Below are 288,358 nucleotides of genomic sequence, written 5' to 3'. Positions count from 1 at the left end.
CAAAGGACTGGATGGGTTTATTTCACATTTTGTGGGTCAGTAGACTCTCACGTTACCCAAATATATGTTCAAAAACACTATACAAGTTTTCATAATATGTCCCCTTTAACAGATGTTGAAAATGTGAGAGACCCCACACATGATGACAAAGAATGACAGATTCAACCATTTTGTTCTATAATGTGTGGATAGCAACAATATGACCAAAACAGTACACCACACACTAACAGTTTCTTCCGCTAACAACTTGAGTCATGACTATCAAAACTAGAAATAGAGTATAATGTTTTGTAGTCAAACACAACATGTTACTGCTCGAGCTGAAGATGAGTGAAAATGTTTTTGCTGCGTTGTTGTGTTTCCTTCAGTCAGCTCGATTTCCACTCTTCCACCTTTTTTTCACTGACAATCCACAGAGCAAGTGTTCGGCAGACCCTCGTTTTCCCCAACATGACAGGAGATCGGATCTTAAGTCATATTTCAGATTTGAAATAGATGCATCCACTGACGTTCTCCCAAGCAGATCAGATCACTCTTAACACACCTCACATAGAAGGAACATCTGGCACGATTATCTTTGGAAGCATCAATGTATCCAGCTTATGAGATCAGTGACTTATCACCTGCTGATTCTGACTTAATACGGCTTTAAATCATAGAAAACTATGATAGGATGGATGACGTTAGCTCTCATCTTGCAGCAGTCTCATGGGTATGAATATGATTTGATGTTTAGTTAGTGTATTGTTCGTAGACATTCAGTTAAATCTGGTCATGATCAGCAGTAAGAAGTCGTTCTTTTCCCACAAGGTCGGCGGTTTCATGAATATGTTTTAAAGCTAGCTGTTGTTAGGACATTAAATCAGTTACAGCTAACAATAGAAATGATAATAATAGCAGATGCAGTGGTATCTTACATAGTATTGAGTCCTTTCTGCGTACAGTATGCATTGATGTGACAGTGTTCGTGCAGTCCGTCAGAGTTGCAGGGTGTGGCTGTTCTGTCACAGTAATCTCCAGAGTATCCGTCCTTACAGGATCCTGTCCGACACGCTCCACCACCACCTGGACGGTTATCACATACACCGTGGACGCAGTGGCAATCTGAAGACACAGACACACAGTCAGGTATCATTTTCTCAGTCAAAATACAATCAGACAGATCTGTACTTTGTCACGTCTTCACACAACAGACTAATGCTTGAAAACTGATAAACAAGTAGTATATTCAACGTTAAAGATGCAGCGAGCAAAAAGGCACACTTTAAAGGTCCCATATTATGATTTTTCTGGTTTTATATGCCCTTTAGTGTGTTTTCCAAGTGTCCTGTGTATAGGCACATCTATGTGCAAAAATTCAAAGTCCTCCTACGTCCTCCTGTTAGCTGTAGCATTAGCCGCATGTAACGCTCGGTTCTAGCCCCCCTCGATAAAAATTTGTCAGTGCGGCGTCATTGTCAGTGTGAGATCACTGATCTAAGTCCATTGGCTCGTTATGGCAAACCCTGCAGCTCATGTTGAAATTTCCGAGACGCGTGCTGAGCAACTGACCAATAACGACAGAGCGGATCGGCAGACCAATCAGAGCAGACTTGACCCACGTGGGGTCTAACAGTGTGGGCTCAACAGAGTGAAGCTGACGGACTCAGAGCGGAGAGGGAGCAAGGAGGAGCAGTACATGAAAACAGACACTTTTTTCAAACTTTAGCTGTTGTGAACGTACAAAAGTAGGTACATAGATTAAATATACGAACCCCAAAAAGGGCATAATATGGGCTCTTTAAACTATACAATGGTATTATTTTCCTGTTATACTTCATACAATTGGACTGAGGGATGATGATTATTATTAACTCTCATTAACATGTCCTACCTGATTCATATCCAAATGCAGGTCCCACATTTATTTGAGATTCAGAATTTGGGATTATGAGTGAATAAGAGAGTTATTTAATATATAGTGTTAATCTTGTGTGGATGTGTGACATGCAGCTGAAGCTTAAAACAGGTATAAAGTTGCTCTCCTAGTGTGAAGAAGGAGGAGCCGGTACCTTCGTCACACTTGTCTCCATACTTTGCCGGATCTGAGCAGATGTGACAGGCGATACCCTCAAAGCCTGGCTGACAGCTGCATGAGCCGTTACCTTGGATACCGTCAAAGCACTGCACGTTGTAAAAAAAAACTGAAGTAATCAAATAAATAAAAACACATAGGTTAAATAAAAAGATGCTGCAGTGACAAAGTTGTTTGTGGCTCACCTTTCCTTTGTCATAGCAGGGATGCTGGAATCCTCCGATACAGGGTTTACAGTCTGGACCGTAGAAACCTTTACAGCACTCTGCCACCTGATATAAACATCAGCTCAGTGTCAGTGAGGTTATTCCCTAAGTCCTAACCTCAGTAATCAGTGTTAGGAGTTTCTTTTCTTTTACTTTAATTCTTTTCATTACACGTTAAAAAAAGGGACAGGTTGATAATTTATGAAGATGTCAAAGTGTCAGGTATATATGTTTCAATTTTCAGTTAAAAGAGAATAAAAAAATGTTGATGAATAAAGCTTAAATTAAATCTCCAGACACAGTGCTCACTGGTCAAGTGCTCACCTGTTTGGTGGCATTGCAGTATTTGGCGCAGCCTTTACTGAGTGTCTGCCGGAAAGGAGCCACCAAGTATTCACAGCCAACCTGGTGGCTGTCCTGGAGACACAAACACACAACATTTGTCGGCTTACTTTTCTATTTTTTGTACTTTATAATATTATAATAATGATAATAATAGTAAAATGTACCATTTCAGTGCTGCCATCTGGACACTCAGTCTCAAAGAGGTAACTGCAGTGAACACACAGACCCTGAAAACACACAGATTACCAATACTGCCTTTACTGTCAGCGTTATGGTTGGTTTTCAGTTTGTATGTGCTGTTTGTTCTGCAAGTGTGAAGAGTGAAACTTTCATGAATATGTTGTTGTTGTTGGTTAAAATCGAATGTCCATGATGACTGACGCTCTCACTGCTACTGCACTTGGAGGAAGTAACTAATTAATAAGACCCAAACCTCGTCCGATAGATAATTATTACAGTCAGGGCTGTCAAACTAGTACATTTTTTTTATCACTTATTGATCAATATAAATCGGTAATTGCTCAATTTCAAGAGTTAATCGCATGTTTCAAATTCCATTATTTTATATTTAACAATATAAATTGTTGGGCTTTTATTTTGAAATTTTGTACTGTCTTAAGCTGAGAGTACTTTACTTTCTATTTGAATTCAACCCTGCTATTATTTTGAAATAAAGTAAGGACCTTCAGCTGGATCGAAGGTAACAACATTAACTTAACCACAGAAACAGGAAGTGGTTACTGATCCCAAACTGACGTCAAACAGCTCAAAGGAACAGTAACAAAGGTCAATGTGTGATGTCATGAGGTGGATATTACTTTGGACTCGTCAGCTGAGCTGTCTGAGAGTTTGTTAAAGTGAAATGAGACATTCAAAGATGCAGCAGTGTCCTTCTTTTACACCACCGAGACTACAGGGAGACACTGAGGACGACTATCTACGGTGAGTCTAAAGGGACAAAATAGCCTAGACCTTAATTAATCCCAATTAACTAGTTGAAGCTGACAGCGCTCATTACATAATTTAAGGGGAATGAGGTAAATGTCTGCAACTACACACTCAACTCTTCTATGAATGTAAGACAAACTACACAACTTGCCCTTTAAAGCTTCCTCATTGTGTTCAGTTGCTGAGCAAGAAACATGCATGAATTTTTCTGTTCTAGGAAATTTAGTTTCATCAGTAAAGTTTAGTCAAACACAAACCGATCTCCATAGAGTGTGTTCGACAACTTGAGGAGAAATGTCCTCATTTACAATCATACCGCAACTTTTTAACCAATGTTACAACTTGTTTGTATTGTTGTTTTTTTTTGGGACATTTTCACCTTCTTTTTAGGACATACAGGGAGAGAAGAGATTAGACAGAAGAGGAAGTTTGTCTATTTAGAGTTTGGTTTGACATTCTGCCTCTCCCTGCTCACCACGGTGATCTTCTTCTCAGTGACATCACAGCGATGAGGCAGGATAGGAAGGATGGAGGGCGGATACAGAAGGCCGTCAATCATGTGGATGATTCCATTGGAGGCTACAATGTTGGTGCTTTTCAAAAGGATACCCTTCTCCCCCAACAGGATCTTCCCCTGGAGAGAGAAGAGGGAGGCACTCAGTGGTCTTGTGAAGCAGCTTATTTTATGGGAATGCTGTAAAGAACCAATCAGAAACACTTACATCATCAGACACAGTGATGCTGAGAATCTGATTGGCCATCGTCTGAATCTGAGGGAGAGCAGCCAACTCGTCGACTGACAGCTACACACATAAAAAAAAAAAGAAAAAAAAAGATAACTTCAATGTTTAAGTTCAAATTTGATTCTGGTGTAATAAAAACTGACAAATGAATATCACAACAATAAGACCTCTAAGCTCAATGCAGGTAAAAGTAGCCTGTTAGAGTGAGATATTCTTCAGTGAGCCAAAGTTTTGATAAGATAGGAAGGTCCTTTTTTATTTCACCTTCTTTACAAACGGAACACAAAAATGAAAAGGAAAGAAGTAGCAGAGGAGGACAGGTAGAAGGATGATTTAATGGAGGTAGTGTGGAGTTCAGGTGTCTTACCACAGCCTGGGTGAAAACATGGTGTCTAAGAAGTTCCTGAAGTTTATGTTTGGCCTTGAAAAAGAAAAACATGATTAGAAGAAACATATCCCACAAAGCATAATGTTAAAGGAGCAGTATGTATGCCTAGTGTTTAAAATGGGTACTGCAGTCGATGCTCACACAGGTTACCATGTGGTGAACACTGAAGCTTCAGTGTTTAGCCAGCTCTGCATCGGTCTGTAAACCTTTCTGCGTTCTAACCTCTCTCCATTTTTCAAAATCATCTCCAATATTGATCCTAGTTTGAGCACGTTTCTGTTCGTGGAGCTTATTAGAAACATGCAGAGGCTTTTTAAGGTCGGGTACAATCACTTCTATCTGAACCAGTTCTCCATCGCTGCAACACCTGTTGGTTTGACCTGATAACTGCTCTCATATCTAGCAAACCGAGGGGCGTCCAAAATGGCCGTGTGGAGGTGCCTTAAAACCGCCTACCTTCTCTGGTCCAAACAAATCCAGAGCATTCAGGACCAGAATCTAAAGTTAGGAGGAGGACATACTGGCTGCTGCAGAGAAGCCAGCACTTCAACATAGCATGTTTCTTGAAGGGACAGTGTGGTGCTTTTTTATTTCCCGCTCCACTTGATTTATTGATAAAAAAGAAAGCCATCAGCTTACAAATCCTACACTGTCACCTGAATGTTATCCGCACCAATCACAAATAGCCAAAATACATATAACCACAGAAGCACTGATTACACTTACGTCGTGCAGCATGTACAAGATGCTGCCGTCTCGGGCTCTATCCACCGCCTGATTAGTGGGGATAAACACAGTCAGGGGTCCTGGACCCCGCAGTGGAGGAGGAGACCCACAGTTCTGCAAAACAAACAAACACATCTAAGGGTTTAGCATGGATACTTATTTAGAACTGGTTTGGCCTCGTCTCCCTTTAGTTGCTTTTGCTATGACTGATTGACTCTTCAAAAACTGGATAAATAAAAGAGACCTGCTGTTTATAGTTAAGGTTACTAAACACTGATTGGATGACCCCTGTTCAGGAGAGGGGCTAAGTGTCTGTCTTGGTTTGACTAATTGTCTTTGGGTGTGGGTATACAAAGAAACATATCTATGGGGTGTCATATGAAATAACAACATACTCACATCAACAAGGGACAGGAAGCGGTTGTATTTTTCATCCTTGGTTAGAATCTCTCCGATCGTCTTGTCAGAAAACTGGACACAAGAAGAGGTCGATCAAATGACTGAAATTCTCTGTCCTTGATGGTAAAATCAGCTGAGGTAAGTATTTAGAGTTAGAACACTCTGTTTTTCAAAACAAAAGTCTAACAAGACATGAAGAGCATTTCAGAGACACATTTTTGTTGTTTTTGTATTTTGAAAGAGTTTTCTGTGTTTTTCTTGAGTGACCCGTTAACTCACCCGTTCATCACGAGAGGGCCTTTCAGGACTGTTAGTGATTGGTCGGTCGATGATGTGGATAATCCCGTTGGCTGCTGGCAGGTCTTCCTGGATGATGGTGTACAGTTTGCTGGGCTCTTCCATCAGGATGAACTTCTACAGTAAACAGAGAGATGTTCTGACATTAAAGAATAATTCAACCACAATTAACCATCTTCAACTTTCACTCAGGCGCAAAAATCAGCCTGAGATCTGACATTTATGGTATCAGATAAGATATCAACTGATATGAAAATTTTTATTGTCATAACAGTTTCCTTCATTGACTGAATTAACACACACAAGAAACTAGGCGGTGTGGGTTAAATGGCTGCAACACACACCCAGTATAATAAACAGGAAATATGCTCTGACAAAGCTCCACCCCCTCTCTGACTCAATGCAGATAAACAGGAAAGACATTCTTCCTCGTTCATCGGAGTAGGCATCCTGTGAGAATAGAACAGAAACGCTGACGACAAAACAACCAAAACCGCCAAAACATCATCCACTGAGAGGAGAGAGCTGCAGGAGGGAACACTGGATTTACTGGCATACCGAACACTCGTACTTCAACCTGCTGCAGATCGCACAAAACTAACTGAAGGAGCGACACCTGAAAGTGAAAGTAACTTTGACAGAACTTTCTAGTCTGACTGACTTTCTTGTCTGCTTGCTGTGTTTCTTTTTTTTCTTTTAAATCTTCACTCGGACACAAAATGGCATCGAGATCAGTGGACGATTACTCCTGTCCAGTCTGCCATGAGATCTTCAGTGATCCTGTTGTTTTGTCATGCAGCCACAGCTTCTGTAAGGACTGTCTGCAGAGATGGTGGGGGATGAAAGGATCACGTGAGTGTCCGTGCTGTAAGATTAGATCCTCTAAGAGTGACCCGCCTCGGAACTTGGTGTTGAAGAACCTGTGTGAGGCCCTCTTAGCACAGCAAGCGCCAGCAGAGTCTGAGGCCCTCTGCAGTCTGCATTCAGAGAAACTCAAGCTCTTCTGTCTGGACCATCAGCAGCCAGTTTGTGTCGTCTGTCGTGATTCCAAGATGCACAACAGCCACAAATTCAGACCAATTGATGAAGCTGCGGCAGATCAAAAAGAGGCGCTCCAAAAAGTCCTGAAGCCTTTACAGGAGAGACTGGAGATCTTTAAAGAAGCTAAAGGTAACTGTAATCAAACAGCAGATCATATTAAGGTCCAGACACAAAATACTGAGAAGCGGATTAAAGAGCAGTTTAAGAAGCTTCACGACTTTTTACGAAAGGAAGAGGAGGTGAGGATCTCTGCTCTGAGGGAGGAAGAGAAACAGAAGAGTCAGAAGATGAAGGAGAAGATCGAGGCTCTGAACAGAGAGATAGCAGCTCTTTCAAACACAATCAGAACCACAGAGGACGAGCTGAGAGCTGATGACATCTCATTCCTGAAGAACTACAAGGCTGCACTGAAAAGAATCCAACAGCGCCCCCTGCTGGATGACCCAGAGCTGGTCTCAGGAGCTCTGCTAGACGAGGTCAAACATCTGGGCAACCTGACCTTCAACATCTGGAACAAGATGAAGGAGATCATCACATACACTCCTGTGATTCTGGATCCAAACACTGCCGACCATGAACTCGTCCTGTCTGAAGATCTGACCAGCGTGAGACATGGAGGGCGGGGACAGCTTCCAAAGAACCTTGAAAGGACCAAGTTCTCCTGCTCCGTCCTGGGCTCTGAAGGCTTTAACTCAGGGACTCACTGCTGGGAGGTGGCGGTTGGAGCCAACAGGGACTGGGAACTGGGAGTTTTGGGAGAGCACCCCCAGAAGAGCGGACGCCTTCTGTCTGTATTGTGGAGAATCATGTTCTCAGACGGTAAATACACAGCATTCTCCACGGTGGGTTCAGAGAAAGATCTGCCAGTGGAGAAGCAGCTTCAGAAGATCAGAGTTCATCTGGACTTTGATGAGGGCAAACTGGAGTTCTCCGATGTTGATACTGACACACTTATACACACCTTCACACACACCTTCACATACACCCTGTTCCCGTACATTTACACTGAAAATCAGGTTCCGCTGATGATTTTTCCAGTCAAGTTATCCGTGAAGGTGGGAAATTTAAAGGGAAAAATATGAAAACCAGAGAAAATTGGTAAACAGTCTTTAAACAGATTTTTTGCTTGCTATATTAATTGCTCGGCTGAATATAGGGCTGTTTAATAAAATGTTAGATTTAAAGTATTATTCCATAAATATGTTGGAGTATTCTGATTCTATTTTTACAGTTTGTTGTGTGTGGTGGTTCCTCAAGTCACATAAACTACTGATCCATAAAAAATTAGAGGGTGATAGGTTATATTGGAAAGGTTGTTAAAGGCTTTTACTGTTCCACGCTGTTTATATATTATAGATGTTGAATGAAAGGATAGTGAGCTACTGCAGCACAAATCTCTACTGGATATCTGTGCCAAAAAGAACAATAATGGAGTCTTTTTTTTGCAGTTCAGCTGAGTTAGAATGATTTTTGTTGTTATATATGTGTTTAGTTATCATGGCATTTGTGGTTCCTTATGTGGGAGCGTAACATTTACAAAACAATGTGGTGAACAGGGTTTGTGATTTTTATTTTAACATGATTGTGACTCTGGGGAGATAAACTGTGAGATTTCATAGCTGTGGACACATTTTCTTCAAGAAGTCTTGAAGAAATAACTGATGTAATACTTTGATTAAATGGACCTGTGAATGTTTAATGATGATCTATTTTTATTGTATAGTTTGTATAGTGCTTTCTAGTAGTTGTGGTGATTGTGTTGATGGGGAGGGGTGATGTTTTAGGGATGCAGAGTTATTTTATTTTTTTACTTAGAACTCTCTGAATGAAGAAATCTATTTTTAAGCAGAAAGACAGATTAAAATGCTGCAAGATGTTGCTGAAATATCAATAAAATAGAAAGAGGTTCATTTGAGAGAGCAGGCAGAAGGGTGGTGTTGGCTTAAAAAATTAGATTAGGAGTATAAATGAACAAAACTAATTCATTTTTGTAGCAGAAATATAATTTTGTTGTGTTTTTTTCTTTTTTGCTTGTACTTCTCTGGTTGTGGTACCAATAAAAAGTAGGTTAAAGGATCGTTTGTCTTGTCTTTGGCTTTTATCCTTGTACTTATCTTCAAGGTTCAAGACAGTTTGCTGATGGTAAAGTCCTCATGAGGTGAAAATATTCAGACTCACAGCTGGCACTGCCTCACTATTTTTTTACGTCATTACTGAGATTAGAAGGAAAACGCCCAAGAACAATTATCTTCAATTCATTTGTAGTTTGATTTTAACCCCCGAGTAATCCCCCAGTAATGACTGCAAACCTGTGACGGTCTAAGAGTGACACGCCCCTGCTGCACACAAGATGTTGATTTATCAGAGATATTTATGGTCTTGAATCATTCTCGATCCCTAAATGTCTTGGTCTGGTCTCGGGCATGTCTTGGTCTCGGTTAGTGTGGTCATGACTAAAACACTACTTTTGACATCATCACCTACTTTGAATTGTTGTTAACAGAGATATTGAGTGTTGAGTAAGAAGAGGAAGTATAACCTTGTTGCCTTTGCTCCTGAACCTGGCTCCTCCATACAAGTTGAAGTCTCGTCCCTCCAGATCCTTGTAGAGGTGCTGACCCAGGATCAGGTGGTTTTTACACATCTGCTCCTCGTTAACACCCTGCAACAAGAACGTTGTGTACATTCATATTCTAGATAAGTAGTGGTTATTTTCTTTATAATAGATGTTGGAAATAAGGAATCAAAAGTGACAGTCAGCCCTGAGTTATCGCTCTGAGAGTTGAACTTTGTCTTCTCATTTCTGATATCTGGATATAAAAGCCAAAACAGGGAAATGACAGAAATCTGAAAACTATGACTGAAAGGAATCAATCAAAGGAAAATAAATCAGATTGTGTTTCAGAGTTGTGTAAGCACGGCACTGCGGGAGCTCCACATACACACATAATCAAACATGGACGTGCACACAACACTGCGCTCTCCGCTGGCTCAGCTGATCCCGTCTCGCCTCTGTTACTACCTCTGAAGCCGGTACAGGGGAGGCTCACTTCATCCCCACATTACGCCTCTGTGACACTCAGATTAAACATGGTGAAACATCAAGACTTGAAATAAGGCTATTGTGGGCGTATTTTTTTACGCTCTGGGCGATGATAATGCAAGAAAATGGACACTGCAAAAAATAGCATTAGTGGACACGGGTCCCGTTTTAATTCCGCATTTTGAGTTTTGCCTTATACCCATAAAAGTCACACATCTCCTTTGTCAGTGGTTACCTCTGATGGCATGGTGGGTATTTCCGTGTTTGTGTGCATGCCCAGAGGCCTCGCACTCTGGTTTGTTCTAGCTTGCACTGACCATCTGTCACTAAGTGTTTCTGTTTTCAGGTCGAGCAGAGCGTGTGGTTGTGTGATTTAAAAGGTAGAAACAGAGGAGTGCACTGCATGTTATCGTCCTGAGATCTTTTCTTTATCTACTGCTGCTGTTTCATTGTGTGTGATGATCCGAGAGCTGCAGAATGTCAGTTATTTTTAAAGGAAAGCAGCTGAGGTGAGGAATCAGAGGTGAAATGCAGCTGGATGTCCAAAGAGTTGAGAAAGAGCGGCTTGATGGACAGACATTGTTTGGAAATGACACCTAAAACAGTAAGACCGGCCGTACTCTCGAGCTCTACCACCCGACGTCCTCATTCATGCACTGCTTGCACCTCCACCTCAGCGGCAAGGAAGTGTGGACAACAGGAACGCGAGGAATACAAAGGAGAAATCCTTCCTGCATATTATCCCATCTCCCCCTAACCCATTGCTCTTAACAATGAGTAAGGTCTTTTGCAAGCTCTTTTGTAAAGCGACTCGAGGTAACATTTGTTATGAATTGGCGTTTCACAAATAATGATTGATTGAGATGCGGCAGAGCAACTTCAGCAAAATAGTTGAGGTTTTGTGACTCATACCTGGGGCCACACTATGCTCTCAAAGGGAGCAACGGATGAAGTTAAAGAGAAAATCTATATCTTCCTTTTTGAAAATCCAGATTTTCCATGAATAGCATTTATTGATAAAATTGATTTCACAGAGCTTCACAAAGCTCTACATGCTGGAATCAGACCTTAAATATTACACTATGTAGAAACCTGAAACGATGTTAAACAGTTTAAAACAGGTTCACACACCGGATCAGTTTGGGACACGTTTTCTTTCTGCTCTGAAATAGTTCACCCATTCACTAAAATACTGATTTATCAAAGTTAACACGTGTCTTATTAGTCTTAAATAAAATGATATCTGGGAGTGTTACTGATGAGATCATTAAATCAAACTACAGCTACATGACAGGTGACTTACAGTGAGAGGTGCTCTCAGTAAAGGGATGAAAGCTGTGAAGGGTCCGGTATGACTCATCAGCCGTAAACAGCCTTTCTCTGAAACAAACAGACAAACGGACATGGACACAACAAAGGTCAGCGCACAGATCAAACACACAAAAACAACAAAAAGTAGTAAAGACTAAAACATGGCCAAATGTGCTCTTGTGAATAGAACTCAGAAAGAAAAAGTGAATTTCGAAAGTCTGAAAAGTTTAATTGAATATAATGTTACATTGAATAATGTATTTCAAGCAAGTGATTCGTACCTCTGAAGAATAACGCAGGTTAGTGACGAAAAATTTATTGAATGTGTTTTTTTGTTTTTTTTTACCAAACAAGGCAACAGCTCCGGTCAGATTTCCCGTCTGGCTTCCTCTCCTATCCAACTCTATCAGCCGCTCTATAAGGTTACCATAGCAACGCTGACCATCACCAATCTGACCTGCATCACACACACACCTGAAAGAGGAGGTAAATAACGACACCATAAAACACAACACTGACAAATACAAATAATGAGTTCAAAATAAATGGGAAAGCGCTTTTTTTACCGCAGGTCACACCTACACATTCACACACAGATGGTAGAGGCTGCTGTGTAAAGTTTCCATCAGTAGTAACTAGTCCCATTCATACACATTCACGTTTGGGACAATGAAGCAGCGAGAGCAATTTGGGGTTAAGTGTCTTGCCCAAAGACACATCGGACATGTGGCTGCATGAGCTACGGGATCCAGTTAAGAGACAAGTCGGTCTAGTTCTAGTTAATGAGAGCAAATTTAAAAAAGAAAAAAGACGTGTTGGTGTTTTCGAGCATGCACAAACTCTTACGAGGTGAGCTGCATGTGTTACCTAATAGGGCACATTTTTCACCCTGATTTCATCCAAGCCTGTCTAGTTAAAGGTCCACATGAAGTTGGGAGGAGTTCATTTGTTAATGCAACAGAAATATTCAGGAAATTTTCAGCTTGAGCAAGCGGGTGGGATAATAAGATTTAATATCACACAACCGTTGGGTTCAGGTATGACATTCATGCACGTAATGAAGCTGATCTCCTCCTGTTCCCTTCCACTCATTTGCTCATAGTGTGAAAACATCCAATAACATGTAGCATAAGAAGAGACAGCTGGGTCACCTGGGTTGTCCATCCAGTCCAGTTTCACAGATAGCTGAGAGGTCACAGGTGTGTTCTAAGCAAGCAGAGACCAGCTGACAACCAAACTCAGCACTGCCACCTATTGGGGACATGCCAGACATGCACTCGCAGCTGGACTGTCAGACAGACAGACAGACAGACAGACAGACAGACAGAGAGAGGATTAAGACAGGTACAGGGTCTAGCTGATTATTGCAGTCTTGTTATGCACCTGGTTCTTGGCCTAGTTCTGGTGGTGTTCTAACCTTGTTTGGTCCTTTGAAGACACATATGGTGGAGTTGATGGGACATCCTCCATTGTTTTCAGAACAGGGGTTTTTTGGTACGCAGATCTTTCCGTCTCCCTGGTAGTCAGGCTTACAGGCACAGCTGACTTTCGAACCCTGTGCAGAGCACTGGGCATTGACGTCACAGTCCTTCGCTGCGCAAACAGCTGAGCAGGAAAATAAAGAACTCACTCAGTCTAGATAAGACCCATCAATTTGTTTATTCTAAAACTCAACACAAACACAATCTGGGTTTAAGGAAGAGACACAAGACTAGGTCAAGGTCAACTTCTGACTTCTTATCTAATCTTATTCTTTGTCCAAGATCTAATTCTGTATCTAAACAGCAATAAGAAGCCTTTTTTTATGTTCCACTTGGAGGGGGGCTAAGACCAGGTTCAAGCCTAGTTCCAGTTCCATAGAGCCAAGGAAGGGAAACCTTGTCCTAGTTATGGTTCTGGTCATTGTGTCGATTCTAAAAGTAGATCTTATTTACATCCAGAAATAAGTAGTGTGAACAACACATGTTTCAGGACCCTGTTTATAGGCTTCTGTCAACATTGACATGAACATCTTAAGATTCACTAACATCCATCTGAGACTGTACACTTCATTTAAAAAACTTCTCCAGTCCAGAGCAATTTAACTACTGCAGACGAAGAGACTCTGACAAGAATATATCAAACCTTAAATGGATGTGAACCGTTTGTAAGTTTAAGTAAATTCGGGAAAACACGTCAATTTTATCCTGGAGGTGGCTTCAGAGGAAAGGTCATATTGCTATATACACCGTAAAGAGTTCATCCAGTGTACAAAAGCCTGTTCAGGATCTTTTAGACAGCTAATTTCAGCTTTATTCTGTCCGACTTGTCCTCATCACACTAAAAAATCAATGTCAGCCTTATATCTGCTTAGAGCCAATTGCTAATATTAGCAAGAGGACACAAATCAGAGAGATGAACCAGAAGCCCTGAATTAAAACAACTTAAGAGTTACATTTTGATATTAAATAAAAAAGAAAAATCGAAGGAGACCATCTGTCTTTGTGTTTACTTATGCATTTTCCCTGTGGCGACCTTCTGTGTCCGGGCAAACATTCACAGACGGCGTCCTCTCCCTCTCCTTTACAGTACGAGAAGGGGCTGCAGCTACTGCACCTGTTACTCACTGCCAACAACAAGCAGAAAACAGCAGCTCACAGTGATACAACTTACACATCATACATACAAACAGTGAAAACAATACAAGCAAAGCATCACCTGTTTGTTTGTTTTTGGCACCTATATAACAAAAACGCAGCAGGGTCAAAAATAACAATAGTTTTCTGGTAGGCCGTCTGACTAAATTGTTTCTAGTTTTTATCACTTTTCACTTTCTTTCCTCGCTCAATCGGGCCAGTTTTACAGTTTTACTTATCTAAACATTAACTGGAGGAATGCTTATTAGTCGTTCTCTGCATTTTTCAAAATATACTTTTATCTAGCCGTTTACATGAAAGTAGAATCAAAACAGGACACTTTAAAATCAGTAAGATATGAGAAAAAGATAGTGCTCTTCTAGGTTAAGATACAGATAAAACATTTCTCATAATGATGTCAGTCAAACCACATGTTACTCAATATTTCTAAAAGGATGTCTAATCTTTTCATGACTACCTACTACTTTCAGCATATTATGTTTTTCTTGAAAGGTGAGTAATATTCTTAGGGGGAAAGAAATTAAATTATGTTTTTTTCGTTTCAATAAATTGCCTGATGTAGCCGAACGTACTTTCAATTAAATGAAAATCCAGTGATTCATGACCTTACCAACGTCACAGCGCTTCCCAGTGTACGGTGGTTGACACAAACACTGTCCATCACCATCTGGACCTTTATTACACACTCCATGCACACAGTCACACTCTGTAGAGACAAACATGGAGGGCCTTTAAACAACTGATGGACGATCCAGCGTCTGTTAAACTCACAGCGGTTCTTACAATATTAAGTTATTTTGGAATTTGGCCATTTTTGATTCAGATCACAGACTACATAAAAAGATGGACGACAATACAGCACACCTAAAGTCAAGCCTAAGACACGTGGCGCTTCCCCTTTACACTGGCTTCAGTAACAACTTTAGCTTTAATAAGTTAATTGATGCTATAAAAGAGGCATAACGCTATAATGCTTTAAAAAGAGGCATAACGCCATGATTGACAGCTCTGTAGATAAATGCAGCTCTTGCAGTGTTAATCTGTACAGCAGAGAGCAACTAGAGGAAACACAACAAACATGAGCAAAACAGTCATTGTACTTCCTATAAATGTGTCTCCTTTCAATCAACAAAAAATTCTGTTCTGTGGACTGTATCCGACCCGAGCAGTTTTTAAGCATTATTAGTGAGTTAAATGCTTGCTTTGGTTAGCAGGAGGGGACCTTCACACACTGGCTTCACCAGTAGTTCTCTACTGGGCATACCATTACTCCAATAAGTCAGCTATTGAAGGGGGGTATTTTGGCTTCACTTTTGTATAACAGAAAGAAGTGGATACATCTTCAATCTTTATATACTGTCAATGATTAAGACTCCTACACGGGAGCATATTTAAACCAGGGTCTTGAGGAAGTAAGGAGCCTACCTTTATCACAGTTTTCTCCAAAAGCATTTGAATTCATGCACTCCTGACAGGCAAAACCTGCGAAGCCATCCTAAAGATAGAAGTAAAGTAACAGTTACAACATGCAAACAAAGACTTCCAAAAGTCCTGTCAGACATGCAGGCTGACACTGAGAGGCTCCTATAAATGCATAAAAAATATTGATCTCTGAATTTGTTTGCAAACATGAGGGATAGTGTGCTCAGACAGGCCAGTCAGATACGTACATCACAGACGCAGGTCCCGTTGCCAAGGTCTGGACCCAGACAGGTTCCATGAAAGTTGCAGGTCTTCCCTGACCAGCTGGGACAGGCTACAAACACACAGAAAAACAGACAAAGAGGTGAAGAGCTGAGTGCATATTGCTACTGTTTAGGGTGACAGTGCCATATCAGCTAGCTTGCAGGTTGAAGTGTCAAGGTCGTCATTTGTGTTATTGATCAGTTAGAGGCAGAGGCCAGATGTAAGAGTGAGAAGGAGAATACAAGAAAAGGCTGCAGATAGATTGAGGAATTGTTTAGTCACGACTGATAAGAACACATTCAAAGATTTATCCAAGACGCATTTATATACTAACCAAAATCAAGGTCAGGTCAGACACGTGCCTAACTATACAAAACCCCTTGGTTCATAAAATCTAAATAGAATACAAATAGAAAAAATACCCCGTACAGTGTGTGCCCATGACGACAATAACTAAGAAGACGTTTTTTGTACCAGGCTGTAAACATGTTAATTTCTGCAGTAAAAACTGGAATTTTTGAATGGGGTTGTGTACGTGATTTCCGGTGCTCTTGGAGTCAGCCTCAAGCGGACACTCGAAGAGCTGCAGGATTTTGCTCTTCCGCATTGGCTTCATTTTCAACACCGGTGGTTGCCGCTTGGTAAGCCCACATCTAATCTCTGGCACAGAGACGTTACTAGCTTGAGATATATATATATATATATATATATATATATATATATATATATATATTGTTGCTGTAAGATGCCACTCACTACCGATACTGAGTAAATAATTTGAATCAAAAATGTAAAAGACAAAACAGTTCAATGTAGCTTAATCAAAGCTGTACACGGTCTTAACAGTTTGTCAACACCAAATGGAAAGCATTTATTAATTTGGTTTTAATACTTATTATTTTTGTAAAAGAGAACTGAATGTTAGATGTTAGCATGCTAGAGGACGTTAAAACAAGCTAGTAATGTCCCAAACCGATTGATAAAAAGCTAGCTATCTACTAGTAGGTAGATTTTTATCACTTAGTTCTTGTCCTAAACGGAAATGTGACAACATACAGGGGAAAATAAATCGACTCAGAGTCCCAGAAAGACAATTAAATCAAACTTTCAGTTGAAATCATGACTTTTTTCACTACCTTTGACAGTTAAACGGATAGTTTAGGTTGTTACATGATTGGTTGAGGAATGACACTAAATTAAACAACTAATCAGAGCTGCAGAAAAACAGAATAATCCCGCCACTAAGTTTCAGTGCAGCAAATAACAGCAATTTTTATTTTGTAATTAATCTCTTAACTATGTTTCTTTTGGTCAGATTAATCCCACAGTTTCTAATTTCTTACCATCATGCCAACACTTTTATCCTTCTTATCGTGGTCTTCAAATGTCTGAAGACCAAGTATATTCAGTTTTACAAAAACAATGATAGGAAGTCAATACCTACATGATTTATTAATCTATCAATTAGGCTATCAAAAGATTTAAAACAAAATAAAATCAGCAGTCGTTTATTATAAATACTATGAAGCACTGCAGTAAAACTTGGGGCCATCTTTCCCTTGGAGTTCCCTTACAAGTTTGTGCTTGTCTCTAAACATGTTATCCATTTAAACTTTTTTAAAATGTTTTTTCTGCTTTATATTTTCTTAGCATATCCTAAAAAATATACAAAAACATCACCTGAACACAAGGATAAACGATTTTATAATTCAATATCTACATTTTATTGTGTGTAACAACTGGACTCAGCTTTTAAAAATATATATATTTAAGAGAGGATGTTTGTGAAAATCCAGGAAAAACATCCATTTTCACAGCAGGTTATAAAACTCTGGGCTAGAATCATAAAACTGAAATGTTTGTCACCCCATCGGTGATCAACAGACTAAAAACAGAATTACACCATCATAGAACTCTGTAAACCTTTTTTTATGACCAGCCTATTTTATGTTTTGATGGATACATTCAGGAGGAGATGAGATAATAATCAGTGATGGTCCTGAGTTGGAATCAAAGAACACATTTGGTCGTTCACAGCCTCAACATGAAAGCAATCTCAGTATCTGTGTGTATGTGTGTGTGTGTGTGTGTGTGTGTGTGTGTGTGTGTGTGTGTGTGTGTGTGTGTGTGTGTGTGTGTGTGTGTGTGTGTGTGTGTCTTACGTAGACACAGTGGTCCCCAGTGATTTTGACAACACATTGGTTGCATGAAAGTCTTGGCACATTGACGTGAACATCCATCCAGCTCCATGTCCCTGCCGCCAATCTGTACCACATAACTGTAACAAACAACAAACATGAGGTGAGAAAAAAAAACTGCTTCATTCATCAGACAACACAAATTCACCCACAAACCTTCTGTTAATACATTTATGACACAATCATGATGGTTTTTGTGTGGGTGTCAGTATTGTGATGAACGTGGTTCCTATACCTGCAGTTAGTGGTGCTCATACTGCTGAAGCCTTGCGGGCAGCTGCTGGTGGTGACGGCGGCACAGGAGGTGCATGAGGTGTAGACATCTATCCTCACTGGGATATCACAGCGACCAGCAGGAGCAGTCAGACGGACCTGAGGAGATGTGTGACTGTATGGTTAATAAATCAATAAGTTATCTCAACATTTCTCTGATAGTTAAAGTTCCAGTTCCTTTATAACCACTAAAAAACTTTAGGCAGGTTTCCCCTGAAATCTTGGGGAGAGGGGACGGGGAAATGGACGATGTAACTACAGAGTCTGACGCTATGATGACAGTTTTTGCCTCTATGCCGTTCAGGATATTTACTGTATCAGTAAAAAATTGGAGAAGAACATACTGGCAAAGAGAGAATCAGTTTCACTCTGATCTTTGTGATCTGTGGTTTAATTATGAGTCGACTGGTGTTATGTCAACACGGCTGAACACCAGCTGAATCACAGCTCTCACTTCTGATTAAATTTGACAGTAAGTTTAAAAAAAATTTTTTTTTTAAAGATTTATTTTGGGCTTTTCGTGCCTTTAATACAGAGAGAGGACAGTGGATAGAGTTGGAAACCAGGGAGAGAGAGCGGGGAATGACATGTGGAAAGGGGCCACGGGTGGAAGCGAACCCGGGCCTACCACTCGAGACGAGAGTCTCAACACATGCGCGCCCCAATTTGACAGTAAGTTTTGAAACTTAAAAACATCTGAATAAAAGGGGAAGACATCTCTTTTGAGGAATGAGGAAATCCGTCATTCATCTCTTTTATAGTAAAATGCAAAAGAATGGACAGACAATGCAGGTTAAACACGGCCCAAGCATAATGACAGAAAAAAGCTCTTTTACAACGCAGGTCACACCTACACATTCACACATTGATATCAGAGGCTGCTATGTAAAGTGACCATCAGAAATAACTAATCCCATTCTGATGAAGCAGCAGGAGCAACTTGGGGTTAAGTGTGTTGCCCAAGGACACATCGGACATGTGGCTGCAGGAGCTGGGGATCAAACCCCCAACTCTCATCTTAGGAGACGACCGACTCTACCAACTGAGCCTCAGCCACACGTGGAGAATCTATCCCAACTGGGGTGCAGATGGCCTAGCGGTTAGGTTGTGCCCCATGTACGGAGGTTATAGGCCAGGATGAGGACTAAAAAGGCGTCACTGAGCATTCAGCTGCTTTATAAGCTCTGACTTTACAGTATCAACATGATACTCTGCATTTTATTGAACTTACTATTGAAATCCCTCTTAGTCATGTGATGCTTTAATGATGTATTTAAAAGAAATTATGATTTTGTTATTACGTGCTGTCCTGTATATGGTTTTGATGTCTTTTGCCTTATGTTGTGTTTATTCTCTCGGGGAGAGGCAAATTCCCCTTTAGGGTCAATAAAGATTTCATTCATTCATTCATTCATAGTCCACAAAGCGAGCGACCCTGGTTAAAGTCTGACCTGTGGCTCCTTTTTCCCCGCATGTCATTCCCCACTCTCTCTCTCTCTCCCTCTCTCACACAGATTTCCTACTCTATCACTGTCCAATCAACTAAAGATGAAGCCCAAACATTTGAAAACAAAAACTATATTATGAATTTATTGAGTAAATCTGACTCTGCAATGATTGTATTTAATTATTTGTGTAGGTATTGATGATTTGATCTGACCTGTGAAACAAAAAGTAAACGACGAGTTTGCCATCTGATTCTGGAACTTATGTAGGTATAAAGTGAACCACAATTTTAATTCATTGTCACAGCTGTTCCACAAGTCAAACCTTGTTTCTGATACGCCTCTCTGCTTTATGTGTGTCCTCGTCTTTGTAACGCTGTCACCAACAGTTAAGATATTCAACTCTGAATCTCCTTCAGCAGTACTTCTGTCACTGTTGTTGTTGTTTTGCTAATTTGTTAGAGAAATGAGCATGTCAACAGGCTGACTAGAAACAAGGTATATACCACCTGTATAACATAAAAACAATAGCTTGTAGCTTGATCCAGAGATAGCTGGACTGGTTGAAGATCTGTAAGACGTTTCTAACAGGTGGAAATGTCTAGCTCCGTCCTAGATCTTCAACCAGTCCAGCTGCCTTTGGATCCCCCCCCCACAGTACAGTAGGTACACCACTGTGTACTAGTTTGCTATTGCTAATGTTTTTGGTTAAATCCATTAAAGTCAGTTAAGATCAGCATTTCTCAGCCACTGCAGATTTAATTTTTACTGTTGTTTTATTCATCTGCACCTTGTGAGTCCCCTAAATGTTCTGTAAGACTAAACCTGACCTTTACGATACCACTGAGTTGTACTAAAAACAGCAATTCAAGTAGACTTTCACTTGTTGCAAAAAGCTTTGACTGTCTGTGCCAACATTATCCAAATATTTCCATTTATAAAGGACCAAAGGCCACAATTTCAGCACCCTCCAGCTAAACTATTTAATTTAATTTAATTTCAAACCTTTATTTTATTCTCGAAAAGACACTGAGGTTTCTCTCATTTCCAATGCCGTAGAGATTACAAGCACAGTAAAACAAGCAAAAACACATCAAACGCTTGGAATCTGTGACAAAAACCACTGAGATAATTTAAAACAGTTACAATTTGAAACAAAGTTGTTCGAAATCAAATTCCTAAACTCTGGAAGAGAGGGAAGAACACCGATCCTTAGAGTTTGCTGGAGGGCGTTCCATGAATTTGGGGAATCAAAAGAAAATGCAGATTTACGAAGTTCAGTAAAAGCTTTTAGAACGAGCCAATAAGAAGAACGGGTCATGTAGGCACCCGTATTCCACTCCAACAGGTCTGTGATGTAAGGTGGAACTTTTCCAATAAGAGCCTTAAAGATATATAAATACCAATGTCTGTTGCGCCTCTCTTCAAGAGAAAGCCATAAAGCTGAGGATGAAAAACAAAGAGTGTCCTGACAGAGAGTAAAGTTTGAGGTGTGTTACCTGTTCTGTCAGTGATGTTTGCAGGCAGAGCAGCAGCAGGAGCAGCAGCATGGCTGTCACATCCAGGAGGGGGGGGGGAATAAATCCACCAACCCAGAGCTATCCTCAGTTAGTAGAAGAAAACGTAGATGATGAAAGAAAGGATTGTTGGATCTTCGCATCAGCTGTCTAGCTTTCTAACATCCAGATACAACTTTAAAAAAAAAAAAAAAAAAAAACCTGCTCTTTAAAAACAGGAAAAACACCCAGATCACAACATCCTCTGTGCAGGAAAGACAAAACCATTAAAGAACAATAGATATGTTATCCAGCGATAATACTTAAATAAAAAACTGAAAGCAACTCGTTGTCAAGAGAAACAAAAAACCTGGAAACTAAAATGTACTTCAGTTAAAAAAAGTAAAGAGTGGATTCCAGCAGAGTTTGGTATCAGCAGCACTATTTTTTACTCATTTTCAGCATTAGGGCAGAAATCCCTCTAACATAGGTGCTAAAAAAACAGATTAACGCTAACAAATTAACTCTAAGATCAGTGTCCCGCGAGGCACAGAGCAGCCAGAGAGGCTGGAGCAACTACAGGCGTCACGTCTTTTCCTCTCTAATCTAGGAAGAGAGTAAAAAAACAGAAATGGGCACAGTAAGAACCTCCCATCAGAGGTCACCTCCTCCTGCAGCTACCCTGGTATAGTAACAGAAGCAGTACTAGTGGCACAACAAAAGTGCAAGGTGTAACAGAAACGTTTTCTTAAGTTGGATGGACTCAGGATGTCTGTGGGTTTATCAACTTTAAGGGCAGAGGGCACTGCTTCTACATTTCTCCTCTGTAAGGTCACTGCGGAGGACACTGTCATGTTTTAACCACGGTAGAGGGAACTGGACCCTGTGATATGTCTGACGGCACTTGCACAGAATTTGCTTCAAGCAGGGGAATAGCAAACATTCATGAGATAATTAATAACAACGAAAGAATTTCACGCACTCCAATTTCTCAGACCTCTTATCAATTGTGTGCCCTTTTCATGTGAAATAGTTTAACTCCCCCAGAATTTAGAGCTTCTCACAACTTACGGAAATATGTGAACTGTGACAAAGTGTTTGATTTTAAACAGCAACAAGGCAAAAAAGGTTGGAAACTCGGGCTCAGACTACATGTGCACGGCTGTTTTTATACTAAGATCCAAATTGAATGCTTATTTAAAGCCTGACATGTATGTTTTCTTAACTGAGCAATATTACTCAAGAGGGAGTGATGAACAACAACTCCCCCTGTGATTATCTTCGGCCTGAGTGTTGATATCCAGAACAACATCTCCACCTCGAATGTAATATTGCTTTTCATACAAAAGTTATACATGCAGAAAAAAGCAGAAAATAGCAGAAAATTATAATGTTCCTTTGCATAAAGACGTGTCCAATCTGTGTCAGTCAGCGACTTCCTTTCTATTTATTTTTTATTTTTTTTAACGGGTCTTAAAAGACGCAGTTGGTTTGTAAAAACTAACAGAGCATCAGAGGCGCTGCTTGTCAACAGGCAAGGCAGACAACTGCTTGGGGCCCCAGACCAATAGGGGGGCCCCTGAGGGCTGGCAAATCTTCAACCAAAGCTGCGGCCCAAAATGTGCAATGACAGTAGGACAACTCCCTCAGGGGGCCCCCCATCTGACAGCACTCACTCCCTTTGCCCTGCTAAGAGTTGCATGAATTATTCCTGAGAAAAACAAAGATTGTCAATGAAAGTCAACAAAGAAAATGGAGAGGAATGAGCCGGAGGAGAGAAATAAGAAACAGGAACAGGAGTAAATTTTACAGATCAACTTGTTTTATCAATTTTACGATTGGGACCGGCGCACATTTTGCACCTCAGTACTTTTACCCATGTTCAGTGCATTTGCACTTTGTATGTTTTATGTATTGTCTGTGTTGTATGAAGTGACTCTCCCTGCAACCAAATTTACCTAAGGGTACAAATAAAATAACCTGAACCTGAACCTGTAAGCGTCAGGACACTTGCAGACAAAATGGTGATGAACGCTGGTTGGAGGGCCCCAACAGACTCTAGAATCGCCGCTGGATGCAATAATCAGCCAGAAGGATATTAGTATTTGTCATGCATACAAGGATAATAACCAGGTTTCTCTGTGTGCATGTAAACACACTCAATGTGTTTTTTTTACATTGATTTCTTCATGTTCGGTACTGTCACTTTAAATAACCCAAGTTTAACAAATTGAAACTGTAGTAAAAACTACAACATAAATAAAATGCTACATATGTGAGCTATGAAGTATTAATTTGTGCATGTTTCTTTATAAGTTAGCCTACGTGTTGTGACTTCTTCTAACATAGCTCGGCATTTATTATAAACCTGGATTCAGGTTGGGACTGCTAGAGCACAGCATGTCCTATTTTTTACTACATTTCACTCTTTCTGTTTATCTTTTGTCATTTTCCTCCACCTCCGAGGTCTTCCTACTCATCAGGGTTTCTAAGGACAGGAGATATCTGTGAATTTCCTCTGAGATTTTTTTTGTCAAAGAGCTGTTGTTTCTCTTCGTAGGGATAGTTTGGGGGTCGAGAGCTGTTGCTTGTTTGAACCCTTTCAGACAGTAGCGGTGATATCACATATTGATAAGCAGAGAAAAGTCTTCAGCAGGATATGTTATTATATCCAGGCTTCTAACTCTGAGGTGTTTTTGAGAGAAAAAAGAGAGAGAGAGAGAGAGAGAGAGAGCGATATTGTGAAAAGTCGCTCTTTTCCTGTCAGGAAGTTTGGGACGGATTTCCCCTCCTGGTCGTCCCAGTTGGCCCTGGGTGATTTGGACGGATTTCCTGGTCAGCTGGCAAAACTCCTCGTCGGCTTCTCAAAACTAAAAAGGAAAAAAATGTGAAAACTGCACTTTCTTTCCTGTTTTAATATATTTTGACTTGATGAACAAGTGACAGGCACATCGAGGTAAAGCTGACCAAGGAAAGACGGGTCAAATGTTAAACTGTCAAAAGACAGAACAATAGCAGGAAGCAGGGCGACAACAGACCGCTGCAGGACTCTGGGGGTTTACTGCCTTGCTCACAGGCTCTTCAGCTGTCACAGTTTGGAGGCCTCGCAGCATTACTTTCCATTATCTTCTGGTAAACTTTTGCATCAACATAATCATTCAACAGGGCATCTCAAGCATTTGAAGCATATTCAATTTTGTCCTGATAATGTGGAAGTTAGAAAAGTTGAGAGATCAACAAAGCAAGATGACAGAGCCTGTAACAATTAAATGAAAACCCATCCAATAGTTGTTAAGACATTTCAATAAGAATCAAATGTTTTTGATTGTTTTTAGGATTAATCTTAAAGTCTGGAGATCATGTATATTTATCTAAACTCCTTAAATGTGCTCACACATCTTTGACACCTTGAGAGTGTCCTTTTTAAAAAGAGACATAACATAGTGGGAGGTCACCCTGATAGCCATTATCTGTAAACGATGCACAACACATATACAAACATACAGGCACTTGCTGAGCTGTTTAAAAAGTTGAAGAAAAACATGAATCAAGGGGTGAAGAGAGAGAGAGGGGGATGGGGGGGGGGGGTGGAGGGGCCTGTGCCAGAGGTCGAGGTTGTCTCTGTGCCCGTGTCCTGGTGACCGTCTCAACCCCAACAAATCCCTCCAATCAGCACTCTGAGCCGGAAAACAGCAGAACAGACGAGGAAAGCCATGAACGATAAGAGGAAGCGAGAAAGGATTTACTATCAGTGTCACATCCCTCTGGTGTTCCCTTTTGTCTTTGTGTCCCAAATGTTTATCAAAGCAGACTTTCAATGGATACTCAGAATATCCAGAACATTGAAACTAAGTCACCAATATCACCAACGGAGCTGCATAAGAAACAACCTTTTATCAAGCTTTCTGTGGAAGGCATTCAGTCACTTCATGTGATGGTTTCCGGAATATATTATTTCTGTATGATGTACAGCTACAGATACTATTGTTCAGTTAGAAACAGGTTACAGGGGCGCCGGTGGGCTAGTGGTGAATGTGCACACCCCATGTACAGAGGCTGTAGTCCAGGTTCAAATCCGACCTGTGGCTCCTTTCCTGCATGTCATTCCCCACTCTCTCTCTCTCTAACCCCCAATTTCCACATACTCTGTACTAATGTTACGACCCAGACAGGAACGTTAAACGGGTCTTACGGGGCAGTGCGCGGGTGGATATTGGGGGTTACTCTATCCACTGTACTATCTCTTAAATAAAGGCATAAAAAGCCCCAAAGATTAACCTTAAAAAAGGTTTAAATGTATAACTAGTTAGCCTTTTCCTATAAAAGTAAAGTTTATGACATTTTCTTATTAACTGGATTTCTAGTGATAAATCGATTGGTTTCTCATTGTTGGAGCCATTTTTGGTGTTTTGGTTATTGGGCTGACCACTGGCTGGCGCTGTAAACCCAGGAAGGGAAACTTTATTTAAATGACGCTGATTAGCAGCAGGTGTTGCGCACAAGGAAGGTCAATGGCTAATAGAAGTTCTGACCTTTTAGCTAACCAAATAGTAGACTGCGGAACATGATTGTTGGCTAATCTGAACCTAACGCTGGACTCAAACCCAACTGGTTTTACTGCTGAACTGAGCAAGTCGATAATCTGGTGTCACTATTGAAGCTGAACTTTACTGTGAACTTACCCAAACAAATGTTTTTGCTAGTCAAAAACTTTTGATGACATAAAAATTGTGTCCTATACGGATGAATTTTTAAGATTTCTTTTTTGCCTTTATTGGAGAGACAGGACAGTGGATAGAGTCAGAGATCAGAGAGAAATAGAGGGGGGAACGGCATGCGGGGAAGAAGCCACAGGTCGGGTTCCAGCCCGGCCGCCCACTTTGTGGACTACTGCCTCCTGCTCTCAAACCGGCACCCAGCCTATGGATGAATTTTGAACAGAATGTATAAAAGTAGTTGCAGAATTGCCACCAACATTTAGGACAACAACAACCCATTAGCTTCATAGGACTTAAATAACTGTAACTTCCTTAAGTGTCCCAGGCTGAAAATTAACCTTGACAAATGCATCGTCATATCATGTTGGCACGGTCAATATCACGTTGTTCCAAACAGGAATCCTGTTCGCTTCCTATCTCTCTGTGTGATGAAGAATCAGACAGCTGAATCAGTTTTTTATTGCAGTGTTTGCTTAATATAAAAAGCAGAGCCTGGGACTGCAGTTGTTTCCTGTTGGTCAGTTGACCTGTTGGATCCCAGAGAAAGACACTCAGTTTTCCAAGTTACGCTGATCAGACACTTTCTTGTACAGTATCTTGGCTCTCAGTCGGTCAAAGAGTCCCTAAAAAGGAAATGAGCATGAATTTCATGATGAGCTCCTCCAGCAGACAGGAAATAGAGGAAGTTAAATGAGTTGAAAGGTGGCAGTGCATTTCATGATGCAGAAGCGCCAAGTCATCACAAACCTCACTGAGCAGGCTAAGCGTGAACTGCTGACGGGCATTTGAAATCTTTCCCTTTTATGTTTGTTTAATCATTCCTGGAAAACAAACGGTTCTCGACCTGACCTCGGACAAACGCTTAGAAAAAGTGCAATCCCACATAACAGCCCTCGTAAAAACTCTGAAAATGTGTTAATCATTTTGATGTTTCAGATTTTTTACTTCCATTGTCACCTTCATTTTTCAGACATTCCCAACTAGAACATCCACTGAACAAATCATTGCACAGAGCCTTTAAAAAAAAAAATAAAAAAATAAAAATAAAAAAAAGGATTTTGAAATTACTAAGAAAGTAGCTGCTAACGAACATTGAACGCTATTTTCAGAAAATAATCAAAACATCTTAACATTTAATGCAAAACATTATTTTTATTTTTCAAATATTTATTTTTGGGCTTTTTGTGCCTTTAATTTTCCCTTCATGACATCACAAAGGGCAGTGGCCCCTCCCCCAGGTGGGTGACACTCCCATTAAACCTTTACCTATCTGAAGAAAATACAGATTTCTAGACCTGATACTCAAGAGCACGTTTTGAAGGTCTCAGTCTCAGAATGGAAAGCATAATTACTCGGTCTTGTCTCGGTCTCAGACTGGGCGGACTCCAGATTTTAAATCAAGACCTCCACTGATAAACTATTTTCCCACGTCATCACTGTGATAAGAAGGAAAATGCTTCTTTCTTTTTTTTTTTTTTTTTTTACATGTGTTTTTGGTCTTTTTGTGCATTTATTGTAGAGATAGGACAGTGGAAAGAGTCAGAAATCATGGAGAGAGAGAGAGTTGGGAATGACATTTGGGAAAGGAGCCAGGTCGGAGTCTAGCCTTGGCCGCCCACTTGGAGGACCACAGCCTCCATACATGGGGCACGCGCACTAACCACTGCGCCACCAGCGCCCCAGAAACACTTCTTTGTAAAAGAACATACGTCAATTTATTTGTAGATACATTTATCCCGCTGGTTAATGCCGCAACCTTCACAATGTTAAGTCTAAGTGAGTGACACACCGGCTGTACACAAGATGATGATGATGATTTTTTTTAGAGATATTTATGGTCTTGGTCTTGTCTCAGTCTTGATTCGTCCTCGATCCCTAAATGTCTCTGTCTTGGAGCACCCTGGTCTCGGGTATATCTTGGTCCCGGTCATTGTAGTCTTGACTTCTGCACAACTGATCCTAGATGTTAAAGAGGAGTGTTTACCACAGCTTCTTATTAATCTCTTTCACAGAAACATGAAGTAGGTATTCAGTGGTAAAACTGTTTTTCTGTTTGATTTGCTGCATCAGCTGGAAACCTGTGGTTTCTTTACCAAAGGAATAAACGGCTGTCGCTTACAGGAAACATTGCAAAATGCAGATCTTTCATTTTTCACTTTAATTAAGTGGCATTCCCCTTTAACAAGACAAAAACATGTAATGTAAACAACACTGGTGAAGAGTGGGAGGGGCCAACATTAGCTGGGCTCCCATTTGTCGATATTATTGTACAAAAAAAAAAAAACACATCATAAAATAAAATAAACACAAAGAAAATATAAAAAATAATACTCAATGATAATACTAAATGTGACATTTGAGAGTTCATGTTGGGAGTATGAACAGGATCTTCATGTTTAGTACAAAGTCTGCGTCATGATACAAAACATCGGTCCCAAAGCAACAACTTATATTAATATCATATTTATAATAATATACAGTTTAATAACACTGCGTCATCCGCTACGATGTGCAAGGAATAAAATGTTGAGAGAGCAGATTGTGCCGAGCAGCAGCTTTTATGTGTGTGTGTGTGTGTGTGTGTGTGTGCGTGTGTGCTATTTAAAACTACAATCCAACATTTAGGATCATCCTCTTGTCACCTCCCTTTCGAAGTCAGACTGCACAAAAAAATGTAAAAAATATTTTTAAAAAGTGATTTTTGGTTTTAAGAGCAACTTTACATAAATAGCAACATGAAAATCAAACAGCTTTGGAGTTAATGAAATGGGATTTTTTTTTTTTTTTTTTTTTTTTTTTTTAAATCTTTCTTTCTGAAGCTACGCTAGCAGTTTCCCCTGACTTGACGTCTTTGTGCTAAGCTAGGCTCACACGACCTCTCTTTGCACTGGACAAACAGAGATGAGAATTTGATTCAAATCTGATTTTGGAGAGGAAAGAGGACAAGAGGATTCACCAGAAATGAAAACTGTTCCATTAAGGTTAACATTGATTAAAATCTAATAGAACTCCTGTGGACTGTCTGCAGCGCCCCCTGCTGTGCAACACAAGTCTGTCTGTCTGTCTGTCACCAAATGATAAGTAAATCTTCTTTGTGGAGATACTCGTGGTTTTTCTAGAAACTTAGGCTCCATGTGAGGCCACAGGCTCCTCTCTCGGTCTGTAATGTCCTTTGAGTCCTTCTCACTCAGTTTTTTTCTCTGAAGCTGACGCCAAACTGTGTGTACCAAGTGCTAAATCCCTTCATCTTTCCAAGAGTTAAGACTAAAGGCCACAGTATGCTTCAAACCAAGTGCTTCTTGGGTCGTCTGACAGCACTTGAAACAACCTCCATCCACATCGACCAAAAGCAGAGCAGAAGGGCCAGTCACTTCTCTTCACTCCTTACTCTCAGAAGAGATGTTTAGACGCCATTTTTTCCTTCCTATAATGCCTAAAATGTAATATTTAGAGATACTGATGACAACCCAATATTACATGTAAGAAATACTAAAAGACTTTGATTGTTTTAACCTCTAATTCTAAACAGGAGTGTTGAAACTGACACCTTGCATATTGACATATACCGGTAGATCTTTTACATATTGTTGATTGGTGTCAGATCTCTCAGTTTGGGCGACATCAGAGCCAATTCTGATGCTCCTTCCTTCACTGCCTCCACTGTTGTTGGAGAAAGAGAGAGAAGGCGGTGGGTTGAGGCCTGGAGCTTGCTGTGACGGGTTTTTGACTGCACTTTGAGTTACAAACATACACAACGATAAAGAAAAAGAAACGGCGCATGTAGTTGGATAGCATCTACCAGATCCTCCATAGGTTACTCTGCAGCTGAGGATCCAATTTAAATAAAGATGCCAAGCAGACACTTCATGAATAAAATCCGAGGCCATAGGAGTGAAGTGCATCGTTGCTTGACTTTTGAACATAACGAGATGTTGAAATAAAACCACACCTCTTCTTCATAATGTGCGAAACATCAAAGTCAGGGGATTAAATCAAGTAGTGTGTCAAGTAAACAGGATTTAACTTCTATCTTAAGCTCTCTCTTTTTTTAAACACCACTTTCTACATCTTAATGCCTACAAGGAGAAACTGAAAGTTTGCTCCGTTATCCCCATAACGATGATTCATCACATCTTCTCCTCGCTGTGACTTTTAGTGCTTTGCCCTGGGCTGTGTTTGAAGCATATTGAGGCCTTTAAAGCGCTTAATCAAGACCTGAATTTGTGTAATTCCCTCTCACACGCTGACTCCACCCTCCAGCTCCTGATGACCAACGAGATGCTGAACAGTCACCCGTCTGTCCACGCGGCCGATCACCCGGTGAGCTCAACAGGAAGCTCCCTACTGCACAGCGCCTCCCACTGGCGAGCGAGGAGTGAGATCAGCCTCTCTCTGCTGTCAGCTCCCGGGACAAACACGCACCACTGGACCTCGCCCTCTGCGCCCCCGCTGGCTCCTCCCCCTCTGGGTGAGGCCTCCTCCCCTCCAGCTGTGAAGTGGTCCATGGTGAGGTGGCAGAGCAGGTCAGGGCCCGGCAGGTCATCGAACACCAGAGTCAGAGCCTGAGGGTAGGTCTGGTACCCGAGCAGGACCCGGTCCAAGTCCCTGATCCTCCGAGCTTCACGCAGCTGGTACCGCTCCCTGTGAGAGGACGTGAGGAGGAAGGTGATGATGAGGATGGCTACTACCATTCAGTCAATGCGATGCACATCACAAAAAAAAAAAACAGAAAAGCTCCCCTGAAGTCGGAATTCCAACTCGGGACACTTTGAGCAACTTCAGTAGTCCGAGTTAAAATCCAACACGGCTGCTACATGCACCAACAGCAACGTTTAAGCTTTACAGGATTGTGTTTATTAGCAACTATGTCCTCTTACTTTGTGTGTAATGAAATCAATCACACTGAAAGTAACCTGCAAGTTCTATCTGTGAATATGTTGTCATGTTATGTCACAAACTATCACACAGTGCGTTACTATGGCCAGGTATAAGCTAACAACACAAAAGGTTCTCCTGGAGCTCGTCTGACTCGTCTGAACTTCGCAACTGGAACGCGGTTAACTTGGGTGTGACGTCATTCCCAGCTCCGACATCCGAGTTCGGAGGTAAAATAAACGCACCCTCATTTCACTCATCACACCGAGTCAATTTATGCCCCGCCCACGGCGCTATCCGATTGGCTGGACGTGACATGAGAAAAGGCAAACCAACACTGAAGCTTGGGGACAGAGCAGTCCGGAGCAGTAGGAGAGTCTATGGATGAGCATTTTAACAAAGTCTTGTGTTGGAGTTTGTAAGACTCCAAAAATTGGAACGTTGACAGAAATATTTTCATTTTTACTGTAAAAGCATATCGGTTCCAATTATCGGTTATCGTTCATCATCAACAACTTATCATCAGTATCGACCCCACCTAAGCATCATAATCTAATAAAACTATGAAACACTTTGAGACTATTGACAGAAATGTACACACTGTCCAGAGCATGTTATGTTTTAAATGTCAGGTCATCTGCGGCTGTATTCAAAGAAAGTCACTTAAAAGATTTAGACTTCCTTTAAAATAACGCTCTGCCTTGATCAAAACGTGTCCTCTTGAGTTCCTAGTGAGTCACTGATAAAGTGACAAAAGCTCAGTATACTTGATCTCTTACTACTCCTCTCCTAGCAATGACTGAGTCAAAGTTCAGCCTCTCCATTATAAAGCTTCAATGAACACTGATTTAACTTGTTTATTTCCCTTTGACTGAACTGTCTACACATCACACTGTCAGTTGTGTCTCCTCTTCTTCCTCTTTTTTTCTCAGCAGACGAGCACAAACAAGTCTTTTTTTATGTGTTACTAAAATTACACTCTGATGCTATCAGGGGAGAGGGCACATTTCTCAGATTTTTTTGTTTTTGTTGTTGAACCCTAATCAGCCCAGCATCCTGACCCCTGGAGGCCATCACTGTTAGTAATTCTTCCTGGATAAAGGGAGGAACATGTTTTTAAAAAGCTTTGCTACAGAGGGTCGGGTTCTTCCTGTGAGGTCACCTGGAGGGCGGTTCTTTGGCAAAGTCGGGCAGAGGATAGCTGACGTAGTCCTCGTCCAATAGAAAGACGTCGGTGCTGGTCAGGATCAGAGTCCTGGGCTGGAGGACCGGAGATGGAGGGGAGTGACCTGACTGAGTGGAGCCTTGACTGGGCAGACTGCTAGGGACCTGCACCTGAAGGAAAGGAATAAATTACAATTATTATTTTTAAAAGTTGAGAGTTATAAGTCTTAACACATGCAAATACGAAGAGAGGGATTTTTAATATGCAGTAATGAATTTGTTTGCACTAAGTCACAGATGGAAAATTCTGGGAACGTTGTCATTGTCGTCATTGTTTTGATAATGCAAACTTGTTATACACATTGAAGGGACAAAGAGAAACATTAGCTGCTTAAAGCCTGGTTTAGATTTCTGAGTCTAATCTACGCTGTACCTACACTGAGGCCAATGACTTCATCTGCACTTCATACTCGTGCATGTGTGTAGCATTGTATATATATATTTTGCTTTTTTAGAACTTTTTTTATTCAAGCATGATAACTTCCTGTGAAAAACCAATTTTTTTTGTTCCATTCCTTAGATAATGCCTTTATTCCTAATTATGGTAGACTCCAGGGCAGTATCTTCACCTTGATCTTTTAACATTTTCTGGTTTTAATCTGCTTCTTTCATTCCTTTAATCTTTTTGGTGTTTTTAATATTGATGTTTCCCCTTTCTTCTGTGATTTCTTGCTGGTTTTAAATTGTTTTGTTTCCTTCTAATTTGTATAATCTGTGGAACTCCCGTATTGTCCTCCTCACATTTCTCTATTTTATTTTTTTCGTAAAGCACTTTGTAACCCTGTTTTGAAAAGTGCTATTTAAATAAAGCTTATTATTATTATTATTACAAAAAGGCAGCAGTCCTCACCTGGAAGACCAGCAGGTACAGCAGGACATTGAATGAGCGTGAGGACGAGGATGCCGCGCTGGCTGAAGTCTTCCTCTCTGCCACGATGAAGGTCAGGTCGCCCATCTCCTCCTCGCTGGGATAAATAAACTTCACCCTGCTGCTGTGGACCAGCTCGTAGTTCTGCATCTTACCTGCAATAAGAGACAAATCACAATAGTCACATTAGATCTTGCGCAGAATAGGTTAGGGCAAGGATTGAATAAATGATGGACATTTAAAATGAGAAAATGTTTCTATAGAGGCAGCAATTGGGGCAGGAGAGAGTGGGGAAAGACATGCAGAAAAGGAGCCACAGGTCGGATTTGAACCCGGGCCGCCTGCCCGGAGGTCCACAGCCTCCACAAAAGGCACACAGGGCGCGCGCTCTAACCACTAGGCTCCTGGCGCCCCTCAGCAGGGTTTCTTACCCGTGTTTGTGTTGGTGAACTGGGAGTAGAAATCCTGATCCGACGGCTCTGGAGGAGGAAGCTGCTGCTGCAGACTGAGAGCTGACATCAGCTCCTGAAGAAAAAGGCCGGTCCCGTAACTGTCCCTGCTGAGACAGCACACGATGTGATCGGCTGAACGACCTGTAAACACACAGCCAGAGAGAGAGATAGTTGGGAGACACAGAGTAATGTAAGCATTTCAACATGAACTTGTATGATATCTGTAAACAAAGGGGGGCAGAGTGTGTGTTGATCCACTGACCGACGACTCTGAAGTACTGGTCGAACAGTCCCACGTTAACAGACAGAAGATCAGACAGTCTGATGGACAGGCAGCAGCACAGAGAGACGTCAGGATCTCCAGAGTCCATCGTGTCCAACACTGACAGATATAGAGAGGTAGCGAAAGAGAAAAAAAAAAGAGAGAGATTTATCAAAACACAAAGCTCTCACTTGATACCAGTTCAACTTTTAGAACAGCGCCATGCTCGTCAATGTTACTTCTCCACCACTGACCAATCAAAGTCAAGAAGGGGCGGGGCTTCTGGTATAAGCATTGTTAACAACAATGGCGGAGAAGACACTACGCTGACTTCCGACCGAACAGTTTTTAGGCCTAGCACCTCTACTGATGTAAGAACATGATGACTCCTTTTCTGTCCATTGCGTGACTTTATATTTTTTTTTCGTCTTCATATCTTCTGCATCTCACCTGAGTTATGGCCGAGCGTGGAGGCGGAGTCTTCTAACAGGAAGTAGATTGTGTCCGTGGAGAGCAGCAGACAGCAGGTGAGCTCAGAATCAGGAGACTTGTACAGAACCACAGACAGCCACAGGACCTGTCTCACCTCCTCAGCCTTGGACTGAGATAAGTGTATGGAAACAGTGAGAAAAATTAGTTAGCATTCTGAGCACAGCACAAGTCCAAAACGAGAACAACATTATTAACAAACAGCTGCATTGTGTGTGTGTGTGTGTGTGTGTGTGTGTGTGTGTGTGTGTGTGTGTGTGTGTGTGTGTGTGTGTCCTACCATCGCTATATATCTGTGGAAGTAAGCCAGCAGTTGCTGTCCTTGGAGCCCAGACAGGAGCTTCAATCCTGGGGAGAGACCTGGCAGGAGGTGGGGTGAAGGTTGGTTCTCCTCCAACTGAGGGTGGGAGGAGTCCCAGCTGAGGAGGAAAGAGAAAATGTTTTTAACAATGGACCGGCAAGGCATCTCTCAAAATCAATACAGAGAGGAACAAGACACATTGTATGCCCTTCTTTAAAAAAAGTATTGGAATGTTTTTTTTTGCATGCAGCTGCAAATGTAGGTACAGAAAGTAGAACGGAATCCCAGGTGAACTTAACAGAGGCTTTACCTGCCGGTGCTTTGGGATTTGATGTTACTGAAACAACAGCACTGGTCCCTGGATCTGTAATGGCCTAAGAGTGAAAAAAAAACAGAGTCAAATTCAGAAAAAGGTCAACAAGGCTAAGAGTAACTAAAAGTGTATTAGCAGGTAGTCGGTCTTCACCTGGAGTGTTTTGTTCTTGGTGTGGGCAGGACATGCAGGGTTGAGGCAGCGCGACCATCTTCAGCCCCTCCAGAGAGGCTCTCTGCTGGCTCAACTCCCCCAGGAATGAGCTTCTGTCCCGGGCCAAAGGGAAGAGCAAAAGCAGCATCTCACCACCCAGCAACACCTCCACACAGTGACTGCTCCTGAACACAACATGGTGATTAAAAAAATACTGATGATTTCTAAACTTAACAGAACAGAGCAAATGATTTAAGAAAGGTAAGTGTGATATCACATGTCATAGACCTCTTTACCTGTGCTGGTGTTTGGGGTCCTGACAGGAAGTGTAGCTGTTTCTGACCATGACCTGAGAAGCTCGCTCTCTGGGGTGATGCACCACAGAGCCGAGGGGCACCCGCAATAGACTGCAGCAGGAGGAAGAGGGTTGATGAAGATCAGCTTTGCTCTCTCGCTCTCTTTCTGCCAGCTCTCTGAAGTCCATCTTCAGCACCCAGAGGTGTCGGTGAGTGAGAAAAAGGAGAGTGGGGAGGCTGGGCTTCTCGTTTTTGGATAATATGTCTGACAGGAGATGGTGGCGGTCTGTAGGAGAGGAGGAGGAGTAGGGGGAGGGAAGGAGGTGGGCAGGATAGCCTCCTTTGGCTCCCTGACTCTCCTCCAGCTCCCAGGAGTTGATGAGCGAGCGGGGGAGGAGCTGAGGACTGTTGGGGGGCTCCAGGTCAGAACCTGCTGCCTGGAAAACAGTTGAAAAGACGTCAGCTTGATTTGAGCTTCATGATCAGCCACACTTCAGTTCTGTAACGTTAATGCACTCCTTGTTCATTTCTTTCACACAACATGTGCTCTTATACCCAATTACAACTGAGCAGTGTTGAATGACTTGTGTCCACCTGTTTTTCTTTTGAGGAACAAAGCGCTGGCTAAGCGCTTGGGTGAAGCGCTTAAGCACTGACAATAAAAGTGCTGCAAGTGCGTCCTGTCTCTATGACAACAGCCACTGTATGACAGACACTGCTCCATTGCTTTCTAATGTACGTTACTTACTTGAAATCCTTGTGAAAAGTTTAAAGATTTATTTGAAAGAAGTCTTTAAATAGTTGAGATCATTTTGTATTGACCAGAACAGAAGTCAGGCCAAGAAGCTTATCAGCATTGATGGGATGGACGATGCAGATTTGTCAAACACTTTTAATGATTTTTTCTTTTGTTTCAAACTATCTGAATTCTCTTGTACCCTTAAAAGATCTTGTAATACCACAAGATCAGGTAACATTCTTATTTAAGGAAACATATATAAAGGAAGGCTGTTGGCCTCGATGCGGTCTGCACGTGCACTCTGAGATGCTGTGCCGATCAGCTCAGTGGAGTTTTTTTCTAAACTTTTTCAGTTGTGTGCCGATTGTTGCCAGCTTCCCTCAATTTGGAGGACCTCAAATTGGTGCATCCTTAAATTTCTTAGTTATGTTTTTATTGACTTATTTATTACTCATCCTTAAACTGTGCTTCTCATCGGGCCCTTGTGGGTGTCATTGCCCAAAGAGACCACACGAAGGTATCAGAGTGCCTACGCTTACCTTTGTCAAATACTGATTTGTTTGTTGTCTCTGATTAACTCCTTCTGCTGTTTGTTTGTAAATGTATAAATGGTGTGGGTGGACTGCGGAACTAAATTTCCCTCTGGGATAAATAAAGTTGTCTGAGTATTAAATTAAAATGGATTTATTGCTGCTTTCTGACCTGTATCAGTCCTGTCAGCTCACTCCTGGTCCGTCGGAGCTCCTCATACTCAGAGAAGATGTACCAACGGGATGGACTGGCTTGGCAACCCAATGTGAGGCAGGAGTCGGGGAGCTCTGCGTGGGAGGAGAGCAGGAGCTGGGAGTATGGCAGCAGGAGGTCCACCTCCAGGCCGGACAGCACCTCCTCCACAGGCGAACCCTGCTCCTGGTCTGAGAACACGAGAGCAGCTATCTTTAAATAATTCAGCACGCACCAAAAATATGACTGCATCACTACAAGCTTCAGATGTGAGGATGTTATTCCAAAGTCATAAGTCTAAAAAACTTTATATGAACTCAGATAAACCCAAATCCAAGCTTGGTAACTTAACACAATACAGATTTCGTCTTCGGAGGATGATGATGTACTGCTTACCTGCGTCCTGATTGGCCCAAGTGAAATCATCTTTGAGGTACAGCAGGCAAAACAGATGATCGCTTAGCACCAGACACGCCTTCTTCTGCTCCACCTCCTCCTTCACCTGAAGACAGTAGCACCACAGAACCCTGCTGACCTTCACCTCTGCTTCCTCCGCCTCTTCCTCCTCCTCCTCCTCACACGGCTCCCCCTGGGGAGGGATGGACTCCTCTGCAGAAGGACCGGTTAGTGATGTGGAGGAGGAGCAGACCGACTCCTCAACAGAGTCATCCAGACCCATCTCAAAGTACCCATCCCTGGAGCCTGGACTGGAATAATGAGCATGGCAGTGATAAAATAAGAAGTTATTCAATCAGTTATTAAAGTTGAAACATTTTTATATTACATAAAAACATTAACTTGTATTTGACAAAGTCCTGCTGAGGAAGAATTCAGAAATTATAATCTGAATTGGTTTCCGTTTTAGCTGATCTCAGACTACAGCCCAAAACACAAAAAAAACAGTGTGACCGTTCAGGATCCTAGAGTCCACGGTGATGACAGACTACTTTAAGAACATTTGGAATTCCCAGACACCTGCAAGAACCTCAGGATGTCCAAGAGAGCAGTCGAAGATCCCAGATATAAAGCACTTACATTTCAGGGAATTTAAGGCAATCTCATGAACAAAAAACAAAATATTTTCTGGAATTTCATGATCCAACAAAAACTGGATATGATTAATTGTGAGATCAGGGATGTTTAACGTAACAATTTAGCAAATTATCAATACTGATTACGACGTAGTTTTCATTACTTCTTTGTCATTCTTGGTATCTTTGTCACTGGAACATGTCTCACAAACTGCAAGTCGCTGATCGCTCTGAGTAAGACTCCTACACTGCCGACATTTACTTTCACATTTGACAATGAAAACTAACCAAGTTTATCAAACAGCTGACCTCCTCTGCCCACTAAGAACCTCATCTCTACTAGCTCGCTTGCTTTACGTTGATGTAACACAACAGATAAACATAGACTACTGACATCATTGGTGCATGCCACATTATTTGCCAATAGGCTGATGTCAGCTGATACTGATGTTCAATGGATACATTTGTGCATTCCTAGCAATAACATAATCCAAAAACCTACAGGGTCCAAAAACTATTAGAAAGTGCAGATGATTTCAGAAACCAGCAATAAAACATTACAATCCCAGAAACCAGTGGGAACATCTGGGACTCCAGGGAGGCATAGATGCAGAATGCCTGAATTTAAAATTGGATTGGAAATGTAATTCAGAGGATCTCAGAAACCACACAAAAAAAAGAGAAGGTTGCCAGTTAAATTACCTGTGAATTTCCACCTCAGTTCCCTCCACATTGGACTGAATCTCTCTGGTTTCAGAGCTCTCATCCTCCCTCTCCTCCACTCTCTCCTCCACTCTCTCCTCCTCCCTCTCCTCCTCTGTCTCTGCCTCCTCCTCCATGTTCTTCGTCTTCTGCTCCTTCAGAGCGGAGCTGAGAAGATGGGAGAGGTGGGTGATGAAGTCTTTGTTGGAGGAGGAGAGGGAGAGCAGGTGAGCAGGAAGTAGAGGGCAGCAGGTCGAGCTGCAGGTGAGGCACAATGTTGATTCTGGTGTGGAGGAGGAAGAGGAGCAGACACAACTGGAAGAGGGAGACACAAGGGTGGAATAAATAAAAAAACAAATCTACAAAGCTGTGCAAACAATAGAACGTGTTCAAATATGAAAGAATGTTATCAAAGTGACTTAATAGCTTTAGAGGTAGACCTGCAGTGTCAGTAGTACCTGCAGCAGTAACTGACTATGCCGAGGTCAGACATGTGGATGTTCAACTGTGAGCTGTTTGGACCATGATCAAATGAAAGTAGAGTCAGCTGGTTTTTACTAGGCACTGGCAGTAGTTTTTTTGTTTTTAGCAGAGACAGTAAAAACATCAAAAGAGAGAGAACAACCATGCAAGAAACAGGTCCTTCACCTCTAAGTTTATCTTTTTTCCAGACACATCTTTAGTTCTATTCCTGTCTCATCTTATTTATGTTTAGTTACATCAACTCTCAACAGATTGAAACGCAAAAGTCTGCAAATATTGGTCACATTAAATGTCCTAAAGTGGCTTAAAAGTTGTACTACAAATACAATAGATAAGCAGCAATCAAAGGGAAGTTAAGAGTTAAAGTAACTGGATGTTTATTTAGAGATTAAAGTCATGAAAACTATTTTAATGGTAGAGGCGATGTTTAATACTGACCAGACAGAAATAGAAGAAGTTGTTGTAGTTGTAGCATTACTTGGAGGATCTCCACATTGTGTTTGTTCTGACAGACTGACAGCAGGTTGTTGTACCTGTAGAGGGAAAAAAAACACATAATCCAACATTAGCATCCATTGAGCTGAACGATAACATTTACAACATTTGTCAAGCCTTTTGAGTCCAGAGAAAATTTTGGGGACAGAAACGCCAAAATGTGTAATTTAGTGAAGAAAAGAAGATGAGCTAGAAAGCAGATTTGTTGAAAAAATGTTTCATCTAAACACAACAAACCCCAACAATAATAATACACCGTTTCCCACTGTGAACCTGCGGAAGGATCATTACCGGTTTGAGATCCCCGCACCCGAGGCCGCGTGGCCCCTCGGTGCTGGCGGCGGATATGTCAGAAAAACATTTGTCTACCGCGGTGGAGTTGACGAGGGGCATGGTGGGTGGTGTGATTGTACCATAGTAGCATTAGGTTGAATATAAATTAGCTTTATCCTCCAACTTATTTTAGTTTGTGTGACAAACGATTTTAATCTGCTCACCTGAATTCCTTTCAATTCTCTGTCTCAGCTTGTCCTGCTTCACCTCATCCTGTGCCTTCATTTTCTGCACTTCTGCTATTTTGACAATTCTCATCAGCTGTACGTTAAAGACGCTAAAACTACAATACATATCACAATGAGAGCAGGACAGCATCGGCAGCAAGCAGCTGCAGAAAATATTGAAAACGGCATAAAACGCTTCAGCTTTTGCATGAGACGTCACACATCAGTGTGTGAGGACCTCTCTCTCTCTCTCTCTCTCTCACTCTCACTCTCTCACGATGGCGATTTAATAGGCTACGGATAAAAGAGAGGTCAGGAAATACACCTGGGTGGTCTCAGTATCGTCTGTGTTGGAAACAATGACTAAATATTAAGTACAGATTCTGGCTGTTGCAGCGAAAACATTTTGAAAACTGTAACTGTCTCAAAATTGAAGATCTACTTTGGCATCCTTCACAGGTATATTTAAACATCTTTGTATCAAATATAATGTTTAAATGTTGAGTTTGGATGGGATGGGCAGATAATCCCTCAGTACATGCAATAATCTTTCACAGGTAGAGTTTCTGCCTCTCCATACTAACACACCCCTCCTCTCTCTTCCCCTCCCCACCCCTCCCCCGGTGTTTCAGGTGTGTCGCTGACCTGCTCGGGTTCAACAGACAGGAGTTGAGTATGTGTGTTAAAGCTTGCAGGGGGAGGTCCAGTGTCCACAGGAGGGGGGACACTGGGGGAAACGGGGGCTTCTTCTCTGCTCGTCATTTCTGAAACAGGAAACCAAACAGATCAGTGACACTACGATGAAAATAACAGACTCTCTGAACTTTCAGCATCTACTCTTTCACCCTATGCAACATCCTGCCGTCTATAAATGACAAGGACAAGCTCTGTGTGAAGTGTTTTAGAATAAACTTTTAAATGAAATAAACCAAACTGTGATCAGAATAAACTGAATGATTGAATGCCTCAATCATCTAAAACATGAACATTTAATACTTTTTAGTCTCTCATTATGAAAAATCTAATAATTTAGCAACTTCTGGACTGTCGGACATTTAAAAAATAACTCCCTCAAAACTTGCTCTTTGCATTTTTTCACAAAACTATGAATTAAATAGTTATAATAACCTACAGCAAGCATTGATAGAAAACATGGATGCTTTCTCAGTTATTTTCTCAGCAGTTATCGCATCCTTCAAAGTTTGAGGCATAAACAGATTTCATTACACACAAAAAAAACATGAATACCACAGAACTGTCACAGCCTGTTTTAATGGACGGATGAACAAAACAAGCATGCATTTAGTTCTGTTAGTATCCATACACTCACACAGTGTGCAGCCTGAACCGTAAGTGTCACAGAAGGAGGCTAGTGAGCGTAAGCAGGGCGTCATACCTACTTAAAAAGATCATTGGATGTGCGGACACCTCTGTTAAAAGATTCTCGTTTGGATATTATGGCAACAAAAAAAAAAAGTCCCAGGAATTCTTTAATAAACAAAAATAGCAAACCATCTCCTGCACACTGTCTAAATTGCACAAATGTTACAGCTGTATATTTCTCTGTGCTGTTTGTCCCTTCTCCCCCCCTGTTGACTCCCGCCCAGGTTAAGCTTCTGATTGCACAATGAGGTGCACCTGGCCTCGGAGCTTAAAAAGGTCAGGGCTGGCTTCAGCAGAGAAGAGGCTTTTGGAGTTGGGACTGCTGTGCCTCTCAGCCAGAGAGTGTGTGTTGTTGTGTTTAGTTAAATTAGTTTTGAGTTTGTTTAATCACTTAGTTTGTCTGATAATAAATCCATTGGTTTTGACTTTAGTAAGGTGTACACTGGTTGTTGTTAGCCCCATACGGCCACCTTATGGTGGGCGTAACACAAATATATACACTAGCAATGATTTAGTCCTGAAATGTTGACAAGTATTTGTGCAATATAGACAGTGCTCTCTCCCCCTTTGGTTAAACATATGATTGAAAAGTATTGATGCTTAAAAAAAAACTACGGATCTTCAATTGTTTTTAAACTTGTACCGAACATGTATCGAAAAAATTTACAACCACAGTGTCACATATCGTAAATCTGTCTGATCAGAGTTAGTAGGATCAGTACTGATTGTTATTTATTAGTCGGTCATTCTCCTGTTATGCTCCTTCAGCTGTTTGTTAACACATCGCTCAGCGTGCTTTTCAAGGTTTAACTGCTTAGACATAAACATGTCATTTCTTTATGGTGGAAAGAACTCATGCTGGTTTTTGATTTCTAAATTTAGAAAATTGCTAGTTTCACCCTAAAGGTCACATATTCTGCAAAATCCACTTAACCATGTTTCTCTAACACTAACATGTGTGTCTAGTCTGTCTATAAACCCAATGATGAGAAAAGTCCATCCTCTCTGTCTTCTGCCTGCTCCACTTTTCAGAAAATGTGTGCTCAAACAGGCCGTTTGGAGATTTTCCCTTCATGACATCACAAAGGGTAGTAGCCCCTCCCCCAGGTGGGTGACACTCCCACAGCTAGGTGTTTGTTCTGCTCTCTGAGTCTGCCTTCTCACCGTAAACAATAGGACATGGAGCAAGAAAGCCGGAGCCACCCGAGCCCTTCTGGAGAGGGGGTGTGGTCAGACACAGCTCATTTACATATTTAGGATCAGAGTGGATTTGGAACTAGAAACTTCACACGCATGTTTTGGGAGCGCTGAGGCTTATTTACACTGGTTGAAAAGGAGGAGAATATGTGACCTTTAAGTTAAATACATTTGCTTTTGTTGCACTGTCAAGAAGAGGACGTCAATCCTAAAACAAATTGAATAAAATAAAAACATGAACATTAGTGGATATTGAGAAAACAGCCAGCTACAACTCCTTAGGATAGTTTCACAAGGTGTTTGTCATATCCTGTTCCTGCAGCATAATATTCTTTGTGGATGTTTTAATTTAGTCAATTGAGCTGTTGATCTCAGAGTTTGAGCTGTTTGTCCTGTAAATTGAGTTAAAACATGCACATAACAGAAGCAGCTTGTTATAAAACTTGTGAATCCTATTAAACTAAAATACAATCCCTTTCCAAAGCAGAAGTTACGTTGTGTAACTTGTAAATAATAAAGATAAATAATCCTGTTGCGTGGCATAAAATAAAATAAAATGGGAATACATTTTCTCAGACAATTCTCAGTTTATCGCCACACTCTGTTTTTATTTACATTTTACACAACGTCCCATTTTCTTTGGAAACTGAGTTATCATTCAGTCAGGATAATCAGAACCGTCTCAGTTATTGAAATGTAATGTGCAAACGACTGATTGATTAATTGCACATATAAATAATCAAAGGTTGCAGGCTCAGCAAGCACAGTCAGCTGATTTCTTTAATGGGAATAATCAGTTTCAGACAAGAGCAGAGAAACAAAAGTCTTCGACTGGTGGTCGCTAATTTTAATGAGAAATAAAAAAACAACGCCCATCTCCCTCCCTCCCTCCCTCCCTCCACGCTGCATAGCCTGATACATACATGATTACCTTGGCTGGGGCAGGCAGCCTGCTGGGCCGGACAGGAAGAGCAGGAAGAAGAAGAGGAGGTAACAGCAAGAGGAGCGACAGCAGAGGAGCAGCAAGAAGAGGAGGAGGGAGGAGAGGAGGAAGAGGAGAGGTGAGGAGGTGCAGGAGCAGCCAGCCTGGTCTCCTCACTGATCTGACGAGAGGACAGAGAGGAGGAGCCTTCAGAGAGCAGCAGTCACCTACATCATCGAGCAGATCACAACTTCAAACCTGCAGCCAGCAGCTCCATCAGCAGCAGAGCAACATCCAGCATGTTCATTTTTTACATCCATCTAAAAACACTTTTGAGGCTGTTCGAAATATTTGAAACAAATTGTGAAGTTAACGAGCAAAAAACAGGTTTGAACCTTCATGAAGCTTAAATTCAATTTTATTTATTCTTCAGGAGTTTTCTGCAAATGTGAAAGCCCTGAGAGTTGTTCTGAATGACTTGAAAATGACAAACAAAAGCGGAAAACTTGCAAGGCGCTTTCGCCAAAAACATTTTTTGAATTTTACAGATTTTCCTCAACAAGAACATAATTATTGGGGCGCTGGTGGCGCAGTGGTTGGTGCGCGCACCCCATGTATGGAGGCTGTGGTCTTCCAAGCGGCAGCCCGGGTTTGAATCCGGCCTGTGGCTCCTTTCCCGTATATCATTCCCCACTCTCTCTCTCCCTGATTTCTGACTCTGTCCTATCTCTCAAATAAAGGCACAAAAAGCCCAAAAATAAATCTTATAAAACAAAACAAAACATAATTATATCTTCTAAAAAAGGATTCAACAAACTTCACAGTTATGAAAAGTTAAAATACTCCAAACCCAACGTCTTGGTTGTGTTTAAAGGAAGAATGTGCAACTTTTTGGTCCAGTAGATGTCGCCCTTGAGCAGCAGCATTAAACCAAAACAAACTTCTATTAGGCGACACCTCCACTATACTGAAGCCTCCGCTCTCCTCCAGAGACACACCGCCAACCCCTCTCTACTATTAACGTTCATAGGAAGGAGTAATCAAATTGAAACGCACTATAATTAAGCACCATTAAGCGCAAGTGGTGGACAAAATTGTCGAGCTGCAATCGCCTGTGGCCTGCATTGTTGTGTTAGCAGGATAATGTTAGCGCTCTTTAGTTAGCTTGTAGCTTCATATTTCACTTACATTGACACAGAATGACCATCAACTAAAAACACTTACATGACATCCAAATAATCAGTGAGTATGTAATTCTTCTTCTCTCCTTGACTAAAACAGCTTTATACGCAAGGTCGTCCCGTCCATGTAGACACAGCTCTCACAACAACACAGCCAGCGGGACTCCAGCTTCTCACTCATTGTAGACAGTCATGACTCAGAGAGAATATACTTGATTTCTGCTGTATTTATGTCGCACATTCTTCCTTTAAAAACGGATTTAGCTCTTAAACTTCACGGGTCACATCACTTTTGTTTCCATTTCCAAGTAAGACAACGACTTTACGACCCTCATCCTGCATATTTATTTGACTCTATGTATTCATCATCTTGCCTCTGCTGCTGATGTGTAAAATCTCTCTCTCCCCTAATGAGGTTGAGTAGTTTACGGTGTCCAGCTGAAGCTGCTGATCTGCAGGTTACCATGCCAACAAACACTACAGCAGCCCATTACTCAGGCTGTAACATAGCAGGCAGCTGTAGTGACCTACAGAGTGTGTTTAGAGCTGATGAATCTTCTGGCTTCAGAGATGTTAGTAATCGTCTTAATATCCAAGAAGTCTATAATCAGGTTAGAATTATAACACCACTACAGCAGGTTTGAGGGGAATTCTATCGGGGAAACTATGGTAACAAAGTGCAGAGATATAACAATCAAATGTTGTTATTGAGTTTAGGATTGTGTACTGCTAATAAAGGTTTAAGAGTGGAAGTTTCAGGAGACATATCAGGGAACACAATGAGTCCCTAACCTAACCTAACCTAACCTAACCTTTGATACAGCTAATATTTGAATATAAAACTCAGCTGGGTCAAATCCTCGTATTTGAAGTGCAAAGAATAAGACATTTTACTTCTTAAAAGTACTTAAAGAAATTCATAAATTACTTATTAACACTGCTTGTGTGATGAAATAATACTCACTTTAACTCCTAAATGACAGACTGGTAAATAAGTAAATCTCTATATCAACATATCAGACATTAATATTGACTATGTGACCGTGTCAGACGCTCTATGACTCGGTTTGACGGAGCGTACCTTCTTGTCGCCGCTGCTCTTCCTTTCTTTGACTTCTTTGGCTTTCTGAATGGCTTTTAACACTTCCACTGTGTCCAACTCCTTCTCCGTCGTCACTTTCCCGTCCAGACAAACCTGACGACGCGGAGACAAGCGGTTCAAATATGCACCAACACACGAACAGTTTTTTTTAAACAAGCAGGAGCATCAGCAGCAACAAGTTAAGAGTAGAGACATAAGACAACAGCAAAACTGACAGTTGACTAGTGATCGCAATCGTTATGCATTTAGATGAATGGAAGAGCCGTTTCTATGGTAACAGCAGCAGTGATTCTACAGCCGTTTTCACATCTGCACTCCTGAAAATATCTAGATAACTTCAGGAGGACTGCTCACATCAGTTCACTAACACTAGCTGCAGAAAAGAATACTAGGAGTCTGGCAGGAGAAACGCCGTGTGAAGTCTGAGTGAAAAATCTGGCTGTTAGCGCTCACACATAAAACTCCTCCTGGAAAGTTTTCTGCAAGTGTGAAAAGCCCTATTGAGTAATGACAGTGATAGCAGTACTACACAAGAGGTACAAAAAAACAGGAGTACAAGCAGGACAACTTAGGTGGTCACTATTTTCTAAATTTGAGGCTATATTTGTGTTTTGTATTTCAATGTCTTATTTTCACAAAATCTGATATTTCTGTGTTTCTTTTGGATCTATTTTTTTAAAACGTATTTTCATTTTTAATCTTCTCTTTGACTGTTAATAGTTTGTTTTGGTGGTTTTTAATTTTCTCTTTGTCTTGTTGCTTTTGATGTCGTGTGTGAAGCACTTTGAATCGCCCTGTTGTTGAAGTTTATAAATAAACTTGACACTTGGTTCAGCCCTCTGACAGCAGCTCTGACACGGCGGAGAACAAGGCTCTATTTATAACTTTACAAATAACAGCGTGTTACAAACGCCATCTACCGTTTCTTATGTGTGTTAATTTAGGTGTCCAGCCCCATGATACCCACTCACTCTGTGATCCAGTGAGGGTCTGAAATCATATGATTGACCGATATGACAGTCATTTCCTGTAGATTTATCATAGAAGACGAGAAACTGTGCAAGTTTTAGTTTTGCACTCAGCTCGACCAAAAGATGTAGCATGATTGTTGAAGGTTTTATGATTATTATCCCACATCCTGTGCTGTGGCTTTTGCTCATGCACACATTGCAGAGGCGATAATTGAGCAATATATTGTCTTTAGAAGTTGAAGCCGTACATTCACTGTAGCAGTAGTCTGAGCAGCAACACAGCTTTAAATTTGCACATTAAAGTTCACTTGATTAGTGTATCTGCTCATTATTACATCTGTTTACAGTATGTCTGCCCAATCATTTGCTTTGATAACCTGCTGCTGTAACACCACAATTCACCAGTTTGGGATCAATATAGCACACCCATCCATCTTAAAATTAACAGTTTGTTTCTTCTTATGTTGGGGTACCTCTGCTGCACGGTCACCAAACTGGGCCAGGACTTTGGTTCTGTAGTCTGGGATGATGCACATGGGGTTACTGGACAAGTTGAGTTTCTCCAGACAGGGCAGAGAGCCGATGTTCCTGATCTCCTCCAACTGGAATCAAACACAAATATCAGACACACAAGATAAACCGACGGACTCCCTTAAAAAACAAGAGCTTTGGCTGTATTTGTCCCCACAGTCTTAAGTTGCTTTTCTGAGTCATGCATCCAGTTAAATACATTCTTCTTGCTTTCATGTCTTACCTCGTAAAAAATACAAGCATGAAAAATATATTTTTTGCAATCTTACTATCTAGAATGAAATAAATGCTTTACAGTAAGCATCTACATAACTTGAAAGCGATAACATCATGGCGTTCTCTGTGTGAATACCTGAGCCAGCTGGTTGTGACTGAGGTCCAGGTTGACCAGAGAGTAGAGCTTGGTGAGGCCGGTCAGCTGGTCCAGCTGGTTGCCGGCCAGGTTGAGAGTTTTGATGTTTCCAAGACGGGTGTGAGCGGCTTCAAGGACCTTCAGGCTGTTATATGATAGATCCACGTGGACCAGATTGTACAGGTGCTGTGAGAACAGGAAAGTTACTTCAGCAATCCTTCTAAAGAAACATCTGCCACATGAGTTTAATTCAAACTTCGAGTCAGTCCCGACAGAGCTGATATATTCTTCTTCACTCTCTCACATACCTGCAGGTTTTCCACTGTGGACAGCTGGTTGTTACTCAGATCCAGAAACTCCACCTTAGGAATGAGTTTCTTCAAAGAGACAAAATAAGAGTCAGCACAAAGAAACTGATGATTGTTGGGCAGAAGGACTAGCACAGAACGATGCAGAGCTGGTTTAACACTGAAGCTTTCGCAACATAACATATCAACTCTATGGAGGAGGAACTGGGGAGATACAGCTCTCTCCAATGTTTTGAATTTGGGGCAGCAGTAGCTCAGTCCGTAGGGACTTGGGTTGGGTTGGGAACCGGAGGATCGGCGGTTCAAGTACCGATGCTGACCATAATATGGAAGTTGGTGTGGAAGCTTCCCGAGCATTGCTGAGCTGCCCTTGAGCAAGGCAACAAACCCGCAACCACTCTGGTGCGCTCCCTGCGTCACAGCCTCAATCTGACATCTCTCCACACGTCCTGCTTGTGCATGTGTGTGATTCAAATTCAAAATGTTTAATTTGGACTGCAGTACCAATTTGAAACACTAGGTGTCACAATTACATATTGCTCCTCTAAGTTTTATAAAATGTGAAAACTCCTGAGACATTATGTCAGGAAGACTTTTGAAACATTTTCAAACAGCTTTCACAAGTCTAGGCTAATATTTACACAACAGTTGCATGGATTTCCAATTCTTACATTTTTGTTTCAGGTAACATGAAAAGATAAGAAATGTGTCAATGAATAAAATAATAAAAATGCGTGAAACGATTATAGAGAGAAATAAGGCAAACGCCAACTACTGCCACGTGACTGACTGTGTTGAGGTTTGATTTAGCGTGCCTCACCACTGAGCTGTCGATGGAGCTGATGCCGTTGTGACTCATGTCCAGCGTGGTCAGGTTTCTCCACACAGGGATCACAGCTGTGACAGGACAGCCAGACTCCGCCCCCTCTGCCTCCCACTGGGAGAACTCGCTCGCCTCAGGAACCAGGATCGACTAAGGCAGAAATAAGACAGTACTCATGTCAGAACAAGAAGATTTAAAACAAACACAGCACATAGAAACATCGTGCAGTGAAGAACTTCATCTAAACTGTACCGTCATAGTTTCCGTGGAGTGGTGTATACTCAAAGTTGCCAGACTCGACCTCAGACACGACAGACCTTGAATCTGCTGAGAGCTGCACTCACTGATCTAAAGGCAGAGAGAGGGACAAGTTATTATTCATGACCTTTATTCTAACACTTAAAACAATGCATCCTTAGTAAAAACCCTCCTGTGGTGCAAAACAAACATCATTAGAAGTTAGTGACTGATAAAAGACTTAATTACAACATTTAAATTTCACCTTTTTTGTTATATAGACAGTTTAACTCGACCTGTGGTTTGTATATAGGGCTCCAACACCCTGTATAAACCGCTATGAGTGTATAAACAGGTCAATTGTGGGTTTACTTGGTACTCATTATCTCGTTCTCAATCAGGTCGGTGTGTGATATGAATGAAACAGGAAGTTAACATGTGTAGAGACAGGAGTACATCCAGGAGAGACGGTTACCTCTATCTGCAGCAGCGATTTAAAAACAGACAGGTCAAACGGGAGACTGCTCTCCTCGATGTTACTGGTTCCCACTGGACCTCTGGTACCAGACACCTGACCAACACAGAACAAAAAAACAGCGAGAAACATTAACCAACTCAACTCCATGAGTGAGCTCAGGACACAACACTGAAATAAATGTGCGTTGAAGATTTTGAATAGATTCAGACGCGTGAGACCTTGAGGTATCTCAGCCTGCAGGTGAAGTCCAGGATGTGTCCCAGGTCTGTTTTGGCGTCTCCGTTAAAGCAGGTGGGTTTGGCCAGGCGGAGCTGCTGGGTGACGGAGTACAGCTGCAGAGGATGGAGGGAAAACACCTCACCAGCTTGGAGCAGCTGCTCACCTATAACAAAGAAAAACACAGAGAGGTTTGATGGTAACCACTGTACAATATTTAATCTGAAATCCTTGCATTTTTTTTTTTTTTTTAAAGGTTTATTTTTTGGACTTTTATGTCTTTATTTAGAGATAGGACAGTGGATAATGTCAGAAATCTAGGACAGAGAGAGAGTGAGGAATGACATGCGGGGTTGGATACGGACCGGGGCTGCACGCTTGGAGGACTATAACCTCTGTACATGGGACGTGTGCACTAACAACAAGGCTACTGGAGCCCCGATAGACACATTTTTTTTTAAGCCGAGCTTTACTGCTCACCTCTATTTTTCACTTCCAATACCTAATATCCAAAATACCTTAAAACAATGCAACGCAGCAAGGATGTTGGTAATTTAGTAGTCACATTTTATTTCAGTGTAGAAACAATAACTGCTACTAACAAATGAGGGATGAAATCATTATAATTCTTCAAGGAAACTGGATTTATGCAGCTTTTTAGAGCAGCAGGATTCAAATGCAACAGGTTACACGCTCTCAATGATCTTCAATTGTTTAGCATGTTTAAGCCAAAGACAAGAAAAAGAAAACAAGTCTTTTGTCATTGTTCCATCAGAATGTGATTATTTTTGGGCTTTTCATGCCTAGCTTTTTTTGAGACCGGACAGTGGATAGTCAGAAATTAGGAGCGAGAGAGAGTGGGGCATGACAGGCGAGAAAGGAGCCACAGGCCAGATTCGAACCTGGGCCGCCTGTTTGAAGGAATATAGCCTCCCGTACGTGGAGCGTGCATACTAACCACTAAGCTTCTGCTGCCCCCAAAGCTACCTCGTTTTCAATGACAATTTACTTACTTTGTGTGAAAGGCAGCTGTTTTACTTCATTTGCTTTATTTACATCCATATTTTGTCTATTAATGTGAACTGTCTCTGATGAATTAAATTAAATTGATCCAGAGTGTCGGAGCATTCTAGTTCACCACTGAAGACAGAAAGAGGTGAAACACCTTCTCCACTGAGGGAGTTCTATTAATTTTTAACACAGTTTGGAGTGTGTCTAAAGAAAAAGAGGTCAAAGCCAGAAGGAAGCTAACCTTTGTTGAATAGCTCCTCAGCTAGAGCTGCTGTGATGCCATTTATCTCCTGAAAGAGAAAAACAGCAGGTTAAATACAATATTACTTAAAAAAAATAATAAAAAAATACATGATAGAAACTCAAATAATTTGAAGACTTTTTTAAAGGTTTCTTTTTTGTGCTTTTTCTGCCTTTAAGTAGAGATAGGACAGTGGATAGCGACAGACACCGGGGAGGGAGAGAGAGTAGGGACTGACATGCGGGAAAGGAGCCACAGGTTGGATTTGAACCGGGGACACCCGCTGGGAGGTCTACAGCACACTAACCACTACCTGAAACACAAATGGTTTATTCTGTTTTTACTAATCATCCTACAGCTGGTCATATTTAGAAGTCTTTATTGGTAGTTTTATATTTTGTCTTTAATCATGTTTTAAGGCTCCAACTGTGTTCTGAAAAAACAAAAGTTATCGGTTTAGAAATAAGAAGGTCAAGTCACTTTATGTGGGATTAGTTACACAACAATAATAAACACAGGGCAAAGAGCAACACCTCACTCAGGCGGTAAACACCATGCATTCATTCAACTACTTTCATCACAGTTAAATCCTACAGTATTTACCTTCTAATGCAGCTAAAACAATAAAACTGTGGTTTTCTGTGGTCATTTGAACTCATCTGTAACAGTCATGTTACATGAGCAGCTAAACTGCTCTGGAGAGTCCCATGAACCAGGACAACACTGGTCTGTTGTAGCAGCGACTCGGTCATAAGATCACAGTCAGCGACATCACAAAGCCTGAACTTGTACTTGAAATAAAAGCATTGGTTGTTTTTGTCAAATCTGCCAGTGAGTACAGATAGAAATCCGTGACTAGTTTTGGCAAAAGGCATCTCTCCTTCTTAGGTGAGATTATCTTTTTTTATATATCGACCCTGACTCAGCGCCAAAAAGAACAGTAGTGAAAGCAAAATATTTTTTGCTTTCAATATACTGTTATTGTTGTTATATGAACACCATCTTAAGAGCGAGAAACTAAAACTCTAAATGAAACAAAGCTATGGACACAAAGCTATGGACACAAAGCTATGGACGTTTTTCAAAAGGGACGAGACATTTGGCAGGTTGGATATTAATCCACACAGGTCGAGTTAAACTGTCTATTTATTTTAATTTTCAAACTTGATCAAGTCCTGTCAAAAACTCTGAAAACTAGCAAAAGCATTAACCCTCACTTTGGAGAAACAGCAACCACAGAAAGGTTGCATTTCAAGTCCTCCAGCCTTATGAGGGAACAACTATAGGTCAGTGAAGATTCTCCAGACTGCTTCATCAACAATAGGGTGAAGGTCATTTCCTGTTTCAATCTGACATCGACCTCTTGTGCAGAGCACGCTCTATAGAGAAAAATGTATCACAGTTTGTTTTTGGAGGAACTTGACAGACCTCATCCAAATCCAACACCGATGGGATGAGGAACCAGGCTTTATTCGTCATCATCACTGTCAGACCTAGCCGATGCTCTTGTGTCTGAATCCCTGCAGCCAGGTTACAAACTCTAAAGAAACAACTTCCCTGAAAGCTGTTTGTAAGCCCCTGGTTTGAAAACATTTAGCCCAGAGCTTTTATTTTCACAAGTCCACATAATCGCTGGCTGCATTATCTGAGCATATTTGAAGTTATTTTAGGTGAAGTACTAGAGGGATGCAACATCCAAACAGGTTACTAGATGAATGGAGAGGTGTTAAGATAGAAGTAATCTAAGGTTTACTCACATAAAGGTGAAAGTGCAGGAAGAAGGCGAGCGGAGTGGGCGTGGCTTGTGGAAACTGCTGCAGCAGCGTCTGCAGGTAGAGCTCCAACTCTTTCTGCCGCCGCTCCACCAAGCTCTTTGAGTTCTTGCCAATCATCTTCTTTGGAGGAAGCAGCCGTCTGTCCACTTTCTTCTCTGCTGTAAGCTGAGGATGACAAATAAATCTTAATTTATTCATGAAGAATTACATATATATTCTTGAGTCACAGATGCTTTTCTGTGTTCAGGGGTCATTTTAAACTCCATATCTTTGGAAAGTGAACTGCTGGTCAGAGAAAACAGAAAAATCTGAGGAAATCTACAAACCTTGGACTCAGCAAAATGGTGATGAAAGTTTTTAACAATGTGTAAGCAATTTATCAATAAATAGAGAAAATAAAAAAATATTAATCAAAGCTAAAACTAGTCTTCAGCTGCAGGTCTTTTTTTTCTCCATGAGATGTGTAAACCATGAGAAGTGTAAACCATGAGAAGTGTAAACCGTGAGAAGTGTAAACCGTGAGATGTGTAAACCGTGAGAAGTGTAAACCGTGAGATGTCTAAACCGTGAGATGTGTAAACCGTGAGAAGTGTAAACCGTGAGATGTGTAAACCGTGAGATGTCTAAACCGTGAGAAGTGTAAACCGTGAGATGTCTAAACCGTGAGATGTGTAAACCGTGAGATGTCTAAACCGTGAGATGTGTAAACCGTGAGATGTCTAAACCGTGAGATGTGTAAACCGTGAGATGTCTAAACCGTGAGATGTGTAAACCGTGAGATGTGTAAACCGTGAGATGTGTAAACCGTGAGATGTCTGAACCGTGAGATGTGTAAACCATGAGATGTGTAAACCGTGAGATGTGTAAACCGTGAGATGTGTAAACCGTGAGATGTCTGAACCGTGAGATGTGTAAACCATGAGATGTGTAAACCATGAGATGTCTAAACCATGAGATGTCTAAACCGTGAGATGTGTAAACCATGAGATGTCTAAACCGTGAGATGTGTAAACCGTGAGATGTGTAAACCGTGGGAAGTGTAAACCGTGAGATGTGTAAACCATGAGAAGTGTAAACCGTGGGAAGTGTAAACTGTGAGATGTGTAAACCGTGAGATGTGTAAACCGTGAGAAGTGTAAACCATGAGATGTTTTCCCCGCCTACGCTCCTGTTTTCTGTTCGTAGACAGATTCCAGTTTTTAAATGGGGTCTCAGACAAGTACATCACAAATCACACTCCATAATTGCCCGGATGTCTAACCTGATGCAGATGAATCAGAGTCAGCGGACGATCAACGTGCAACCTGTGAACACTCACCTTCTCATGGAGGTCGTGGAAGTCACTGTATCGATGTTTCACCGTCCACTTGTGCTCGCCATCCGTCACATCAATGATGTAGACCTGAAAACAACAGCACCACATGCATTAGTTACAACTACAGTGACACCTGTCTGAAGTTATAAATAAATAGTAATTCAAGACAGAAATGGATTCAATTTAAATTTAAATAAAGACAAAAACTGAGATGTGAGAAATCTGGATTTTTTTTTTTTTTTTTTTTTGTTAAATCAGTCATGCTCGTAGACCTGCAGAAAATTACAACACACGACCTTCCATCACACACACATGAAGTAACCTCTTCCTGACAGGGATTAAGCAATGTGCAGAAATGAAGCAAAAACTCTGAAACTGTGAGAGACAGCTGGCCGCTAGCTGTCAGCTGTGACTCCTTATAGTTCATACTCAGCACTATTCACACATAATGCATGACAAAAATAAGTTTCTGTGTTTAATTCCTTCCACATTTACTCTCTGACACTTTGCTACAGCAGGATCCGGGGTAGCAGAAAGCTAAGCTAGCTGGTAGCTAGGTTAAAGGACTTACTGTGTAGTTCTCCACCAGCTCCGACCCGACAACACACACTTTCCTCTCCAAAACCTCCTCTGGAAACGGAGAGGACTCCATGCTGAGATCGAGGCGAGCCGATGTGAGATGGTATCAAGTAAAAAAGAAACAATTAAAAGGCTTTTTCGAGGATTTCTAGAGCTTCTTCTCGGCTAAGCGCCTCCTGACGCCATGTTTGTTGTGATGCCGCCCGCTTTGAAGCCTTCAAACTTTATTCACAGCAGGGCATTGACAAATAATCCCACCGCATGAGAGACTGGGCATATAGCAAAAGATTATCCAACATTATTCCAGTATAGCATACGCCGTCACATTATGTAATCAAATTTATCGCACGACGAAGGTAAAACAAAAAGCGAAAGAAAGAGCATCGCAACCTTTGTCCGATAATAGGAACACAAAGTCTCATCTTTCAAATATTTATCGCGAGAGTTATGAAACGTCAAACAGCTGTGACGTTGCTGGAAATAGTCAGCGAATGAGGATAACACTTAAACACTGCCTTCTGTGAATACTATGCTGAAACTTTTGTTAATCTATATACTTGTGTTCATACTTATAAATTATGGCAAGATATTTGTATATTTATTTTAGATAATATTATTTCTTGAATTTTTTTTTGGGGGGGGAATTTGAATTGATTTCTTCATGTCTACACATGCACATACACACACATCAAGGTGACACACACAAATGAACATGTTATTTATTTAACTTTATTGATTAAAATTGGATTGTTACAACAGCTCAAAAGAAGGAGTACAATCAGAAAAGATAGCAAAATTTAAACATATATACAGTAATTTACGGAGCCCCTGAAGTCCCAAAAAGGTGGATGTTTCATTTAGACCACAGGGGGCTGTTTGAAAAGCTGGAAAAGGGGGTTTAATATGTCCTCTTTAATCTTGTGTCAATATTTGTATAGCTTTGTCTTTCATTTTTATATTGTGAATCGAGCAGCTGTGATGCAAGACAGATTCCGGACTTTTTCTGAGAATAAAGTTCAATCAATCGAAATGTACCTGTTATGTTGTCCCCTGGCTTCTTTTCTTTTGTTTTACATTATTTATTTAGGGTGTCTGTTTATCATTTAGCTACTGTTATGGGCTTACATTTTCAACTTCTATCATTACACTGAATATTTGTTCTACTCTGAAATAAAGTTTATTGGAGCAAAAAAGATAACACTTAATCACTCATGTTTGAGGTGTGGTGACGTGACATGTAACCACTACATATTTCTGAGTCAAGACTAAGCCTTAGTCACATTAAACTCCTGGGCTATTTTTATTTTATAATACATTACGTGTTAATCCCTGCATGGCTTTGGTTTCGTCTTTTGTCATGTTGGATGTATATCATGTTCTTGGAAGCTCAACTAATGAGGACCTTAGAAAAGAAGCGCATTCAAGCTGCTGTAAGCGTCATAAACTCCAATTTACGAGGGCAAAATGAAATAACCAGACTGAGGACGGATTATGATGATATTGAAATAGTCAAAACGGTCAGTTCATAGCATGCTGAATGTGTCATCAGAGAAGTTGGCAGTGGCCCGTTGTTGCCTGATGTGATCATCACCTACACCCCCTGCTTGTTCCACAAATCATTCAGGGATCCTTTAATGTCCTATGATAAAATAAATACCCAAAACATCAGAGGTGGAAGTACACAAATCCCCCTGTAACTGATTTTCTATTCAATTTTCTATCAAATTCTTCATGATTCAGTATTTAAAATTAAGACTTTCCTGTTTTTGTTGGTTATGTTAAAGCTCCTTTGTTTTATGCACCAGTGAGACTAATGAGTATTTTCATGCTGGATTAAACTGCTGATTGATTTTTGCATTAATAGATTTATTGTTTGGTTTTCTTTGAACCCCGTCTCTGTGGATTATAAATAAATGAACCCTGAACCTTGAAGAAGAAAAAAAACACCCTCACAATGTTGCTTTTGTCCAACCAACAAAACCAAAACTTCAAGGTTTAAGGTTATTTCCAGAGAGGAATAAAAAAATAGATTTGATGGTCTTGTAAGATTAAATATAATCAGATAAACAGCTGTCAGAATACTTTTAATTCAGATCTAGTCATTGATCATTTAAGTAATATGTTCAGCTCTAGTTTTAGATATTTCTCAGTAGTTAAACTTAGAACAAGACATCATGTTCTTCACACAATATTCTCTTTAAAAATGTCGAGGAGTTAAAGTAAAAGGTAACATGACAAGTAAAGTAGAAGTAGCCTACCTCAAATGTCTATTTCACTTCGCCTGAGGTAATGTACGTCATTATATCTGTGAGCTCAGATGTCACACACCTGTGAGTCCATCATCTGTCAGAACAAGTGTCACATTTCGTGCAACACAAGCACCATGTGGTAATGATCTAAATAAAACCGGTCAGTCAACAGTAAACACCGTGCCCTCTCCCTCCGTCTGCTTTAAACAGCTTCTTGTAATACACAGAACGGCCACAGGGGGGGCACTAGTGCAGGCACACACTTGTAGTAGGTGCATTATGTCATTCTATTGTCTGTGTTTTGGTCAATTAAAGTGACCTGAATAAGTAGAGGATCATAATAACGGGGGTAGTTGCGCTGATTGTGGCTGCAGGAGGAAGTAGGAAAGAGGAAACGCTTCATTGTGAGATGAAGGTGACATCTCAGAGGGAGCATGTGTTCAATTAATCTTGATTTAATGACTTTGCATGATTCATTTTTTCAATATTTGCTCTGGATGGATGATGTAAAAAAAAAAAAAAAAAAAGCATCAAAAAGCAACAATTGAAGCTATATGAAGCTGCAGTGTGGCTCAGTTATTCTTACATAGGAAAGATAGCATACTCACATACGCTGATTTTAAAGAGTCGTGACATTTTCCATAGTCATCACATTACCTTCCCTCTTCAAGCATGCTACATTATCTCATCATATTTGGACACAAAGCCCAGTTGAAGATAATGAGGACGTCTTTACATTTGCAGGTACAGTTTCCTAGATTTTCACCAGCAGATGGTGCTAGATGCAAACTCAAGCGATCTCAAAGCTGCGCTTGAGGGGGGAACTAAAATGTCTGACCCACATTAAATTGCAATCCTTCAAGAAGTTGTTTACATTTTCCACTGAAGTTACAAATGTCAACCCCATGGAGGCGCTACACGAAAATCAGAGAATAACCTGATTCACAGTCTCTGTGGGATGCATTGTTTGAGGACCACAAATGTCCAAAGAAATCATGAGATTTCAAGTTAATATGTTCAAAATGTGTTCAGATTGTTTATTAGCCTGTACTAAAGGGGTGCAGGGACTAACGCTGTCATCCCTGCAGCCATGTTGGTGTCAAGGCTAAAAACTTAAGTGGCGTTTTAGAAGTGGGGATCTCGTTTTTTTTTTTTTTTTAAGATGTTTTTAATTTGCAATGTTTATCGTGATGAAACAGTTGATTGAAGACATTTATTTCTCGACTGAAATATTTGTGGTGTCGTTTAAGTCGATGTGGGCTGGGTACCCGTTCACACAGATGACACAATAACTGACTGCTGTTACTGTTATTACAATAACTACCACTGTCCTCCTGCCACTGTGTGTGTGTGTGTGTGTGTGTGTGTGTGTGTGTGTGTGTGTGTGTGTGTGTGTGTGCGTGTGCGTTTGTGTGGCCACTGTAGATCAGATTTCAGCTGCTAAAACTGAAGCGGGACAAACCATCCTGCTGCAGGGTGCTTTCTTCATACCCCAAACAAACAAAACAAGGCATCCAAAGGCAGACAATTGTGTTATTTTAATCATTCCCATGTGCAGAAGTGATGTCTTATTGAAATGTGTCATGTAAAAATGGAAATAAAGGGCAGAGGACAAATCTGCAAGCCCTGGTCCCCTCCTCCTGTTAAACCCTTGAATGGATCAGTCCAGCTCTTTATGCAAGCGGCGAGGAGGAGGCAGAGCCACAGTCAGTGCTGGCCTCAGCTGAGTACACTACAGTTCCAGGCCTGAATCTGAGAATTATCAGCTTTAAATCAGCAAGAAGACGCGTATATCCCCTCCACAGCTCACCTTAGATCACTAATCAGAGCTGTGAAGAAGAGCTAATTTGACTTTCAGAGAAGCTCAAGAAGAGAGTTGAGACAGACAGAGGAGGGCGTGACAAGAGAGCCAGCCGAGCAGGCAAACTGCTGCTGCAAGGGGAGGAAGAGCAGGCAATGCACCAGCCAAAGCCAGAGGTCAAGAAAAAAAGTGAAAGAATAGTGAAAAGGTAGACTCTAAGTGAGAGGAGGGTCATTTGTGATCTGAGCCAGAAAAACAGAAACCAGCCTCTCTTTGTTTGTTGCCACTGAGCGAGGAAGAGGATGTGAAGGAGTGCAGCAGGGAGGAAGGGAGGCAACTGCAAGAAAGACCAGAAAATGCTCTCATTGATGATGAGCAGGAAGAGCTGCCAGCAGCAGCAGGAGGAGGAGGATGGAAAAGGGGCTCCGCAGAAGGACCCCTCCAGCCGGAGGAGGCACGGCTGGTCCAAGAGCTGTAGGGGGCGCCAGCAGGGGAGGCGGACAGGAGGGGGAGGTTGGCCGAGAGGGCGCAATCATCTCCACCACAACCCTCAACGTCATCATCCCTTTTTCAATCATCCCCGACACCTCCACAGGCCGGTGACGTCCCTCCGGCCCGTCTACGTGAAAGGTAACAGAGCGAAGGGGATGCGGGCCCCAAAGAATACCAACCAGTTTCTGATGCACGAGAAGTATCAGATGCTGCACATGCGCTCCGACTCGGTGGGGAGCGACAGCGGCAGCAGCTCCGACAGCGACGTGGAGCTCACCGACATGGACTCGTACCTGGGCGTCCTGGAGAATGCCAGAGGAGCCCTTTTAGACAGTCCCAACCCACACCACTCAGCGACGCCACCAGGACAGATCGTGGTACTGCACGAGGACAGTCTGCGTCTGCAGGAGGACAGTCTGCGTCTGCAGGAGGACAGCATGCCGTATTTCCCCTCTGAAGACGACCTGATGCAGAGTCAGAACTTCATGCAGAGGGACTTTGTTGAGTTCTGTGACATCCTGACGAACTGAAGGGAAACTTTCAGGGAGCCATTTTGTCCTCAGCAGTGTTAACATCAAACCTCAGACTGAACGGGGTCAGGTTTGTCCTGCTTCGTTCACAGACACTAAATCTCTATCTTTTCATGTAGCCTTAAAGTCTTAAGAATGTGCCAGCAAGGTGAGATGGTTTCACACAAGTTCCCTGCTCAAAATATATTTTTTAAACATTTTTTTTAAAAAAAACGAGTTAGATTTGATCAACACTGTGATCTTTTGTCACGTTGTCATTACTGATGATACTGACACTGATGTCAGGAAAACAAGGGGAACTGCACAGAGAAAAGGAGAAATAATCTCACCCTGTTTGTATCTTTTAAGGTTTAAGATAAAAACTGAATGTGAGATTAAATAAAATGTTGGGGGTTTTTTTTACATCATGTTTGGTCATGTACAGTGCGTATGGGTGCTGTAAAGTGCTGCTTTTCTGTTGTTGTTGGTGTTGCACACAAAGGGAGATTGGCTGGGTGGTGGGAGTGAGCCCGGACAGCCAATCAGCATCAAGCTGCCTGTATTAGGCCGCAGATGATTGGGCGATGCCAAATGTCCTTATCAAGAAAAAGCCCTTAACTGTACAGAATAAAAAACATTAAAAACACACAAATAAATATCTGTTTGTTGTAAAATGGGTGAGTGATTCTTTGTGGATATAAATAAGTGTGAGTGAGTTATGAGGGTCAGAGTGTCACTGAGTCACAGAGAAAGATACACACGTTACACCTGAAAGAATAAATGTGAGTGTTGCTCACATGCAGCAGAACAACAGGAAGCATAGACATGTTGAGAGAGTAAGAGCAACGGAAAGGGGGAATAGTTTAGAAAAACAATAAAGGTGGCAGAAATAAGCTATTAATTATTTCTAATAATACATTTTGATATTATTTATAGTATCTGCTATTCATAAAGAAACACACAACAAGAAGCTTCCTGTTGTCCCTGCTAGCCCAAAGCTCGAATTTAACAAGGACTGCAGATGTCTTCTGGAGTGATATGTAGATTAAATGACTCTTTTATTGCATTTCTAAGTATTTATACAAATGAATCCTAAACTAAGATATAAGGAAAGGTACATGTTGACTATTCAAGATGTTTGATTGCCATGTTGCTCCAAATTTTCAGTACAGCGAATAAGTTCCATAATATCAACAATGATTTAAATATAAATAATCATGTTTCAACGACAAATCAGAAAACACAAGAAATAAAAAAACACAACAACAAACGGGCAAAAACACAAAATCAGTCTATGGATCATGGACGATTTTTGTCGACTGCAGGTATGTGCCTTTTCTGTTAGAAGTTAATGTTGTTGTGTTTTCTTATTTCTTGTTGTGTTTTGCACTTCAGGGCCACCGTACATAACACCTACGCTGTTTTTCATTGCTGTAGCTGCACCCCCTTTAATCTGAGATTCACCTCGAGTCACTTTGTTCTCGAACCAGGCCTGTTGTATTGAGAAGTCAGTGAACCTACTACTAGGATAGAAACAAAATGGGAACAGTGAAATATGTCAAATAAATAAAATAAAAAAGACACAAGACGAAAGGGAGCAACTCATCACAGATGATGTGTATTTATTTACACACATAAATGCATTAACTCAATCTTCAATTAAATCGTTTTTCAGATTAATTTAGAACTCTATATCTTGGCCTCAATTTCCTGAAAGGATTTAGATGTAAAAATCAGATTTTAAATTGTTATGAAGCAACATTTTGATTATTGCTCTTCATTGGATGCTGAAACAATCTCTGCCCGCTGACAAATACAAACTAAGCTGGCAATGTTATCCACTTTAATAACTTTCAATCTCTCTTCTGATTCATCACGTCTTATGAACCTTTAGCGTGTATAGTCAAGTCAGTGGTTACAGTTATTACATCACAGAGCATTCTTTATGTATCACAGCCGCTTCATATACAGTGAGCAGCATTACATTTCAGGCAGGCAGACACTAAAGCCAGTGGGAGGGGGGATACACTGTGCTCCTGCAGAGCTGTTGAAGTGGATTACATAAAGTGGAGTGGGCTGGTCACACCCACCGAGGACAGACAGACAGGGAGGTATAAGCCTCTTTGTGTTTGTGTGTCATAAACCCAAAAATAGTAACGGGTCAATAGTAACGGGTCAAAGTTTGAGAAAGGGACAGTTTATGGATGATTATTTATTCTGATATGATCTTTTTTGACATTAAAAGTAAAGACCAGAAACTACAGAAAGTGAAAACTGAAAAATAGACAGCCTTTATTGGTTTTGTCGTGCGCCCCATGTGCAGAGGCTGCAGGCCTCGGTCCAATCCGGCCTCGGCCTTTTGCTGCATGTCGTCACCCCCACTCTCCTTCCAACGTTTCCTGTCTGTCTTCAGCTGTTCTATCCAATAAAAGACAATGATGTTTAGCACGAGGAAGGATTTTCTTTTTCTTTTCAATGTGACAGTTTGATGTCTTATTTTGGGAGCCTATTTCAGGAGATAGTTAGATGTGCAAACATCTCCATAAGAAATACCCAATAAATACAAAATCACCCAAAAATGAAACGGTTTTCAGGCCGGATGGTAAATTAAAGAGCTAAATATAACCGCTTAGTCACCAAGTAAAGATCACTACTTTCCTTTGTGAGGACACGTAAAGGAAAACAGAAGAAATTGTTCTTGTCCTCAACTTTCTTGCTCTTTTAAACTAATACAAGAAAAAAAAGTCAAATAAAATGATTTGAAAAACCCATAAAAATGTAATAATATGACTAATAGCTTTTAATAAATGATTTCAGTCCACTGAGAGGCTGAGAGGTCAGTCAGCTTACTGCTACCCTGCAAAGCTAGGCTAGGTAGCCTTTAGCATGTCTAGTTGAGTTAGATATTTATCCATTATGGCTGTTTTTGTTGAATATTATGTTTGGATGTCTATAAACTGAGTGAAAATATTGCAATATTTTTGTTACACATTTGTTGGAAATACATATATTGTGCTTACTGGGCTGCAGCTGTGGTGATCCTCCCAGTTAGCTTCAACATGCTTTAGCTATCTTGTTATCCTTTTCCTGAAGCAGTAAAGTTATGTTAAAACTGATGTATCTTTACAAACTACAAAAGCATGTGAGGTAATCAGGGACAAGATTAATACTTTTTGCTGAAGTTAGCCTATTGTTAAAGGTCACAAGGGGTTTGTTGATTAGTGTTAGAAAAACACGGTGAAGAGTATTTTGCATAATATGTAGGCCTAACCTTTAATCCCTGAATCCTGGGTGACAATCTGAAAAGTGACACGGTGTCAGAAAAAATAATTATAAATCCACTGACAAGAGAATTAAATTTTACTAAGCAAAGATTCATGATAATTCATATATTTGACTGCTAATGACAGCAAGATGAGATTTTCTGTTAAAAATATTACTTACATTACACAAAATTTAGGAAAGAGACTAGAGGTACTGCTTTGTCCACAGGGGGCGCCAAAATCAACCTTAAACAGAAAGTGTCTCACAGGAGCTTTACCTGAACTATGACCGGGTGTTTATCTACGATTTTGTACATTTGAATCATCATTAATGTTGAGCTGTTGTGAGTGAACGCTTCAGAGGGATCCATTTGAGTTTCTATGCTGATTTTAAGTGCAAAATTATACTTTGTTTAAGGAACTTCAGGTTTGAATCCAGGTCCAGGACTAGGTCTAGAATTACCAGTTTAAAGGCCCAAGGGCAAAATTGTGCTGTTGTTCCCCTACAACCATGTTTCTCCAATGTGTATGTAGACTTAGAGGGATATACATGTAAGTCTAAACATACACATTTAATAGTAGATCGTAATATGACTCATATTTATCTAAACCAGATTCACCCTTAATAGCTCAAATTAATAATTTACACCTTAACTTCAGCAAAACCTATTTAAAAAAATGTTTTTCAAGGGCCCAAAAATAAATCTACCATATAATACTGGGAGAAGGTTAAAAGGCCGGTCCTGAGCGTCTCCATGTGGTCCTGTTCTAATAAACGGAAAACAGCAAACTCAAGAATCTACAAATATATAAAGTCTTGGAAAGAACAGAATGTGGTATTTAAATATTGGTGAGGTGAATCTCAAGCCCTGTTTCCATCAAGCCGGTCAGGTTTGGTTCAGTACAGTTTGGTACAGTAAACCCTGATCTTAATTGCGTTTACACAGCCAACTGTACCCTTACACCCTTACACAGTGTTAACAGCCAATAAATTCAACAAAAAAGAAGAACGTGACACAGTCAACAAAGATCAATGATTCCTAGGAAGATTCCTGTTAAAAAACAGCCTTGAAATTACTCTCTCCAAATCCGCAGGATATTTAAACATGGAGCATTTTGTGTTTGTCTTTTATTACCGCTGTCCCACAGGAAGTGAAGATTCTTTTGACCAATTACTGCAGTGTGTCTAGCGCCAACCTTCAGGGTCATATCAGTATGCTTGGCATCCCAACAGAAGGGTACCAAGGGTACAGATCAGTTATTTTTGTACCCTCTCCTAACTTTTGACAGTGGAAATGCTAATAAATGTGTACCGTACTTAACTGAACTGAACTGGACCACTTGGTGGAAACAGGTTATTTTTTTAGGGCATGTCTGCAGTGCACACCTTGTCTTTTCTTGTCTACAATTTTATGAGCAATATTTAATACAATTGGGAGTTGCGACATTATGCACAATGTTCATTAAATGATGCACTCTTTTTTTAAAACACAGCCTGTTTCATTCAAGGTCATGTTGTCATGTGGTTTGAATGATATGATCTTATCATACAAATCATCTACTGTAAGTCACAAACCAGTGGCAGGTTTTAAAATCCTCTGATCTCATCGTTGACCTGTCGTTTATCTTATCGAGCACCAAACACCAGCACAGTGCTCCGGGACACAGCGGCAGGTCACAGCTGTTTTTTTTTTTTTTTTAAACTTTTCTGCTCTTGTCATCAGCTTCTACTTTAAAGTCTGACTTTACAGTTGCGCAATGCTGCTTCTGATTGGCCAGCTGACAGTGCCAAACAGGAAGAGAGAGTGAGCTGGTACACACACACAAACACAAACACACATACACAAACCACAGCCGCAAACCAAGTGTGTCTGTGTGGAAGATTAAGAGAAAGTAGATCAGAACCCTGCAGATAAACTTCCTCGGCTTGCTACGCTAATGCTGATCTGGTAACATATACACTTGAGAGGACCCTCTGCAATATTGCAGAACCAAACTTTATCCACATTCTGATTTAACATCGAACATAGACTCTTCTTCAGAGTTTATCCTCCATTTGTGAAAGTGTCTTCAGTTCATTTAAATTTGGACAAATTGGAACTCATAAGTTGTACGAGAGCACAAACATGTGAACACTAACATCCTGATTGTGAAGTGTCAAATGTTGATGGTGAGGCAGCCGTCCAACAACAAGTACAGACAGAGGTACAGAATGACTGTTAGAGAAATCACAGACACACCCACAGACACACACATACACACACACACACACACACAAATATGCTAATACATTTTACTTGATGCTGAAAATTGTGAGACTCAATGTTATGAGTTTAAAGTTTTGTAAATTAATGATTCGTTTTTGTCTTATCCTAAATGAAGCGATGGAGGCGGGGCCAACTTGCACAGCAGGCTTTGTGACAATCAGATAAAAAGCTCTGCAGATAAAGCATGTAACAGTAATGTACTAACTTATACCTGGCATACCCCAAAAAATATATGCACAGCTAAAGAGAACACCACAGAAAATACTTAATTGTCTAAAAGCAGAAATTTGTCTTTGACTTCTTGTGCATCTTATTTAAAACACAACATACAAACAGTAAAAACAGATGAATAGAGCTGCATTGAAAGGGCGCACCACATTCTCAGTGGTGAAATTGAAAGAATATTCAATACCAGTGTAAAGTGCAAGGTGCAGTATGTTGTAGCAGGCTGACTGTACATTGTGTTGTTTGCTTTGCCTCAATTCTAAAAATGAGAAAAGCATTTTCCAAACATTAAACTCAAAGCTCGTAGCATTTAATTTGTCGTTTACAACAGATTGGAACTCATTCTTTTGAGCACATTGCATTGTTTTGCTACATGTGTGCAAAAGAGCGAGTACAATATTGTGCAAATCTGCACAAAAATCCCTCGTTCTTCTGAGCTTTGATAAACATCACATGCATGTATATTCCATAAATATCCATAACATGATGTCTGAGGTGTCTGCTGAATTGGCAAATGAGCTGCCAGCTGACAGTAATGAACTTGCAACATATCCAAGCACTGATTTTATTCCTCAGGTCAAAGTCAAAATAAATGGCCAAAGAGTGGAGGTGATCAGACATGTCTACGATAACAACAAGACAAAGACAGACTTCCTCTATTGAGAAATGCTGAAGTAGAAATGTTGATTGAGGACTGCTTTGAGTCTATACTCAACACTAAGACTCTTCAAACCAGTGGGTCAGGACCTTAAAGTGGGTCACAGAGCTGTTTTCAGTGGGTCGCGAAAAAAAACAAGCGTCCAAAAGTTTATGAAACACTTTTTAAACATGTTTGTTTTGTTCAGTCTCTTTGTCCTGTCACGTGTTTTGTACCGTCTGAGGTCCAAACTGCAGCATTTTTGATTTTATCAATCTGATTGGTTGAAAATGTTCAGAAATATGGATTGTGATTTTGCATTAAGGAGTTGTTGGTATGTCCTGAGGTTAGGCCAAGCGGCAACCTCCAGTGCTGAAGAATGAAGCCCATGTGGAAGAGCAAAATCCTGCAGTTCCTCGAGTGTCCACTAGAGGCTGGACCCAAGAGCCCCGGGAGTCACATACACACCCCATTCAAAAAAGCCAGTTTTTACAGCAGAAATTAACATGTTTACAGCCTGGTTCAAAAAACGACATTGGTCTGATTAGTTATTGTCGTCATGGGCACTCACTGCACGGGGTGTGTATTTTTTAAAACGAGAATGTTTTGATTTAATGAATGATTCCTGTTATCCATAGTTTGGCGTGTAGCTGACATGATTGACAGGTAGGCGCGGTGTAACAGTTGTGAAGAGGATTAAAACTCACCTCAGTTCCAGCTCTCAGCCTGTTGTTAGTTTGACTGAGAGTTAGGGTGAGACAGCATTTCCAGCACAGCGGCTGCCATCGATGGGACTCAGGAGTCCCCTCTAGTAACAGATGGGTGACATCACTTAGGCTTCATCCATTAATATTTACAGTCAATGGGCCAGACCAGCTGAGAACCACTCTGTGAACCCTTATCTCACGTTCTCGTTTATTCCCAGCCTTTTCTTAAATCAGCTATCCAGATGGCAAAACCCGGAAACAAAATGCCAAAATAAATAATTCTGTTAGGATAATGATGCACAAAAGGATAAGGAGCTGATACTGTTGTATGAGACATGTTTACACATCTGACACATTGACCTTTTTAGTTTTTTTTTTAGTGTCATTCGGACCTGGAGCCGTATTCACAAAGCCTCCTGAAATCAAAGAAATGCTCCTCGTGACAAAATTCTGACATAACTCTTAGAATCGTGACATTTTTTTGAATTTACACTTAAAGTTAGGACTCGATCTTTGTAAGGACCAAAGTTATTCACAAAAGAGAGCTGCTAAAGTGTCAAATTGTGAGGAACAGTGAGGAGGACTTTTAACAGGATGAAGTGTTTCTCAAGCTGAGGAGAAAACAGAGTAATTTTCTGCAAACACTGAATGAATGAATATTATCATTGAATCATAGGTGGGCTGAAAAGACAAAAAATATTCATGCAGACGTTTCAGTCCATCTTGAATTTTTTTTTCAGTGTAGAGTAAGACATCCATGTCGAGTCCCTCTACATGTGTTTACATGTGTTTACCTCACCAGGTGCATCTAATCGCTGATTAAAGGCCTTTAACATGCTGATGTAACTCTCAGCATGTGAAGAGGCCGCTGCACAAGTGGGCATGTGTTTTCAAATATTTTCGAGGCTAAAGTACGACTTACAGTTTATTCAACAGAGATGTTAATATCGAATAAAGTGTTCATTATTACTCAGTAACTGTCTGACCAGGTTCTATGATTGGGCCTAATCGACTTTACTATCTTTTTACGGCCATTAATGCCCAGTCATTACGTAAACAGGTATTTTTAAAATGTAGCGTTTTCTGTGCAGAAACTCACTTTAAGGTGTTTATGTGTATACGAGGAAAAACTGAGTTTTGGGTTTGTAACGTCACACTGTGCGACGGTTTCTTCACTCGTTTGACGTCATTGTGGGACGCTGTCACTTTTGTTTACATTAGATTTGTGCGATGGCAGACGTAACCAAACTGTTGCTTGTGTAAACAAATTGGACTTTTTACATGCTTATGCTGCATTCATGTGCTCCTGGGATGGTCCCAGTTTCTGAGTTTGGAAGTCGTTCTTCCGACTTCAGTGTGTTCACATCAGTTTGGAAAGTTGGAGTGTTGTAACAAATACAAAAATAAAGCGTTGATGCTACGAAGAAGATGTGTGAATGTCTCTGTTATGAGTTATATTTTAGCAAAAAGTTGATGTGCAGGGGCGCTGGTGGCGCACTGGTTAGTGCACACGCCCCAAGCATGGAGGCCATGGTCCTCCAAGCAGGCGGCCTCCCTGATTTCTGACTTCATTAAAGGCACAAAAAGCCCAAAAATAAATCTTAAAAAAAAAGTTGATGTGCGATACAACATATTTTGCCCCCCATGTGATGACAAATATGACATCAATTCGGGAAGTCGGGCACCTAATTCTTTTCCCAAGTTTCCGAGTTGTTGTTCCGACTTGAGCAGGCGTTCATGTGCATTTTACAACCTGGAAACTCGTTTTCCCTATGTGTCCTACACCACATGAATGCACCATTACACACAGTTGCTCTCCCACTATGTTGACGAGCAAAGACGCCTGAAATGACTACTTGGTGAATTAAATGGTCTTTGCAGAGCTGGAGTGGCACCTGGGGTGGCCCATGCGACCCTTGGCCACCCCTCTGGACGCGCCCCTGCTTCTACCAGAGAGCATTTCCTAAATTTCCCTGGACTGTCCTGTTGTTGGTTATTCTGTAATTTATGAGTCTTTGCTTGATGTGCTTTGTTTTATTCTTGAGAAGCACTTTGTAAAGTTAGTTTAGAAAAGTGATCCATACATAAAGATTATTTGTATTATCATTATGAAAGAATGTAATAAGAACTCTCTCTGTAGCACTTTTTAAAGTCAGATTTGCTAAGTGATCTACGTGCATAACCGGCAGCAACACAATGACAAACATGGAAAGTTTGAAAACATTCAGTTATTGGAACAGCGTTATAAATGTGGATGTAAAAACCAAACGATTCATGAGGCAAAAAGGCCAGAAAAACAGAAAACAGAGTCTGATGCAAATGATTTTGTTTGTTTAAACTTTTCAAAACATATCAAATGAAAAACCACAGTGAAACGAAGCACACTTGGGTTTGTTTTTGTACCAGAAGTCAGAACCAATCAGGGAGGAACTTCTGCTGTTGTGATTCTGAATACAACCAAAAAACTCTGTTGCTTCAGTGAGTGTGTGTGTGTGTGTGTGTGTGTGTGTGTGTGTGTGTGTGTGGGTGTGTGTGTGCCATGTGTGTTTGGGGATGGGGGAAGCGCGTGTGTGTTATGAATAGATGAAGTGATGGAGAAGGAGGAGGAGGAGGAGTTGGAGGAGTGGATGGAGTTGGACGCTATCTCAGTTTGGAGTGGAAAAGTACAGCCGCTCTGCTCTGGGTGGGCGGAGGCTTCTCTGTTGAGTACACAAGCCAGCCAATGAGGAGTCAGAAAAACAGGATGATTGACAGCAGTGAAAAGCAGCATGACAAACCAGCAGAGAGGCTCCAACTCTGAACTCTTGTTTTCATGTGATCTCAAGTTTCCTGCTTTGGACGAGAAGTTTCAATCCCAAAGACTGTGAGGTTAAAGAAACAGAATTTAGTGTATAAAGATTCAGATTCTGGACCAGACTGACTGATGTTGGTGTAACTTTACTATCAAAGTTTAAAAGTTCAGAATAATATGTAGCCCGTCTATCAGTTTATCAAAACAAATATTTATTCCTATTTTATCACCTGGCTACAAATATGTCTGAGGTTATATAAAGTATTTAAGCAACTGAAGTAACAACCTTTTTTCATCATCTTCTCAGTGGTGGACAATATTTGAGTCAAAGTTTAGAAACTCCTTTAATAAATATGACTCCAATACAAGTGACATTTACTCAGTCTATTTATAACTTGATTTGAATTATTGGAGTACTTGCTTTAAAAAATACTGAAGTATTCAAACTTCTTTATAAAATAAATCTCAAATCACTGGTTGTATTTTCACAAGTGCAGTCAGTGAACCAGCAGCAGAAAAACTCTGCGGCTGCTCATCTCTCACACATCTACGACAGAACTAAACAGAGTATGTTAAATCACAACTGTTTCATAAATTAAAGATCAACCATGTTGTATTACTCCAGTCAAACACGTCTGCTCAGGTGTTTTATAGTGTAACAGGTTGCAGTTATAACCAGGAGAGGTACTGAAGCTAATAAAGGCACATGTTCGTTTCACTTCTTTTCAGGTTTTGTACTCAACAAAGTGTTACTCGCTTAGTGCACTTTATAGGTGGTCTTCAACCTACCTAATAGAGCACATGTCACTCCGCTGTTCATCTCCTTACCGCTGTTCCCAGTTACTGCTCCCATCAAATTTAAAACTCTGCTGCTCGCTTACAAATCGGCGTCAAAAACGGCTCCTCCTTACCTAAACGCCATAATCCAGGTCTACACTCCCTCCCGCCCGCTACGCTCTGCCAATGAAAGGCGTCTGATCCAACCTTCACAACAGGGTCCTAAGTCTCTGACTAGACTCTTCTCCTCTGTCGCCCCCCGGTGGTGGAATGAACTACCAAACTCCATTTGAGCTGCAGAGTCCCTCTGCACCTTTAAGAAAAAGCTAAAGACCCAGCTCTTTCATGAATACCTACGACCTTAATGATGATGATGACGATGGTCTCAATATATTATTGATGATGATGATGATGATGGTAATGTCGATAGTTTTGTTGGATAACACCGATTGTTAAGGTGGTTTCTATACTGATTAGAGCTCTCAAGAACTGCCGTCAATGTTGTGCTTTGGTCACTTCCTGTCAGCACCTGTGTGTCCAATCGGACTCAAAGCTGATCGTTTGCTCTTACTGACATTGTTTCCTTTTTTCTAGATCCTTACTTGTGTTGTACTTACTCTCTGATGTACGTCGTTTTGGATAAAAGCTTCCAGTTTTGATGCTAGGCTAAGCTAAGCTAACTGTGACTGTGTTCTGCTCTGAAAACAGACACGAGATGGATACATTTTTTAAACGCTAACCATCTTGGGCGCTAGTGGCCTATTAGTGTGCACGCCCCATGTACAGAGGCTGTAGCTCCAATCTGACCCGTGGCTCTTTTTCAGCGTGTCATTCCCTGATTTTCGATTCTATCGACTGTCTTATTTCTAAATAGAAGCCCCCAAATAAACCTAAAAAAATAAAAACACTAATCATGTATTTAAGAGAGTAATTTGTTTTATTTGTCAGGTTTTTGTTGGATATAAGGTTTGTGACACAGTCTTTACTCAGTGATCATGTTCCACTCACATTTATTAAACCGGCCTGCAGGCTTCAATATGGCAGCCGTTTCCTTACGACAGTCTGTGAGTGTTGCTCTGTTTCTTGCTGCTCCACTGACCTGAAATCTTTTTCTGCACACAAACCAACACACACACACAAATACACAAATACATAAATACACACACACACGCATACAAATACACAAAAACACTTACACACACACTCACACAAGCTCAACTCAAAAGATGAGAAAGAAGAGAAGAGTTGATATCCTCTCAGCAGCGTGGTGAATGTTTCACAGGACTGACAATCCCCTCAAGGTACACATGTAGACACACTCACACACACACACACACACACACACACACACACACACACACACACACACACACACACACACATACACACACACAGATTCCACTGGCTGTGTGTGATTAGCTTGGATTCGGAGAGCAGTGTGAGAGAGACTCAGGCTTAGCAGTAAGAGAAACATCGGTAGACTTGGACACAGCAGAAGAACAATAAAAGTATCCCACTGGATGCTTCAAAAGATACACAAAACATGATAAAATACCCTCATGGATGCATTTTGTTGAGGAGAAAACATGATGTAGGGCTGCACTAAATTTGAGAAAACCACGCATCGTATAGAAGAAGAGGACACAATCACCAAGTGGTCTGAAAGCCAACATTTTGAACTGTCTAATTTGGCATTTTGGATGTCACCATCTTGTTTGTTTAGGTCTGGAAGAGACCATTTCTGCAAAAGAGGATGAATACGTGGGATGTTGGGTTAAGAGGCTCACATCGACTGGAGTGAAGACCTTGCTGAAAGCTAGTTTCACTCACCCGACAATCAAAGCAGCCAACTTCCCCGATTACATAATAATTTAAAGGTTTATAGATTTTAATTATGAGATGTATAAAAATCAAATCATGTCACAAATGAGTTCATTGGGAAGTAATTTAGCTTTGAAGTTCAATATTTTAACATGGGGCTGTATGGGGATTGGCTCTCTTTAGCTGCCAGCCTCTAGTGGTCATTTGAAGAACTGCAGTTTGTGGAAATTCATTTTACTGCCCAAGAGGTTGGGATAATGATAGTAGGCTTCGAAACGGTTAAAAAGTGAATACTGTGTGGGTTTTATTACAGAGGGGTGGTAGTCACACTTTCATCTGAGGCCCTTTATAAAACCATTTTAGTCTTGATTATTCGGTCATTTCCTGTTTTCAAAAGCTTCACATCAATGACTGGATTGTGACTCCATCCCAAAAAATCGATACAGCATAGTATTATTTATATTATATAGTATATTTTGTGTGGCGATATTATATCGTGTCATGGCGGCCAAGTACCAATTTAAATTTAATACATTTTTATGATTGAATGATATTCTTTTTTAATTTTTAACTGCTGACTGGGTTGTGCGATTCATTTTGAACAAGTTGCATTGTAAAGATTTCATGTTAAAGTTCGATTAGACTGAAATACCAACAGTTCAGATTGTGAGGTGCATGCAGCCTCATTACTGGGTTTGACTTTGATCACAGTGCCCGACAGGCTGTGAGCTTGACTCACATTGTGTAGAAATAAGATATTGTATCACAACTCTCAGCATATCGCAAAATGTTTAGAACGCAATAGAATCGTATCGTGTTAATATCGTATCATGGGGCCTCTGGTGACCACCGCCCCTACCTTTAGGGAGGTTTCATACCGTCATTGCAAAATTGGCACATTTTGGGCACTGCTTTGGTTTTTTCATTTGTGAGCACTCAGGGGCCCCCCTACTGGTTTGGGGCCCCAAGTAGTTGCCTTCTTTGTCTGTTGACAAGCAGCTCCTCTGGGTACACACTCAAACCAGTTGAGCTACCAGGACATCTCCTGGTTACCTGTAATAAACAGGGGAGTGCAGGCCGCTGCAAGAAAAATAATTGTAAATTGTAAATTGCTTAAAGAAATCATTTGTAAATTCTCTTACTATTATAGTACCTTCAGAGTGTCAGAGGGGAAGGTTGCAGTCAGTGATAAGCAGTTCAATAAAGTAACATTTGCATCATATCTTACGAGCTCATGTAAAGTCAGCCATAACTCAGGCTCTAAGAAACATAAAGGGATAGTATCATCATATGTTCACTTCATTCATTTCCAGCTGTTGTTAAAGAACGCCAGCTGTACCGTCTGACAGCACGGCCAACGTCACAGTTGGAGTGTCGGACACGTCTGTCACGTCCTGCATGTGTGTGTGTGTGTGTGTGTGTGTGTGTTTGCCCTGAAGAAACACTCCAGGAAGTGAAACAGGAAACCTCAGCGAGTGATTGGCTGGCTGAGACCCACACAGAAAAAAAAAACCTGCCCAGCTTCTCAACAGCACAGCGACGCTGAAAGCACACACGTCTTCTTTCTTTTCCTTCCTGTAGTCCGCCTCTGATGAGTACAGGTCTCAACATGTACTCATGAAGCTGCTCTCCTGACGCGGCCTAAATTATGAATTATATAAACCAAGTTCTTTTTTTTTAAGATGCATATCTCAAGGGGGAAAAAAAAGAATGAAGGGGCTTCTTTGATTTTAACTTAGATAGAAATAGTTTTGACACACTTCCTGAGCCGAACAAGATAAATTCACACCCCTAAGACTTTCTGCAAACACAGTGAGAAGCCGATCCTCTGACACTGTTCTCTGTTTGGTAACTACGGAGGATTAATGTTTAACTGAGGAGGTGCTTGATTGTTGTTTGTGCTCCTGTTTGAAGGGAGGATAACTTCCCACTGAACTTTGAAAGACAAATTAACTCCTGTTGCACTGAGCGGAATCTTTTTCCACCCCTGTGCTCGTTCATCTAAGTAGTGTGTTTTTTCTGGGGACTGTTTGACCTTGTGTCGAGGTGGAAAAACTCACAGAGGCGCTGATAAAGAAACACCTGGTCTGCGCACCGTCGAACACACTGCTCGACCTTTATAAGCTTCTGAGAATGAAATGTGCATTCCTGTGAGAGCACATGAGCAACTACTAACATTTTGACTCGACTGACATGACAGTTTCAGGAACATTTTTGACAAAGATTTAAAGTAAAAAAAAAAAAGATCAAATGTTTGGGAAGTTTTCACAAAAAAATTAAATTAGCCGAACCACAATGCTCTAATGAGAACTACTCCTATACTAATAATGTTACCGGTAACTCTAATCTGCTGACACACACAAAAAGGTTATTGATCTGCACATTAGCGTAGTAAGCCTTTCAATAGCTGCTTTCACTTAAACTAAACCTTATTATAACCTTAAAAACGTCACGTCTAAATCCTCAAGCAGCTCCTCAGAGACGTGGAGAAAGGAATTAATGTCCTCATGTACAAAAATGTTGTTAAAAGGTGAAGTGTTGTCCCCTCATTTTTGTTTAATTTCTCAAAAAAACCTCTCTTCTCAAGAGGAATCCCCTCTTTCTACTAATGTCTTCACCTTCAAACATCATCTTCACTTTGAAAACTGTTCTGACTTTACATTAAATATCTTTACTTCAGGTCCGGGGGATTTAAACTCAACACAGTCCTCACAGAGGCAGAACACACACACACGCACACACGCGCACACACGCGCGCACACACACACACACACACACACACACACACACACACACACACACACACACACACACACACACACACACACACACACACACACACACACACACACACACACACACACACACACACACGTTTAAGTTCCTGGTTTTAGTTTGTGCGTCACACTGTAAATGTTAAAGATAATTACAGCTGACAAATAAATCACTTCTCATGCGTTTCAATCTGAGGTCTCTTGAATTAATGCAGGTAAAGTCAAAACTACAAACACTTTAAGAAGACGTGAATTTCAAGTTTAGATGGGAGCTAACCCTGTAAGATACTCAAGTCTGTCTGAGACACTCTTTGAGTCTTCTGTTTATTTTCAACTGGAGAGTGAACTCATGCAGAGAGCCGAGCCGAGGTTCAGTGAGTGGCTGTGTTTTGGAGAACAGAACACAAAAGTGTGGATGCTCTGACGCCCCCTTCTGGTCAAACGGTGTCATTTAAATTAAAAAAAACTATTTTCTTATGCAATCAAAAGGCATAAAGTATAAGGCGGTATGATGATGATGGGCTCAGGAGATTCATGATTATTTCATAAATGAATAAGAGTTGTTTGATTAGGAGGTGGAAATACATCATACACAACAAATAAGAGAACTGATAGCATTTTTAAACTACAGGAGAGAAATCTTAGTTTAAAGGAGTACATTTTACCCTGCAAACTGTTAGAGAAACACTGAAAAAGAAAATCTCTGCACACATGAATGTTGGAGGAGTTTAAAACTGTAAGAAAGGCTCCCGCACACTGTCTCGCTTTGTGCTGAGATATTTATCAGATCGTACGATTTTTCTAACCTGAGTCTAACCGACCCGGTCACTGGTGCCAGGTCAGAATCAAAGAATCAAAAGCTCAAACCGACCGTGCTGAGGACAGTTCAATAAACACTTTGTCCAGAGCTCGGGAGAACATTCAATTAAGCTATATTACACAATCTGTGCAATCTCATCATATGAATTTTGATGTTATGTTGTTGATTTTACTGACCTGCTTTGCATGCAAAGATATTAGTTAGTGACAATGGAGCAATATGTATGGGTTAATGATTTACTGTGTATATTTACTTTAAAGGTCACATATCATTCTCCTTTTCAACCAGTTTAAATAAGTCTCAGAGCTCCTCAAAACATGTGTGTGAAGTTTCTTGTTCTAAATCCACTCTGATCCTGTATTTGATCATGCCTATAAACCTCTCTATTTCAGCCCAGCTCAGAACAGGCTGTTTCTGTGTCTGTACCTTTAAATATGTAAATGAGTTGTGTCTGACCACGCCCCCTCTCTGGAAGGGCTTGAGTGTCTCGGGCTTTCTCGCTCCATGTCCTATTGTTTACGGTGAGAAGGCAGACTCAGAGGGCAGAACAAACACCTAGCTGTGGGAGTGTCACCTACCTGGGGGAGGGGCTACTGCCCTTTGTGATGTCATGAAGGGAAAATCTCCAAACGGCCTGTTTGAGCACACATTTTCTGAAAAGTGGAGCAGGTAAAAGACAGAGAGGATGGACTTTTCTCATAATTGGGGGGTTTGAGGACAGACTAGAGACACATATTAGAGTTAGAGAAACATGATTGTACAGCACCTTGTTTTTTAAATGTGCTTTATAAATTATAAAACTAAGTCAAGTGAAGCTAGTGTTTTTTTATTTTACATTAAGTCTCAAGAACACCTGAGACTCTTCAGCATCCAAATACCCCCCACAGGAAATGTTTTTCCTTTTACTCCCTCAAACCTTTCCAAGACCAACGGATTTAATTCAGTTAAAGAAAAGAGATGCAGAAGATTATGAATCATTTTTGAACATGATTGTTTTATCTAAATCATGAAGCATTAAAACAAATAATGACAACTGAAACAGTGAGAATAAATCAACTGTGTTGGAGACTCATCTGCTGTCAGATCGACCTTCAAAACGAGTTCTTCCCTTCGTAGTTTTGGGCCGAGAAGGGGAAGCAATTCTCAAAAAGAAACAAAGCGTACTGTCATGTCATCCTTTATAACCTAGAATCATGCATCAAAAGTCAAATGCAGGAAGATGATGAAACTTTTGAATGCTTGCAGAAGTATTTCAGGTTTCAACAATAAGTGAAGTTTAAAAATCCATCCCTGACGTCTGTGACGAAACACAAACACTCCTCAGCATCACTCAACAGCTCTTCAGCAGGGACGCCGCTGCTTTTGTGGACCAATGGCCAGTTCTTCCTCTTTAATGTCCTTTCATGTATTTAGAAAAAGCTGTAATGAACTCACCCTGATGTCTTAAAGTCGTTTCTGAAAAGTGACAAATGCAACAGAAAAAGCCGGGAAAGTTTACTGACACCTCTCTAATCATGTTCTTCAGCGTATCAGTCCAGTTTCCTGTTCTCTGTCCGCCCCCTCTGCTTCTCTTTTCTTCCTCTCCTCCTCCTCCTCCTGTCTTATCCTCTCCTGCTCTGTCTCCAGCTCCTGTTGCTCTCTGATGTCCGCCTCCTTCAGTTTCTCCTTCACATCCTCAGGAATCTCCACCTGCATCAGGTTCTCCATCCCCTGCTCCGGCTCGTCTCCGATCAGCACCTGGACGAGCAGAGAAGTCGTCATATGTATCAGGTACACCACACTAAAAGACTTAGTCTATGAAGGCAGTTCTCAATGCAGGGCGGGTTCATCAAAGAGGTTAAAGTTCAGTTTACTCTACATTAACCATCTGTACACTTTGAACAGGTTATATGTTTTGTTTTTTTATCTATTGATTTTTTTTAAATGACAGAAATAAGTTAATCTGTTCGTCATGACAGCTTTAAAGGTTTGTTGCATGATTTTTTTTTTGTCTCTACCTGGACCAGTTTCTCGCAGGCGGCTCCGACGTGGGCGTCTTTCTCCCAGCGGTGAAACTCTCTGATGATGGGATAGACGTTCTTGTCTCTGAGGGTCGTCCTGCCGGCTTTGGTGGCTGTGAGCTGCACAACACAGACAAACAGCAAAGAGGTTAATGAGGGAGCGTGAGCGTAGGCGTGTGTGTTTCTGCTGTGTGTGTTTGTCGTGTCGTACCAGTATGAGTGTTTCCAGAAGCATCTTCCTGATGTCGGGGTCTTCTTCTCTCTTTTTGTCCTCTGGGAGGTACTGCAGGTCCACAGGCAGACCTGGACATGACATGAAATCATAGTATTAGGGTTGTGTAGCTGTGATTACTTTTCCATGTTTTAAAAAAACCTGCCCTTGCTAGTAATATGTAAATATTCTCTAATGTGCAGGTGCATGAACAGTTTACAGGTAATGTTTATTTGCATGGGAGCTCCTGAGCTCTCATGTCTCGGACATTCTTCAGGATTGTACACACCCCCCCTCGCCCCCTCAGGAGGACTTGTCATGGCAGCTGAAGACAGGCTCTCAAGTAGACGGAGCTCCCCCAACCTTCAGCATTCATGCACGGCCTGGTCCGACCTCCACATCAGCGCACCCACCAGGCCATAGTCCGGGTGCAAATCCGACTCCTTTCTGGCTCTTTTCTTGCATGTCCTTCCCTACTCACTATCTATTTCCCTGATTTCTGACTCTATCCACTGTCCTGTATCTAAAATAAATGCAGAAAAAGCTCCAAAATGAACCTTAAAAAGTGGCAAAATGAAAAAGATTTTTCAGTCCCCCGATTCTTAGAAATTTGCAGATTTGGACAAAGCAGATATACATCATCATTATTAGCAGATTTTGAGATTACCTCACTGAGTGTGACATGTTCAGAGGAGTCAATAGATGAGGGGAGATCTGTAAATGTTAAAATCTATTTGTGTGAGGGGGAGCCCATTGAGATGAGATGGTTTTTCTCCAGCGCTTTATCCTTCTTCTAAAGTAGTGTGAGTGAGTAACTCTTAGCTGTGGAGACGCTGATGAGTTATTCATACTTAAGAGACAATCAGCAAAATGTTGTTCAATCATGAATCTGAGCAAACCAGTGCGTCTGTGTCTCAATACTTTCTGACTTGCACACCCACTCAGCCCCACAAGCTGAAGACATTCATCAACTCTGTCACAAATATGTAGGTTCATATTGGGAACTTGAATTACAGCTCTGTGGTTGTAACCTCCGCCCAGCAGTCACGTTGTAGTTTATATCAATCATTGTTTCACACAGAATGACAGAAGAGAGAGAGAGAGAGAGCGGGGTACGAACCCGGGCCGCCTGCTTAGAAGACTATAAACTCCGTCCGTGGAGTGTGCGCAATTAACCACTATGCCACAGGCACCCCCGATTACCAAATTCTTTTTGAAATTTAAAAAATCCTTCCTGATAACTCGATCATAAGAATGGGACTGAATCATAACAACCCCATAAATCCGACCGCCTTCAGCCACGGCTGTCAGCAATGAGAGGCATACAAAGATTATGAAACATCTTGATGGGAATGTTGTTTTGAGCCAACGCTATGTTGGAAAACAAACTAAAATATGTATGTGTTTGATTTAAATGAAGTGAAATGTCTGCTAGTGCACCAGCCTGACTCATGGAGTATTTCTGGACAAACAACAGAGCTCAGGCACACAGGAGGAAATGCTTCTTAGTGGATCTCTTCATGTCTACCAAACGTATGAATCCCTTCATTTACTACAATCTTGATCTTTTAGAAACAATCATTCACCTTCATTCTCTTCGTCTGTCAGCTCCTCTGGACCGGCCAGCGGCAGCAGGAGGAAGGGCAGGATGTCCACAGCCTCACTAAGTAACCACTCATGATGATCTGGAGAGAGTGAAGAGAGGTTGAAATCAGATGACTGCAGTTCAGTGAGGACATCCAGAGTGAAGCATCTCTGATTTAACTCAAATTATAATTATTTCAGCGAACCAAAGTAAGGAACTGGTTTCAACTCAATCAAATAATAACAGATAGAAAAGTTAAAAAAACGGCCTTGAAACTTAAAGTTATCTTAAAAGCTATAGGTACAGTTACATGACTTTGCTGTATTAGCTTGTTCTGGTGCAGCTGTTGAGGTTGCTAGGCGACCAGGGGCAGCACTAATAACAAACAAAAGGGTACGGCAGATACAGCTGGTGATGCAAACAGCAAATCCTTTGTAGACCACACCGTCTCATTTTAGTGTGGCCTGATTGGTCTCCTCAGGCTAGGAAGGCGGGGTCTTTCAACCGGATGCTCCCCCCCGACATGTGACACAGAATGTGCTCACCGTGTTCAAAGCAACAGTTGCGCAGGGTGCCGATGACTCCGCCCCTCCTCACCACCGATGCCTGGAACTGAGTGAAGTGCAGCAACCTCTGGACTACACATCTGGAATACAGAGAGAAATACTGAACATAAAATCGGGAATATAAGACGCACAGAGATTTTAGTCTTTTAAGTTCTGCAAAGTCCACAACGTGCAGTTTCAGTGCTACTGTGTCGCTCTTTTAGTACCGTCTGTTTTCACTTTGTGGAGTTTGCAGTCCTACTAGCTTCAGTACGGTCGCTGAGCTTTCAGCCTACTGTACAAGTTTTGAAGTACTGACCCACAGACCGCGAGTCTCTTTGCCAAACTTTGCTGGTCACTACTAAACTTTTATATAGAAGTCTTTCAAAGAGTTGAGCTCTTCACAAGGTCTATTTACTGAACAATATACCACCCTTTTCTTTAAATGAAAGATTATGACCTCATGACAAAGCAGTTCCTCAATACAAAGCAGCACACTTCAGTTTGTCAACCTTTGAAACAAAAGCACCAGATGTTACACTGATTGCAAGGAGAAACAGAGTGGGGACTTAAATATTTAACGGATGCAGTGTGGACAGCGAGCCTGCAATCGTGCGCGATGCTACATCCACCGTTAGGAGACGGTGTAATGAAGCTGATTCTGATTTTACATTTGTAGAAATCGACACATTTTTCCAAAAAAAAAAAATGGTACGATATGACATTGTTAACATAAAAACGAGGGTGCACAGATGTTCCCCTCTGTCTAGACATCAGTTATCAGTCACCTGTCTTTGTCCAGCAGGTAGTTTCTGGTCTCGGGCAGCTGGGTCAGGTTGGACAGCAGAGGACCCAGGTAGTGGAGTTTGGCCTTTTTATTGTAACCTTCAGTGCAGAAGATCTCGACCAGCTGAGCCAGACCGACTCCCTCCTGGAGAACCTGAAACAGCAAAGACACTCTTTATCTCCCAGAATCCTGCACTGGATTTAGAGAGGATTAGCGGACCTGTGAAGGATTTACTCTCTTCCCCTCTCCTGTTAAATGTCCAGACCCGTCACTCAGACCCACCTTGAACACAGTCTTGCAGGTCTTCTTGTGGCGGCTCAGGTTGGACAGGATGGTGCAGATCTGATCAGAGAACGGGTACTCTGGATCTTGTAGGTTTTTTAATAACACTGGAAGAATGTTGACATCTGCCACCAAAACCTGAATGAGACACAAACAAAAACACTTACTTCCTACTTGTTTGTCTTTATCAAAAATTCAACACATCTCTGTTAAGTTGTGTGTATTGTTCTATTTATGACAACAGCCTCTCACTATCAGTCGCTCAGAAGGCCCATGGGTGTTTATTTGGGATTGGATGTTCAATGAAGACCGATTACCTGATGCAGAGTCTCGTCAGCTGTCAGGTTGATGAAGACGTGGTAACAGTCCTTCACTATGGCGATGGAGGGGTCTGACGTGAGAGCGAACAGGGCCCTTAGTAAGTCTGGTTTAGAGCGGAAGAAGCGGCAACCATCACTGAAAAAGAACAAACAGGAAACAGTGAATACATTAGTTAACGTTTAAGATACTGACCCAGGCTCAGAGCTTGAGGAGGAGGGGGACATCCACCCGCGCCCCCCACCCCCCGACAGATGTTCATGTGTTTATTTTCTGTTATGTCAAGCATGTGTTTCTTTAAAGGGATATTTTGGTATATTCAGTGTGTGCTGCAGGTGGAGGAACACGTATGTGGTGTGCTGAAGCGAAGTGGCTCGCTAGCGGACCAGATATGATGTGTTGAGAACATTCTCAATTCAGCGTACATTTACCCCGATGTTGATTTTTAACTCTGTTTTTCTGAAAATTAGCAAACAACCCTGTCTTTTCACCTGTAAAGCCTAGCTTCAGTGCAGGCGTGTACACCTGGCTGAGAGAATTTAGGTAAGGAGGCGCCGTTTTGATGCTGTATTGTAAGCGAGCAGCAGGGTTTTAAATATCATGGGAGCAGTAACCGGGAGCCAGTGGAGGGAGATGAACAGCGTAGTGACATGTGCTATTTTGGGTAGACTGGAGAGCAGAGAACTTAAACAAGGGCCAAAAGCTGCCGTGTTACATTAAAAAGTTACAGTAGGCTACACGTTCTTCCTCAGTCTCCTACCTGTGTGCTGACAGGCCCAGGATGTACCCTGTGGCCTGTCCTTTGACATCAAGGCGCGTACCAGGGCCCAGGAAGGAGAGCAGCTCCGCAGCCTCAGATTCACTCAACATTTTCTACAAGTGTCTGAAAAACAGCAAATAAAAGGAAAAAAAAAAAAGTGGTTCAACGAGTGACCATGTTGGCAGCAGACTTTCAGGGAAATACATCTGTGGTTGTTATAGTTACAACAGATGTTGAAGACAGAGAGTGCCCCTAACAAATGTCTTTATGTGTTTTTTCTTATATGTGAAAAACTAAACAAAGAGGCATTGGTAGTAGGGACACGTTCACTCTTTAACATCTCAGTGGATCACAAACTTCCTGACTGTCAGGTGAGACAGCAGGTGAGACAGCAGGTGAGACAGCAGGTGAGACAGCGGGTGAGACAGCGGGTGAGACAGCAGGTGAGACAGCAGGTGAGACAGCAGTTGAGGCTGGGGAGGGTCACATCCAGCACTGGCACCCTGCAGGTATTTGTTGTTGTCACTGACAGCACAGTCTGTCAAAGTCAAATACCTTGTGAGCATCACTGGCCAAATCTGATTCTGATTAACCTCTGCTGTAACCACGACAACCACAGACACGCTCGGCTAGAAGTCACCAGTTAGCACGGTCACTTTTTACACCGTAACACTTGTGAAAAACTAAATTACTCACAGTGAGTTTAATACCAGCATTTGTAGACTTTGAAAAGCTTTATTCATACATGTTTTGATGTTGGAGATCTATGTAATCAGCTGACTAATATATAATAACATAGCAAGTCAAATGTTACATCTACTACTGTCGTCAGCACACAAGTTCATTTCCAGAAGTTTCGGATATAAACGATGTTAGCCAAAGCAGCTGAAGCTAAATTACATGAAGATATTTTACCTTATTTCCTCACATGAAGCAGACAGTCTTCAACAAGCTGTTATCATTATTCAGTATTGTTTTCTGCTGACGTTAGAAACACATGTGGACACTCACATGTGGACACTACAGCCCCAACGAAGTCCCGCCTTACTTCCGGTTTACTTCCGCGTTCGCGACTGTTTTCTTCTTCTGTCTTCGTCTTTTGCATCTTCAAGGCTCCATGTGAGCATTACTGCCCTCTAATGTCAGCTATAAAAGTAAAAGTCTTTATTTTGACAGCTGGATAACGAGATATTTAACGTACTTATCTCATTTTACAGTGATTGTTTTTGTCAATAACCAATTATAACAAAAAAAATAAGTCTCAGAGCTCCCCGAAACATGTGGGTGAGGTTTCTTGTTCTATATCAACCCTGATCCTGTATTTCATCATGTTTATAAACCCCTCTATTTCAGCCCTGCTCAGAACAGGCTGTTTATGTGTCTGTACCTTTAAATGTAAATGAGCTGTGTCTGACCACGCCCCCTCTCTGGAAGAGCTTGGTTGTACTCGGGCTTTCTCGCTCCATGTCCTAGGCTGTATCCGAATTGCCAAGTACATACTCAATCTTTCAGTAGGCAGTAGCTACTATCCGTGCTGTATACTGTTTAGTACTTACTATTCAGTATGCGCGCACAGTAGGCAGATATTTGTTCCTACTTCTTCTGATTCATTCAGTAAGGAAGTGACGTCATTTACGTTTCCTGAACCGACCGCATTCACCCGTTATTTTTGTTGAGCTTTATTCAAGAAGAGTAATGCTCATATACAGTCAGGTAAACAAAAAACAATACTACAATGTAAATCAAGTAAAAGGCAGATTAAATAACTAAATAACATACAGTACATAAAGGAAAGTACAAATGAAAGACAGTAATATACAGAATATAAAATAAACCAATAAAGACGCATTTAAATAGTTAAATCATTATTTAAATAGAGGGGGAAAGGTTTTATAATAATGCAGACATTTGTTATATTTTCTGTTGTTAATTTAAGGTAGTGATTTCAGTCGGGACTTTAACTCTAGATTAAAAATTGATTAAATTAATCCACCTCGTTTGTTTTGATTTGGAGGCGGACGTGGTGGAAGTGACGATTTACGCTTAATTTCGCACAGCATTGTGGGTGGTAAAATACAATTCATTTCCTGAAAGCACGCATCCGATCCATACTGCATAAACCCCGGAAGTTAGTATCCATACTGAAATGTTCAGTATACTGAGGTGAACCCAAAAAATGCATACTGAATGACCACGAGAGTTCAGCATACTGAAACTCCTACTGAATAGTACGTACTGCATACTGAACTGTGGCTATTCGGAAAAGGGCCCTATTGTTTACGGTGAGAAGGCAGACTCAGAGGGCAGAACAAACACCTAGCTGTGGGAGTGTCACCCACCTGGGGGAGGGGCTACTGCCCTTTGTGATGTCATGAAGGGAAAATCTCCAAACGGCCTGTTTGAGCACACATTTTCTGAAAAGAGAGGCAGAGAAAAGATGGAGAGGACGGACTTTTCTCATGACTGAGGGTTTGAAATGTAATACCAGACAAATTATTTGATGGGCACATTATTTTTTATATGTAGCTGATATAACATTACAATGTAAACTGCTCATGACCTTATTCTGGCACGTGGATAAAATTGAGGTTCAGCTGTGCTTCTGTTTACCTGCATCCACTGACTATCAGGTATCTTATTTCTCCCATGCAGGCCTAACAACACCGACATGAACAGACGCTCACTGGAATAAGCTTTGCATGCAAACCTCTTTTCAGGGTTAATAGCAAAAACCACAAAGTCTCATCGATGCACAAAAAGTTAGCCAAACATCTGCAGCTTATTTACTGTTCTTGAGAGTGTTGTCTTCTCATCCAACTCGGGGAGGTAACCTGCAAAGGAATGCTGCAATGTGCAAAAAGAGGCTTAAAGAAAAGGACTGCAAGTTGTTGAGAGTTGATTAACAATGACTTAAGAAATAAACAGGTCTGCAAGAATTTAATGAGAAAGGAAACGACACATCACATGTTTGAGTTTTAAAGTGTTAACAAGAAAACAGTGCAGCTTTAACCTTTCAAACTACTTTATTGATATATTGAAAAAAATAAGACACTAACAAAACATTCACAAAGTTTAGGCCCATCAGCAACAGCTCTCCCTCGCTCCAAATGTTGCATTGAAATGCTGGTATTTCATTAAAGCTCAAGAATGTGTTGTCTGTACCAAAGCACTCACAGCTTTCACCTCCTGATTAAAAGGTACAGGTCAACATTTCACCGACTGAACAGTTCAGACAACAAAGGGCACTTTTTCTTTCAAAGAAGCAAGAGTGAGTCAAATGGTACAAAATGTTTTGTTTTCATGAATTTTGGTCAAATGCAGCAATTGAACATTTCACACAAACTGAAAACTAAACATAGCTGTGGAAAAGGCCTGAGCCTGTGTTTATGATTGCGTCAACAGTCTTCAGACATTCATTTCAGAGAAGTGTTCAAACATGCAGCTCTGAGGCTGCCGGGTTAAAACTCCGCCTCGGGCTCTTCCAAGAATGAAAGGAGGTCAGACACAGAAGGCTGCCGACTGAAGAACGTTTCTGATCCCCCCCCCGCTTCCAGCACTGAAACGTTTAATTTTTCATTGAACAGCAAACACTTAACTCGTCAACAGCACTTTAATACATGTTTTAAAAAAAAATTCAGCATCTTAATTCAGAAACATATCACCAACATATGTGTAGTTTTGAAAAGAGTGAGGAGGAGAAAAAAGGAGGACTGGAGACGCCTCAGTCCGGATTGTAAACAGATAAAATATTCATAAAGTCGTCCAGGTGGAGTCCAGTCCATGTCACCTGCCTGAAGCCAGAGATTCACTTCCAGAATTTACAACTCCATGTCAGAGAAGGAGAGCTTTCAATGAAATGTTTGACTGAGAGTTTCTTGTAAATCTTGGTTGTCATGGTAACGGAGCACTACTTGTATTATCTCGCACTGAGTGTAGCATCAAAGTCTGGATCTCTGCAGACCGAGGAAGGTATCAGAAGGCACTGTGGAGTTTGACTGACAGGTAATCAGCTGGCAGTCTCTTTCTGTTGGCTCAGGGCGGGGCAAGTCCATCATCATCATCATCATCAATCATCAATCATCATCATCATCACCATCACCCTCCTCTCCTTCTTCACTCGGCCTTGTCTTTCCTCTTGGATGTAAACGGGACTTTGCTGGCTACCGTCGATCCCACCGAGGAGACGCCGCCGGCCACAGCAGACACCCCGCCCTTCACCAGCCCCACCCCCATCGAGGGCACCGTGGTTACAGCCGACTTGCCGATCTCCAGGCTCTTGCCGCCCACCCAGACGACTCCGCCCACCGCGGCACCCACGACTCCCTTTGTGACGTTGAAGAGGCCGCCAGTCACTCGCCACATCATGCCGGGAGCAGGCACCTCGTGATCCTTCCCAGGATCTAAAAACAAATCAAATATCGTTTTGAGTTTTAAAATGTCACACATGTTTTCCTGAACAATGTCTCAAATAAAAAGACCAAAAATCATGAATTACAAGCAAAGTTCAACGCACAAACCGTTCAGAATTCAGTAGCTCTTACATTAAGAATTTAGAAGAATATAAAAAAATAAAACTAAACACAATAGAAAATAATATAATAGATGTTTAAAGCTATTTACAAAGATATATTAAAAGGTCACACATTGTGTAAAATCCACTTCACCATGTTTTTCTAACTCTAACATGTGTCTCTAGTCTGTCTACAAACCCCCCAATGATGAGAAAAGTCCATCCTCTCCATCTTTTACCTGCTCCACTTTTCAGAAAATGTGTGCTCAAACAGGCCGTTTGGAGATTTTCCCTTCATGACATCACAAAGGGCAGTAGCCCCTCCCCCAGGTGGGTGACACTCCCACAGCTAGGTGTTTGTTCTAACCTCTGAGTCTGCCTTCTCACCGTAAACAATAGGACATGGAGCAAGAAAGCCAGAGACACCAAAGCCCTTCCAGAGAGGGGGCGTGGTTAGGCACATCTCATTTACATATTTAAAGGTACAGACACAGAAACAGCCTGTTCTGAGCAGGGCTGAAATAGAGGGGTTTATAGGCATGATCAAATAAAGGATCAGAATGGATTTAGAACAAGAAACTTCACAAACATGTCTTAGGTGATCTGAGACTCATTTAAATTTGATTAAAAGGAGGAGAATATGTGACCTTTAATAATATTGAAATATTCCCCTGCATAAGTAAAAGAAGGAAATGAAGGAGTCACCCTCATCTGTACCAAGTTTTGTGGCAGCATTTATAATATGTTAGAGTGATATTGGTGTGTCTTTTAATTGAGGCTTTGAAAGAAGCTCCTGATGGTCTGATTCACCTGGTGAGTAAACTGTCATCATGGCCGACAGCTTTGCTGAAAACACATTTCTGCTTCATCCAATAACAGGAGTGATGTTTACAGAGAGCAGCAGCGGGGGATTAAAGTCCTGCAAAGTGTCTCGGTGCAAGGACACAAATAGCAGTTTGCTGCTTTTACACAAACACAAAAAGTCCCCTGATAAACGGTCTGCTTCTGAAATAGCAGCAAGCAACATGTGAGCACAGATTGCACCATATTCCCAGCTGATGTTTCAGCGTTTAGCCACAGCCAGGGGAGCACGCTGCTTACCCTCTGTGGGCTCGATGGGGGCGGGTTCAGCCTCCTCCGTGGCCAGGCTGGTGCCGGGTTGGGGCTCCACGTTAACACTGTTCACATCCTGCAAAACACAAGAAACACCCCGGGAGTGAGTTCCTCGTCTTTACACAAAAACGTTTAAATACAGAAGTCAGGCTGTTGTCATTTTGATCCCCGTCTCTTTCATCAGGTCCTCAGTTCAATAACAGCAACGTTCAGTCTGGATTTAGTCAGACAAAAGGTTAAAAGCATCATTTTCACAGAAAGGGCAAGGAGGCTCTTGTGAAATATGCTGGTTGCATTATGAGAAACAAAGGCTTGACTCATACTGGGAACCGAACATCAAGACATCCACGCCTCGTCTGCACAGACTGGATTAGTTTTTATCTTCTGCAGAGCACATCCAAAACAAATGTTCCACATTCTTTGTGGTCAAAGTTTTTTTCTCTCTTGAAGGCTGCAATTTGGTGAGGAGGGCAAACGCATGAGTGTAATGTTGTGTTGTTTTCATGCGTAATTGCCAGAAGGGGGCGTGTCAGTGGGAGTGGCCTACAGTAGAAATTAGCAGAATTTATGAAACCATGTTTGAGCTCTCGTGTCGGTGGAACCGTTACTACAAACGGCTGGTGTGTAGTTTCACCCCGCTAACCGCAACAGCTTCCAGTGACGCAAAAATCGTCATTTTGCGTCACTGGAAGCTCCTTATCAGATTTAGAAATACAAAGATTTCCCATCTCAGGGGAAAATGAGGGCAGGATGCACGACCATTCAAAAATACTACCAGGTTTCTAATGATACAAAGCTTAATGCAAATGGAGGAAGTATCCCTTTAAGTCAATCTGTGATTCTAAAACTGCACAAAGCTGTGATTGTGATCGTAAATGTTTGTTAGTCTCTGTAAGTCCCAACATGCCCCAGTAACAGCTCTGTGATTGACTGGAGACCAAACAAAAAGAGAACTCTTTCACTGCCTTTTTTTCCCTTTCAAAATAAAGTGTTCTGTTCACCTGAATTACAGATATGAGTCTCTTGTCTCGTCAGCATGGCTCACGCCTCACACCCAGTGAAAACATGTTATTATCTGACACACTAGCCACACAGAGACGACGTACATTTTGAAAATTGGGGCCCTTTGGTTTCTGTAAACATTGTTTGTTTAACACAGGGTGTCTTGTTAGTTCAGTCAGTAAGGTTTGAGTGCATGCAGTATTTAATGAGACGACATTTCACCTGGGGTTCCCCCTCGTTCTTTTTCACCTTGAAGGAACTGATGATGCAAGATTACATTATCTGACTTTATGCTCGTTTTAATTTAATTTAATGTATTAAATCAAGGTTGTCCAAATGTTCGATATTTATATACGTTTCCACAGGTTTTAAAACAATACAATCTCCATCATTTTAATGTCATGAAGCTTTATAAAACAGCAGATCTTCATACGCTGCCCTGAGAGAAACAGAGCACAGTCTAAATTGTACAAATACGCTGGCAGTGTTTCTGTGCTGAAATGTTCTCAACCTATTTGTGCAATTTAGACCGTTTGCCTGCGATTTTTGGTCATTAAAAAGAATAAATTATCCAATATGAGGTGGTTAGGACTTTTATGTGTGTTGCCTTAGTAACGACGGATATCGAAATCGTTTGATTTTTTACTAACATCATATCTAAGTTTGATATTCTGGTACATGACATAACACGCTCAACAGGTGTCTGCTTCACTGACAGGTAGTCTCGTCATCATGCTTCATTGTTGCCTTAACCTTTTTGACCTGTGACCCTTCAGATTAAAAGATCCCTCCCTCTCGCCACCATGACTGTGTGCTTTTCTAAATGACATGTAGGAGCTTCAAATAAGCGCATACTTCACATTCTTCGTGCAAAAATAGAAACGCCAATTTCCTACAGTATGAATCATCTTAAAGAGGACCATCACCCCACCCCCTGTTTTTTTTTTCTTCTTCCTGTGACCCACATACGAGGCCTGTATCTTGAGGTTAAAACCAGTCTTGCAAGGTCTTTATATACATGTGTTGCTCCAAGTGGATCTGTCCGCCAAACTTAAAGTCAAAATGTGCGGTTTTTTTTTTTTTTTTTAAAGGGAACATTTGGCAAAGCTGGGTCATACTTTGGGTAACATTAGCAGGAGTGTGACGCCTCTCTTACAAAGCTTATACAAGACACAAAAATGCACTTTTAAGGAAGAGCTGATACAACTCGCACCCTCTGAAGAGGATACAAATACAAAAAATGATACACCATGATATCAAAACTCAACATAATCATGTAACCTCTCGTTTATATAAATGCACTCATAGCCTAGAGATTGCATGCCTTCATAATCCCGTCACTTTGAAGCTGTTTTAGAACCACATTTTCACTTATTTTACATTTAATGAGGATGCTGCCTGGTCCTTACCTTCACCATTGTTCCAGTGTTTCTCCCGCAAACACACCTGGCACAGAAACTTCGAGACAGGAGCGGCTTCTTGTTTCAGCCTCCGAACCAAACTGTGCTGTAAAAATGAGTGAATTTCTCTCTCTGTCTCTGTTTGTGTGTAAAAGCTGCTGCTCGGAAGTGTCTTCGGTCTTTTTTCTTTATCGCATGAATGTGCTGCTGTCTAACTTCTGCTCTCTCTCTCTCTCTCTCTCTCACTTACAGCCACAGCTACGCACCTCTCTTTCTCTGCTGCTGGTTCTGCCGACGTGGCGCCCTGAACCACCACATACACACATATACATACACACATCCACGTAAACACACAGAAGTCTCGCTGCACACTCGACGACACACTCTGCTTCCGTTTCAGACCTTCAAAGTAAAAATGTGTTCCTAAAGATGAGGTGGACTACTTTTGGGGTGACAAGGAGGATGCCAAAGTGACGTTCAGGAGTCAAGAGTTAATACAAATTAAATAATTAAAAGAAAGGACACAATATTTATTTTTATATTCATGATTTTTTTTTTTAAATTAAAAGCATATTTATAAATGTTTTATTTTATAAATAATTCATGACTTTTGCTTGATCTTTCTTTTTTCTCTTGCTTTTTGCTCCTTTTATGCACAGAAATAATACAGGAGAAGTAAACATATGCCTTATTTTTATTTTATTTTATACATTTTCTTTTTATCTAGCCTAAGTATAAGGACAACTGAAACGCAGACTCCTACATTTAAGACATTCAAAATCTAACTAGACTAAACAAACAAAAAATTCAACAGTTTGCATGTAGAAGATATGCTGGAGGATTACATCAAAGGTTTGTCCTACCTAAAACTTTTTTATGGTAAACTCAATCCACAATTTCCAAATATATGTCAACCTTTTTTGGGCAGTAAATGAATTGCTGTGTGCCTCTTCCTGGAACCGGAGGGGCGATGGTTCAAGTCCCGATGGGGATCAAAGTATGAGAATTGGTCTGGTAGCTGGAGAAGAGGTCACTTCACAAGGGCTGCCAAGGGCGCTTTGAGCAAGGCACCAAACCCCAAAAACTGCTCTGGAGCGCTACCTGTGTAGAAGCCCAACTCTCCATTAAAGGAAGTCCACGAGTCCTGTTTGTGCATGTGTGTAATCCGGGCCTATGTGTCTGAGAAGCAAGGCTCTCAATAACAGTGTGTAAAACAGAATTTCCCCTTGTGTATGAATGAAGTGTGTAAACTGTAATGAGGCTCTGTGTCCTGATATGAGTTTTCCAGATTTCTGCTTCTGTTCCTGAGTAGGGAGAGGGGTTTTAAGTCATGACAGCAGATGGGTTTCCAGCTATAATAGTATTTATCCTGGATCATATTGAGTCTTTGCCTAATAATTTAGATTTTCTATTTTAATGTTTATTTTTTCCTCTGTCATGTTGCTTTTGTTGTCTTTTGTGAAGCACTTTCAATTGCCTTGTTGTTGAAATGTGCAATATAAATAATATATTGCCCTGGCTTGCCTATCAGGATCTTGTTATTCACCATCCAACCCACACATGTGACTGTTACATGTGTGACATTGATTGGTCACAGTCTGACAATGAAGTATGGGAAATACACAGAAAAACTTCATTTCAGAAATAAAGTGAAATCTCTTTTTGACTTTCATGTGTAAATATGTGGGATACAGGTGTCACTGTGATATAGAATACATAATCACTTATTTTAATCATACACTTTGGCTGACTTACTTACTCCGAACTAAATGTAAATGTGTATCAACTCAAGTGAATTTATTTCAGGCCTTTATTTTGAAAAGAGGAAATCAGCTGCGGGCTGTTGATGTGTCATTCTTGAGCTCAGGCTCCAGCTCCAGCTCCGGATCCTCAATCATGAGATACAACCAGGAGGACTGTGTGTTCTTCTGTGTGACGGTGACCTGACTGTGAATGCTGATAGTGTGATATATGTTCAAAGGGAGACTCAGACATATAGTTTACAAGCAGACAGGTATAGAGTGACATATAGACCGAAACCATAAAGTTAAAGATAGTCTGTAGATATCAGTCAAGGGTCATGCTCTGCACGGTGATGTTGGCAGCAACTTTCATTGACCTGAAATATATGTCACTTGCTGCACCACACATATGCCTCTAAATACCAGGGCCGGATTGACCTGCTGAAGGCCCAGAGTTGAACATGCTGCTGGGCCCCCTTTCGCAGCAGCACAACAAACAAAGTTACAGACATAAAACACAGAACAAATACAAACATAGGTCAACATATCCTGAGTCACAGAGCAGAAAAAAATCGTTATTCAAAGCATCTATAACCTGAAGCATCTTCCTCCAACACCTTCAAACTCCTGCTGGTAGGTGAATACACTACAAGAGAATTTGAGGGAGAATTGCCTGGAAAACCTACGAGGGGCTTGTAGAGTGGTAAAATTCCCCAGACAGAATAGATACATCATAGCATTGAATGGATAATTTGAACACAACATCTATGAATCCATAGTGACATACACAACAAGAACAGTATAAATGAGAACAGAACAGCAGGCAGCAAGGCATCATCAAATATTAATCTATTGTACAAACATAACAATTTACCTACACATCCAGACACAACAACAACCTCTTACAAGGCATGCATATGTAAGCAATAGTGCTGATAATAGTGCCAAAACACACAGATATGTAGCTTAGAGCATTTCGTAAGAACAAGAAAGAAAAAACAAATGATCAGTGATAAAATTAAAGTTAAATTGTCTTAATTGTAAATTCATAAATCAGGAAATGGAAGAATTACGTCTGAATATATTTTCAGTCTAACGGTTATATGGTTATAATCTTTAACTGAAAAGAAACTGGATTAATTTGTACATTTTGTGTACAAACTGTTTCAGGGGTCTTTTTTTTTTTTTGTTCAGGCATATTATGGGTCGCGTTGTTTGGGGTCCTCACTGGATACTCGGCGCCAGTCTCTCCGAGTGAAACCGACGAAGTGAATAACGAGTCAAATTTAGTGCAATATTCTTTTAAATCAAACCGTTTGGGACATCTGGTTAGCCTTTCGTCCGGCAATGAATCTGGAACTGCTCGGTAAATAATGAAACACGTTTGTTTTTAATCTAAAAGGTCTCATTGTCGCTACTTCGTGATCACTTTGCTCTTGTTGTGGTTAGCATTGTGCGTTAGCCTAGCATGCTAACACCAACAGCTACGTGTCAAATTCTTATTTTTTTTAGACAATTTTAACAGTTAAAATGTAAAGAAGTGGAATAAAAGTAACTTTGATTTGCTCACTTTGCTTTGTGTCGAGCCGTAATGTAAACATTGGTTGTAAAAGTGTAGTATAGTACGTATTGTGGATATTAGCTTATATTAGCATCGACACTTTGTTTCATTGAATTAAAGATTTGTGAAAGAGAAAGTAAACAACATGATGAGGTGTTATAATAACTTTATGTGTTCATCTACTCCTAATGATGCTGACTCTAAACGTTATAATGATTCATTAAGTTATGAAATGAGCTGCTGCTACTAATGACAGGATGTACAGTGAGATATTATTATTATTGTTACTATTATTATTTTTAGTTATTATTATTGTTATTATTATTATTGTTGTTATTATTAATATTGTTATTTTTTGTTATTATTGTTATTATTATTATTATTATTATTATTATTTTTTAGTTATTATTATTGTTATTATAATTATTGTTGTTATTATTATTATTTATATTATTGTTATTATTATTTTTTAGTTATTATTGTTGTTATTATTATTATTATTTATATTATTGTTATTATTTTTTTTTTAGTTATTATTGTTATTATTATTGTTATTATTGTTATTTTTAGTTATTATTATTATTACTATTTTCAGTATCTCTTAAATGTTGTACGTCGGACTTTGAAGGTGGAAAAGCAATGCGATTGAATAGTTTTGTGTTTGAACAGGTAGCATAATATTGAACTTTTTGGGTTTCTGTGTATTGCTTTTTGAAAATATAGTTTATGTTACTTTAATTTAGTTTAAGTGCAGAGTTAGATCATAAGGATACTCGATTATGTCAAAATCATAATCATAATTAATTTCATTAATATTGAGACTTCTGTTATTCAACACTCATTGATTCAACATCTGCATCACATGTATTTATCAAAGTCAACAGGTCGTAACTTATTTTAAGTGCTACGCTTGTTTCTTTGTGATTTTTAAATATTTCCAGAAAACCACGTCAGGGCTTTTATTTCCATTTTGATACTAATGTTCTGACATAAGTATCACCTTAAATACTCATGTTTTAGTTTTCTCCACGATTCTCTTTGTTCTCTTTAATTGTCACCTTTGATAAGTTTTCTTCATAATTTATTTTCTAAATTTGGTGCTTCATGTGAGATAACCTTCTTTTGTTAATGATTGTTTAAATTCAACTATGGTATAAATGTCTCCATCTGTTAAAGTCTGTTTATTATATTTAATTCGCCTTCCTGAATTATTTACAATAGGACCATGTCACATTTCTTGAAATGTCTCTTGTTCCTCTTAAGTGAATTTAACATGTTTTTAAAGGGTTCCTGTTCTGTAAATACTCCAGCATTTTTCTTTGTGTACATTTAAATGAATTGCGGACTTTATTCTTAAGTTAGTCAACGTTAGCTATTTTTTAAATTCTACTTTTGTGTTGTGTTTCCTCACGTCTTTAGTGTTTAGTTTTTCTCATCACTGTCTCTTTTCTTTTTTTATTTTCTAGAATCGTTTGGGCAGAACTATCCAGAGGTAAGCCACCATCTCTTAATGTTCACATTAACCCTAAAAGAAGTTTGATCCATATTGTGCACAAGAAATCATCCAAACACTGATCAACATAAAGTTTCATCATTTGATTCAGTCAAAATATGTGAAGCTCTTCCTGTATTTCTTTTAAAAACGTTTAGGCTGTGTTTCAATGCGGGTGTGTTTTTGTCCGTTTGTGTTTTTTAAGGAGGCAGATGGCACTCTGGACTGTATCAGCATGGCCCTCACCTGCACCTTCAACCGCTGGGGCACCCTGCTGGCTGTGGGCTGCAACGACGGCCGCATCGTCATCTGGGACTTCCTCACACGAGGGATCGCCAAAATCATCAGTGCACACATCCATCCAGTCTGTTCTTTATGGTAAGACGCAACACACATCGTTCAGTGTGTGGTCATCACTGCTCTGTGAAAGTCTCATCTAATGCACTAATCCACTCAGACACCTCCTTCTTCTTCCTTCACCAGTTCCATCTTAGACTAAGTCCTCACTAACAAGTCTTAAAGCACAGCTTTTGTTTGAAAACTACACAGGCTGCCAGCTTTTTTGATTTCCGTTTTCATCAAAACACCTGAAGAGTCTCTTCTTATGGTTTTTATGAAACAACAAAACTTTTACATCCAACATTAAGTAAGCATCAAGTTGGACACCACAGCTTCCTCTGCTGAATCTTGACGGGTTAAACCTCAGCTCGTGGGAATCACTGTTTAGTATTGCATTATATTTGGTTCAGTTTGATGGTGAGTTAAATGATGCTTTGTCACTGTGTGTGTGCACAGCTGGAGTCGAGACGGCCACAAGCTCGTGAGTGCTTCTACAGACAACATTGTCTCGCAGTGGGACGTCCTTACTGGAGACTGTGACCAGAGGTTTCGTTTCCCGTCACCCATCCTGAAACTTCAGTGTCACCCCAGAGACATGTGAGTTACTCGAGTTTCTTTCTGTACATGTTGTATGTGATCTGATCTCAGGTTACACTTTGCGTCAGAAACACAGCTCGGTGTTCGCCAGTTTGTTTTGATCATTGCTAAGACATTTTAACTTGTCATCTACAAAACTCTCATATTTTAGGGACAAGGTGCTGGTGTGTCCCATGAAGTCAGCCCCGGTCTTGTTGACTCTCTCAGACTCCAAACACGTTGTTCTGCCCGTGGATGACGACTCAGACTTGAATGTGGTGGCGGCCTTCGACAGGCGGGGGGAGTACATCTACACTGGCAATGCCAAAGGAAAGGTCAGACGGAACCAACCATGCTCCTTTCATTCACGTCACTGCACCTCGAGAAAGCTATTTAATATTTATTTATAGGAAGGAAAAAACCTCTGTAGCTACTGATGTTGGATGTGTAACTCTCCCTCGGTTTACATTTTACAGTGAAACTGTTTTATGAATGGCACACAGATTGTTTATTTCATTCTGTCACCATAATGTCCCCTTCTGTTGGTTGTTGCAGATCCTTGTGTTGAAGACAAACACTCAGGAGCTGGTGGCCTCTTTCAGAGTTACAACTGGCACCAGCAACACCACCGCCATCAAGTCTATTGAATTTGCACGCAAGGGAAGGTAAGAGGCAACATGAAGATTAGTCGTGTCAGGCCTTTCAGTATGAACACAATCTAAACCACACAATACACACCTTTTAATTTAATTAAATATTTTATTGGAGGTACAGTTTTATTATATTACTCAATGAAAACTGATGTCATGTCAATTGAAGAACAGATTCTTATTCCAGTGAAGCCCTTTGTGAGAGTTCTTCCTGATCTTTCTTTGCGCCTGTCTCTAACTCTTCACATTTATATCCTGTGTTCTGTGCAGTTGCTTCCTCATAAACACAGCGGACAGGATCATCAGGGTGTACGACGGCAGGGAGATACTGACCTGCGGCAGAGACGGGGAGCCTGAACCCATGCAGAAACTACAGGATCTTGTCAACAGGTATGTCAGCAGAGGGCGACATTTCACTCCAGTTGCAATTTTTTCTGTTTGATTTGACTTGTTAAGTTCTGCTGATTGGAATGTATTTCATGTGGTCTAATGGACAAGCAGTCTTAAACTTTGCTTCACACTTGGATAAAACTTTCTAAGCTATAAGGATTTGTTGAATGTCTGTGACTTGAATCAAAGTTTCTTGGACTTTCACTTTCAAAGCAGTTTCATTTTGTGTTGCCGCATCTCTCTCTCTCTCTGGTCTCAGTGTGTTTATTCTCTCTGTCTTTTGTTTTCTGTGTGCAGGACTCCGTGGAAGCGCTGCTGTTTCTCCGGGGACGGTGAGTACATCGTGGCCGGCTCGGCTCGGCAACACGCCCTTTACATCTGGGAGAAGAGCATCGGCAACCTGGTGAAGATCCTGCACGGAACCAGAGGAGAGCTCCTGCTGGATGTCGCTGTAAGGATGTCATGATAGTCTGTCTCAGTAGAACAACATGCACAGATTAAAACATTGACAAAGCACTTCACCCGTTAATTTAACTGTTCACCTCTCTCCAGTGGCATCCTGTCCGTCCGATTATCGCCTCCATCTCCAGTGGAGTGGTCTCCATCTGGGCTCAGAACCAAGTGGTGAGTACAGGTTGACATTAAACAGTTTGTTACCTGGCAACGCATAGGATGAATTAATTTTGATCCAAAACTATGAAGATAAAAATAGGAAAAACGTAAACAGCAATTTACCTACAGCCGAAAAATTAAAAATGATCTAAAATATGTTTAGAATAATAAAGTCTGTCTTTTGTTTAAGTGGTCGAGCGACTTGTTGACTTTTTATTTTGTCTGCAGGAAAACTGGAGCGCCTTTGCCCCAGACTTTAAAGAGCTGGATGAAAATGTGGAGTACGAGGAGAGAGAGTCTGAATTCGACATCGAGGACGAAGACAAAAGTGAACCTGAGCAGACAGGTAGACACACACACACACACACACACACACACACACACACACAACAATCTAACTAACAGGTGGTCTCGCTCACAGAGGGCCTGTAATTGTTGTCATTTTTGCTCTTTTTCTTGCCTTTATTTTTAGAGATAGGACAGTGGATAGAGTCAGAAATCAGAGAGATTGAGTGGGTAATGACATGCAGGAAAGGAGCCACATGTCGGCTTCGAACCTGGGCCGCTCGCTTGGAGGACTATGTACACGGAGCGCACGCACTAACCACTAGGCTACCAGCGCCCCCTCATTTGTTGGTTACACTGTAAACATAATTTCATTATAAGTTGATAACAGTGACAGTGGTATTTTTTTTTGAAATCTTTAATCCTAGCATGACTTTAAAGTTATTTGGCAAAAGTAAGTTACAACTGAGTAAGAAGTGAAATCACACTGAGAAATAAGATCTGGTAAATATCAATAAAAACACTTGAAACACTGTCATGATGGTGAAACATCCAGAAACATTTCAGCTAAATGTTTGTTTACTCCTCATCAAATTTCATTCCCATGGCTGGAAATCCAAAGACTCACCTTCATTTACGATTGTTTCTTCATCTTTCAAATGTTTGTATTTTTTTATCTAGCTGATTGTCAACAATGCAGTTTTGTTGTTTGCATACAATAACAATAATTTATCTTGTCTTATCTGACTCCATTATTATGATCAGTTTTATCTCTTCCTTTTATCTGTGTTGTTGCTTAAACAGCAGTCACCTGATTATTCTACACTTCACCTTCAACCACAGTTTCTAAATCATTTGCACATAAAGATAAGTAGAATAAGAAGCAGCAGTGCAGACTGAAGGTGATCCATCATCTGTTCTGCTGTCATTGGTTTCCCTGTCGTCTCTGGTTCTCTCTGGACGCCTCACACAACATCTCGCTCTTGTGTTTCAGGTGCAGACGCCGCGGAGGATGAAGAGGTGGATGTCACTACCGTGGATCCCATTGTGGCGTTTTGCAGCAGGTGAGAAACGACAGTACGGTTTATTTCATCACTGCAAACAAAGCTGCATGTCTGGTCTGACAAATGCTGTGTTTATTTGACTTGAATCTTCTACAGTCTGATAATCATGCCTGAATCTTTTTGAGTCTTTTTTTTTTTTTTACAGTAACTTTGAATACTTTACAAAGCAACACATCAGAGTACATACATGGGCTGTCATATAATCTTTCACATGGTCTGCAGTCTTTAAACAGTTTAAAGTATCCCTCAAACTAATCTCATATCTGAATAGGACTGAAGTTTTGATCAAGAAGCTTGATTCTGTTCATCCTTTTAAAGCCTGTGGGATCTCTGTTGCATCTTGTAGTGATGAGGAGCTGGAGGACTACAAAGCCCTGCTGTACCTTCCCATCGCCCCCGAGGTTGAAGATCCAGAGGAAAACCCCTTCGGCCCCCCACCTGACGCCTCAGCTCAGACTGCTACCCCAGAGGACTCGCTGGCCAGTGGCGACAAGAAGCAGCGACAGCCTTCGTCTGAAGGAGGCCCGGCCAAGAAGAAGGCTCGCACAACCACCGTGGAGCTCCCAGGGGTGCCCAGTGATGGTGAGGGGGGAAAGAAATCTAAAACACACGAGATACAAAGTCATGTTTAGGGTTATATGTAAACATTTTTGGACACTGGTCAGAGTCTTTACTTGATTTAAAATTTTAAACAGCCACTCCTCCCCCTTTTTTTGATCATATTTTTTTGATTATTTCATGCAAACTTTACCATTCCTCTTTGATTAACCTCTCAAACATTTGATTGTCTTTTTATAAATTAATTTGTTCAAAGCAGACCTTTGACTGTCTTTATCCCGTCTCTCTTCAGAGGTGCACCCTCTACTGGGTGTCAAGGGCGATGGAAAGTCCAAGAAGAAGACAGCAGGCCGGCCCAAAGGCTCCAAAGGTAAAGACAAAGACTTCCCCTTCAGGCCCAAGCCCTACAGGGGCGAACGGCCCGCCTTCCCCATGGAGGCCCTGGGCAGCTCTGGCCCAGGAGGAGGAGGAGGAGGAGTAGGAGGAGGGATGAAGGGGAGAGCAGAGGGGGGCCTGGCCACAGGTAAGCATGCCTCAGCCACCTGCCCTGCTGCTGCTGAGTCTGGGAGCTCTGCTAGTCCTGCAGCCCCGCTAGTCTGACTGACACCTCACCAACCCAGCCCGTCTCACAGTCCTGTTTACACCTGGTATTGACCTCATGATTGATCTGATAACAAGTGGACAGGTGTGAATGCATTCAGGGCGCGTCAAGATCTGATCACTCATCTCGTCTCAGAAACAATGAGGGTAGTAGTTAATACTTCTTAACTATGTCCGAGTACATTCTTAATATTCCTCACATTGTCAGAAAATAAAACATTTTATACATAACAGAGGGATGTGCATGAAAAAAATTGGAAAAATTGTCCCTCATATTGTCAGTGAAAGTGTATGTTTTATTTTGAAATACAGATCAAGTGTAGGGGGGGATGAGGATGCATAAATGTGTGAGACATTTCATAACTATAATAAAGTAGCATAGTGGAGATACAGAGGAGCTGAGGTGATACAACCTGGGTGTATTTCTCTATTTCTAACTGTTAATAGAGACTCCAGTCTGCAGTGAAGTTCAGACACTCAGAGATAAAAAAAAAAATAAAAAAAACTGTATGTGAGGCCTTAATATCAAACTCAGTTTTGGGCGCTCTCTATCTCTCGCTCTGCTCACAGATTTGTTTAGATAAGTTCTACAGACTAATGAAGATGATTAAAGCTCTGTTTTTTTTCCATGTAGAGCTCTAAAGGCTTTAGTTTTATGCACTTGAATGTCAGATGTGAACAGGCTGATCTCGAGCTGCCCTTATATATCAGATCCTCCAGAACACATGTTAATACCAGGTGTAAACACGGACAAAGACACCCCTTCCCCTGTACTGCTTCGACCCAACACCCACCACCACACCCCCTCTCAACCCCACCCAACAACGCCCAACAACACAGCTCACTGACAGAAACCCGCCTGCTGTAAAGCCACAGTCTAGAGGACAAAACACAGAATCTAAACCCTGTGCCCACCGAGAACTTTGGGTCGATTCTAAAATTAAAATATTGCATAACATCGAACAGTTTGTCCAGTTAACTAAGGAATAGCTTTGTATTGAGAGCACTGAATATAGGAGTTCTAGGTGTAAAATCTAGAGCTAGCACTATGGTTATTTTGGAATGGATGAAATTCTCATTAAATTCTTGTTTTGATGGCCTATCAATTGGGTCCTGCCCAATGTACGGAGCATATAGTCCTCCAAGCGGGCGGCCCGGGTTCATGTCCGTCATGTGGCTCCTATCCCGCATGTCATTCCCCAGTCTCTCGCTCTCACCACTGTTTCCTACTCTGTCCACTGTCCTATCGAACTACAGGCAAAAAGCCCCAAAATACAAAAAAATAATCTTATTATTTTCTCAGAAAAAAAACCTTCATCAACCCATTGTTTGGGGCTTGTGTGGCTCTTTCTGTTTGTGTACTGAGGTCTATGCTAATGTCCTTTAAGAGGCGCCTCAGAATTAACATGCCTGCTCTGACGTAGTTGAATTTCAACCATTGCGTTTTGTAATACAGTGATGTAACTCGGCTAGACTTTCAGCTGCATGTAGTTCTCTCGGCTTCTTTTCAGGCTGGAAAAAGCTGCTTACTCTTAATCTGTCTTGCTAAATATTGAGTATGCATCATGTGGACAAAGTAGAGCTAAAGAATCTCTGCAGTGTGATGATCAGAGATGCAGGCTGTGAAGTCAGAGTAAACCTGTGTTCAGCATGTGTTAAAACTACTTTAAAAGTCCAAAACAATGAAACAAGATGCGGAGATAGCTGGTTATGATGTCACAGATTGTTAAATCAGACAAAAGTGAGAGATGAACAAACTCATTATAACTCCCATTATAGTCAATAAAATCTTCTAACCTTCAATTTAAAATGAAAACATAAGAAAAGTGTTTTAAACCCACATATCCCTCAGACTGTGGCTTTATGTGACCTCTGCTAACCTCTGCCTCACTTGATTAATTGGCCGTCATTTGAAACTTCGGTGAAGTTGGCTTGTAGTTGGCAGATGGGTGTTGAAAGTGGCTGAACGGTGGGATGGTGCGGCTTGTTTCCCTGCAGGCTAGCTGGCTAGTCTACGTCTACTTCCTGCTTGGCCTCTGACCCTCCTGCTCCCACTCCCACCCTCGCTCCTTTTGGGCTTTTCGTGTGACATGAAAGTGTGTCTGTAGGGGCGCTGCTCAGGTCCTGTCTTTCTCTGTTTCTGTTTTGGTCTTGACAGATTTGTGTGCAAAATGATGCATATTTTTGTTTTGTAATCAGCATTAACGTCTCCATATTTTGTCTGCTTTGAATTTTAGACTACAATTCTGTAACAGCAAAATGAATCATATGATTATACAGTATACATTACTTCACACTTCCTCCAAAAGTGTTTACTAATTAGCTGCTGATATTTATTTAACATTTGCCTATTATTGACTCTGGGGCTGTGTTTGGGAGAGAGAACAGGATGCATGTTGACAGTGTCTGTGTTTGTCTGCAGGGAGTTTGGTCTCACAGTCGTACAAACAGCACGACATCGGAGGGATGGACTGATCGCTGCGGTGTACAGTCGTGAAGAAGCACCAGCAGGCTCAAACAAAGAGACACAAAGCCTGATGTCATGTACAGACTGTGTGAGTGGGCGGTCTGTTTGATGTACAGACTGTTTTTCCTCCTCAAGCCAGAGCACAGCGTCACAAGAAAACCTCCTCGGCCCGGATCACTGAGAGGAGCGGACAAAGAGAGCGTGAAGCGGCCGGGTTGTCCCTGTAGAGATCACATGTCCTCTGTCTCTGTAGAATTCAATTTGTATAGATACACCTGTGTCCTGATAGTGTGTGTGTGTGTGTGTGTGTGTGTGTGTGTGTGTGTGTGTGTGTGTGTGTGTGTGTTGTCTTTCTCGTTGTTTTTATACATATTAAAACATTTTGATTTATAAATAACTAGCTTCTGTGTAGCTCTGAACTCATTTGAAGATCCTACATTTATTATGAAAGCTGGAAAAAACTAAGTTTACTGTCATGGCAGTAAAATAAACAACATATTATATTTTTAAAACTGCCCGTTTGAGGAGTACCCAGATAATGACAGAGGCCTGAAGAAACCACATGTTTCATTAATTCAACTGTAAATGTAAATATGGGCTGTGGTTACATGTCCCTCATTTTGGCTTTGAGGCTAGTTTGCACGCCTCATGTACAGTGGCTGTAGTCCTCGAAGTGGGCAGCCCGGGTTCAAATCTGACCAGTGGCTCCTTTCCTGCATGTCATTGCCCCACGCTATCTCTCCCTGATTACCAACTCTATCAAATAAAGGCTACAATTCCTAAAAAAAAAAAAAAAAAAAAAATCTTTAAAGCTGCATACTTAGACAGTTCAACATATTTTTCACAAAACTTGGAGATGAGCAGCACAATACGTTATCGTCTGTCCGTTGTCAATTTAGGTTGCTATGGCGACCACAGGCCATCTAAATTCAGCATTAAATGTGTTTATTTAAGTCTTTATTTTATTTAACATTTAACATTATTTAATAACTCATTCTTACACAGACGGTTGCTCAAAAGTTCCTCAGGTGTTTACTGAAGAATTAAACTAAAGTTTAAGTAGCTACAAAGTTCCTACACTGTTTACTGTTGGTGTTAGAGACTCGCAGCTATTTTCCAAACTGTTTACACAAAGCTGTTCTTTTTCTCTGCAGCTGAGGGATTATCTCTGCCTGAATGAGACATTACTCATTCGTCACCTGATCTACTGTACGTTTCCACTTCTGGATCCCCTGGCGTCATTTGTCACGCTGTCAAAAATACTTGATTCCCATCACCCCTCCCCATCACCCGGTTCCACCTGTCTAAATACCTCCTCTGACCAATCACAGAGAAGATGGCGAGGCATCTGCCGGTACTGGTATTTAACTCGTTCATCGTCCTGTCAATCAAACAACTTTATCAAGCTAGAGACAGTTACCCAGGATTAAACAGAAAATGCAGACAAATTAAAAGATGTTTTGTGACGTGGTAAAGTGAGGAAATACTCATTTTATAGTACATAATACATTTCCAAATATTCAAGAGTATCATCTCAAGTTGGATTTGGTGGCGAGTTATTCCAATAACGTACACCCTGCCCACCAATTTTTAAATAAGCATAAAAGTCAAAACAAGTTATAATATAACATCAATACACTAACATTTTCCCCCACCATTTATTAACCTTTCTTCCCGATTATAATATTTACTCGTCAACCTTTCAGTAATTTGATTTTTAAAGGGGACATATTATGAAACATCCGCTTTCACAGTGTTTTTGAACATAAATTTGGGAAACCTGAGTGTCTACGGACCCACAAAATGTGAAATAAATCCATCCAGTCCAGTTTGTGGCCTGCATAAGTCTTACAACACAAAGAAAAATGCTCAGTTTCAAATTTGCTCTTCTTGTGACATCACAGTAGGATTCTGGTAAAAAAAATAAAAAAATACCCTCCCTTCCCCTGGAATCTCCACCCATGGACTCCACCCCCAGCCAGAATTTAATTCTTGTTATATGGCTATTTGTTAGTCTCATGATAATTTTTTACTTTTTTTGTTTTCAATTAGTAAATGTATACACATTATTATTGGTATTATCATTATTTTCATAATAGGCTAATTATTATAATATTATTTTACATTTTAAATACTTAAATATATATATATATACGAATTTCCTCTTGGTAAAACTTTCTGTAAAGAATAGCATAGATGTTTATTGCCATTTGCACAGGTACAGGACAGTACAGGTACATTGGAATTCTTGTGCGTTTCTCCCCGAGTCAGCTTCTACAAAAAAGTTAAAATTATATATAAAATAGACTAGCATTGTAAGAAAAAAAAAGAAAGAGTACAAAAAAGTAAAAATAAATAAATTGTATTAACAGTTAAGCAAATTAAAATAAACTGTACAGAAGTTATACACTGTATTAAAGCAAAGATATAATACAAAAAAATCAAAATAAATAAGTTGTATTAACAGCTAAGCAAATTAAAATAAACTGTACAGAAGTTATACACTGTATTAAAGCAAAGATATAATACAAAAAAATCAAAATAACAAGGGGAACACTGTACAATGAAATAAAAATATACATTTTCTTATTGCACTTGTTATCGCTTATTGCACCTGAGGTTATGACAGAATGTTACAAGAAGTGTGTTTAAGTTAGGATTTTCGTCTAATTCTTTAAGTTTTCGTGGAGTTATTTTAGCATATTCTTCGAAACAATGGTCAAAAACGAGCCCGTTAAGTTTCCACGTCACGGGGCTTTTATTTTGAAGCTGAACCGGATGTAGTATTTTGTCGGGTAACTTGTGGGGAAACAGGGGCCGGGGCTGTTAGTACTTCTGAAGAGCTGCTAGCAGTCAGTAGTAGCAGTCGGAGTTCTTGTATGTCACCGTGCTGTTCTGTCTGACTTTCTGAGAGCTCACTTTGTCGCAGTCGGTGTAATGGAACTGGACAAAATGGACGAGAACGAGTGGAAGTATCACGGAGAGGGGAACAAGAGCCTGGTGGTGTCACACGTACAGGTGAGGATGCTAAGCTAATGCTAATCTAACTTAAAGCAAGCAGCAGAGTTAAACAGAAGAGCTTCAGGAGGACACTCACCGCCTGTTTCAAGATGTACGATTAAAACATGCTTCAGCTCAGAGTTGCCGTCTCGGGAAAGTTACAGTAATCGTTTTGAAAGACATTTTTAAGCCTTAAAAAAAGTGAAATGTCAACTCGTGAAGATTTAATTTATCACCTGAACTCTTCAGCCAGTGGTCGCTAGCTTTAGCTGAGCTTTGCAAGTCAGTGATTTAAGAGTGTTACAGAGGGTTGACATGTGCTTTCAAAACACCACACAATGAGTTACACATAGATTCATGTCCATTCAAAGTGACGGGCTGTCGGAGGGGTTTGTTTTTAAAGATGTTGGGTCCTTAACCCGGCTGTTTGTGAGCTAGCTTAGCTGTTAGCAAGCTGCTCTGTGCTTTTCATCCATCTGCTTGTTGAAGTGACGCGGAACTGAAACTCCTCACCGCCTAACGGGACTGTCGGTTAACTCTGAGGCGGACAGGTCGGCTCTTCAGCTCGTTTGTCTTTCATGCAGGTTGTTCCCCGTGCTGACAGAGAAGCTGGACTGACCGTGGGAAAAAAAAAAAAAGAAACAGAAAAAGCCTGAGTCTCTGGACCGGTCTGGTCATGTTGTTGTTGTTGTGCAATCTTTGACATGTCATGAGGGTTTGACAACATGGTCTTTAATGAAGCTCAGTGTCTGTCAGACTTCATTGTGCTTCTGGATTGTCTACAGTCTTATACAGAAGTGTTTTGTCAGGACTGGACATTTAGCTTCAGGTGGAGTGATGGTTGTTGTGATGATACAATAAAGAAAACCTGAGAAATAGACACAGTAACACTTTTTTTTTAACTTTAAACAAAACCGGTTTTTGTGTCTGCTCAAGAACTTTTGTCCAAATTAAAGAGTCTCTAAATTGTGATTTATGCCACATCTTATAATTATTTGATGAGAAACTAAGTATTCAGCTCAAGACATATTGTAGTTCTTTACAGATTTTACATATTTTAGTACTTCTAGACCTTCAATATGTACAATATTTCCTGAAATAACTTCAATTTGTGCCTTTGAATGACCCTTAATGCTTACACTTAATATATAATGTTGTTCTCTTATTGAATTTCACAATTATTTTTTACATAAACTAATTGCACTTTAATTGTTTTAATGGTTCTTTTAGCTTTGTTATTCTCCTTTGGTTTGATTATGTACTCTTATGCCTGAGTTTTTTTTTTAAAGGTTTCTTCTCTCTGTAAAGAACTTTGAGTTGCTTTGCTCATGAAATGTGCTATATGAATAAAGTTGCCTTGCTTTAAAGTATTGCGGTAACTCCTGTGCCAAAAGAAGAGAGTATGCGATAGTGGTGCACAACACAGATCATTTGTTTGGAAAAATACATCGCAAAACAGATAATTACTTCTAAACAAAACAGATTGTTCCCTTTTTTGCTTTGCTAACATCTTAAATATCTCACATTTAAAACATGTTCACAAAAGCATTTATGTAAAAGTGAAATATTTATATTGATCTGTCCTGATTATTTATTTGTGAGCAACACGCCCCAAAAAGTTCTAATAGCACACGAGATGACGACCACATGTATGTATGAATCGTAGTTATTACCCAACCCTAACTCCATGGATCACAAAACTCAGTTCATATAAAACACACAGTAAACCTGCAACATTTTAATCTCTTGTCCTTTTTAAGGAGCTCAGTGTTTCAAAAACAGAACAAAATCATAAACCAGGAAAAATGTTGACAGCAGATTAGCCGAGTATTAGGAGGAGATAATTTAAAAAAAAAGTTAAAGTCATTTAATTAAGAGACCGACTCAAGCTGACGTTAAGTTGCCCCAGAAATAGAAGGGGGCACAGGAATGTATTTTCAATGTCTCCTGTCCAAATCCTGGATGAATTAATCCCGTCCCATCCCGTTATCGTGTTTCGACCATGCAGCCGCTGAAGCAGACAGGAAACAATGAAAAAGATTAACAAGCACTTTGTCCAAAATCAAGAAAAACTGCTCGTGTATATATGGAAACTGACATATTAATATGATTCATATCCCACCTGCCCCTAATGCCTGTTTCATGCAGAAAGAAAACAAGTTTTTGCCATCACTCTAGAAGTCCTAATGTAGATTATTTCTGGCACAAACTCAGACAAATAGGGATAAAGTGATAAATCTGTCCCACCTGGCAGCATCTATCACAAATATAATTCAGGCATAATAAAAGTGAACTTGGTCAGAGCCCATCTGCTCCATGTTAAAGTGACTCTTATAGTAAGCAGGTAACTTCAGTGCATGTTGTCTTACCTTCCTGATTTTCTTCCCTGCTAAAGCTCCTGATATCTTCTCTGTCATCAAACTGTGATGTGTATGGAAACGCTGACAAATTCTTTATTGATGTATTGTCACAGTTAATATCTGGTGATTTATGTTGAAATGTGCTTGAGACAATCAGAGACTCTTGTCCCAACTCGCACTTTGACGCAAATGCTTTGAGGCTAACAATGCTAGCTTGGGTTGAGAGCCTATAAATTCTTTCCCTGTTCCACCCAAACTTTTCCAGAATGAACTCTCTGTTCCTGTTGCACTGTGGGAAATCTGTATCTGTACATTAATGCACCTCAGGAATCTCTTGGAGATGTTCCTGGTCCAAGTCTGTCCTGTGTTTCAATACAGCCCTAATGATCCTCCTAACTGAGCTTCTTTTCTGTGCCTGCAGCTTTCCAGAGTCCTACGTCTTCTCAAGTATCCGGCTGAGGACTCTGAAAACCCCCCACAGGTAAATATCAGTCTGTGTGTGTCTGGAGCTAAAGCACTGTGCATCATGTGGCAAGTTTAAGAACGCTTACATGTTTTAGTTAAAGTGGTAAAGTTGTTGATTACATTTTATTTCTTGCAATGTGCACTTCTGTCCTCCCATTTTAAAAGATGTAATCTTCAACCACAGATTAAGTCGCCCCCAGATATTTTAGTATCGGTCTAGATATCATCGTGATTGCTCTGCTCATTATTTGTTCATATTCTACACGTTGCAGTAATTTCAGTACAAGTAACATGGTTCAGTCTTCATCGGCTCCCACTCCAATATGAGCTGAAGACGCATGAAGAAGCAGTTAAAAGAGCTCAATAAACCCTCAACGCTAACTAGTGTTTGGGCTGCAAGCAAATAGAAATGATCACAGTGTCATAATCCTGTTAACATATAGAGTCCCCAACAGCGCCATGACTGAGCTTCATCGTTATGCCTTTGTACTTTTCCTTTGAATCCAATATTGTTGCGACAGTGTTGGATTTGACATTGTGTAACAGCGTGACATGTTAACAAACAGTTACATACGCACACACACACACAAGCTCAGACATGCCCACACACAGCCCTCCTGTCGCTGACATTTACAGTGACATACTTTCACCCGTTACACATCTGTTGGTATGTCTAATGGCGGCTCAGAGATGAATGACTTTGTCTCACCATTATGCCTCTGTGACATTTAAAATTATAGTGAAGTGTGACAGGGGCATAAAGCTCCCTCTTTGAGCGTGCAATGTAAAAGGGACTATAAGAACCTTACACAGGCTCTGACTCAACACACAAGTAAAAGCTTTTTGCACTGTGATTATTGTGCAACATACAGCAAGATAATAATACAAAAAACTAACTGGAAAAACACTTAAAACTAACTGGTAAACGACAGGGATGAAGTCATACTCATCATTTTAAATTGAGCTCCTCTACACATACATTCTCTGATGAGGTAATTCCTTGAGTGAAAGATCTGACTGAACTACCAAAGCTGACTGAAAGTGATCTTTAACACTAGAAAGACTAAGGCAGTCATTTTGACTGTTTTTTAATTTTGCAATGTAATAACTTACTTAAAATAAAACCTATGTAACTACAGGACCAGTTTGAGTTTTGAGTATTTCTACCTTGAAAGTCCATAGCGGTCATATTGACTGCATGCATTATAGCCAGTGTATCATTTCAGTATTCGCTACTTTTTCCCACTCTTGAAGGTAGAGGTGGGTGATATGGGAAAAATATCATATCACGATTTTTTTTTGGCAAAATCACGATCACGATTTTATCACGATTTTTTTCATACTGATCTTTAGACAAATTTGTAAGTTGCTGACCAGTTCAACCAAACTTATTTCCCTGTATAATGTTTTTAAATGCACAAACACTGCGCTGACAAGTTTAATCTATTTGAAAAACATCTTTGTAGGAGGTCTGGAGGTCTCACCCAGAACATTTTTAGCAACAGAAATGTCTTTCCCTCGATTTGATCAATATTTATGCACAATTTGAAGGTTTTCCTCACCACTTTGAAATGATGATTTAGTTATGTGTCCTCTTTTTATGTTCATCAGGAACATTTACACGCAGTGATGCATTCATTTAAAAACATGTAGACTTTGAGTTCTTGTGTTTCTGTTCTATTTTAGCCCTGCAGAGTTCCTCCAGCTGTAGCTTCATACAGGCTCTGCAGCCTTTGTTGTTTTTTATGACATCATTTAGTTTGGTTTATATATAATCAAGCATAATACAGAATGTGTTCATTCTGTGACACATGATCAAAGTAAGTTTTACTGACAGAAGAGTTTAATTCATAGAGGGGGCGGGACATTGTTGATTGACAGACCGACGGTCACCATGGTTACTCACTCTCCCCTGCCTGCTGCTTTGTAACATTGTTTAGCCTAATCCCTATAGGTTCAGTTATCACAACAGGTGAGCTTCGGGTGGAGAGGCTTGATAAGTAACTTTTAAAAACTGAGAGAGAGCAGAAAACACCGACAGCAACATTTTAAACACCGGGGTTATATCTCTCATCACTGACTGTCTGTTAATGTCTCTCTGTGTCGCTATCTGAGATGTAGGCTAATCTTAACTGTGCAAACTATGCAGACAAGTTAACTGTTGCTCACAGCGTGTCGGTTTGGAAAAATATCAGAATAGTTGCATATAACCGGGATGGAGTTGTTTGTGCGGATTTTACTTTTAAGTTTCGTTTTCACCGCTGCCGAGCAAAAAAGAAGGGGGGAGACGCGTCTGTGTCGGAGCATAAACTGCAGCATGATAGAATAAACACATTAGTCCGGTTCTACGATCTCTCTGCTTTGGCAGATCGTCAGCGAGTTAAAATCCTTCACGATCTAAGATCGTTATATCGCCCACCACTACTTGAAGGTGCGCATCGCTGTTGCCGTAGCAACTATTGTTTATAACGCTCGAGCCAAGGAGGAAAGAAAGCTTACCCGCCTAAAACCATATAGAAAGAATAAGAGACATACATTTGAATTAATCAACATTGAAAAGGCAGAATAGAGTAAATTAGGATCTGATTTAGAACAGAATAGAACGAAATGTCAGGAAGGAGGAGGATTGCTGCCACAGAGGCTCCAGAGCCTTGATGAGGCAGAGTCTGATGGAGGCAGGTTCGGATACGGAAGGTGATGTCTCCTGGTCTCTCGAAACTTCATCTGACACTGGCTCTGAGATTGAACCCGAGAATGATACAGAGATCATTCCCATTCGCAAAAAACGCCGGCTGCTGTTCCTGTGGTTGTCGATAAACTATTCAAACATGTTTGTGTCCTGAAGTTTATTGTACCTTTCACAACATTACAGATCCATTTATTCTTATATTTGATATTTATTATTGAAATGATATGCAAATAATTCGTAAACAGTCAAAATGACCGCTATGGCCTTTCTAGTAGTGATAGAATACAGGTCGTTCTAGTGTCCACTAAAGACACACAGTGACAAATCGTAACTGACACATTCCTTACTAAACCAAACATGACATTTTTACTCACATAGCTGCACAAAAACGTCCCATGCTGCACCTGAAGGCACACACACAGGTGTTCAGCTGGTTTTATAATACCGTAGTGTCTGCAGGGCTGTACGCTGTGAGGGTTTCGGGGACTGTCTGTCATACTGATTAATAATGGTTGAGAGGAGAAATCAGACGCAGGATGAACTGTAGGTGATGTTAAATCTCTATCAGAACATTTATAGAAAAGTGTCGGCTGTTTAAAAGAAAATACTGAATACATGACTCTGCTAAATTATCAGCACACATCGTTCACACAGAAACCATACTAAATCAAAGAGGACCTTTAGTCTAACAGCAGTGTTTGTTCGACTGATTGATGACTGTCTTGGAGGACAGAACAGACCTGTTAGCAATGTACTGAACTCCATTTAGTCACAGCTCTGTTTACTTTCAGTGGAGCAGCAGCTGATCTTACATCCTGGTAAGATTAAAGGCCTTCAGCCACACTCTCTGATCCATATGTAAACACAACATGCAAAGTGTTGCATAGCCCCAGCCCGAAATTCAAATGTACTGTAGCCAGCTGCTTTCCCTCAGTAGTTCAGGAGGAGTTGTGTGTTTGTTTATCAAACAGGTGTTTGCAGATACAGCAGAATCAAAACAGAATCAGCAAAACATCTGAGCACAAACTTTTACAGGAAATACGATTTGTTTGGTTGAACTGAAGGAGAAAAAAATTCAACAAACCGGTATTATTTATTTGAACAGAGAAAAGGATGTAGCATGTTTAAACAGCATCACACATCATTTAATACCTGAGCTCATTGGTTAGGCCTGTTCCTACGTATGTGTCCTGAAAGGAAATGCACTAAAGGCAGGAGAAATAATACATACAGGAAGCAGTTAAAGCTCAGAAATGTAACAAAGGAATGACAACAAACACTTTGAGAAAGGACATTCAATACAATCAACTACATAATGCAAGAAGATCCACTTAGCTTCTTGCATATTACCATCATATTAGTAATAATAATAATAATTTATCCTTTATTAATCCCGTGAGGGGAAATTCAATTTTAGTTGTCCGATATACACACACGTGCACAAACAGATCCTATGGACATGCATTGATGGAGAGGTCTCAGAGTGAAGGGGCTGCCCACAGCGAGCGCTCCAGAGCAGTTTTGGGGTTCGGTGCCTTGCTCAAGGGCACCTTGGCAGTGCTCAGGAAGTGGACTGGCACCTCTCCAGCTATCAGTCCAATTTACGGACTTGGTCCGTGCCGGGACTTAAACCGGCGACCCTCCGATTTCCAACCCGAGACCCTACAAACTGAGCTACTGCTGCCCTGGCAGTATTACTGGCTAAACTGGGTTTCTTCAAGATAGTTTCCATGGTAACTGGTTGGCACCAACCAAATGCACACATGAAAGTTTTGGTCAGACTCATTACAGATCAACACATGAATCAACCATGCCAGTCAGCTTTGGAAACACAATGTTATCACTCTTACTACAGGATCCCAGTTAGGACAAAAAGATGTGGTAAAATCAATGGAGCTTAGAAACAATGTAGTTATGCAGGAAGAGGACATGCAAATGTTAACTTTCTCTCTTTGCATAAGGCCCTAACTCTCTTAACTTCACCTCTACGTCAATATTTGAAGTCTCAACATAACGATGTAACCTGCTTTACCTGTTCGTATAACTTTTCTTTATTTGTGTTCGTCCGGCAGACGGTGGAGCAGGCTTTCAGGCAGATTCAGAACATTGTTGACTTCAGCTCCAACGTGATGAGCAGCCTGCTGGGAGATAACTTCATACATAGCGGGGTAAGATGCTACAATGGAGGTTGCAACACACATTAGTTGTGCATGTATGACACAGAAACACCAGGAGCATGTCTGTCTTTGTCATCGTGTGGCGTTAAGGCGTGTCTCTTCATGAGGAAACACAACTGTCTCATTGTCTGTTGGGACATCAGATCTGAAAAGCACCAGTTTCATATCATTCATGTGAATAATATCCTGGCTGAATGACACATGTGGTGAGAAACAAAGACTCATACTCACTGACATGGCTGAGGTGTTTTTGTGCGTTTCAATCACAGTCGAAATTATACACACACACACTGCCGACATTGCACAACATATTTGTGCTTTGTCTTACGCTGGTGGCAGTGTTTTTTTTTTTAAAAGCTTCTGTACTTTTTAATCTATGAATCTCTAAAATAAAGAAGATTTTATGCTTTTACAACACATGGTATTGAAAAGTGTCAAAGGTTTTAAATGTTGACGACCTGAAGGTAAAGTTAATTAAAAACAAATCAGGGAAAGAAGTACTTTAAGGATACCTTTCCGATAGAACAGAACAGGACAGCTGTCATTAGAAGTAACACATGAACACCAAGATTCCTAAAGTGTTTGTTTCGGTGCCTGTCTGCCCCCACCCCCCCAAAGCTGTAAACCTAGGGGAAACACTGAATCCCCTTGCTTTCAAACACCTGGTGCTGTTTTTATTGTGGTTGTAACTCCCTTCAAAGCTGGTGATAAACCAGTTTTCCCAGCAGCAGAATTTCACAAAAACAAAGAGCTGCAGTGTCTGAAGTCTGGAGGCTTTTAGCACATGAACAGCACTCTCCTGATCAGATGGTGCCTAATTTTAGATAACTTTTTAATCTGAATTTTAATAACTGAAATCATTTCAACCTCCAGATCAAATCCCAGCCAGGTTTTGAAGATTGATGGCTGCTTGTAATCAAATGATTTTAACTCAGTTGTATTCTTCATTAATCACCAAATACTGCTTGCACCTGTTTCTTTAGCAGGACGTTTTTCCATTTGTGTGTGTGTGTGTTGAATTTGTATGATAGTTCAGCTCTATATTATCATCCCTGTAATAAAATGACAATGAGCAGGATGTCGGCAGAACTCAGTGTTTTACATACAGTAGATATCAGGTACAGGAAACAGGAGGAAGTATGTTCTGTTATTCAAACCGGACTAAATCACTGTTTTAATTTTCTAAACAGGAAGTAGTCAAATTGCCGCTGGAGTTTGTACGACAGCTGTCCATCAAGGTTCAACATCAGAGACCAGGTAAAACACTTTTTAATCATTTGACTTCTTAAATCTGTTAGAGGAAGACTTTGAGATTATGGGAAATAACATGTTAATTTTCTTAAAGACAGTTAAAGAAGAAGATCAATAACATTTGTATGTAGTGTTGTAGTACTCAAAATCTTGTCTTGGTCTTGAGACCGCTTTTTTTCTCAATCTCCTCTCGGAATTGAAAGCATTTTTACTCTGTCTTGTCTTGGTTTTTCCAGGTCATTCCTGTGGTTAGAAGGAAAATGCCTCTTTCAAAAACAAAAAATAACTCTAATTAATTTGTAGTTTGATTTTCATCCCCTGGTTACCGCCGCAACCTTCCCCGTGTGACAGTCTAAGAGTGACACGCCCCCTGCACACACGTTGATGATTTTTATTATTTTATTTTTATTATATGATGATATTTACTAGGTTAAAAAATGTAATAGGGGTCTGGCAGGTAAAATCTGGTTAAAGTTACAGTGCAAATGTTTATGTTCACACATGCAGCTCACCCTGAAAATGTTTGTATGTTTTCAGGAGTAATACATTATAATCTGCACTTTAATCTGTTTCTCCTAGGTAATGTTCACATGAAAGCTGAAAGATTAAAATACACCGTTGACTCTTTTTGAAGCTCTTCTTGTTTTTGAACACTGATACCATTAAAATGTTGAGAATTGAGCCTGTTTGTACACGTTGAAACCAACTAGCAGTCTCAGGAGATTCAAGATATTTCAAAGTAAAAACAGCAGCAGACGATGGACTGTGACTTAATGATTATTTTCAGCGGCAGGGCTCTGAGTCCAAAGAAAAACAAACTGAACAAACGGTCATTCCGCTGAAATACTTAATGTTAGAGCTATGACAATAAGTTGATTAACTGATTAATTGGAACAAAAGAGAATTATATCCCGGCTCTATTATTGAAAAAGAAGTTTTAATTGAAAAGGGTTAGTGGCAGTGGCTAATCTGTCGCTGGCCAGCAGGTATCCAACAAAGACAGGCAGATTATGTCACGAGTGTGAGTACAAGCCAGGAGGAAATATTGAGTAGCCTTTGTGTGCAAAGGGGGCGGGGGACATTTGTCTTCTGGTTGTTTACACACGCAGACACACACACATACTGAAAATGTTGTGTTTGTGTGCATCAGCCTGGCGCTGCGATAAGGTGATGGACATCTACAGCGGCTGTGCTCTCTGTCTGCCCAACCTGACGTCTCCGATCCTCCACCAGCCCACACACACTCCTCCACTCTGCATCGAGATCAAGGTACGCAAACACGCACACACACACCCACAAGCATGGTCACAGATTTCTCACGGACAGGTGGTTCAAACGCGAGTCATTTTAAACAATTTTTCCTCTTCACCTAGTTAAAAACTTGCTCTGGTTCTGACATGATGTTCTCACTCCGGAGAAGCAGCCACAGTTTCAGAAATGTTTCCCTGTGAATCACGCTCCTCCAGACAAACTGAGCCAAACAACAAATCACATGAGTGTGACTGAGCGAGTGTGTGTTACTCAGCTGCTCTTTCTGTGCTTGTTGTGTTTTTAGCCTAAATGTGGCTTCTTGCCGTCCTCCAAACATGTCAGCAGAGACATCAAGACCAAAGTGTGTCGCTTCTGCATGCACCAACACTACAAGGTAAGTAAACCTACATCAACCACAGTATGACTTTACCATGTACAGAACATCAACTTTTAATTCCCACCTACGCTAACAACAACCGATATATCCCCACAACAACAATAATAACACCTACATAAGCACATCAACTACAGTACAACTACATCAAGTACAGTATACGTAAACAAACTACAGTACATTTACAGAAACTTTAAGCACACACAGACTGTAGACATACTCCAACTACAGCCCAACTTAATGAACAGAAGAAAGCAACATAGAAAAGTTCCAGCTTTACGTTGTCTGATGGCTACACTGAGATTTAAGCATTTAAACTGTAGCAGATCAAAAATAGTAAGATACTACAGTGAATGCAACGGTTTATGGTTTTAATAAAAACTATTATTGCACAGTGTTTACAAGTGTAATAGATAGGCAGTATTGCTCATGGTCCACCATAATGAAAAAAAGATTATTTAGTACAATAAAAAAATTAAAAACCGCTTCTGACATTTCTTTGTGTCTTTATTGTCTCTCTCTCCACTTGTGCAGGTGGCCAACGGAAAGTGGAAGAGACGCAGTCTGTACTGTCCTCTCGACCTGTTCTCAGGGTGAGAATTCTGCTACTGCAGTTATCTTTAATACTAATGCATCTACAAATGATTGATCTTATATTAACTGTTATAATGTATCTGTGTTGTAAGCAATAACACTTCTTAACAGTACTGTACACATAAGGTCGTCTCTGTAACAAACCCTGTTTGTGTCTGAAAGTCTGTCCCCTTATTTATGTCTGTTCTGGTCTGGAGCTGCAGCTGACATGAGAAGGAAGATATTTCAGAATAATGTACTCTTTTACAAAAACACTACAGCCTCTTAATGTTCCTTACATAACTTATTTTTCTGTTCCCCCCCCCCCCCTCCCCCTCATTGAGATGCTCTTATTAAAGCTGCTTCATTGTTCTACAGCTGAACATGATGTCCTCTGGTTTCTCTCATCCCGTTTAGGAACAGACAGAGGATGCACTTCACAATCAGACACCTGATAGAAGAACCTCAGAACAACTTTAAAATCTTTAAGGTGAGATAAAACCACTGCTTTCCATTCCAAGTGTAATAAAACTCAACAATCTCTATCATTGAAAAGATTGATAGTATCGAAAAAGTACTTCTTTACTTTATTTTTTGAGACAGGTCTGAGGGATTCATTTAGAAAGTGCCGAGCCCCCCCCTCGTTTCCCCTCACCCCTCAAGGTTCTTATCTTGACTCTTTCCCATACGCAGTTTATAAATGTTCCTTATTGAAGACCACTCTTCAGACTAAGGTCTTGAATATTGTTACTGAATCCGTCTTATTTTGGTGTCATGTATGTTCACATCAGCCAGTTTCTTGTTTTTCTTTTGATTCAGTGTTGATTGTGTTTCTTTCTGAAAAGAATTTGAATGTATCAAATGATGGACAAAAGTTCATTTTTAAGTTTTGCTGGAACTAAGATGAAGATTCACCCGCCCACCATGGTCAAATGGATTTGATATCCTGCAGAGTTTCAGATATGTGAGCACAAGCTCCTGCATGGTGTTGCTGTCGGGGAACTTCTGGAGGCAAAAATAATTGAATGTGTTAATACACAGCCTTCTGAAGTCTCAGATTAGCTCTAGACAAACTCCAGATTTTCTGTTCAGATCAAAGGGGATTTTGGATATTTTGAAATATCAGTAAGAAAAGATTTATTAAGAAGTGGAAATCAGAAACAAGGTTACTGTTTTCAAATCATTTTGTTCTGATCAGAGACAGTCTGGTTTATCCTCTTCTGTTTCTAAGATGATCTATCACCGTTCACCTGCGTCTCCTGACAAACAGCTATTTATAGTTAATTGGTAAAAATGGTACATATCAGTCACTAACAGTACAGGTTGTCACACTCAGCTCTGTACAAACCGTTCCATACAGAAAAATTTCAGCAGCTCAGCAGCCTGTTATTTATGACGGAGGCTTTGATGAGGGAGTTACACAACGTTAAAGTTTTATAAATGTGTGTGGATAATGATTTGTTTATACGTCATCAGACACCTTAACAAGGACAAATATAACTAATGAGGTGACTCATTTCTAACAAGTCTCTATTTGGTCATTTAAACATTTCTTAATGTGGCCTTGGAAAAACAATCAGTGATTTTTTGAAGATCCATGGATAGATAAGATCCAAAGCTTGAGACGAAACTGAGAGCACGTTGATGCAGACAGATCAGAGAAATAATCCGAGCTGAAAACATAAACTACTTGAACTCCAATTCAACACACTTCAATTTATGACGCTTAAAAAGGTGAAGAGGAGTATAAAGCAAGGCTTTAAAACGTTATCCTCAGTCATATCAAACTAAAAGCTGCTGCGACAGAGAAAGAGAGAGGATAAGGGTGCAGGAATGCCAACATTAAGAGAATAGGACTTTTATTTTTGTTGCAGTGATATTAATACTATCAAAGTTTAATAGTCTGGTGTTATGAGCGCCCTAATGGAGGGCTTTTATAGGCCTTTTTAGGAACACAGGAACTTTTTTCAAGATTTATTTTTGGGCTTTTTGTGCCTTTAAACGAGAGATGTGGATAGAGTCAGAAATCAGAGAGAGAGAGAGAGTGAGAGACAACATGTGGGAAAGGAGCCACAGGCTGGATTTGAACCTGGACCACCCGAACTGTTGGGACCCTCCTCCTTTTTTGATTGGTTCTGGACCACAGGGAGTATGAACTATTGTAGCTCCTAGAACCCCGTTTAGAGGAACATTTGTAGCACCTGCTTCAGAGTAGGTACAATGGTGGTGTGAATACAGACAGAAAAAGTTCCCCATGTTGTGTAGTTCTGAAGGGACTCTCTAGTGGATAGTTCCCAATAGTCTCCAGAACTGTTGGGTCCAAAAAAACGCAAGCGATTGACTGGGCTCAAAATGTGACTAAGTTTTAGAAATCCGAAAGTTGCTGCTGATGTGATATTTACATCCTCTGCTGGTTTCATCTCAAACTTTAAGCTGTGAGAAATATATATATTTTAATTACCGTAATCTTCTCGTGTGTCAAACAGAATGAAAGTCAGTAGTGCTGATTTAATATGAAACAAATGTTATATAATCGACCAGGTGATGCTGATATTAAACTTTGTGTGTGTGTGTGTGTGTGTGTTTCAGGGCGGTCAGTGTATTTACAGCAGTAAGGAGGGCATTGACGACTCGATGGACCTTAGCTCGTTGCTCCATCACCTCAGACCGTACTTCCTGTACGGAAACAACAGAATCAACTGTCACATGAGCAGCAAAGCCGTCTTCAACGACTTCATCCAGGTACGAGCTTCAAAACACAGGTGTTGAAGCGTCCGTCAGCTTTCACTGAGTGTGTTTGGAGTCTCATCAAAAATGTCTCTGTCTGTTTTAGGTTCTAGTGAATGCCCTGCTGAGCGGTGGAGGAGGTGATGGAGGAGTGGTGACGGACAGACGGGGAGAGGGGCGGAGCTTCTGTGAAGCAAGTCATTTTAGCAAGGAGAGGATTCGCCATGGTCAGAACCCGATTTATTTGACTGATTTCTGTGATTTGTGTTTTAAACTTCTAAGAATTAAAATACCTGATTCTGTCTTTTAGTATGCAAATATTGTTTTTGTTGTCATGGAAACAGTTTGTTTAACTGTGGAACGTTTGTTTAACCTTTCAATTAAATATTTTTGCAGACAAAGCATAAATTGAGTTAATTCACTAAATAACAGCTGATATCATCAAACATCTGCTACGAGTTGAAAAAGATTATTTTAGTTTTTAATTCTCTTAAATTTAACCTTTGGTCCTGCCTTGTTTTCTGTCTTCACCCGGAGACACAGGCGCACACACACACGCACACACACACACAAAATCCCTCAGTTAGATTTCAACACAGCACAGAACTCCTACGTCTGTCTGCTGTAACTGTAGTTCAGTCGGATCAGTCAGTAGTCTCGCTGTCTGTCCGTCCTTAAAGAGGTTTGTCATGTGCAGCAGCCTCCTTCAGACATTTTTGTGGTTGGGAAGAGAAATCTTTTTATCTTTTTTCAAGGACAAAAACAAAATTCTCATAACATCTGACTCTGATTATGTAAACGTGTGAAACTGGAAACAAAATCACCCAGAATTCTGACCTGAAACAGTTTGATAAACTCCCCGGTCTCTTCCTGTTTGTGTCCAGGCTCTCAGGGTTTACCCAGCGACAGTGTTTTATTCAGGACCCTTCAGACTCAGATGTTGGACACGTTGGACATTGAAGGACTTCACCCTCTGTACCGCAGAGTGGAGCAGCACCTGCAGGAGTTCCCCAAGGAGAGGTAATTCACAGCTGTGTTAATCTTAAATCTCATTTATCGATCACTTCTTATGGAAACTGTCTGGTCTCTGATATAACCTCCCGCTTGTGTATCCATCAGAACTCGACTTCAGATTGATGGGCCGTACAACGAGGCGTTCCTGGAGAAGCTGCAGAAATGTCCGAACGAGGACGACGGCTCTGTGGAGTACGCTGCTGCCAAGGTCAGTCTACTCAACTTTTGCTGCTTAGTCACATCAGCAGCTGGACACTTACATCATGTTCTCTGTGTGATGCGTCCGTTTTTCTGTGGGAACTGTTCTCCCAACGTCAGCTGATGTCTGCTGGAAGAGGACAACATGAGTCACCTAGCTGAAAGATATCTGCTTCAATAAAAATCAAACAATCAATAAGTGTCAGGAGAGAGGATGAGGATGAATCCCAGAGAGGTGTGCTGTAACAAGAATTGGGAGCAGTTAAGGAGTGATAGTGGAGGTCAAGGAATTAAAGCGAGGGAAAATAAAGATCTACCAAGAAGAATAGAGGCAGTGACATATGATGGGATCACAAAGCCTCCAGTTGAAAGATGGAAGTGTGGTGTCATTATTTGGTTTTGTAATAAGTTTAAACACAGCATGTACACGTATGAGGGGACATTACTGTCTCTGCTCAGGTGTTAACATCCTCTGAAAAACAGCACATTTAACTGTTGTGTTTTGACTTCAGGTCCATCAGTACCGCGTCTCCATGACGGCCAAGGACTGCTCCATCATGGTTGCCCTGGTGCCCAGCGGAGAGGAAGAGGAAGATGATGAAGGGTAAGAGTTTAGCGCTTAGAGATTCCACTGAAGTTACAGAGTATTTAACTGAATGTTATCTGATGATAAATGCACTTTCTGCTTGCTATATAGAAATGTCTTCTTAATACCCACGTCTCCTCTCCTCCTCCTGCAGTCAGACGCATCTCAGGGACTTCATCTCCTCTAGAACTCCTGCTTTCTCTTACTCCGTCTCCATCTTGGATTTGGACCCGAAGCCTTTCGAGAGCATCCCCCGCCAGCTGCGCCTGGACCAGAAGATCGTCTCCTACTACCTGAAGTCTGGAGGTTCATTACCAAGAGTGTCTCCATCGCCGCTCCCCGGCATCTTCAACGCCGCGGAGAGGGAGGACTGCATGCTGCTGTTCCATCCTGTGTGAACGAGCCGAGGACTGAGACGCCATGCTGAAGCCTCAAACGGAGAGGAGAGACGCCATGACGATGCAGAGGTCTAGAATCCCCTTATAATAGAGCTGTTCATCCAAAACTTTACCACAGCACTTTCTCTTCACTCCGCTCATGCTGACAGTCTTCAGCACAGGCTGATCAGCAAAATAAACATTTCCAGGAAGTCCTGACATAATCATCAGATTTCAAGCGATTTCCGGATTTTTCTGTTACTAATTCTTGAGTTTTTTTTGTCCTCCTGTCGGGAGGTGAATCCCAACATCATGACTGCTCTATTCTGATTAATATTTATTAGAAAACTCACTTTGCTCTGCCCTCTGGTGGCACGTTTGGGATTTGCCTCCTGATTGGTGTTTAATGGTCGTACTGACTGAGGCACACAGCGACAGGTTGTTGTGCTGTGATGTACAAATGATGTCATTTCCTGAATGTAGGTGGGGCGGGTAATGCCAGAAAGGAGCTGATGCCAAGACTTTTGTCCAGGTTGAACTATGCCGTCTGTAGCATCACTATGGAAACAGAAACATTAGTGACCATGGCTGCAGAAACAGAGTAGGGGAGTGCCAACATGGCAGCTCTGTGGGACAACTTCGTGGATCCAGGGCCTGGTTGTTTCAAATGGTTTTTTTTTTTTTAAATCGGAGTAAAGATATCTAATAGGATCAAATCTTGAAAAAAAGGTTGTTCAAAAGAAAAAGGCTAAAAAATCAGGCAGGATCACATAATCTAATCAGGTCTTCAACCTGATAAAAACTCCAGACTAGAGCGCCAGATTTAGACCAAATTGTAATAATGTTAATGTTGAGTAGGTTGAACAACAACCTTGAACAAGGTTTTTACAGTGATGTTGATACTTCAAACATTTTAACCATGTTTTGATTTGCTAAATCACTACTCTGATATCGTAGATTAGACAAAGGATGTGAAAAATAAAGGATTGTGTCCTCATCCAAACAGCTGTTAACATCAAACAAAATATTAAATTAAAAAGAGCTGTGAGGATTGTTCAGCCTGTGGATTTTTGCGCCCCCTTCTGGACAAAGTATGAAGTATGCAGTCCCATTTGGTGCACTGATAAATCCAGATGTGGTCACTTCTTAAAGTCTGTAACTGAAAGATGTTGATCAAATTCAGTGTTTCTTCTAAAAACCCTGAACAAATTAAGATGAATTACCTGATCCTGAAGTAGATTTACAAATCTAGATTAAACCTTTTGAACAACCGGGCCCTGGATGTTTCAGTTCTCTTAGAGGTTTTCAGGCCGACTCATCCCACTGAACAGCGCGTAAATGTTTGTGTCACCAGATTAAATGTTGAGTCGGTTTGTTTTGTAAACCTCTATGAAGCAGGAGAACCTCGACCTGTGACACGAAAATGAACAGCCAAGTTTTTTTTTTTTCTTTTCTCCAGTTTAGCCATCAGCATAAAAAGTAAACGTGTTGTCTTTATCAGGCAATGTGTGACTACGATAAACGATCAAATATCAGTTTATTTTTTGAAGTCAGGGAGGAGAGCTAAAGGTCGTTAAAGGGTCAGTTCACCTGATGACATCATGTTTCTGCCTCTATTTAAAACAATAACACTTTAATGCCCTGATTATTAAAATATTGTATTTTATACGTCTAACAGAAACATCCTCTTCAGGAATCATAGATAATACAGAAATAATACTTTTATATATATTAGATCATATTATTATACTGTGGGTAAACTGACCCTTCAAAACTCTGGCAGCTCTTAAGGGTGTTTCAATCTTGCTGCCTCTTTTTTTTTTTTCCTGGACATGAAATCAGCCTTTGTGTTTAAAGAGAGCACACAAATCAGTGTAAGAGTTCTTGATGTCAAAGCAACAGTGAGACTGTTTTGTTGGATAAAAGTGACAACTCTAGGGTTTGTCTAACAGTCTAACCAGGTGACTCGTAGCTTTGTGAAAGAACGGTCACATTACACTTTGTGCTCTAAATTAATTCAGCTTTTGACTCCGCGGCCTGCAAACATTGTTTTGGCAATGTGTGCTCGCGGTTAACAAATTCACTAAACAGAAGACTAATGTGGTCGTACCACGGCAGAGCAGGAAGCAGAAAGCAAAGGTTGTCTGACTGGAGCGAGGGCTGCTGGGTAACAGTGAGCAAACCTCCTCAGGAAGGCTGCGCTTTGTGCTGCTGGTCTGCGGCTTCTTTGTGCCAAAAGTGGCTTGTTGTGTGTAGGTGGTGGTGGTGATGGTGGTGGTGGTGTGTTTGTCCATGTGCCTAAATGTTCTGGTAGGACGGATGGTGTTTTTGTTTGTGTTGAAAAACTTTGTTACAGGCTGCGTTCACAGCAGAGATTGAAGGTATCAAAAAATATTCAGATGCTGTGGACGCGGCCGTGAACTCTGTACTTCAAACTCCAGAAGACCTGAAGCTCCACTCTGCTCGGTCGTCTGATGTTTGACAAAACAATTTGTTCGGGAGCGCTGGGAGGTTTTTTGAAGACGATGGGATTATCTGTAACCATCAGCAGATAGAGTTGACTAGACAACTCACATGTTTGTGTTTGAATGATCTCAGGTCTGCGATTTTATCTCCCGGGCCCAGTTGTTCAGAAGTCATCTCATCAGATTAAAGCCATCGGAGTGGATAAAATCTTGACGACAGGAAGGCAAAAAAAAAAAAAGGATCAGGTAGTTGTGGTTTTTATCCCACATCTAAAACCTCTAGTTTGAGAAGGATTGGGATAACTGATGTTTAAAATCTGTATGATCTTGATCCCAGCAGAGGGCCGCATTCAGGCGGGAGTACAGGAACAAATTCTCGTTAAACATTTCAGTAGGTCAAACGCAACAACATTTTACGACGTTGTTACTTTAGACATTTTTTATCGTATGTTGCTGCTGAATTTCTAACATGGCAAAGTAGATGAAGTAAAAATGGAGGATAAGCTTTACAATATTTCAACAAATGGCCTTTCTATTTAAAGAAACAGCGCTTTCTTTTTGTGTTGGATTTGGCGCCCCCTGTGGACAAAATATGTAGTGTGGAGTCCCTTTAAAAAGCACTGGTAGTCTGGATGTGGTCATCTTTAAAAGTCTGTACCTGGATCAGGTTAATCCTATCGAGTTTCTCAGATTATCTAATCCTGGAGAGTGAAAACCTCAGATTTCCAAATCCTGATCGATCTAATCCAGATAAAAACCTTTTGAACAACGGGCCGTGATAATCTCACTGTCCTCATAAACCAGCAGCGCTCACAGATAAACTGGTAACACTTGATTTTAGTTCCTGTTTGCAGCGTCCACTTTCCAGCCTCCACCACCTCCATCAGCCAATGAAATGTCTGGGGAAAAAAAACACACTACGAGACTTAAACCTGCGACGACTGAAAACCCTTTTCACATCGCTCTAATCTCATGTTGGACGATCATCCACGTCTGCTGCGTTATTTATCAGCAGCAAGTCAACATGAGCTCAGAGGTGACGTGGTCTGTGTTTCTGTATGAACACAAACACTAAAACTAATCACATTTCAATTCTTCTGTGATGGAGAAACGAGTTAAAGGGCTGGAGAGTGGACGGCTGTGGACTGAACCAACCACTGATCGCTCTTACTGTTGAACATAAAGACGCAAAAGGCGGCATTGCCAGGGAGCAGAGGCTCATGGGAGAGTGAGATAGTCGAATACTTGACTATGACTTAATGTTATAAACAGCTGACACCTCATTTATCATAGCATCAACAATTCTCATATTTAAAATGAATTTATTAATCTTTTAGGGTGACTTTGTTCAATTTCAGCCTCAGTTTTTATGTTTGATATTTTATCAAACATTTCATCTCCAGCTTCTACTGTCCTCATTCTATGTTTCAGCTGTAGCGTGTATTTCTTTTTTTTCAGTTTGTACTGGTTTAACTATCAGATTAACTCTCTGCAGGTGCCGGGTTTGAAAGTCTTTAAAGACAGCCTGTGCACTAAACTAAGAGTTGAATCAGACTGTACCTGTGTCAGTGTGTCATGGCAACTTGATCTAAAAGATGAATGCCTGGTGATCTTTTAAAACCCAGGTGTTCTGCTGCAGGTCTTTTTATTGTCCGTCTGGATGAAATATCTTCTGCCTCATGTATGATTTTTGAAAACATTTTCCCCAAGTAGCAACCTAATCTCCCAATCCAACAAAGACAAGAGTCACATGTTGCCAAACTTTAAATTTACATAATGGGAGGCCCGAGAAGTGCTCAGTCATGGGAAGTGATTGAACCAGCAGCACTGGTAATGCTGACAACTCCTCTGAATCAGAGTTGGAAATACAGTTGGTGGTTTGAGTAAAGATTCATATTTTCATCCAGATGAACACAGATCCTTACAAAGGAGTATTAGGGCCACATTAAGGGGAAGAAAAAATCAGAGCTTTCGAGATTAAAGTCATTTTAAGTTATATGAGAAGAGCAGCCGCCGCCTGTACATAAAAGAGGAACATAGAGCATCTTTTGAAGTCCTACTTTAGTGAAGGTTTCTCAAATAAGGAAATACTTCTTTTGGAACACTCATGTTGAAAAAATGAAAAAAAGAAACTAGAAATTTTCAGAAGACAAAACCGCGCTGACCTGGAGGAAGTTGTCTCTATAATGACGGGGAAATGGCTTTGACCGTTCCACGTTTCTGCACAGGTGGATGGCTGCTCTTCTGATACAACCTTTCAGATTCATCATTTCAACGAAAGCCTACTTTGAATCGCTTTACAAATTTATTATCATAAATGTAGAACTTTCATCTTGAAATTTTAAATAATTATTTTTCTCCAACATTGCCCTTATACTACATCGTAGATCCTAAAATATATACATGAAAGATTTGTAAAAAAAAAAATCTTGTGCACTTGTGAAAGATTTTAGGGATTTAAAGCAGGAAACTGAAATACAAAATCACTCTTTAAGTTAAAAGTTGATCATGTTGAGACGACAGAAGTACCGTTTTGTGATCTTAAGAATCAGACTTAGTCCTGACCTCTCTGAACCGACTGACTGATTGACTGAAGCTCCGGCAGACGAGCTGAAGTCTGACTGGTCGGTTGCCTCTGCCTCCGCCTTGCTGCCTGAGCGTCACCCTGCAGAAACATCACAGCACTGTGATACATTCAGACTTCTGATGACTGCGTGTGTGTAAATATCTGAAAGAAGAAAATATTTGAAAATACAAAGGCGACACTGCTGTCTTGCATTTTGTATTTAAATTATTTATTTTTGTAGATTTTGACCAATGAGCTCCGCTGTTACAGACTTCACAGTCCGGCTCTTTATATTGAATAAACATTTCTAAGAGACTAAAAAACTGAAGTGTGTGTTTCCTGATTTGTGTGCTTGTTTTACATCAGCTCAATCTCCATATTAAAATATAAAAGAGTTGGTGATGAAGAATCATATCATCCAATCTAACTGAAAGTTTTACTTAGACATGAATAATGACTCATGACTCCTGTGAAAGGCTGATGGCTCTGATCACAGACTCCACGGCAGCTTCTGGTCCCAGAATCCTCAGAAGACTCTGAAAGGCCTCCGCAGCACCTCCTAGAGACTGAAAGGGAAACAGCTGCAGTGCTGCCGAGAAAAGGAGAGAGGAATACAAATCTGAAATATCACATCTCAACTATTTTTTAGCATTTTTTAACCCCCTCTCTGGAAGGGCTTGGGTGGCCCGGGCTTTCTCGCGCCATGTCCTATTGTTTATGGTGAGAAGGCAGACTCAGAGGGCAGAACAAACACCTAGCTGTGGGAGTGTCACCCACCTGGGGGAGGGGTTACTGCCCTTTGTGATGTCATGAAGGGAAAATCTCCAAACGGCCTGTTTGAGCACACATTTTCTGAAAAGTGGAGCAGGCAGAAGACAGAGAGGATGGACTTTTCTCATCATTGGGGGGTTTGTAGACAGACTAGAGACACGCATGTTAGAGGAACATGGTGAAGAGTTATTTGAATATGTGACCTTTAAATCACTTTTAACCAACATATTGGTACCGGTTTGTAAAAATAAAAACAAAGTTAAATTCTCAGAGCCTGGCTCCTTTTATATTATTGTCTCCCTCTTCTAAAGCAAAGCCACATGATAGTGAACAGTCTGTCTGTGTGCGTGTGTGTCAGCATAGTAGAAGCATAGTTAGGGGTTTACTGTGGGAGTCAGACATCTCACCTTCTTCAGGGATCTTTGTCAGCAGGCCGACCTTCGGAGTAACTTCACCCTCACAAGAAACCTCGACTGACCAATGAACGAACAGGACGCAGCTACAACCAAAAAAAAAACACATTTAGAGGATAAAAGAGAAACCGAAGGGGCAAAGTCAGTCTGTAAGATCCAAGTGTATTTACCCAGGGAGCTCTGGGTGATTCAGGGCCATGACTTCTGACCTGCTGCCTCCAGGAAACGAGACGACAGACGGATACTTCTCCTACAGAGAGAGGACAGAGAGTTACTTTGTTGGTAAAGTCAGCATCCCAGTGTGGCTTTGGGACATTGAATCACCTGTCCCATCTGTGGTGTTCAACTCAACTAAATCATGTAGATAATTAACAAGCTTTACTTTTTCATATCGTTAAGGTAAGGGTGAAATAGGATCCTTAGGTTTAAAAAAACAAAACAAAGACAAACGACAAACAGGATACCCCATGCACAGCCCGTCTACGTTCTCAGGTTGAAGGAGTATGAGAAAATAAATCAATAATCCAAAACTTTGTGAAATGATGTACATTACTGCTGTTTTACAACATGTCTAACTTGGCCACTGGGGGGCGATACAACCTCTTAATAACCAAACCAGAGTCTTCATCATCAGACGACTTACACAAGTTTGTACATGAAGAAACCACAGAAGACTGTAATGAGTAGCTGAGGGGAAACAAGAGCTGTAAATATTTTTAGGATGAGGCCGTGTATTACAGCTGAAGTGTTGATAAATGAGAGAAAGCTGCTTTGGGATCCAGTGGAAAACTCTCCCTTCTTCTTGTTTCCCGCTGAGAGAAAGCAGCAAAAACGTGTGAGCTGTGTGACCCACGGCGATGTTTTAAAGGACGGAATCCATCTGTGTTCAGGGTCGTTAAGTTTAATGACTTTACAAATGAGAGGGTGCTGATTGTGAAGTGAAGTCTCATCTGGACGTTCCAATTGTAAACTGTTGATGGATATTACAAGTGAGATTGTTCCTTAGGACTTCATTTTTTGATGATGCGCGTAAACACCAAGGACCACTCGTCTATATCTCTAACCTTAACAGCAAAACCAAAAATCAGCTTTTCCCCCCATTAGAGATGTGGAGTCCAATGAACTGGCTTTTAGTCTGAAATGTATCCTGAGTCAAACACACACACATACTGAGTCAAACACACACACATACTCGGGCTGTTGTCAATGTTTTTCAGTCATCAGGGGTGTGTCCAACAGGGGAGGAGTGTCTCTCCAGCTGATTCAACTGAGAGGTATTTGCAGTAGTGGGTGTGTGTAATCAACAAGTGTAAGTGAAGTAATCAAACTTCGACTTCCAACAACGACAAGTTTCCTGCTTCCACGCTTTTGTCTCTTTTGATTGGAATCAGTTTTAGAATGTTAAGGTGCATTACTCTCAAGAATTATTGGTATGGCTTGTCATTTTTTGTTCAGGTTTGTTTGTGTTGATGGTTTTTAGTTTCATGTTCAGTATTTAGTACTTCAGATGCCAAAATTAATTTCAGTATGACTCTTCCAGGAACTGTATGAACATGAAACCTGACAAAGGTACCTGGAAAAAGTCCAACTTTGGTTGTAAGAACAGATCTTGGTTGTAAATTCCACAACTATAATACAGACTATTTACAGACAATGTTACTGAAAATACTGTGTTATTTAATGTTAGGATGCCAAACAACATCTGGAAAATGATGAAAATAAAACTGGTGATGAAAATAAACCTTTTGGCTAACTTAGGTACAGTTCCTTTTGAATGTTGATCAATGTATATCGTACCTTTATAAACAAATGAGAGTATGTGTATGTCTGTATATAACTAGAATGAATCATGATCAATAAAAATGATCACTGGAAATAAATGTTATGGTCTTCAGACATGAATGTATTAAAGCCAGGCATCAACACTTTGCGCAGGTTTTCTAAAGAACTGTCAATTAAAAATTCTCGAATGATAAAATGACCTCGCTTTGAACACAAAGTCTCAGAAAATAAATTGTGAAAGCCTGTTTTTACTTGAGGAGAAGAGGACGGGTTACAGTGGTTAATAAATCCAAGTCACTAAAAATGCAGACAACAGTGTTTCCCCTACCATTATATTAGGGGGCCGGCCCGCCCCCCCAATGGCACCCCCCGCCCCCCCTTGAAGGTCAAGTTAAAAAAAAAACTTTTTTACATTTTTTTATTTTTGGGCTTTTTGTGCCTTTATTGTAGAGATATGATAGTGGATAGAGTCGGAAATCAGGGAAAGAAGTCATTTAAGGATACCTTTTCCGATAGAACAGGACAGCTGTCATTAAAAGTAATGCATGAACACCAAGATTCTTCCAAGTGTTTGTGTTGGCGTCCGTCTGCCCGCACCCCCCACCCCCCCAAAGCTGTAAACCTAGGGGAAACACTGGACAAGCTGAGACAGAATAAGGTGAAACATTCACTCTGTCAATTTGAAATGAACTTGTAGAGTCTTGCTCTGGTTCTGTTTCCTCTACTCAACATAAAGGTTAGGTGTGTCAGAGGAAATCCTCCCTGCATGTTTATTTGTTACACATTAGAGAAAACACAGCTCCATATGTAAAAACTCAAAGACATACTTTGTAATGTACTAAAACTGAAAAGCTTCAACTACATGTGCAACTGTTTTCATTCTGTTTCTAATCATCACAGTGGAAGTTTTCCAGCTCAACTGTTTACAACAGGTGCATTCTCATACAGTCTTGTGTTTACATGCACCTACACAGTTAATTAGAACAGCGTTATGAGATGAAAACATTGTGCACTGGTCCTTCAAAATAGTTACCTTACAGCACTGACTCATTGGCAGTATTTAGGTAATATGTCCCCCATTATTCATGTCAAAAGACGTGTGGATGTGTTTCCCCCAGCCAATGACAGGAGTGAGTGGATACAATTCATTCATCGGACACCATTGAAACCAGCGTATATTGAGGATGCAGACACAGTGAAGTGAAACATAACGCGCAGTGGTGTAGTGCAGGGTATGCACAGGAATACGGAGTATACCCACTTATTTTTTTGTCTCCATTGGGTACTCCCACTTCTAAATCCCCTCTGATTCCCACCATTGATTGATTAACAATATTCACTTGGGCGCTGCATTTCTTTTCCTAGGATGGTGAAGCGATAACCCTCCCTACTCTGTCTCTGATTGGCTAGTATGCACTAAATTTGGAAGTGTAGTCTAACATGTCACTGTTTAAAATGGAGGCCGTTCATAGTCTGCTGTACTGGACACTTTAAAAAACATTTGGGGATAAAATTAAGAGTATAAAAACTTCTTTAGGAACCACTCCACCACTGACCACGCGGATAACAGTTATTCAAACAAGGGTGAACCTTGGGTAGGCATGCCCTCAACACTGGCGATTACCTTGAATTGGCCTTCTCCATTACAACTAAAGCAATATTCCTATTATTAGCCCTTTTGTATAACTGTTGTCTGTATGCCACTGTGTACAAGCTGCTCCACACCAATTTCCCCAAGAGGGATTAACAAAGTTGTCTAGATTGAAGGGAATATTCTCAGGTAGCTTGCAGTGTTGGCACAATCAGTAAACATCCACGCTAACCCTGCAGTGGGCGTGCACATTCTATTTCACCAGCACAGACAGGTAGACTGTTGGATTATCCTGACTTTAATTCAAATAATAAAGGAAGAATTTCAAAACTAGGATACATTTTTTGTAACATTTAAGGACAATAAATTACATGATACGTTTTATACTAAAAATGAATTGTAAAGTCAATGGATCCATTAGAAGCTGGTTGCTGTCATTAGCATTAAGTAAAATATATCTTCGGTTTATGAAAATACACAGATTTTTTATAGCTCTTTGTCATACTTACTCTTTTTCACCATTTTATAATCAAACTGTATTGGTTATGTGCATTTAGGACTTTTCCCTGTTCTAGGTTGCGGGGCTTTATGTGAACAGTTTTCCACATGAAGTCTTTCTAGACGACACTGGAGTGGGATGTTTGGTCTTAGGGGACCTCTGACCTCTGTCTGTCTCAAATGGAAACTTCCCCTCCCCCTCCTCCTCACCTACCTCTGAGACTTTCCTCTTCGTCTCATCGTGGAACTTAATCATCCTTCATGTTTCAAACTCCTCTTAGCAAACCATTTGCTGTGTTTGTGCTTTTCACTGAGCAATATGTGAATATTTTCCCTTTTGTCGGCTTACTTTGACTGTCATTCAAAGATATCCTGAAGCACATTGGCTGTAACCTCGCTCAGGCAGCGAGACAGATGTCAGACCTGTCTCTCTCTCTCTCTTTCTTTTTAGTACCTTCTCCCTCTCTCTCTGTGTGTCTGTCCAAGTAGCATTACAAATCCTGGCTTTCTTCAGAACGCTTAGCTTGCTCTGCACTGTACAAAACTGCTCCTCGCTCTCAAAACACCAGGAACTAGACACACACATACACATAGGGTCAACACTTAGACACACACACACACCTCTCCTGGAGCTCCTGCAGAACCAGAAAGGAGGAGAAAAAAGAGGATTGAAGAATTTGGCCTCAAGTCCTTCAAACGCCTTCAAACTGCTGGTAAAGTAGAGTCAACGTCTGTCTGTCTGTCTGTCTGTCTGTCCGTTTTCAGCTCCTCCCCCTCTCCGTTTCTCTGTCCGCCTGTTTCTCTCTCTTTGTGTCTGTCTGTCCGTAATTTAAGATTTTGTAAACAGTTTTTTAAAGTATCCATTGACAATCTTCTTCACAGGAATCTTAAAAACTAATAAGATTGGTTTACTGACATGGAGTACAAGCATGAACCAGACCCAACAGACCCAAAGGAACCAGATTCTTTAACTTTTCATATTCATGTGTCTGTTTTTTGTCACTTCTGATTGATTTTGACACTGTTCACAAATCTCCCCGACAGCTCACACATGATTTTCAGATGTGTTGAAGGAAATAAAAAATAAGCTCAGAGGACATTTGGAAAGTTCTTTAAGTAAATCAGAAGGAACATTATTCAGGTTTATACCCTTTTTGGTCATTTTAAAGTAATTATCAAAACAGTGATTAGTGTCCTTATTTCAGCAACTCCAAAGAAAAAGAAACACACCTGTCATTCCGGTGAAGACAAACCATTAAAACTGTTAGCAAAGACTGGTTGGATCATTTTAAGAGAGATTTCCATGGACACGCCTGCAGTTACAGCATATCACCATAGGTGTCACCAAAGAGAAGATAATCGAGATGTTCAAGACTGCTACTTAAAAACTTTAAAAACAGTTTGCTTCATAGCTGCAATGGAGCAGGCTGAACTATACAAATCGACACACTTGAAATCTTATTTTGGGGAAGCACTTTAAAAACTTAAAAAATACGGTATTGGCTGAACATACGCTGCCAATAGTTGTCTGCAACCATGAAGAGACTAAGAACCTTAAGTGAGTTTGCTGAGTTTTTTTTCCAACTGAACACAATCTGTAGGGTCACTTTTTTTTTACATTGAAAATTCATTTATATTGTGAAATAGGGTTGTTAAAATAGATTTAGTTTTAGTTTTACAGCAAAAAAGATGAAGTGAACCAGAATCAAAAAGTATTGAATTTATCAATGTGTGTGTCTTCAGACAACTCAAACAACATCAGCTAGAATGACTACAGTGACTACAAATCTTTGGAGTCGAATATCAGTCACGTCCAGTTATTTAGTTTAATACTGAGGGAAACAAACAGACACAAAAGCAGAAAGAAACCTCCAGCCTAAACACAGCCGACTTTTATTTAAGTACAGATAAACACAGCCTTCAGGTTATTTTTATCCTCTGCTGTTGCTGCTGGAAGTCTCTCCATCTGAGCCTGCTCATCCAGAAACTGAAGTGCTGAATATTTTCCATTTCTCTCCCCTCCCTCCTGTTTTCTTTCCTCTGTCTCACACACATGGATCCCTCTCTCTCTTTTTTGTCTCCCAGACATCAATGAGTTCTGGTTTCTTATTGGCCACTGCTGGGTTGAAGTGGGAGGATCCTACAGCTGGCTGACTGTGTTTTCAGACCTCCAGTCTGTGAAGCAGCAGACTTAAGTTCTGTTTTAATCCAAATGTTCTTTCTCTTTTTAACTATTGTACAGCGTCTTTGAGTTTTTGAAAAGTGCTTATAAATAAAATGTATTATTATTATTATTATTATTATTATTTTTATGGTCTGATGAAAGCTGGTGATAAAGGCGCAACAGCAGGCTACTGCATTTAGAAGTTATGTCGCGCTAAAACTTTTAGGTGATCAACACAACACGTTCACCTCTGGGTGACCTAAAAATGAAACATCTGTAATTAAAATCAGTTATTATTAATTTTAATTTACTGTTTTTACAATAACCAGAGGTAAAATAAGTCTATCATCAGGCTCAACGCCAGAGTCCGCAACCTACATTTAGTCTGGATGTGAGGAGACGGCCTGGGCCATTTTTTATTTGCACGAGCTGCTCTTTGTGGCTCACTCCATAGGAAGCTTTGTTATTATCAGCCAAACTTTTGTTTTACATAAGTCAAGACAGGAGAAACTGGTAAGAAGTGTGGACAGAACTGAAGACCGTCATGATGTCCCGTAGCTTTGATGAAATTCTGGCAACTTGTGAGCAAATAAAACTAAAGAAACATCGCTCCTTCGATCTCTCTTGAGAACCTGCATTCTGTGTCACCTCTCTCAGGTTTGCTGATGTGATGTGTGTATTGTGTATTACCAGCGTAATGCAGGAGCAGCACGTGCGCTCGGACACTCGTCTTTTTTATGATACTCCCTGCTGAGAAAATAGTACCCCGTTTAATTAATTTTCCTATCATGATATCAACCTTTACGTTGCTAATTTTTCAATACATTTCCTCCTTCCTCCCAAAACGTCTCGCGGGCCAGATGAAACCTGCTGTCGGGCCAGATGTTTGACATCCCTGCTTTAAAGGGACATAAAATCATTATGAGGGCTGCTGCTGCTCTGGAAAACTTTATGGGAGCTGTAGTTATTGAAACAAATCATTAATCCCTGTTGTAGACTTACGCACATTTGTGATTTGATCATGTCTAGAAGAAAAAATAAAAAATAAATTCACAAACTTTAAACACTACGGTTTTGTCTGAAATAACTGCATTCATCTTTTTATTACAACTATATTAACCCTCATCAACCCTGATGATCCAGTGACTTAAATAAATTACATCGTGTAGATGTGAAATATAATGAATGCATTAACAAGGCATTAGCCTGGGACAAAATGTCGGCCACATCACGTCTACAGAAAATATTCAGTCAGCCTCTTACTTTTCAATTGCTTTTTAAGTTTAAGCCTTTTATTTGAATGTATTCTTCCTCAATTTTCACTTACAAATACTTTTTTTGAAACACAACTTCAAGTTAAAAAGTAATAGTGGCATGTTAGAAAACAGATGTTTACCATAAGCATGCAATTTAAGTTGTTTTTGTGTCTAGTTGATTTGGATAAAAACGTCTGCTAAGTGAATTGTAGAATTGTAGAACCTACAAGCTCTGATTTGGTCTAAACCAGCTCTCAACAATTAGTAACAGAGAGTTATCTAGTCAGAAGTGAATAAAAAAATCTACTTTATTTCTTTATATGAAAATTCAGGCTTGTTCAGTACAGGAACCATTCCAGCATATAAGACTTAAATACGCCCACGTTGTGAATTCCCATCATGCACTGCGGCACAGCTACAGCACATTTATTACTGTTATTGAGGCTGATGCAGAAAAACTCTACCCCATTCAGCGAGGGAATCAGACAGAAAACAAACTATCAGGTGTGTGAAGGCGTGTGCTTGTTTCAGATCCCTGCTTTAATAATGACAGGACTGCTCTGTATAGACTAGTCATTACACACACACACACACACACACACAAACACACACACACACATAAAGGCAACCAGCCATTAAGACCCCAACAAAGGGCTATATGAGGGCTAGTAGGAAAGCTGACAGCTCCTTTTGTCTGGGAGCCTGCTGCAGGTAAAAACATTTTTCTCCATTCCAACTATGGTTTTATGGAGAAAAAAAAACAACAGAGCTGTGTCTTTGGCTGCTGGTTCCTCCAAATACTCAGGATTTAAGTTCTTACATTTCAAAGAGGTTAGAGCAAGAAAACCAATAGCTTCTTTTTATGGTTTTCATGGCTATATTTTGGGTTGACTGTAAAGAGATGGCAGGGAAGGAGGAAGGAGAGCAATGGAACAACAGAATATAGTTCACACTAGGACTCAAACCCTGGATATGGATGATGGTCAGCATCATAGATCCAAGGGCTAAGGAGGGCCAAGGATTTCTGAGCATTTTTACCCAGCCTTGGCTATTTGGAGAATTGGCTGTTATGTTTTTCTTTGTTGGTAATCTTATTAACCTTCTTGATACTTCCTGAGTAAGCACTGAAGGTAGCGGCATGGTATCTCAGAATGTTTTATTATTTATTTTAAAAAAAGGCATCAATAATAAGTATTTCTTTCATACAAGGGCCTGACACTATCAAAAGATCTATCAATAACCAGCCCAATGGAAAGTAAAGGTAACTTTTGGGCAATCTAGCATGAATCTAGTGCGTTGTGCTCTACAGGGATGAGGTGGTGGCTTGTGGTGGCCAGTCTGTGGCTGCTACTGGGGCTGACCATTGCTGATGCTCAGACTGGACACTGGAACCAAGACAGTGGGACCCGCATGCAGAAGAGAAAGAGGGACGGACAAGGTAAGACTTTTTAATTCTAAGGGAAAGACTGACATCTTGGTAATTCTCTTGCTAGCAGTTGTGCAGTTAGATTAGAATATAGTTACAAATTTAATTTTGTTGAATGTAGTAGATGGGTCCAGGACAGAAGAGAAAATGCTAGATTTACCCAATCAGAATGGAAAAACACCAACCAATAGTTGTAAAGATGTCTGATTGATAAACAGTATTGTGTCGTATTTGGTGGTGTAAAAGTAGAAATGTAAAAAGGAAACAGTGTCACAAAAAAAAGCTAATATTGGCTATTTGTTAAAGAACAGTTACAGTGCAAAGAGCCTGCATGCAGCATCTCAAAAGTCCTGAACTAATAGTGGGTTGCCAGGTGTGAACTTTGCACTTGCATCTTTTGTTATCTTGTCATCAAATTAATATAGTGTGGTTGTTTTTTTATGTTAAAACCTCTAAATCCCTAATCAATTACATGTGGAGTCCTGCATGGTAGCGTCTTGGGTCCATTCTCTTTCTTTCATACATCAGTACTTTGAATCAGTTTTTGCTAAAATTGTCTCTTTTAATGCCACTTTATCAGCCATTTATGGTTTAAAAAAACAAAATATGTTTTAGTCAGAAAGCAAGAAAGGATTTTAGTAAGATTAGAGTAGGACAGAGGACAAAAAATTTTGTATTCATACTGCTGAAACAGGATTTAAACCGATATCAAACACAGGTCATATCAGACAGAAATATATCTGTTAACTGATCTTCAGAATATAATTTAAATCAAGTGGCTTTACATAATGCTAGTTTCTGCCTTTTATGTGTTCCTATAAAGATGTCAATTGATAGTAAAGGATGCAAACTAACATATTTCAGGTCGTCGGCAGGCAAGAGGGGGACGCCTCAGACCTATGAAGATTAGACTGATACCTGGTCCCAGCATCCCAGTGGAGCCTAAAGAAAACCATGGAAACACTCTGTTCCTGAATTCCTACAAAAATGTACAAGAACAGCACTCAACCTACAACCTTATCCCAGGTCAGTAAGACTATAAACACAATACCCTTTATCCAGGTAAGTGAGAGCCGTGACTCAGCAAAGTGTGAGTCGTAAGTCAGCTTTTAACAAGGTTACTGAGACGAGTAACACATCCTAGGGACGGGACGGTAACTTTTTATTTACTTATAAACCACACATTGGCTCTTGAGCTTGTATTTCATGTTTTGACATTTTCTGTAGTTACCTCAGCCTCTCCTAGACACTTAAAAGGGTTGGGTATGTGGCGGTTTTCTACTGACAAATGTTCCTCTACATATTGTTTTTTAGGGCTATAAAAACAGATAATCTTCACATTTCTAGTCCAAGAGTCATTGAATATCTTGCTTTTTATGACTCAGCCAAAACCCCTCAAAATCAATTCACATTTATTCCACAAGAGACATGTCTTTCCTTTTGATGTAGAAACCATCAAATATATTGAAATAATGACAAATGGTTTTAACTCCATATTGTGGATACCATTTGTGGCAGATTATTTTCTGATGGTTTAAATGATAAATCAAAAAATGTTTATGCTTCTCTACCAAAAAACACACTTTGAAATGCTGCACATTAAACAAGCAACCAAAATTGAAGTGGACAAAATAACATTGTATATAGAGAATAAAAGACAACAACCACTTCAAAGTGGCAGAGAATGGCCAGAGAAAGATCTTTGTGTGCAAGCAATATGACATGTTACTGGCTTTGCTGTGGCAGCCACAAATAATCTGCCATGTTATGATTTAGGAGAAAAATCATGAAGGTTCGAACTCTAAACTTCAAAGTAGTTTTAAAGATGTCACAAAAAATGTGACCAATTTCCCAAACAATCAAACCACTCCATCTGACTCAGTGTACATTTAAGTGTAAGCCAAACATGGAAACAGGCTTAAACTTTTAAGTGGTACATTAAAACAGTTTCCCAGTCAATAAAAATGCCATTTAATCTTTAACTGAGTTGAAACATTTTTTTAAAATCAAACAGGATGTAGAAGTGAGGTCTGTGAACAGCACAGTACAGCTCTGAGGCTTCGTCTTCCTCTCGTAATGAAGCTGCTTCTTATTACAGCTCAGTTTTTTTAATGACAAATCATCAAATTCCACCATGAACAGAAGGAAAAATCATCTGTGGGAAAAGAGCTCGTTAGAAAATAAGTCCAGAAAATCCCACAAAGAGATGAGGAAAGACTCCACAGAAGAACCTCAAGGCCACGTGGAGCCCTTCAACTTGCAACAATGAAGTCAGCATTATGTAATTAGAAAGGATGGTAATGTTGGTGGCAGTCTCTTGTTCTGTGCTTTAGACAATCATTTTTTTCATGTAGCTGAAACTACTTGGTTCTCTTTTTTTAATTCTTGTTTGGAATATAACAGCATGACTCTTTGTTCAGACCAGCAGGGGAAAAATGTAATGTTACAAAAACCAAACAGATCAGTTGCAGTTTATCTAAACAGAAAGTTACAGTTGTTGGACTAACATGACTGTTGGTTAAGATTTTTTTTGTTCTGTGATGTACACGTGGCTCCCCTTGCAGATTCCATTTTGACCTCTTTGAATCAGCTGTTGTCACATACCCCCCATTTTCGCTTAAAATTTTACAATTGTAAGAATATCATAAATGCATGTCAATTATACACTGACTTAAGGCCAAAAAGCATTTATTTTACACCCCTGTATCAATGACCATCTCATTTAAGAAGACCATCATGGCTCTCTACTTCATAACTGGATTTTTGAAACTGCACCATCAAAAAAATCTACTCATCTTTGTAAATCATGCAGGGTACTATAATGTAAAAAAAATACAGCTTAGCTTGAGAACAATAGTTAAAAAAAATTAACTAAACTCAATGTCAGCCTCCAGCATTTTCCAGATTTAATTCCAATATGTCAGTCTTTTGAAACTCCCCAACAATGTGGTCTCCCACCAAATTAACATTAATGGAAATACCTATTTTTAATTATCAAACAGCCTTGGCTGCATTTAACTTTAGTACCTCAGCTTTCCCTTTAAAATCATTGCTGTTATCCCAAATCTACATTTAGGTATTTATCAGATACAAACAAGATAAAAACAAATAAAAGCCTGACATGAACATTGATGTTACAGATTTATAGTATCACCTATCGACGTGATTTTTTAAACCATTTTTACTTATGTCAATATTTCTTGTTATGTTGACGTGTGTTTATCAACTAAAGAATGTCAACATTACTTGTTAACACCTTGCCTCGACATAGCAGGGTTTTTCCTACAATCATAAGACTTTCTCTGCATATAAGCTTAATGTACCAAACAAGTTTGCACACACTTCCAAATGCACACAACAGTAATGGGCAGGTAAAGAGAAGATAATGTGTTATTTGAGGCTAAAATGTTTTTTCTTCAGACAAATGCTGAGCTCCAGTAAGAAAGAATAAGTCAGAAAAGACATTGTTTTCAGCTAAAGCTCCTGGTTTAGAATGTGTTGGGTTAAAACCGAATGAGATCATAACTTGAACAAGTCACTATATCTTCTTTCTGCCCAAACAATGGGAACTAAATCGACTTGACCTCAAAGCTCTTGGAAAATATAATCATCCCAACCAGACTGTAAAGTGAACACAAACAACACAGTTTGAGATTTGGTGGGGTCGTACCAACAATGGCTTTATGTGGATGTCTTTGTCCTACATTTCAAATACAGTATGAACAGTATGAGACCCGACAACATACTGAATGGTAACTTGACTGTACTTGTGTAGCTTCTCTAGTCTTCTGATCACTCAAAGTGCTTCAAACTATGAGGGCAGGGGATGCTAAAGTGCCCATCAGTATCAAATAATCCCATCCACATTCATTTATAAAGGATATTAAGAAGTAATTTAAGTACTAGAATCAAATGTCTTTAAAGTGGAATTAGTGTTGTTAATGAAAATCATATCAAGGACACTATATCATTCATGAAAAGTAGTGAGCCTGAAAGGCCTTAAATGTGGCCTTAAGGGGCTCACAGATGGAATAATCTATTTTTTTTCCAACATATATTTGCCGTTTTTTTATGCCTTTATTCTAGAGACAGGACAGTGGATAGAGACAGAAATCAGGGAAAGATAGTGGGGAGTGATATGCAGGATAGAAGTCACAGGTCAGAATTGAACCTGGGCCACCCGCTTCGAGGGCAAAGCCTCTGTACATGGGGGGTGGGAATTAACCACTAGGACACAGGCCCCCTAAGAGACTCTTTTGAATGTCCTACTTAAAGTCCAAAAAACAAATATTTTCTGTTTGCAATGTGACAAAACAGATAGGATTAATAAATCCTCACATTAGTGAAGCTAACTATTTCTGTTCTTCTTAAAAAACCATGAACTGATCTTCAAAATTGTTGTCAATTTATTGCTTGTTGATCAATTAATTAATTAGTAGTTTCACTGCTATTAAAAAACACATTTAAGTCTGAGCTGAAAACAGTATGATGGGGCTATAGCTGAGTCTGATGGCGACTGTATTATTCAAATAAAAACCCACAATTTACAAGACAATAAAGATATTGTTTGACAGTAAGACAATAGTTTAAAGAGAAAACAAAAGCTCTAAAGTATGAGTGCTCCTGCATAGATGACAGGGTGACAGTCTTTCTCCTCACAGTAAAAAGAAAAGACGGAGGAGAGACCATATTTAAGAGGAATAACCTGAGCCTTTTAACTACCTGTGATTCTATGGGCATAACAAAGAGCATACCATTAGAAAGGATAGATGACAGACAGGAAAGACCTCAAATAGACACAAAGAGCCTCTTCCTGCTATATCATAGTGGTTTACAGTGTTTTCTTCTGACTCACTGCCAGTCACAGCCTCATCCTGTCCCATTTCTAATTTTTCAAGGTGGAGTAAATGTCGAGGGAGGAGTGGAACACTACAAATCACTGTTTTGTGTGTTTTTGATAGTAAAGTACAGGCTTTGAAGCTAACAACATACACGCCAATTACTGCACAAGGACTGTTGCTGCAGCTGGGGAGAATAGCAAAGCATGTCAGCGTCTTAGTCTAAAGGTGTGACCCTCAGGATGCTGGTTGGAATTTGCCTTGTAGTAGACCTCTGAATCACTGCCCCTTCATCCGGTTTGTTTTGTCAGCTGATGTGCTCATTGACAGCTGTTTCCTCAGTTGGAAAACCAACAAAGTCAATCAAATAATAAAGTAAGGGTTTCCTTCTCCTTCAAAATAGCCACACCAAAAAACAGTATATGAAGGTGACTTGTCTCAGTTGTGCAGGTTGCTGATGTTAAGCAAACTTCCTCGGGTTGAGTCGATGCCTTACAGTTTGTAGAAATTTGGCAGAAGGATAACTAAGAGCGCACTCACACTAGGCACTATGTACTGTGCCCAATCACGTTTGACCTCCAAAGTCCATTTCATTTACGACAGTACACTTCCTTGGCCCTGGTATGATTGGAAGAGGTGGTCTTTAGCATGGTTTGGGTGATCACACACGAGCACAAGCATAGGAACGCAACATGGACATGATGTATAATTGGTCCCTCTGTCTCCGGCAGCACTATACATGTATGGTGATGATGTATGTACAAGAGGTAACCGTGTTCAGGCTTGGTTGGGCCTGAACAAGATGCATGTATGGGTTTCTTAATCTTAAAACTAACATCGCAGTCTGAAGCGCCTTGGGAGAAAAATTGTTTGCACAAAATACCTCACACCATGATGTTTATGTCCAACTTTCATGTAAAAGAAGCAACTTGTTTGGTGGGCAATTGGTGTTTGCTAACAAGTTGTATCACAAGACTTATTGCAGTCCTTGTTTGTTTGTTAACATATTCTCAAATTATTAAAGTCACAAGGCAGAAAAAATTGCCGTCTCATCATGTATTCTTATGGTAAAATGTAAAATTCTTGCTGACCTGAAGCTTAACTTTGACCAATAGACTCAAGTAGAAGACACATCAATTGAAACATCTAACACAAATGACTCTAATTAGTAACTCTTGTCATGTAAGATCTGTTAATAAAGAAATTGAACAACAGTAAACTACTGATCTGAATTTAATGTGTATGTGTTGTTTCAGGTAAGCAGGGCCACTGTGTGTACCAGGGTCTCACCATGTTCGACCAAGCCGTCTGGTCTCCTCAGCCCTGTGTGACTTGTCAGTGTACCAGAGGACAAGTGGTTTGTGACAAGATCACCTGTCCCAAAACACACTGCCATTTCCCCTTCACTCCTGCTGGGGAGTGCTGTCCCGTCTGCATGGAGCCAGGTAGAAACACAACATGTGGCAAAGCCATGATGCAACATCCAGAGGCAATATAGAGGAGCAATGATTCTGACTTTCGGGCCAAAATTTTACACTTCAAACCATAAAAGCTTCTGATTTACACAACTTATATTTAAGAACAATTTAAACATCATTAATTCTGAAAACACCAATTACTGTGATAAAGGATATGGAAGCAGTTCCATTTTTCTTTTTAGGACTTTTAAGCTTTAACTGTAGAGACAGGATAGTGTCTGAAATTAGGGAGCGAGCGTGGGGAACGACAAGCAGCAAACGAGCCACAGGTCGGATTCAAACCTGGGCTGCCCACTTTTAGGACTTCAGCCTATATACATGGGGCGCGCAAACAAACCAGTAGGCCACCAGCGCCCCATGGAAGCAGGTCTATCTTCAACTTTCCAACAGAATAGGCAGGATGTGGTGAAAGACTGGGTTTTACTTTTGCCTTACCGAAACGTTTTGGGGGTAAAAATAATGGACTAATTTAAGTAATTACACAACCCATTGTACCGCATTTTTTATTGCTACAAAATTCAGTTTTACTATTCAGCGTACAATTATATCATTATGAGTGTGTTCACATGAAGTTTCTTCCAGTATACTTTAAACTCATTAAAACAAAGAATGATATGAAAAAGCTTCACTAGTTTCCTGGGGTAAACCGAACTAATTATCCTCTGAGGCCTCTGTATGTTGCTTCCTGTCTTAATCATGGCTTTAAAATGTGCTCAGAACATTTTGGGTCAGATAAACCGACATGTTGTGAAAACGTTCATGTGTCTTTGTGTTGGGAGATATCATAGGTTGTTTTCAACATGTTCATGATTGGTTTAAACTTAATTTAAAGTCAATCATACCAAAATACAGACTAAACAGATTATGGGCCAGATTTACTAAAGGTCTGCGTGTCTTAAAACGTGTGCAAACTTGACACCACCCGCAAAAAATCTGATCTACTAACGGCGCACAGTGAGGATTGCGTCTTTCATGTGAGCAAAACACCACGCATTGTCCATTTAGTACGTTTGCCTCAATGAATATGCAATATGGGGCATTTCTGCCCTAGCGTGCAAAATACTGGTGGTAGAAAATGCAAAGAAGTTAAGTTAGTACACGCATTGCGAGTTACTAAGCATGGCAAAAACTGCGGTGATCGTGACGGTGTCTGAATTTAACACCTTTGAAAAGAACGTGCTAACCCAGGAGCACAGCGTTACGCACAAAAGGCTGATGTTATTGTAGTGAGGAGGAGACATAAGCACAATCAAAGAAGGCATAAAGATCGCGTTTTCCCCCACACATGGTAATATGTTTGGAATGAAAGCATGAAACACCATGATTAAACTAATATAGGCTATATTGTTGCCTATTTATAGCCAAACAAAACTGAACATTCACAGCCTCTGCATTCTAAAGAATTACAGCATTGAAATTTATGTCGTTCTATTTCCCTCTTTTTGCCAGCATTTCATTTTAAACTGGGGCTTTCCTCTTTCTCGGGTTGCGTGTCTCTCCCCCAGCTCGTCCCCTCCGGTGCACTCTTCTCCTTAATGCACTCGTCTCCTCCCTCTAAAGCCCGCTACTGCTACGCTGTAGGACGCTTGAATTGGGGGATCTCACCACTGCTTGTACCCCCGTCTTTGATACTTCTTGCCAGGGCATTTAAGTCTCATCAGACACAGTGCTGGCCAGCTATCTGGTGCGCAACAATGGCCCGAATGTCGCGCCTGTGCGCCCGTGCCACAGAGGACACAGCTCACACCTCCTGCGCAATGTATGACAATTCATTCAAAAGGTGAAGGGAAGAAAAGAGAGGCCCTGTTTAATGCCGAGGTTTTCTTAAAAGCAAATTTCTTTTGGGTAATACTCAGATTTATCTGCTATAACTCAAAAATATTTTGCGTTTTTTTGCCTCTCCCACTTATACCTATTTTGCGCTTGCAGTCATCCTGCTTTCCGTCCAAACTCTCCGTGACGTAACCCAGTAGAACATGCAAAAACCTAACTTAAATAGTACCGCCTCCACAAGGTTTGCACCTGGTGTCATTCACGCAAATTTTCTTAGTAGATCACCCGCAAAACGCCCACCAACCGAATGTGCAATTTATTGGAACGAACACGCAATTTAGTACTTTAATTGGGAGCTTAGTAAATCTGGCCCTATATGTTTTGCTGACATGAGGGAAAGAGGCGGCAGGTTGGACTTGAACCCAGTCCACCCGCCTGGAGGACTACAGTTTCCATACATGGGGCGTGACAAACTATTGAGTTTCAAAACAAATTTTTTGTGGGGATGTCACTACAGATATTGCTTTGCTCTATAACCTGCAAGAATTACAAAACAAATGGTTGGATATTTAGTATCCCAAAAAGGAAACCCCCTGTGAGTCTGGAGTCTACAATAGTTATAAGGCTCTTATGTTCTGGTCAGACTCTCAGACTTTAAGTAGAAAGTAGAAAATAACAGTTTGAGTTAACTTTACATCATCTGCACAACATTGTGTAGTAGCGGAGCAATGAGAATATTTGTCCAGGCTCTGTGATTCATGCTTTGCTGATCATTTCCATCTGAGTCTAATGTTACAGTTTGGGACTTGGTGACAGCTAATAGAAGTGGCAGATTGATGTGTTTGGATGGAATAATGCATTATCCTTCCACATAAAAACTTCAAAACAGGTGTGAAAAGTTTCCCTTGAAGATCCTGTGGCGTAAACGCTAACTTTTTGTAGTTGCATTTATTAACACCGCCACTGGCAACTGCTTCTCCCTAGAGTCCCATTTATCATGTTAGTTTATTTTGGCTAAAGCTAATATACCTCATATACATTTTAAGGTGAGGCAAATTGAGAGGGTTACATGTACACTTACCCCCCAATGTTCTGGTTTTAAACGGGATGTGTTATGTCTATAGTGAAAGTGTGAATGTATAACCATTCATTGCATTCAGCGAACTACAGTAACATCTGTACTTACAGGGGATATACGTTTTTAAATTCTCGACTGTGGGTGCATAATTTGTTGAAAACATGAACTTGGATGGGGGGAGGGGGCACTGTAGTGTTTGAATTGCTCACATTCATATATTGCACAGTAAATATGTATAACATCTAGTATAAGAATAGAAAACAACACATACTGTTACAAAAGGGAGCCAAGGTTGGTCTAATTTATTTAAAATGTAATAAGATTGTTTGAATGCACTATGCTACTGTTTGGTGTTAGAATAACTTCAGCTTGAAAAGGTAAAAAAAAATCGTTCAGCCAACACCGTTTCAACAGAAATATTGTGAGGAAGAATCATGTTTAAATTTACTGAATGTAAAAAAAAGGGGGTAGAAAATGTATGCTTGTAAATATTTTACATCACAAAATTATGTTAATCACACTTAGTAGCAGATGGTACCAACGCTGGGGAACATGAAACAACCAATTTAAATTCCTATTGAAAAACGCTTCAATAGTATCTGTCCCAGACTGGTCTACAGCAGCAGAGCTCTGTAGCTACAACAAGCTGGTCTTTTAATTGTCGGTCTGAGAAATATGGGTGTATGTCTTTCTACAACACTAACACAAAGTCGTCTCTGTCCATCTCCTGTCTGTCTGTCGACTATCATCCTGATCCTTTGTCCTCAAAAACTTCCGTCTCTATCCTGTATCCTTCATTTCTAGCTTGCTTTATTATTCCACTTGTTCCATCTCCTTTTGTGCTCCCTCTCCTGTCTTTGCTTCACTCCTTTTCTATTCTTTTTCTCTCTCGATTCTGTCACCTTTTTTCTTTACTGTCCACCACCGCCTTCCTTCTGATTGGCTGCCCCGCACCACCCTACACCCAACCCAGAACCTGACCTCAGCCTTGACATTTCTGGTGACTCCCCAGTTCCCAACGACACAGATGAGGACGTGACCCTGCTGACCCAGACGGAGATCCAGCGAATTCTATGGCGTGAGGAAGAGGAGCACAGAGAGGAAGAGGAGCGCTTGAGAAAGAAGGACGAGGCTAGGAAAAAGAAGAGGAAGCAGAGGAAGGAGCAGGAGGAGATACAGAGAAAGATAGTGGAGGAGAGGAGAAGGGAAGAAGAGGAGGCTCTGAAGCTGCAGTTAAAGAAAGAGGAGGAAGAGTGGAGGAAGCAGGAGGAGAGAAGGAGAGAGGAGGAGGAGAGGAGGATAGAAGAGGAGGAGGACAGAAGGAAGAGGGAGAAAGCAGAGAGGGAAGCAAGGGAGAAAGAAAGGGAATTAGAAGAGGAAAGGAGGAAGCAGGAGGAGATACTGAGGGAGGAACTGCTCGCACTGATGGAGGCGGAAGAGAAGCATCGGGAGGAAGAAGATGAGCAGAAGGGGTGGGGGAAGCAGGAGGAGGAAAGGTGGAGATGGGAGGAAGACACCGAGAGAGAAGCAAGAGAGACTCAAAGGGAGCTAGAAAAAGAAAGGAGAAAGCAGGAGGAGAGATTAAGGGAGAAACTACTGGAACTGGTGGAGGAGGAAGAGGAGAAGTACCAGGAGACACTGGAGGAGGAGGAAGAGGTCTGGCTGAGGGGAGATGTGTTTCAGATGCCCCCAAAAGAACCTGAAGAACCCGAAGAACCTGAGCGCCTCCCTACTCCGATCCCAAAACCTCCTACTTCAATAGATGAGCTGGAGGAGCTGGAGGAGCTGGAGGAGATTGAAACAGAGGTGGAGGAGGCAGTGGAGGTAGAGGAGGAAGATGAGGAGAGGGAGGTTTTGGTGGTGGACAGAGGAAGCCTCCCTCCAGGCTGTGAATTCTCTGATGTCACTGTGACATGTGATAATGCCAAACTCCTCTACTTCCCTCCTCTGGCCATACCCGAGCTCAAATCTCTCAGTCTGGAAGGTAAGTCAACACCACAACAGTGAGAGCAGAAGGCAGTGCCAGTCAAAGACTCTGCATTGAAGCCATTTTGAAAAGTTTAGCATTTTTCTTTAACCTGAAATAATAAAAAAAAACATTTGGTTTTCATAACAATGATTTTCTAACTGCAGTAAAAGATGAATCCAGTCAACAAATCAATTTGTATTTATATAGCACCAAATCCCAACAAAAAACGCTTTACAAAATGAACAGGACAACACCGTTATCTTTGTTAAGTTAATAGTCGTTATAAGAGAGACCCAACAATATTTTTTGGAAACAGTGGCAAGGGAGAACTTACTTGTTGGGGACTAGCAGCACATTTATTCACATTTGAGGTTCCAGTGAGTTCTTCCAGCTGCAGAGTGGTGCAACATGGAGATGAATTGCACTTTGATAATAGAGGAACGTGTCTCCCAGTGCAACTGTCGGACTCACTGATGTGTTTTTAATCGTTTTTGGACAAGAACTGAGGAAATAGCTATAATCAGGCTTTGGCTATACACACAATATTTGTTAGATTGATTATTATTGGTTAGGGTTTGCATCAGGGTTGCAAAACTTTTATCTGTCAACATTATGTTTAGACTTCCCTACACCTTGCAAATAATAAGAAATATATTATTCTCATTCCACAGTTACTCTCGCCTCAGTGCAGAACTGATTTGACAGTATGACAGTTTTTAATGAATTTGCTCATTTTTCTAAAACGGAAAAAAAGGATGGGTTTTTATGTTGTTGTTCGACAAATGCCTTTGGAGGGACTATAGCTCACACTTGTTCATACTTCAGAGAAGGTACTCTCCTCACACTAGAGGACCCTTAAGGGAATTAATATAGAGAACAAATGACACAAATAAATAAAAACAAATTGAGAAAAAACCCATCCAGAAACACACTGATACCACATAGCCTGCCACATTTTCAGTTTTTTTCTTCACTGACTGAAAGTTTTCCGACTTGCAGGCAACAGCATCAGCAGCATTCCAGCAGGAGCCTTCAACGGCATCCCCAACCTGGAATGGATCAACCTGAAGAAGAACAAGCTCACCTCTGCTGGCATTGATGCTAAAGCCTTTAAAGTAAGACAAACTGACACACTAAACTTGTATGGCATTGGAAGACTGAAGAAAATATTGTGATGTGTTTCATGTGTCTCAAAGACATACAAGAAAAGTTATAAGTATGTTTTTAAACACAGCTTTTTAATGTGTCCTGATAATAGATGATTATGGTTCAGAAAAAAACCATAAAAGTGTTATTTGTGTAATTCACATTTGTTGCATGAAAAGTCACTGACAGATATTAGTACCAGTGTGTTTGTTTGTTCTAGGGTTTGAAGAATTTAAGGCGTCTCTACTTGGATGGGAACCATCTAGAAGCTGTGCCAATTGACCTTCCTTCCACCTTGCAGGAGCTGAAGATTAATGAGAACAGACTGAAAATCATCAATGATCATAGCTTCAGAGGTACCACCACAGTATCTTTTAATGCACCAACATACTTAATTTTTCTGGAAAATCCAAAATAATTCAGAGTAGTTTTTGAGTCTCCAGGTGGTGCTCTGTGGCTGAGTTTAGTTCATACACCAGAATGGAGAGCCAATACCAAGACAACACTATGACATTCCATTCTATAGTTTGTCCCGCTGGGGTAGCCTACTGTTAATAACCTTAAATTGACTAAAGGATGAAAAGGCAATTGGCATTTAATCTGTTATAGTCAACATATCATAACCTAGATCTATGACTTCTCATACATTCTTTACGTTTAGATATTGATATCAGGTTGAAGGTTTTGCTGTCTTTTTATAAAGCTGCTATAATTAAGTTCCAGGATCAAGCGCAATTTGGATCTTATTTGATGGTGACCTTCCATGCAAAATCATTGGAATTAAAGGTGCTCCTATATGTAGGAGACCTGTGATAGATGGTTCCCAAACCCTCCATGGATGCACTTCTTAGTTTATCAGAATTCCTTGCACTTCTTATGCTATGGAGAACTTTTAGGTGAAGTAAACTTACACTACATGTCGTCTCTCCCCCAACCTTGTGAACTCCAGCTAAGACTTCTTATCATGTGTAAAGGGTTTGAAGTTATTATGCCCTATTATGTTATTCAACCATCTTGGAATACCTCATTTAATGAATGAAATGAGCATCTCTTGTTGTGTTCTGCAGAAAAACTGTAAATATTTATTGTTTTGTACCGATACAGATCAAGTTTCCCGTAGAAACACAGGCATGTTTATCTGTTCCTTTTCTGAGCAGGTCTGAGCACTTTGGTGATTCTGGAGTTAGAAGGAAATCTGCTGAGTGAGGGGAATGTAGCCCCTCTGGCTTTTGCTCCCCTCATCCAGCTCTCATACCTCAGAATGGGCAGAAACCACTTCCGGACCATACCACAGGGCCTTCCCATGTCATTACTGGTATGAAGTAACATCTGTTTACATTACTACTTTATCTCTTTGGCTTAATCTTTTCCTTCCCAGCACAGGGCTACCTTAAATTGCATGACATTGATCTCAACAATATCCTAATAAATAAGTAAATAAATGAACCACAGCAACAACATACAACTCACCCTGTTTAATGTGATTGTGCCCTCAGTAAATAGTCTTTATACCTCAGTCAAGATTGGTGGTTCAAAGGATCTAAAGGTGTAGGGCACTTGTGGCCACTGTCTGTATCAAATCTAACAGTCATTAAGCCACACTATCAAAGGCCTTCAGAGCAGCTGACTGCAGTCAGTTAATCAGTAACTTGGGATTGCTGATGCAGCAGTATTTTCATCCTGGCTCCAATGTTTAAGACTCCCTGGTAGAGTAAACTCTGCTTATACCTGTGGGAAACTGGTCCACCGACCTATAATTATGGCATCTGGTTAACCACAAACAGTGCACCAACCACATGCTGCTGCTGAAAAATCCACCTTAAAACCAACCTTGTGTTTTGATCCTGGAACTTTTCTACAAACTCTTGGCAAGTCCAAAGCCCATACCTTTTCTTAAAATAAGTCCCCAAGATTATAATGTACTGTTAACATGTATTCTTACTAATATACTCAGGGAATCCACAATTTCTGACTTCACACTTTCAGCTTTGTAAGGCCAAGTGGAAGATTATGCTTGTTATAAACAAGATTTTTGTTTTGGGTTGGATTTTGCACTTATAACCACAAATAGTCCGAACAAACCACAGGCCTGTCTGCCAAGATCTCTGAACCAAAGGCACTCAGCTAACATAACTGTTTAATTACATACAAACCCAATCTTTTTTCAATAAAAACTAAAAATGCACTATTTATGGGAATCCCACCGTGACTTAGACAATAACCTGCCAACAACTTTTCACCAATTAAACATTCTTCATTCTGACCTTCATGATGTATTTTATTTTGCATTCTTTTTGTTATTCAGGAGCTGTACTTGGAAAATAACTTGATTGAGGAAATCTCAGAGACAGTTTTCAATCAGACTCACAGTCTGAATGTGATATCTCTCAGACACAACAGGCTGGATGAGAGCAGGATCGCCCCAATGGCCTGGATTAACCACAGGTCAGAAGGACAACTTATAGTATCAAATATGATCCTCAAGACTCACGAGAAATTAATAGAAATGTATTTCCATCAACATTTTGGCTGTCAACAATATACATTTCATTCCTTTACCAATCTTTCATGTGCCTTTTCAAGCTGACCATTATAATAAGTTTAATTAGCACCTATATAACTATATAACAAAATAACATTTTCTTGGATTGTATTGACAGAATTGTAGTGCACTGTAACAAATTTTTCTGAACTTTGTCTGAACTCTGCTGTCATCAAGGTCAATCAATCTCTTACAGTATCTTCATTTCCACTTTCTTAATGCTTCTACTTCTCTGCAGAAATCTGGAGTCAATCGACCTTTCGCATAATGACCTCTACCTGGTTCCTTCCTACCTTCCGATGTCTCTGGTTCACTTAGTGCTTGTGGGAAACAAAATAGAAAGGGTACCTGGTAAGTCGAAAGTATGGATGGAGTGCTGGGCTGACAAATATGATATCTCTTAGATAGGAGGAGCATGATACCAGAAGGACTTGCTAAAAAAATTTAAAGCGGCCCTGAACATTTTTAATGGTCTACTATGGTTTTCAAGGAACATTAATGGACTGTAAATTTATTATTTAGTGCAGTGGTTCTCAACTTGTATCGCCTCAGGACCCACCAGCTCCTCTTTGAGAAATCCAGACCACAGTGTACCTTAGTTGTCTATTGGCCTTGGTTTCTGATACACAGAAAATCAATACCAATATCAGCTCTGCCATCTCTGTCAGTCCAAGAAGTTCTTACTTCAATCACAGACTATTGACATATTGATGAATGACAATGACTATGGTCTCTTACCTGCTCTTTTGCAAAGCACCTCGCGATAACACTTGCTATGAATTCGCGCTATACAAATAATGACTGATTGATTTATTGATGAATATTCACCAGTGCTAATAATCTATACAAATGTAGGGACATGAACTTCAAAAGTTACAATGTTTGTGGCCAATGCCTCCACAGGTTATGTCTTCGCTCATATGGACCCTGGCATAGAGTACCTCTACCTCTCTTATAATAAATTGGATGGGGAGGGAATCGAACCAGAGTCATTCTTCGGCTCATACAACTCAATGGTGGAACTGTGTCTGGATCACAATCAGCTGGTCAGCGTGCCGTCTGGCATCAACGAGATGACCAATTTACACTTTCTAAGACTCAACAACAACAATATAAGGTATGGTTTCAACATCCACATGATTCCATATTTAAGGGTTCAAGGTTTTTTCCTATGATTGTTAAAATGATAACTTATAACATTTTTAAGTGTATTAAGTTTGGTAAAGAATAAACAATAATTTCTTACTGATGTGGAAATTACATGGATTGGATTATGCAGTTATTAACCAGAACAAAAAAAGCATAATTTAAACTTAACTCAATAAGTTTAATACTGATACAAGTTTGAATAGGTTTGAGTGTTTAGAAAGGAGTTCATCTATCTTAGGGTTAAAAAAGTCATATTGTGTCCAGTGAGAGAATCCCCAAATTTTGGCAGCAACAACAAATAAAGTAAAAACAGATCATTTAAGACAGAGAGTAAGGAAAGAATAAAAGCACATTTTAATTGAATCCTTTAAGACAAACAACAAAGGGTCCCACAACAGACAAGAGACCGACCAGACTACTGACTCATTCATCAGCACACTAGACAAAAACAACTGAAAGTTAACTGGACGGGGAGTTGTCTTGACGACAAGGAACAAAACAAGTTGCTTCATATTTCCACCTGAGAGTCACCCTGAATCACCTCATTACTCACTCACAGGTCCATGTACTGTACAGCACTCACAGTCCAGGTATTTGCACAGTTTATATAACAGGGACTTTGCAGTATGTTTTTTCATGGCCAAGATGGCTGACCCTTCATTTGGGAAATTCTTACAAACCCTGGGGCAAATCCTGCAGAGTACTAGACATATAAGGTGGATTAAAACAACAACAATCAAATTTAGTAAATAAATTAGTGAATGAAGTAAGTTTACATGCCAATTTGATTTTCAAAATAATTAATGGATGTCTAAAGTATTTTGTCATGCAAAAAAAAGATTACATTCTTTTAGTTTTTCAATTGTTAAAATTTGAAGCTGTTAGCCTTGTGTAACAGTACAGTGAATATAATAATAAACGTTTTAATCAGCCAGAGGTTCATAATGCATAGACTTACACGGGTGTTTACGATGGAGATGGACCTTTTTTCAGGACATGTTGACTGAGCAAATGATCAATTGATTATTAGAGTAAATAACTTGGGTATATACATTCAAGTTTATCTAACTACTTCCTTTTGTTGTTACTTCCAGGAGTATCCCTGAAGAAGGCATCTGTGACCCGAATCTCAGTGGAGAGTCGACTCTGGTTGCCGTGAGGCTAGAGAACAACTACATTGACCCCAAGAAGATCTCTCCATCAGCCTTTTCCTGTGTACGCTCCTCCTCCAGTGTGGTCTTAAAACCCCAGAAAACACAGTGACCTGAGTTCACATAAATCAAAAATTGCTTAAAGACACTTGTTGAAACCGTCAGAAACACAGAGGATGAGATTGGTTTTTAATATGACAACCGAAGACAAAATGTAAGATAAGTCCTCCCGTTTCTCACTCTCATTCTGTATGTTACTGACATCACACCCAAATGAAAGCTTAGAAAAATGCTGTTCAGAAATACAGGTTGAACATGGGAAGAAGGAAAAATGTAACTGTCAAAAGTTACGTCTGATGTAATTTACCATGTGGGAATCTTCTGCCTTGTCATATCTTTGGACTGAACTATTAGGGCTTGAAATTTGTTTTGCAGTGTTGTTCCGCCCACCTTGAACTTGTATCAAGGAAACAGAACACCTTCAGACATCAAAAGCAAACTCATTGCTGCTTTAGTGAAACATTAAACTCTCTAAAATGGAAAGATTTCATGCACCATACACTGTAAAATCAAAATACTAATAAGGGAATGGAAAGATTTCTGTCAAGTTGGACCACAAGCCCAACACATTATATTTAACAACTTTACCACCTTCATGTTCCATTTCTCAGCTCTGTCTCCTCCAATTCCTTCTTTCATAAATAGTGTGAGAGGTTAAATCCCATGTGTTACGCCATCCTCAGAACTCTTTTAGCTAAAGATGAAGAAGGTTAAAGAACTAAAATGAGGTGAGCGCTGTTGGAGAGCTACTCTCCAACCTTTGAGAGATTAAGAGACAGAAGATGGAATCGCTTAAGCCCAATTCCTCAATGGCTAACATGTTAGATGGGGATTCCGGTTGAGAAGGTTTATTTTCTTAAGAGTTTCATGTTGATGAGTTAATCAGTATGTGGACTATTTTGTCTGAGGGAATCAATACCTTAGAGCAGTGGTTCTCAACTGGTTGAGCCTCAGGACCCACCAACTACTACTCCATGAAAATCGCGACCCAAATTTCTGATATTTTTCAACCAATCATATTTAATTTAATATAAGAATTGTGCAGTCTGGACCTCAGACGGTACGAAGCCAAAGAGTGATAGCACAAAGAAACTGAAGGAAACAAACTTGTTAAAAAAGCGCTTCAACGCCTTTTTGACAGCATTTCTCTTCCAGGCACACCTCGACCCACTAAAAACAGCTCCGCGCCCCACTTTTGGGTCCCGACCCACCAGTTGAAAACCACTGCCTCAGACTTTCCTTTAAAAAAAAAAAAAAAAGGCATAAAGAACTCCCCCCAAGCAACACAATGAGATATGAGTAATGACTTGCTCCATAGCTATTTTCCAACTTTACATTTACCTTCAACAGTTTTATTTTAAAGATGTCCTTCCTGTTTCACCAAACAAAACAGGCTTAAGTATACTCAAGGTCGACAAATATGCCTCATCTATCAACCTCTGTTTCCACTCACATCAGCTCTAAGTGTGATTAAAAGAAGACGTCTGCAGCTTGGGAGTGTGAATGCTTTGTGTTGGAGTGTTTTTTTTTAATAGAGTTGTGAGTTTTCATAAAAACTGACCTGTGCAGAAAACATGTTTTCTTTTCCAACATGTCTATTGAAATACAATTGCCATTTACTTTGCTCTTGGCTGGCCAATATGCATAAATTATATCACAATGTTTTTTACTGTCTTGCTTAACACTTTGTTACGATGCACAATTCAAATAAAATGTACCATATTCCAATTTTTGCCTTGTAATGTAGTCCAGAAACAGCCACTACTTTATATGAAATAAAGCACTTCATAATTATCTAATCACATTTTCATTTCATTACTACTACGAAATGTATGAAATGTACAAGCCTGGTAACCTGGGAACTGCCACCAATGAGCAAAACACCAGAACGATTTTAATTTATAAGAATAAGGTAAGTAGTAATTTTTCAAATGGAGTACTGTATAAAACCTGGATGTTTTCTAGGAACAGATTCATGTTGATACTGAATGCAAATACTCAACCTGTGAGGTGTACATAATGCCTACATATCCAAAAATAATAAAGATTGTATTACATTGGATCCCCTAAACTTCTTCACTGTCAGAAAAACATTGAGAAGAATATTAACTCATTTAAGTATTAGCAAATTAGCACGTCAGGCCGCAATGTGGAGGTAGAGCCATCATGTCTATTAAAGAGTGAGTCATGATAAAAAAATGTGCTGATCCTCGCATCACATGTTAATTACCCCCATGCAAAACATATTTGGGGGAAGCCGTAATTATAAGACCTACAAGCCAACTTTATCATAACATTTTCCCCTGTAAGCCTGAGGTTTTGGATCATTTTCTTAGTAGCAGGCAGATCAAAGGGACAAATGGCAGAGAAAAGCTAAACTGGTAAGAGGACAAAATCCTCAGCTACTTTAGCAAGATGAATTGGAAATATTAGATGTTTATAGGCAGACAAAAGTAAATCTAGAAGTAGAAAAAGCAATAAAATCAACAAACAGTAATGTCTGGTCAGTTTCAAGTTGCTAGAAGTCGTCAAGTCATCATACTTCAGATGGAAAAGTTTTTTCAATGACCCAAAGCTTGAAGATTAAAGGTTTTCCTGGAGAAAAGACAGAATTCAAGTTGTCTGCCAAGTTGAACAGCTGCTGTGTTCATCAGCCTCCCAAATCAAACACATGGAGGAACAATCTAATAGTCATTATTCATACGACCCTTTCAATGTTTCTCAGGATGAGAACATCCTGGTTCGCTGAAAATCTAATTTTGCCTTATGCCCTTAGCAGATATCTGATCGTGTACATATAATCACTCTACGGTTGAACCTTCCTAAAGCTCTGGAATTATTCAGTCTAGTGTTTTCATAGTTTAGTAACTTGTTTGGGTTGAGAGGTACACACAAGGTTTCTACGTGGTTTGAGGAGATAACGTATTAGTACTAAGTACTTGCCTTCTCTAAGCCGTCCCTTCAGGTTAACATTTAGAAACATGTAACTAGAACTGTCATATGAAACAGTACATGGAGTTTAAATTGGCATATTACATGTCCAGTTATAATTCACTGTATTAGCATACAGTCCACTAGCTGCAAACAAAACTTCTGAGTGACGTTTAAGTCAGTCAGAACTAAATTATGTGGTTTGCATGATTATTATTGCAGCTTACAATTAAGTCGTCTGAGGTTAGTGATTATTTTATCTTGAAATGCAACTTACCAACAAATTAGCAGTTTATCCCTTCATATATTCAATACTCTAGCGTTTGACAGCACTAATACAGTTTTAATTTGCACTGGTGTTGTACTTGTGAAAATGTTTTTTTAGTTGTGTTTTGGTTTTGTAATACCAACGTAAACACTATTCTTTGGATATTTAGTGTTAAAGTTGCAATATCTGAACACAGATTAATATATAGGGCTGCACAGTGGTGCAGTGGTTAGTGCTGTTGCCTCACAGCGAAAAGGTCCCTGGTTCGAATCCCTGTAGGACAGGAGCCTGTTGAGTTTGCATGTTATCCCTGTGCAAGTGTGGGTTCTCTCGGTGTACTCCAGCTTCCTCCCACAGTCCAAAGACATGCTCATTAGGTTAATTGGTGACACTAAATTTGCCAGTAGATGTCTCTATATATCAGCCCTGTGGGGTGGGGGAAGCGGTATAGATAATGGATAGATGGAGATTAATATATATTTATTAAAAAAATAAATTTTCATGTATTCATTTGTAGACACATTTTTTTTTTTACATTTTAGCGTTACATTTTCATACTGTAGGTTAAGGCTACTCACAATGACAGAATGAAGGTAACAAAAGACACTAGATTAATTATATAAAGGGACACAGGTTAAACTCACTTGTAGAACTCACTGCTATGACATAACATCCAGTCCAATAAGTTTATTCAGCTGATGTTTCCCTTTTACAAATAAATTGAGCCAATTTTAACATTATTGTTTTTGGAAGCAAGACATGCAATTGCATAATTGTTGCCTGACTCTTGGTGGTAACTTGTAAATTCAATTATTTTATCATGAGATGTAAAAAAAATCCTTCCCTATTAATATTGGAAACAGCCTCAAAAGCGTTCAATCAGATTAAGTCATGGGTAAGTCTGAGGCTGGTATACAGTGGTCTGTTGTGTAACCTGGCTGCATAATACTCCCAGCAGCAGGTAACACGCTAAAGTTCTGACCCTACCACTGTTTTATTAAAGTGTTTCCTGGCAATGAGATGCAACTGTGGCACTAAAGCAACATCGGTGCTGAGGCAACTCCTTGGCACAATTGCCAAGCAAGTAGCCCCAGTGACTCATTGCTTTTAAGGCCCAGCTGGAGGAAATTCTTGTCAACACAAGAACACAAGTTCCATAGCCGGCACAGACGTCTGATAGGTTGGAAAGTATGACATCCTGAAAGAGAAGAGACATCCTGACTGCCTCCCATCAGCACATCAGACCGACTCCCATCAGGAAACAATATCTAACGTTTAATTTGCAGTTTGACTACTGTAATTCAACAATTACGCCATAGATTTCTTCACAACCACAAACCAATTTTCCTCTTTAATGTATTAAATCCTTCTGAGGCAGACCAGTCAGCTGAGAAGTATCAGCTTTCCTTACACAAGATCCCCCTTAAGAGAAAATAAATGCCCAGCAGACATCCTGAATGAAACACAAGTTCAATATTTTTGGTTGCATGTGCTCTTTCAAACTAATAGGCAAACAAAGAACCAACAGACTACACAGATATCCAAACAAAGATAACACAATGGATAAACTGTTAAACTTTTGTTCTTATAGTGGAGGAAAAATAACTATAAACCTGAGGGTTTTTCTGTTTTCTTTGCACTGTGTTTTGATACTCAGGTTCACATCAGGGTATAATCAGATCCCTGAAATGTTTGGAAAAATGGGATCCTTTAATCTTAAAACTTGGCTCGTGAGAGGGCATTGTTTCAGAGGAGCTATGAAGCTGTGATCATGAGGCACTGGAAACTGAGCATGAGAAGCATTTTTACAGAAGAACCATAAATATGGACTTACTTACATATCAGATGATTGAAGCGTTCTCCAGACTTGGTTCTACAACACTATTGGAGCATGAGGTCGATGGATCATACTCATAACTCACCAACTCAGTTCAAAACACAGACAGGGTAGGGATTGTTAAATATACCTTTAAGGGGGTTGGAAGGATGTTTGACATTCAGGTAATAAACTGAGTGAAATTGTGTGCATATCTTAATAAATGGACAAGATAGTGTATGTGTAAACACACAGGTTTGCTGTGGTATGGAACAAAGTAAAGGACTAGCTTATTTTAGAGTACAGTATACTTGTATCTTACAGTAATTTTTCACAGCTAAAGAGTAAACTGAAGTCGGCGAATGTCATTAAATCTGATCATAATGTTTTACAAGACAAACTATTACTTGTTACAGTTGTATTGAAGATTTAGAAACTACTTGTGATAATTATGAATTTGCCTAAAATGCTGTGAACATTTAAAAAATGTCCTTTAAAGATTTAGTTGAACATGAAAGAGCTTAGAAGGCTTCTTGTGGATGAGATGATCATTTAACCAGATTGTTAATGGTTAGGAAAATAAGATTTCTCCATGGAGTAAATACATTGAAACCAGAACATAGACCAACTTCATTTTCGGTTCATGTCTCTGCCAAACCAGGGCATATTTGGATGGTCTTGCTGTGCCATAAGTTGTGCCTCAAAGTTCTTTTCCAGCTCAGCTCAGCAGAAAATACCAGCACTGAATGGAAAATGACATGGTGTAACTCGTGAACCCATAAGGAAGCAAGCTACTGTTAGCTTTTCCATTCTTGGGAGGCATTTCTCATTTTTGCCCCATGTGTAAAGCTTTGGACTTTCCTGTTGTGCCTTGTTAAGATGCACATAGATCAGATCGAGTAGATACTGCAAAGAATCACCTCTCTCTGCTTTTTAACTCATTTGTCTCAGCTTTCTGTTAAAAGGGGGAATCTGACAAAATACGAGATATCTACCACTTTCCAGTGACTCTGATGGTAACTTCTAAGTTTTAAGTTTCCAGTTTTGGTGAGATAGTTTGCAATTTTTTTGTTGGTTTTAATAATTCTCTTAACATAAGTGTGAGAATTTTGAAATGAGACAGAAAAAGTCTTTATTTTCACTTCTCTGTTCCGGCAAACGTATTAGGTCATTCAGAAATTGCTCTGTTATGTAACGGTTCTTACGGCTTTATTCAAACATGACAATGATATACAGACTGATCAACATTGCAGAGTGATACTCAATTTAACCAGTGGTCAACAATGAAGAGTGGTCACTGATGAAATAAGGAAGAATTAAAAAACTTTCATTAACATCCTTAACTATCGATCATCCTGACCATGAGGGACACTTGCCTCCCTTTTCCTACTGACGTATTTTTTTTTAGAATTTTGCCACTTCTTATTAATTTCTAGAGCCAATTCTTTTTGATCAGTGATGGTATGTACACTGATGCTTGATAGTCATTGATCACGTAATCAATGACTTAAAAGTGTGTTGGCACGCTTTGTCAAAAATAAGACTAACTTTTAATATTGCCAGGACAGATATTTGGGAAAATAAACTGGCTTAGTACAATTTGAGAAATTGCATCAAAAAGTCTTGAAAGGTCTTCATCAATATTTTCACTTCATTTAGGCAGTGTTATAAAAATTGTCATGACGATTCAAATGAAGATCAACCCCAACCTCATGGCAAGACACACTGCATCTCAAACATTCTCCTCTTGCTGATAATTTTTACTGGTGTATATCTGACTGTACTTTAGGTCAACAACGATGCATTAAATATTTGTTTGGAAAGAAAGTTACTTTATGTTAGAGCCAGGTGGAGGTACTTCTCAAAAAGATGTTGTTACCCTAGCAATTCCTGGCAGCGCTGGCTCACCTCCATTATTAATGTTGATGTTTCACTAAAGAAATCTAACAGTTACAACAGCTGCAACAGTCGTATTATCTTTGTCAAGCCAATGCCAGCAAACCTTAGTGTTAGAACCATTCATGCTAATGAAAAACATTTAATATGGCAGCAACCGTTTGAAGCGAGGGGAGGTGACAGACCTACCAGTTTGTTCTATAAAAAGACTTGAGCATTCAGGAGTCTGAAGCTTACTATCCTGGCATCACATTAAAGCTCCTGGTGAAAAGCACATGACTAAAGCTCAATAACTTGTCACTGAGACATACAGATGGTGTGATGAGAGAGAGAGAGAGAGAGAGAGAGAGAGAGAGAGAGAGAGAGAGAGAAAAGAGCTCTTAACTGAAACTGAACCTCTCACCCTAACAGCAGAGGTTTTCCGTCGGGGGGGGGGGGGGGGTGTTCAGGGGGCTGTTTTTTCCTGGAGAGAGAGGGTGATGCTGTTCTCCTTTCACTGGGAATGTATTGACTGAGGATCCAACTCTCAGCCTTCCAGCTGGACCCTGCTGTTGCACATCTCACTGCGTGGGGTTTAAACAAGGACACAAACACACCTGACGGCTGAGGTAGGACACACCCTGGATTTATTAACAAAACAGTTACCTCATCTTTTAAATTAGTTAGACAGTGTGGCTTGTTTTAACTTTAGAGAATACAACATTTCTCAGGTGTGTGACATAGTTTACAAGACTTCTGCTGGATGCATTAAATGGGGTGGATGTGTTTCAGGAGGGCCACAGGACCAAGTTGTAATTTTTGACAGGAAATCTTCCATTCAGCAGCTGATCTAGGTCTGTATTATAAGATAAGTGGATGTTTTATAAAATAGGATCTTTCTGACGCAATGTTTTCTTTTAAGTTAGAATTTTTGAGAACTGCAGGTAAACAGTCTGTGGTTTTGTTTTACATGAACAAGATAAATGGCAAATTCTGTAGGGAAGATGGTGTTTAGTGTTTCCGCTTGATATTGTGGTCTCTTGTAGTCATTACTCGTCTGGAGTCTTGGCTCGAGCTGATCTCATTTCACAAACATGCAAAGTAATTTTCCATAGTGTACAGACTTTCCAAAGTTGTAAATACAAACATGTGGGAAAATATTTAATTTATTTCAAATTTCTTCAGTTACTTCAAAATTCAGACTTTCTAGTACGGGTGCTGAAACCCTTCAAAGACTTCTTGTTTAACACAACTTTATCAGTAAGTTTGATTTTTTTTAAAACAACTTAAAAAAAAAGAAGAATATTTTTAGCTCTTTGGATTTTCACTGTATGTGTGACGTAAGCAAGAGGATGTCTTGAGCTGTTTACGTAAGAAGGACCTTTTCCGCTATTTCCAGACATTGCATTAAGGTAACCATTAACCCAAGAACCGTGACAGTAATTGGCAAATTATATCATGATCAACATATCACTATTATTTTTGCTTAAGTGGTATTGGCATACTGTATGTAAGTCCTTATAGACACTTGTTTGATTCAGTAACAGGACACAACAACAGAGGTATTACTGTATCTACATCCTACTGGAGAATACGTTAAGCAAACCCCCCAAAGTTGCCAAACGAAGATTATAAAAACAGCCTCCTTTAAGCTCAACGAGCACATGTGGCACAAAGACAGTCTGGGTGCAGAGGAAGGGTCTTTGCTAAGCGGTATTTGCTGTCGCAGCAGGATGCTCGACCACCATCACATAGTTGTGGGTGGACTGAATCCATCAAGATTACCAGAAGCACGCAACCAGACGATCTCAGCCTCACTCGGCTGGCTGTGTGAGTGTGTAATGAAGGAAGATATATAAATCATTGTATGAATCACCACAGATGCTGAATAGGTGAGAGCAGGAGAAACATTTATGTTGGCTGCAAGAACTCATTTCCAGTAGAGGTTTTCTGAGCTTCATGGAAAACTGTTAGAAAAAAGAGCAGTACTTACTGAAACTGATCACCCCAGGAACTCTGCATGCCCTTTCACTATGAATGTTTTAGCCAGACATTCCTCAATCAAGCTAATTTAATACTTTCCAGTATTTACTTATTTCTGCTGTTATATATTTTTCTCTGATAACCATCAGCATGACTACAATTCCAAGTTTGGTTCAATAAAGTCCATTGAACTATGAACTCATCCATCCATCTATCCCATCCTCTTTGTGTTTAGCTGGGAGAAAAACTGCTTTCATTTTTTTTTATTTGTTCGGCTGCTTTAATTTTACATAATGAAGCATCTGAAGAACCATTAATCTAGGCTTATTGAAATAGTTGTAAAGGAATAAAGGGGTCAAAATGTAGTTTAAGCTTTTGAAGATGTTCAAATTAGAGATTTCAATAACTGACTTTCAAAACTTCATACATGCGAAAAATTGATACTGTGGATTTGTGCGTTGTATATGCAAGTGACCTTAACTCCTTTTAGGTAAGAGGGGGCAAAGACCCAAGTTTGACTGGATCCTAATCATTATTTACAGTCCAAGCAGGTCTGATGTGTTGCTGGCTGCAAAATGATTAAAAAAGCATGTTCTTCATCAAATTGGTTGAAAATGATGAACAATGATGCTGTACATTTCAGTTGTTTTACTGTATTCATTTTAAAACCATCCTGAGCTCATAGGGTTCTGCATATCTATTCCATTATGGTGGAAAAAACAAAAACACTAATAAGCATTTCACTACCTGAACTGGAAATTATTTACTTAGTGCCATGACATTCCCTGTTTATACCTTTTTAAATCCTAACCTTTGTCTTTTTCTACAGATTTTCCTCATTGTTGTCATACTGACCAGTCTCCTAATAAAACCATGAGGGTCTTCCTCCTGCTTTGCCTACTGATGCTGGGCAATGCCAAACCCTACCAGCCAATCAACGTCATGGACTTCATGAAAAACTATGACATCATGATGGCAGACTCAAGTGATGATGACGATGATGATAACGATGACAACGATGATGACGATGATGATGATGATTATGATGATGATAACTGTCCAGCTGGGTGCCATTGCTCACCCAGAGCAGTGCAGTGCTCTGACCAGGGTTAGAACACACATAGCTTGAACACATCTGAATCCATAAGTCACTGTGAACACAAAGTGTTGAAAGACAGCTTGAGCTCAATTAATTTGAACAAAATCAAACGAAAGAGAATGCAGATAAATTGAATATTGGCGAGGCTGTATTTCAGACATAGGCACAAAGTCGTAGGTCGAGTGCCATTGATAATCACAGACATGAAATTGCTTCTATATAAGAATTTAACGTACGGCATACATTTGGAAAAAGAAAAAGCAACTACAGATAATAAATGTATCAATCTATTAATTCATTCAGCAATACTAGTGCTGTAACTTCACAATAGTCAGACTGTTGCTCAGCAACACAAACATGTTCCAACGCAGTTCTGATTTTTGTGTATGTTCGTGCTGTGATGTGTAAATGTATCTGAATATTTACATTCATCATTATCATGCACTGGGTGGGCTGCTGGGTGGTGCAGTGGTTAGTTGTGAGGAGTTTGCATATTTTTCCTTGTATGCATGGTTACCATTTCAGGGTGAACCACATTTCTCTGTAAAATGACATCACTTCTAGCGCCTGATGATCCCAAATAGGATAAGTGGCATAGATACCGGATGGATGGATGCAACAGGTTAAATTATAGTCTATTGACATTTGCTTTGGTGGCATGTGTGCTTCAAAGTTACAGCTTGAGCTAAAACAAAAAGAACAATTGCTGTAACTTTAATTAACTGTAATCACAAAACCTTAGATGAAGTGATACATTAAAAATGCCAGCTGTGCTCATTTCTAGTGCTTATGGAATACCTCTAATCAAATCAAACTTCAACTGTTTTGCAAAGCCATCAGTGGCTTATGTATGTTTGTGATTTATCAGCTTCCTATGTCAGTAGTTGAGACCTGAGATGGCAGACTTTAATTAAGAAAACCACATTAACGTCTTCACCAGTACATCTATTTGTTTATCAAAGCACAAAGCACATTTTCAGTTGTTTTGGTTCAACTCTGGTCTTCAATAGGACATTTGTGTTTCTGCAAACAGGTCAAATCTCTGTTCCAGAAAAGATCCCTGAAGACACTGTGATTCTTGACCTACAGAACAATGATATTACTGAGATCAAGGAAGATGACTTCAAAGGCCTCAAAAAGCTCCATGTAAGTTATACATTCAAGTGCTCTAAACTTCACAAAGTAATTAAAGCTTTAAACATAAATGTGAACAGACATCTGGCATGTCTGACGTTAAAGATGTAAAGATTGACATCATTCCATCTGCTATAAAACAAAGCACTTGAGCAAAAAACTTAATTCCAGTCACATCATTAGGGGCGCCAATCTCTGCTCTCCCAATTAAAATTAACCAAAAGGATAAACAGATGGTGTCAACACATCAGTGCAGCACAGTTAAGCTTTGTTAGAGCTAGACTCCAAATTTAAGCAATGAAACACCAAAAAATTATATCTTTGCTACAAACAACTCGACAAAAATTGGGTAATTGACGTTGTTATCAAGACTCACACAGAGTGTACACATATCGCATCTTAAATCAGAACATCAGCAGCAGGAGCAGCAGCTTCCTTTATCTATAAACACAGGATGCATGAAGTACATTCAGGCTTTAGAGATGTTATTTTTAAGCCTAAAAATATGATTTGGGGTGCGTTTACATGCAGACAGAGTTGGAGTAACATAGGCAATTACACAAACAGCTGGATTGATCAAAGTGCAAGTAGTGGATCTGTTTTGTCAGATGTGCATGAGAAAGGCAAATGAAAAACATTGCTGAAATGCTTCCTACAGTATGTGCTATGCTACACAATCATCTCTGGGAGATGTACCCAAGTTTATTTGAACTGCTGCGTAAAAATATGCACAAGCATTAGATGCAATGTAACGTTCACATGTTTCAGTCACAACCAAAATGGCAGATTCACCAAAGAAAAAAGTAAAAAGGCCAAGAAACTATTGTTATAAAGTCACTGAGACACTAGGTTTATCTGTGTATCTGTAAATTTATTTATAAATGTAAAAGATGAGATTTAAATTTTAAGGTAAATCAGTTTGTATCAAATTCCAACAAATAACAGGAACATCACTTAAACCATCAACTCTGGTCATCAAGGGCATTTGAACTGCATGTTCACATAAACTATTTTGTTGTTCTACTGCACAATACTTTCAAAGGACTTCTGATCCAGTGTTCAAACAATGACTAACCTCTATACCCACATAAAGTCTATATTTGGTTTAGAACTTTAGAGGAGACACATTCAGATTCAAAATGCATGTATAACAACAAGATCTTCAAGCTTTAAAGAGACAAGAGAAAAGGAACAGCTCAATAATCATCCCACCTGCAGCCCTGGGAGGTTATGATCCCTCTGTATGAAACTCCCACAGAGTATTGGTCTTACAGCTGGTCTGTCTTTGATCTTGCTTAGGTTTTCCCAGCTGGGAATAAACCACATCAAGGACCAAAATAGCTGGATTATGTTTTACAGTTACAAAGAAAACCATGTAAACAATTTGCAATTCCAGTTCTGTGCTAAAGTGTTACAAAGAAAAGCCTTTGCATTCTTACACCTGTTGAATGTAATGAAGCATTTTGTGAACATATATTAACTTTTATTTGGATTCCAATCTGCCATAACAGGGACTGTTTTTGATCAACAATAAGATCTCTAAGATTCACCCGAAGGCCTTCAAAAACATGGACAATCTGAAACTGCTGTACCTCTCTTACAACCTACTGACTGAGATCCCTGAAAACCTGCCTCCCAACGTCGTCGAGCTTCGCTTTCATGAAAACAAGATCAACAGAATCCAGAAGGATGCATTCAAAGGTCTGAGGAAACTCCATGTGCTGGGTAAGACTTAGTTTAAGCTTCCTGTAACAGATTTGCAATAACCTACACCCAGACCATGTTTGGCATTGCTATTACAAAGTGTCACCTACAGGGAAAAAAGGAAGGTAAGAACCTTTTCAATGCTAATTTAACTTTTTCAAAGGTTTTCCAAGATAGTTCTTTGATTCATTGTATTTTAAGGTATGTCAAGAAAGACTACCAGATCTATTAGAACAACTGATAAAATGCCATCACAAAATACACCTATTGCAATAAACTTGAAATACAGTATGTTCTTTACTATCACCAAGAAAGATAAATTATCCAGGATAATTGTGCTTGTCCAAACAGAGCTGGGTGCCAACCCGCTTGCCAACAGTGGGATTGAGCTTGGAGCATTTAATGGTTTGTCGAGCCTGTACATTGGCATGGCAGAGGCCAAACTTACTGCTGTACCAAAAGGTAAATTATCAAGCAATATGCTTATTCAAACAAGTGAATGTTCACTCTTTTATGATAATGTTAGTATTTTATTTTATTTTTTAAGAAATGACCTAAGCACGTTTTGCCTATTAGTAATGTTTGGTGTGTTTTGTCTTAACCAGACCTCCCAACATCCATCACACAGCTGAGCCTGGACTACAACAAGATAGTAAAGGTGGAGATAGAAGACTTCCTCAGATACAAAAACCTGCAATGGTGATGAATAGCCTTCTTCATCCTAAAAAAAAATACATTTTACATAAGACTATTATCTAATTTAAGCTTTTCTTGATTCTATTTGGTATTTCTATAGATTTCATGTAATTTGATTGTTGTGAATGTTGTCCATTCAGCTGCCAAGTATCCTCAAACAAAAGTCTACATTTTGAAAGTTCACCTTTTATCCTTATCACAGGACAGTGGCTTTGTTTATGTCTAATCAAGAATTCTATATGTATGTGTTTTTTATTCCTTTACAGGCTCGGGCTTGGTTTTAACCAGATAAAATCTGTAGAAAATGGCAGCTTAGCCAGCATTCCAAGCATCCGTGAAATCCACTTGGACAACAATCGTCTGAGAAAGGTCCCACCAGGCCTCAGCTCCCTGCGCTACCTCCAGGTGAGATACATAATTTGCCCATTTGATCAGTAACAGTAGCTTAAAATGCCTGCCAATGCACTGACAAGAATGCTGTTTTTTTGTTGAAAGTAAATCAAGACAGGGCCTAAAGCTAATGAGCCCATTGTGAGAGCATGGCTCCTGAAAAGCCACATTCAGTTTGTGTTGTAAGTGTGTTTTTAATCAAGAACTAACAATAACTCTGGAACAACGTCTCCTTTTTAAATTTCAATATCCATAAGTCAGATATCTTTGGAGGTCATTTTTCTTCTTCTTAATAATTGCTTAACATAACCTGTAATGGTCATGCAGAGATTCAACTATAATTTCAACAGATACAGAGGGCAAAATAAGACCCAGTCCTCCTCCTTTTCTTTGCCATGTCCTCTCGTTAAATTTAGGACATCCTGAGGTAATCAAATTCTCCTAAAAACCCTCAAGTGGAAGAATTTTCAGGGGCGTCCCGAAATGATTGAACCAGCTCAGTGAATTCTCCTTAATCTAATTTCCTGTAATTGCAACAGCACTTTTTACTCCAAGATCCATCCAGATGCCTGGATGCCTGGTTTCACATGTCTGCACAAAGAACACTCAATTTGACAGTGTGTATCTATGCATCTACTTCTTTTCCTCAGTACCCTTCACTAGGCTACTCTTGTGGTGTATTTTTGTAGTTTTTTTTTTACATAATGTGCACTATCTACATTTTGGCAACACAAATCCAACCATCCACCTTATATTCCAAATTAATCTCAGGGAATACAAACACCACCAACTCTTTTCCTTTAATTTTGAATTGTGAAAGCTTAAGTAATTGTTAATGTTAAATGAAGTTTTCTGAAATCTACAAAGTGTAAACAATACAATGTCACAAAAAATAGGGACCATAAAGAGATTGTTCAACCGTTCTTCAAATATTTGAGCAAACTCACACATGTTACTTTCAATTAAGGAATATGGAGCTATTACATTTCCAACATTTCAATTTTAAATCAGACTTTTGGAGGTTGATTTTTTGAGTTCCCAAGGGATTAGCTGAACAACATTACAGCAAAACTCTTAATCATAGCTTGTTGACTGATGAGGCAGAGAAAACGCTAATAACAAATCTTCCTCTTTTTCTCTTTAGGTGATTTACCTCCATGGAAACAAAATCAGCAGTGTGGGACTCAACGACTTTTGTCCCATTAGTTTCAGTGTCAAGAAGAACCTATTTACAGGCATCAGTCTGTTTGCCAACCCAGTTAAATACTGGGACATTCAGCCAGCCACCTTCCGATGTGTGACTGGAAGGAGGGGGGTTCAGCTAGGAAACTTCAGAAAGTAGAAGTAGGAATTAGAAACAAAGCTTTTCTAAAAATTCCCAAGATTTGCCAATAGTTTTGAAAGTATAAGAAAGGGGCTGGATACAATTCTGAGTGCTTACGCAACATAAAACTGTCTTCCTTAAAAATAAGCTCTAAAATAAATTAGGAAACTGCCAGAAACTTTAGTATATATAGATTGATGGTACAATTTATAAAGAAATGTTTTCAGGCAACAGACAAAAAATAAACCAAATCAAATTAAAACTCTGATCTTGATTTTTAAGCAGACATTATTGCAGGGTGGAAAAAACAAACATAAAGGATATGCATTATGATTAAAATCAACACCAGACCCCTGCCAATCTTTGTGAGATACATTCCGTATGTGGATCAACTTTTGTTCCTCACTGTTTCCCAGTAGTAAAGCGCCACCCTGTGGTCGCTTTTGGAGCAAAACCACCCAATGACTTGCAATACTGTACCTTTAATGAGATACAATTCAAAAATACCTTTTCTTCACAACAGTTCTGAACAACAAAATGAACTATGGTTTTCATATTTAAACATATTTGTGAGATAAGGACCATACTAGACCCCAAAACAACTTGAACTTAAGTTAGCAGAGTTAATGAATTAATAATGCTGGCATTACTTAATGCAATAAATCACTGAAGTTTGTCTTGATGTGGGTATTTTATATTATCTCACTGCATGTCTGTATTGTCTTTATTTAGAAGCTGAGAGCTTCATGTTGGACTGGATGATACATTGGCCTTGATTTACACCCAAAGACTCACTTTGTTTTTAAGGAACTATAGCAACCAAGTTATTATTGAAATTGTTAGAAGGGAATGTAATTCCCAGCACGGAAAGTCAGAGAGTATATGTCTAACAAACATGTTTCCTGAAGATATCTCTCACTAAATGGTGCTATATTTATTAAGTGTGTCTTTAATAAAAACCTGGAACACCTTCCTATGTATGTCTTCACTTTTTGTCAAGATGAAAGTGGGTTTGAGCTGGCACGTTACATACTACATATTAGGTCAGATATTAAGCAACATAAACTTCACCATGTTTTTCAAACACTAATATATCTGTCCCTAGTCTGTCTACAAACCCCTCAATTATGAGAAAAGACCATCCTCTCCGTTTTTTGCCTGCTCCACTTTTTAGAAAATGTGTGCTCAAACAGGCCATTTGGAGATTTTCCTTTTATGACATAACAAAGGGCAGTAACCCCTCCCCCAGGTGGGTGACACTCCCACAGTCTGCCTTCTCACCATAAACAATAGGACATGGAGCAAGAAAGCCGAAGCTACACAAGCCTTTTTAAGGGGCGTGGTCAGACACAGCACATTTACATTTAAAGCTACAGACACAGAAACAGCCTGTTCTGAGCAGGTCTGAAATAGAGGGGTTTATAGGCATGATAAAAAACAGGATCAGAGTGGATTTTTGGCAAGAAACTTCACATATATGTTTTGGGGAGTTTTGAGATTTATTTAAACTGGTTGAAAAGTATAATTTGTGACCTTTAACATACGATTTGCCTTTTGAGCTATGACTTTCTTACATTTGTTTAACTTTAATTGCCATATCATCTTGCAGGAGAAAGTTATTAAACATACTGTATACAAAAAAAAATCAAAAAGCAAGGTATCCATGAGGAGACGATGACAGGAAAAAACAATGAAAGGTGCTTAAAAAAGGGTATAAATCTTCAATTGTTTACTCCTTAAATGTACATAAATGTCAAACCAAATTTGGACTGAATGTCCCAGAAGAACTGCAATTAAATGTTGGAATAATTAATTGTTGGAATAATTTGCCATTAGTTGTCTTTAAGCCTAAAAAAGGCCTGACAGTGCCGTCACATCTTAAAATGCCCTGTTTAAATTATACAAAAACACAGTAAGTCTTGACATTTAGAGAAGCTGCAACCAACAAATGCTTGTCATATTAAAATCCCAAAATGACTAATTATAACTCAGTTTTCAGAATTATTTTAGATACAATTCTTTTGATATAGTATTAGATAATAAAGAAACTTGTCAAACATTATTTATAATATTCTTTTCCTAAGGATTGCCTTTTTTAAAATGATTATAATGACATGTGACAGATCCTTCCAAACTCTTCCCTTTTCAAAATAAGAGAGTAAAAATAAGTGACACCATCCTCCTCGAAAAAACTGACAGTTCAGCTTTTCACCAGCAGATGTCACTGCAATTTAACAATTTGAGTTCCCCTGGTTTCATTTGAGGCCTTGATACAAAGAACATTACAACACCCAGGGAGTGATTGATTCAGATTTCAAGTCTATATCAAGTCTGTTTTTTGATTCCTTTACCATTGTTCTACTATTCTGCAGTTAACCAGCATGTACAGAGTATAACTGTTTCCTGACATTTAATTAGCTTTTCTATTCCCTTACAGCCTAAAAGAGAATTCAATAGAAGCCAGACTTAGCACACGATATGTCAAGCATAAGAGGTCTACTAAAAGTTACAAATTGTTACGATTCGTTGATTAAATATTTACAGTGACTTTTCATGCAGATTCCCTGTTTGTTATAGCTGCAGAACTTCTAAATAGTTTTACAGAATTGGGGGTTTTCACTTACATGTAAAAAAAAAAAAAAAAAAAAAGAAGAAGATTCAGGCATGAAAAATGTGAGCTGGTTGGAGTTTTTTTTAAATATCAAATCAAGTAGGGTAACCCTGATCAAGGGCACATGTTTTGTCAAATACAGTTTTTAATCTCCACCAGAACTCCTACTGGAAAAATAATCTTAATCAAAACTGGTGGAGATTCTTTGCAAAACCAATAGGTCCAGTTACTCTCTTTCAAATGCTTTCAACAATATCACCAACTTCCCCAGAAAATGTAATTTACTTAACTGTGTCTCAATCATATTATTTGCACCTGGATCAAGGCTATGTCCATATGGAGCTCTTTTCCTATCTGTGTCCAGCAGCACCGTCTTTTTTCAATTTGACAGCATGACTTTTTGATTTCACGCTCTGATTTTGTAATGCTTTTCCTAAAAACCCTGCCCTTTTGAAAAGCTGTAAAAAATCTGAACATGAAATCAATACGTCATGCTCTTATATTGAAATACCTAACTTTTGAATAAAGATGAGGAAAAAAGCTCCATGTGTTTTAAAAGGACTGCTACTGACTGACTGACTGTTGTCATAACAGGTTCCCGAGAGGCTTGTGTCGTAAACAATAAAAATAAAACAATCAACTTAACTCATGTTGACAACATTTGTGAGATCAGATACAAAAACAGAAAAACTTCAATTCACACTTAAAGTGAACATTTAGTCTTGCACAATGTCATGAGTATGTGTGGGCTGCTGCATTGATTCAGAATTAAATGTTTTTTTATTTGAATGGTGCTATTTTATACTCAAAGTAATCTTTATAGTTTGTTTGGAATATGTTGACAGCATCAGCTTTACTTTTATCCTGTTATTTGTAGGCTATACATACTTATCTTTAAAAGGGGTTCAGAGTGGCTGAAGCCGGTCATTTTAAAAAATATTTTGAGAAACAGCCATACATTCTCCTTTTCACAACTTAGATTATACCTACAGTGGCTTAGTTTATTAATGAATTGCGCATTGTTCTCTAACATTTTTAATGTTTGTTCACAAAGTACTCTAATCTCATCAATTTTCCCCTTCACTTCTCCATATGCACATGCACACCTGCACCTCCGTTTAATCTGCTTTGTCTATTACTTTTTGCCTGTTTTTGATGGTTTGACAGTAGTCTGTTCATCAGCAGCATGTTTCATGACGACGTCCTGTTAACCCCACAAATGTTCCATTCGATTTTCCATTCCCATAACAGCTGATCTGCGTGGAGGTTCGTTTTATGCGATCGCAGTGATCCAAAACTAAGAATGCAGAGAAACATGGACATAACTATAAAAACAACAGCACAAGAAGGTTTGATTTTAAAACGAGACCTCACAGCTCAATCCAGGGACGTACAACCAAATGTCTCTCTGTCAAACATAGCTTGCACACGTAAGCGAAAGGTGGAGAGCAAGGGGAGTCTGAAAATTAGTGTAGTGATCGTGACTGGGGGGGTATTAAACAGATAGAAAATGGGTAAGTTTTTGACAATTATTCCCTTTTTTATTATAGTTTCATTGTTTTGTATTGCATTGTTCATTTGCCGTTGAGATCTTTATCTGCTGGTCAACTCCAAGTCGTACCGGCAAAAAGCTGTTAAATATCTGCTAATGTATACCCTGGTCCAGAATTTATAAAAGCACAAAAATTGTGATGTGGTTTACAAACAAAGTAAAGAAGCGTTTCATGGAGATAAGTATGAAAAACTAGCAAGAATTGATCACCTTTATGAGCCAGCTGTGGCTAAAAAAGGAGAGCAAGCCTATGGCAGGAAAGAGGTGAACAAGTAAGTGACGGGGGTAGTAGGTCTTGTCTCTCCCTGAAGGGGTTCCTGACGCGTCATAACCACCAGCTCACTATACATTATCCCGCTTATTGCACCAAACATACAGTACATAAGAAACCAATAATTTGATGCTAAATATTGATTTGGAAATGAATTCATAATTTTAAGAATGTTTTTTTCTTACGCTAAACAAATAGTTGGAATCTACAGTGCATAGCAACAGTTTATTCTGTAGTCTTAATAAAATAAAATAAAATAGCTTTCATAACTTACATTATACTGAACTTTTCCACCGATGGCGAATTGAGACAAGGTGAAAATATCAGTTTTGTTATGTGTTAACTTCATGTGCCATCTTCAGTTTTGTCACTTTCTCTATTCGAGCGTACAGTTTTTACATCCTTTAGCCAATTTCCTCCATTTTGAACCTCTTCCTTCTCTTTTTCCCCAAAGTAAACAGATCAACGTCTTAACCGGACTTCTTTTTCCGTGGATTGATATGATTACAATAAGTCCTCCAGAATCTATGATAAAGCTGTGTCCCTAGCAACCATGTGCTTTTCTTAGCAACGGTTTGTTCTTAATTACAGTGATCTATCAAGGGATAGCTGACCACTGCTGTATGTAATTGGCCAATCAGATTCAAAAGATTTTCAACTTGAGCCCTTAGCCTTTCTGCTGCAAACACTCTCTCCTCATTGAAAACAATTGAAAAAAGACGCTGGCAAAGAAAAGAACGCTAGGTGGACTGGACACGAGGTCTAAGTCTTGTTTAAACAATTGGCCATTAGTTATGAAATTATATCTATTCTTACAAAAATGTCCAGTAAATTGATTCAGTTGCTTATTATAAAGTGTCTTTATGGGGGTTCAACGTATGTTTTGGGAGGTGCTGATTATTGATGCAGGAAAAAAAGAGTTGCCATTGCAAGACATACATTCAAGAATGTGATCAAACCATGTAAAAACGTGACAGTCTGTGAGTGTTTACTTTGCCTTCTCAGTCTCTTTGGGAGGCCCCTGTCAAACAGCAGTCAGCACTCAGCAGACTCCCAGAAACCCAACACCTGCCAGCGGAATTCATCTGATCCATCTGAAATTGATATCTACAGTCCTCAGAAATTAAGACCGAGCTACAGTACAGAAAAACCATGCAGTTCTGTGGCTGGTTTGCTTCTCAACTGTTTTGTCTTTTAAATTGAAGACTTGTTGTTCTGTGGGTAGGGTGGAGGGGAGCTGCCTCTTTCTCCAGGAAACATATGGAACAGATCTGCTGGTTGGCCAGGCCTCATTCTGCCACGTCTCAAAGCCACACACACACACACACACACACACACACACACACACACACACACACACACACACACACACACACACACACACACACACACACACACACACACACACACACACACACACACACACACACACACACACACACACACACACACACACACACACACACACACACACACACACACACACACACACACACACACACACATTCACAGAAAATGGTTCTAACTTCAGGGCTTTTACCCCTCTTCATCCAATGTTTTTACCCTTCTCCTATCTTCTATTTCACTCCTGTCATCCCCTCTCTTGTCCTTTGCTTTCCTTCATTCAAGACTTCTCTCAACCAGCACACTTTGCTGCACAGACGAGTCTTTGTGAGAATCTAATCACCAGAAGAAAAAAAGGTTGTCTATGATGGAGAATTTCTCACCCAATTCAGTTGCTGCCTCATCTAAAAAAGAAACAAAAAGAAACACTGCAAAGGTTTGACCTGGTGAAAGAAAGCCAGCTCAGAAATGCAGTCTTTTTTGTACTGATTGAAACCATCAGTATCAAACAATACTTATGGCAGTCACGTGTCAATTTAGAGCAGATAACTTGTCAAATGATCAAGGCTTACAGGGGTTCCATTGTACAGGGTATCCAACATAAACAGTGCTGCTAATCCACACATGAAATACCATATTAAATTAGTAAATGGTAAATGCGTGCAATAGAATGGCGCTTTTTTGGCCTTCCAACCACTCAATGCACTTTACTTTATATGTAAACATCTACTCCATTAACACTACTGTAAATACTGATGGCACAGGCTGCTTACCTGTACATTGGGATCTAATCTAACGCATTCACACTTACTCACTTTGACAACCTTTGGAATTATATGTTTTTATATTTTATTGCAGTAATAACAACAGGACAGCAGAGAACATCACAATGAAGAGAAAAGTATTTACAAGATTGGAAAAGTTGTGGACAATAAAATAATTCCCTTCACCGAAATAACTGGCAAATCAGTTCAACTCTACAACAAATAATACAAAATCAGGATATAAAAAATATTTGGTAATACTTAGATTTCAGTAAAGCAATATAGCATGGCTTTGTAGTGAAGATGATGCAATACTCAAAGAAAGAATGTTTCAGTCACTCTCATCTTTTTACCCACTTTAATCATCAGTCCTCAACAGGACTCAAAAAATTATTTAATGAGAAAAGCTGCTGGACACTTCTTTATGTCTACACCTTTTTCGGTAAAAACAAAAAAATCCATAAAGTGTGCTGGATTTATTGTGCCTACTGAGGAACATGTTGTGTAAGGTCGTTTAACTGCCTGGGAAGATAAATCAGTGGTTTCTCACTGCAATTCAAACATTTTAAACGCAAAAACAACACATTCAGATTCCTCCGTAAAAGCTTCTACGCGTCTTCGTCTTTCTTTCTACTTATCCCAGTTTCCCATGCCAGGAGTCCCTCGTGAAACTCATAAATTAAAAATATGCGATTGCCTCTGATGGGATCAATAAGGTACATCTATCTATCTTATCTATCTGATGAACTGCATAGCTTGTACCCTCAACTGCTAGATGGATGGACAGCGCAAACAAGGATCAACTTTTCTATTTAAAAGCTTGTCTGTTAATGATATTAAAGTTATTCATTTCACAACAGAATTAAATTACTTTTTTTTCCACACACTAGTTGTCCCTAAACCTAGATTAGAGTTGGGAGTGTTTTGGTATTTGTTTTACTCCAATCTGACTATTATAACAAATCTACTTTAAAATGTCAACTGAGGGGATTTAACTTTACTGGTCAGCATTTTAAGGTGTTTAGAGAAAAATTAGGATAAATCTATCTGAACTTGTGTTTGATGATAATTAGTTATTTGATGCCCAGAGTGTCAGAAATGTTTTGCATCAAAGTACGGTTGGGAGAAACATTGGGATGTATGACATTTCTAACAATTTCTTTGACATGTTTTTCTTAAGAGGATCCTGAAAATGACCTTGATTATGCTGTGAGCCTGGAAGAAGCTGGTTGGAGGCTAACAAAATAACAGAGGGGGCTAAGAAGGGGCTCAAGTTTCACAAGTTGGACAATGTGGGCAATGTTAGAGCCATTAAGCATTACTACTGATTCAGCCGCTCATTTAACAAGAGATCTGAAGACCTCATCCATCACTCCACAACTTACTAATGAATTCATGGCTTCTGAAATCCTCTTCCACAACACCTCTTTATCCTCATTAACTTCCCAGTAGGGTAATGTCAGCATTTGCATTCAAAACTTATGTTCCATCTTTAAAAGATTTACCACCCAGTTTCTAAAAAGGCCACCTGAAGTAACTTTGCTCTGGTATGTCAAGCTTCCCCAAGAAAGCTACACAAGCTCTCCCCTCCGGAGAACAAGAATAATCAAAGCCCATCAAGCAGATTAATTTTGAAAGATTTGTCATGACAATTGTGACATTGGGATTTGTATTAAATTGGGTGATCATCTAGCTGTGTGTGCTTCTTGACCAGTCAGACTTCTAGTTAGTTGTGTCACTGAGTGTAATGGTTCATGTGGCAAGTACAGTATGTCAAAGACTTATTAGGAATTGGGTATAGCAATTGTATATAATTGTCTCTTTCAGGAGACATGTTATTGCTGACTGTTCATATCTCTTGACCTTTCAGACCTCTTTTTAGTAATATCACTGTATCCCCTTATCTCAGCTAGCAAAATGAGAAGTCCTTATCACTAATGGTAATACAATCTAGAAAACTATGTATCAGGTTGTTAAAAAAACCCTCTTTCTTTACACAAGTTAACATAAGAAATTACTTGAATCATCAAGAATAATTACACAACGTATTCATTGTTGTTGTTGTTGCTCTGTTTGTTCCTTTCCTTCTTCCTGCATCTCCTTTTATCTCACTTTTCAAGCACAGCACAGTTTCAGCAGATGGTTTTTCATCACCAGTCTGGTTTTGCCCAAGATCTCTGCCTTTTTCTTTGCTTCTAAATGTTGCTTAATGGTGTGCTCATTATGGATTAATGTTGGGTCTTTGTTGATAATATAGCAATGAGTAAGGTATTACCTACTCTTTTGTAAAGTGTCGTGAGATAACATTTGTTGTGAATTGGTGCTATACAAATAAAGATAGATTGAAAGTATGGATGAATTAATCAATCAAAGTTTCTATTTTTGACCTGAAAATCATGCTGTAGCATCTTTGAAGTAAAGAGCTGATGAGCTGATCATGTAATGCTACATGTTAGTCTATGGTAGCAGCCACATAGTTGCCAGCAAAGAAACAATGTTGACATACAGTGGAAAACTTGTTTTAGCGTTGAAATTTTGTGGCGTATTTGACATATACAAACTACAAACAAAAAATCAGGAGGAAAAAAATGTGATCCATGATATTAACCACAATAACAAAGTATTAAAATTAATAGAATAGAACAAAGTATAAGAGAATATCAGGTGATGTACAGTAGGACACGACAGTCTTCTTAAAGAGGTGGTTGAGGTGGAGGGATGGCCCAAAGGGAAAACAAGGAGACAAGTAAGCACAATATTTTAACTGATGTAAGTTTGGGTACCTTAAAACCATGCAGGATAAGATTCAGGTTCATGCATTAAATACAATTATGGCAGATAGTTAAAAGTCTCCTGTGGGATGTTTCCCTATCAGAGCCCTTTAAACCAGTTCATCAACAAGTTTTTTTAGTATTTGAAAAAAATCCCGCATGGCCACCTCAAACGAACCAGAACAAATAATGAGGCACAAGTCTCCCAAGACTGCGCCAGACACTTTCAGGGACGAGTCAAACACTTGAGGATGCCAATTCTCAGTGAAAAACTCTCAAAAGTTGGAGAAAATTGGACAGTTAGTCCGTCAGCACTCACTCAACACATAACGTACTATCCAGGAACACACCCACTCACCCATTTACACACACACAAAAAAACTTAAACATACACCACTAACTCATCCAGAGCAGAGCCAAAGCTAAATAAGGCCAATTGAAATTAAAATGTTTAGAAGAAGAACTGAAAGGCCTGTTTGTTAATGTGAGAGAATCCCAGCAGTGATGCTTTCTGCAGGGAACAGCCTGACATGAAAAATGAGCAACGTCGCCAAAGAGCTAATTGCTGTCTGGCTCTGGAGTGGAAAATTCTGACATATGATAAATGTGTATGAAAGATGTTGTGTACATGTGCGTGTGTGTGTGTGTGGTTGTTTGAAAGAGAGAATGTGTGTGTGAATGAGGGAGAACAAAGAGAGACTGTAGCCTAACTAGCAGCATTTAAATAGCCATTTGTAAATACTACATTACAAAAGAAGTCAAACCACACCTGATTACCAACAAATATTCCACTGCTGATGCGTTCCATCTAAAACATGTCATCAAAATTCCCTGAAAACAATTTCATCAAATTTACACTCATTACTTTTTTTTTGTTATTGTGCTTTGCATGAGAAGTGAGAAGACTCGTATCTTCACCGTATCTAGTCTTGGGATAGGGGGTTATAGGGGTTACTATTCAATATTTTTCTACATTGCAATACAGTAGGCAGGCCAATATATTGTGATTGCTATTATTTCATTTGGGGAAACTGCCATAGTATTAAGACCAACAGCCTTGTGAGCTCAGAATACCCAGCTTCAGTTATTTTACTGTAACTGGGGCCTCAATTTTTAGAATGAACATTGAGCTGTCTTGAAGACTTAAAACTAGCAATTAAGACCATACACGCATTAGGAAGATGATTACTGTGGGAAATCAAATGAGAAGTGGTCTCATTTTGTCATAGAACTCTGTGAGATCAGGTTTCTTTTGCAACCAGTGCCGTTGTTCCCTGCTTGTCTTTAGATGAATTCGGGTCTGAAGATACTCTGCTTAGGTTTTTAATTCTGTACCAGAAGTTGCAGAATTGCTAAACTTTTCATTTTCCTATGAAAATATGGGGTTGTCCTTTAAAACTGTCATGGCTTGAGTACCATGATCAAGTGCATACGGAGTTCCAGGTTTGTTTCTGTTTCTTTTCAAGTGACTTGGAAACAATTAAAGATAACAATAATTGGTTTCTTCCAAATGTATGTTATCCCTAATTATCTGGTCTTTTTTGGAAAGACCAGTACCCTTCTGCTTTTGTAAAAGTTAAGAGTTACACTTGCTGAACTCAAAGTCCACAAAAGTGTACTCTGCTGTTTTGGCTAAATGTGAGTGAATGATCTTGATTGTTTTATGAATTGGTTTCAAGAAAAAACTATGCAAGGACTGCTGTGTAATATCTGGATTATATTTTATTGGTCCCAAGTATCAATATAAAAATAATGTGAGCCTTCTGGTATTCAAACTGTAGTCTAAATGCAATATAAAATGTGTTCAGGGATTGAATCATCATTTGTAAAGGGCCTAGGGCAGATCAGAGAGCAAAAATGAGCAAGACAGAAAAATACAGACATATAGACAAAGCGACAAGCTGTTATTTCAGCCAGTAGCCATCTTAAAGCAAGAACTTTTGTAGAGCAGTCCAATAAAAATAGATTTTATCCAGATGGAGTCAACTGCTAGGCAGACAGCAGTGTTCTCCTCATCACAATTAGCACAAAGGGAAACCTTCAAGACCACAATGTCCTATTAAACAGACATGATTACATTAACATGGGAACTCCCCTGTCTCCACAAACACATGAAAAACGAATTGACTTTAGCCAAAAACAAAAATAAAGATGAACTGTAACTTGTTGTAGGGAAAAGACAGAGTGAGCTACTGTACGCCTGGAGAGGTATGATTCATCATCTAAAAAATGGACTGCATACAATTGCCAACTCTGCATGAACATAATTTTTCCTCAAAGAGTTGAGCTAAAATAACAACAAATCCAAAAACGAATGTTCCAATAACTAAACAATTTCAAACTATGAACTCTTCCTTTGCTACAACATGTACAGCAGTGCTGAAATCACTTGTTGAGATTACCTGCCTGTCAGTGGTCAAACTGAATAATTCAAGCTTCAAAATTGTGAAAAAATGCTTAAAGAAAGAATGTGCAAGTTTGTGATCCAGTAGATGTCGCCCTTGAGCACCAGCATAAAACCAAAACAAACTTCGGTTTGGCAACACCTCCTCCATACTGAAGCCTCCGCTCTCCAGCGACACACATCTAACCCCTCTCCCCTCACGTTCTCACAAAGGAGTTATCAAATTGGAACGCACCATAACTGAGTACTAAGCGCAAAGCACCACACGCAAGCGACGGTTGAAGTTGCCCTTGTCTTGTGTTAGCAGGCTAAAGGTAGTGCTCTTTAGTTAGCTCGTAGCTTCACATTGCATGTACATTTACACAGCATGACCATGATCTAAAAAAAGCTTACGTGACATTCAAATAAGCAATGAGTACAGTATGTTATTCTCCTTGTCTGTAGTCCCTCACTTAAACAGCTTTCATACGCAAGGGGATGAGTCCATCTAAATACGATGTAAACACGGCTCAGACAACGTCACAGACAGCAGGACTCGCTCGTCTCACTCATGGTAGTCTTTGTCCTCAGTCATGATATTTACAGAGGATATACTGGATTTCTGCTGTATTTATGTGTAAAACGTAGCACATTCTTCCTTTAAGAAACTCTTCAAAAGCCCTTCTTTATTTGACTATTTGATGTTAAACCAACGTGCATTTAAAAAAATAATTCAAATAAAATTGTGATGTTCAATTTTTAAATGATAATTGTGATGCTTACATGGACAACGTCCATAAAGTGTAGAAGCGTAGTGATATTTCAAAAATAATGATGCTATATTATTACTACAAAACCAGTAAAAAACAATTAACTCAATAAAAACACACATATATACACAGTATATTTAATTATAGAAATAAAATTGAATTGGTGCCTGAAACACAAAGACTCTGAGCCCCCACATTTTAAAATCTGTCTTCCAGATCCAAGGCACACAGAGTGCTGCTAGTTTTAAGTAAGCCTCTACCTTCTGATTGAAAAATACGATACATTCTGAGCTGTGACAGATGACCTTAAGACTAACAAATTCACTGAGTGAAAACTTTGAACACACCAGGGGTTCACAAAAATAACAGTAATAGATCTAGATTGTGAAATGCCAATTCAGCATGAATCACCTTTGAGCCAATGCTTAACTGTACCTTAGTTTCTGTCTGGGAAAAGGAAAATCTCAGGAATGCTTGGATAACAAATCCAGTAGTCATCAGAGAACAGAAGACTATCCAATTCCACCGCACACTGAAGCCCAGTCAGCCAGTCATACTATTCATATGTCTCATACTGGTTTACGCCAAGCCATCATGTCTCAATCGACAGTGTAATCAGAGTCAGTCTCTTGTCCAGTACCAACAGAGACCATCATCAACACACAAACCCTGCTGACACGGCACAGAAGGTACAAAAGATCTTGTTTTATTTGCCAAACGTTGGCAGTTAAAAGAAAAGCTATTCCAAAGATGTCCCATTACTTTCAATACAATTACAGTAGCTTCGTAATTACTCAGTATACTACTTCCTCAGTCCAATTATTGTGGGTTTGCCTGTTAGAACAAGCACATGGCGCTAGGTGCAACCTGCTCTGCCTCCTCATGTACTCATTTGGTTAGACAGGAAGAGTCACTATCACTATTCCTGGATCTCATGTGCACTGGTAAATTACATAGTGCCAAAACTAGGTATTTGTTACTCTAAACATAACTAAACATGCAATCACTTGGCCAAATTGGAGTCCCTGACTCTTGACCCTGTATTTCAAGTGTACTACCTACAAAAAATCATCTTACACCGATACGCAAAACCGAACAGGAATTCTGCCATAATTTTTTTAATTTGTTTTAAAAATTAAAGAGTAATGTAAAGAAAAGGTAACAAATATATCAATAAAAATATAAATCTCTTACTACTTTCTAGTAATGAATTACTATTACCAAAATATGCATTTATGATGAGTCTATCAAAATATTAACTACAAAGGGTATTTTACATATTAAATCCAAAGATAACAGAAAAACTAAAATCAGTTACTTTAAAGGAACAGAAAAACCTCCAGTGGAAACTTTAAGCCTCTGAAAGAGAAAATATCATTTTAAACAACAAACAATTTGACTGTATGAACCTGGGCTTTGTGTGTAACAGCTGACCCCTTTAAGCATTCAGAAAATTATTTTATATCATAGCTAATCAGTATGTCCGGAGATTTAGATAATCAATAACATGCTGATGTGTCATATTCATAAATGCACCCAGAACACGTACTTAGATCAGTCTACATGTGACATTAGAAACAAGTCCTCTGGGGGCTGTAAGACGGAGACCTTCCTATATGTAAGTGTTAAATTCTTATGTTTGGAAAGTGGGCTATTTAGATGAGAAATGCACATCACCCAACATTTAGTCAAACACTTTATTCATTTGATGCAACACGTTTCAGGTTTTCGATCATAATTTTTAGTCTAATATTAAAGGGAAGAAGGGAGCCTGTTTGTGCAGCCCAGTTGTGCTTGATATTGAGGCTGAACCTATGAAAGAAGTAACTCGCTCCTCTTTCTTGGATCATTTCAGGCTGGGATGCAGCCAGCCTCCTCCAGTCCAAGAGATGCTTCTTTTAAGATCCCCAACAGGCTTTATTGATACCGTTACTGTCTTACGGCTTTTAAAAAAAACTTAATGTAAAGAATTTTGATTTCATCGTAGCCCAGAATTGATAAATTACATATTACAAATGTTTAAATGACTGTTATCTGCATATTTTCAGGGGTGCATATGTAAAAACGGCAAAAGACGCCAATACAGCAGCACACTGCAGCTGTGCATCACAACAGTTCCGGCATGAACCTCTGTGCATAGCAATATTCTCTGAATCTCATAGCGTTGCCTTTTTGAACTTGCCAGTACTACGACTTTTACACAAATCGAACTGTGTGACCGGCTGCTTAGCCAAATCCTGCTGCTGCTGCACTCCCGCGGTTGCGACACACCCCGACATGCACAGGGGTGCAAGGGCCCTTGATCGCCGCTTGCGGTTTTAATATTTACCATGTAATTTGCTTATTAATTCTGTTCAGTCACAAACCATACTCTTTAAAGATTTAAAGAAGTTTTTGGTCGATGGATTATCGTTTGACACTAACAATTGGGCAGAACAAATAATCACGGAGATAAGTTTATGTCCAAACAAAATCAGGAACTCATACCTAAAAGAATGGCTGCTTGAGCTTGCTTGGATATTGTTTAGAAATAAAAACCTTTATTAGTTGAATTAATAGAAAATGTAAGTTACTATGGTAAGTTTTGTTATCTGGGTATTAAATTACCTTAAATGGAATATGAGATTTTTATCATAAGTTAAAAATAGGACTTACACTACACCTAAATGAAGGACTTGGTTTCTTATTCTGGTTTTTAGTTTCTGTCTCCTGAAGACATTGAGATTTTTCTTTTTTGTTTCTTCTTTTAAGCAAATAGGTTTTTATATGGTTATTGTCTAACATACGTATTAGACAGTGATGAAATTTTAAATTCAGAAACAAAAACAAAAAGTATGTGACAATTTATACATAAATCGCTTGCTTTCAGATTTCAAATTTTCTTTTTGCTCACATACAACAACAACAACAACAACAACAACAACACATATTAGGCCCATCTATGTGAGGTCCCTGCTTTCTGCTTGCTTGTTTTACTGCACAGGTAGTAAACTCATGCTGGGGAAAAAAGCTTCCAGGCTTATGTGAAGGACTCTCTACAGTAAACAGTCAGCAGCTACACACCAACAGCAGACCCTGAGATGTCCACAACAAGACATTAAGCACAGGTCCTGTGTAATTCAACACAGGTGAGCTGAACGTCTCTTGATGAAGTCTGAGGCAAATTAAACAACAATAAACCAAAGTTTCATAGAGTCTCTGCTCTGAAATTGCTTGGCTTCTCCTTGCCTTGAATATAGTAAAATAAATAAATAAATGAATGAATGAAAATGTAGATTGACTTTGAAGGCAAATAAATAACTTGACTGGCCATGCAATAAAAACAAATCAGGAATAAGTACACATCCAACTCAGCAAGTAGATTTTCTTCTAAATTGAAACAAGAAAAAAATCTGGCATGGGATTGCTGTCATATCAAAATTATAGGAAGTAAGTAGGTAATTGAAAACATGCTGCAGTCTAGGTCTGACATACATTTCTGCACCTGCACACATGTCAAGTTTACAATAATTTATCAGATGTCTTATACAGAGAATTTGTGTTGCATGGCAAAATCGTATGTGCAACATTAAACTTTAAATCTTGGCCATCCTCCCTGTGCATCCTCAACATCTGCTCAGCATCTGATTCTGAAAACAGGACACAGACAGTGGGCAAACTGCAGATGTGGCATCAGCCTCGCAATATGCTCAAATAGAGCTTCACGGTGATGCAATACACATCAAGTAACCTAAGTAGTAAAAGTAATGAGCTCTATTGTTTTTGGTGATTTGGATGAACAGGAATGGACTTTTTCTAAGTTTCTTGTGTTTTTATTATAAAGTGACTCACATGAAACATAACTCTGTTCATTGTTTTATGCAGGGTGATTATGCCAAAGGTAATAAGTGAATGCACCCCATTTCATTTTAAAGAAAAACTTGCTTAAATAACCAGCTTAATACAAATGTAATTTAGAAGAGGCCACTCAAATGTACAGAAAAACAATCATATTGAGCCTCTGAAAAAAAGTTTAGATATTGTGGAAATTAGAAGCTAAAGTGGTGGTCTTCTTGTGGAGGCTACAGTTTCTCTGTTTTAACTATCAGGTCATCCTTAGACCCTCTGGGAGAGAATTCCAAGGCTGAATGCCAGTAAATGAACCAAAGCTCAGCATGAGGAAAAACACTCACTTCTACAGACAAGTACTCCGTCTGCACAGGGATATACTTCCAAAAGATTAAAGGAAAAAAGAACAGACCTACAGTAAGAACTTATTCAATTACTTGTGCAACCAAACTGTTGGAACAACCTGTGCTGCATCATTCCTGAAGCTTTTGTGGGAATGACTGTTAAACTTACAAAAATAATTTAAAAAAAACAACCCTCCCAGCAAACATCATCATATGAACCAAGCAAGAGATGAAAGTATGTAAACAATATAAAAAATCAATGTGTGTCCATACAAAGGTCAGTCACTTCAGACAACTCAGTTTAAGAAATAATTTGAATGCAATCAGGTTCCATATTTGAACCTTTTGCCACACAAGTATTTGACACACCAAAGCTAAGTGTCAGCAAACATTCAGAAGTGGCTCATATTTTCAATGTTAACCTTTTTTTTATGTTTGATGATAAAAAGTCATAATCAAGGTACCATTAAATTTTCTGAAATTATTTCTGCAGTTTCAAATTAGTAGATATTAGTACAAATGCTTTTTTTCTGACAGCCAATAATCATACCTTTTTAACTACTGTTTGGTCGTCACGAGCTCACTAATTGCTGTACAGAGGGTTTATCAGAGATCTTACATACAAACAGCTGTTTTCATCTTAATGCTTTGACCAGCTGAAAGTCAATTATGTGCAAAGAAAATACCATGACTTATGAGAGGTTAAAAAGCTCCAGAGGTAAAGTAGAGTTGGAAGATGATTTTTGCTGAACAGTTTCAATCAATCAATCAATCGATAATTATTAGTAAAGTGCCAATTCATAGCAAGTGTTATCTTGAGACGGTTTACAAAAGAGCATACGTGATAATATGCAGGAAAGATTTCTCCTTTGTCTTCCTTGCATTCCTGTTGTCAACCTCCTAGCCGCTGAGGTGGAGGTCAGAGCATGCTGTGCATAAATGAGGACGGCAGTGGTTGTGGGAACGACACAGTCTGATGGTTGTTTGATTCCTCTACATTGGTACATGAAGCCTTATAATGTAACTGAAGGTATTGGTTTTGTGAAAACAATTTAATTAAAAAAAACATATATAACATTTATTACATAACAAGTCTCTTAGTTAAAATAAAAAACCTGTCAGCTAAACAGCTGCTGGCGACAGCATGGAGCAAGGAGGTGGCTATGTCGTGACCAAAACACACAGCTCTCAGTGGTGGGTTAATACATCATGTCAGTTGTCAGCCAGACCCATGCAGACCAAGCCTGTTAAATGCCTGGCCAGGTGGTCTTAAGTGTTGAAATCTACTTTCCAGTCAATTGGGTGTCTGTGTGAAGTAAATTCCCTGACGTATGTTGTTTTGTCCGCACTGGCTTTGGTCTGCCATTACGTATCGTTCACATACACCTGTCACTCTAAAACCTAGCTCACAATCATGTCGATCGCAGCTGTCAGAAGAAATGAGCCCCAAAAAAAGGTTAACTGCAATGGTGATGAGGAGGAAAAAATCATGGGGTCCGAGCAGGCAACCACAAGGAACTATTTCTACCAGTATGCTGAAAAATAGCAGCAACAGACTCAAACCAAAGACTCAGATTCAACATTAAAAATGACTGGACAAAACTGTGTGATTGGAAACAGTACCAAGACACATATCAATCAATCAATCAATCACACTTATTTATAAAGCACATTTAAAAACAGCAACAGCTGACCAAAGTGCTGTACATGAAACAAGAGAGCAATACAGATAAAAAAATAAAAACTCACACATACAAGTTTGCCTACACAAATGCAAACAGAATACTAACAATATAATTAGACAATAATAAGACATTTGATAGAAGTACATTTGAAAGAAGTATAAGCAACCTAACTAGGGCTCAAAGGCCATATCAGAAATAGTGATGCAATTTATGCTTTTTATGTCACATTTCTTTCTTTCAACTGGAATAATGCTCTTATATAACTGTGATTTTGAGATCAATTCTCTAGTTCAGCCTTCTCTGTGTTTGGTCTTTTATCACTTATCTGCAACAATTTTATGTAAATTCATCAACTTTAATTTTTTTCGCCCTTTCTGGGCTAATTTAAACATAAATTGGAAATAAAACAAACTTATTTCAATGCCTTTCATTTATTCTATTTAGTACAAAAACACAATACATTTTGATTTATAAGCTTAAAAAAGGGCTTACACAAAAACATTGAGCCAGTCAACATGACAGGAAAAATATGCAATTAGTGTGTTGTTGTGTGTGGCTTTCCCCATTGACTGGCTTATTGTGCAATGGAATACCACCTTAACCACCTTGACAGCCCAACCTCTGGTATAGAAAATTAGTGAGAGTAAAAACATTCTCCAGTTGCTGGCCCTTTTCCCAGAGTCGTAAAAGTTTAAAAGTGTTCATAATTGCTAACACACCTGTAACAGTCTGGGCTCATGTTCCTTGGATGATTGAATCTGGGCCCCATTCATTTCCCTCTCCTCTTGAACGTTGGAATAGTCACATGTTTTCTATTTAACTGTTTTGCTTTTAAACTTTAGCCTCTGCTCTTTATCTATGCTTGTTTATAGGGAAGTACTGTCTCTTGTCATTTTTCTTTCTTTTTTTAAGCATGTAAAAGGACAACCCCCACAAAAAAGCAATTTCTTAAGAACTGCTCTGGGAAAGCCCAATATCTCATTGATTTGACAACCAAGGTTGAAATCAACCCAAGAACAGCTGGACCTCAACAGCTGTGGAATAGACTGAGTGAACAGTGTCTTCTCATTTTATTACAGAGAATCTCTTGGCCTTTCTGTTTTGGAAACTTCTTGCATGCAGTTTTTTCTTTTGGCCAGTTCCCTGTAAATCTGTTTTTCTAGTCACTGCAGGCAGCTTAGAGTTTATCATGTAAGCAACTATTTATTGGTGTGTTGTCTATGCAGAATTCCTAACTTTAAGAAGTGAGCCTGTGGATTTTAATCACAGTGATAGATGTATTAAAGAGATTATAACCTCAGAAACTGTATGTCCAGAATGTACTAACAATATCTTCCAGGGACCATTGCTCGTCTTTAAAGGGAAGTAAAAAAGCAAGCAATCGTTAAAATGGGGAAGGTGAGATATTGTTTGTGAAATACCTTTTACGACAACTTCTGATGAATCATACTTCCAGGTTTACTTTTTCTCAAGCCAACATGCCAGGCAGGTAACATAGAACACAATGATTTTGTTATTTAGATGATTATTTTACTTCATTATTATTTGGTTTATCACATGTTTTAAATGTAAAGGTCATGGAAAAATGTCAATAAACTCTCACAATAAAAATCAAAGACAAAATCTGGGAGCATTTGGGAATTGGAATAGTAATTGTTCTGCTCCTACGGCTTCTCTTGTCATGGGAAAATGTCTAGAACAGCAAAAACATTTTTTAAATCATAAAACAGATACTAAAATTTGGAATAGGTACCATTAAAAAAACCATTCACGTGAGGATTTCTTTCTTTTTTTTCTTTTTCAAAAACGCAGCCAGTGGGCCACATTTCAACACATATCTAGTGTCCTGACACATCTTTGAATCTGCTTGGCTTTCAGGCATTGATAATGATCATGCATACCGCTTCAACAGATGTTCTCATAAACTATAAAACCCAAGACAATTAGACCTAATGTTGCAGATGAGAAATCTTAAATGATTTCACTTCCACATCTGGCATTGCAGAAGACTGTGTGGTCATTTGCATTTGCAGTGTACATCATCTGAGATAAAGAAAATAACCAGCATTAATATATACATACAGTATACATATACTGTATACATATATATATATATATTATATCTGGGATTAGGGATATGCCTGAAAAATCCTAAATTCACATGAATTATAAAAAAGTAGGGACATGTATTAAAGGGATTATTGATTCTGATATCTGTGTATCTATATCTTTATTGATAATAAAAGTCAACTATTGATGATATTTCAAGGTATTGTTTAGATTTCGGATTGGAAGCATCTTTTGTCCTAAAGTTTACACATACTTAGGTACTGACCAATCAGAAACAAAACCAATTAAGTACAAATCATTTATACCGTTTCCCTAAAGGAGTTTGGACAATTAAAGAGTTTACCTGTCACTACTTCATATCTGATCAGCCATTTAACAAAACTCAGTGCAAAGACTCGGTAAAATCGCTCACAAATGTTCGAAGGAGAACAGCCTCTGAATCTTTCAACAACATTTTCATTCAAGACACCTCATCATCAGGAAGGACGCAATAAGGAAATCAAAGACTGTTGCTGGAGGGCATGTCCTAGCTCTACAAGAAAGAGTCTTCATTTGGTTTTGATAAAGCAAAAGGAACCAATGTTGGGGACTGTCATTCTGACCAAATGCTTTCAGTGAAACAGGACTAAGCTTCATATATAGTGAATTGTGTTGATCTATGTATTCAACCCTGAAAGCTTGTTTGGTAATCAAGACAATTATAAACACTTTAAGTACCTTTTTATTTCATACTCATAACCACCTGAGGACATTTTTTCCCCTGATTATTTTGCTGTAATTTTACAGACAGATTGGTTTTAACCAAAAGGAAAGGAGTTATCCAGAGAGGAAAGCAGACTTTGCTTTTTGTATATTCATAGAAATCCCATACATTATATGGCTTATAATCAATGTGTGTCTAATGGCTGTAAAACTAGCTCTCTGACTAATCCCTGTGAGAAAAAAACATTCTGTGAGGCTAGTGAAGGATAGGTTGGTTATTACAAGTCATTATTGAGTGGCCAGAAATTCTCACAGACATTCCTCCTGACAAAACAACTCACTCTGTGGTTGTCAACTTTCAATTTTTCTGCTCCCTCTGCAGTTTCAACCGTGTGCAGTACACATATGTGACATTTAAAAGAAAAAAAATCCACTTTCATCTCTATTTGTCCTTTTCCATATGTGCCTTTTTTGTACACCCTGTCTGTCGCTCTCTCTCTCTCGCTCGCTCTCTTGCACACTAATGGGTGGTCAGGGAAGGGTTAAGTGCTCTGCTCTATAAATTCTGCTTAAACAGTCTGCTGGAAGCTACTGGTTCAGCCTTTAAATACAGTCATTTGACACATCCCATCAGGGGCTTGTAGCAGAGAGCAGCTGCTGACCCAAACCCAGGCTTGAAGCAAGCTTGCGTGTCAGCATCACACTGTTTTGAACAGCATGAAGGCTCTCTTATTCACCTGTATGCTGGTGCTATGGCTGACGGCAGCCTCGGCCAGGAGCTATGACCAGGACTCCCAGCTGATTCCTGGATCTCTACAAGGCAGAGAGCTGAATGGATATTTCAGTGACTATTTGAAATCAAGGAGGGCTACGGTAAGAAATCCAATACTTATATCATCTAGAAATGTCATGAATAACCGTGAAAAATGCATCAATTTTAAATATTGATTGATTTCTGTAATGGGATAAACACTTTTTCATCAGTCTATTGAAAACTTTTTTAACCTATGGTTGTCACTGCAGCTTAATATTTCAGAATAATATTATAAGGCATTAAGGATAATGTTTAAAAGATCAATGCACTTCACCTATTATTGAATAAAAACAATATGCTCTTGTTACAATAAAAATGAGAACAGAGACACTTAGATGTTGATAAGAATGCAAACCTTTTCTTACCAGAGAAATTTATGCAAAAGGTTGTTAAGATAATATAATTAAAACTGATGAAAAAGGGATATATGGTACTACTACTTCATGGTTTTTTAATTTCATAAATATTCTAAAAGCTAATAATCCACTCAGTGTGTTCTACCAGCTAAATGACAGACTCTTTCAGAGCTACTCTTCAACATCCTCCTTCAGATAATAATCCATTTACCAGACAGTGCCAAACACACACACACACACACCACATACAGGTGTCAAACTGTTCTTCCAGCAAACAAACCCAACCCTGAATCAACCACATCTCAACCATCCACTAACCTCACTAACCTCTTCAAAAAAAAACTTTGGAAAAACTAAAACCAAAGTCTGGTCTGGGTAAACCTTTAGGAAGCACTTACATGAAATAAAATAAGCCACAAAGAATCCTAAGGATAAGAAGAGAAGGGAAAAATTAGTAAGTAGACCGATTTTGAAGCGTTGCTTCAGTTTTATAGACACTTAAGTTTGCTGCAGCTGTTTTTCATACAAGACTTCACCAGTACCAGACTGTTTAGAGACAGGCCTAATACCATCTGCTACAACAGTTAACCACAAGTTTCATTAAGGCAAACATTTTCATCCTCAACTTGGAAAGATTTCTTTTCATTTTTTTTATTAGTTTGAGGGTGAGTAGGACAATTTCGCTTTGGGATTGGTAATTTTCTTGGGGGTACTTTAATAGTTTGCCGCTACTAAATCACACCCTATCAGCTCTTGATTGTTTGAACATTTACTACCGAGCTAATAGACCTGGAAAGTAAGGATTTCAACTAGCAGTTTGTTTACTTGTAGCAGATTATCTAATTTGTCAGATATGCGAAACAAAGCTTAGTGGTTACAACCTTACAGATGAGCCTTCAGATCCATAGACTTTAATGGCAAATGGTTTATTTCTGGTGTAACATACCCCGCCAACAAACTAAAAGGGTTTGAATGTGCCAGGAGCCATCCACAGACCCATCAATCCTTAGTCCTCAGCAGTGTTTTTCAAAGTAGGGGGACTTGAATATCAGGGTGAAAAGGGTCAGACTAACTCTTGGAAGTCGAAAAGTTATCATCACAAATATAAAAACTAACATTTTTAATGCAGCCCACCAACATTATGAATCATACATAATCCATCAATCAATCATTACTTGTAAAGAGCCAATTAATCAAAAATGCTGTCTCAAGACACTCTACAAAAAGAGAAGGTCCAGACTGTACTCCTTGTTACTGCAGCTGTCAAGTAATTAGCCTGTAAGCAACTGTGGAATATATAGTTGACTAGCACAGAGAGCTTAGTCAACCAATATATCCTTGGACTAAATGTGAGTTGATGGTAATGAGGGGTCTGAAAAAAAATCTACCAGTACAGAGGTATTGTGAGAAACATCATCCTTGGAGCACTAGTCCAAGTGAATGCATCCAAGTTCAACATCCTTGGAGATGATTGATCACCAAAAGATTGTGGAATTTTAGTTATCATTGCAACAATATCTTTTGGCAATACAATATGGCTTATAGCTAAATGACCTCTTCAGCTGTTAGTTAGTTTTCTTTGAATGTACTTCATAGATCACATTCAATTTTCTCACTTGATTTGGAACTTGACCTTGCCACTGGCCTCTTTAAAAAAGTATTTGCTGTCTAAGTTTTCAACTTCACCTATTACTAAAAATATATCCACTAGTACCCCCTTCATAATTGAACTAAACCAAAAATCACACATTCAGTAACTGTAAGCAATCAGTTTGTAACTGTAAGACTTAACGTGGCTATAATCTCCATTAGTGTGAATTGTAAACTCTAAATAAAAAGAGTGGGTATATTACATATGTATTTGAGTATTTTAAGTCATTTCAACCAGAGGATTTTTTAGAAAAGAGACAGGGAACTAAAAGATACTTCATGTATCATTGTTCATTCATTGTTTTGCTTTGTCAACTGAGTTTTGCTTGTAAGTGAACATGTGTTTTCTCTGGCAGAGGGCCCTGCCGATTGCTGATGAACCTGATGACAGTCCAATTCCAGATGGAGGAGACGCCTTAGGTATTTCAAAATGAATAACTATAAATCTAGCTGTTAATATACAGAAGAACATCCTATTTAGATAATGTTCAAAACTTCAATCCATTTGTTTTAGGTTGCTTTGACTCCATCTGTTTAGGATTTAATGGTCTGGAAAAGCAATTCAAAGAGAATTGGTTAGACCCAGGAGTATTTGTTGGCAGACAAGTACTGTTGAGTTTTGTTTAACAAGTTTAAACACCAACAAGAGTATCTGTTCTTTTAGGTGCTAAGGTGACAGAAACTGGGATAAGTTTGGAGTTTGGTCAGGGTACACAGACCAGTAATAAGTAATAAAACAGAGTAGAATAAGAACTGAGGTAAATGGGGATGTAAGCTGGTGCCAGTCCACGCAGGCCATACAAAATGGAATCTATGAACTGTAATATAATTTTTCATTTTTTTATTTTACATGCATTATTAATCCCTCAGAGAAATTCTGGTTTACACTTGGTTATTGAGAGACGTGCTTCTCACACATGCACAAACAGGACCTGTGGACATGCATTAGTGGAGAGATGTCAGAGTGGGGCTGCTACACATGGAGCACCGCCAGAGCTGTTGGGAAAGTGACCTGGCACCTCTCCAGATACCAGACCAACTTCCATATTTGTTGGTCCACAACAGGACTTGAACCGGCAACCCTCCGGTTCCCTAAAAAATCAATACAGACTGAGCTACACCCGCCCTACAACCATAGTACCAGTATGTGGGTTATAGTCTCTTTTGTTAGTAAGAAAAAAAAAGACAAATCTGAGCTGTTGCATTTGGAAATGGAGGTGAGCTTTACAGTAGTGAAGATATTAAGTAATAAATCATGTCATGTGGTTGCTATTCATTAATACTGTACAGTTTGTACCACTGAATTCTTTCAAAGCACACAGATACATTTGGGTTTGACTGACTTGTTTTCAATATATGATGTATATCTTGCATAACATTTAGAGGGTTTGATTAAAGCTGTTTTGCAAATTAAATGATTAGTTGGCCAACCGATCAGAATCAACTAATTTGATCATGTCAGTTGTTTATTCCATGGTTTCATGTTGTCAAACAAATTGTCCGCTTGGTTGCCCCGTGATTCATTGAATTTGAACACAATCAACTTGGGCTCACAAAATTATCTTTCCTGACATGCACTAAACAATGAATTGAGAATATTTGTAAATTGCAGTTTTTCTCAAATTAAGCAAGGATCAATGGTATGTAGTCTAAAGTATACTGTTGTGACTGCAATCAGTTCATGATTTCCATCCTTAGATATAAATGTAAACATTTCCATAGATGGCTATTCTTAAAATTTCTTGATTTTTTTCTGTGATGCCTTTGTGTTGCAGATCTCCCCACATGCCTGCTGTGTGTGTGCCTGACTGGTTCAGTGTACTGTGAGGAAGTCAGTCCAGACATGACCGCTGTTCCAACCCTGCCTAAAGAGACAGCCTACCTGTACGCCCGCTTTAACAAGATTAAAAAGATCAGCAACAAAGACTTTGCAGACATTGGTAAGTGTAGAAACTTTCTTCATCCATAGAAAGTCCAACTCAATGGCCAGAAGTAAAAAAGAAAAGAAAGAAAATGTATGTACATTATTTAGATTGTATCATCAAGCTCAATTAACTGGGTCACTGGGTCAAGGTCATTAACAGGCGTGTATCACATCATACAAATACATCTACTTAGTTTTAGTTTAGTAGACTTTCACCTGGTGTTCCTAGGTGTTCTATCTTGTCGCACATGTTGCTGCAGGAGCTGGGGATTCGACCCTCAACCTTCCGATTGAGCGACGGCGACTCTACCAACTGAGACAGTGTATAAACCAAGCCACATTTACTGACTATGACTGTCTTTAAGCTTGTCGCTCACAAATGACAATATGTAAACAGGTGTCCTTGTGTGTTTTTAGATACCCTGATGTGAGCTCTGACAGCAAAGATCAGTTTCTGATAACACTTAAAAGAGTGTAATGTAGTTACTTGGAGTTAAATAACTTATTTCTTTACCCCTTCTATCGACAGTGACTCTGAAGAGGATTGACCTGACGGGTAACCTGATCTCAGAGATTGATGACGGCGCATTCTCTAAGCTAACACTTCTAGAGGAATTGTCTCTGGCTGAGAACAGACTGGTCAAACTTCCTATGCTCCCTGCCAAACTAACATCATTCAATGCCAACCACAACTTCCTAAAAACAAAGGGTGTCAAGGCCAACGTTTTCAAGGTACACATCAATACCTCTCCAAACATTTTCAGCTGGGAATATACAAACATGATCTAATGAGTGAGACAACTCAATGCAGTTTTTAAACAAAAACAGATCCTTTTGTCTATCACTAGCTAGTAATCTTGAAAGAATGTGAAGCTCTACTTTCTGACTGCTGTTCTTCAAATTAGTTAGTTCAAGAGTTTGCTTTAATATTCTTTTCCAAAAAGTGAGATTAAACTGTTGAGGTTCTTTGTGGGAAGTTTCAACTTAAAACCCTGTCTTGAAGGGAAATCCATCCTTGTGTTACTTGTGTGCAGCTGCTTTGGCTGTATCACACATTGACAGACATGGCTGACAGGCACACGTTTAGTTTGGCAACCTCAGTGTGATGGCAAGGCTTAAAGAAGCTGCACACAGTCAAAACACCTACCCTGTTTGTTAACTGTAGCTTCAAACTATCTAAACATCTGGGTCTAATTGTGTGATATTTTCCTCAAATAGAAAATGACCAAGCTGATGAACCTACTCCTTGCAGACAATGAGTTAGAGGCTATTCCACATATACCTGACAGTGTCCGCACTTTACATTTACAGGTTTGTATGTCTTATTTCTAAAATATATGAAAAATTAAACTTCTTATTTTGGTATGAGTTGCTGTGTTACCCTCTTAACATTGTTTTAATTTCCTCCAGAATAACAACATCACTGATGTCAATGTTGACACCTTCTGCCGTTCAAATAACACCTACTACCTGCGACCAAGCCTCAATGAGGTCCGATTGGATGGAAATCCTGTCGTGCTGTCCAAGTACCCTGACAGCTTTACCTGTATGAAGGTATTGCCTATCGGCCGCTACCGCTGAGTAGGCTGAAAATTTACTGTATCTCTTTTGTTGCTGATGGAGCAGTTTTCCCACACCAGAGGGCTGAGGAAAAGTGTGAGGTTCTTTTTTGGCACTGGTCCCATTGTGGATATAACAGTGTTTTGTTTTTGTTTTTTTGCTTTCCTACAAACAGATTTTTACTTTGACAGGTCAAAATGAAACTACTCAGTGGACTGAAGGTGTTTAGCTGAAGGAGTTTTTCCACCACCACCTGAGAATGGGGTTTGAAGGCCTCAATATGCTTCAAAAAGAGTCTGAGCCTATCAGCTATTATCTGACACAATCAAGCCTCTAGGGGAAACGATCAATATTTTCAAGATTCCTGCGCAGCAAGTGGGTATCAGGATAACAGATAAGGGATAACCAGGTCAAGAAACTAGAAACATGAGATGCAAATTGACTTTGTCAGATTGATGTATTTTTGCTCTTATACATTTTCACCTTTAAGATTTTAAACATTCTAGGATTGCATTTCAGCAAAAATATCAAACTCTTGCAACCAAAGTCAAAACTACACAGACAACAAATGGACTACAGAAGAGAACTACAATACTTCTGGTTACAGAATCTTGTATGCCCCCTACAGATACAGCATCCACATCTAGATAAACTTTTATAGATATTGTCGTAAAATAGTTGTCTGACAATGTCTTAAATCATTGTTTGTGCTTTTTATAGCTGCACTAAAGGGCAGGAAGGAAGGTCATGTTTCAGATACCGTTGATACATTTTATAATCTCTTTGTTTGAAGCATACTAAAGCCTTGACAATAGTAACTGAAAAAAAATGCCTAAAAGATTCTTGCCACATACTCAGAAGGCACCAGATGTGAGGCTACTTTTGAATTCCTTTTACACTTGTGAAATATTGCCAGTAGATCAGATTTAACTCCACAGTTTGGTTGGAAAAGAATCAAGATCTCTACAAAGACAGTCCAATTTATTGTTTCATTCTGACCTGACATTTAACTACCTGGACATACAAAACTACATACACTGCATTTGACAAACCAAAATCCAACAAGCTTGTTTATAACTACCTGTAGTCCTGGCTTAGGAACTAACAGGACAATGTTTTCACTTTTTTTTTAGATGATTTCTTAAACGGAAACATTTTGCTCCAATAAGAAGCTGTCTGACCAAAACAGGTGCCTTGTTAAAGTGTAGAATCTCTCATTTTGGAGTTTTAAACTGAATCAACACCAAAGTATGACTAACAGCTCGATCTAGCTTTGCAAAGCCAAATCCCATATTTCAACATGCTCCATGTTGGCTGCCAGGAATTAAATACTAAAAGATGTCGTTGCAAGATTACTCGACTTGGGTTATTGATAAAGTTGCATGCTGCATTTTAGAATTTCAAGGCTCAGCCATTAAAACCTTGAGGCTATAATATGGGAAAAATACATGTTTGGCAAAATAACTCGTCTTATATACTGTCACCACAAACTTAAAAAGAAACATTTTTAGATATGACTTGTTAAACCACATTTAATCCAAGTATTCCTACAATCCTGTTGACTGTAGGAAAGATAGTGTACTTAATAATATAAGAACTATCTTTCAAACAAGAACTGAGTTTAGCAAGACAAACGGAATGATTGATACCAGACAGCTTGTACATTTCAAATGATTGTTTTCTCAAACTGAACTTTATCACATAACCGGTATGAAAACATTTTAAAGTGACCCTTACAAGAAAATATCTATTGAGCAATATTCTAGTTTGCAAATGTTGTTTTATGCCTAGAGATCCAATGCCTGTCAAAAATGTTCAATCTGACTCTGAGATTTTCTAGTAATGCCAGTAGGAAAAGTCTGTACAACTTTTATAATTGACTGTTCTCTCAGAAAATGACTTGACATGAACACATTACTGTGGGTTTTGCCATTGTGTGAATTATTTTTTATCTCATTATTCCATTTAAAAACGCATTTTAACATAATGGCTATGACTATCTAGACTTGTAAAATGAAGGCTTTCTTCAGCATTGACTTGAGAGTCAATGCTTTTTTATTTATACTGTCTAGTTGAAGTTAACTGGGGGGCAATGTATCTACGAACTATAGTAATGTGAAAGTTACTCCTCTTTATTTTGTCTGCCTTTAATATTTCTTGCCTGTGTCCCTTACTCTTCCCTTCCAGTATTAAGAACTACTTTAAAAATGATTACTGATGTGAAAAAGGCAGTGGTGTACAGGAAGATGTGTAAGTGACATGGCTATTTTTATTTTAGATATTTAAATAAAGTTAACTTTTTTAATTAAAATGTGTTTTGAATTTTTGTCGAAGTCTGCTCTGCATGAAGTGGGATTGTTTTTTTTGTTTTTTTTAAGATTTATTTTGGGCTTTTCGTGCCTTTAATGCAGAGAGAGGACAGTGGATAGAGTTGGAAACCAGGGAGAGAGAGCCGGGAATGACATGCGGAAAGGGGCCACGGGTGGAAGCAAACCCGGGCCTACTGCTCGAGACAAGAGTCTCAACACATGGGACGCGCACCCTAACCATTGCGCCACCAGCGCGCCCCAGTGGGACTGTTTAAAAAAATATTTAGATTAAAGAAATCGTGCTGGCAGAAAAACATTGTGGGGTTATTCTTAAAAAAGGTTTTTCTTTGGCAATTGTATAAAAGATTTACATTAGTAGTTTATATTTGTTTAAAGAAGCACCAAAACAGGAGAACGATGTTTCATATGTGATTAGGCCATATTTGAGCACTTGCTAACATAGATAATATAAAGGTCCTCGCTGAGTATTGAAAAGAAGATGTGACATCCCGTATTATAGTACCACTGGATAAACATAAACTCAAACTGGTAACTCCCATGGCTGACTTTGAGCATTTGAGCATGCTTCATCATTAATATGCAAAGACATTTAATACTTATGTGTTCACAACAAAGAAATGACACTCAGTGACTGGCCACATGCTTGTAAATGTCTGTGGTTGTAGCTTCTGCGTAGTTAAACATAATTTGCAGACCTTTAGTCCATCAGTGATTGGCTGGTAAACGTAGTGGTCGACCAGAAACAAAAATCTTAAAGATTCTTGGCCTGGATTGTATGAATTCTTTGTATTATATGTCCCTGTTTGTCTTTTCCTGTAAATACATGTTTATGTCTGTCAGTAATTAAAGTATGGAAAACTGCACACAGAGCACTGCCCACATTACATCAGAATAGTTACAAAGGAAATTAGGTTTCTTTCCATAATAAACCTCGAAGAAAATTCAGCTAAAGCAAAATTAGAGTTCAGAGCATACAGGCCAGTATGGAAAATGTGGGTTAATCCTGCTTTAGCTCAGCCAACTTGGCAGAACTTTAAATTCTCCAAGTAAACTGGAGGATATGTACCACATTGCTTCTTGGCTTGATTTACTATTTGACATTAAATTGCTACCAATCCAATAAAGTCACACCCTGACATTAACCATGCCCCAAGTAATTCTCACCAACTGCAATAACCTTGATTTTTCAAGTCATTCATCAACCTGAATAAAAGCAGCTTTACAAAAGAAGGCCCTTGAAAAGGTGGTGGCGTCGCCCCTTTTTCATCCTCCACACAAAGCTGACAGCTCTCTTTCAACTTACAAGAAGTTTTTCTGTATTACAGACAACAGAAGAAATGTCATGGCAAAGATAAATAGGATAGAATGGGAATTTTGTACAGATATTAAGCGATAGAAAACATGGATGTATTAGACTGAATCTTAAAATAAACACTATAAAGCAAAGGGTGTTGATTTTAGTACTAGTGGTGTGACTATGTACAAATTAATACATGAAAATGGTAATTTCCCAGTTTGGGATCAATAAAGTAATTCTATTCTATATTCTATTCTAATACAGATCCACCAGCAGGACCATGCTTGTGTACTGTCATCATTAAGAAGTAAAATCAACACCAGACCAGAGCAGCATTAATCAGTATTACACCAGAATAAACTTGCATCTTTTAAATGCACACGATAAAGGTGTATTTACTGCTGAGCAAATCTGAGACTTACCTGTAGCACAGTATGATTTTAAATCTGAAACATATCTGCCACAAGCATGATTTAAATATGAAACTTACCTGCTGCACACCCTGGAATAAATCTGAAATTTACCTGCTGCACACCCTGGAATAAATCTAAAACCTACCTGCTGCACACCCTGGAATAAATCTGAAATTTACCTGCTGCACACCCTGGAATAAATCTAAAACCTACCTGCTGCACACCCTGGAATAAATCTGAAATTTACCTGCTGCACACCCTGGAATAAATCTAAAACTTACCTGCTGCACACCCTGGAATAAATCTAAAACCTACCTGCTGCACACCCTGGAAAAAATCTGAAATTTACCTGCTGCACACCCTGGAATAAATCTGTACTTAACCTGCTGCACACAACCTGGAAAAAATCTGGATCCTACCTGTTGCACAACTTGATTTAAATCTTTAACTTACCTGCTGCACACCCTGGAATAGAACTGAAACTTAATTTCTGCACAACCGAATTTAAATCTATAATTAACCTGCTGCACACTTTGAGTTAATCTCTTTCACGACCAATCATCCCAAACCCAACGGCTGCACAACACCTTGATCTAGCTAGGTTTAAAGCAAACACTTTCAGCTCACACTTACCCACTCTGAAGTGATAAGCCGACATTAGCTTGTTGTAAAAAAGACATTTTGTTTTCTTTCCTGACAACTGGTTCGAGACAGCTTACACAGGGTCAGATGACAGGCTAAACAGAAATTTCCTCCAGAAATCTAAATAAATACAATACATCTACATTATGCATGTGTCTGTTTATCTTATCAAATCTTTCAAAGCAACTATTAATCTATTCACCAAGCAAATATAGTTCTCTGAGTACTCGTACAAAAACAGGACTTAACAATAAATAATTACAATTTCACCGGCGCTAGATAGGAAAAGGGAACTGATCACCTTACCTTGGTTTGGGAGTCCATATTCAGTTAAATGAAATGAGCCTTTTAACCTCATTATTGGGAAGGACACTGGATTGCATGTTTTATAGCCTTAGTCCATAACAAAGGCATGTATTTGAAAAGATCTCCTCTGACAACATCCTATAGGTGGCACTGGTTTGTAAGGAGATGCCAAAGAGAAGCCAGGATAAGAATTGTACTGTTTTGTTGAAATATAAAAACCTGAAGCTAATGCCCTCTGTGGGTCACAACAAGACACTCTGCTTTTTGGTTTACTTTCTGAGCTCCAATTGGGACCAGACAACAGGGCTCCTCCGATGATTTATGAGGATGAAACCCAGCAAGGGGTCTAGTTTAGGTAAAAATCCAATCGTGGTATCCGGTAAAGATTTATGTTCGAGGGCACAACACGTACACTCCTGTAACGCCTAACTGTTTCTTTACACATCTTGCTTCCGCAACGCCATAACGCACTGGGAATTCACAAACATTGGCCACCAATATCTCACCATTGAGATACCACCATCTCACCACTCAATATTAAAGTGAAAAGGAGTAATGATGAGCTTTGTTATTGCGCCGTTGCAGAATTGCAATCTGTTAAGGTCTATTGTGTCAGCCAGACCAAATCCTGAGTCAGTTACTGAAATACAAATTGTGGGGAAGAAATAATCTGTTTAACTGTTTAATAGCAGATTCTTCCCTTCACTTACCTTGAAGTGCTTAAAGGTTCTGCCACGGTCGTCACATCTGTCTGAGAAGGTCCTTAGAGTCCTGAAGAACAGCAGTAGATCACTTCGCTCCTCCACCCTACAATGACATTGTCAACATCATTTAAAGACTTTTAAACTGGACTCTCAATAAAATAAACCTTGAAAAAAAAAAAGCTGTGTAAGTGTGATGACTAAATTAAATCCTTGAAGATTGTGACTAAATGAAGATTGTGAAATGTCAGATATCAGCTCTAAACTATCAGTGTTAATAAGCCTAAGAGTCTAACATTGAGTCAACACAGGAGGTAGCGTGAGCAGCACAAAAGCAGAGCAGCAGTAGGAGATTAGGTCCTCACTTTTGGGAGCTGCCAGCCGTATCTGCTGCATGTGTAGACAGCTGTATTTATTATAACATTTAAGTGAATCGCTTCAATCAGACATGCTAGAGCTGAAATACTGAAAAACTTGGCTGCTCCTGTACAGACAATGGCTCTGGGGAGCTGGTCTTCGGGACAACAGAGCTATGAGCCTTATGCTAACCTGACTGCGCTTTCAATGATTTTGTTTTACAATGGGATGTTTAGCAGGTATAATGTTCACCTATCTGCTGAAGTGTGTTAGTGTGATAACAAATTTTAACTTTTCAATTTAAACCAAGACACAGCTGAGGTGGATGGGAAACTCACTCTGAACCAAAAACAAAAACTTTTGTAACTTATTGCTTTTGTATCAAAAGGTGTTTTCAGACCAAACAGTTCTGGGAACTTTTTGAAGAGGAACTATCCACGAGGGAGTTCCCTGAGAACTACAGTACACACCATGGGGACTTTTTTTAGTCTGCATATGCAGCGCCCTGAAGCTGGAGCTAAATTAACAGGGGCATTCAGTCTCCATTTTACAAAGTTTATATTGATAAGACATTCTTAGCTCAATATTGTTGTGCAAACTGTAGGCAAATGAAATCTGCCTTAATGAACTGACTACATGGGTTAGGGTTAGGTAAAATATATTTTAGCAGTATATTGTTATAACTTGTTCAACCATTTGTTCAAAATAGCGGAGTCAACGCTCAACTTCCCAGCCAAAGATTGGAAAATATAGATTAATACAAATTGTGCTTTCTTATGTGCTGTTGGCCGTATATCAGAATGGCAATAGTAAGAAAAATCTTTGTTTTGGTCTGATTCTCTCAGTCTGAGTGAGTCTGGGACATTTTTTGAAAGGCTTTCCAGAGTTTTCCATGGGGGCTGGGGGCTAGACAGCAGACGGGTGAAGTTTCCAGACGACTGTTATTCCACAAGAGCTGATGGAAACATTGCAGCACCCTCCCATATATTGAAGCACTACCAAATTAAAAAGGATGGAGAGAGACTTAACCCCAGTTTGATATTGTTAATTGGACTGATCTGGTCATGGCTGCTTTGAATAACAAGTTATATTTCAAATGTTGAACCACTTAAAACAATCTGGTTATAAATGCAAAAAAGGTTGTCATATAGTGACTCTGAGGAGATTTGTTGGCTAGGAGTTTAGTGGCTTTGGATCATCATCCCAAAAAACAGTAAAATTTGTTTGTAGTAAACAGTGGAAAAAGATCAGAGCGTTTTGTGTGCGTTCCAATAAAAAGCAGACATGGATCTGCATCCCTTTCAAGTCACGTTTGTCACTTTAAAAAACATACTTAATAACAGCATCTAATGAGCTGCCAGAAATTACTGATCGCATTCATGGACCCCAGACGATGAACTCATTCATCAAAAATGATTGGATGCTGTAGCCCTTCTTCAAAATAAAACAAAAATCTATAATGTCACCGTCCAAAACACATGTATACTGTTAATCTTTCAACGTCTTTAAAGCAGCAACTGACCTAATAGCTGCCTAATGTCTTGCAGCAGTGAATTTTAAAAGCAGAGGTTTGAAATAGTACAGTAGGCCTTGCGTCCTTATTTGCAACTTTTTAGTGCTTCCTATTTTATTTATTTTATTAGTCAATTTAATTTAAAAACCATTAAAAAAACAAACGGGATCCTCAAGATCCTTAGCATATAGTTGATGTTCAAAAAGGGTTGGAAGAAGTTAAAAACATGTCTGGTCCTACCCCCTCTTATTTTTATGCATTATTCATTATATAAAAATGTAATTTTTGATCAATCAGTGTATGAGGTTGGACTTGTTGGACAAAACAAATTAAGTTTTTGGACAAAACAAAAACAAAATAATGGGAACAGATGAACCAAAACCATCAGACCGAAAGAAAAACAGAAAATCACTGCTCCAGCCCATAACTATTCAATATTTTATTACTGAACTGAACAGTTTTTTTTAGTTTGAATATAGTGTTGCATTTTTTCAGCTTATCATCACAGTTGTTCCACAGACTAACACCCTCTGTTGTTATACAGTGAAGTTTTGCATTGGTTCTTATTGGTGGGTTTATTAACCTTGTAGTCACTCTAAACCTGCTGCACTTCAAAGCTGATCGAATAATTTTATAAGGATCACAGAGAGGGTTTATTTTTAACAAACATAAATGTAGGCCTCAAGTCAAAAATTAATCTGACTTGGACTGCGAAAACAGAAAAATAAGTTTGCCAACATACCTTGCAGCTTGTGTAGCCACAGTACTGCTTTGAATACAAACTAAGTTAAGAAACCACTTCAGGGGGACAGGAGGAGAGATGTGGGAAGAAAAAAACATGTGTGCTGGATGAAAACAACCAATAAAAATCACAATGTCAGTTATTATCTTTAACAGTTCATACCAGCTTGATTTAACAAAGATTATCAGTCTGAATCTGGCTGTAAAACTGTGACTGTCTCTCTCTTTCTCTCTGAAACACACACAGTTGGAGAGAAGGCAACAGTGTGTCAGAGTCATTATCTCTAGTATTTTTCCATCTGTTGTTTGCCAGATTCTGCAGACTGGACCATACATCCAGATGCGGTTGGGCCTCAGATATAGAGCAAATCAGACTCCTGCTTTATAGAGCTGATCCACAGACAGAACAGACTCTGTCTGGTCGACTGCAGTAATGAATACAGTGCAACTAGAACATATTATCTCAATGAAAAGAACAACAATAGTTTACAAAGCAATCAGGATATGTGGTAAATCAAAGTTCCTAGTGTATTATGAATCCCCCAAATAAAGTTTAAAGGCATGGCCTGTTGAACTAAAACACTGTGAATCTTGACTTCAAACAGAACATTTCAGATTAAATATCATTTTTTTTCTCCGGTGTTAAAGTAAGAATGTGCAACTTTTTGATCCAGTAGATGTCGCCCCTTGAGCACCAACATGAAACCAAAACAAACTGCTGTTTGGCCACACCTCCGCCATACTGAAGCCTCCACTCTCCTCCACTCTCCTCCAGCGGCACACCTCCAACCTCCGTCCCCTCTTAACATGAAGGAGTCAAGTGCAAGCAACGGACAAAACTGTCCTTGGCTCGAGCTGCCTGTGGCATACATTGTTGTGTTAGCGGTCTAATGTTAGCACTCTTTAGTTAGCTCGTAGCTTCACATTGCATATAAATTGCTTAAGTGACATCCAAATAATCAGTGAGTATGTTCTTCTTCTTCTCTCTAGTCCTTGACTAAAACAGCTTTTATACACAAGGGGAGGAGCCGGCCGTCCCGTCCATGTAAACACAGCGCTGACAACAACACAGCCAGCGGGACTCGAGCTTCTCATTTATTGTAGACAGTCATGACTCCGAGAGACATTTACACAGGATAGACTTGATTTCTGCTTTATTTATGTGTAAAATGTTGCACTGTCTTCCTTGAAGACCATTCAGCATGTAGTGCCAACGCTAATAGAGGTATAACTAAGATATATTCATTTTAAACAATAAAGGAAACAACATCAAATCTGTAGCTTCATAGAAAGAAAGTGAGAGAAAATATTTTCTTCTTAGATTGGTGGTTTACTGAAGCTCAACTTTCAAAGATTATGTCTGTTTAATTAATTGGAAGTTGATGTAGAGAATCTGTGCTGAATAGTCCTCTTTAAGTGACTGGCTTCAATCAAAAAGAGCCTTTATTGGCAGCAGCCCCAGACTTAAGTGACCCCAAGGCAAATCTCGACTGATCAGATTCAGAACAGATATTTTTGCCACGGCAGGAAAAGAACAGGTGTAACTAATATAAATGATGGCTGCAGTCCATTTGCAGGTAGGTCTTCCAGTAAGCCAGCACACTTAAATGGTATGCAGACATCATGAATGTAATAAGGTACACCTGTGTTTGAAATGTCTAGGCCTTGTCCAGTACCAGTCCAAATCACTTTTTTGGCCTACACAGATGGCATCCTATTTGATTTAAGAAAGTGTGGACAGCAATAAACCCATAGCAATGGGTTTTTTGAAAATTGGAATGAAGCCTCACTCGGAGGTGGTTTATGATGCCATGATGATCTTAACTCTTCAGGTATGTCACAGTCAGGATGCTCAAAAAACTCAAATTGAATTTTGAAGTGTCTTTTGTAACACTCCTTTCTCTCTGCTACCCTTACTTGACCTCATAATTTTTGGAAGGGAAAATTATGTTTATTTTTCCTTTAAAGCAGCATCATCAGCATACAGTACGCAGTTGGTGACACTAACGTTTTTTAACCACAGCAAACCATGCAGATTGGTTGGTGGTGTCAAGGAACAATAATCTGATGTGATAACTTATAAGTACTAGTCCAAACAGGCTGCCTTAAAGCTCTGATTTGAAAGACAAATCTGATTTGCCTGCAGTCTAAACACAGCTTGAATGTTTGTCGTGAGAAAAGCTTGTTAAATGTGAGACGGAGCGAGACAGAGTGGATGTGTGAGTTAGGATGTTCAGCTGGATGACAGCTGTAAACAGAATGACATCCTCGTCTCCTTTGATAAACACTCGAGTTGAATTAAACAGACAGCTACTTCCTGACAGTGCTAATATTTAGTATTAAATACGTTGGACAGAGCAGTCAACTAGAATAAATAAATGAAGAACTGATTGGCTGCTGGGCGTCAGACCAAAAACACAGAGTACATCTGATAGCTGATTCACATCTGATAAACTTCTGTTGAACAAACCAATCCCTCTGGCTGCAAACCAATGTAAACACACTACTCTTTCTAGAGTATGTGGACATGTGAACTTTAGAGCAACTGCATGTCATAGCTGAGTTTTGGATTCCAGCACCAGGAGTCTTCCTTTAAGAAATACGTTGTCTTTCTCTTCCAGATTCTGCACTCATGTAGACCATTTATCTGTTCAAAGTGATGAACCTGTGATCAACTCATTTACATAAGTTGAGCTACAGCTACAGCTCGGTCAGGCCGTTTAAGTGGACCATAGTCCTTGTCCCAGTATACACAAATCAGGGTAGATGGTGGTGATATGCTCCCTTTCAGCTAGTACTATTTGACCTTCTTCTGATTGACTTATTACGTCACAAACCAAACAATCAACAAGCCCCATGCAATTTCCTTCCACTTGTGATCTTCAGCTAACCGTACATAAACTGTGTCTCCTCATGTTCTCGCTCAAGCACTCGCCATGTTGATACCTCCGTCCTGTTTTCATCCCGACTTTTCTGCTACGCATTTATGCTGTTTGACTTGAGGGTCAAAGCCAGGTCTTTGAATGGTGGAGCATGTCCATATTGCTTTATTGACCAATATTGAGGTGTAAGACCTCAACAACAACAAAAATCAACCTCAAACCGCATTATCTGATTTTGAGAAATTCAGCTTGTAATGATTTAAAATGTACATGTTTACATGTACTTTTAAAGTCCAGTATTAGTCAGACTTAAAATAGATTTACTTTTTTTTTAAATCATGTCAACGTAGTGTTAAGCCAAATAGATTCAGTGTTTTCTTGATGTGTCAGAGGGTTTATAATTCTGGAAAAGTACAGTCCCCCACTTCAATAAAATATGACATTACCAGACTGTCATATATAACACTCTGTAAATTCATGCTTCATTTTCATTTTCACAGAGACACATCAGCTTCAGTGCTTCGTCTAAAAGTTGTCTTTTGATTAAAAATTCTTGATTATCAAAAGTAATCATTCAACTTTACGCTAAATTTCAAGCCTAAGAAATCCTGATCCTGATCACCGTGACCTAAAGGTATATCTGCTTGGCAAACATCTGCAGTGTGAGTTCTTACCCAGACAGGAAGCTGCTGAAATTCTGCGGATCGCTGTTGTCCATCACCACATTCAGACCACTGATCGTCCTCTCAGACTGCTGACCCTCCTGCAGGACAAACACCACATCAATGAAACACACAAATAAGGTTTTGAGGCAAGAATCAGGGCAGTGATGAGTGATATGTTTTGACTTATGTTACATTAAATAATGTTCTTATTAATAAGGTGTACCTCCTAAACTGAGAACTAAAAGTGTATTTCCAGTTCCATAAACACCCCTCTCCTTTGCCTGGCTCACCTTTTCCCTCCTTTTCCCGTCTTTATGCTAAGCTACGTGAGTCATGTGATGACTCCAGATAAGAACTTAAAACAGAAATGAGAAAGACATCCATATGAACCTTTTAGGAAGAAAGACAGTAAGCTTGTTTCCACAAAATATCCATCTCATTGCCGAAGAGAAAAATGTTCCGTATTTTGGGAGCCATAAATCCCATCTGCGATTGGTTTCGAATGGGTAAAAACACTAACACAACACACTCACAAAAAGCATTATTCAAACTAATTAAAGGGTAAAAAAAGAGTGGATGATCACACAATTACTGTTTTGGAAAATAATTAATGTTTTTTTTGTATCAAAACAAGATTAATCATGAGAAGAAAGTGTATTTATACTATAATTTAATGACAAAAACCAGGGCAGGATGATTCAATGAAACCAGCTGTTCTGGCGGTTATTCCAGAATTAAAACCAGAAGACCTACACAAAGCAGGACTACAGATCACAGTTAAACCCAATCTCAGCAATAAAGTTACAAATACTGCTGACTTCATATTAGGGCTCATGTCAAGGGTCAGCTGTTATTTTGTTAAAACTGTTTTGGAACATGTGGTTGTTCTTAAAGGCCTGAAGGTAGGACTGCTTACTGAACCTCAATACTTTTGTGTTAAAGACTTGTCAAGTGCTGAATGTGGCAACAGATATCTGCTCACAATTGTTCCTGAATTGAATCAGAATTGTGTGAATTCTTTTAGACTGTATTTTATGAATAAATAATATATATGATATAAAGGCAAATCCTGACGCCATAGCTTGCCTTCTGAGATCCCCCATCTCCTCCGTCTGACAAGGAAAACTTCACGCTCTAAGGGGTGTCTGGAAACAAGATCTCAGGATAATTTCAGGGGCAGGCTGTCTGAAATTTACTAGAACTTTTCAGGAGTTCATGTGTGAACCGTCTTGAGTGACACCAAGGCATCAAAACAGCTGAACAGTCAAGAGTTTTCAAGGGATATCAAGTTCCTCCTGGAGAACCGTTTAATTAGTATTATTATTCTTGCACTAAAAGGTGACATGAATCATCTATTTAAGAAAGTTAATGTGTCATATCTTAACTTTTCTTGTTTTGGACAGACAGTCAAACCTAAAGCACTTTTAAAGCAGTGCTTAGTGCGCTCATCTGTTTGCAGCCCCGACACTCTGACATGTCTCCATCAGCACATAGTTCTGTTGCGTGTGCATGCCTCAAAAACAGAGTGAAAAAGTGTAATTTCCCCTTAGACATTAACAAAGTAAATCTCCTCTCTTCTAATATTTTGTAGAGATGACATACAGTATATAACTGAAACGTACTGTTGCCAGTGACATGATTTCCATTATACGTTCCGGCCTCTCAGGCAGTTGGCTGATTGCAGAGTTGATTACCCTTAGGATCTGACATTGATTTTTCTTCACTATTAAGTGTTTTCTGTCTAAGAGCTGCTGAAGACTGCTGAGAAAAAACTTTGAACTTGCTGCCTTGTCAGTGAACTACTTAGCATGGCCCTGTGTCGCCCTCTGCTGGCTGAACAGATTACTAGCTCCCTTTCTGTCAATTATAGTCAACACTAGTTCATGTTTTACCTGTTGACAGAGTACAACATATTTTCCAACATGGCTCTTATCTCTCTGATTATTTTTCCATTAAAATCCACAAATTTGCAGAATTTGCACTTTCAAAAAGTGAAGCTTTCATATAGTCTCGATTCCTTTGACATAAAGTGAAATATACTTTCACACAGTCAATAGACTTTAACTGAAGTCTTTAATGTATCTTTTTCTCAAACAGCCCCATTCATCTCTGCCTACTTTAGATCCAACTAATGTCTTTGAAATGTAGATCATTCTCCCATTCAGTTTAACACCTTAATCTACATATTTAAGGATGTGGTCGATATAATCATTTTATTGACACTAAAGTGTCATCTGAGAAATGTTTGATGACCATTTGGGATAAGCTAATACTGCCAAAACATTTAGCTGTTATCATACTTGTATAAGCCGAGTTAGTGGAAATAGCATGCCATATTACAAAAGCCAAAAACATTCGATGCATTACTTGATTGTTATTGGTTAGATACTAGGAGATGCACACAGATATTAACTTAGTTTAAAAAGGAAAGAAATTAAAGGTAAAGCTACAAGAACTTTTTTAAGTCTAGAAATCTATAAATACTAGATTTTAGTCGAATAAAATATTAACAGAGATAATTTGATGTATTTCAGAAATGCATATTTCAGACTTGTGACGGGATTAAATAAAAATGGAGACTAGAGACGGAAATATTATCTGAATGCATTTGTCTGATCGTATTTAGGCTTAGCTGTGGTGCATCAATACATTCAGAACGAATAAAAACCAAAAGTCACATCAACCACCACAGAGGGAGAGTCGTAGGTTATCTAGCAAAGGAATGACTCACCTTCACCTCTGAGAGCTGGAACTCTACCTGAAAGACCAGCTCAGCGCATTGACCCGACACACAAAGCTGTTGGACCACCTTACTTCCACCTAGTAGACACATGTGTAATGTCAGGAGGGTCTAATTTCAAGGGGCTAAGTGGGCTATTTATCAAGCATAAGTGAGGTTGTGGAATCAGACAGTGATGTGCTCTTACTCTGCAGGGTCTTTGTGATGCAGCTGTTCAGACAGATGCCATTCATCTGTGTCTGCTGCTTCAGATCCTCCTCCAGCTCCTCCACCTCCTCCTTAAGCTGTGACATCACCTTCTCTTCCAACTCTCCTTGCGTCTGTCCACACAGATATGACCTGAGAAGAGTGACAACATTTTTTTTTTTATTTACTTCACTTGAAAGTTCAGCACTTCTGTTTACTATTTCAAAGTACACAAGTGCCCCTGCCACCTGGGTGTACTTTCAAATTTAAACTCACATGGCATCCTTCATCTTTCCTCTCAGCTGGAGCGTAATGTCTTTGTTGTTGTTCTGCTGTTGGCATTGCAATGCTTCAACTTCAGCCTGAAGACGTTCAATCTGAGCCTCCAGCACCCTCACCTCTTCCATGTTCTCCGTACTCATCATCTCATCCATCCTGAAAGACACAAACAAACTGGTTCAGTAAAAAAAATTGAGACCGACGGCACAGATCCACCAATCAAGAAAGATCTTTGGGCACTTCAAACATTCTCAGCACTCTCAGTCTGGTTTTGAAGACATTCAGACTGAACTATTAGAAGTGTTCACAAATCGACTCCATCAAGACGAGATGGAACAGCTCCTTCGATGTGACAAAAAGTACAATTCCTGCACTTTAGTTTGAAATATTTAATCTGATACCTTATAGTTGTCGCTGTTTCCTGTTTGTATGTGAAGTCAAAACAAAGTCAGACACATTGCTTTGGAAAAGTTTGGATTGTTATTTGTTTGTTTTGTTGCTCTTTCAGTAAGAAATGCAATGCCATGTTTACAACAGCTTTGTCTAGCCTTACATATAATAACAACAACAACAACAACAACAACAAGAAGAACACAATTAATTCTCATTTAAAATAAATAAATAAACATCAGACTCAGTATCAGTATTGAAACTGAAAAAAGTGCATCTCTGAAATAAGGGTAGAAAACATTTAAATTGTCGTATTTCCATCATTTTTATGAACAAATTCCCTCCCTCCTCTTCAGAGTGTTTCTGACAGATAGCAGTAAATTAAGATAGCTAAAATGAATTTGGCTGTGGTGTTTTACGTTCACTTACCGATTCTGTTGTAGTTATTCGTCCGTTTATTTCAAGAAAAGTTGCTTCAAAGTACTAGATATACTAACATTAAGGAGGAAAGTAACAAATATAGTAGGATAACAGGGTGTTAGTACATTCATGAAGTGTTTTTTTATTGTAGCGCTCAGCTGTCTGAATGTCTTCCTCACCCTGACAACCAAAACAGTTCGGAGCCTCGCGCCCTCTGGACTCTACCACTTTACGTGTTACAGAGGGGGGGGGGGACATATTTTATATAAAAGTATCAGACAATCTGCCTGTCAATAAAGACATATACCGCAATTTTTTGGACTTATAGAGAGCATAAATTTATAAAAGCGCTGTGTTGTAAACAAAACGTAACTTGAGCTAGAGAAGCCCGAGCTTGAAATCGTAACCGCTCCCCCCCCCCCTTTCCATTTAACTCAGTTAGATGGTTACGTACAAAAAATATGTACTTCAGTCTTATGATTACTGATGCGTTTTGGAGCTAATCACGGGTCAAGTAATAATTCCTATGAAAATCACAAAACAGGCATCAATCAAGATATTTATACATCAAAATGTCCCTTTCTGGCCTAATTTTTTGCTCGTCCAAACCGCGTCGGAACCTTGTTGGTTCTACGGAAACAAACGCGGAAGGAAACGTGGGACGGCTGGCAGCCCCGGACGGAGTTAAAGGTAACACAGGCTCGATACATGTGAGGTAAACATTTGTTGGTGCTTCTTTCGATAAATGTAATTCGTGTTGTTTGTCCGTAATAACTCTACCAGCAGAGTTACACGTGAATTAACGTGGACACCGGGTTTATTTAGGCTTTGTTTGCCGCTGTTTAAGTTCGTCCAGAGATTCAGAGAAGGAACCTTAGTGTGTTTAATTGTGATCATGTCAACTTTATCATGCTGCCTTGTCTTGTTTAAATTCAATGAGGGTATCACTGCAATGACATCTTTCCTCGTGGAGTTACAAACACTGTTCAGCTTTTGTTTAGACTGCTAAAGAGTTGTGTTGATGTATCTCTGTGGTGCTTTATTGCCTGTCTTGGTACACTTTAAGACTGAATTGAATTTGCACTAGACTGCAGAGTGAAGTGTGCTTTCAGGTTGCCTCGCAGAGGATTTTAAAGGTGTTTTTTGTGTGTGCAATTAGTTTTTATTACGTTGTTGTTAGGAGGCTGATATGGGACACTAGAATTAAAACAGGCAGACATACAGTTGCAAGGAAAAGTATGTGAACCCTTTGGAATTTCTTAGTCTTCTGATTAAATTGGTCATAAAATGTGTTCTGATCTTCATCTAAGTCTCAACAATAGACAAACACAGTCTGCTTAAAGTAGTACCACACAAACAATTATATGTTTTCATGTTTTTGTTGAAGACAACATGTAAACATTCACAGTGCAGGGTAGAATTTAATCAGAAAACTAGGAAATTCCAAAGGGTTCACATACTTTTTCTTGCAACTGTATGAAACAGAGGTTTGATGTAGCCTATGTTGTTGTGTGTCTAAACAGAATGCTAACTTACCAACAGGAAAAGGTATCCGCACTGATGGGCATGCAAGATTTTACTACGTGTGTGGCTCCAGATTCCTGGTTTATGATGCTTTTTTTTTTTTTTTAGAGCGGCTGCATCCAGTCGGTTTCTTCTTTACACTTTAAAGGATTTTATCAATAAAGAGTGACTGATAGCGAGGAACAACCTATTCTGATATACAAGTCATATTTCTAATGCTGCCACAGCTTTGGGATACTGTAAATATATAGAAATGAATTATTGATTAATTAGATAATGTATAATGATAATGTTGTCTAGGTATTTTGAAGCATAACTGTCAAATTAAATTCTACAAGTAAAGGGGAAAATAAATATGTATCTCAACTCAGAGAAAAATATTTATATAGTAAATGGATAAAAACATCCCTTTTTAAAATACAGTCATAACAGACAGTTCATGGTTTATTGCTTGGTGTAAGAATGTATAGAAAGTTAGATGACTGACCCTGGTGTTTGTTTGTTCATCATGCAGACCACATTGTCGTGGTAACAGGACAATGCGGCGGCTGTACGTTGGAGGGTTGAGCCACACGATCACCGAGAAGGATCTGAAGGATCGATTTGGAAAGTTTGGGGATGTGGAAGATGTGGAGCTCCGGACCAGGAGGGACGATGAAGGTGAGCCATCCAAAACAAACTCTGCCAGCTGTGGGCATTATAGATTATTCTTCATGTAATTATCTTTGTGTGCTTTATGATTAATATATTTTCAGATCTTAATCTAATTTGACTCACAAATCTCAGACAGCTAAGCGTCTAGTTCTTTGGTTGCCTCAGATATAAGTCATGTTTTTGGAGATCTCCTCAGTGCCCTGCATGTGTTCTGATTTTGGTTGTTCTCCTGCAGGTGTTCCTTATAAAACTTTCGGCTACATAAACATCGACATTTCAGATGCTGACCTGAAGAAATGTGAGTGAACTTCATGAGTTTTACTGAACCGATTTTCTTCTCGATTCTCGGTCAGAGACATTAGCTGAATGTATGGCATTCATCAGCTCAAGGGAAAACTCATTCTATTTTTGGAGATGAAACATTTCATCACATTTTTGTTGCTCTTCTTGAGTGCCAGTATCCTGAAATAAAAAGAAAGAGCAAATTCTCTGCTTGATTCTGGTTCATGAAAATACTCAAATTTGATAGTGTTCACTTCCTTGTATTTGCAAGAACTGATTATTAAAGTAAGACCGGGTTGTGTCATCACTGAGTGATCACTGTGAGTTTCCTCTGCAGGTATGACGGTGCTGAACAAATCCAAATGGAAAGGAGGAACTCTGCAGATTGAAACAGCCAAGGAGAGTTTTCTTCACAGGTACAGTTGTGTTCACCTCATCATGAAAGTCAGATTCATTAAAATATAAACAAAGAAATCAATTAGCTGTAAGAGAAGGGATTTAATTTCAGGTTGAGTGACATCTAAGACGTCAGTGTCAAAGGAACCTCCTATTATTTTCTTGATTTCTTTTTCTTTAAAACTGCATATCATGGGGCGCGGGTAGCCTATTGGTTAGAGAGCATGCCCCATGTACGGAGGCTGTAGTCCTTCAAGCAGGCGGTCCAGGTTCCAATCCGACCTGTGGCTCCTTTCCCACATGTCATCCCCCACTCTCTAACCCCTGTCCTGTTTCTGAAATAAAAGTATAAAAGACCAAAAATAAACCTTTGGAAAATATAGGATTTGCAGTTTTTGTTAGAGTCTCGCATGCTAACATGATATTTTCAATAAAATGTAACACAATAAAATAAAGCAACCGGAGAACAGGTAATATTTTTGTCCACAGAAGACTAAATTTGTTCATGGATTGTCAAGATAGCTGCTCGTATGTTCTAGCTAAAAACCAAAGGAGCATGTGTGTTTGAAATTCAAATACATTAAGGATGATTCTACAATGTTTTATGTCAGCCTGTACAGTAATGGTGTTAGGTTCAAATCAGCATCAAACCCTGAAGGGAAGATCTTTTTGTCATTGACTGTTATTAACCGTATGAGCAATGATTAAACATTTCTCTTGATTTACAAAATGATGTCTGGTTAAAAAAGAAAGGAAAAAAAGATACATGTGATGATTTTTGAAATATGAAGAAGTTCTTTATTTCTGGAAACAGACTTGTTGTTCTTTAGGATAACAACTTTCAAAGGGTCCAAGCCTCTTTTATTTTTGAAAAGACTCCAGTGGTTCTTACTGACAGTGGTTCTCTTTTTGGCTTCAGAGAGTATAGTAAGAAAAATATTTCCACCTTCATGAACCCCCCTCTGATTATTGATGATGATAGATTTCATCTGATCCATGTTTGTGCGTGTTTGTTGTTGTTTTCTCAGACTGGCTGAGGAGAGGCAGGCGGCAGAGGAGCAGCGCCTGCAGCCTCGTGAAACCGAGGACAAGAGACAGAAGATGTTGGACTCGCTGAGTAAAGCCGGCGTGGAGAACTTCACCATGAAGGCCGCAGTGCCGGGGACAGAAGTACCAGGACACCAGGTATATTTATCTTCTGCTTTATGTTTCAGGAAGAACACCAAAACCAACGTCAGCTATGTGGGGATGGAGGTGTAATCAGTCCCCTGTGTCGTTTGGTTTCAGGACTGGGTGGTCAGTAAATTCGGCAGAGTCCTCCCCGTCATGCAGCTCCAATGTAAGAAAGGCAGCAGAGCTCGAACCCTGAAATACGACCCTTCAAAATACACCCACAACATCCGCAAGCTGGACCGGAACACCGAGGATCAATCCACACCTGTCAGCCAGCTCACCTGGGAACTACAGGGAGGGGACGATGACATCAGCAAGAAGAGGCGGGGAGAGTTCCCTCCGTTTGAGCCATCGAGACCCAAGAAGAGCCGGACTGACACCGTCAACTCCCATAATGCTTTGGGCAGGAGCAGGTAACAAAGGGAATGGTTTCTGCTGCTTACACTCTGAACTAATAGTTCCAAAAACCTGTTCTGATTGTACTCGAAGATCTTTCTTTTCTACGAGTCCAAAAGGATCAACACCTGCTAGTGTCAGGATTTCTAAAGGGCCCCCCACAGTTTCTGGATTTAGATATGTTCAGGGATTCTTCCAGTTAGCTTCTCTGCATTTTTTCTAATGGTATCTACAATTCTTCTGGTTCTCCAAAAGATCTCACAGGATTTAGTTTATTAGAAGTTCCCACTGGTTTTTGAGATTTCCTATTTTTTTTTTTTAGTTTTTTGTTTGTGAACAGCTGAGAGTATTTAACGTCACAGAAAGAACTTGAGTTTTAAGATCTAGAAACCTACCCCCGATGTTTTTGTCCCTCTTCAGCCCGTCTCCTCCTTGTTCTCCTCTCAGATTAAAGCATCCTGTGGACTCTGTCGATCACACTGAGGCTCGTCAGTCCACCAACAACAGTGTTGAAGCAACAACAAACCACAGACCGGCTCAGAGGAGGGGGACACATTTCCCTGATGGTGATATCGATTCTTCAGACGAAGAGATCCGTAGCATGGTGGCGGCTCAAGACACCTCCTGTGGTGCACTGCAGCAGGAAGCTGAGGAGGATAACCTAGAAGTGGTCGGACTCGACTACTTCATGAAGTCCGGATGCTCCCGTAAGCAAACTTCACTAACCGATGAGTTTTAAATTTAAAGAGTTCCTCCTTTTTTTTTTACAGGAACATGCTGCTTTAATCCTGATGCTCAGTCAAGTCTTTAAAACATTTCTCACTTTCCTAGGCGAGGCAGACGACCAAGAAGAGAATGACTACGACTCTGCAGACACAGATGAACTCCTCGCCTCCAGAAAACCTAATGCTCCTCCTCCACCACCGCAGGAGAGACTGACTCCACCCACCGAAAATCACCTCTCAGGAAACGACACAGACAAGAAGAAGAAGATGAAGAAGAAGAAGAAAAAAGCTGGAGAGGAAGAGGAGGATTCATCGGATGCTGAAGATCACCTCACCTCCAGGAAACTTTCTGCCCCACAAGAGAGCAGGGATTCTGGGAAAAAGAGTTCTCAGAGCAAAAGTAAGAAAATAACTGTCCTACCTGTTGAACCCCCTCAGTCTCATTCAGATAGTGATGAGGAGGAGGATGAGGAGGAGGATGAAGATGAGGCGGAGTTAGAATCAGCTGATGACAGTTCAGATTATGATTATGAAGCCATGTTTTCTAATGTCACCCGTCTGGAGATCTCCCTTGCGGATCTACAGAGAGTAGCTGAAGAATTCCAGCAGACCTCTGAGACTAAACCTCCCAGCATCCTCGGCTCCTCCTCTAATCCGGATCAACCTGTACCCAAAAAGGGCATCCTGCCAGAAGACATCCTCGCCTCCCTCATGGCCGATGACAGCAGCGAAGACGAGCAGAAGAAGAAGAAGAAAAAGAAGAAGAGAAAAGCCGTCATGTCGACGCCGCTGCCCGCCTTCCAGGGAACGAGAGTGCTGAACAACGGAGTGGAAACAGAGGACTGTCAGAGGAGACTCAAAGAGGAAGAGGAGAAAGGAGGTGAGGTTAAAAGACAGAAGCTGGACCCTGTAACAGAACAGACAGCTGCAGAGAGCAGCGAGGAGGAAGAAGAAGAAGAAGAAGAGAAAAAGGTGAAGGTGGTTAAAAACAAAGCTGCAGTTTTAAAATTGGTTCCAACTAAAGATGTTGTAAACACTGAGGAAGCTGAGACTGAGTCCTTCTCTACCAGTGATGATGATGAAGAAGAGGAGGAGGAAGATGTTGAAGACGATGAAGACGAGGAGAAAAAGGTGGAGGTGGTTAAAAACATGGCTGCTCCACAGCTTTTAAAAGTGGTTCCAACTAAAGCTGCAAAAAACACAGAGGAAGCTGAGACCTCTACCAGTGATGATGAAGAGGAGGAAGAGGAAAAGGGAACAAAGGCTACTGCTATAACCAAAGCAGCAGCTAAGGCCTCACCTTCATCCTCTTCATCCTGCAGCTCTTCCAGTGAGGAGGAGGGGATCATTCCTGCCAAAGATGCTTTGAAAGCTTCACCTCCGCCTGCTCCTCCCAGCGAGTCCTCCTCCAGCGACGAGGAGGAAGAAGAAGAAGAAAAGCAGGCTCCTCCTCGACCGCCGCTGGGAGCTAAAGAGGAGGAGGAGCTGCAGAGGGTGGCCAACATGAGGAGGCTGGCTGCCGTCCAGCAGAGGCAGAAAGAGGCTGACGAACACAAGAAGCTGATTCAGGGGGCTTTGGCCAACCTGGTGGGTTCAGAATCACATCACAGCTCTTTGTGGGTTTTCAAAGTCTAAAGGAGGTCAAAAAGCTCCAGCAACACTTGTAGTTTGAAGATCAACTTTATTAACTTTATTAGACCGCCCTAACACATTTCGGCCTGTGGCCTTCATCAGGGTCATCCAGGCCACAAACTAAAACATGTCTATCTAATCAAGTTAATAAAGTTTAAATGTTGCTGGAGCTTTTTGACCCTCTTCAAGCCTTTTGTGTTTTTAGGTTGGGTTTTTAGGTCAACTTTTCCTTTCTTTGTCACCTTTTCGTTGAGATTTTTCCAAAGAGGTTTATTGTTAGAATATATGAAAATATATTTTCAGGTTTTGGATAAGGGCTGTTGGGCCTTGTAGACTTTTTCCATAATCCAGTAAAAGAAAATGGCTAACCTTATTAAAACAAAAATAATCCCCTAGAAAATTCTGTCAGTTTTTAATTATGCGGTAAACATGACCTTACAAACATATAAAAAACAGTTCAGGAAACAAAGGTGTTTTTAAACATTTGCATTTAAAAGCTGCATAATTAACCTCCCTAATAAACCCCTATCTTCCAAAACTCTTTTTATATTGTATGCACTGCTGCTGCTCATAACAAGTATGTACTTTTATGCAGCATGCATACACGTTGAATGTTTTGTTTCATCAGAACGTTGCATCTCCAACTTCAGATAAAATGTCATGCATCCATTGCAATTGATCATAGGGCTGCACAACAAAACACACTGACATCCTTATCAACATTATCTTTCCTAAACAAGCAACGCTCTTCCTCTCAGCATGTGAACATTTTACCTGTTTGATGGAGACCTGGCTGTAAGGTTCATGCCTACAAACCATTTAGATGCAGGTAAAGCTGAAGCTACTTAAAAGCTAAACTCAGATTTATTGGTGTCATTTAAGAGGTGGTGGAAATGAAGCTTCTTGGTTTAATTTATGATTCATGAGGGAAAAGTTGCAAACACAGGTGTTGTTTAAAACATGCACAACAGCTGATAGACGTAGAAACTGGGAGTTATAATTAATTTGCACTCTTTCATTAAACACCAAGAACACGAGGAGCGACATCGGCATTCCTCTGGAGACATTTTTAACACACAATATTGATCTTTGTCAGGATGCACCTGCAGCAGGAGCGGGGAAACACATCGTCTTTGGCTCTGATGATGATGAGAGTGAGGATGATGAGAAGCAGCAGGCCACCCCAAACATCACAACGCCAAAGAAGACGCTGTTCAACGACAGCCAATCAGAGGACGAGGACTCAGATGATGATGTAGCAACCAGTGAGAACAGCACAGTAAAAGAAAAGGTGAGCCAAGAGTTATACTAAGATCAGTTTTAGATCAGTTTAGAAATTAGCTGTATCGTATGTTAGACTCCTATTTTAAATATTATTATAGAATATTTAATCTTGAATTTGCTCATGGCAACTTTAGTACAGTCGTCTCTGTCTTATAGATATGGCAGGAAATCATGTGTGTGTGTGTGTGTGTGTGTGTGTGTGTGCAGGTACATCGGAAGCCGCCAGTCCCTCAGCTGTTTGGCGGCAGTGAGGATGAGGAGGATGGCGATAAAGAAGAGGATGGCGGCAGGTTTGACATCAGGCCTCAGTTTGAAGGTCGAGCAGGACAGAAGGTGAGAAAAAGAAGATTATACTGAGTTTTAAGTGCTGAAATTGCTTTGATCTTTAATAAAAAGCCTTGTGTGCTTAAACAGCTATATGAAAAGTCAATAAGGTTCCTCCTCTGGGTACTTTAAGGCTTTTTGTCACGATATGTCGATGGAGATGTTGGCTGTGATTGGACGCTCACCTCTGATGTTGTTTGTGTTGTCCAGCTGATGGCGCTGCAGTCTCGTTTTGGGACGGACGAGCGTTTTAAGATGGACTCTCGCTTCCTAGAGGAGGATGAGGACAAAAAGGACGAGTCAGGTAAGGCTTTGGATGAGGGTGTGTTTTGGTGGAAAAATGGAGAAGAAAATAAGTTAGTCAAGGTTACATTTTTGGCGGCAGCTTATCAAACTATCTGAAATGTTGCAAAAATAGGTGCTGGTTAGGGGCAACGGGTCAAATGGCTACATCAGCTTTTAGGGGAGATCATTTTGCTGGAGAACAAAAACTGGAGAACACTGATCAACTGATCAGAAAGTTAAAATGTAAAAAATCTGATTACCACATCAGGTGTTCAGTTTTTTTTAGTTTTTAGGTTTTAACATTGAATGTTTATTTTTATTTCTATTCATCAACATGTATTTTATTCATTTACATGGTTTCAAAAAATATATTTCATGGGAGTGCTGATAGCCTAGCGGTTATTTCGCGCACCCCATGTACAGAGGCTATACTCCTCGTCGAAGCGGCTGATAGAATCCGACCTCGGACCTTGGCTGCATGTCGTCTCTTACTTTCTCATCCCAACATTTGCTGTCTCTGTTCAGCTGCCATAAAGGCAAAAAGGCTCAAAAAATAACTGAATAAATGCATTTATATATATATTTCATTTAATAATAATAATGTTTTTGTCAAGAGGAAGTTCTAATCTTCCTCTTTATTAAGTTAACTAAATGTATTCCTGCAGATGTTAAAAGTTATTTGGGGTTGTTTTCCTGACCTAAATGTTTCTAAGTTTATGTACTGAAGAGAAATCTGTGTACATCTCTAAATCTCTCTAAACAATTTGTGACACAGAGAACAAGAAAAGCGTTACAGAAGATGAGGAGGCTCTAGAGGAGGAGAGGAAGAAGAACCTATCCATCTTGCAGGGAGTCCTCGGCAGCAGCCTACAAACCTGCAGCAGCAAGACAACCGTCAAAGCCAAGACCTTCAGGTCAGCCACACCGGCATGTGTACAGAGTCTCGACCACAGCAGCCTCAGATAAAGGATGTTTGATATTAAAAAGGAAAATCAACTTGGGAAAATAATATGTGTGTATTTTTGCAGAGACGTCTCAGCACTGCATTACGACCCTAGCAAAGAGGAACATGCGGCTTTTGAGACCAAAACAGAAGAAACCAAGGAAAGGTAGGAACAATCATACCATCATTGTACTAATCTGAGTCACCTAAAACATTATTGTAACATTCATTTTTTTTGTCTTAAGATAAATGCAGACCGACGGTTCTGAATAGCTTGTAAACCTCTGTATGAAGACAACAGATGAGGACCCAGGATGGAGCCTTATGGCACACCACAACTTAACATCAGTGACATTACTAAAGTAACTTGTGTGATCTATTTTCTTTGCAGCAAGTCAGCAAGGAGGAAGAAGAGGGAGGAGGCACAGAAGCTTCCGGAAGTTTCCAAGGATATTTATTATGATGTGTCCGGTGACCTGAAGGCCGTGTTTGGTGCATCGAAGGAGGATGAGGTCCCTGAAGAAGAAGAAGAAGAGAAGATGAATTGGGACCAAGAGGAAGAAGAAAAAGGGGAGGAAGGAGGGGACAATGAACAGCCTCAGCCGTCTCTCCTCTCAGCTGATCTAAGCACAGACAAAGAGGCGTCATCTGGGTTTAAATTCTCTTTCTTTGGAGACGACTTGGAAACGGAAAGCAAAGAGAAAGGTAGGTTGCATCGGAGATATTTTCTCAGACCATCATAAGGACGATTGGTTTTCACAAGCTCTAAATGTCTGCCTTTTCTTTCTCCTCCAGAAGAGTACAAAGTGGACAGCATTCAGGCACCAAAGGTGTCTTGGCAACAAGACCCACGTTTCCATGACAGCAGCTCAGAGGAGGAAGAGGAAGAGCAGGAGGAAGATGAGGAGCAAAGTAGTGCTGTTGAAAAAATCATAGAGTAAGAGAAATACTTTACTCTTAAGGCTTTAAATGAGGTCACTTGTATGACTTTTTGTCTGACTTACTTTCAAGTCAAAGAGTCTCTACTGTTGCTGCAAAATCACAACAAAAATATTTATTACTATGCCGAGTAAATTCTCTGTGGATTTATTTGGACGATCAAATCTCAGACTAAAGTAAAAATGGGTGCTTTGAAGTCAATTTTATCTCTGACAATCCTTGCAATAGCCAAAAATATTTCATTTATGATCAATTACAAGAAAGAAAAATTAGAAAATCTTAATATTTGAAAGTACAATTATTTAAAATGTGTATTTAATGCTTTAAAGGCTTTATATGCGATTTTTCACAATTAAATGTAATAGAAATCAAATATATCCTCTGAAAATATCTCTGTGAGTCATGACTGTCTACAATGGGTGTAACACCCGAGTCCCACTGTCTGTGATACTTTCCGAGTTTTTCGAGTCCTATCTTCAGTGTGTTTACATCGCCCGGATGGCCAGCCGACTCATCCCCTCACGTATAAAAGTTGTTTAATTGAGGGACTAGAGAAAAGAAGAATAATATACTGCACTCACTGCTTTACTGTGTTTCTAGATCACGGTCATTTCGGGTAAATTTACATGCAGTGTGAAGATACGAGCATGATAAAGATCGCTAGCATTAGCATGCTAACACAACAATGCACAGCAAGTTGTTTTGGTTTCATGCTGGTGCTCAAGGGCGACATCTGCTGGATCAAAAAAAACGCATATAAAGCCTTTAAATAGATGGAACATTTAAGCAATTATGCACATTAAGAGACATTTTCTGTTCATTGACATCATCTTTTTATGATATATAATATCATTTAGAGCTTTCTCTGCTCAAAGGCATCCATGTTGCTGCATTTTATTTTTATTTGTAAAGGTTAAATTAGTCAAACACCTGGCAGATTACTGTTAAAGTCGGGGGTATCATTTTTATAGGACACTGAGGCTCTAAAAGAGGAGGACAGTTTTCTAACATCTACTTCAGTTTAATTCAAATCGTCTGATCGGATATTTGTGTTTCATTCACAGAGAGGAGACTCCTTCAACGACTGATCGATTCTTCTTCTTCCTTGAAGACAGCAGACTGACAGGTAGGAGGAAGACTCCATCACTGTGTAAACTACAGTGTGATTTGTTAATGTTCACATGGCATTTCCTACATAAACATGAAAGGAAAATGGAGAGAGGTTAGAACGCAGAAAGGTTGACAGACCGATGCAGAGCTGGCTAAACACTGAAGCTTCAGTGTTCACCACATGGCAACCTGCGTGAGCATCAACTCTAGAGAGGAGGGTGCGGGGGGAGACAGCTCTCTACAATGATTTGAATTTAAACTGCAGTACCCGTTTCAAACACTAGGTGTCAGAGTTACATACTGCTCCTTTAATATAATTTTTCAAATACACAGAGAGCTCGCCATTTTGATATCATGCAGCAATTATTTTCTCAGTTTTGAGACACAAAAGCAAAAAGCTCTTTCCTTGGTACACATGGGCCACATAGGGAATAATCAAAAGAAAAGCATTTGGGGCGGCAGTAGCTCAGTCTGTGGGGACTTGGGTTGGGAACCAGGAGGGTCGCCAGTTCAAGTCCCGGTGCGGACCAAATATGGAAGTTGGTCTGGTAACTGGAGAGATGCCAGATCACTTCCTGTGCACTGCCGAGGTGCCCTTGAGCAAGGCACCAAACCCCCTCCTCACGACCCAGCTCAGGAGTGCCCGCTGTGGCCAGCTCCGTCACTCTGACATCTCTCCATTAGTGCATGCCCATAGGATCCTGTTTGTGCATGTGTGTATATTTCAGCCTATGTGTGTGTTGCATGATTAACAGAGTGTAAAAACAGAATTTCCCCTTGGGGGATCAATAAAACTAAATCGTAATCTTAAAACTTGAAGAGTGAAGTTATCTGAACATAAAATGAAAGGAGATTTCTGATATTTGGACAAGCAGAGGTTCATGTGGGCTCTCTTATAAGTGAATAACTTTTAATCAATTCTCAAATAAGTGTTTTGTCATTAAGTTTTGTGTGTGATCTCTCTTTCCTCCACTAGAGGGTCCCAGGTTGTTCTGTCGCCCCTCTAACCTGGAGGAGCAGAGGGAGCAGTGGGAGGAGAGGAGGACCGCACTCAGACAGGTAAAAATCAGCAAGTTATTTATTTGTTATTTAACTTGTTAAGAATTAAACCAGATGAGTGTTTTTACAGTAATATAAATTACTGTATGATATATATTCCTGATGTTTTCTTGTACTCCATCACTCCCAATTACTCAGATTTCACATCCATCATCAAACACTGGACTCATTGATATCTATAACAACGTTGTGCGTTGTACTTTCACACGTCTTGCAATGCACCACGACACAAAATCAGGGTTTTAGGGACGACGATGGCCGAGCAGTTAAGGCGTGCGCCCCATGTACGGAAGCTGTAGTCCTCGAAGTGAGCGGCTCTGGTTCAATGCTGACCTGTGGCTTCTTTCCCGGATTTAATTTCCCCACTCTCTATGTCCATAATTTCTGATTCTATCTACTGTCCTATCTCTACAATAAAGGAATAAACCCCCAAAAAGGCCCCAAAAAAATCAGTGTTTTAGGTCTTCCCAAATATGCATGGACACGTGTAGATAATACAGCTATAATTTGGACCCCACTTTGTTTACATTGTTTACAGAAACATGCTATATTGTTGTGAAAATTATTAATGTTTGCTTGAAGAAATAATAGATATGAAGGACATATAATGAATATATTTAGTAAATGTAAATAAACTTTCTTTTCCTCAGGAGTACCGCAAGAAACACAAGGATGCTCGCAGGAAGCTGAAGTCCTCTCAGAAGAGCTGAGGATTATGGGAGTTGAAGTCTGGCTGGACTTCTGAATCATAAACTAATTAGTTGCTCCCTGACTGAATATACCAATCAACCAGAGGGAGCCGAATATCTGCTGAAGACACAGAATTGAAAGGAATGTTCCAGAGCGTCCAAATATCAAATGTATTTTTATTTGAAAAACAGAGACGTAGCTTTGGTTAGAGTTTCCTGTTAACGGGTCATCTACTCTGGTTGTCCTCGTTAGTTGCCATGGAAATAATGCTGCTAATGAACTTCTGGACAACATGCAGCAGCTGCAGCAGCCAATCACAGCTTCAGAGGACCAACCTTTGTTATTAAAAATGGATGAATAAATAAGCATTTCCAGGTTATCCCCTCGTGTTCTTTCCATTAAACAGTTTTGGTCTTTCTTACATCACATCAGTGTTCCTGCCTTTTCTTTGACTGACACTCTTTAAGGTATTTAAGGTTGATTATCTTGTACTTATGGTTAATTGTGCCCCAAAATAATTTGGCAAAGAAATCTCTGAGAAACTGAATTTTTATACTTTTAATGCACTTCTTTGCTTCTCTTGGCCACACATAGGTTAGTCGCAGGATACTGAGTTTAGAGAGTAAGAGTAACTCCTCCCGGTAATGTTTGCTAGTAACACTGGTGATCCTGACTCTATATGACAAGTCCACTCGGAAAAGGGAAGCTCATGAAAAGCCCCCAAATAATCCCAACAGTATGGGTGCATCTAGTATGTGTCTGCAGAGCCGGAGTCTGCAGTTTCAGGACCGAAATTCTGGGACAGCACATCTAGGACCCTTGTGTTTTTTGGCGACAGTACCACCTATTGGACGACTGTAAAACAGCAACTTAGGCAGGGTGTCATCCAAATACAACTTATAGTTTTAAAAATGTATTAAACCCAAATGCAAAATCTAAGGATGTATTTCACGCTACTCCAATAATCTGAGGAAATTTAAAGTAGATGTAGATTGTTTGAATTTTCTTTATTAGAAATTGAGTTAAAAGGGGTGTTAGATAAATTTGAACTTCTTCCTACTCCTTTTCGGGCACGTAAGAGCGAATGAAGGACACTGAATTTTCATTCTCATGTTACGTATTTATTTTATTTGTTTTCTACATATTTTTAATTGGGCCTACAGCTTTTCTTTGTATTTTTTTTTGTTTGAAATAAAGACATAAATCAATATTATTTATTTCTACTGGTTAAAAATAGTCTGTTTTATCCATTTAAATGTGACCTCTTTCTTTTATGATTTTAGATGTAAATGTATAGTTACATCCCTATTTCTAAGATGAGCATATCAATGCACTTGAGCCCAGTTTCCGTTAACGCCCTTATTCTGAAATGAAAGACCGGAAACAGCCCCTGTTGTCGTATCCCCATTTACACTGATGGTGATGAATAGACTCAAGTTGGGAGCAACAAGTGCTGAACTCGGCTGCAGACTCCAAACTTCTCCATCAGGACCAGACGTCCAGAGACGAACTTGTTCATGGACGTTTTTATTTCAGGGGTCCACTGTTTGTTGCATCACATGTCTTTGATAGAGACAGATAATAATAACAACCCACAACAGTCAGCTCATCGGTAAAAAAATGAGTTCGGTTTGGTTTATTTTGCTTCTTTTTCTGCGGACTGTGGAGCTCCGTCATCTCCAAGCAGCCGGGGGGTCATCGGGGTCCGAGCTGGTTGTGACCCGGGAGGAGGATGCTGGTACCCGGGAGGAGGATGCTGGTACCCCGGTGACAAAGGAAAGGACTTTTCCCGACAGGACTGATAGTTTTAAAGTCCCGCACCTGAAGCGAGTGGCCAGAGGAGCAAAAGACGGAACTTTCGGGAAAAGAGACCCACAGTCTCCTCGGAAGTACGACGACCCGAGCGGGTACTTCACCACACCGCGGGTCGATCGGCACTTCTCCGCCCGGCCGGGTAACTCTTCCTCCGGGCTACTCAACCCGCTCTTCCCGGTCACCGACGGGTCCTACTGGGCGTACGCCGTCATGCTCCTGGCGCTCGTGCTATTCGCAGCGGGCATCGTGGGTAACCTCGCGCTCATGTGCATAGTTTGGCATAATTTCTACCTGAAGAGCGCGTGGAACTGCATCCTGGCTGGACTGGCCTTCTGGGATTTCCTCGTGCTGTTCTTCTGTCTTCCGGTGGTCGTCTTCCACGAGCTCACCTTGAAGAGGTTGCTAGGAGACCTGTCCTGTAGGCTCGTGCCCTATCTGGAGGTGAGGAGGAAAAAAAAAAAAAATCTCAAGAAGATTTGATTTTTTATTAAAGGTGCACTATGTACATTTTGGTAGAGAAATTTGAGTTGGAGACTTTTACAGATTTTGTTGTAAATGTTCATAACTCTATACACAAACTGTCTGCAGAGGAAAAGTTGGCCCTGTAACACTGTTTGAAGATAAAATGATTGAGAGAAGTTAAGGTGGTGGGCCCCCAACAGTGAAACCCGTAACTATCACTTTTTAACTCAAAACAGTGTTCCAGGGACCCATTTTTTCCAGAAAAAAAGTTTGTGTAGGCTAATTAATTCAGAATATATTGCATGAAATTGTTTCACTTCTCCAACTTTCAAATTTCACTACCAAACCTCTTTAAACTATCTAGAAGCCTGAACCAGAAAATGTTAAACATAGCCTACAAAGACTTTTAAAGTAGCCTTTTTTTATCCTGAAGATTTTCATGTTTTTTTAATGAATGTAAAATTATAACGCCAACTTCCGGACAACATCAGAGGAACAAACAGAATAGCCGATCCTTTGTCACTAACTTGCTGAGGTAAACATATTATCATAGTAACTTAAATTTTATTACGCTTTGTGAATGAACTCCACTTCTGCAACAAATTACTTTGCTTAAATTAAATATTTGATTAATCTATTGTTTTGTTTTTAAAAGCCCAAAATGGCTTTGTTTGTAAACTTACCTGACTCCTATCTGGACCTTGAGTCTGATGTAAAGTTTGAATTAAATGGCATTTAACCACAATGTAAAAATAAACAAAATATCTATCTCAGTTTTACAAGCCAAATGCGACAGTCTTGTTTTGTCCAGCCAGTTGTCCAAAAGCATCAACACTGATCTCTTTAATTCAAAATATAAAAAGAGACCAGCTCAAAATCCTCACATTGCAGGAGCTGTTGGTGTTTGGATTGTAGGATGACTTTAACTATTAAAAGACTCAAAACTATTTGGACTGTTTTTCCAACACAGTGTGTTCAGCAGTGACTATTAACTTGATCACGCTTTATAAACTAGTGAGTTAAACCGGTCTTAAAGTTTTACACAATTATACACATGCAGACATTCAAACAGGTTAAACAGTTCAAACAAAGAGGACATATCATTCCCCTTCTCCACCTTTCCAAACAGTCCCCTTTGGTCTAAATGAAACATCTGTGCTGTGCTTTGGTCTAAATATAACCTGAATCAAGCACCAGAGGAGGTTTGTGACCCTGTATAAACCAGCTCTCTCAGAACGCTCCGTTTTGGTGTGTGTGTCTCTTTAAATGCAATGAGCCCCCTTGAGTTTTCCTGGTAGACATCACTCCTCTGTAGTGAGAATAAAAATGGCAGACCTGAGCAAAAGTTTGGTTCTAGGCTGGGGGTGGAGTCCATGGGTGGAGATACCAGGGGAGGGGAGTTTTGTTTTTTTTTCTTACCAGAATCCCATTGTGACATCACAAGGAGGGCACATTTGAAAGGGAGCATTTTTCTCTGTGTTGTAAGACTTATGCAGACCACAAACAAAGGACTGGATGGGTTTATTTCACATTTTGTAGGTCGATAGATACTCAGGTTACCCAAATATATGTTCAAAAACACTTTTTTTCATAATATGTCCCCTTTAATGTGACCATAAATGATTGGTCGCCAGAGTTTGCCCTGACTGTCTGGGTTGTTTTTACATCCCCATGTTAAACTCATTGTTAATGTTTTCCAGTTGATTACAGACACATTCAGTTCTCTGATGAATGGCCCTGCTTTGTGTCTTGTTTCTGCTCAGTTTCAGTCTTCACTTTCAACAAACGTGCTGTTATGGTCCGTTTGGCTCCTTCAGCTGTGTCATATGAGCCACAGGGGGGGCTGCCTGCTCGGCTGGGCCCCGCCAACAATGACATACACACACAGAGATGTAGTTATGACAAACTCAGATGTTTACTTGCACGTGTAGAGTGTGAAAAGCCAACACCAAGTCTCAGTAATGAAAGAGAAAATATCAGTATGTGCCTTTAATGAAAAGAAGAGAAAGTCCTGACTGAACGGGAATGTTTGAGGCCGCTCTCCTGTTCTGAGTGAGAAGTCATTTTAAAGTTGTAGCTCTAGATATTGAACATCCTTTTGACCTGCCTCAACCGAGGATGCTTTGAGTTTAGACAGTCCTCGGCTTCATTCAGAGGGTTAAGTACCCTCACAGATTGATCATGCGGCGCCCTCACAGCCTCTTGGTTGCTCATTGTAGGCTTCATCTGGCTCCTCCTCCATTATGGACCCTGCCGGCTTGTTGAAATCTTTTTTTTGTCTCTAAACCATCTCGGTACGCCCTCAGCACTCTGAATCACTGAAGTGGAGTTTTAGTAGTTTGTAATAACATCTTGTAAGAATCCGTCTTTAACAGGGTCAGCCTGCTGGCCTCCTCCAGTCTTTGTTTCTCATCTTTTTTCATGCTAATTAATGAATTAATTCTTTGCTAATTAGTTAACGTTTTTTTCCTAAAGTGCTTTTTGAGCAGATTCTCTGTGTTGCGGTGAAAGCAGGTCAGGCTGCCAGCTGCCCCTGTGCTCTGTCACTTCAACTATTTTCATGCTAATCGGATCGCCCCGTTAATTATCTGGAGTTGTGTCTTAACTGTTTGAGGTCATTAGGCAACCACAGGGGGCGGACAAGCCTCTGTGATGATAGTTCGTGTTTTTAGCCAAAGCTGAAGACATTAATGTGCACGAGGCACCAATAACTGTCCCCAGTCTGCAGGCTCAGAGCTGTTAAACAACATAATGGCTCCCCTTCCCCCTCTCGGGGTTCCTTTTATTTCCCTGCTTCTGTATTCCAAAGATGTCACAACGGAGCGCCTTATTACTGTAGTTTTGGCTAATTTCCCTTTTGGCTAATAAATCTGTTCTGTAAGCAACAAAACACCTTCCTGCTCATTCAAGCCGTCTGCAGGAAGTCTGGATGTGTCTGAGGTCTACGTTGTGCTAACAGGTCACGTCTGACTGAATCAAAGCAGCAGCATGAAGAAAGGCAGAGAGGGCAAGAGACAAGCTGGAAGTTAATCCTGGTTGTTGCTCTGTTGTGTTAGAAAACATGTTACTAAGAACTGTATTAGATGGTTTAAATTTAAGTTATATAACAGTAAAATGGTAAGAAAATTATGAAGAATATAAACAATTTCAAACAGGGAGTCTCTAAAGTCAAGATTCACAGACAGAAAACAGTCATTAAATTTGTGTGTTGTTTTACAGCATGAGGACCTGAGTAGTGTTGTAGTTTAGACCACACTAACCGAGACCAAGACATACCCGAGACCAGAACGCTGACCTGAGACCTGAGACACGACCAAGACATTTAAGGATCGAAGCCGAGTCCAAGACCAAGGCAGAGTGAGACCAGGACCAAGACCAAGACCATAAATATCACAAAAAAAAATCCATCATCTTGTGTGCAGGGGGCGTGTCACTCCCTTAGACCGTAACCGTAGCGTAACCAGGGGATACAAATCAAACTATAGATGAATTGAAGAAGTGTTGAAAGAAGTGTTGTCTTTCTAATCACAGTAATGACATCCGGAGTCCGCCTAGTCTGATACCGAGACAAGACAGAGTAAAAATGCTTACAAATCCAAGACTAAACCGAGACTCAAAGAGACTGCAGGACTCTAAATCAGTCTTGAGACCTAGACCGATTTTGTGTACAACAACACTACCTGCAACACGTTAGTCTTTTTGATTGATTTGATTGACCTCTGAATCAATTCTTCGCTGAGGGTTTTTTGATTGATTGATTACATTTATTTCAGACATATCAAATCAAAATCAAACATATCAAAAATACAAAACAAAATGAAAAGCACGAAAATACAATAAACAAAAAACAATGTTCACATTGTTTCACAAAAAAAGAAAAAGAAAAAGCAAATTACATATATTCAATTGATATACCTGAAAAGGAGTAGGAAGAAGTATACAACTTATTTAATCCAACCACTTTTCCACAGCTCAATAATTAACATTTATTAAATTAAATTAACTTCCTGTGTTCCTTATAATCTCTATATATATACAATCTATCTATATACAATTTGCTATACTATATTTATGATACTATATTTGATATTTACAATCCAATGATTTTCCATTCATATATACAACTTGATATATTATGATTTTTTATAATTTATATATTTATACAATCCATATATCTATATCTATACATATCTATTTGTACAATTTGATGTACTATATTTACATTTGCCTCTGCATCATGGTGACCTGAGATTTCTTACTCATCATTGTACAATTTGTCAGCCATGAAGAGACAAGACCCGAAATGTCACATGTGTTGGTAAACTTCATTAAATGTGATTTAGAGTTGCTTCTTTTGTGTGGTATATCTAGCCACACATAGCGGGAGTCTTAAAATTTCGATCCAAGAGTTCTTTTTAAGCGTTTGAACCTGATTTATGAAGTAATTCATCCCTAAGAAACAAAGTTTTTTTTGTGACCTTCTTGTCCCATCCTCTCTGTCGTTTCTCCCTCAGGTGACCTCTCTGGGTGTGGCCACGTTCAGCCTCTGTGCTCTCAGTATTGATCGTTTTCACGCCGCCACCGGCCCCGGGCCCCTCCAGACGCCCAGAGTGGAGCCCTGCCAATCCATCCTCTCCAAGCTCTCCGTCATCTGGGTGGGCTCTCTGGTGCTAGCGGCCCCTGAGCTGCTTCTGTGGCAGCTCGTCCAGGAACCTGTCAGCCTGTCGACCCTCTCCTCCGGCCTGCATCGAAGCCAGCCGGGTGCGACGCTGCTGGCCGCTTTAAGAGCACGGGAGGACTCGTTTAAGGTGGATGTCTGCGTCCGCGAGCCGTCTGTGGAGCTTCCAGAGAACGTGTACTCTCTGGTGCTGACGTACCACGAGGCCCGCATGTGGTGGATCTTTGGCTGCTACCTGTGCTTGCCTCTGCTCTTCACTCTGGCCTGCGACCTGGTGACGAGGCAGGTGTTAGCCCAGCGTCTGCCACAGAAACCTGCAGGTGAAAAGGTGACCAGCAGATGCCCCTCCTCATCCTCCTCGTCTTCCTCTTCAACAAAGAAGAAGCAGCATGGGAGAGAGCAGCGTCTGCGCTCCACCGTCATGGCGCTCACCATCCTGTATGTCACATGCAACCTGCCTGAGAGCATCTGTAACATCACACTGGCGTACATCTCCGCCCACGTGTCTGCTGCGATGCCGGCTCTGGTCCTGCCAGCGCTGAATCTGATTGGTCAGTTCCTGCTGTTTGTGCGTTGCTCGGCGACGCCAGTGTTGCTGCTGTTCCTGTGCCGCTCTCTGGGTCAGGCCTTCATGGACTGCTGCTGCTGCTGCTGTGAGGAGTGCATCCCCGACGGAAACTCCTCCTCTTCCTCGTCTGCTTCAACCACCGCCACCTCCAACCCCTCCTCGCCCACATCGCCCACTCCGTCCTCGCTGACTCCCTCCAGCAAAGAGGAGGTGAAGAGCATGTTGGCCACAGAACCAGCAGTCTGCTACGACAGAGCCAAAGACTCTACCACAGCTATCGGGACACCGTGCTGAGGAACAGAACTGTTTTATCAAAAGGATCATTTAGGTTTATTATAACTTGGGTCTTATTTTTGAAGTTTGAGTGATAATTTCCATCAGTTATGATAATAATAATTCTCATGAAGTAACAGTTGAGATCTGGGGGTAAAGTCATTCTGCTAAAGCAGGGTACACATTACAAGATTATCGGCTGATAGTCCTGTGATGTGAGGACTGTTAAGGGCGATCCGATTTGCTCGGAGGCAGGGCCGCCCAAACAGCACACCACACAGATACAGTAGGAAAAGAAACAGTTAAATCTCTGACTATATGACGTCATGTGTGGGGTCTCTCACATTTTTTTAAATCTGCGTAGGTCTTTAAGAATCTTTTAGTGTGGGGCAAGCTGAAGGAGAAGTCTGAACAGTCAATAAACACGAGCTGCAACAGTTTATCAAGATGTCACACTATGCAGCGAAAAGCTGTGGACAACGGCCTCAGCCTTTGTTCCTGGTGTGCTTTAGGACTCTTTTTTTGTTTGAAATGAAATCCTTAATGTACTGTAAGTATGTTATTATAGAGGTTAAAGTTAAGCAGCTGTAAGATTCTCTCAACATTGACTTAAAGGTCACATATTCTCCTCCTCTTCAACCAGTGTAAATAAGTCTCAGAGCTCCCTAAAACATGTGTGTGAAGCTTCTTGTTCTAAATCCACTCTGATCCTGTATTTGATCATGCCTATAAACCCCTCTATTTCAGCCCTGCTCAGAACAGGCTGTTTCTGTGTCTGTACCTTTAAATATGTAAATGAGCTGTGTCTGACCACGCCCCCCCTCTCTGGAAGGGCTTGGGTAGCTCGGGCCTTCTCGCTCCATGTCCTATTGTTTACGGTGAGAAGGCAGACTCAGAGGTTAGAACAAACACCTAGCTGTGGGAGTGTCACCCACCTGGGGGAGGGGCTACTGCCCTTTGTGATGTCATGAAGGGAAAATCTCCAAACGGCCTGTTTGAGCACACATTTTCTGAAAAGAAAAACATGGTGAAGCGTATTTCACATAATATGTGACCTTTAAAGTTAATTTAACAAATATAATAGTCTGAAGTGTGTTCCTTATTAGTGTATTAACAGTTCTCTATCATCTATATCATGTCTTACTTTGTCGGTGTGAATGCATTATGACTCAGAGAAAAAAAAAGTAAGTAAGACCCAAGTTGTAATAAGTGTAGTGATCCTTAAATCTCAGTCTCTATGAACCGTAGAAACAGATTTAAACTTGAGTTAAGATTGTACAAAATATAGAGTGTTAAATTTTAAAGTAGTAGTTATGTCAAAACGTCCATGTGATGGATTTAATCCTGTGTAGGACTCATCCCTGTCCAATAGGTTTTATGATACTTTTATATTTGATAGATATTAACATTTTCTGATGCTCGTTCAGGATTTTTTTTGTATCATCTGCTCTGAGTACTGTAACGAAGAGGAACACTGAACATCGTAGTAAGAGGGGACTTTGAGGTGTAGACATCAACTCGATGAGACTTTTGTTGCAGACTGACAGCCTGCTGTGAAATCTGTAAGCTGTGTTGTTTTTTGTACATAATTTTTGCTGTTGCTGCTCAAACGTCGAGACAGCAGGTGAAATCATATCAGAAACCGATCAATCAATCAAAATTTGAAGAGACTCACAATAATCCAGTGTTAAGTTTGGCTATTTTTGTACTTGTTTGATTACTTAAGGTGTAGTAAAGTTTGGACTTCTTTGCATCTCTCTCAGTGTGATTATTGAATGTCTGCTTTACAGTTCATTAAATGGATTGTTTCTGATATTTTCAGCTTTATCTCTCTCTTTAAAGAGGACATATTATCCCACTTCTCCAACTTTTCAAACAGTCCCCTGTGGTCTAAATGAAACATCTGTGCTGTGCTTTGGTCAAAATATAACATGAATCAAGCACCAGAGGAGGTTTGTGACCCTGAAGAAACCAGCTCTCTCAGAACGCTCTGTTTTGTGAATAAAAATGGCAGACCTGCGCAAAAGTTTTGTTTTAGGCTGGAGGTGGAGTCCATGGGTGGAGATACCAGGGGAGGGAGGGTTTTTGTTTTTTACCAGAATCCCACTGTGACATCACAAGGGTAGCACATTTGAAACAGAGCATTATTCTCTGTGTTATAAGACTTATGCAGACCACAAACAAAGGACTGGATGGATTTATTTCACACTTTTTGGGTTGATAGACACTCAGGTTACCCAAATAAATGTTCAAAAACACTGTACGAGTGGATTTTTCATAATATGTCCCCTTTAAGAATCAGGTATAGAGTAAAAACTGTCTGCAGTTTTTGGTCTGTCTTGGGCGGAGCTGAAAAAAAGTCTTCTTCCAAAACAACAAATCTGTACCTTTGCTTGGTGTTGCACAGGTGAATAGTTTGCACAAACCTGAGGCCTGACAGCGTGTTATTGTCTGTGAGTCAGCGGAAAGTTTATTTTATAAACCTCACGTGCCCTGGGAAAACTCTGGTGACGAGGTGTACTGGAGGAAAAAGCTTAGATATGCAGATTTGATGGATCTGAACAAATAGGACAGAAAGTTAGAGTTTGTCCAGTAAAAGTACTGGGAGAACTGGGAGTGCATGGAGAGAGTTTGCAAAAGACTGCAAAGAGAAGCAATTACAACCAGTCAGTGGATTTTAATGAGGAGAGACGATGATAGTTGGGGACCAAAAAAAGGGAAAATCTGTTATCTCCTCTTTCTCTCTTCTATTTCTTCATGAAATTGGGGGAGTGGACAGAGGTAGAGCGTTCAGCCTCACCCCAGGCTCTAACTTCTCTCTACAGACTCTCCTTTATGTTTTTCCCTTTTCTCTTTTGGTGGGTGGGGAGAGCTAGTATGTAGGGGGGGCAGGAATCTGGGACGCCAGAGCTTACTGTCCAGCCTCCCCGAGGTGTCTTGGGACTAACTGGACCAAGCACCAGTGACAGGAGTTTCCTACTTGACAACCCCAGAGATGTCCTGGCTCATGGTCATCAGTCTACACAGCTGGGTTGGGAGGCCGATAGAGGCCATGCAGGAGGGTGTTTAGTATCGAGGTTGTTGCTGCCTGGCTAGCTGGAGTAAACAAAGCCAGGGTCTGTTGAAGGTAGCAATGCTGCTTTTTGGTTGTAGTGGCAGCTAAGGTGCATGTTGTTGGTTATGTAACTTATTAAAGGGAATAATTGGGACTAGGGGTTTCTTCACTGAGCGTTTATCTGTTGATTAGGTCACAAATATCTTGCAAACTAGCTATGAAACTGAGAAGAGAAATCAGAAACCAACCAAGACGCTTTAGTTTTGTTTTTCTGAAAATCAACCATGTGGACTTTTATACTTCACTGTGATATCCTGCAAAAACTGTCTCTGGTGCTCTTTAAGCCACCTGTTACACAAACGCATGATGTATTGTTGTTGTTTTTTATACAAAAATCAGGGTTTTTTAAGGTTTTTTACCTTTATTTGAGAGACAGCACAGTGGACAGTGTCTGAAATATGGTTGACAGAGAAAATGGTAAAGGACATGTGGCAAAGGAGCCACAGGTCAGATTCAAGGCCACCCAGAGGACCACGACTCCTGCACATGGGGCGCGCACAACCCAGCAGCCTACCAGCACCCCAAAAAATATTTTTAAGATAACTTGTAAATTCCTTTACTGTCAACAATGTCAAAAATGTTGTTGTTTTTTTTTTGTGATAAATTCTTCAATTATTCGATTTAAATCTGCAGATATTCAGGTCCATTTCAGGGTTAAATCAAATGTCAAGCTGCCAACCAAGGGACTAAAGAGTCAGTCAGAGAGGAAAGTTACAAAGTGAAAAAAAGACAAAAGAAAGAGAATAAGAGGAAAAACAAAAGAGAAAGAAACAGACTGGGGAGGAGACTTTTTTTTTATCCAGAAGAAGGAAACAACACGGGAGGAGAGAAAGGGAAGGGGAACATTTTCTGAAGAGTTGTATTTGTTCTTTAAACATTTTGAAATGGATAATTGAACACGTCTGGCTTCATCTTGATGTGGATTAATGTTGTTATTAAAAAGAGAGATGGCTTGTGTTAGACTCTGATGTTCTGTGGAAAAAATGCACGGCTGCAGAGCTGGTCACACCCACTGCAGGAGGAGCTGTTCATGCCTGGCTGTGAGCGCCTTTCTGTCATGATTCAATTATTGAAGGTCACAGCTTCACAATAACAGTTGGCCTTTGAGTTTCTGCAGACATAATAACCACAGTGCCTCTGTGACCAGTTGCTGAGGAGAGCAGACAGGAATTTCTCTCTTTACAGACTGTTTCTCACAAAGTTTCTCTCTTCGTTTTAAAGAAATTGTCGGACTTTTCTTTGAAAACAGAATGTCAACAACTTTGGGGGAAACCTTCTCAAGTAGAGAGAAAATCATCTTTCATGAACCTCCAAAGTCCCATGTAATAATTTCCATCCATCCACTGTTTATACCGCTTTTTCCATTTCCGAGATCCTGTCCTTTTGTGATGACTTACAGGTCAAACCTCGGATTGGGCGCAAGATTATTAAGATAACGCTTTATTGTCAGTTTGTGCGGAAATTTGTCTTGCATTACAAGCTCATAAATCCTCACATCCCAATCAAATAACATCACACTCAAAAGACATACTTATATGGTTATTTATTTATATAAATATATTATCTGTACAAGAGATGAAGAACAACAGAAAATCTCAATTTTTAATTTCTATTTATGCACTGATTGAGACAATGTACTTTTCTTATTTTTTAAAGTTTTTTTTATTAGTGTTTTTATTAGACAGGAAAGCTGAAGAGAGACAGGAAATGTTGGGAGGAGAGAGTGGGGGACGACATGCAACGTGCAAACAAAAAACAAAAAGCTTCCCTGCTTTAAGGTTAACGACTAAACAAACTGCATCAAATGTAACTTATTTCATCACTACCTTTCTGTATACCCAAGATATGAAGGTCTGCTATATAATAAAGCTGTTTACAAGAAATGTAAAAGGCAGTAGGTTTGTCCTTATTACCAACATATGGACGCTATGCTGTGTCCAAGACTCTTAGCAGCTTTACACTTTGAAGAAAAATCACCAAGGATCAGAGAGAGTTTCAGCCATGTCTAAAAAAAATAAGTGTTTCACTTTCTTCATGTCACAACAATGTAAGCAAACCACAAACTGGACATGTAAACAGCAAAAAGATTGTGATAAAAAAAGGAAAGTTGAGGTCAAATCATACAAATGTTGATGCTTTGTGCACAGCACTGTCAGTCCTTATGTCTTAGGCTCAGTTTTTAGTGACACCACAGGAGCTGGTTTACTTCTGCTTAACTAGACCAGGAGGAAGAAAGACCAGGAGGAATAAAGTTCCCCTCTACCTTCCCTCACCTCCCCCTTGATTTAGGGATATATAGATATATTTTAACGATGTGTTGGTATCTTTAAAAACGATACAGTGTGAAATGAAATGTTTGATATTTTAGTCGGATACAAGAACTTTTGGCATGGGGACATCAGAGGCAGGCAACTGCTTGGGGCCCCACACCAGGAGGGGAGGGGGCCCTGAAGGCTGACAAACTTAAACCAAAGCAGCGGCTTAAAATGTGCACATTTTGCAATGACAGTAGGAAACCGAAATCCCTAAGGGGGCCCCTGTCTCACAGCACTCACTCTTGTTGCTTTTCTTCATGCATTATTGCTGCGAAAGCTAAAACTCGTCAATGGAAGTCACCAAAGAAAAATGAAGAGGAATGATCTGTCTACAGGAGAGGAAAAAGGAAACAGGTAAATAAAGAAAGAGGAGTAAGCGTGGCAGACATGGTGGTGATGAACGCTGGTTGGAGGGCCCACCAGTTGCCACATGACCATATATGGAAACTCAGCACTCTGCTGATTGGTTTGACTGCAGCTGCATCCTGTTTAAAAACACCTGTGCCTTGTGACAACCTGATGAAGCCATGCGAGTGGATCGCAATGTTTGTTGGAGTATGTAATTAAATTAAAAAGTAATCAGCCTTATTGTGTGAGGGGAATCTTCTCATTTGCTGTCAACAAAAAGTTGAAGGTTCACTTTAAAAAAATATAATAATAACCTTAGCCTCTGTCTCTGAGCAAAAAAACTAAAATAAACTCTGAGTAAGGTAAATAAGAAGCATCAGTTAAACTAACACAGCACACAGGGAGTGAGTGGAGGGATGAAGTTTTAATATCAAAGACTCAAATTCTAATTTTAAAACACACATATAAGGACACACATTTAAAGAGATAAAGCTCCAGGATGCAGTAGAAGAAGGTTTTGTGTGGTCTGATTAGTTGGAGTGAATAAAGAGGAAGCTTGAGGTGCATATGTAATGTCTGTCTGAATACTATAAAAGGTACAATTCATTCATGTTTCTGGGGACACCTGCAGGCTCTTCACGGACATCTGAGGTTCCCCGAGTTCCTCTTTGAGGACGGCTGTTGTGAGTTTGGGCCTCGTTCCTTTGAGCTGAAGTATTTGTCCTCCCACGTCGCCGAGTCGGGGCAAAGAGGAGGAGGAGGGGAAGCTTCAATAAGGCTGGCTTTGTTCAGGCGTCCCCCTCTCTGGCTCAGCGAGAGAGACACTCGAACAAAGCTGCATATCAATCGCCCGTCCACCGAGGGAGTTGCTAAGCTACACGACACACACACCGCCTCCCACCAGCTGCCCCGTCACCAAACAGAGAGAAGAAGAAAGAGGCTAAAACTGCTGCCGTCCACCCTGATAAGCCAAGACCCAAACTCCTTGCTGCTTTGTTGCCATGACAACCAGGACAGACACAGCAGCATGGTGGCCTGCAGTGAGCAATATGTCCTAAAACCAACAAGGCTCTGAGTTTGAACCCGACTGGGGCCTGTTTGTGGTTCAGAGGGCTACCGCATGTAGTTTACTTGGTTTCTTCCACTTCAAATAAACACTCAAATACAGACTAAAGCTTCAGAGCAGATTTCCCATGTAAGTTTTCCCAAGTCATATCAGTCATAACAAGACAAAAGGCCAGACTATCTGAGTCTCTCCTCCCAATGTGTCAGAGAAAGTTGGATGCAAGTTCAGCCATGATTCATCCGAACAAGAAACTGTGCAGCTGTCGAACTCTTATAACAGAACCAGACCGATGAAATGACCCCAAAAAGGCAGGCTCACACAAGTTTATTAAAACAGTCCCAGTCGGTACTCAGGTGATCCAAAAACACAGAGGCAAACAAATCCAAGTGGGGCCAGCAAAAGGCAGGCGAAGGTCAAAGACTAGAAAACTCCGCTGAGGGGGGACACAGGGATTACACACACAGAGAATCAGGGGATAAAGACACACAGGTGAGCACAGGTGCTGGGGTGGTAGAGTCGGTCATATGTTAAGCAGAAGGTCGGGGGTTCGATCCCCAGCTCCTGCAGACACATGTCCAATGTGTCTTTGGGCAAGACACTTAACCCAAAGTTGCTCCCGCTGCTTCCTCGGCGGTCTATGAATGTGTATGAATGTATTAGTTACTTCTGATGGTCACTTTACAAAGCAGCCTTTACCATCAGTGTGTGAATGGGTAGGTGTGACCTGCGGTGTAAAAGCGCTTCGAGTAGTCAGAAGACGAGAAAATAAATATTCAAGCTGAAGTCCATTTACCACAATCAGGGTGGGAAAACATGAGGAGTTTTATAACTTAGTCTACATCATGTAAAATTTGAAGGCTGCAAGAAAAAAAGGACAAAAGTGGGATGGTGAAGAATTCACAGGATGCGTTAATAAATATATGTTCAGTTATGTAATGTCGCAGGTTTCTTTATATGCATGAAGTAGGTGGACATAATATACAGAGTGTAAAGAGCAAAAATAACAGGCACAGCAGGTTTTAATCAGATATTATATTATATTCACTGCCTGCCATTTTACTTAAACTTGTAAGCATGAAATCGACACTCAATTGAGAAGCTTCTTTAATATAAAACACTCTCACATCTGGTCATGAAATTCATTAATTTCAGCACACAAAAATACAGCTCCAGTTAGTATACATCAGCACGATCACATGCCTTCAGTTAAGTTTCTTGTGTAACCATCTAATCCTTCAACACTCCCTTCTCTGCTGCCTAAAATACCATTACATTTCTTAGCTGCTGCTTCGGCTCGGCAGTAGCTCAGTCTGTTGGGACTTTGGTTGGGAACCAGAGGGTCACCACTTGAAGTCCCGGGGCAGACAAAATCTGGAATTTGGTATGCTAGCTGGGGCACTGCCCTTGAGCAAGGCACCGAAACCACGACCACCAGCTCAGAAGCGCTCGCTGTGGGCGGCCCCTTCACTCTGCCATCTCTCCACAGGATCCTGTTTGTGCATGTGTGTGTAGCATGTTCAACAACAGGGTGTAAAATTGAAGTACATCTTCTTCTTATTATTTTTTTTCTTCCATGTATTTAAAAGTCAAAAATGACAGTGAACACCTTAAACACCGGGTGACCTCTGTGCTCATTTATAACTGTTCTATTACATCATGAACCATTTCAAATGAAAGAGCATGCTACATTCATACATTTCAGTCCTCTTTGTATTGACGTCCTCCTCTGCGCTCTGACAGTTATATTTTTATTCTCGCATTGTTCTGCCTCCAGCCTCAGCAGGATGAGGAAACGCACAGAAAAAAATATCTGTGAGCAGCAGGCATTACCAGGACGACAGTTTAACGCGCACCAGTAATGCTCACAGAGTTCATGTCTGCAGTGCTGGACTCTCTGTTGACTTGATGCAGAGCCAGCACGAGGCATTGACACGCTGAGTGGTTGCTTGGGACCCCTCGGAAGTCAGGGGGGGTCTTCACATTTTTGTCCTTCTTTGAGGACATAGGACATGAGGACGTTTATTGTCGTTGTAGTAGACAACAACAACATTCAGTATGGCATTCTCAATAAATAAAAAAAACACAAGACAAGAAGACAAAAGAGAGTACTGAGCCGCTGTGTACATTTGACTTTAGATTAGTGAAGGTAAACTTTTTGATTTTGTGATGATTCTGCTCCTACAGTCTTACCTTTATAAGACGGGGATTCTGGTTCAAATGTGGACCTGGTTTCATTACCGTTAAAAATATCAGAATTTTGCACAAAAAACTCCTGAAAAAGTCCGTTATTTTCTGTTCACTCATTGCCAGATTGTTCTTCACCTTCATGCTGCAGGACTTTCCAGGGTTCTTCTCTTTAATGAGTACGTACCTGCTGCTGACTCTGCCAGCCGCTCACTGACAAACCTTGTTATGTTTTTGGTAAATTCCACAGCCTTCGATCCCTGACTACAAGTCCTTCCTCTGTGTCTTTAGTTTCTGTCTTCCTCTACTTGGGGGCTGTCGGGGTTTCCCAGCGTCAGATTAACTCTCTTTAAATGTACCTGCCTGATTATCCTGTACCTGCTGATGTCAAGCACACTTAAGGTTATTGACTTCGATATATTATTTATTTATGTAAACTAGTAGGTTTCTTCATATGCATGAGGTAGGTGGGTTTAATATACAGAGTGTAAATTGCACATAGACTTGTGTTTAAAAGTGAGGAAAGTTACTTGAAAAAGGGAGTTTATCTGAGCAATAACTTATAACTGTTCTCACGGTTTACAAATCTGTGCGCATTGATTTGCAAACCTTGGAGCAGATTTGGAAGCAGCTTCTTAATTTCTCGTACCAGAGCCTTCTGGGTCTCAGATATGTATAAAGTCACAAAGAGTTTAGGGGCAGCTTGTTCTGATTTTTCCGAAGTGCATGTGTGAAAAGGGCTAGAATGAGTATTTCAGTCAGACGACTCTTCTTTAGACTTTATTGTCCCCATGATGAAATTCTTTTTTACAGCACTGTTAGTGTCCAAATAAACGAGTCCCACCAAAGAACATACACACACAAAACACAGAGTAGAACACAAACAGAGTTAGACAAGAGTCAAGAGTTCCCACTCTGGCCTGTTCAGCGAGGCCTTTTGTTTCCGGCCCGCTAAGACAGCAGGGATCAGGCTCCTCTCGAGGTGAGCCTTTCTGCACCTCAGTGCTCTGTACCTCCGTCACGAGGGGAGTGGGGTGAGGTGGATGTTCAGTGGGTGAGCGACGTCCTGTTCTATTGAGGATGCAATGCGTGTGATGTCCCTGTTGTTTGCACATTTGAAATATTTATTGCAGCAGCTGAACATAGTTTGAGTTTGGTGTCTAGGCTCCGACCTCATAACTCTTCAAAGGTCTGTGTTAAATGCAGAAACTGAGGAGTGATGAGAAAATAATGTAACCCCAGACGGTGCCTGCAGGTGGATGCTGGGGTGGGGTGGGTGGATTTAAGTGCAGCACTGGTACAACACGGCAAGGCATTGACGGAAAAGAGGGGGAGACTGGGAATCTTGCAGCTTAAATAGAGCACTCAGTTGGGAGGATGTTTGTGATTGGAGATTGTGAGAATGAATCTGTACAGCTCCAGTTGTCTGCCTGAACTAGCTCGCAGGCGTCGCCTCATTTTTTTGGTTTTATTTAAGTACAATGCATGAAAAATACTTCTGTGTGTTTAAATCCTTTGGGTGTAGGAGTTGTTTTTAAATGTGTATCTTCCTTCTTAACTGTACCACAAACGCTGTGATCCATCTCGGCTTCATTCTGGACTCCTGCAGAGACTTTGAGTCTGTGAGTGTCTCATCAGGACCGAAGGTTCCGGATGCTTCTGTTTTCCTCGGTCACAGAAGAGGTCCGGTTTGTTCTGGGGTCACATCAGTGTGAGACGTCAGGCAGAGGAAGCAAACTGAAGCCGGACCAGCAGGCTGTGCATGGACCGCCTGGACCTTCTGCCTCATTGAGCTCTCAAAGACGACATGGGAAACGTCAGTTAATCCTTCAAATAAACTCTGGGGGTCTTTTTCGGTCCGAGCAAACAGGGCTTTCATTAAGTTGGCTCATTAAGGCAGAAACAAAGCTAAATCTGATGGTGGTCCTTCAACATCAACAAATGCTTTAACCCAAATTAAATGTTTTTTTATTGTCTGTTTTGTCTGTTCTGAATTTTTCTGATTCCTTTTACACAAGGGACAAAATCACCTGAATCGATACTGATGTTTTTATTTTTACAAACATCTCATATACTCATGTAGCGCAGAGCAAAGCGTCTCCCTGCTCTGGTGATCAGCTGATTTAGGGTGTTTACTCTTTAAGTAAATAATCAACCAGATTCAGCCAAATCCTCTCTCAACCAATCATCCCGCTGCTGTCAAATTTTAAAACCTGTTCTCTCTCTTCCTCAGTCAGTTTGTTGTTTCAGTGCAATCGCTGCGACCCTCCTCCTCCCCGGTCTCCTCCAGTCCAGCTCAGCAGAGTTCAGATCCAGTCTCAGAAACCCACTCCTCATCACATCCTGCATTCTTCTACCACCAAAACCATCAGGGTCTAGACTCCATAGGGGGGTCTCCTTATCCTGCTGTCGGCCCCGCTTCCCCTCAGAGTGTAAGGAGTCATCATGACGATGACGGAGTCTGTTCCCCAAAGACGTTGCATTTTTATTTTTTCCTAAACTTTTTTTTAAATCAATAATTGTAAACTCTTACTTCAGTCTCTCCTGATTGAACTCTTTTTTAGGGTGAAATCACCCTCCGTATACATTTTATTATCACTAAAAAGATTTTCCAAACATCACAAACAAGTTATTCTCATGGATGAAACTTCAAACAAGCAAACAGTTTTTAATGGTCAGTGGTGACGAGCAAGTTTCAAACTTTTAGATAAATAAAAGTAGAAATACAGCAGTACATAAAATACATTTGAAGTAAAAGTCCTGCACATACAGTTTACATAGTCTTACACAAATAAATGAAAAAGAATAAGCATCAATATATATCCCAACAATTAAAAGTAAAAGTACTAAAGTACTAAAGTTGTCTGAACATGGACGTGAACAGTGTGATAAGCATTATTAAAGGGGAGTTTGCTCGGGCCCTTTTCGCCTTTTCAACCAATTTATTCCAAACTAGAAGTAACAAAAAGAAACAAAAGCAAAAATCAATACTGTGAAGGAAATTATGATAAATCCTGAAATGCTCTACTGTAACAGTCAAGTTCATGGCAGACATACAGTAAGTTTCCTGATATTTAAAGGTGTTGCATTTATTTCTTCAGCCACAAGGGGGCAGTGCTGCTTCATTTCCGAGGAGCTGAAACCCTCTGAGGGACAAATAAGATATGGTCATGTGTGTCATGGAGTTGGAAAATAAGGTGAATAGATTATTAGTTTGAGTTAGAAAATGAATTAAATAGTTAAAAATAAATATATATTTTTAATTGTGTTAGAATCATGTGAGGCAGTGTTATTAAAATATATCAGAAAATGACTTAAGTAGTATTTTGTTCCAATGTCTCTATGATCTTAGGAAATATAAAGTTTTATAAAAATGGAAAAACTTGCAGTGAAACATCATTGAATGATGACTGCTCTCAAATATACTGTTAGCTTAGTGTTGCGTTCTCTCTCTCTTTCTCTCTCCTGTGAGGACCTCAAGTGTTCAGCGACACCTGTGGCAATCAGGGGCTGAGGTATCAAGAGCAGGGGAGGAGGCAGCCAGTTTCCAGTGGGTCATTCAGCGGCGGGGCAACCTTCAGTGAACGCCTTCTGTTGATGTGTGTGTTTTTGATTGAGGCCTTACTGTTCTTGTTGTATTTTGCCTGTTAGCTTTGACTTCTATTTATGATTTGATTTGCTTTGTGTTCTACACATTTCTTTAGTTTGTTAATAAATCCTTTTTAAACGTTGATTATATTTACTCCCCTCATCCCCTAGCCACCTCGGGGAACGTAATGCAACAAAAACATAAACAAGGGGTGCATCCGAATTGCAAAGTTCCGGAGCTCACAGAAGGCCGATATTTGTTCCTACTCCGTCTGATTCATTCAGGGTGGAAGTGGCCTCATCAGCCCGCCTCATGTTATCGACACTCCATCTCAGACGTGATATGATGATGGCTCAGAAAATAAAATAAAACTGTGTGAACAATTGAACAACTTCACATTTGAAAGTCATGTTACCCAAACCGGCCGCATCTATCCTCGTTTATTTAATCCTTTTTCATCCTTGTTTGTTTTGATTTGGAGGCACACGTGAAGTGAAGTTTGAAGTTTAATTTCGCACAGCATTGTGGGTGTTAAAATACAACTAATGTCCTGAAAGGATGCATTCGAACCATAATGCACAAAACCTGGAAGTTAGTATCCATCCTGAAATGTTCAATCAACTGAGATGGACCCAAAAAAAAAAAAAAAAACACTGAATGACCACGAGGGTTCAGTCTACTGAAGAGTCCTCACTGCATACTGAACTGATGCTTTTCAGAAAGGGGTCTGTCAGTTTCCATTGCATTAGCTTCACCTAGCTTGAACTTTTACTGTCCAGTCCTGAAATGAATCCCCCATTTAGTGTTTTAGACGTTTTCTTGCCGAGGCTGTTAAGAGTACGGTTGATTCACTTTAATGATCGCTTTGCAGAGAAGAACGCTGTGGGTGTTTGTATTAGCCTTTTTTCTTCACCCTAATAATGTCAGTGAGGGTAAACTTCTCTGTGAAATAAAGTTGAACATCACCTCAAACTGCAGCCTCTAAAGTGATAATACAGTTCTTCCCCAGAGGAACTATTCCTCCAGTATCAGGTCACTGTCTTTTTTATCCCCCCCGGATGTTTTGTTCCTCTGAGCTGTAAATTCAGGAACTTTAAAACATGTTTTATTTCCACTTTCTCGCTCTGTCAGAGCAACGGAAAGTGAAACACCCGCAGTCTGCTGTCAGTTTTAAGGAGGCAAGAAACACATTTTACTGGAGAACATGATTTTCCATCTGCAGTAATGTCCTGAGCAGTGTGTGTGTGTGTGTGTGTGTGTGTGTGTGTGTATGTGTGTGTGTGTGTGTGTGTGTGTGTGTGTGTGTTGGATCTGAAGGCTGGATGTTTGTACAGGAGGTCTGCAGCTTCATAACAGAGACCGGCTCACGACGTCCATATTTAGACTGTTAGCAGCTCCAACAGCTCGGCTTGTTTATGACAGCTAGACACAAGACACAACCCAGCATTTCATACCCGCATATGGTGTGTGTGTGTGTGTGTGTGTGTGTGTGTGTGTGTGTGTGTTTGTGCGTGTGTGCATTGACACAGTCCTCCTGGTAGTTCTTATCAAGGTTAACTGTTTCTTTTGGGTTTCAGATTACAGGATTTGTTTACAGGTTGAGATAAAACTCTCCTGCCTCCCTCCTGAGTCTCTTCCAGACAAGAGGAACTTCTTCATAGTTTCTAAGAACAGCTGGAGGTCCTTATCCCTCGTTTGTTGTGTTCTTACTGCAGCAACTCGAGGCTCCACTTGGTTTTTAGAGTGGCTTTTAGAGGCATCTCTCTGGTTTCTTCTAAAGTGTGTGTTCTTAGTCGAACTAATTTCACAGAGCAGCACCAGCAATCATCATCTTCTAAAATCTCAGAAAAGAGCCTTCAGTAGCCTTCACATCTTAAGATATCGGGCAAACATAAAGTATATATAAATAATTAAATAAGTAAGTGAGTTAAACATAATGTCAGCCTGGTCATTTTAGAAAACTAGCATGATTTTGAAAGTAGCATGAACAAAGGCCCTTGGTCCAAAAGCGGACATCAGCTCATGCTTTGAGTATGGGCTCATGCACACAAGGGGTAGAGAGCGAGCAGGGAGACAGGGAGGCGTGTGATTGGTTCATCAGATTGGTACCTCGTGGCAGACATTAGACAAAGTTTTTACAGGTTTACAACTACAGCTACAACTACAGATGACGGATTTTCTTCATTCTTTTTTCAGAACACATGAGTTTTTAATTTCTGTCAGGACCTAAAGACAATTTCAACCAAAATCTAAAAAAGTGGATCTGGAGACAATTGCCAACCCTGTCTTTAGGGAGCCAAATACAGAGCTGCTGTTGTTACTCATGTGATATAAAAAAGGAAAAATGCATATCACAAGATATGCATTTTTCATATCTTGAGCGAGTGGGGGAATGACGTGTGGTAAAAGGAGACTCAGGTGGGATTTAAACCTGGGCTGCCCGCTCTCGAGGACGATAGTCTCTTTACATGGGACACTCTCACTAAGCATTAGGCTACTGGCACCCCATTGATTTGGTAATATTGCTCCTGATATGAAATTTTGCACATTATAATGAAAGATTATATTGCACCTGAAACTAAATGTTGGTCCTGACATGAAAAGTAATATTGATCATTGAAAGTGATATTGCATGTGGTCATGAAAGTCAAGCTACAATCTTTCCTGCTGCAAAGTTAAGGTCCAGGAGCTGTACAGTTTTATGGCCAGCTCCTGTGGCGCTCCTGTGTGTTCTCAATCTATGGTTGAAGGAGCTCCGAGTTCTGTAACGCATCACTTCCTGTCGCTGAGGACACCCAGAGTTCATGCGTCTGCGTGTTTGTGTGTGAGACAAATAACAGTTCATGTTCTAGTTTCTTTATTTTATTTGCACGAATCAAACAGAGTAGCTGCTGAAAGTCAGAAACGAAACCTCACACGCAGCTCCTCTCTCTCTCTCTCTCTCTCTCTCTCCGTCTGTCCCTCATTCACTCTGTCTGTCTCTCTACCTTTCTTCTTGAAGCCGAGCTGTATCTAATTCCCAGTTTCCCTCCCCCTCAGAGACTCAACACTCCTTCCCAGCCTGTCCTTCCCTTTGTTACTCTCTCTACCTCCCACACCTTCTCCCCCTCTTTCATTCCATCTCTCATCATCCGCCGCCTTCAGCTAACCAGCCTCCCAGCAGAGAATTATGAATAGAATTCAAATCAGTCGAGCTTTACTGTCTCCCACCCCCTCTCTACCTGCCCCCTCCGTGTCTGCCTCTACTTTCTAACTTTCTCCAACTGTTTCTTATTGATTATGGCTGTGACCTGATGCCCACGCGCTGCAGCCTCCTATGCATTAACCCTTTCCTTCCCTCTGTGTCCTCTCTGCTGTGAGCTCCTCGCTGGGCCTCGGCACTCAGCCAGTGATTCAGTGCTCAACAAAATAAATAAAAAAATATTCAAAACACCACCACCTCCATGACTGTGAGTGGTGATGAAGCTGAGAGGATGGTCAGAAGATACTTTCTGAACAGAGACGATATGGAGAAAGTACTTTTCAAGTACTGAAGTGCAAATTCAAGGTTGTATATTTGCAACGATTCAGTACGAGTAAATCAAAATGAGGATTTAGTGTTTCAGGCAAACTTCAGGGACCACCCACAAACAATGTGCTGGCCTCAGCCCTCGAAGGTCTTGGCTTTGCCCCAGACCTTGTTAACTTCATTAAAACACAGTATTAGTTTTGACAGCAAGGCCCCCGGCTCCCCCCCTGCTCTTCAGTTATCTAAAAAGCAGCTGCTACAGGCTAACTGAAGTCAGGTCACATACTGACTGTGGTGCCAAAATTGGGAGTGGCAGCATTTCAGTCCATAGGGTCTTGTTTTGGGTCCAGAGGGAGGCTGGTTTGACTCCAACTTTGGAGTGTGGGTTAGTAGCTGTTAAGTTGACAGTTAACCTGTCGAGGTGTCGACGCAAGCAAGACACAGAACTTACCAATTTTTCAGAAGCTGCTCTCGGGAGTTTCCAACAGAGGGTTAAAGGCGACCGAGTTAACATTCACTTCACGGGAGAAGAGCCTGGAACAATAAAAGAAAGAAAAGCCCTGGATGCATGGAAGGACACTTAAAGACTTCCTTTGAACAGGGGGAATGATTTGACTCCCCTGGACACATTGACAGTCTCCTCAGTAGCATATCAGGAGGTCTTGTGTGTGCTTTTCTTGCTAAAAGCAAATCCCATTTGACATTAATTTAGCCATGAGTTTCTGTCGGCAGCAGAACAGAGGCGACGGCTCTTTCTTCTCTTGGTAAAAATACACACGGTGTGAGATGGTGGTGTTTCCTCTTCTCTGTCTAGGTGCTAGGTTATTTCTCAGCAATATATGTCAGGTTGATTTGTCCTATTTCTCCTTTTTGCACCATTTCAAGTCTAAAGTATGGATGTTCCTTGTGACTAATTTTATTGTTGGTTAAATGTAAAAAACAAATCTGAGGCAGTCAACATGTCTAAAGTTGAGAAGACAGTCCAATTGAGCACCATTTATTTTACATCGCTAAAGATGGGATCACAGCGTCTGCATGCCATATAGGTTTTCTGAGTGATGCTAACATTAGCATTAGCATTAGCACCTAATCTGACACTGTCTACATCAAAATACTGCCAAATGGCTCTCTTGCTACAAAACGCTACCCGTCCATCCACTGCGCTTGTTTACATCCAGGCAGCAGAGTGAGGAGAGCAGGCCGATTAACTGGAGCTACAACCCTGACTTGAGGCGGGCGGCTGTGTCATAGTTTAGGTAATAATAACTAGTGACAGGCTATTTATTTTGGTGCCGGCTTGACAACGTTTGATCGTTAAGTTGAGTAATCGTGCACATCCTTAGATTGAAGTCAATTGAGTCCATTAAGAGTTGTGGTCTCAGGGTTTTCAACAGATGTTGGGCCTGAACCCCTCTTAGGCCTATAGTCCACACCTATGGGGGTCATTTTAACAACTTCTGTTTCAAAAATGTATCCCGTCCACACACGTTATGTTCTCAAACACATCATTGTCCACATGAAAACGCAAAACGCACTGTGACGTCAATGTCCTTGACATGCTAAAATGTTCTCCCCGTTCCTCTTCAATGACCATTTTACAAAGTTGTCCATTCAGGCGCCTCTGGTTTGGTTACGTCTGCTATCGCACTAATCTCATGTAAACAAAAGTGACAGCATCGCACAATGACGTCAAACTGAGGAGAAACCGACGCACAGCTTGACATTACAGCCCAATACTCTGTTTTCCCCTCCACACAAAAACTGAATTTCTGAAAATCTTCACCTTGGAAAGGAGGTTTCCAAATGGTGCGTTTCTACTGACCTAAAACGCTGTTTGTTTTGAAAAAACCCGCCTCATATGCAACTACAACAACTGGAAGATGCCACTTTAAACCACGACCGGTGCAGCACTCCTGTTGAAAGTTTCCAAGTATTAAGTAACATGGAATGGAAATATTGAATATGATTGAGAAAAACAGACCTGGTGGTAAAATGAGTAAAATGATATTTGACGGTCTCCGTGATGAATCCTGATTCTGTGAACATTTCAGTGACGGAGGAGGCATAACATTATCATACATCATCATCATCATCAACAAAGGAGAGCTGACAACAAAAAGCTGCTGAGTTCACCCAGGGGACGTGCCAGTTTGCTTCAAACAAATAAATGGATGTAAAATGTCGTCCAACGATGTCTAAACTCAAAGTGTCTGAATATCTACAGCGACAGGCGAGGGGTTTAAACCTGTCAGCGTTTACGACGGTGAATAAAAATGGGTATATACATGCATGCTATCAGACGGACAGGAATATCAAAGTGACTGAAATATACCTTTAGTGTTAAAAATATACAAATGGGATAAAAAAAAACCCTTGATGGCTATTTAAAGGAACCCGGAATTAGAATTTTTTTTTTGACAAGTTTACAAGAATTGGCCATAAATACACGGCCATGATTTCAGCCGATGGCGGTAACCTTTTGTTGCGTTATAGCTGTTTGTTTACACAACAAACAGCTTTTTGGGTCCCTAAAAAAACGGAAAGTTTGAAGATGGCTTCCAGAGTGCAAACTTTTGAAAACCACACCATTTCCATTGCCGTGTGAACGTGGAATACGTTGTTCCTCAATGGAGACCTTTCGCACATGCCCATTACAGTTCCAGTCAATAGCCAAGCGCATATTGGTGGATTACAACAACAATGGCGTTCTGAGCTCTGTTTGTGCTGCTCACTCCCAGCTGACATTTACTCATTTTGTAGTTTATGGTTACTTGCAGTAACAATCCCACCTTGTCATCCGTCTGACTTAGACCTCGAGCATTTACTGCCTTCAGTCTGAAGATATGGAGAGTAGGACTCAGACACATTTGTTGATAAAGACTGTGTTTTTTAGGGTTTTTTATGTTATTTTTTTGTATCATGCCCTAATGGTTTATGCAGATTTGAGCAAATGCTGGCACATGTGGTCACCTGTATGTTCATTCAAGTGCTGTCTTGTTCAGCAACTATTTGTGTTGCAACCAAGCGGTAACCTCTGGTGTTTAAAAATGAAGCAAATGCAGAAGTGCAAAATCCTGCAGTTCATCGAGTGTCTGCTTGAGGCTGGCTGCAGGAACACCGGAAGTCAAATACACACAACAGGCGAAAAAGCAATTTTTACAGCATAAATAAACATGTTTAAAGCCTCGTACAAAAAATGAAATAGGTCTGATTAGTTGTTGTCATCACTGGTACACACTGTAGGGGGGTGATTTTTTTGTAACGGTTTGTAAAGAGGCTTAAAACCCGCCTCAGCTCCAAAAGTCAGCCTGTTGTTAGGTTGACTGAAAGTTAAACTGAGACAGGATTTCGAGAGCCCCCTGCAGGAACAGAGTGCTGACATCACTTAGGCTTCGTCCATTAATATATACAGACTATGGTCGTGATGAACGTTTTGTAGTCATTGAACATTTGATTAGGCTCACTGGGTCATAAAGTTTAAAATTCTGTATACTAGCAGGTCAGTTGCAGGTATTTTATATCCCACTGCAACAGAAATGACGAGTGCATCCCCCCCATTTAGAGAGGCGGGGTGTGTATATGGAAAGTGCTCAGCGCTTAAACTTCACTTATGAAAATGGGCTGGGGATGATCTGAGGGCGAGTTCACACCTTTCCACACCTGTTTCAAATATTGACCGACGTCTTAACTCTGAGCTGAAAGGACATTTTAACAAAATTGGGCGCTGAAACTTAATCAGAGAGTAAACCTTTAAGTGGATGGAAAAAGAGATGAATTTCTCCATGTGGAGGTTGATCTGCTCGATTTAGAAGAACAGCCACCAGTTAATCAGTGTCACAGCTTGAGCACCATGACTGCAGCACAGAGCGGGTTATATAATGGATGACTGTGGGATTCCCAGCAGCTCTGCCTCCTCCACACAGCAGTCTGAGGAGAGGCAGGAGGGGGGGGGGGGGGGGGGGGGGGGGTGCAGGATGGATGGCAGCAGAGGGAGGAGGCTATCGAGATTGTGATCATGAGTGTGAAAGGCTCAGGTTGGCCTCCAGCTCCTCCACCCTTCAATAATCCAATAATTACAGCGAGATCTTACCGGAGGATCCCTGTGCTGCTGCAGCCTGCAAGTCAGGTCACATCCATATTATAGTGCTATAAAAAAAAAAAAAAGGCGGGGGGGGGAGTAACTGAGTCTGTAGGGGATTGGCTCAGGAACAGAAGGGGGAACCTGGTTCTTGTCCAGCATGGATCATTTTCTTGGAGGAGTCCCAGTTCACCTCCTGAATGTTGTAGAGATGTCCTTGACCAACGCACGAAACTCCCAACTGCTTCAGGGACGCCTTTTATGCAGCAGCCCATCACTCAAACACTACTCCCCCATAATCGCACGTCTGTGCGTGTGCTCTCAGGAACTATGTTGTGTGTATGTGACTGTGTAATAGATTAAAAATATTGAATTCACCCCACAGGGATTGATCAGCTCATTTGTCTTCTTGTATTGAGTCTTGAAGCACAGCATTGAAAAAAGACATTCACTGTATTAAACAGCCGCGCCCAGAGGTGCGGCTTGTCAACGGGCAAGGCAGGCAACTGCTCGGGGCCTCACACCAGTAGGGGGCCCCAACGCAGCGTCCGAAAATGTGCATATTTGGAAACCTCACTAAGCGGGCCCGATCTATCATTGCCCTGATGAACACAGCCATATACAGCTTTGAAAACTGATTAAAAAAAAGTATCAAGTTCTGCTTTTTGAGGATGAATAATAAGAAGTTGTGTTGTTTAGCTGGTGGGCTGCAGCTTTGAGCAAACTTCAACACCAACAGGAGGAAACTGTGCGTTTGCTGGGGGACTATTTTCAGCCTCATGTTAATCTACATTTGATGATCCCTTGAGTATTCCCAGCAGCACACAATGTTTGTGGGATGGAGTAAAAGCAAGCTGCATGCTCCTGTGTTCATGGCTGAGAAGGAAGATGATGTCACAAACTTTGTCAGATATCATAATTAGACACAACAGAAAAACTAAACTATGTTAAAACGATTCATTGTCGACGTCGGCTTATGTTGACAGCATGAAATGTAGAACGTGACCAGACTTCGCAGCTATAATAAGGTCAGAGTAAGGTTTGTGGTTGTAGTTGTGATAGTTAAAAGTAGTACAAACGTAAGAACTTGTGTATATTTGAACATACATACTGCATGTTGAGTGCTGCGTGTTCTCTCTGCCCCTCAGAAGCAACAGATTTGGTCAAATATGCATCGCTATAAGAGCCAAACCGTATAGGACTCATACATTATTCACACTGTGACATCCGTTTCTCATAAAAGCCCACAGAAGTTTGAAGAAGTCCGCCCGCATTGTTCACATACTGCAGCCCGTCTTCACCAAGCTGCAGCAGGACGGACAAGCATCTGAGTGTAAAGCTGCTCACTAAGATCTTCCTCCTCCTGTTTCTTTTTTTACTTCCACCAGATAACACATAGGACAGACAGCTACAGGAGGAAACTCATTACAGCTAGACTCCTAAACAATTCCTCAGTTTATGAGATAAACTCAGGAAATCAGGTGAAATCATTGATAATTGTGTTGTGCAATTAAAGCTTATCTCGTGTTGTTACACCTTAACAAGCAGTTGAATGAACCGTGCCTCAGCACAATTTTAATGAACTCATGAAGAACAAGTACCGAGGGAATTTTGAGCTTTTTTTTTCCACTACATAATTTTTTATCTTAATTTGTTTTGTGCCACTAAAAGATTTGCTCCAGCTTCATTTGTTCTCTGTAAAGGTTAGGCCAAGAAGTAAAGACAGAAGAATGATGTCGTATTTTATTTAAGGTTATTCTTCACAGACGTATCATCGAACATCACAAAAACTAGAATATAGACGAGACGCCAAGTACAAAGTAATAATATAAAAATACTCTGAGTCTCTTCCAATTTATTGCTAAATATGATAAAACTCTGCCTGTGCTACATCTATGTTGCAGGTTGTGTGTTTAGCATGATTAACAATAACAAAAAAAAAAAAACTTTACTGACAAATAGGAACGGGAAACAAATCAACGACCTTTAGTCTTTTCACACATGCAAATCACTTGAATTTTCCTGATTTGAGTTGCAAGTGTAAATCCTAATTTATCCTCCAACTTTATCCAGACTTTCTACTGCTAGCCGCCTACATCCCCAACAACATGTCGGGGTGAAGTGATGTGTACATGCAGCAGGTAATATTCACCTCGAGTGAGTGGGAGGAGCTAATGATCGTGACCACTTTGATCTTCGTACTTGTTCATATTCTTCAGCTTGTCAGTCATATATTTTCCACTCTTTCTTGGATACTTTGAATATGTCAAGTTACACATTAAAAAAATGACTTCCACAGCGTCCTTTTTTACATCATGTCTTTGCCAAGATTTCAGGAAATTTAAATTTTCAGGAGTAGAAGTGTGAAAACAGGTTTAATTCTGCAAAATCACTTCAAAATCATTTTTTTTTACTTCATTGGTTGTTATGGAAGAGCATGAGTATTTTTTAGACCAGTGTGTTCAGCTTGTTGATTCCATCAGGGTTCAGAGTAAGGACAAGTCAAAATATTCTCACTCTGCAAAATTTCCTCTCTCCTGGGACTTTAAACTTAAACTGTTTTTTCCTCCCACAACGATAGATATACAATCTCTCCCAGCCACACACACAGGCAGAGCTATAAGATTCACGATAAGACAGGGATATTACCACAAAGCTCCTCCTCCCCCTCTTTTCCATCAGTTTGACCTCCTTTTCTCCTCTTTCATCTCCATCCCTCTCTCCCTGATGACCTGTTTCCCTCTGCAGCTCTCTCTCCACTCTTTCTCCCTGACCTGCTGACTAATATTGCAGCGCTGGGTGTTTTACTGGTCCATGGACAGACCATAAACTCTGGATTTATAGCCTCCTCCCCTCCTCCCCTCCTCCCCCCTCGCTGTTTGTCTCTGAGTGAATGGGAGTCAGGAGCCGCTCCGATATTTACAGCCCCATTTAGAGTCTCTGCTTCGTAGAAAAGCAAACCGACTGAGGCTTGATTCTGAACAACGGGAGTGTGTGACTCAGAAACTATCAGTTTTTATCTTTTAATTTACCATCAGCCGGATAGGAGACTCACCCATCCAACATTTATTCAACTATCCATCGAGCGATCCTTCCATCCCTCCGTCTATCCATCCCTCCATGTATTTATTTTACTGCAGCACTTCGGCCATCCGCCCATCTAACTGCCCGTCCAGCCATGTATACTTCCATCTATTTACTTTACATCTACTCTGTCATCAGCCCATTTACCCGTCCATCCTTTTATCTAACCAGAAATCTAACCAATTATCTGTGCATCCATTGATGTTCACATCCACGTACATATTTAAGAATCTATCCATTCAGTCAACCTCGAGAACTTTCTTTGAACATTCACCCTGGTATATGTATTGATTCTGGTCTTGGGTATGTCTTGGTCTCGGTTAGTGTGGTCTTCACTACAACAACACCTAAAACCTTCAAACAGCTATTCACTCACCTATCCCATCCATCCAGCCATTTACCTCTTCAACCATCTCTTATCCATTACTTTGTGACCCTTAAACCGTCTTTCTATTTCGTTATCTTCCCATCCATAATTCATTAATTTAACCATTTAGTCATCCATCCACCACTTTCTGTTTGTATCCCTCCCTTAATCTAGGGATCTATCCTTTCATCAGTACACCCAAATAACTATTCAACCATATGTACCATTTGTTCTTTGGTCATCTATTATCCACAATTTCAACTATTTACTTCCAATTATTGTAGCAACAAACTGCTCTATCCAAGTAAATATCTTTCCATTTTAAAAAGATTTAAATATCCATTTTACCATCCATCCATTCTAGCCATCCAACCGTTCAACCATCCGCCTATCAATGAATCCATCTATACATCCATACACCCACTCCTCCATATACAGTATGATGAAGACACATATTCACCATTTGTTCATCAGTCATCTGTCAGCCCATTTATGAAGCTTTTACCTCTCCTTCCATCCTTTGTTCATCTGTATCCCATTATCCATCAATGTATCCTCCCATACATCATCCATTCACTAAACCATCCATTTCATCCATTAATCCATCGGGGGTGTAAACATTGCAAAGAGATGCAATTAGAATCTGGAATGTAGATGTTATACTGCAGCCAAATCATCCATTTATTTATACATCCAACAACCAATTCATCAATTTGACTCATCTATATATCAATCCATTGAATCTCTCCATCCATATAGCATCCATCTATCCATTAACTTTACTACCTTTCCACCGATCCATCATCCTAACATCCATCCATTTTCTTTTGTCTTAACAGTCAAGTCAATTCCAGTCATCCATAAATTACTTACCCATTTACTCCTCATCCATCTACTGCCATCCTTTTAAAGTGTTAACCTTCATAAGAGTAGGTATAGTATAAAGGCTTTTCTTTGTTTATACTGTGGCAGCTGTGGCTCAGTTGGTAGAGTCGGTCGTCTCTCGACTGGAAGGTCGGGGGTTTGATCCCCAGCTCCTGCAGCTACATGTCCGATGTGTCCTTGGGCAAGACACTTAACCCCAATTTGCTCCCGCTGCTTTGTCGGCAGTGTGTGAATGTGTATGAATGGATTAACTACTTCTGATGGTCACTTTACATACCAGCCTCTCTCATCAGTGTGTGAATGTCGAGGTGTGACATGCGATGTAAAAGCGCTTTGAGTAATCAGAAGACTAGAAAAAAACGATACAAGCTCAAGTCCAATTACCATTTACCATGTGAGACATTTGAAGATTGAGTTAGCGGTGTAGACCAAAGATGGTTTAGAAATCCATTGGTTGATTGGTTCCATCATTGGTTTATAAAACACTATTTAAAGCCTTGAGTTTGGCTGTAAACGTGCATTTCTGCAGTTAAATTGGGCATTTTAAAATGGGGGTCTATGGGACCTGCATCACTTTTAGAGGCAGCCTCAAGTGGCCATTTGTGGAACTGCAGTTTTTGGCACTTTAAGAGTGGCTTTTATTTTGCAGTACCACATTTTTTCCTGTTTGGTATAAACACCTACCAGCCACCAAGCACTGGTGACAACATTTCACTTTGATATTCACTGATATTGAATTCAATGTGATTATTGGTGTCCAACCCCCTCTCCTTAAACTTGTCCTGACACAAACCCTGATGCTTCTCTTTTTTAATAAACACCATCTGATTCAGGTGACGGCACTCTTAAACCTCCAAATCTCCGGCCAGCTCAGCGACCAAAAACAAAAAAATCTGTCATAAAACCCCTCAGATGCACAAACAGCCGCTGATGGGCACAGCAGCCCTGAGAGTCTCTCTCCCGGGAGCCGTTTCCTTTCTACACCATGAATCAATGTGGATTACAGGAGCTCAGGCCTGACACATGCAGTGGCATGCGGCGCTGATCGCATGACTGTGTGCGCTAACAAGGGACTCTGTGTGTTGTGTATATGTGAGTATGTGTGTGTTTATATGTGTGTGTTTTGGGGATGGTGGGCTAAAAAGTGACTGCAGCACTTTCCTGTGGCTGTGCTGTAATGGACATATAAATAATCACTGCACCATAACACACACACACACACACACACACACACACACACACACACACACACACACACACACACACACACACACACACACACACACACACATCCCTCTGTACACTATAGCTCAGTTGAATGAAGCCAGGGTACTGTTTCAGTGTTGCATGGTGATGTTTAAGCTTCATTTTAGGGTTGAATGTAGCTCTATGGTGCAGCTTATTTCTCTCCAGTAACAGTATACTCTTCAAACTTCTATCCCAGTGACGGCAAAATAAAAAGTATTTGTTTGAATTCATTATTTTATATTTTTGATCCAATATTAAGGATTTATAAAGTCAAGAACAATAAGATTAAAAAGATCAGTCCACCAAACTGATAGGAGAAAAGCCGCAACAACTCAACATTATATATACAACCAAATTATTTATTACAGTAATAAAATTAGAATAATAACACGGCTGAACCGGCATAATGTCCATTGGGTGGTTCTCTCTATTTTATTGTTTCCGGTGGATTTTCTTACCAAAGTCTCTCTGAACATCGTCATATTTCTGTCCTGGAGCCGTAATCCAGAAGATCTGAGGTGATAAAAATGTTGATGTTTTCATTTGAGTTATTCAGCCTTCAGTTATTACTGTGTGCTCAGAGAGCAATAAGCTTATCGAGCGGGCGCGAGCAGTGAGGACGGGGCTTCGCTGACTTTTTTTGTTTGTTTCTCCTCTAAGGCTTCACACCAGCTGTTCTAACTCACAGGTGAAGGTTTTATGGGCCTTTGTGAAGCCTGGAAATCAGGATCAGCCGACACCGTTCAGGATGGAATGAATGAGAGACGATGTAATGTTTGGGATATGTTCATACACATGTCAATATCTTGTTTTAAAAAAAGACAAGCAGAGTGTTATTTGTAGAGAAAATGTTAATCAGTAGGGTTCGTTTGGTGCATGATTGTGGAGTGGTCAGTATTATCTGGAACCAGAAGACCCTTTTCACGCTGTGCTTTGTCAGGGGTTGTGATGTAGTACAGGAAATCGGTCTTGGTCTCAAGGCCAATTTTAAAGGTCTCTGTCTCGTCTCAGAATCAAAAGCATTTTTACTGGGTCTCATCTCGGTCTCAGACTGGGCGGACTCCAGATTTTAAATCAAGACCACCACTGATCGGCTATTTTTGCACATCATTACTGTTATTAGAAGGAAAACACCTCTTTCTAAAAGAACAAAATACTTCAATTCAGTCATAATTAGATTTTTATCCCCCGATTGCCACACACAAGATGATGATTTTTCACTGATTTTTATGGTTTTGGTCTTGTCTTGGTCTTGGTATGGACTCGGCCTCGATCCCTAAATGTCTTGGGGTCTTGTCTCTGAGCACTCTGGTCTTAGGTATGTCTTGGTCTCGGGTAGTGTGGCCTTGACTACGGGGCGCTGGTGGTTTTCAACTCTATCCACTGTTCTAGCTCTCCATTAAAGGCCCAAAAAGCCCCAAAAATTAATCTTTAGTGTTGCCTTGACTATAACCCTACTCAGAGGCAGTGCACAAGTTTAGTGCTTTCGCATTCTGGAAATTAAATGGATATATCACTCGGGATGTTACATGAAGTTTTGGACCCACTGTTGTAAAAGTTTAGGTCTAAAAGTGACAGCCTCCAAGTGATTCAAATCATGAATTTGATTATGAGACTTCCGGCTAACCGTCTGTTCAATAAAAGGATCATTTATTATTTAAGGAACTACTTTACTGTAATTCTTCCTTCCATGAAGTTAGATGTCAAAGTTATTATTAATCTCATGGCAGTGCTTTAGGTACTTAAGGTCCTGTTAGGAACTTTCATTCTTGTCTGTTTTTGGCGCCCCCTGTGGACAAAGTGGTATCTCCTTGTGGATCCAGTCCTATAGATGTGTAAGTATTCTCTAACTAAAATAATCCTCTTGTTGTGTTTTGACTGTCAAACAAATCATTCACTGTGAATCTTATCCGTCAAAATTGCTTCTTTAAATCGCTTTCTCAGACACCCACCTTTGACTGTGCGCTCGCTTCCCCTGAAACCGTCCTGCATCTACTTCAGTAGATATATTACAGATTGGGACTATCCAGAGATAGTAGCAGGTTGATGTTGCCCCGTTTGGTCCTTTCTACATTTACGGTACATGACCCTGATGAAGGCCACGAGCCGAAACGCGTCGGTCTAAATTGTAAATAAAGTTGATCTTCTTACTACAAGTGTTGCTGGACCATTTTGACTCTTCATGCACCTTGTCAGTTGGTGAAGTCTGTGCCAGAAAATCCTCTTTTTCTCCTTTCTACATTTACAAACATTTAGTTTTTAAATGTGTGTGACAGGAGCAGCAACATTCAAGACCAACCGCACGTCAAACCCCTGGAGTTTCCCCCGATGTAGATATGAATTTATAATGAGGGGAGAGAGGGAGATGGAGAGAGGACACGAGGGGGGGGGGGGGGGAATGAAATGTGTCCTGCTGCTGAAGAGTTATGGCTGCCAGTCAGTGTTTTATTGCAGGCTCACAGTCACTGAATGCAGAGGGGGAATCATATTTACACACAAACACGTACAGTCCACATATATTTAAACTTGTAGGAAATGAACAGAGGCAGTTTCCGTCCGTGCTGAATTCCTCCCCCAGCCTCTTCCTCCATCTTTCAAGCTCCACATTCATCACTCAGTGTAAATGTTTCTGCAGAATTATGCTTCGTTTGCATTAATCCCTCCCCCTCCACCATCACGGTTACCGAAGCGTTACCAATTCAGCCGGTGACCTTGCATCTGTTCCATAAAGCTCGTCCCTTGGCGGCCGTAAAAGAGACGCTCAGCTCATTCGTCTCACTGTGGTCAAATCAGCAGTGAAGATAATGACTTACTCCTCTCCTCCAGCTGCTGTCTTTAAACAATTTCAGGTGTTTAACTGTTTCTGTCTTGAAAGATCTCGTTCACCTGAGTTTCTTCTACAGTCTTTGAAAGGAAGAGTGCGACTTATTGATCCAGTAGATGTCGCACTTGAGCACCAACATGAAGCCAAAACAAACAGTTGTTGGGCGACACCTCCAACCCCCTCTCCACTTGCATTTGCACGAAGGAGTTATGAATAAGAACGCACCATAATTAAGCACGAAAATTGTCCAATGCTGGAGCTGCAATCGTTGTGCAGTCGGCCTGCATTGTTGTGTTAGCATGCTAATGTTTAGCGCTCTTTAGTTAGCTTGAAGCTTCACATTGTTCATTAATTGACACAGAATGACTGTGATCTAAAGACACTTACATGACATCCAAATAATCAGTGAGTATGTTCTTCTTCTTCTCTAGTCCTCGACTAAAACAGCTTTTATACACAAGGGGAGGAGCCGGCTGTCCCGCCCATGTAAACACGGCTCTGACAACAACACAGCTGGTGGGACTCGAGCTTCCCCCTCATTGTAGACAGTCATGACTCAGAGACACATTTACAGAGGAAAGACTTGATTTGTCCACCACTTCCACTCCGTTCTTTGTACGTCATGTCTTACCTCTGGTGACCCCGGCCCTCGCCGTGCCTCCTGTCCGACAGGGATAGTCTCCCGCTGAGAGGTTCATGTACCCAAAAGATTTGGGACTCATCCTCTTTGTTCTGACGTGGGAGTGATGTGGTTGTTGGTGAGCGGGGTTCTGGTGATGTTTAACCATTTGACACACACGTTTGATAATGTCAGGCCTTCAGACATGTTTATGTTGAAGCTTTAACAAGAGTAAGTTGTGATCCGGGGGTCAGAGGCTGAAACAAATAACTGCTAACTCGACCAAACGTTATCTCTCATGTGTGATTAGTGTCAGCCGTCCTGCATGGTAAGACTCGTCATGTCTCCTCTCCGTGCTTCTCTCTCTCTCTCTCTCTCTCTCTCTCTCTCTCTCTCTCTCTGTATTTTGTCAAACACACTCTGTCACAGGAAAACATTCATTGCTGGTCATTTATAATTGAAGAGCCTCGGCATTCAATTATAAATGACTGTGTCCCCCTGAGAGCGCTAATGAATCTCCTCTCACACAGCATATTCCCATCGGCTGACTTCGTTTGCCTGTCAGTCAAACTGTGAGCACGCCCACCTGAAGGAGAGAAAAATGGGTTTAAGTTGAGCCTCTACTCGCAAACAAGACACTTTTTATTTTGAGTCGTTTAAAACAAATAAACAAGACGGTATCGAACCCCGGGTATATGACTGGACTGTGCGCAGTCAGTGTGATAAATTGTGGCGCATTTCTTTACAAGGGTAGGAAGTGGTTTTGTCGATATTTGCTTTAAAAGCCTTGTGAAGATGTATGAGGGCTGTTGGTGCTTATTCATCTTGTAAGAGCAAAGTACGGTGGCCCTGAGCGCTCAACAGAGCGTAATTGACAAACAAAGAAAATTAACAACAAGAGAACAAATGAAAAAGAAAATCTTTATTCCCCTTGTCCCTGTCCTCCAGATCCTGCTCCTCATGTGTCCCAACCTGTATGTAAGCCCCGCCCTGATTGTTCTCACCTGCGTCTTGTTATCCCCTGATCATCTGTGCTCTTAGTCTCTGGCTGTTTTCTGAACCGAATACGATACTAGCATATGTACTGATTTGGGCCAAAATGCAGTTTGCAGTATGCCGTACTGATCTGAGACAAATCTACAGTATGCATCAGACCAGTCTCCCTCAGGTACTGTTTCCCACAATGCAAAGCGCCAGCTCAGAGATCGAAATGATGGACAGTAACAGGAAATAATCCCAATCAAACAAAGCCACACAAAGGTACCACCAAATATCGCTTTTGATTCTCAAAATCATGAAAATCTAAATGAATCACAGGTCAGCTTTCTATCCGAACGTGCTACACTGTAGCATCCACTTACTGTATGGAGAACCAGATACCAGATAATAACCAACTGGCAGTCATGCATACTACTCTCCTATACTACGTTGGATAATAGTATGTAGAAGGCAGTTTTCGAACAGCCTCTGTGTGTCCTCCCTCTTGTTGCCAGTACGTTGTACAAGTGTTTCCTCCTCCTAGCGCTTTTCTCGTGTATGACCTGCCTTTGCCTTCTCCTTTGGATTTGTGTGTTTGAGCATTTTGGCATTTTTTCTGTTTCTAACCTGGGCTGTCAATAACCCTGCCTTTAGTTCTCTAAACCTTGGAGTCTGCATATGAGTCCTCTTAGTGTTCGTCTTTGTGTCACCATATTGAAAAAAGTGTTGACCATGACACATGCACACTTATATTTGCTTTGTTTTGTTGGTATTGTTGACATAAATTGGCAACATTGCACACAGTTTGACTTTGAATGGGTGCTGTAACTGTCAATCTTTTTTTTTTTTTAATTTGGCAAATCAGAGCCTCACAATCCCAGGGTCAATCGAAACATAGTTCCATCAATTAGCTGCCTGAACCATGTGTGTCAATCACATCGAAAATTGTCTAATTATCTCTCTGTAAGGGATAGGGGGGAGTTTCTGCACAAAAAGCCGGAGGAGCTCACGATCTGTATCAGCTCACGATCTGTATCAGCTCATCTCACGATCTGTATCAGCTCATCTCACGGTATAAAAGGTTTGTCATACTTTTGGCAGATAGAATATTTGTTAGCTATCATTTGGATTATTATAACTGCTCGGACCAAAACTAGTACTCCAGGTACCGTGGCTGAATGTGGCCGTGGTGCTTCAAGGACCAAAACTATTTCCAGAAGGAGAAACGAGCTGCAAATTAAGAAACAATGTAAAGTTCAAAAACACATGCATGAGTCCAAACACAATGCTGGAAATGCTCAGCAAATGAAGAATGTGCAGAAAAAAGAAACAATGCAAAATCTAAATATACAAGTTCAGAAAACTACTGCGAAAGAAAAAAGCCTAAAATCCAAGTGACTCCACCATTATGCTCGAGGCCTGTAGGGGGCGCTCAGGGAATGAGATTATTATTTATGTTGGAGTGTGAGGGGGACCAGAAACGACAGTGAGTAACTTAAAATGACATTCACTGCCTTCTCTCTCTCTCTCTCTCTTAGCGTTCTTTCATTATCAGAGTGTTTCTATTGTTTTGGGCTGCTGCATTTCTTTCTGAATCCGCAACCTTTTTCCCCCCGGCTGAAATCCTTTGGGCTTTTGCAGTGTGATTTCCCTCGTCAGCCAGTGTAATCAGGAAACAGGTAATTGGAGGAACAAGTGAAGAGCAGGCAAGAAAACCACCTCGGTGTGATCCCCGGTTTATTCGGGGAACTCTCCAGGCTCTGGTTGGCGCCAAGTCAAGGACAGCTCAGCAACAGCGTGCATTGGTTTTGAGGCTTATTTTCTAAAGGATGTGCATGTTTTCAAAGAGCTGAAAAGGTTTTATGAATTTGCAAATATGAAATGTAAAATAATCTAACAAATTTCTTTCTAACAGTGAACATTAACGTCAGGTTTTTCAGATATTGATTGTGTCCCATTCGTCCACCCTGAACACTCCGCCTTCACTTTCATATTTTTTTCAAATATGATTTTTTAGTAATTAAAAATGCGAAATTATAGGAGCAATATGTAACTCTGACACCTAGTGTTTAAAATGGGTACTGCAGTACAAATTCTAAACATTGTAGAGAGCTGTCTCCCCCCGCCCCCTCCTCTCTAGAGTCGATGCTCACACAGGTTACCATGTGGTGAACACTGAAGCTTCAGTGTTTATCCAGCTCTGCATCGCTCTGTAAACCTTTCTGTGTTCTAACCTCTCTCCATTTTTTCAAAAGCATCTCCAATATTGATCCTAGTTTGAGCACGTTTCTGCTCGTGGAGCTTATTAGAAACATGCAGAGGCTTTTTAGGTCGGGTATAATCACTTCTATCTGAACCAGTTCTCTTGCCCGCTTCCATCGCTGCAACACCTGTTGGTTTGACCTGATAACTGGTCTCATATCTGGCAAACCGAGGGGCCTCCAAAACGGCTGTGTGGGGGTGCCTTAGAACCTGCCTACCTTCTCTGGTCCAAACAAATCCAGAGCATTCAGGACCAGAATCTAAAATTAGAAGGACGACATACTGGCTGCTGCATTGTTGTCAGAGAAGCCAGCACTTCAACATAGCATGTTTCCTTAATGTCCATAAGGTCACTTTTTCAGTCAGTGGATATCTTAAAGATTGGACCTTTAAGAAAAACACAACACATCATTTTGTTCAGTCATGTCAGCACTCAAATGTGCATAAGAGTGCTCTCGAGTGTTGGTAATCATCATCTATCCACTGTCCTGTCTCTCCAATAAAAAAAGGAACAAAAAGACTCAAAAGAAATTACTCTGTTACTGTATTGATAGAATTAGTATTGCAGAAATGTGCAAGATATTATATTTGCAAAGACCGCATGTAAATCTGCATTGAAAAAAAAACATGAAAGTTGCTGACGAGATGTGAAAAAGTAAACGTATACTTTAGTTTTGGAGGGAAAGAACAGGTTTAACTGCTTAAAGAAATGTGACTTCGAGTTTAGTTTCACCTCACATCACTTTTTGTAAAGTAAAATCGTGTGGATTAAGTTTCAGCTCGGGTATCGGCCACAGGATGAGGCTCACTGACGGTTAGATTAAGTATGAATAAGTATGTCTGGAAGGGCACTCGTGTCTTTTCTTATTCTGTTTTACTGCTCTGTCTTTCTTGCCTCCCCCTCCTCCCCCTCTCCTCGCCCCTCAGCAGCCTTGATCTCTCTTTAGTCTCTTTCTCTTTCTTCCACAGAGAATCATTAAAGCTCAGATATGATAGTTGGGGAACATCAGAGGGAAACTGTAGCCCCTCGTTCTGCTCCCTTACCTCCTCCTTTCAACTTCTCCTCTGCCTTTTCTGATCTCATTAACATGTGACATTTACATTCCCTCTTCATCCTCCTCATCGCTCTGACTCTGCACCGTCCCGGCTCACTAGATATTGCAAGATATTTTACAGCGTAGCCCCGCCCTTGTTGCCTATAGCATTCTCAACAGCTGCACAGGATATAGCTAATGTGACTTGACCCGTTATTTTAAAGATAATTTGTTAAGTTTCAAGGCCCTTCTTGATTTTTAACTTTACTTTATGGAGAAACAAATTACTACCAATTAAAATGATTCACTCTGCTGCTTCAGAGACTCGGTGGGATGCGCCAAATGGATCCTTCATGTTCAGAGAAAGGAGGATTCATTTGTCTGTCTGCATCAAGGAGTATTCAAACTGGAAAGAGCCTTTTTTGTGCCGCTGTGATGTGCCCTTCTTAGGCTGCAAACCCTAAAATGGGACTTAGCTTATGTCTCTTTCTCTCTGTCTCTTCCTGCTTTTCTGTTTAGCTCAAGAGTGTGAGACCAACCAGATTTTCCTCTATCGACCAATCATTGCTCTGCTGTCAAACATTAAATCTGTTCTCGTCCCTGCTGCTGTCAGTTTGTCATTTCCTTAGTGTAGATTGTTATGACCCTCCTCCACCCCAGGTGCCTCACATCCATCTCATCAAGTGTCCCGGTTCAGCTTAGTATCCACTAGACTAGACTCCAACAAGGGGGGTATCCTATCCTGCTGCCGGCCATAACTTCTCTTCAATTCATGAAAACGTCTCGATGGGGTTGAACTGCCAAATACACTGCACACTTCTCGTCCTTTTCTAATTTTGTAAGTGCCAATAGTTTCTGCTTAGAAGAAGCATGATACTATATAGGATAAAAAAAAAAAAGTGCTCTGCTCACTGCTTCATCAGGGGGAGTGGTTCCCAACCTTTTTGGTGTTGCAAGTTGTAAGCTATTTCATGTATATAACTGTGGACAGAGACAGGGGTGAGATTGTATTTTTCTCAGTCTGTGCAGTCAGGTGAGCTCGTATTGACTGTAAATGAATGGATGTGTGGATACGGCTGGACTCATGGATGAGAGACAGACAGGGATATTAAAACTAGCCCATGATAAAATGGATAACGCTTGTAGCTTAATTCAGGCAGAATGCTACAGCACATTTTTAATTGATCAATAATTAGACATTTCAGGGGATCCCACTTGTGCATGAGAGGTCCTGCTTTGGTTCAAGTTCTTGTTACATCTGTTCGATTGTCTTTCTTCTCTTCCTCATTTCTTGCAACTACTCGTTCCTTTTGTCCCTCATTCTCATTCTGCTTCGTGCATCGTCCTGTCAGCTCTCTCTCTCTCTCTCTTTGTCAACGGGCCTCTACAGTCTCTCGCCCTGTTTCCCTCTGACAGGTAATCAATGAGCAGGCAGGCGTGGGGGAAGAGGCTTTGGCCGCATAGATTTCCAATGGGATGGGGGGTATCACTGGAGCGTGCCACAGAGTGCAAAATGTACCACTGTGAGTGTGTGCACAAACACACTCACTCTCATCTGCAGTGTGTTAGGACGGCTGACTGTGTGATGTTCAGTGTTTGAGAATATTTACCTGAATTTGGAATTCAGTCTTCACCGACTACGATCTTCATATTATTTAAACAAAAACTCTGTTGTTGGTCAGGAGGGGGGGGGGGGGGGTAACAAGTGTGGGACATCACCATAATACTGTCATGCTCTGAAGATGATAACAAGGTAAAACGATGACTAAAATCCAGAGAGGTGTTCAATGCACGGAAAAGCGTCAGTAGGTGATGCCAGTGAGTGTGACGCGCGAGTCCTTCTGGCTTACATGCAATGTGTAGCTAAGAGCTAACAAAAGAGCGCTAAGATTAGCATGCTAACACAACAATGCAGCACGAGACAAGGACAATTTTGTCCGCCGCTTGCGCTTAGTCAAGCTCTTAATTCACGTGCGTTCCAATTTGATAACTCCTTTGTGCAAACGCGAGGGGAGAGGGGTTGGAGGCGTGTCGCTGGAGGGGAGCGGAGGATTCAGTGTGGCGGAGGTGTCACCAAACAGCGATCTTGGTTTGTTTTGGTTTCCTGCTGATGCTCAAGGGTGACATCTACTGGAATCAAAAAGTCGATCCAATGAATGTGACCCAATGAGGTATTGATCAAGGAGGCAGACTTGTTAGCCAGCTGCTAGCTCCTAATGCTAATCAAGCTCATTGAACTGCTGAAAACAAACGCTGCTACATATCAGGGTTGTGTCAGAAATCTCAGACTCATTCTCTGCTCCCTTCAAAGAGGGATCTCTGCAGTGGATTCAAGACACCCCTCACTGTCTCGTCGCCCGCTGATGATGTCACTGCTGCCACACAGTTAAAACATGCAGAAACACCCAATCAATAATCAATAGCCACATTCTGACAGCCCGATCAAGACGCTATATTGACCCTTCGGTGATGTCTTACCTTCACTTTCAATGTCATGCCCCTAATTGGGGGACAAAGTGCTCTCCCCTCTGTGCTGCCATTAGAGGTAGTAACGGAGCGTTACAGGGTCGAGACGGGGTCAGCAGAGCCAGCTGGGAAGAACAGTGCAGTATGTGTGTGTGTGTGTGTGTATGTGGAGCTTCCTCTGATTCTCCATGTGTTGTGTTTCTGCAGCACAATAACGCAGTGTGAATTCACCAACCAATATTAGCTTGTTGCAGAATCAACATGAATGTACAAAGACAGGAGAGTGTCCGCACGGCGCTGTTGCAGAATCATCATCAAACCCCTGCAGCCGCCTGAAGACAGCCGGACTTCAGTGTTGATAAATCTGCTTCCTCCTGATTTGAGACGAGCAGCGTCAGAGTGCAGTGCCATTACACACACACACACACACGGCTCTTCACCTTGATTAAATCACCTGGACATGACACCGGACTGATGCAGATCAACAGCACACATCACACCTGTCTGTTATAACGCAGGAAATGTTCTGCATCACAGCTTCTTTCTAAAGCTTGCTGCACACTAGACGGTTTTCAAATCTTGAATGATTTAAGAAAAAAATGGGAGACCACAGACATGAGCACAGTTTCAACAAAACACACTACACAATTCAGCCAGACCGCAAGACCACACACCTCAGACATGAGATCTCACAGAAACTTACGTGTAGGTATTTAAATTGGGATTACAAGTAATAAATTGCAAAAGTATAATCACATTATCTGCCTCTTGCTGAGGATTTGTGGATCTGTGTGTTCGCATCCTGAAGCTCTGCATCATCCAGATAAAAAACACGATTTCCTGGAGCAGAATATTTCTTAATTTACTCCTTAACCTCTGCAAGTTTTTTGTCTAAACTTTATCAAACTGTGACATTTCAAAAACCAAAACTGGCACAAAACTGGTAACTTGTTGGCTGTAAGAAACGGCAAAAAAAACACAATCCTTTTAGTTATATAAGAATAAAAAACCCTGAGATCTGAGTGGATTTTTTTGTTGATGTTGTTTTGTACATAGTTTCCAGTATTAGGCTACGACGATCAATTTCACAATTTATTATCCACAAGGGAACATTGATCTCAAAATCTCCAGGGAAGTCTTGTAAAAGATTCTGCTTGTACGCAGTCAAGGCTGCAGAGCTCATTTGAAGCACTATAATAAAGTTTTGGACAGAACAACCACCAAACTAAAGATCTAAAGATGTCTGCAAAGTTAGTGCCAATTATATTCTTCCTCCCCGTGCATGTTTCCTTTATTTGAATATTGTTAAAAAAAAAAGACTGGCAGTGATTTAGTGAGTCTGTGTCGGTTTCACTCGCTGGACAGTTAAACAGACGCAGAAGCTGAAGTCAATTTAAACCAATTAGTGAGCAGAGTGAGGAGTGAGCTGCTGTTCCTGCTGGTTCTGGACTTTTCCTCATCCTTTGATTCCTCTGAAAGGTCAGAGTGCTTCGACTGCAGCTCAGACTAAGAGACTGAAACTGGGAGAAATGTATCCTGTGTCTTTTTTGTTTTCATAGGGCTGTAAAATACTGGATACTTAAAGCTGCTGTAATCAAACTTTGAGTGAGAACCTCAGGTGAGCTGTGAGGTTTTGGTGTCCTGCAAAGAGTGTTGTGGTAGTGTTTTTGAAGGTCTCTGTCTCGTCTTGGCATTAAAACAATTTTTACTTGGTCTTATCTCGGTCTAAGACTTGGCGGACTCCGTATTTTAAATCAAGACTGGTCAGGACCACTACTGACAGGTTATTTTTCCACTAAGATTAGAAGGAGGAAAACAACCATTTTCTGAAAGAACAAATGACTTAAAATCATTCATAATTTGATTTTGATCCCCCAGTTACCGGTCTTGACTCAGTCTCAATCCCTAAATGTCTTGGTCTTGTCTCGGTCTCGATCCCTACATTTCTTGGTCTTGTCTCGGTCTCAATCCCTAAATGTCTTGGTCTTGTCTCGACCCCTAAATGTCTTGACTCGGTCTCAATCCAAATGTCTTCGTCTTGTCTCGTTCTCGATCCCTAAATGTCTTGGTCTCTGAGCACTCTGGTCTCGGATATGTCTTGGTCTCGGTGAGTGTGGTCTTGACTACAACAGTAAATTCAAAGGCCTTATGCAATAAGAAAATGTATTGCAACCTTTTGCACCCTCAGCATGATGAAGTGGTGCTTTTGATGCTGTAGGAAAAAACAGTTTGTAGGGTCAGAAGGTTCTATCTTAAGCTACAAAGCAAAATCTTGGAAACAAACAGAAGAAGTAAGTGAGCTATCATTTTGTACCGGCTCAGCACCAGGAACAGCAATGACTAACGATGAGCTATCAGGCCTTTTAGACAAAAAATCTGAGTCTCAATCGGGCTGAAAGTGTTGCAGAGTACACCCAGCTTTATTGGGCAGGCTGTTTAATAAATACAGTAGCATGGATGTTATGATCTATGGACAGGAAATAGGAAGTACTTGGCTTCATTTTATGTGGAATAAACTTCTACAAAAAGTAGAATGGAGTCTCCTTCAGGTGGACGGAGACATGAACAGTTCTGTGTTGATGGCCTTAATAACATGATTCTAATTTGTTGGGTCACACAGACTTAAAAGGCGTGTTGCCATCAGATGTGACAACATGTGGATCAGCCGCTCCTCTGAGACCTGAACAGGTTTACACGAGGTCATCCCCCCCGTGCATGTGGGTCGTCTGCATGATGTGCGTCTGCTTTAAGCCACTGTGTGGAAGAAGATGCTCACTCAGCTCCTCTGAGAGTTTAATGAGTTGCTGCGGTCTGCTGAGCCTGATGGAGGTCGACGGCTGTCTGATGTCCAACATGTTAGCACCTTTGTCATATTTTAGGACGTGTGACGAGGCGGCTCACAGCTCTGCCACGTGATTGACTGGGGTCTTTGAAATTTTTAGGAAGTAGACCATCAAAGAGAAGCAGGAGAAGCTGCTGTGGAAGCCGCAGAAAAACATTTTATTTTCTCATGTTTTTCTATTTTTATTGTTATGTTCTTTGGTTGTGTTGTGCAGTGGTTGTTGGGTATTGCACAGTATTCTCTGGTGTTGACAGCTTATTGGTGTGATGTGTTTAGATGTGACGTTTGATTGCACTTTTGTTTTTGGTATGTTGATTGTTTGTGTTATTTGGTTATCTTGCTGTGATTATGTTTCTTTTAAAGATAATAATTGATAGTTGTCTTGTATTTGATTTAACAGAAGAAAAGTTAGAAAGAGGGAGATATACGTTTTACTTCTGTCTACTCCTGTTCTTTTAATTTTTAGTTTGACATAAATTCATTCATTCATCATGACTCAAAAAGCTGTTTTCTTGATGTGCTTGTGTTTTGTCTAAGTGCACATGTTTGGTTGAACTGCAGTGTATTGAGCTCTAAAGGCCACCGTACAGGTTTTTTTCAGTCCATTTTCTGCCTTCAATGATCATTTCAACCTCTAGGGGGCAGTAGTAAGACTTTATACTGGTGTGGATATAAAACCTGACTCACAGACTGGAGGAGAGGTTTGTGTGAATGAGAACATGTTAAGTGGAAACTGAATGATATCCAGATCTCACACACACACACACACACACACACACACACACACACACACACACACACACACACACACACATAGACTCTTGACAAACTTCCTGATGGCTGCAGATATGATTTCTCTCTCTCTCTCCTCGGGCTGAGATGAGTCAGGTGGGCGTTATCGATCGAGGAGCACCTTCTCCCACACTCAGCAACATGTTCACCAAAGGTCATCAAAGGTCACGGAGTCAGCTGTGAACCCTGAACACTTTCCCTTTTTATTGACTTCGACTCGTTTCTGTCACTCATTGTTTCCACGGGTCAGATCATGTTCGGATTATAAAATGTTCGACTCAGTCAGACAGGAACTACATCTGGCGGCCTCACACCGAGTATTGATGGATTAATGATGAAACCACACAGACTCATCTGGCTTTAAAACAGGCCTGTTGTTCTGCTCAGTCTCACGGTTCAGTTTAGTCTGAAGATGTTTGTGTAAAAATGTACTTTCTTCATCCAAAGGAACATTTCTGTGCAGCAGTTACAGTAAAAAGAAAAGAGTGTAAATATGAATCCAACCTTCACAACAGGGTCCGAAGCCTCTTCTCTGAACAAACTACCAAACTTCATTTAATCTGCAGCGTCCCTTTGCACCTTTAAGAAAAAGCTAAAGACCCAGCTCTTTATGAACACCTACGACCTTAATGATGATGATGATTTTGTTTGATAATGACATTCGATGTTGTGCTGTTGACTCGAGTCACATGACTTGGACTCGAGTCAGACTCGACTTGACAAAACAGTTAAGGACTTGCAACTTGTCTTGGACTTCAACACCAATGACTCATGACTTCACTTGGACTTGAGCCCAATGATTTGAAAATACTTATATAAAGTAATTCAATAATCAATCATGATTTGTGTAAATGTAACAGATTTTTACTCTTAAAATGGCATTTTATTTGGTGAACAGAACTCAAAATTCAAAGGTGAGGACTTTTGACTCGACTCGAGACTATCACCCGGGACTTGACTCTGGACTTGAGACTTAGTCCCGCCTCTGCTATAAATACATATGTATGCACACAAGTTAAATGTAGGCTACACAAAATAATAATAAATAAATGGTCAATAATAGCATCAACCTGCAGGTTCCCTCTAATGAATTTAAAAAATGTTCTCATCCCTCCTTGATCGTCTGCAGGTAAAACAAACCTCTTGGGAGTGATGAGGTCGAAGCCTGGGCGCCAAACTGTCAAGTTTCAGTACAAAATGGGACAATCTTTTTCACACACTCGTTTCATGAATATAAATGAAATCATGCCAAGCTGCTGGAGTTTGAGATTTGACATGATTCTGAATTGACGTAAATAGTCTCGACTACTTTCCTGCTTTTTAAAAAACATCCTGAAAAGGTAAAATTCTCCAATGAAACTCTGAAATGATCATGTAAAATATTTCCTCCTCTCCCTGTCACTACGCGAGCGTTTAAAGTGAGAGAGGCGAAAGAACATACGGTTTAATGGGAGGAAAGACTTATTCAGATGCATGTGCTATTATACAGCTGGAGCTAAATCCCAGAGGCAAACCGAGAATATCCTTATTTATTTATTTAAGCAGAGCTTTGATAAATCCTCCTCGCAGCAGCAGTGAACTCTGTTGCAGAATAGAGACGTCTGTTTTTCGCTGCAGGGGATGAAGAAGCAGCGTGATCCAGACGGCTTTCGGACCCCTGAGATGGAGCAAAGCGAGCGGCTGCAGAGACTGCTGGGCAAAATGTTGTGCGTAAACAAGCAAACAGCATAATCAGGCCAGCTCCCCGGGTCTGCAGACGGCTCAAGTGTTTGAGAGTTTGGAAAGTGTGAAATTATTATTCATGAGCTCTTCCCTGGAAGCAGGTGAGAGTTTCCACGCACGCTTTGAAAATGTTTGAGTAAAAACATAGACGCTAAATGCTGTGACACCTGGTGAAATACAAAAAAATGCATGGTAGCTTCAAGGCAAAATAAATACATGATGCTGTAATGGTGTGAATATAAGAGGCATGCATTGCAGAGTTTCCCTTCAGAATAAAAGGTAAAAGATAAACCTGCAGTGGATGTTCTCCTCTAGTTTAAATTACCTAAATGCTCAAATTAAAGCTCATTTCCTTCTCAACAGAAGTTCTTAAGTGTGTATACTTCTTTAATCTGCACTTCCTTCCCCTCTTAAAGGAGTAACCACTTATTGCACCTGTCAGGTACCTGAGTACTGATGACAGTAATTTACCTGAAGTATTCAAACTTGACGAGTCATTCAGTGGATATGAAGAGCTGCGGCTGTTTTTAAACATCTCCATGAAGTTAAACCATTTGTTGAAGTAAAACACTGCGTCTAAAAAAAAGAGAGAAGTGTCGTCGGGGAGCGGGCAAGTTGTCGAGGGTTCACATGAACATGAAGGTTTTAAAAGTTTCACATGGAAATCAGAGCAGGACATTTATTAAATCAGTTTATTCTAACTGCTCAAAGTGGAATAAGATAAACAAGATTATCAGCAAATGGAGACTGTTACTTAAAATATTGACCCAACTAAATATGTTGGCAAAGAAGGCTGAGGCTGAAGGCAAAGATGTGGATTTACAGGTCCAACTTCGTTTCAACCCTCAACTAATGTCATGAGCTTTGGGTAGTGACAGAAAGAAAAAGATCACAGATACAAACAGCTGAAATGAGTTTCCTCTGGAGGGTGTCTGGGCTCAGCCTTAGAGGTAGGGTGAGGAGCTCAGAGCTTGGGGGGGGGGGGGGGGGGGGGGGGGGGAGCTGCTACTCCTTCACATTGAAAGGAGCCAGTTGAGCTGGTTTAGGTAAACTGATGAGGATGTCTCCAGGACGCCTCCCTTTGGAGGTTTTCTGGGCATGTTCAACTGGAGACCCTGGTGTAAAACCCAAAGTTCCCTGGGTCCTGTGTGGCCCGGGAACGCCTCAGAATCCCCAAGGAAGAGATGGAAAACATTGCTTGGGACTTTGGATAAGCGGAAGAAAACTGATGGATGGATGGAGGGGCTAGATACGCACCAAACAGTGTCAGGACCAGAAGACGATCCTGGGACCAGTGCCATATAGTGAGACATCGTCTATGTTCAGTTCATGGGGCGCCACTCTCTTGACTGAGCTAAACCGAAACTGCTTTTTCTCTGAATACAGCTGCCTGCTGCCGTCAAAATCATCGCTATAATATAATAAGTGAGCCAAAGTTGTACCACTAAATAAGGGTTAAAAATCTAATCTCAAAATTAGTTTAAACTTTCTATGACGCCCCTTTAGAGTGGAGGAGAGCTGCAGATCTCTACAAATGTTCTGTGACAAACCATCAAGCGACCTCTTTAACATCATCACATTCCTTTCATAACGACCGTAGTCGTTACAACAGCGTCAATGAAAAAGGGCAGAGGCACTAGTTGATGTTGTTTGGGTCACAGCCCAGAAACTGTGAACAGATCACTGGGTCAGCTTTTCGGCTCTTTCCTAACATTCAATTACATTTTGAGCAGTGATTGCTTCCCGTCACTGTTTATGCGTACGGCTCATTACACTGAAGGGCTTCATTTAATTTGTGAACGAGAGGCTGACAAACGGGCTCTGGTCTAAAGATAGAGACGTGTTAGAGTGATTGAGGCGTGTTTGGAAATAGGAAAACAAAGTGTTGAGGCAGTCATCAGGCTCGGTGCAGTAAAGGGAAAATGTGAGTTAATTTTGATATGTTGAAGGTCTGCTTTTAGTTTTTTTAAACGTAATTTAAGTATTTCTAAATAACATCCTCATCACTGTGGTTTGATTTAGAGTAAAGTGTGTAAAAATATACGACAGCCTCCGTCTGTCTGCAGGCAAGACAGTCTCACACTACTGTTATCAACCTTTACTGACCCCAACCTGTGTAATGATGTTCATACTTTGGCCCGCCCGCTTGGAGGACTACAGCCTCCAATATTTATTAAATAATATTTATTTAATTCTGCACGTGGGTCCAGTTCATTGCTTTTTTTTCCCCGAACGTGACAAGAAAAAAGTAACATACAACAACAATCGAGATGAAAGAACAGGTAACAATTATGTACAGCGTAACACAAAACGTACAGAGCTATGAATCCTTGAGTTTGACGGGTTATTGAAAATTGGATGTTTGGAGTTGCACAATTTTGGTCTGGAAATAGAAAAAACCTGTTTTCCTGTAACACCTTGTCCTGGATCTATGCATGGACAGAAGGTTTAGATCTGTTACCAGCTAAAAAGAGGGACAGGAGATCTGAAAGGTAAGCATTCAACACCTTGAACACAGTCAGCAGTATTTTAAAATTAATCCTCAGCTTGACTGGCAGCCGGTGTAAGGAGGACTGATTTGGAGTGATGTGATGTCTTGGTGCATGGCGATGCAGCGGGTAACATTGTGCCGGTGTTGTGAGAAATGCATGCATGCACCTCCAAGGAGATTAAGATAAAAAAAAGGCAGACACAAATAGGATAGTAGGATAGTAAGATAGGATAGTACTTTATTGATCCCCAGAGGGGAAATTCGGGCGCTACAGCAGCACAGACAAGAAAGCTCAAAAATACACATTAAACAGAATAGATAAGATAAATAAAAATAAAAATAAAAACAGGGGCTATATACAGTACAAAATGAATGATGAAGTTAACTGGGGGGAATTGAGAATTGAGACAGTATTCGCAGAGAAGAAGAAGATAAAGTGACAAGTAATTAAAGTGACTTGGTGTGATAAATAAATAGCAGCAAAAAATGTAAAACAGCAGAGAAGAGAGGCAGTGTTGTACCACAGTACTGCAGAGTGCAGTTATATAATATAATGTAGTGTAATATAATGCAATATGAACAATATAGTGTAATATAATGAAATGTTATATAATATGGACTAGTATAATAATATAATAAAAATATATAGAATGTACAGTATATATATATATATATATGATAAATAATAATAATAATACAATAATACAATGATAATAATGAAGCAGGTCATGTGGGTAGTGTTTTATGGGGGTGAAGTTTAATGTCAAGGACGGACTGTTATTGTTGTCATAGGCTGCTGTTGTACAGTCTTATGGCAGTGGGCACAAAGGAGCGCCTGAAGCGCTCTGTGTTTGTTTTGCACCTGGGGGGGGATGAGGCGTTGGCTGAAGGAGCTGCCCATCTGCCACAGCTCACCATGTAGAGGGTGAGAGGAGTTATCCAGGATGGATAAGATATTGTCCTTCATCCTCCTCTCACCCACTGTCTCCAAACTGTCCAGATCAAGACCCACTACAGAGCGGGCCTTCCTCTCCAGCTTTTTCAGTCTGTTTGCCTCACCAGTCTTGATGCCACCCCACCAGCACGCCACAGCAAAGAAGAGGGCGCTGGCCACCACAGACTGGTAGAAGGTCTTCAGGAGTCTGTTGCAGACACTGAACGATCTGAGTCTCCTCAGGAAGAACATCCTGCTCTGTCCCTTCCTGAAGAGGGTGTCAGAGTTGTGAGACCAGCCCAGTTTATTGTTGATGTGGACCCCAAGGTACTTGTATGAGTCCACCCTCTCCACTTCCTCCCCCTGGATGATGACTGGGGCAGGGGGCCTTTTCTTCTTCCGGTAGTCCACTACCACCTCCTTTATTTTGCTGATGTTGAGCTTCAGGTGGTTGCTTTCGCACCATGTGACGAAGCTCTCTAACAGTCCTCTGTACTCCTTCTCGTCGTCTTCAGTGATGCACCCAACAATGGAGGAGTCGTCGGAAAACTTTTGGAGGTGGCAGGAACCAGAGTTAAACCTGAAGTCTGATGTGAAGAGAGTGAAGAGAGTGAAGAGAAAAGGCGCCAGAACAGTTCCTTGAGGTACTCCTGTGTTGCCCGTCACTACATCAGAGACACAGCCGTCGACTCTGACATACTGTGGCCGGCCCTTGAGGTAGTTAAACATCCAAGCTGTGGTGTCAGGGTGCAGCTGTATATCCAGCAGTTTGTCCCTCAGGGGGCAGGGCTGGATGGTATTGAAAGCACTAGAGAAGTCAAAGAACATGACTCTCACAGTGCTTCCCTTCGTCTCCAGGTGTGACAGGGCTTTGTGGGGCAGGAAGATGATAGCATCCTCCACACCAATGTGCCTCTGATATGCAAACTGCAACGGATCCTGGAAAGCAGTGAGCAGGGTCCTCAGTTATTCTTCTGAATTTTGCAACCACCCTTAAAGTTCCTCTTCAGACACTTTGTAGTCAAACAGCTCGTGTTCTCGCAGAATCATGAAAATGTGTCTTTTATCGAGTACAACAATAAGGACACTTTATGATTAAAGTATAAACAAAGATACTTTGTCATCACATATCTTCCCTGAGAAAGTCAGTGATACAGTTCTTTGACTAGTTCTTGGCAGGTATGCATTTCTCAGCATAACACCGGTCCTGGGTATTCTCTGGATACTCCAGCTTCCTTCCACTAGGACACAGCTGCATGTGGATAGTTTGACCCATGTCCCATCTGTTAACATGAAGGAGGTGGAGCCTATGACCTATACTGCAGCCTGATGTTTTAGCTTCACTTCAGGGGAGCTGTCATGCCGTTCATCTTTTTATACAGTCTGTGGCTGCGATCTGTCCAGGGTGTACGTCAACACAGATCCATGGACAGATAAGTACCTCCAGATGTGTTCTATATCCAGAGATCAATCACGAATGGAGTCATACGTTGTACTAAAAGCTGTATGTCTAAAGCTTTTAAATGTTTGAACATCGGACTGGAATACAATTAGATTTCATTGATTCTTTTTAAATCGATCCCTTCTTGGATGCTTTAACTCCCATTTCTTGTAAAACTTAGTGAAAGGGGGTACAGTACATGGGGTTCTGAGATCCGATCGGTTCGGATCAGATGAGGGCAGCAGCTCCTCAGAGAAATCTTGTTCTGTTTTTTTTTTTTCTCAGCAGTTTGTCTTTTCACTCTGAAACTCTGATCGTCTTTATGTAACCACACAGCTTTGTGTTGTTGCCATGGCGTCGATATCTGACACTCTGCTGCAGCGCCTACATGATTTAGGTGGCACAGTCACATCTGAATCAAACACACACACACACAACCACACACACAAATTAAGTGTGTGTCACTGTGAGGGAGGAGAGACATAAAACAGTGTTTAGAATCGGCTGCTTTTGTGAGCTGCTAAATGGTTCCACCTCCGTTGCATATGCACACATGTAAATATAACATTTACATCATAGGATGAATATGCATGTTTGTTATATGTAGACCATAACACGTTTTTATAGTTCTGTGTTTCTAATGTTGTTTCCTTACATTTTTTTCCTGACCAGATAGTCAGAACGACAGATATTTATATGAGAGGACTATAGCCTCTGTACATTGGGGGTGCTCGAGATTACCACCGGGCTTTCTGACTCCTGATAAAGCGCTTTAATAAACCTGTTTGTCCGTTACATTGTTCCATCTCATGATTTGTTGAGGTCCACACTGCATTATTCTCATTACCTTTCTCTGATTAGTTAAAAGATATCCAACATTTGGGTTGTGATTTTTCATGAAGGTCTCTGTGCAGCAAAGGGTGTCTCTCATTCAGTGAGTACATGTTGTTTGGTTTGTATTTCCACCTAAACTCCATTTATGACCCAAACCTCGCTAAATGTTGGGGATGACCCAAGGCATGACTCAGAATGATTTTCTTCTGATTAGATCATCGGATAAAAATGAACCATAGTGATTGAAAATATCTGCTTCTCTGAAAGGTCAAAGGTACAAGCCTGTGGAAGAAGTGAGCTGTGATGTACAAGGTGCATCTTAAGATGTTGATTAAACCTGAATTTAATCTTCAATTCACATCAGGTCACTTTAAATTAATGTAGTGAGCAGAGCAACATCATGCCGGACTGAAAAATAAAACATTGTTTCTCAGGATGTATCCTAAATGATTCAAACAGGCAGCCTAACCATTAGAAGATTGTAACAGGATGTTGTTTTGTTTTTCTAAAAATATGGATTGAAGCAGGAGATTAATCACATAAACATCTTCTGCGGACAGAACCTGAATCACAGTGAGGAAGACTAAGTCGTTTCTGAGAGTCAGCATAATAATTCTGTTCACAAACCCTGGCACATGAAGACACACGGACACGTACAGTAAGGCTCATCAAACAGTCAGTTTGCCAGAGTCTTAATCTGCAGCTTGTGAAAAGAGCAGCTTCCATCTGAACATGTCGGCTAATTAATGCACTCTTGCTCTTGTTCCCACCAGCCCCCCGAAATGTTGGGAATGTGTAATTAGAAACCACCATCTGTGTTGAAGCACAGATCAGTCCCCGGGTCATTCACACATCAATCCAGGGGTTTTACATGATAATCAGCAAACTGACGTCTGATTTGTCACAATCTGGTTCTCATCCTTGTGCCCGTTATTAGCAGGCTCATGCTATGACTGCTCAGTGTTGGTGCTGAGCCCGGCGTACACCGCAGATTGTATAACATTCAGGGTGGAAAATCAGCTCACGATGACGACGCACGAGCAAAAGCTCACAATTTACTGTATGTGCTCAAACTGTACGACCGGATTGTCAGGCACGACTGGAGAGCTCACAGGAAATCAGGCCAGAGCATGCACAACTGTCCATAGATCTATGTGGATTTAAGTTGTCTCATATGCTCACCGGCAAAAAACGTTCTCACTCTGACACAGCATCACCAATAATCACAAAATTACCATCAGCTATGGTAAATGGACTTGAGCTTGTACATTTATTTTCAAGTCTTCTGACTACTCAAAGTGCTTTTACACCGCAGGTCACACCCACACATTCACACACTGATGGTAGAGGCTGCTGTGTAAAGTGACCATCAGAAGTAACTAATCCCATTCATACACATTCATGCCCCGCAGACGAAGCAGTGGGAGCAAATGCTGGGGTCTTTCCCAAGGACACATTGGACATGTAGCTGTAGGAGCTGGGGATCGAACCCCTGACCTTCCAGCTAGGAGACAACCGACTCTACCAACTATAGCGCCACAGCCGCCCCTTAAAGCTATATCATTAAAATAAAAATCCCTGTCAGCTTGAGGTCTGCAGATATCTAAAGCCAACATTTCTTTCAGGATAGGAGGGGGAAGGCACATTAAGCAGGCATGCCTGCTGGTACCGCGGTGATTTTGGACGCCGTAGGCACAATCAGGAAAAAAAATCCTGCTTGCAAGGAATTGGTTAGTGGCTCCGCCCCTAATGTGCGCTGATCGGCCGTGATCGGGCGTATAGTGCCTGGTCTTACCCTCCTTCTAACCCCCAAGTCTACATCGTCTCTTGAAAAGGAAATCCTGATGTGAGCCACTGAAAAATCACATGGGTGCTGTATTTCCATTGTAATGTGTCTTTCCTTGTCTGGTAAAAAACACATATTAATACCAGGTGTAAACAAACAAAAACAAGTGGCCCCTTTCACATGTGAGAATGCTAAACGAATTTATTGTCCTGGACTTTTTCCTACCAGTCCTGCCAAAAACTGCCTGAAATTGGTTAGTTCAGGTATGATTGCAGCAGGTAATAGTCTGTATCACTCACAACGAGCGAGTGGGCGGACTGATCATGTTGTTTAAGATTTTCAGATGTGCATGTCGCCTCAGTGGCCTGTAATTTATCTACTTTTCCAGAAACACCCTCATGTGTTCTTACATACTGTATATCTCCTCCTGCACAATCCAACCCTCACACAAATCAAATGGGGAGTTGTGAGAGCACGTCCGACCCAGACAATCTCAGGCTGTGTGGTGCATGTGTAAAAAGGCAAGTCAGGAGCATCTTAGGACCCTGACTGTCATGAAATTGTCAAGAATGTGTTCAGCTCATGTGGGGAAAAGGGGGGCTGCAGAGTGATAGATTGGTTTATGTTGGGTACAGCTTAAATAAAATGTTGGAAATTGTGAATAAAAATAAAAATGTTTGTGGCATATATGCTGAGTAACTGTCTGTGTCAGCCTCATGCTTTCAAGGCTGGGACTATTTCCTGGAATTATTTTGTATTCAGTGCAGAGCCAGAGCACACAACACAAAAATTGTTCATTCATTTTTTTTTTTTTTTTTGTCCGGGCGCCGTCCCCATACCCCCAGTGTGTAGTTTGAATTTTCTGTCAGGTGTGGTGGAGGAGGTGGTGCAGCCAAGGAGACTCCTGAGGCGATGTTGCTATGCTGTAACCTCCTAATGCTGGAGTTTAAACCCAGCTCAGACTGAATGTGACAGGAAAGTGAAGGAACAAGAAAACATCCTGATAAGCTCAACAGTTCTGGACAGATACAGACTGAGAACAGGTTAGCAGTGTGAGTGTGTGTGCAGGTGTGTGTGTGGGAGCATCACTTATACTGTGTGGGATGTTAACTGAGCGTGTGTGTGTGTGTGCATGCGTGCATGTGTGTGTGTGTGTGTGTGTGTGTGTCGCTTGCTGCGTGGGTTGAATGTCAAATGAATGCATCTCATTGACATGTACAAAGTGCTTTTTCTTACTGTTGTGATATGTGAACTGTACTACATGGCCATAGTGTGGTGCTGTTTGTGTGTGTGTGTGTGTGTATGTGTGTGTGGGAGCTGAGGTTGTGCTGCTGTTTGAAGTGAGCAATGGGGTGCAGTGCTGCAGCTGCTGTTTGCATGCTAATGCTGCGGCAGAGCTGGAGGAGACGTGGGAGAGGAGGGGAAAAGGCCAGAGCCCGCCTACACACACACGCACACAAAACACACACACAACACACACCACAAACACACAAAATCACAACCTGCCATTTCACACTTCTCCTGGTGGAGAATCAGAGAACAGGCGGGATGTGTTGATGTGTTGCTGCCTCTCTGCAGAGCATCAACTCAAACCCACCAACACATCCACATTCTCTCCAGACAAAACCTCCAGCAGCACAGCGCTGGACAAATACTGAGCGTGTGCAGCAGAGTACTCAGAGTATATAGGTTTGTCTGGATTTTTAAACATGACAGCACTGATCAGTGATAATTTGAGAGGGTCTCTGAGTGGAGATCTCCCTGCAGGGGAACCCCCAGAGCTCTTAGTGTGATGATAATGATATCAATCATTCTATTCATTTAAAGCCAAATGCTGAATTCACAGTGATTCAGAACGACATGAGACACACACAACCCTCTGAATTACAGGGAAAAAATAACTAATTGTGCAGAAAAACAAAAGATAAATGTTGAGCTCAAATGGGAAGTTTCACAGATTCAAGATTTACACCTGATGAAGCCATGCAGAGGATGTCTGTTGGAGTATGAATTAAATAAAAAGAAGACGTAATTCAGCCATCTTGTGTGCGGTGAATCTTTTCATTTGCTGCCATGAGATTGTTTCCTGTCACCGAGATATAAGGACTGACTGTTTGTATGATACATGTAGAAATGTTTTCATGCAGTTTTGTTTACAAAGAATGAAATCAAATATGCTCAAAACTATTTATAAGTGTGCATGATTTTATTTAAGTAATGCATTTAGCGATATGATGCAGCTCTGTCTTGATATCGGATTGCATACCATTGATGTCAGAATCCCTGTAAATGACTATGACAGTGAAAGGAGAATTGCACATGAAGATCCATTCCCTGATTGTCTCATGTAGCGCTTTCACGCTTGCACAAAACTCCTGAAAAACTTGTGTGAACGCAACCAACTGAATCCTTCACTTGAACCTTTCTGCAGTAAAGATTCTTGGATTGCTCTCCCAATTAACAAATGCTTCTTCTTTAATCATTAATTTTTATGAATGCATTTCCCCCCCCCCCCCAGCCAATTGCTCGCAACTGGGCCGATAGCTAAGCCAATGAAATTTTAACACATGGATATGCAGCTTCAATCAATAACTGGCATCTTGAAAGCAGCGACGGTAAAGTTGCAATCTGTTTGTCGCAATATATTTTTTTAACCTCCTCTCTCCCAGATCTCTGCTACATCATACCTAACTGTAACCCTTCTGTTCATTATCTAAATGTCTTCTTCTCCTTGTTTTCTACAACACTTTTTCTCTTGTCACGTCCGTCTTATGGCCTCTGAAATGAATCTTCTTGTTCATAAGCAGGAAGCCCGACACCTCGATGTGATTTTAAAGGTTCATGAAACGAAGAGAACCTGGATGGACGTTGAGGATGGATGAGAGGTGTGAGGAAGAGGATGGATGTGGGGGAGGAAGCTGTCCGTCCTTTTTTTTTCAGATATATTGAAGGTCGCAGAGCAGGAGACTCAGTGTGTGGGGAGTCTGTCTATGGAGTTGAGTCACCTGAGCAGATTACAGGACCCAGACGGTACTTACATGGAGAGACTGGAGAGGTATGCACAGGATTGAATAAGAGCGAGAGAGACAGAGAGAGAGAGAGTGAATGGATGTGAAAAGGGATGAGGGAGGGAGGAAAATTGAGCGGATGAGGGGGTGAAAAAAAGCAGGAAAGGTTTTAAAAAATGAGAGAAACAGGAAGTGTTTACCAAGTAAGACTGACAGGTAATTAGAGGTGTTGTTTAGTCCCGAGCAGAAGTTTAAATACAAGTTGTTCAAATCTGAGTTTTGTTGTCGTCTTTGGCAGCCGTGGTGGTGATAAGTGCTAATCGCAGATGAGTTTCCAGACCTCACAAAAGATGTAATGTGTGTGCCTTGTGTTACATGCAATTTTGAACATATGGGCTCCTGTGGGTGTATTCAAATTAAATGCAAAGCAAACATTCCCCACTCCAGATGTGTCGGCAAAATAAACAGAGTCATTATTCAGTTCATTTGATCCTCTGTGGAGAGTTCTCTACATTAACTTAATTCTGCTTCAGCTGAGGAGTGCTTGTTTATATGTTTCTAATGAGCCTCAGTAAGACTGTAAATACTAAGTTACACAGAGGCTGATCTTAGTGGTAACAGCATGAAGGATTTACAGATTTCTTTGTGTGATGTTCTTTCATTTAACAGGTTTTAAGTTTGCTGAAATCACAACATCATGACCCATGTGTGTAAAAAGTCAAAGTCAAAGCTTTGTCACATCCGTCCTCAAGAAGAGAAAATTCTAACTTGTGTTTGTTTGTTGAATTGATGTCGGATACATCATTTCTGATGTGTTCAATCTTGTTGAAGTCAGATAAGGAAACACAAAGGGCGATCGGTCAATTTAAAAATAAAACACAATTCTATCCTAAGAAGCCGACTGCAGAGTGAATGTGATTTTGTAATGTAGATGTTTGAAGGTTATGAGAGAAGTATATTTATAACTGTCGATGTGTATATTCTGCACGTCTCGGTTGGAGAGTTGAAGTGAAAGCAGCTCCACTGACTTGTCACCCGGAGCTGCTGATGAAAAGTTAATAGTATCAGCGAGCAGCCCCTCCCCCCCCGGGCCGCAGTAATGACAGGGTTGGACTTCATGTCAGGGATCACTGGCGGAGCTCCAGACCAGGAGGGACGCCTCCCTCTGCTTCCCGGGGCGGGGACTCCTCTGCATCGGTATCCATCAGCTGACAGCTGGCTGCAGGAGCTGCCGAGCTGGGGATGATGGGAAACTCCCCGAGCAGGTGATGGGGATTAAGGCTTCGATCCGAAGCAACGCCGCCTCGTAGTGATTCTTCCTTGACCTTTGACCTCAGCTGTTGAAGGCCATATTTCTTCTTCGTCAAGCCTGGAAACAGCTGAGGTCTTGTTTAATCTGCATATGTTTGAATGTGTTATGGTTACATTTCCATAATTTAAAAGCTCCATATATGCGGAGCTTTTCGCTTCAATAATCCATAAAAAATTTTATTTGAGCTCCAGCAACAAATATCACACTCGTTGTTTTTGAGATGTTTCATTTTAGCCTGTTTACCCAGACCCGGTTTAGTAACTCGCATCAATTCTTCCTGAAGCATTTTGTTTAGATCCTGGTCTTTTTCTGCAGAAGTGTAGAATCATCCGTATGCAGTCTTTAATGTATTTAAAGAGCATGTTAAAAAAAGGGATGTTTCAGATATACATAATAAATAAAAAACTGCAAAACTGACCCAAACATTTTTAATTTTTTTGTTGTTTTTTTGTTGCATCTTTTTGCCTTTATTGTTCAGGACAGCTGAAGAGAGACAGACAATGTTAGGAAGCGAGTAGGGGACGACATGCAGCAATGGAACGAGGTCGGATTCTAACCCACGGCTGCTGCAACGAGGACTACAGCCTTTTCTGTACATGGGGGTGCACAACATAACCGTGAGGCTTTATGGCGCCCTTTTGTTTTCTGTTTGATAGAAGACTGAAGTTAGTTGCTGCAGGACTGACAGAAGTGGCTGAAGTGGATCTTCTGTGGATATTGATTTCCTCTGTAGGGTTCATGTGTCTTCAGACGCTGGTACAAGCTGATCAGTGGCCCAAAACGATGTCTATTGAACTTGCTCAGACTTTTCGGCTTGCTGAGATGCAGCTTTGTAATAATTTATTTCCGTAATCTTCTCTAATCCTTTTTTCCCCCTGCTCTGACAAACCGTGTGTTGCAATGCTCAGAAATCTGGCCTGTCCTCCTTTCCCCTTCTCAACCAACATGAAGGTCTCGATACGTTGTGTTACCCGAAAGTTGAATTGTAATAACTTTGTTGCTCCTCTGGCTTCTAATACGGCCTCATCACAAAGCAAAACTTTCCCACAGTACTTACAGGTGACTAACCACCTACAAAGGCTATTTCCTCTTGCTCCAGGTTTATTTTGATTTGTGCTAATTACTGAGTTAAACTTTTCTTTACTACATGAACTGACCTGCTGGCTCCCCAATCCTCCACCTGGTCCCAACCTGCCTTCCCCCTATTCCCTGCCTCAGAACTGAGCGGTACCTGCAGAATACATCAGTAAAGATTATTAATATTGATCCCTTTTTGAGTTCCTGTGTGTTGCATGTGGGTCAGCACACGTACAATTGCCATATTTGTATTGGTAACCAAGTGTGTGTTATTTTTTACAATTTATAAATCAATATTAAAAGTCCAATGTAGATATCTACTAAATCAAATCACAACATGACCTTACTACATCGTCAGACATTAAGGACACATGCTATGTTGAAATGCTGGTAGTGTCTCCCTCCTTCTATGTTTCGATCTTGGTTCTGATTGGTTTGTTTTTGCTTTGCACCCCCACACGGCCGTTTTGGACGCCCCTCAGTTTTCCAGATATGAGAGCAGTTATCAGGTCAAACCAACAGGTGTTGCAGCGATGGAAGTGGGCTAGAGAACTGGTTCAGATAGAAGTGATTGTACCCGACCTAAAAAGCCTCTGCATGTTTCTAATAAGCTCCACGAGCAGAAACGTGCTCAAACTAGGATCAATATTGGAGATGCTTTTGAAAAATGGAGAGAGGTTAGAACGCAGAAAGGTTTACAGACCGATGCAGAGCTGGATAAACACTGAAGCTTCAGTGTCCACCACATGGCAACCTGTGTGAGCATCGACTCTAGAGAGGAGGGGGCGGGGGGGA

General features: G+C 40.3%; 14 protein-coding genes across 20 annotated transcripts in view; 9 read left to right on the top strand and 5 right to left on the bottom strand.

Moving 5' to 3' along the window:
- Positions 1-21,440, bottom strand: part of stab1 (stabilin 1) — a 58,921-nt gene extending 37,481 nt beyond the window's left edge. The window contains exons 1-23 of the mRNA XM_020630662.3: positions 21,259-21,440; positions 18,277-18,413; positions 18,006-18,121; positions 15,828-15,913; positions 15,583-15,652; positions 14,768-14,863; positions 14,013-14,126; positions 12,939-13,126; positions 12,673-12,809; positions 11,868-11,995; positions 11,514-11,590; positions 9,707-9,829; positions 6,109-6,243; positions 5,830-5,901; positions 5,431-5,544; positions 4,684-4,737; positions 4,296-4,376; positions 4,049-4,207; positions 2,790-2,852; positions 2,605-2,697; positions 2,260-2,346; positions 2,052-2,163; positions 918-1,104 (exon numbers count right to left, since the gene is read on the bottom strand). Of these exons, the coding sequence (XP_020486318.2) occupies positions 918-1,104; positions 2,052-2,163; positions 2,260-2,346; positions 2,605-2,697; positions 2,790-2,852; positions 4,049-4,207; positions 4,296-4,376; positions 4,684-4,737; positions 5,431-5,544; positions 5,830-5,901; positions 6,109-6,243; positions 9,707-9,829; positions 11,514-11,590; positions 11,868-11,995; positions 12,673-12,809; positions 12,939-13,126; positions 14,013-14,126; positions 14,768-14,863; positions 15,583-15,652; positions 15,828-15,913; positions 18,006-18,121; positions 18,277-18,413; positions 21,259-21,309 (2,480 nt within the window). The 5' untranslated portion in view covers positions 21,310-21,440. The remainder of the gene's footprint in view (positions 1-917; positions 1,105-2,051; positions 2,164-2,259; positions 2,347-2,604; positions 2,698-2,789; positions 2,853-4,048; positions 4,208-4,295; positions 4,377-4,683; positions 4,738-5,430; positions 5,545-5,829; positions 5,902-6,108; positions 6,244-9,706; positions 9,830-11,513; positions 11,591-11,867; positions 11,996-12,672; positions 12,810-12,938; positions 13,127-14,012; positions 14,127-14,767; positions 14,864-15,582; positions 15,653-15,827; positions 15,914-18,005; positions 18,122-18,276; positions 18,414-21,258) is intronic.
- Positions 6,523-9,244, top strand: LOC109981736 (nuclear factor 7, ovary). The gene has a single exon (XM_020630663.3). The coding sequence runs from the start codon at positions 6,846-6,848 to the stop codon at positions 8,247-8,249; it is 1,404 nt and encodes a 467-aa protein (XP_020486319.2). The 5' UTR covers positions 6,523-6,845; the 3' UTR covers positions 8,250-9,244.
- Positions 21,441-28,112: 6,672 nt separating the features above from the next.
- Positions 28,113-54,927, bottom strand: nisch (nischarin). Of its 2 annotated transcripts, XM_020630698.3 has the most exons (28): positions 54,494-54,927; positions 53,926-54,009; positions 52,590-52,772; positions 50,833-50,881; positions 49,583-49,746; positions 49,362-49,457; positions 48,902-48,997; positions 48,647-48,799; positions 47,827-47,895; positions 47,519-47,704; positions 47,109-47,237; positions 45,644-45,757; positions 43,391-43,562; positions 40,525-40,643; positions 39,323-39,417; positions 38,402-38,716; positions 37,065-37,375; positions 36,648-36,859; positions 35,207-35,643; positions 34,911-35,095; positions 34,755-34,818; positions 34,424-34,562; positions 34,105-34,255; positions 33,655-33,774; positions 33,372-33,533; positions 32,923-33,095; positions 32,011-32,183; positions 28,113-30,614 (listed from the first exon to the last, which is right to left on the bottom strand). In XM_020630698.3, the coding sequence occupies exons 1-28, from the start codon at positions 54,572-54,574 to the stop codon at positions 30,287-30,289; spliced, it is 4,560 nt and encodes a 1,519-aa protein (XP_020486354.2). In that variant the 5' UTR covers positions 54,575-54,927; the 3' UTR covers positions 28,113-30,286. The 2 variants fall into 2 exon arrangements, with proteins under 2 accessions (XP_020486354.2, XP_065811271.1); XM_065955199.1 differs by lacking the exons at positions 40,525-40,643; positions 43,391-43,562 and having other exon boundaries at positions 54,494-54,926.
- Positions 54,928-58,443: 3,516 nt separating this feature from the next.
- Positions 58,444-60,226, top strand: wu:fb55g09 (uncharacterized). The gene has a single exon (XM_020630625.3). The coding sequence runs from the start codon at positions 58,908-58,910 to the stop codon at positions 59,571-59,573; it is 666 nt and encodes a 221-aa protein (XP_020486281.2). The 5' UTR covers positions 58,444-58,907; the 3' UTR covers positions 59,574-60,226.
- Positions 60,227-76,608: 16,382 nt separating this feature from the next.
- Positions 76,609-83,181, bottom strand: hgh1 (HGH1 homolog (S. cerevisiae)). Its single transcript, XM_020630729.3, has 10 exons — positions 83,038-83,181; positions 82,123-82,245; positions 81,362-81,500; positions 81,045-81,182; positions 80,764-80,915; positions 79,976-80,076; positions 79,432-79,530; positions 77,846-77,937; positions 77,632-77,754; positions 76,609-77,371 (listed from the first exon to the last, which is right to left on the bottom strand). The coding sequence occupies exons 2-10, from the start codon at positions 82,230-82,232 to the stop codon at positions 77,156-77,158; spliced, it is 1,170 nt and encodes a 389-aa protein (XP_020486385.2). The 5' UTR covers positions 82,233-82,245; positions 83,038-83,181; the 3' UTR covers positions 76,609-77,155.
- Positions 83,182-85,126: 1,945 nt separating this feature from the next.
- zgc:153675 (uncharacterized protein LOC768179 homolog) lies at positions 85,127-90,459 on the bottom strand. Its single transcript, XM_020627075.3, has 3 exons — positions 90,157-90,459; positions 87,734-87,821; positions 85,127-86,522 (listed from the first exon to the last, which is right to left on the bottom strand). The coding sequence occupies exons 1-3, from the start codon at positions 90,163-90,165 to the stop codon at positions 86,236-86,238; spliced, it is 384 nt and encodes a 127-aa protein (XP_020482731.1). The 5' UTR covers positions 90,166-90,459; the 3' UTR covers positions 85,127-86,235.
- Positions 90,460-93,108: 2,649 nt separating this feature from the next.
- Positions 93,109-102,883, top strand: rbbp5 (retinoblastoma binding protein 5). 2 transcript variants are annotated; one of them, XM_065955197.1, is made up of 14 exons: positions 93,109-93,255; positions 94,917-94,942; positions 95,148-95,320; positions 95,738-95,878; positions 96,030-96,192; positions 96,413-96,522; positions 96,778-96,897; positions 97,195-97,348; positions 97,450-97,521; positions 97,738-97,855; positions 98,789-98,858; positions 99,205-99,440; positions 99,709-99,786; positions 102,439-102,883. In XM_065955197.1, the coding sequence occupies exons 1-14, from the start codon at positions 93,237-93,239 to the stop codon at positions 102,489-102,491; spliced, it is 1,533 nt and encodes a 510-aa protein (XP_065811269.1). In that variant the 5' UTR covers positions 93,109-93,236; the 3' UTR covers positions 102,492-102,883. The 2 variants fall into 2 exon arrangements, with proteins under 2 accessions (XP_065811269.1, XP_020486403.1); XM_020630747.3 differs by having other exon boundaries at positions 99,709-99,939.
- A 1,893-nt stretch (positions 102,884-104,776) lies between these two features.
- ippk (inositol 1,3,4,5,6-pentakisphosphate 2-kinase) lies at positions 104,777-125,700 on the top strand. The gene is made up of 14 exons (XM_020630753.3): positions 104,777-105,501; positions 108,265-108,324; positions 113,070-113,165; positions 114,365-114,431; positions 115,576-115,694; positions 115,981-116,070; positions 116,605-116,663; positions 117,061-117,133; positions 119,233-119,385; positions 119,477-119,597; positions 120,255-120,390; positions 120,490-120,592; positions 121,095-121,186; positions 121,323-125,700. Exons 1-14 carry the CDS (start codon positions 105,421-105,423, stop codon positions 121,564-121,566), a joined length of 1,494 nt encoding a protein of 497 aa, XP_020486409.1. The 5' UTR covers positions 104,777-105,420; the 3' UTR covers positions 121,567-125,700.
- A 1,083-nt stretch (positions 125,701-126,783) lies between these two features.
- cenpp (centromere protein P) lies at positions 126,784-212,337 on the bottom strand. The gene is made up of 9 exons (XM_020630757.3): positions 212,152-212,337; positions 211,330-211,488; positions 211,055-211,206; positions 210,859-210,947; positions 208,137-208,225; positions 201,979-202,075; positions 127,931-128,010; positions 127,755-127,846; positions 126,784-127,165 (listed from the first exon to the last, which is right to left on the bottom strand). Exons 2-9 carry the CDS (start codon positions 211,485-211,487, stop codon positions 127,035-127,037), a joined length of 888 nt encoding a protein of 295 aa, XP_020486413.1. The 5' UTR covers position 211,488; positions 212,152-212,337; the 3' UTR covers positions 126,784-127,034.
- ecm2 (extracellular matrix protein 2, female organ and adipocyte specific) lies at positions 132,051-155,460 on the top strand. Of its 4 annotated transcripts, none has more exons than XM_065955194.1 (12): positions 132,051-132,344; positions 136,361-136,489; positions 137,342-137,503; positions 142,572-142,760; positions 146,657-147,628; positions 148,613-148,728; positions 148,980-149,115; positions 149,917-150,074; positions 151,065-151,204; positions 151,540-151,652; positions 152,205-152,418; positions 153,545-155,460. In XM_065955194.1, the coding sequence occupies exons 2-12, from the start codon at positions 136,363-136,365 to the stop codon at positions 153,711-153,713; spliced, it is 2,496 nt and encodes an 831-aa protein (XP_065811266.1). In that variant the 5' UTR covers positions 132,051-132,344; positions 136,361-136,362; the 3' UTR covers positions 153,714-155,460. The 4 variants fall into 4 exon arrangements, with proteins under 4 accessions (XP_065811266.1, XP_020486406.1, XP_065811267.1 ...); XM_020630750.3 differs by having other exon boundaries at positions 132,055-132,344; positions 146,618-147,628; XM_065955195.1 differs by lacking the exon at positions 142,572-142,760 and having other exon boundaries at positions 132,056-132,344; positions 146,618-147,628.
- On the top strand, positions 161,024-169,852 carry aspn (asporin (LRR class 1)). 2 transcript variants are annotated; one of them, XM_020630754.3, is made up of 9 exons: positions 161,035-161,180; positions 161,344-161,405; positions 163,364-163,642; positions 164,667-164,779; positions 166,279-166,492; positions 166,823-166,933; positions 167,077-167,170; positions 167,434-167,572; positions 168,702-169,852. In XM_020630754.3, the coding sequence occupies exons 3-9, from the start codon at positions 163,408-163,410 to the stop codon at positions 168,897-168,899; spliced, it is 1,104 nt and encodes a 367-aa protein (XP_020486410.1). In that variant the 5' UTR covers positions 161,035-161,180; positions 161,344-161,405; positions 163,364-163,407; the 3' UTR covers positions 168,900-169,852. The 2 variants fall into 2 exon arrangements, with proteins under 2 accessions (XP_020486411.1, XP_020486410.1); XM_020630755.3 differs by lacking the exon at positions 161,344-161,405 and having other exon boundaries at positions 161,024-161,180.
- On the top strand, positions 190,564-198,591 carry ogna (osteoglycin, paralog a). Its single transcript, XM_020630758.3, has 6 exons — positions 190,564-190,849; positions 193,153-193,216; positions 194,572-194,736; positions 195,250-195,452; positions 195,939-196,031; positions 196,131-198,591. The coding sequence occupies exons 1-6, from the start codon at positions 190,694-190,696 to the stop codon at positions 196,299-196,301; spliced, it is 852 nt and encodes a 283-aa protein (XP_020486414.1). The 5' UTR covers positions 190,564-190,693; the 3' UTR covers positions 196,302-198,591.
- A 362-nt stretch (positions 212,338-212,699) lies between the features above and the next one.
- nol8 (nucleolar protein 8) lies at positions 212,700-225,984 on the top strand. Its single transcript, XM_020630618.3, has 18 exons — positions 212,700-212,857; positions 214,181-214,326; positions 214,556-214,618; positions 214,940-215,018; positions 216,027-216,183; positions 216,286-216,584; positions 217,015-217,274; positions 217,399-218,879; positions 220,021-220,215; positions 220,416-220,541; positions 220,743-220,836; positions 221,593-221,731; positions 221,846-221,926; positions 222,152-222,465; positions 222,556-222,697; positions 223,764-223,825; positions 224,786-224,868; positions 225,519-225,984. The coding sequence occupies exons 1-18, from the start codon at positions 212,715-212,717 to the stop codon at positions 225,576-225,578; spliced, it is 3,924 nt and encodes a 1,307-aa protein (XP_020486274.3). The 5' UTR covers positions 212,700-212,714; the 3' UTR covers positions 225,579-225,984.
- Positions 225,985-226,977: 993 nt separating this feature from the next.
- gpr37l1a (G protein-coupled receptor 37 like 1a) lies at positions 226,978-235,105 on the top strand. The gene is made up of 2 exons (XM_020630749.3): positions 226,978-227,814; positions 232,350-235,105. Exons 1-2 carry the CDS (start codon positions 227,179-227,181, stop codon positions 233,373-233,375), a joined length of 1,662 nt encoding a protein of 553 aa, XP_020486405.2. The 5' UTR covers positions 226,978-227,178; the 3' UTR covers positions 233,376-235,105.
- Positions 235,106-288,358: the final 53,253 nt, after the last annotated feature.

This window comes from Labrus bergylta, chromosome 5, assembly GCF_963930695.1.
Source record: "Labrus bergylta chromosome 5, fLabBer1.1, whole genome shotgun sequence".
Classification (NCBI taxonomy): domain Eukaryota; kingdom Metazoa; phylum Chordata; class Actinopteri; order Labriformes; family Labridae; genus Labrus; species Labrus bergylta.
The sequence above is the reverse complement of the archived record's forward strand: the minus strand, read 5'-3'. Positions and strand labels throughout refer to the sequence as shown.

Bases quoted from the DNA above. Each gene is read 5' to 3' on its own strand.
- ecm2 (XM_020630750.3), top strand. From the start codon at position 136,363: ATGAGGTGGTGGCTTGTGGTGGCCAGTCTGTGGCTGCTACTGGGGCTG. The intron at 142,761-146,617 runs GTAGAAACACAA...CACCCAACCCAG, and splicing joins TCCCGTCTGCATGGAGCCAG to AACCTGACCTCAGCCTTGAC. The intron at 147,629-148,612 runs GTAAGTCAACAC...TCCGACTTGCAG, and splicing joins CAAATCTCTCAGTCTGGAAG to GCAACAGCATCAGCAGCATT.
- ogna (XM_020630758.3), top strand. From the start codon at position 190,694: ATGAAGGCTCTCTTATTCACCTGTATGCTGGTGCTATGGCTGACGGCA. The intron at 195,453-195,938 runs GTACACATCAAT...TTCCTCAAATAG, and splicing joins TCAAGGCCAACGTTTTCAAG to AAAATGACCAAGCTGATGAA. The intron at 196,032-196,130 runs GTTTGTATGTCT...AATTTCCTCCAG, and splicing joins TCCGCACTTTACATTTACAG to AATAACAACATCACTGATGT.
- hgh1 (XM_020630729.3), bottom strand. From the start codon at position 82,232: ATGTTGAGTGAATCTGAGGCTGCGGAGCTGCTCTCCTTCCTGGGCCCT. The intron at 80,077-80,763 runs GTGACTGATAAC...TCTGTATTCCAG, and splicing joins TACCTGCTGGACAAAGACAG to ATGTGTAGTCCAGAGGTTGC. The intron at 77,755-77,845 runs GTACGACACGAC...TGTGTTGTGCAG, and splicing joins TTCTGGAAACACTCATACTG to CTCACAGCCACCAAAGCCGG.
- ippk (XM_020630753.3), top strand. From the start codon at position 105,421: ATGGAACTGGACAAAATGGACGAGAACGAGTGGAAGTATCACGGAGAG. The intron at 113,166-114,364 runs GTAAGATGCTAC...TTTTCTAAACAG, and splicing joins ATAACTTCATACATAGCGGG to GAAGTAGTCAAATTGCCGCT. The intron at 116,071-116,604 runs GTAAGTAAACCT...CCACTTGTGCAG, and splicing joins GCATGCACCAACACTACAAG to GTGGCCAACGGAAAGTGGAA.
- LOC109981736 (XM_020630663.3), top strand. From the start codon at position 6,846: ATGGCATCGAGATCAGTGGACGATTACTCCTGTCCAGTCTGCCATGAG.
- rbbp5 (XM_020630747.3), top strand. The intron at 94,943-95,147 runs GTAAGCCACCAT...GTGTTTTTTAAG, and splicing joins TTGGGCAGAACTATCCAGAG to GAGGCAGATGGCACTCTGGA. The intron at 99,940-102,438 runs GTAAGCATGCCT...GTTTGTCTGCAG, and splicing joins AGAGGGGGGCCTGGCCACAG to GGAGTTTGGTCTCACAGTCG.
- gpr37l1a (XM_020630749.3), top strand. From the start codon at position 227,179: ATGAGTTCGGTTTGGTTTATTTTGCTTCTTTTTCTGCGGACTGTGGAG. The intron at 227,815-232,349 runs GTGAGGAGGAAA...TTTCTCCCTCAG, and splicing joins GGCTCGTGCCCTATCTGGAG to GTGACCTCTCTGGGTGTGGC.
- wu:fb55g09 (XM_020630625.3), top strand. From the start codon at position 58,908: ATGCTCTCATTGATGATGAGCAGGAAGAGCTGCCAGCAGCAGCAGGAG.
- zgc:153675 (XM_020627075.3), bottom strand. The intron at 86,523-87,733 runs GTAAGCAGCGTG...ATTTGTTTTTAG, and splicing joins CCCCATCGAGCCCACAGAGG to ATCCTGGGAAGGATCACGAG.
- nol8 (XM_020630618.3), top strand. From the start codon at position 212,715: ATGTCCCTTTCTGGCCTAATTTTTTGCTCGTCCAAACCGCGTCGGAAC. The intron at 215,019-216,026 runs GTACAGTTGTGT...TTGTTTTCTCAG, and splicing joins AAGGAGAGTTTTCTTCACAG to ACTGGCTGAGGAGAGGCAGG. The intron at 221,927-222,151 runs GTAGGAACAATC...TTTTCTTTGCAG, and splicing joins ACAGAAGAAACCAAGGAAAG to CAAGTCAGCAAGGAGGAAGA.
- cenpp (XM_020630757.3), bottom strand. From the start codon at position 211,487: ATGGATGAGATGATGAGTACGGAGAACATGGAAGAGGTGAGGGTGCTG. The intron at 211,207-211,329 runs GTGAGTTTAAAT...CACTCTTCTCAG, and splicing joins GGAAAGATGAAGGATGCCAT to GTCATATCTGTGTGGACAGA. The intron at 210,948-211,054 runs GTAAGAGCACAT...TGTGTCTACTAG, and splicing joins CATCACAAAGACCCTGCAGA to GTGGAAGTAAGGTGGTCCAA.
- nisch (XM_020630698.3), bottom strand. From the start codon at position 54,574: ATGGAGTCCTCTCCGTTTCCAGAGGAGGTTTTGGAGAGGAAAGTGTGT. The intron at 48,800-48,901 runs GTACAGTTTAGA...TTTCTGCCTTAG, and splicing joins ACTCCACGGAAACTATGACG to TCGATCCTGGTTCCTGAGGC. The intron at 34,563-34,754 runs GTAAAGCCTCTG...TTTCCTCCTCAG, and splicing joins AAATCCCAAAGCACCGGCAG to CTGGGACTCCTCCCACCCTC.
- aspn (XM_020630755.3), top strand. From the start codon at position 163,408: ATGAGGGTCTTCCTCCTGCTTTGCCTACTGATGCTGGGCAATGCCAAA. The intron at 163,643-164,666 runs GTTAGAACACAC...TTCTGCAAACAG, and splicing joins AGTGCAGTGCTCTGACCAGG to GTCAAATCTCTGTTCCAGAA. The intron at 167,171-167,433 runs GTGATGAATAGC...ATTCCTTTACAG, and splicing joins AGATACAAAAACCTGCAATG to GCTCGGGCTTGGTTTTAACC.